The 288,358-nt window shown below is 37.4% G+C and overlaps 1 protein-coding gene and 1 long non-coding RNA gene across 19 annotated transcripts; one reads left to right on the top strand and one right to left on the bottom strand.

Annotated features, from left to right (window-relative positions):
- Positions 1–30,738: 30,738 nt before the first annotated feature.
- On the bottom strand, positions 30,739–53,413 carry LOC141278531 (uncharacterized). Of its 2 annotated transcripts, none has more exons than XR_012331303.1 (3): positions 53,281–53,413; positions 34,928–35,135; positions 30,739–34,336 (listed from the first exon to the last, which is right to left on the bottom strand). It is a non-coding gene; the product is annotated as an uncharacterized lncRNA (long non-coding RNA). The 2 variants fall into 2 exon arrangements; XR_012331302.1 differs by lacking the exon at positions 53,281–53,413 and adding an exon at positions 53,038–53,270.
- Positions 53,414–86,481: 33,068 nt separating this feature from the next.
- Positions 86,482–262,995, top strand: MBNL1 (muscleblind like splicing regulator 1). Of its 17 annotated transcripts, XM_073803698.1 has the most exons (13): positions 86,482–86,689; positions 150,479–150,597; positions 153,481–154,382; positions 222,136–222,306; positions 223,360–223,470; positions 232,107–232,307; positions 242,994–243,251; positions 244,421–244,474; positions 245,349–245,502; positions 253,033–253,068; positions 253,761–253,855; positions 256,887–256,961; positions 259,566–262,995. In XM_073803698.1, the coding sequence occupies exons 4-12, from the start codon at positions 222,238–222,240 to the stop codon at positions 256,941–256,943; spliced, it is 1,035 nt and encodes a 344-aa protein (XP_073659799.1). In that variant the 5' UTR covers positions 86,482–86,689; positions 150,479–150,597; positions 153,481–154,382; positions 222,136–222,237; the 3' UTR covers positions 256,944–256,961; positions 259,566–262,995. The 17 variants fall into 17 exon arrangements, 15 of the variants coding, with proteins under 15 accessions (XP_073659799.1, XP_019789929.1, XP_019789932.1 ...); XM_019934370.3 differs by lacking the exon at positions 153,481–154,382; XR_012331300.1 differs by lacking the exons at positions 150,479–150,597; positions 153,481–154,382; positions 259,566–262,995 and adding exons at positions 117,121–118,110; positions 255,743–255,806 and having other exon boundaries at positions 86,483–86,689; positions 256,887–256,948.
- The last annotated feature ends 25,363 nt before the right edge of the window (positions 262,996–288,358 follow it).

Here is a 288,358-nt window from a genome sequence, read left to right as displayed (position 1 = left end):
GTGTTAAGTCAAAAATTTGCTTTCCAGAAATGGTAACAGATGTTCTGAGTGGAAATGGTTCCCGGGCAAATTAGTTTGGGAAACTCTGCATACTGTGGTAAATATCCCCTGTGTAGAGGACATGTGTTGTCTTATTTAGAATCTCCGCCAATTCTTTTCTGGTCATGAGACCTATGCTATTGGGGCATTTCTCCCTCCTCCCAGTACATGGTGCTGGTGGAGTTGCTATTCACCCAGGGAAAACAGCAGGACACACAACCTTCATTTTTAGCCTCTGCAAGAATTGTGGCATAGCAAGGTCTAAGGATATGAACCCAGAGCTGCTGGCAGCCATGCCGTGCATGGTAGAATCAACCTGCAGTATAGACAACACCATCCAACTGCCTTTTAAGCTACTTCAGTTTGGAATTCTGCTTAATATACTGTTCATAGAAATTCACTATGAGAAATACTAGAAAATACTAGCAGATTTCAATGAAACATGGTTTGAAAAACATATGAAATGGATTTCTCTTTATTAATTTAAGTCATAGTCACCAAGGAGCCATAAAAAATGCCACTTATATACTAATAAATTGTGAAACTAAATAGGAGAATTATTAGGCTGGAATTACTTGCAGTGATGTTGAAGAGAGAAACTAAGCATTAATAAAGAAATTGACAAAGTACTTTAGAATATTCCTTTTAATTTTGATATTCTGAGGACTTTTTCCGCAAAATGCTCTAGCCAAGAGTTCTTTTTTTTTTTCCGTACGCGGGCCTCTCACTGTTGTGGCCTCTCCTGTTGCGGAGCACAGGCTCCGGATGTGCAGGCTCAGCGGCCATGGCTCACGGGCCCAGCCGCTCCGCGGCATGTGGGATCTTCCCGGACCGGGGCACGAACCCGTGTCCCCTGCATCGGCAGGCGGACTCTCAACCACTGCGCCACCAGGGAAGCCCAAGAGTTCTTTTTTTTGATTCTCATGGCAATATTCTCAGCAGATCATTGATATATGACTACCAACGGCATTTTCTGTATATTCAGGGCCTAATAAAATGGTCAGAACTGTGTAAATCCCCTAAAACTCTATAGTGTTGTTGGTACATTTTTCAGCCATCACATCATGATGATTTTGTTGTCTCAATATGATAATGGATCAAAATGTTTCAGATTCACTTTATAATAATCTATTGGGCAAAAACAAACAAAGAGAGAGAAAGGAAGTTTTCAAAATGTAAATGATGTTCTAAAGGTAAGGCCATAGCAGCTTAACTCTGTGACGATGTAATCTTAAATGTTAAAATATTTTCAAAAATGTAGATATTTGGAATTATGGAGCTTTAGCCTAAGCCTAACTTGGGCTTCATCTACTATCCTAAGTATCAAATTATAGACCTTAATTGGCTGAATCTGCACAGTCAGTAAAAAAATATTGAATTAAATGGCATCTTCTGGTGTGAAATCATAACCCCACTTTCAGGAGAAGCCATGAGTCTCCAAAAACCGTGACGTGTCTGTTAGCATGTTTTCAATAAGTAACAGAGCATGCTATTTAAAGTGGCTTAAAACATAAGACAACTTATTAATGCACAAAGATTTTATCATTGACCCAGGATCTGTCCATCTTTTCTTTCTAATTCCTTAGCTTTGCCTTCAGGCTTATCTCTTCCACATAACCGCAGGTTGGCTACAGTAGCTGTAAATATTGCATTGTCACCCAGAAAGACTACAAAAGTCCATATATTTTCTTTGGGCCTCTTAGTAATGAAAATAACAATTTTCCTAGTTGCTTCCAACAGACCTTCCCTTGGCTTGAATTGCATCATGTGACCATTTCCATTCTATTACTGGAAAGATGAATAGTTGTCTTAGGCTAACCAATATTTACCTTCCTATGATAGAGAGAATGGTCTCCTGATATCTCAAAAAGAAAAAAAAAGTCATGCTTCTGTGTGAGCATGGAAGGATTGAGGAGAGGGACAGCAGTGTTTACCACAAGTCCCTTGAAAATAAAATTTTCTAGTACACAATTTAAAAAAGAAAAGAACAATTAAAAAGAAGAAAATGTTGGGCTTCCCTGGTGGCGCAGTGGTTGAGAGTCCACCTGCCGATGCAGGGGACACGGGTTTGTGCCCTGGTCTGGGAGGATCCCACATGCCGCAGAGCGGCTAGGCTCGTGAGCCATGGCCGCTGAGCCTGCACGTCCGGAGCCTGTGCTCTGCAACGGGAGAGGCCACAACAGTGAGAGGCCTGCGTACCACAAAAAAAAAAAAAAAAAAGAAGAAGAAAATGTAAATTTAAAATAATCTGAGGAAAATTAAAATAAAATAGATATTACTTTTAAAATTGTCAATAAATAAATAATAGTGCATTTTATATTGTGATTGGAAATTATGTTCAGAGAAAACTAGTGGAACCAAAAATCAAAAGGAAAAACTTACTTGAAAAAAATAGCCTCCCACAACTAAATTAGGGCAAAAGAGAGCTATATAAATTATTACAATTTTGTTAACATTCTTTTATCCTTCTCTATGAAATGTCTCCAATTGGCATCTAGACGATATACTTAATCAGATTCACGGATTGAAGTTTTCTACTACAATTAATTTGACTGCTTTATAAGTAGATTTTTTAATATATGTGTACATATACTCTTTTTTTAAGAACTGATACTGGTTCTGTAGAAGGAGAGAAGCAGAGCTCAACCTAGATTGCTATTGTTTACAAAAACATTCTCTACAAGATGGTTTTTATATACACCTGTGAAGTAGTTATCTGTCTGTAAATGAATGTGTTGGCACTCTGCCCCACAGAATTTAACAAATTTGAAATGTAAGTGTAGAAATTAACCCTTCCTAATCCCTTTCATTAAATCAGATGTTTCTGTCATCTGACAAAAAAATGTTTGATAGGGGCTCTAATTATGCTTCCCCATCCTCCCACTAGAGCCTATATTTTGGGGGCAGAAGTTAAAAACGAGTGCTTCCTTTCAGATGTTAGAACACCAGCCAAGCACTTCAGAGAGTAACTCACCCCAAAGGTGAGGATGTGGTTTACTGTGAGCAGAGGCATCAAAGCAGGCCTTGTGCTGCTTGCTCTCTTCTGAATGCTGCCTCCCTCTGCCACTTGAGCTACACAGTCTTGCCTCCAGGATAGAAAGCACTCTGCTTTCCAGAGCTTCCTCTACCATTACACATGGGCACATTTTCAAATGACCTTACAGCTTCTGGGCCTCGTATAAATTTCCTATTGCTTCAGACTGTCTTTCGTCAGCTTTATTGTTATCTAAGTGTCAGGACTAAGGAGATACAGATACCCATGGTATAACTGAAAAGAAGAGTAATCCACACATTCTTTCACTATTCGTTTAATAAGCATTTATTACCTGCCAGGAACTGTGGATAAAGATACCAAACTTATCCCTACACTCAAAGACTGGTCCCTACACTCAAGGAGCTTTCAGCTAGGATGGAAAAAGATATTCCATGAAAATGGAAATCAAAAGAAAGCTGGAGTAGGAATAATAATAACAGAGAAGATAGACCTTAAAATAAAGACTATTACAAGAGACAAGGAAGGACACTACATAATGATCAAGGGATCAATCCAAGAAGATATTACAATTGTAAATATTTATGCACCCAACATAGGAGCACCTCAATACATGAGGCAAATGCTAATAGCCATGAAAGTGTAAATCAACAGTAACACAATAATAGTGCGGGACTTTAACACCCCACTTACACCAATGGACAGATCATCCAGACAGAAAATAAACAGGGAAACACAAGCTTTAAATGACACAATAGACCAAATAGGCTTAATGGATATTTATAGGACATTCCACCCGAAAGGGGCAGAATACACTTTCTTCTCAAGTGCTCACGGAACATTCTCCAGGATAGATCACATCTTGGGTCACAAATCAAGCCTCAATAAATTTAAGAAAATTGAAATTGTATCAAGCATCTTTTCTGACCACAGTGCTATGAGATTAGAAATCAATTACAGGAAAACAAATTGCAAAACAATACAAACACATGCAGGCTAAAGAATACGCTACTAAATAACCAAGAGATCACTGAAGAAATCAAACAGGAAATCAAAAAATACCTAGAAACAAATGACAACGAAAACACGACAACCCAAAATCTATGGAATGCAGCAAAAGCAGTTCTAAGAGGGAAGTTTATAGCAATACAATCCTACCTCAACAAACAAGAAAAATCTCAAATAAACCACCTAACCTTACACAGAGAGAAGAATAAACAAAACACAAAGTTAGTAGAAGGAAAGAAAGCATAGAGATCAGAGCAGAAATAAATGAAACAGAAACATAGAAAATAATAGCAAAGATCAACAAAACTAAAACCAGGTTCTCTGAGAAGATAAACAAAATTGATAAACCTTTAGCCAGACTCATCAAGAAAGAAAGGGAGAGGACTCAAATCAATAAAATTAGAAATGAAAAAAGAGAAGTTACAACTGACACCACAGAAATACAAAGGATCATAAGAGACTACTTCAAGCAACTATATGCCAATGAAATGGACAACCTGGAAGAAATGGGCAAATTCTTAGAAAAGCACAACCTTCCAAGACTGAACCAGGAGGAAATAGAAAATATGATCAGACCAATCACAAGCAATGAAATTGAAACTGTGATTAAAAATCTTCCAACAAACAAAAGTCCAGGACCAGATGGCTTCACAGATGAATTCTATCACACATTTAGAGAAGAGCTAACACCTATCCTTCTCAAACTCTTCCAAAAAATTGCAGAGGGAGGAACACTCCCAAACTTGATCAACAAGGCCACCAACACCCTGATACCAAAACCAGACAAAGATATCACAAAAAAGTAAAATTACAGGCCAATATCACTGATGAACATAGATGCAAAAATCCTCAACAAAATACTAGCAAACCTAATCCAACAACACATTAAAAGGATCATACACCATGATCAAGTGGGATTTATACTAGGGATGCAAGGATTCTTCAATATATGCAAATCAATCAATGTGATACACCATATTAACAAATTGAAGAATAAAAACCATATGATTATCTCAATAGATTCAGAAAAAGCTTTTGACAAAATTCAACACCCACTTACAATAAAAACTCTCCAGAAAATGGGCACAGAGGGAACCTACTTCAACATCATAATGGCCATATATGACAAACCCACAGCAAACATTATTCTCAATGGTGAAAAACTGAAAGCATTTCCTCTAAAATCAGGAGCAAGACAAGGGTGTCCACTCTTGCCACCATTATTCAACATAGTCTTGGAAGTCCTAGCCATGGCAATTAGAGAAGAAAAAGAAAGAAAAGGAATCCAAATTGGAAAAGAAGTAAAACTGTCACTGTTTGCAGATGACATTATACTATACATAGAAAGTCCTATAGATGCCAGCAAAAAACTGCTAGAGCTAATCAATGAATTTAATAAAGTTGCAGGATACAAAATTAATACACAGAAATCTCTTGCATACCTATACACTAACAATGAAAGATCAGAAAGAGAAATTAAGGAAACAATCCCATTTACCATTACAACAAAAAGAATAAAATACCTAGGAATAAACTTACCTAAGGAGGCAAAAGACCAGGACACAGAAAACTATAAGCCACTGATGAAAGAAATCAAAGACAACACTAACAGATGGAGAGATATACCATGTTCTTGGTCTGGAAGAATCAATATTGTGAAAAAGACTCTATTACCCAAAGCAATCTACAGAGTCAATGCAATCCCTATCAAATTACCAATGGAATTTTTCACAGAACTAGAACAAAATATTTTACAATTTGTATGGAAACACAAAAAAACCCAAATAGCGAAAGCTATCTTGAAAAGGAAAAACAGAACTGGAGGAATCAGGCTCCCTGGCTTCAGATTATACTACAAAGGTACAGTAATCAAGATAGTATGGTACTGGCACAAAAACAGAAACATAGATCAATGGAGCAGGTTAGAAAGGCCAGAGATAAACCCATGCACTTATGGTCGCCTAATATATGACAAAGGAGGCAAGAATATACAGTGGAGAAAAGACGGTCTTTTCAATAAGTGGTGCTGGGAAAACTGGACAGCTACATTGTAAAAGAATGAAATTAGAACACTCCCTAACACCATACACAATAATAAACTCAAAATGAATTAAAGACCTGAATTTAAGGCTCTATAAAACTTAGAGGAAAACATAGGCAGAACACACTTTGACAAAAATTGCAGCAAGATCCTTTGTTGACCCACCTCCTAGGGTAATGAAAATAAAAACAAAAATAAACAAATGGGACCTAATTAAACTTAAAAGCTTTTGTGCAGCAAAGGAAACCATAAACAAGGCAAAAAGACAACCCTCAGAATGGGGGAAAATATTTTCAAATGAAGCAACTGATAACGGATTAGTCTCCAATATATACAAGCAGCTCATGCAGCTTAATATCAAAAAAACAAACAACCCAATCCAAAAATGGGCAGAAGACCTGAATAGACATTTCTCCAAAGAAGACATGCAGATGGCCAACAAACACATGAAAAGATGCTCAGCATCACTAATTATTAGAGTAATGCAAATCAAAACTACAATGAGCTATCATCTCACACTGGTTAGAATGGCCATTATCAAAAAATGTACAAACAATAAATGCTGGAAAGGGTGTGGAGAAAAGGGAAGCCTCATGCACTGTTGGTGGGAGCGTAAATTGATACAGCCACTATGGAGAACAGTATAGAGGTTCCTTAAAAACTAAACATAGAACTACGATATGATCCAGCAATCCCACTACTGGGCATATACCCAGAGAAAATCATAATTCAAAAAGACACATGCACCCTATTGTTCATAGCAGCACCATTTACAATAGCCAGGACATGGAAGCAACCTAAATGTCCATCAACAGAGGAATGGATAAAGAAGGTCTGGTACATATATACAGTGGCATATTGGCCATAAAAAGGAATGAAATTGGGTCATTTGTAGAGATGTGGTTGGACCTAGAGAGTGTCATACAGAGTGAAGTAAGTCAGAAAGAGCAAAATAAATATTGTATATTAACACATATATGTGGAATCTAGAAAAATGGTATAGATGATCCTATTTGCCAAGCAGAAATAGAGACACAGACGTAGAGAACAAATGTATGGATACCAAGGGGGTAGGAGGGGAGAGTGGGAGAAATTGGGAGATTGGGATTGACACATATACACTATTGATACTATGTATAAAATAGATAGCTAATGAGAACATACTGTATAGCACAGGGAACTCTACTTAATATACTGTGGTGAACTGAATGGGAAGAAAGTCCAAAAGGGCGGGGATATATGTATATGTATGGCTAATTCATTTTACTGTACAGTAGAAACTAACACAACATTGTAAAGTAACTATACTCCCCCCAAAATTAATTAAAAATAAAATAAGAAAGCGTTCAGCTAGAGAGAAAGAGATAAAATGATAAAAATTAATAAGTTCAGGAAGATTAAGAAGTGACAGGAAAGATGTACAATGTACGAGTAGGCTACCAAGTAGGAACACTTCCTGAGGGATTCAGAAAAAAAAAATGTGGAGGGATGATCTTTTGTTCATATAAATAGATTCACTCTGTTCCACCATTACAAAATGAATGCATTCTCATAGCAAGTGGGTAACTCCATGTCTCCAAATAATCACCAAGTAGACTTAATGCTGGATTTACCCAGTCCTGCTTGGTGGCATAGGTTTAAATTTCACCTTCTCAAAACAATATTTGTAGTCACTAATTTTACAATATGTTCTTCTGAAAGATGATGAAGTATGGCAATCATTATTAATGAAAATATTCACCGTCGTTATTTGTTTAACAAAGAGAGACAGCAACCTAAGCTTAAGCTCAGTACGTGCATGAGATTGCCCACTGGGATCCTTAAAATCTTACAAGAAATAGACTTGGAATCTGTACACCGTGTCACCAGGCAATGAATTGAAAGGTATGTTGTTTAAGTTCTGTTTACTCTGCAGGCACTTTTTTGACTCACTGCTAGAAGTAACTATAAAAACTCCTCACGGGCTTCCCTGGTGGCGCAGTGGTTGAGAGTCCGCCTGCTGATGCAGGGGACGTGGGTTCGTGCCCCAGTCCGGGAGGATCCCACGTGCCGCGGAGCGGCTGGGCCCGTGAGCCATGGCCGCTGGGCCTGCGTGTCTGGAGCCTGTGCTCCGCAACGGGGGAGGCCACAGCAGTGAGAGGCCCGCGTACTGCAAAAAAAAAAAAAAAAAAAAAACTCCTCATGAGCTAAGATGGTTTAAGTTGTCAGCTTCACAAAAGAGGGCATAATCCATGGATCATTGACCAGACAGTGAGAGGTAGCCTGTCATATCAAAGCTTAGTAATAATGTTGATTGTAGCTTGGTAAACTGGAGGATGAGCTAAAAATCCTTCAGTATTCCCCAAGGGACTTCTCAACTGGAAAGAGCAATTCAGTCAATAACTCAATATTTATCCCAGGTTCTCACAAATACTTTCCAGCACTGTGCTTGTCTAGACTAAAAACTCAATTAGTTCTTTCAGGCCCCCAAACTTACAAGCCTTCAGCTCTAAAATGTCCAGTCTCAGTCACTGCCAGGCACAAATAATGTGATTAATCCTTCCTAACTGAAGGTCTTTGCTGCTTCTGCTTTTTCTGCAAACTTCCATAGACTCATCAGCAGGGACTTGAATGACATAATATTTTTCCACATTGATATCTCTCATTCGTACTTGTGACAGCTGAAGGGGAAGAAGAATTCACATAATGCAAAGAGATGAATGACCTCATAAACAACGCCTGGGACTTTGACTTACCTATCTCCTAGTGTAGATTCTAAAAGTGATGATCATGAGAGAATATGCTTCGAGTGAGAGGGTTCTAGGAAGACCTACATAAGTCACAGTGGCCAAGTCAATATGGAGTTCAATTTACTATTTAAGGAATAGCACCCTGGAGGATTAAGGACTTGCCCATTTCTTAGCCATCCATCACATAACCAAGAATCATGTGGTGTTCCTGGTATAAGTTTGACCCTAAAAGAAAAAAATACCTTGCAGAATACTCCAATTAGATTCCTTTAACCCTTGAACCACTCAGTCACCCAGAACCTTTGTATTCATTCAAGACTGACTAAATAATTTGGGGGGTTCAGTGAAAAATGAAAATGCAGGGCCCTTTCTTCAAAAAGTATTGAGAGGGCTTCCCTGGTGGCGTAGTGATTAAGAATCTGCCTGCCAGTGCAGGGGACACGGGTTCAAGCCCTGGTCCAGGAAGATCCCACATGCCACGGAGCAGGTAAGCCCGTGCGTCACAACTACTGAGCCTGTGCTCTAGAGCCCGCAAGCCACGACTACTGAGCCCACATGGCACAACTACTGAAGCCTGAGTGCCTAGAGCCCGTGCTCTGCAACAAAAGAAGCCACCACAGTGAGAAGCCCACGCACCGCAATGAAGAGTAGCCCCTGCTCCCCGCAACTAGAGAAAGCCCACGCGCAGCAACGAAGACTCAAAGCAGCCAATAAATAAGTAAAAATAAAAACAAAAAAAAAGTATTGGGGGCTTCCCTGGTGGCGCAGTGGTTTAAAGTCCGCCTGCCGATGCAGGGAACACGGGTTCGTGCCCCGGTCCAGGAAGATCCCACATGCCGCAGAGTGGCTGGGCCCGTGAGCCTGGCCGCTGAGCCTGTGCGTCCGGAGCCTGTGCTTCACAGCGGGAGAGGCCACAAGAGTGAGAGGCCCGCGTACCGCAAAAAAAAAAAAAAAAAAAAAAGTATTGAGAAATGGAAGATGGTGACAGCAGAGAATTAAAGCAACAGTGGGTCCTTCTTAGTCCTGCACTTAGGAAGTCAGCCTCATAGTCACTGCCCATGAGGCATTATGCATGATACAGAGGACAGAAATAGGAATAAGAAATAATTTTGCCTTCAAGGAGCTTACAGTCTAGTAGGGGAGATAAGACGTTTACAAAATCCATAAGTCAAGGATGGATAATTACATTAAAAATATTCAATAGTCAGGTTAGAAGAAGGAATGGAGGAGCAGGTCTGCTTTTGCTACCTGGGAAGGGTGTTCCACCTAGGTACAATTCCCTGTCTCATGTTACTCAATGGTCACACTTGTCTTCTTCAGAAAGTTCTTCAATGCATATGAAAATTCTGTTCCTTCTGACTGAACAGATTTCCATCTAATCTTTACTTAGCTAATCCTGCCTGTACTTTGGATCTCACAGTATTACTAACTGAGAGATCCCCAAATTTAAATTGGGTCTCTGATTTGTTCTCATGGCTCTCTGGATCTTTCCCTCCAAGTATATTTTTTTTAATAAACATTTAGTTTTATATTTAATTTGGTGACTTTTGTTTCATTTACTGTAAGCTCTATAAGTGCAGGGACAATTCTTCAGTTGTTCACTGCCATCTCCCCACTTCCTAGCTTGCGGCCAGGGACATGGTGACACTTAGAAGGGATCTGTTAAGTAAATACCTATTAAATATAAATCCTGACAGAGGTGGGTGTAGGGGATAGGAAGCTGAGAGGGAGATAACGTAAATAAAAAGGTTGAACAAACCTACAACTTATAATTGGAAAATAATAAAGTGGGTTTTGATTTGTGGTAGGAAATAGAAGGAATCAAAGTGCTTGAGGAGATGAATGGGATCATGTTGTAGAAATGCATGAGACCCTAACCGAGGAGTTTATATGTAAGAGTAGAAAATGGGGAAGGGCTAAAGGTTATTGTTGGATTTTTTTTAACCCAATAGCTCTTTTTTTAAGCAGAATATAAGAAAATACAAAATAGAGTAGTATTTTAACAAAAGTGCTTCTAAGCAAGTTAAGGGTTTTTTTGGAATTGTTGATTGTCTAAAGAGCAGATTTAAAGAAAGTTAAGGCATGAATTTGAACAAAGGGAAAGGATTTGAGGAGGATACATGGAAACAAATATGAAGGCAAGAAAAAACACAACATTTTGTTAACAGAGTGATTGAATTTAGTCATTTAACTTATCAATCTTGGGAAACACTTTCTAAATCATCCATTCTCCTTTTTTCTAATCCCTTGTTGAATTAATAGAGAAACTATTAACTACAGTACATTTGCCTAAAATAAGGAACTTAAGTTGAGAAACATGTGTAAATTCAGTCTACACTAACCACATACAGAGTTTCATTTTCAGTCATTTTAACTTACAGAACTACAGAGAGACTGAATCTTCAACACTGTTACTTTTCTCAGAGTGATTCTTAAATGGATTGTGAAAAAAAATGCCATCCACTAGAATTCATATTATTCAGAAGCATCTGAAGATGTTCTGAAATTTAAGTGTTAAAGTGAAAAAAAAAATCTTCCCCCCAAATTCAGGACCTAACAAAAAAAATTACTAAATAAAATGTATCCATCCTTGGAAAAGACTATATAAATTAGATTATGAAACAGAAACCAAGTAAACCATTTATAGCATACACAAAGAATGTTGCCTATTCAATCAGTATTTATCAAACATGTTTATTAAAGTGCTTTTAAATGTTGACATAAGGCAAAAGTGCAACCACATACCTGTAGTAAAAGAAAACGAAACGCTAGATTAAAGTAGAAGAGAAACTATATCTCTGCACTCTCCATGATAGTCTGGTCATGGCACATTTTGACATATTGCTACTGAACATGGCATGTGAAGTTGGATGATAGTGAAAGAATTGTTGAAATTTAATGATTGCAACACATGCTTTAAAACTCAAGGCTTCTATTACTAGGTTTATGACTCAGATGTCATTCCTAATAGGGTTATTTTTTGTTGCTGTTCAGCTTTTAAACTCCTACTAGTTAATCTATGAAGATGAATCATAGCCTGCTTTGTTCTTTCATCCATTTTGAGACTTTTTTTTTCAAACGACCCAAATTATTAAGCAAGCCAATGAATATTAGTAATTATTCACTCATGATTTCAACGTGCATTCATTGTCTATAATGTACGAGGAACTGTGCCAAGTGCGGATGATACAAAGAATAATAAGATAATATACCCCCAAAATAGTAATTTTCAGTGCTCTACCTTTTACTTTGTTAATTGTCCAGGAGAATACTGAACACACGTATGGTTGGTCTCAGTATGTAAAGTAACAGTGATACAAAACTATTTTGTTTCTCACACCAAAAAGTTCATAGATTCTATTCCTGAGGTTTGAATAAAGCAAAATATGCACCACAGATAATGTAAACAATATTCCTGGATATCTTTTCATGGCTCTGGAGGGGAAAGATTGGCTTTGCTGCAAGCTAGTGAGGAGAGAGATGAAGAATAAACCTCCTTCTGCAAAGAGATTCTCTGTCTGTCTTAGTAATTGCCTTGCATTCACTTTATTATACGTAATTTTTGTTATTTATATAAAAAATCATTGTAAAATGTTCCTAAATTTCCCCCTCGTTTTCTTTTTTTTTTTTCTCTTATAAATCTCCCTCATTTTCTGATAAAAGCATTGAGGCACAGAAAGTATACGGTTTGTTTGACCTTAGAATAATTATTCATGGTTAGGTAAAGGAGAAAGTCCATTGCAAGGGATTTCATTGTGTGCGATGAAATTTTAGCTGGCACAAACAACAGTACCATCAAACTGTAGACAAGGGTGAGACAATTTAGTTTTTGACTGCCTAGTCCATGGTTTGACTACTGTTTCCCACATCTTGAAGAAGCACACAGGGTTTTTAAGCAGTAATGTTAGCAGCTTCCCTGACTTGATAAAAAATTGTGGAAGAAAAACAAAATCAAGTGAAACAAAGCAATATTTATCAAAATGAAAGTTAGCTCTCTTTTCATTTTCTGTTGTTTCATGGGCATATTCATATTTATTTCGCCTTCACAAGTTATGTCAGAAGTTGAAGAAGCTCAGGCCCCACTTTGTACTTACGTTGATGTTATAAATAGGTGGAAGAGACAAAACTCTGCTCTGTAATCCAAAAAGTTGCCAACATCAAATATGCCTGTGTGATATCGGGATGTCCCTCAAAAATCTTAAGCGTTTACATACTGCTTAAATTTTCTGTTACTTTAAGGACTTGGTTTGGGGGGGATTTCTGTTTGTTTTGATTGTTTTGGTTATGTTTTTTGCTTTTGTTTTTGTTTTCCTTTTAGTTCTTCATCTATAGAGTGAGTCACAACTTCCTAAGAGAAGAAGATTAAATTGTTAACGTTTAAAAAGAACACTAAAGTTAAGTACCCTGCTCACCTCCATGGAAGTCTTAACAGTGTGGTAAACAGGGAGTGGATTAGGGGAAGGTCAGAAATGCATAAGGACATGCTATGAATGTCACATTGTGAGACTGTTGCAAAAATGAACCCTTCCTGCATAGGCTAACCTGAGACATTGCAAGGTTGCTGAAAATGCCCCCAAAGAAAGCAAAGATGTCAAACATGCAGTGAACAAGAGCTGAGTCTGTAGAGGCTGGGGGGTTGGACCTGAGTGCTAGTATTGATTCAGCTGTAACCATCTAGAACACAGATTTTCAAAATGGAGCAAGTATTCCTGGATAAACATTTTAGCATAGACTGCTGGGCCTCATCTACAGAGTCTCTTATTCAGCAGGTCTGGTGAGTCCCAAGAATTTCTAATGGATCTTCCAGTGAAGCCAGTGCTTCTGACGAGACCATTGAAAGAGGGGTATGAATGAAATCCAGGACCACATAAGGAAAGTAAACGTGAGAAGCTACCGCAATAGAAAGTGACAGAGCTTGCAAGAGACAGAGAGATGTGCTGTCCGGAGCATTCAATTTGGAAAGAAAATAACAACAATGACAACAGTAGTAGTAGTAGTAGTAGTAGTAGTAGCAGTAGTAGTAGTAGTAGCAGTAGTAGCAGTAGTAGCAGTAGTAGCAGTAGTAGCAGTAGTAGTAGTAGTAGTAGTAGTAGTAGTAGTAGTAAAACTAAGAAGCTCACACGTCACAATGAAGATCCCGCATGCCGCAACTAAGACCCAGCACAGCCTAAATTAATAAATAAATAATTTTTTTTAAAAGATACACGATGTTTAAAAAAAAAGCTGTTTTAGCTAAAACTAAAGGAATATAAACCTGATTCATCCTGTTTGTTTCTTGAACTTAAAGATCTCTTAGCGTCCTTCAGTATAATATTGAGATTGTAAGTACTCCAAATACAAACTCGATTATGACTTTGTTAAATTTAGTCTCTATATTTTGTTAGCAGAAAACTGAAGTTCATGGAGAAAACTAGAAAATGGTAATGGGAAAACCACAGTGAAACATCTCAAGACATAGTATTTAAAAATAATTACATGCACTTAGGAATTTATAGGTAGGCTGCCACCTGCTAATGGAAGCTCAGGAACAACTAATAAATGTCTTGGGCAATGAGTACCTTACTGTAATTTGTCTCAGATGGCCAGGATGCAAGGAAAACATAACCAACATTTATTGGGTGGCTGCTTTGTTCCATGATCCCTTCTAGATACTCTTTGGATGCTTTTCTCATATATCCTTACAACCACTCGGTAAGGTGGTATCATTTAATCATTTTACAGCTGAGAAATCTGAGACTCAGAAAAATTAGGAAATTTGCCCGATGTCACATAAGGTCTGTCTTACTCTGATGGCCATTTTGTGTTTTATTTTATCACTGGCTTCCTCTCAGCTGGAGAATTGAGAAGTTTGTCTCTACATTAAACCCCTCCCTGGTTGTACTTTCCTTTCTGAAAGTAAAATTACCAAATTCCCCTTTTTCTTACAGTCAAATACCACAGTCACTAACGTCCTAGAAAACAGACTATCTGTTCAGTTATTTCACCAAAATACTCTGGAGAAAGTGAGGTAAAATGCAAAGAGCAGAAGTTTTAGGGGCCAACTAACTTCGGTTTAAACCCTGGTTTTCTTACTTTCGTCATTCTGCTTTTCTGGGTAACACACCAGGGTGAGGTAAATTATATTTAATTTATATGAGAATCAGACCAATGGGACACAACTAAGAATTAAATGACAGAAACATAATTCCTGCCATAATGCAGATGTTACAGAACTATTAATTTCTTCTACTTTTCTCTGAGGAATGTTATAAGCCAAAACACTAAGCAAATGTTTTTACTACTTGTTACAGACTCTCTTGTTTTTCTCAGCAGCCCCTTATCTTAACTCTTTTACTTTTGTTTCCTGTACCACTGGACTCTTCCGCTTTGCAAGGCTGCTAATCTTTTACTGAGCAAAAAATGCCTTTTGTCTCATTACCTCCTTAGGAAATACATACTCACAAAGATCCTAACATTCTCTGGGTAAAAATGCTGTCTGAATGCAAACTTTAAGCAGCCTGAATTGCACATACATAATTATACTCCATAATTTAGTTTTTTATGTTTATATTCTTTTGAAATTAGTTCCTGATTATAAAAATAAATCAGCTAATTGTAGAAAATACTAAAAATACAGACATTTATTTTAAAAAGAAAACATCCTCCAAAATCCTGCAATCCAAGGGAAAAAACCTACATTATTAATATTCTCAAATATTTTCTTACAGACTTGCACTGTGTGTGTTTATAAATGGGATTTTATGGCTTCTTTCACTTAAATTTTACCACTTAAATTATTTCACTTAAATTATATATATTCTTTTTCCTTTGCCATTATAAGATGATTTAATAACATAGTTTTTAAGGGTTGCATGTTTCATTTTATAGCTATCCCAGTCTTTTCTGTTTGTTTATAACCCCCCTACGAAAGGAGCCAAAATAAAAATTTCTCTTCAAATTACCATTGCTTGAAAAGTGGGACTAATGAGAGAAGACAAGGTATAACGAATGTTAATCTTATAATGGTTTACTTAATAATTTGCAGAAAGTGTAGAGTGTACAGCTGGGATTTGGCAACAGAATAATTAATTATAATATCAAAATTTCAGTATCAATGAGGGACTCAGGTATGATTTTATAATTTCATGTTATATATTGCTATTATGGAAGTGTTCATAATATTTTGAATTGACATACCATTTTTGTGATTGTTTAGAAAGCATTTTGTATAAATATCTGTTGAAACAAATGAGAATAAAAATGACTTTGTTATCTTTATATTTCTATGATATAAAGAGTATTTTTCAAGAAGGGAAATACTGGCTCCTAATCTTATGCAAAATGCATATGGTAGATGGATAGGGGTTTATATACTCACTAAAAGAAGAAAATTTCAGGTTTTTAGATTGTAGTTATTTTATTTCATATTCAAATTGCTCCATCTACTCTTAATCACACCTGCTATATGAATCCAGGCAATTTTTTCATTTGGTGACTCTTAAGTTTTCTAATCTGCAAAATGAAGGCAATTGAACTAGAAAATTTCTAAGGTTCATAACAGCCCTAAAGTCATGAATTTCTGTATTCTAAAAGGTTAACTAGCATGTTTTTTTAAGAAAATCAAAACCTAATCAAATCATATTAGTTGCCTTATTTCTGAGAATGGGAAAGAATGTACTTAAAAAGCTTTATTCATTTTTTTGAGACATACTATTATGTAACAGTTGTATTAAAACATTAGAAATTAGAAAATTGCATCAAATTTCATGATTAAGTATAGCCACTGATTATATAGAACTATATTGTGGGTGTTTCCATACTTCTTTATAATGATCATTATTAAATATTTGAGTTCTAACAAAAAGGTGTATAAAGAGTATAAATCCAACTGGCCAGTGACCAAAGTCTAATTAAATAGACTAACAGTCTAACACACTGTTGTACAAACATGTGTAGGCACCAAACATGCATCAAAAAAAAAAAAAAAGAAAAGGAGAGAGAAAACCTGCTTAATTAAAAAAAAAATCCTATTATCAGAGTACTATTAGTTTTGACAAGACAGCCATTTCAGTAAGGGATAATGAATGAAAATATTCCTTTATCCTGTAAGATAAACGATTACATAAGAAAGGATGCATTATTCAGAATTTCAATAGTTTAAAATATTTGATAGTATAGATTATTTTGGTTGGCCCAATAAATACATTCCATCAAAAGTTATTTTTCAGGAGTGTTTTAGAAGTTAGTCTTATCATATGAAAGCACGTTATAATGTGCATTCTTGTTAGCAGTGCCTCTTTGGCTTCTTTTTGACCGCTTTACCCAAATCAATTTTCACATCCTTTAGTTATATCTAAACAATGCCAATATATTTGGTCACAACCTAGGAGAAAAGTGGTCAGAGGTTTTGTTGGGATCCTGTAGATGAGGACGTCACTTACTGCTTCCATTTGTCACATATGCACACAGCTGGGGCCTGGGGGCGTGGTCAGAGTGGCCACAGAGATCACCAGAGGGTCACTTCAAACATGACTGTGACCCATATGGCTTCTACTCTTCACTCCTATTTTTAAAGTTGCTCAGACTTTTTCAAGAAATGTGTAGGAACATGTTTGAGGCGTAGCTTCACTTGTTTTACTGATAAAGAGTCTCTGGCATTAGCCAAACAGACTTCTTGGAACAGTAACTGTTTTTAATGGCAAGCTACCACGTCCTCTAACAAAAACCTTCTTCCCTTCACATTTTTCTGTAAGCAGTTTGCTTATTTCCACGTTAGTGTTTACATCTTTCTTCTAAAAGCCTAAAATGCCTTGCATTTTGGCCAAGTGAACTAATATCATTGTTTTGGCTTCTAAATTATTTTAAACAAACAAAAATGTTGATTGCGTGAACTTTCATTTTCATATCAATCAATATTCCAGATCTGTTAATAGGAACTAATGTTTCTGAAGGTGTAAAGAGGCCACCATTAGAGCACTAAAAATAAATAAGACGAAAGCATGGTCATTTACTATTTTCAACTACCAAAATTAGTGGCCAAGAATCAAAATGTGGGTACTTCAACCTGCAAAATAGCTGTAGTTAAAATATAAGCTGTTTAACATTAACTTTAGCGTTAGCAACCTCGCAAATGCCCTCTCTACAAGCCAGGACCTTGTAGAAAGCCATAAAAGGGAAGGAATATAATTTCGTTTGCTGGCACTTACTGAAAGGCTAAAATAGAAGAGTAACAGAAATCATATTTGCCAGCTGTAACTGAAGTCGTTGTGAAACATCATCTCAGAAGATTGTAAGTTATTGTAAAAATGTTGTCGTTACCATGTTATGAACTATGTTTTATAGGAGTTGAAACTATTATTTAGCTGAAAATTGTTTAGAGCAACAAGCAGCAATTAAGTAATGTAGAAAGATCTACCTATGTTTTTCAAACTGTATTCGATACAGTGATATGGAACATTTTAAAATTTAGTTTTGAGTTGAAATATGGTAATTTTGTACTCCCTGGTGAGAATTGGAATTTTCCTGGTGATAGTTTCCAACTATGATAATATAGTTTTCAAGTAATGTCTTTGAAGTAATTCACTTCTTTTTCTAGTTGATGGACTAGAATAAACAATAAAACTGTATGTTGTTTATCTCATAAATTCTGAATATTTTTGGCCTTGATTTTTAAAATTTTATTGAAGTTGATTTTATATTTTAAATATAAATTATATATATATTTATATAAGTGTATATTTTATATATAGTTGATTAACAGCATTGTGTTAATTTCTGCTGTATAGCACAGTGATTCAGTTATACATATATATATTCTTTTTCATATTCTTTTCCATTTTGGTTTACACAGGATATTGAATATAGTTCCCTGTGCTATACAGTAGGACCTTGTTGTTTAGCCATCCTGTATATAATAGTTTGCACATGCTAGTCCCAAACTCCCAATCCATCCCCCTCCCACCCCCCTCCCCTTGGCAATCACAAGTCTGTTCTCTCTGTCTGTGAGTCTGTTTGTGTTTCATGGATATGTTCATTTGTGTCGTATTTTAGATTCCACATATAAGTGATATCATATGGTATTTGTCTTTCTCTTTCTGACTTACTTTGCTTAGTATGATAATCTCTAGGTCCATCCATGTTGCTGTAAGTGGCATTATTTCATTTTTCTTTTATGGCTGAGTAGTATTCCATTGTATATGTACCACATCTTCTTTATCCATTCTTCTGTCGATGGACATTTAGGTTGTTTCCATGTCTTGGCTATTGTAAATAGTGCTGCTGTGAACATAGAGGTGCATGTATCTTTTTGAATTATAGTTTTGTCTGGATACATGCCCAGGAGTGGGATTGCTGGGTCATATGGCAACTCTATTTTTTGTTTTTTGAGGAACAGCCATACTGTTTTCCATAGTGGCTGTGCCAATTTACATTCTCACCAACAGTCTATAAGAGTTTCCTTTTCTCCACACCCTCTCCAGTATTTATTATTTGTAGACTTTTTCATGATCACCCTTCTGGCTGGTGTGAGGTGATATCTCATTGCAGTTTTGATTTGCATTTCTCTACTAATTAACGATGATGAGCATTTTTCATGTGCCTATTAGCCATCTGTATGTCTTCTTCGGAGAAATGTCGATAAATTCTGAATTTTTTAAAGCAAATTTTGGCATATGAAAGTTAGCTAAAGCACACTTATAGTAAGAACTGGCTTGATTCTTACAGTGAGTTATTGCTCTCTTTTAAAATGGCTTATTGTCTATGGCTTAAGTAACATAACCCTTTCAAGTATGTGTATGTGTCTATAGAGATTGCACAGATTTTGCAAAATTCGTAAGTTTAGAATTACAGATATGTATATGGAATTGTGAGTTACATAGAGAAAGTTTGAATAACATGCCACTCTGTCAGAACTCCCCCAGATAAGTGTCAGCTCTGGAGCCTTTTGCAGCTGTTGCTGCAATAATGCACACTTCAGTTCACCTGAAAAAATGACTCCCTGTATTGACTGCTGAAATATGTCATTACATTCTTCTGGATTTTCAAATGTAAGTGTGAATACTTTATGGAATTATTTTTCATTCCTTTTCTAATTACAGTTTTTCAATCTATGTAATATCCAAAGGAATACAACAGGAACATATATCAATTTATATCTCTGTGGGGGTTTTTTTTGAATAAAAAGAAAATAAACTTTTCTGACTTTTTTTCTGAGATTGCTTTTTTTTTTTTTTTGTGGTATGCGGGCCTCTCACTGCCGTGGCCTCTCCCCTTGCGGAGCACGGGCTCCGGACGCGCAGGCCCAGTGGCCATGGCTCACGGGCCCAGCCACTCCGCGGCACATGGGATCCTCCCGGACCGTGGCACGAACCCATGTCCCCTGCATCGGCAGGCGGACCCTCAACCACTGCACCACCAGGGAAGCCCTGAGATTGCTTTTATATACTGTCTGAAAAATAAATTTATCTTAAAATTTATATTCAATATAAAGCCCCTTGCCAAATATGGATTTAACTTTTTTATTTCTTTCAGAGAACTTTGTTCCCTTTAAGAACAATTTCTACTCTTGAGGGTCTAAGTCCCAAAATAGTTTTAAAGTGGAAAAAGTGTTTTTTAAGGAACCTAAGTACTCATTTGCTATCTTAACTGAATTTACGAATGACTCTCTCCTTCCCTCCCCACCTTCACTCACATAGACTTCAATAAGCCCACCACACACTATTTCCTCCCTGGATCAAGAGCTTTGCAGGTGCCTTATGTGCTGTCCATGGCCAAAGCAATGCAAATGTTATGCAAATGAGCCCCTGGGATACATGTTAATAAAAGGTAAACAATGCAATACTATGAACAAACTGGCTTCTTTGTCTCCAAATACTGAGCTATTACATATTTGCAGAACAGGTTGAGGCAATGGATGAATTTACATACAGCTTCATGCTCTGTACAGAAGTATAGTTGCTTCAGTATCAGATCAGCAAAACATGACTCCTCCGAACCTAGAAGAGAAAATCTTGACCTTGCCTCCTTCCTTATTTTAGTGGTTTGGCTCACCAAAGACAAAGACCCTTAAACTATTTGGGGAAGTAGGTTGTTTCATCGGTTTGGGGACTTCTCTAGACTTCTGTTTTATATGTTCTCCAGCTCTGGCTGTGATATTTCCTGGTGTCTTCAAACACTTGAAAAGACAAAATCTCTGCTTTCAATTCTGCATTTGCTTCTTATCACACTAGGAATTCTCTCCCAATCTCAGTTGCCTATGCATTTTTTTTTCTTTTCTTGGCTTTCTACCCATGATATTCCTTAACCTAATTTACTGCTTTGAATTTCTATGTTGAAGACCATCCATTTTCTGTTTACTTCCCTCATCACTCTTCCCTGCATCTATCAATGCTCTGATGCCCACTCTTCTTAAAAGATGAGAGAATAAAAATATAAGTAGAAATTGAGGGGTTGTTTTAAATCTCAAACAAGAAAATTATTGATGTTACACCTAGTTGGTATGAATTATGGTATTACACCTCGCTGGTATGAACACGCAAGCATTCAAGAAACTGCATATTCTTTTACAACAATAATTTTTACAATGTAATTCTGACTCTCAGACCCCTTCCCATTGGGATGACAGGAAATTCAACCCCAGGCATCTTCAGCCCTCCCTCCCTCCTTTCCCCTCACCCCATCCCAGCCCAAGAATTATGTTAGGGGAAAGAAATCAAGTGAGATGCAAAGGCAGTAGCAAGTGGTACCGGTATAAGCATTTGCTTCTCCTCTACTTAGGACCATCTGATTGTTGATTCTGCTTTGACAGATTGTGTTTTCAACAGAAACCATAAATTTTTATTTTTGTGTGAATTGTCCCAAATTGTAAATATTTATTTAAATGATGCAGTTTATATAAAATACGACTTTGAGCCAATTCAGCCCAATGACCACCATTTTACAATTCCTGCCTTGGACTTGATAGATACCATAGGGCACTTGGCAGTAGGATGCTTCTGCTTTCTGCCCTGCCTAAAGGCAAGAGGTCAGCACAATGCCTCTGAGATAGCAGGTACTCAACAAAGGTTTAGCAAAAGGAAAGAAAGCCTTCTCATATCGGGTAGACCTGGAGAAAGTATTTGACATATTGGTTTATTCTTTGCAGACATTCCATAACGCCAATACTGTGGGGAGTATATTAGTAAAAGGAGAGACCCTAGAGGCTGGGACCCCAGTGCATGATGTGCTTCAAAAGTCCAGGCAAGAGCTAACAGGTGAGGTTTGAATCTGGACATGGAGGATGAGAGGAATGGAAATCCAAGGTGCAAGAGATGACGTAGAGTAAAATGGATAGAGTTTGGTATCAAAGATACAGAGAGTGATTGGGGGAGGGCAGACTAGACATAGATGTCTACGTTTTATTTTGGTTTTTGGGTTTTTTTTGCGGTACGCGGGCCTCTCACTGCTGTGGCCTCTCCCGTTGCGGAGCACAGGCTCCGGACGCACAGGCTCAGCGGCCATGGCTCACGGGCCCAGCCGCTCCATGGCATGTGGGATCCTCCCGGACCGGGGCACGAACCCGTGTCCCCTGCATCGGCAGGCGGACTCTCAACCACTGCGCCACCAGGGAAGCCCCTATGTCTAAGTTTTAAAGAGTGAATGGTTAGAAGGGTGAAGTTTCCCTTAATCAAAATTTTGGCAAATAAAGAGTTAGTTTCAGAGGCTCAGTAATCTGTTCTGTTTTGGATACATCACATCACAAAGCTCTACATCTTAAAAGTCTCCATTGGCTCCCTAGTACCAATGGGACAGATTTTAACTTCTCCTACCTGGTCTAAAAAGTCCTTTAACATATGACCTCAAACTGCTTCACTAATCCCTATATAGCACCCTGAATGCTTGATGTTCTACATCTAGTCACATACACTAAATTTTTCCAAAACATGCCAGGCAAGTGCCTCAGGCATGTTGTCTCTGTCTTCAATGCCTGCTTTCCTCTTCTCCACCCAGAAGACACATCCTAGTCCTAGCACCAGCACTGAAGATGTCACATTGGTGAAGCTGTTCCCAGCTCTCCCTGGCAGAGCCGATCACTCTTGTTTTTCTCTGTCATGATAGCTCTTGTTCATAACTTCAGTAGTGTGTTCCATCTCTAGTCTATGGGCTTCTTAAGGAAAGGGGCCATATAATATTTATCTTTGTATTGCATTACTGCATATAGTTGCAATTTAAATATTTGTTAGAAAGATGATTTAGACATGTGAGAAGAATGGTCTGCAGTGTTAGATTAAAAGTACTTTAGGGAGAGACACTGGATATGGGGATTTGTATGGTTATCTGGGAGAAAACTGTTCCAATAGACCAGGGCGAGGAAGTCTAGACTCTGAGTTGCTAAAGGCAATGCCAAGGAAGGAAGAGGGAGCAGAAAGGACAGACTACCTTTTAACGAAGTCTAGTTATGAAGTAAGTGAAAAAGAGGATGGCTTTTTTAAAGTTGAAAGCAATAATGAGAATAGCTTAACTTAAGTTTGGTAACAATTTGGGCCTTGATTTACCAAGGAAAAGACAGATTAACTGAAAAAAAACAAATGAGGGAAAATGAAAGGAACTAGAAGAAGGTGTGTTCAGAAGATGGGAAAATTTTGGAGAGATCTCTCAAAAACAAGAGCAAGAAAGGAAAGGATAGTTTAGATGAGTTTTGAAGAGAAGGAGCGAAGTGGGGAATTCATATTAAATGGCCTAAATCTTCTCCCTGTTGAGAGGGAGACAACCAGAAGTAAGTTTTAGGTAGATAACAAATAATAGTGAAGTCCATAGAAAATAAACCAATAAAATCAGAAAAATATTATTGAGAAACACTGAAAACTCAGCTGAGGTCAGGGACCATAAATTTATAGTCCCTGTAATACACATCACTTTGCAACATCCTTCAGCAATATGCAGCCATGGAATAGGAGTGGAGAAAATAGATTGTGTCCAGGATTGGGGACTAGAGTGAAGGAAAGTCAGTGAAAGGAAAGTCTAATTCAACATGGGATCTTTAAGTAGGTAATGAGGCCAAGGAGGTAGTCAGGCTTTCTCATACCTGAGGACAGTACAAAGGGGTTAAAAACCAAGGGTCATGATGGGCACAAACGACAGATTCCATAGAGGCATGAGAGCTCATGATGGGAGGAGAAGGATGCTGGGGACTGAGAAATGGATTTCAGACTTTGATATCTTGAAGGACCAGTTCTAGGTAATGACCAGGATGTCTCTGCCTGAGTTGGACAGTTGGGCCAAGGGGGTTGGAAGGATCACTGATGATCATGGTGGTGGGGCATGGAATGAAGAGACAGAGTTCAATTGAGGTGTTGAAGTTGTAGACACTGAATCTCCTGGAAGTCAGTAAACAGAAGTTTTAAAGAAAGCAATAACGAATAGGAGTTACAAAGGAGAAGGGCTTGATGAGCAATGGTTGCAGACCTTGGAGCCTGAAGGAGAGTGGGCAGTAAGAATAATCTCATGCCCTTGATTCTGCTTTGGGGGAGCGGGACAAGTAGACATGTCCTTGTGAGAAGGCAGAAGGGAAGTGGTACCATGAAGGGAAACCAGAAAAGAGAAAAACAAGGAGGGAATGTCCGAGGCAAAGAATGAATTTGTTCACAATAGGCAGATGTTAAATATGTACTAAGGTAAACATAACTAACACTAAAAAAAATTGCCATTCAGAGGTTATCAGTTTAAGACATAAAATGTTTAGCAACCAAAGGATTTTGTAGCTAAATGTATTGCTGCTATTCATGAAATACCTTAAAATAAACTTACATCTCAAAATGTCCTGTAACCAATAGACCCTAGCCTAGGATTAATTTCATTATTGATTTACGCTTTATTTTAGATCATAATTTTTGGATGCTTAAAATTTCCTGGATTTCCTCCAATATACAATATAAAATTTTAAAAGATAATAAAATAATTCACAGTAGTTCACTAAATTCTGTAGTTTACTAAAGTTTACTGAGTATAAAATATATACCAGCTACTGTGCTATGAACCAAAAATGCTCAGAGGGGTCATCAAAGAATATTTCCTTTTTTAAGAAAGCTGAGATTTCAAACTATTTTTCATTTAGTATAAGTATGCAAATAATATTTAAATATAATCAGAAAATTGGGTGGCATTTAAAAAATAGATTATTTTGAACTTTAACCTTATTATTAATAGATATATTTAAATGGTTCAAACATGAAAACAATTCTAAAAGATTATAATGCTGTTTTAGAACATTAAATATAATGAAACTAGGTTGTTTATGACTTCTTACACATAAGTCTTAACCTAAAACACTTCATCTTAATGTAAGTATTTATGCTCTGAGAAGATTTGGAAAACATAGGTTTGTGTCTGTCATGCCTGTAATTATTTGTTTTATAAACTAAATAAATATTCAGAAATTAGTTCCTTTGGGTAGAAAGTAGAGCATACCTCTAATGTCTTATGTGAAACTTCTACAAGTTTTGCGGTTTTTATATTATCTGAAGATTTACTTTATTTTCAGCTTCCAGGAGATTGTAAATTAAAAAACAAAGTCATTGAACCATCAAAGAAAAATGGTTTTGAAATATAGTCCTTCGTTGTGGTGTATATGAAAAGCAATTTTTGCTTATCATCTAATTTTCCTATTGGGTAAAAAGCAGGAAAACTGTTTCATGATTAAACAGTAACCAAACTGCTCATTTACCCTTTTCTGCCTTTTTGTAAAGTCACAGGTGTGTGGCTGCCACATCACAAGGAGCCAAGAAAGGGTATAGGACTCCATGAACTGAGTCACTGTAAACTGAATCCACCACGTCTACAAATTCTGTTTTATAAACCAATACTTCTCCACACACTGAAAGAAAGTTGCTAAACTAAAATGCTAATGTTTCACTTTCTCTAATTATTTTACTACCAAAGCTCCTCTTGTTCCAGATATTCATTTTCAAATTGGTATAATAAGTCTATTCAGATCAGTTTATATGTCCCCAAAACAGCTCTAAGTTTTAACTCTAGCCTATACTTCCCCTACCTTTGAAAGTAACTTGAGGGAGTGTACAGAATTAGCATCGTTCAGTAAGGTTTGTTTGAAGCTGATGATTTATTTCAGAGAAAATGAAAACTCTCTACTATTTTAACTAGTGACTTCGAACAAGTGGCTAAAAATCTTTTAAAAAAATATTGGAATGCTTATTGTGAGCATTAAATTAGACCATGTTTGTACTCAATAAATATTAGATTCCAATTAACTGACTGATATTTGGCCAAAAGGAAAGAAAGAAAGGAAGGAAGGAAGGAAGGAAGGAAGGAAGGAAGGGAGAGAAGGAGGGAGGGAGGGAGGAAAGAAAATACAGAGAGTTGCATCCCACCAACCAAATTCCTTCAGATGCCTTTTACTCAGAGAATTAAATAGGCTCTTCTCAGAATATTTTAAATGTATGTTTATTAATTTAGAAAGTGCTAGGAATATATCTATTTATTTAATAAAATACTGCTTCAGTGGAAGAAGTTGGATAGCCCTATGGATGCATTATAAGATTTGAGTCTCATATTCCATTGTGTTGGAAATCTTTAAAAGAAGTATTTTTCCATGTCAAAATCACACCTAATGCTGTTTTTTTGCATAAAAATATTTTTTTATTCCTGACAACAGATGGGGGTGTAATAAACATGCTTGAATTTCTGTGCTTCCCGAAAGACTTCTCAAAGGTGAACTGTGAATGAGGACCATTTTTTCCATTGGCTGTGAACTGGGGTTTGAGAAAACAGGAGGGAATAAGCTCGGCCAGGAAAATGAGCCCTGTACCTCTAATGCCCTGGAAGGAAGGAAAAAAGGAAGGAAGGAAGGAAGGAGGAAGGGAGGTAGGGGAGAAGTCTCCCTTTGTCAGGATTTTCAGCCACAATTCCAGCCTTATGTTTGCTAACCACCTGTTTCTTGTCCTCCAGCTTAGTTCTTTTGCTGTCCTGACCATGTATTGCTAGATACATCTTGATTCTCACTTACATCTCTGCCTTCAAACTTGACTCGAACCTGCCCTACTCTATTCTCTTTTCCCCAAAGATATTATGTGCTCACTTCCAGCCAATGATTGTTTTGTGCCCAAGGTCATCCACCGACTGAAGCTTCCCCACCTCAACTCGAGAAAATTCAATTCACACATCCTCCCACTTACACCTTTATCACTACTGCACAACCCCTCATTCTTTCCATAAAACTGAACCCTCATAAGAAGAGTATCTTTAGGAAAGGTTCTCGATGGCTATGGAAAGTTCAGAGCTATCTCTCTGCCTCAAAGCAGGAGTTAATTTAATCATCTCAAACAGATGAAGTCTCTTTCTCTCCCTCTCTATCTCTCTTTCCCCACCCCACACTCCTGAAAAATCATGTCTAAAAGTGATTCAGCTCTTGCAGCAAGGTGGGCAGTTTTAGTTACAAGTTAAAGAGTTTAATCAGTTGTCTTTGTTTTAAAAACCTTAGGATGAAGAGGTGCTTCCACTGACAAACCAGTCAAGATAAGCTCTTCAAATGGTCTGTCAGGAGGAGACAAATTACAGTGGAGATTACTAATGAGGGTAGTTAATTTGTTCCTGCTCTTCTCCTGTCCTATCGCTTTCCAGAAAGGTTCAGAGAAAAAAAGTCACACAGCTTTACTGCAATTCATTCCAGTGACTCTCCTAGGCTTGTGGCTAAAAAGTTTAACTATTTTAAATATCTATCTCCTTTCTTCCTATAGCTATTCATGTCCACTTACCTTTTTGCTGAATTCATGGCAGCTGTTCAGTCTCCCAGAAATCCTGCCTAATGGTCTCTCATAGTATTTGATGTGTTCATGATGTCTAACTTATATCAACCCTGTTTCTTCTGCCTTGCTGCCTTAGACAGTCTCAAGGTTTCCACCATTGTTCAGTTTTTAAGATTTTCATCATAATTACCTGTGTCGTCGTCTGTATCAATTAAGGACTGAGACTGCATAGCAATCTTAACAGAGCATAGAAAAAAATAATGTTTTTTTTCTCTTTCTCATGAAACAAAAAATCTGGAGAGAGTTACTGATGCTGGTTCATCAGCTCAAAAAATGTTAGGACTTAGGTCTTTCTGATCTTCTTGACATTTGTGATCACAGGGTGTCTGTTGTAGCTTCAGTCCTCAGGTCCAAATTCCAGGCAAGACGAAGGAGGACGGGGAAAAGGCCAAGGGGCCACATACCAGCTAAATCAGCTCGTCTCTTTAAAGAGATTTCCCAAAACTACACCCAGTCACCTTTCCTTACATTTCACTGGTCAAAAATAACGCTAGGAAAAATTAGAAGGTTTAATATTCTAGGTAGGCTCACTGGCCTTCACACAAAAATTTTAGGTTTTGTTAGGAAGGGGAAGAGGAGAATGGGTGTTAGATAAGCAACAGGCAGCATATACTACACTGTCCTTTCTCTTCTGTTGGATCATAAACCGTTACTCGGAATGAAAAGAGCATACAATTTTGAATTAAGGACCTTGAATGTGACGGTTAATTTTATGTGTCAACTTGGCTAGGCCATGATACCCAGATATTTGGTCAAACACCAGTCTGGATGTCACTGTGAAGGTACTTTTTAGATGTGATTAACATTTAAATCAGAAGACTTTGAGTGGATACTTTCCATAATGTGGGTGGACTTCCTTCAATCAGTTGAAGGCCTTAATAGAAAAAGATTGAAGTCCCCCAAGGAAGAGGGAATTCTGCCTCCAGATAGCCTTCAGACTTGAGCTGCAAAAGCAGTTCTTCCCTGGGTCTCCAGTTTACTGACCTGCCTTGCAAATTTCAGACTTTCCAGTCCCCCCAGTTAACACACACACACACACACACACACACACACACACACACACACACACACACACACACACACACACACACACACACACACACACATCCTGTTGTTTTTGTTTCTCTTGAGAACCTTGACTAATACACTGGTTTTGAGTGTTAGGTCCTAGACTTACTAGTTGGTTACTAGTTGGGTGACTTCAGACAAGATGCCTAGAACTCAGGATTAGTTGGACTAAATCAGGAATGTTAAGGCTGTGCTCTAATCTTGAATAGGTGTGTTTATGGTGGGTGAGGAGGGAGGAATCTTGGACCTTCTCATTTCTGTACTCTTATTTCAACTGCACCTTGAGTTCTATTTAGTTTTTTTAATTGAGCTTCTCCATTAAATTCCACTTGAAGAAGTGGATCTATTGATTAAAATAAAACACCAAATGTAAATCAACTATACTTCAATTAAAAACAAAAAAACCACCAAGGGATCTTTAAGTCTCATTCCAGCTCTAACAAATGTGTCATAATTAAATGGATTCAGCTTGAGACATGCTGGCATCTCTAACTGGTGGGACCAGTTGGGATTGTGGCTAAGGGAACTGATCCTCAAAGTAGATGAGCTTCCCCCAAATATCAATGCCCCAAATGACAGTGCCCTAAGAAGAGTTGTGAACCTAGACTAGATTAGTGTAAATATACAGGGGGTTCAGTCTAGTGTATAGGGAATAGCAGTAGGCATTTGCAGATGGTGATGATAGTTGAAGTCAGGTAGATTACGGTGTCATAGGTTAAAATCATTGTTTAGTTTGATCTGAGGCTACACAAGTAATTGTCTGCTTCTCCACCTGAGGTGAGGGAGATGCTCCTGGTATACTCACTCCTGATCAGCTTGCTTCAAGAACAGAGGGGTTGGGGCTTCCCTGGTGGCACAGTGGTTAAGAATCCACCTGCCAATGCAGGGGACACGGGTTCAAGCCCTGGTCCAGGAAGATCCCACATGCCACGGAGCAGCTAAGCCCGTGCTCCACAACTACTGAAGCCCGCGCGCCTAGAGCCGGTGCTCCGCAACAAGAGAAGCCACTGCAATGAGAATTCCACACACCGCAACAAAGAGTAGCCCCCGCTCACTGCAACTAGAGAAAGCCCGCGTGCAGCCAAAAATAATATATAAATAAAATAAATTTTAAAAAGAACAGAGGGGTTTATCTTGATACGCGAGTCTCTTTTATCATGGTGAGCCTGGCTCCTGCAAGTAAGGTCTAACACCAGTAACCTTTTTATTGTCTGAGATGCTTTGTTCACAGGAGGTACTCAATAAAACTCAATAAAACTATGTTAAATAAGTAAATCCTCTGTAACACTGCAGCTCCAAATATGAGCCCAAAGGTTGGCACAGTACTGTATGTAAAAACATCATTTCTGGGCTTCCCTGGTGGCGCGGTGGTTGGGAGTCTGCCTGCCGATGCGGGGGACACGGGTTCGTGCCCGGGTCCGGGAAGATCCCACATGCCGCAGAGCGGCTGGGCCCGTGAGCCATGGCCGTTGAGCCTGCGCGTCCGGAGCCTGTGCACCGCAACGGGAGAGGCCACAACAGTGAGAGGCCCGCGTACCGCAAAAAAATAAATAAATAAATAAAAAACATCATTTCCATGTTCTTAAGGAGATGTTCTCATTAAAGTTTATACCCCACCAAAAAAAAAAATAAAAGCAAATCTTTGTTATCCAGTTGCAAGAACATTTCTGGAGTAAGACTTAAATTAAGAGGAGAATTGATATATGTTGTTTTAGACCATCTCACCATGCTATCTGAAAATACTTCTACAAAAAGAAAAAAAAAAGGCATTTTTATCATAATATGGTAAAATATAATACAAGTGGAGTTTATTGTTGGAATGACTCTATTATTGACCCAAACTAATTCTCTGTGAAATTTGACCAGTCTGCTTTTTGCCTTTCATTCATTATATTCTGTAACAGCTTTAGGAAAGGTGGTTTTGACCAAAAGGGTATCAGATATAGCTTAAAATTAATAATTTAAAATCTTTGGCAGTATAAGTGATTAAGAGCAATTCTTTTTTTCTTTTTAATTAGTAGTATCTGGTTTCAAATCCTGAGTCTAAATACTTACTAGCTGTGTGACCTTGAACAAACTGCTCAATCTCTGTAAGTCGCAATTCCCTCACTTGTTAAATAGGGATAATATTAGTACCTATTGCTTGATAGGGACTGATTTTAAAGATTTTATGAGAAAGTTTGTATAAAATACTTAGTTAATACTTATCCCGGACACATAATGAGAATTTGATAAATGTTAGCTATAATTTTTCCACTTTGAAACAAAATGGTGACTGCATTTAATAGATATAAATCACCTTTAATTTCTCAATAGAAGTGGCATCTTGTAAGTGGCAGCAATTACAATGATCTTCTATTTACAGAGTTTCTTGTTTGCACATTAAAAATATTATCTTGACAGTATCATGGTCTAAAATGGCTCTGCTCACTCTGACTTTGGAGAAAGGTTCTCATGAACTTAAAAGTCATACGTTAGATCAATCAGTAGAGGATCAGAGAGGAGATGAGGTCAGGAAAATCAGTGATGAAGGATGACGAGGGAGGAGAGAGGGATGGAGGAGCAAGGGAGGGAGGCAGGTAGAAAAGGAAGGAGGGAGAGGGAGAGGGAAGCTTTGTAAACAGCTTAGGACAACTGGCTTCTGGGTAATTGGAACTGAACCCTCAAGCACTGGGGCTGATTAACTATCGTACCTCTGCTCTCCCCTCCTTAGAGACCACCTCCACTGGGCACCCCTGCTGTTCACACTCTTTTCTTCCTAGTAATAACCTCAGGGTTGTCTCAAGGTGATAGTCTCAGGAGCTACTTTCAAAATATCTGCAGCTAGTGTTATTTTACTACTTATAATTTAGGAATTCAAACACTGTAAAATCACAATTAAGGAAAAACTATGGGGAAAGTTATGAAAGATACTAAGTTTACTTAGGAATCACCAAAGTAAAATTTAGCTCAATGACCTAAGGATAAGTTTGGAATTGCTAAGTATTGTGAAATGAGGAAACTAGTTTTTAGCCAGTCCATGGGCTTAACGCTAAGACTGAAATCAGAAAGACTGGCAACTGGCAAGAGAAGTTAAAAACAGGGCTGACTGAAGATACCTGGTTGCATTAGTGAGAAGGCAGTTGGTCTCACGGAGACTGGCACTGTTGACATTTATTCTAGCTAAGAGTCAAGCTGGGGAGCAAGCTGAAAGCCTGAAACTCCCACACACTTCAAGAGCATCTTGATCAATACCTCCAGTCCATTCTGCTATGATAGCAAGTCTGCCTCTGTTTATTTAGCTTTAATCGCTACTCAATTAGCAATACCAGAGTTGCTCCCAAATCCATATTTGACTAACATATGCTGTACACGTTTTCTCTTCATTCTTATTCTACCATCAAAAGCAGCATACGTTTTAAGTTCACATCTGTAACTAAGGATATAACATTTCTATTTTTCAGTTTTTTTCTTTTGTTGTCACTTGTTCTGGTGCAAGGTCTTCATCTTAGCCAAGACGAGTGAAATGCTCAGTAACTGAGGAAGACAGTTTTCAGACCAAGTGGGTGTGTTATCTTGGGAAACCCCTCAAGCTAGAATTTTGTAACAGACGTAAAAAAGTCTCAAACTCCATGATTGAATAATACTATTCAAAGCTTCTTGCATGAAAAATTCACACATATGCCAGTATCATTATTATTTTCCTTATTTACACTCTGAGTGATAATGTGATGAACTGGAAAGAACATTCACTCTTGGGCCACACAAACAATATTTGAATCCTGACTCTCCTACTTACTCTAGTTATAACCTTGAGCAAGTGACTTGACCTCTTGGAGTATCCATTTTTCTCTTCTATAAAAGTGAGATGCTGGGCTTCCCTGGTGGCGCAGTGGTTGAGAGTCTGCCTGCCGATGCAGGGGACATGGGTTCGTGCCCCGGTCCGGGAAGATCCCACATGCCGCGGAGCAGCTGGGCCCGTGAGCCATGGCTGCTGAACCTGTGCGTCCGGAGCCTGTGCTCCGCAACGGGAGAGGCCACAACAGTGAGAGGCCCGCGTACTGCAAAAAAAGAAAAAAGAAAAAAAAAAAAGTGAGATGCTGCCCATTTTGGAGAACTGTTAGAATGAGAAGAGAAGATATATGGACAGATCTAGCACATGATAAGCATTCAATAAACTATTATTTTCATTATCCTTGTTATCACTAATCATATTTTCTCATATTGTCACATCACTCTAAAATATTGTTGATTTTGCATATGTTCTATGAAAGTATCATATTTCATACATTTTACTAATTAGAGAACATCTGTCATTGGACAAGGCTCTTGAAAAGATAATGCTCTTAAAGCAGAGAATTTATAGAATTTATATGGTGGTAACAGTGGTGGTGGTAGTCATTTTTACTTTCAGAATCTTGGTGTTCAATTCTTTTTTAAGAAATATTGATCACTTAATAAATGCAAAGTAAGACACAATTCCTACTGTCAAGAAAAATAAACTTAGTGTGGGCTATGGACAAAACACAGGGAAGAAAATCCAATGGGTGCGGTAAACATGGCACAAAGTGAAGAGAAAGTTGGATAGATGGACCAGTAAAGGCTTTGATGGTCATGAAAAAATTTAACCTGAGGACATGGGGAATGAGATGAAGAGGAGGGAATTTCCAGTAAAAGAACCGGCATCATAGTAGATACAGGTAACTGGGACATGTTGGGAGATAAAATGGTAGCATGCTATAAAACATTTCCCAAACTCTTTTAATAGGTCAAAATTTTTTTCAAATAAAATTTTATGCAGAGCCCTAATACGTAAAATATTTCAAAGTAGTAATTAGTCTATCAGTTCAAATTTAGCACAATTATTCCTATAATGTTCTGGTCTAATGACATGTAGACATTTGAACCCCAGGGTAATAGACAATAGTTGCAGCCTCAGCATCCATTGCACTGGACCAAAATTTCATGTAACTTCTGAAACACATCTTGGAATTATTAGGATTCCAGAGAATTCATTTGAAAAATCACTGGGATAGAGGGATTTGGAGTACAGCCTGATGGGTTTGTCTTAACACAATTAAAAATGGGAGTCTTTGAAGGCTCCTTAGTGTGGGAATGATACAGAATAGCACTGCTCTAGAAAGATTAATCTTATCAATGAATAGGATAAGCTGGAAGAAAAAAGATTAGAGATAAGGAGATCTTTTAATTATCAGACTGTTGAAATAGTGCAAAGGGCTGAACCAGGGCCCAGAACTCGGGTGGTGGGAATGAGGTATTCATTTGCATTCTAGTTTAAATTGGAACTTTGTTTTCTAATAAGAGAACACTGTTTCATGGGGGGTTTTTTTTGAACATCTTTATTGGAGTATAATTGCTTTACAATGGTGTGTTAGTTTCTGCTTTATAACAGTGCAAGAGAAGAGAACCCTGTTTTAATTTCACAGTCTTAAAGGTACTATTGCTATTATTACTTCTACATCGAACACATAAATTTTGTTGGTCTTTAAAGTTTTCAGTTCTTTGGAAATTAACTGTTACATAAGAAATGAAAGGGGCTTCCCTGGTGGCGCAGTGGTTGAGAGTCCGCCTGCCGATGCAGGGGACACGGGTTTGTGCCCCGGTCCGGGAAGATCCCACATGCCGCGGAGCGGCTGGGTCCGTGAGCCATGGCCGCTGAGCCTGCGCGTCCGGAGCCTGTGCTCTGCAACGGGAGAGGCCGCAACAGTGAGAGGCCCGCGTACCGCAAAAACAAACAAACAAAAAAAAGAAATGAAACCTTTTGTAATTACTATTCTGGAAGGTAGATTTTCAGAGTAAAGTTTGGTTGGAAATGTTGATCTGAAGATTTTTTTTTTTCTTTAGGGTTTTAGTTATTTAGTTCTTGGTTCATAAAGACCTTAGGTTACTTTTCCTGATTACTCTCTTAAGGTACTTAACTAAATATAAATCACATGTCACTATTTAAGTGTATAAAATTTTTAATAACTTGGTTTAAATAAGTCCACACCCTTTAATTTCTACAGTATTTCTATTTTTCGTTACATAAACTTAAGACAGGATGTTAATCTTCCTTAACATCTTTCCTAAAGAGTAGGCTTTTCTGACACTGGAACCAGAGTGTAGAGAGAAAAGATTTTAATAGCTTTGTTGCAAGGCTTTAGAAATCAGAGGCAAATATTTTGAAGACATAAATACTATGTCTAAAGGTTTTATAACACCTTATTTATCAATCATCACCAATAAAAATAATATTCCATATAAGTAAAAATTCCAAACAATGGAAGCTTATTACTTTAGATGCCTTCTTTTTCCATTTCGATCACTTTGAAGGAAATCTTTTATAATGCACTCCCCATTGGCTTGCTGTTGGAATGGCAGTATTATTCAAATCTTAATGCCTTTTGTTCAAAATTCAGATTCCTTTCTGATTCATATTTTGCCACTTCTATTTCCAAAGTGCGTGATTTCTTCAGATTTCTCATTTGTTATCACTAGTCAGCCTGTGTGGACCACCAAAACAAACAAGAAAGGAACACAAAAAAATGTGTTACAATTGCATATAAAATAAAAGTCAATATAAATGATGATCTTCAAGAATACTTTGTGGCAGCCATGTAGCCATCAGAAGTTTTTTTTTTTTTTTTTTTTTTTTTGGTACGTGGGCCTCTCACCGCTGTGGCCTCTCCCATTGCGGAGCACAGGCTCCGGACGCGCAGGCTCAGCAGCCATGGCTCACGGGCCCAGCCGCTCCGCGGCATGTGGGATCTTCCCGGACCGGGGCATGAACCCATGTTTCCTGCATCGGCAGGCGGACTCTCAACCACTGCGCCACCAGGGAAGCCCCAGAAGTATTTTATTGGTATCCTTTATATTGACTCCCAATGGGTAAAGTTATTGGATAAGGATTTCTGATTAAGTTGACTATTACTGTAATTTTCTGGGACATTCATAAACTTAAATATTTCCATTTGATTCTAGGTGATTTATGTTAAAAGATATGATAGGAAGGACATAGAGAATATATCCCAAAACATTAAATAAAGTAACTGTTGTATTTTGAGAGTCATGGCTGCAGGAAATGACATCCACTCAGTGTTTGGTTTTGCTAGCTATTACAGGAGAAGTTTATTTTTCTGAGCACATACCCCTGCAACTCCCATTGTACCCTGCGCTGCCCTATATCATGGTTCATGTCATGTTGTCTTATAGAAATTTTTGTTTAAAATCTATCTGCCCCTCTAGGCTTAAAAACAACTCCTAAAAGGAAGGATATGCCTATTTTATAAACACAAATAGGTACCCAATATGCACTTATTCATACTTTCTGGTTGCAACTGAAAAGAATATTTAAGATCAGTATAAACCCAGACAGATGCAAGAAACTGAGACAATTAGGAATAATTTACACTTTCTGGTTCCAGTCCTTGAGGGAATCTTCTATGTAAAAACAAAAACAAAAAAACAACTTCTGCCAAGCCTTACATCTTATCTCTATCCCAGCCTTCCAATCTCCTTTTCCAGCACTTCTGGATAATGATTTAATGATTCTCTGCTCCATGCAAACCTTTTCTTTGTGTTCATCACATGCTCCATGGAAGTTCCCTTCTATACCTTCTTTGCAATCTTTTGGAGTCAGTTCCTGGCTCTGACTGACTGACTCTCAAGTACTTAAGGCAGAGAGGAAAGGACATTGAATATGGTCATCATTTTTAGTTTGAAGTCAGAGGTTTATAAACTTTAAAAGTGACGGGGGGGGGGGGGGCTTCCCTGGTGGTGGCGCAGTGGTTGAGAGTCCACCTGCTAATGCAAGGGACACAGGTTTGTGCCCCAGTCCGGGAAGATCCCACATGCCGCGGAGCGGCTGGGCCTGTGAGCCACGGCCGCTGAGCCTGCGCGTCCAGAGCCTGTACTCCGCAATGGGAGAGGCCACAACAGTGAGAGGCCCGCGTACCGCAAAAAAAAAAAAAAAAAGTGACAAGGGTGGCAGGTAATTCCAACAGTAGCTCCTTTTTGTCACTCCCAATATGCGCTTTATACAGAACTAGGCCTATGTGTACACATCATTTATTATCCTGATAAGTTACTTATAGACCCATTTTTAAGGACATAAAACTGAAGTTCAGAGAGGGTAAGAAGTATGTCCAATGGCACAAGAGAACATTACAGACTCAGGATCAAAGCCAGGTTTATCCCATAGTGCTGCAAACAGCATCCTCATGTTTTCTGGTCTCCTTTCTTTGTAAGGAGGTCTACGTTTTCAGAACCAACCTGGCATTTTCGTGAAAACTTCCCCTGACAAACTGCTCTCTTTAGTTGCCAAAGCCCTTTTCCTTCCAGGTTCTAAACCTAGGAGAATTAACCTGTTGGGTTGCAAATAGCTACATACGGAAACCAGATTGATACACAGCAGCCAGGAATTTGCATTTTAGTAATAAACTTTAGACAAACTAAAATTTTTCCAGAGCATGCTGGGATTTCAGGCACTGTGACCAGATTCTTGGAAGGTATTTTGAGGCAGAGATATTTACTGGAGATCCATCAGAGGCATAAAGCTGTTTCCTTAAGTTTGTACAATCTGATCTTTTCTAGTTGCAGGATAACAATTTATAGTTAATATTAGTGATAGTGGAAGAGTTACTTTATTTACCAGGGAAGACTATGGATGGTAATGGTTGATGTCTCTGTGTTTAATGTGTGGATTGAACAGGAAAGATGAACGCTTAGAAGTAAAAGGCATACAGGGGGACATGACAATTGAAAGAAATGTCAGAAGGAAAACAAATGCACTAGGTATTCTTTTCAGAGTAACAGTTTCCTTACCATGACAAGAAACAGAGGGAAGGAAAGATTTCATGCTTATAGATGACAAGCAATTTTCTTCAGTTTACAGTATTTCTCTAGTACAGTGCTGTCCAACAGAATTTCTGTAATGATGGAAATTTGTTTATATCTCAGCTGTCTAGTGAAGTACCTGCTAGCCACTTGAAATATAACTGGTGTTACTGAGAAAATTATTATTTTTTATTTCAATTAAATTTAAATAGCTTGATGTGGCCGGTGGCTACCATACTGGACAGTGCAGCAGGCAAAATAGAAACTGAAACCATTTCTCCGATTTTCATTCCCATCAAATTAAACACGATGATTTTTTGTTAAGTTTTTATTTTTTCTAAGTATTCTGAAGGATTCGGAGTTATATTGCAGGTAGTACCACTTAGCTTTTACCTGTGAGACATCTAAAGTGAGTGAGATGCATCAGGCTTCCAAGCCTGGATCCATCACTTCAGCTCTCATAAATAGTGTTATTAAAATAAAAATTTCACAAGCATACATTAATAATGCCTGTCCACAGAGCATGCAACTCATTTACATAAAATCGTTTAGGCTATTCATAAGTTAAAGTAAAAATTATTTAAGGTGATGGTTCCCTTTGTGCCAGGGGAAAATGTGCTCTCTAGGAAAACATCAGCCAGTGACATGAACCTCATTCCTTAGTGATTAGACATTGAGTGGAAAGGAAGAATGAGTAAAAAGAAAGAGAAGGATATAATGTAGGCTTTGCAAACTCAAATGTCTACAGGACCAGGGCATATGATGTAAGTATGTGACTTGCAAAGTCAGGCTGAGTGTGAAGCAGAGGGCGCTGCCCGACCCCCGCCCCCGCCCCAGGGATTTCACTGCTCTGGTTATTCCAGGAGCCACCTGCTCAGCCAGTCTGTCCCCAACAGCATGCCACTCCTCCAACCCGCTTGAGGCAGCCACCTGGCCTCTTTCAAGCAAGTTCAAGCACCACAGTACTACAGGATTTCTACAGTTTCCTTCAGTTCCAGTACCCTTTGAATCTAGGATTGTCAATCCAATATTTTTAATGGGGAAAAAGTTTTGTTTTAACCAAAATACTATATTTTGGAGTTTTGATGCATAAGGATAAGTTTATAACTAGTACAAGTATTTATGGGGTGGGAATTTGGAGATTATTACATGCAAATTTTTCTCCTATGTAAACTACTATTCAGTGTTTATTTGCATACCAGCTCATAGCCTCTAAGTTAGGTGGCTGCCATGGGCATAACCTAACTAGTAATATGTGTGCCTTATATATTTTGCATAAATACTAACATATAGTCAAGGAACTAGTCAAGGAACATGGTGCTCAATGAATGTTTAATGAGTGAATGGTGCAGAGATGCCTATATATGAATGTAATTAAGCTTTTGCACAGTAAGAATAATTACCCAACATCTTCATGATGAAAAAAATTATAAATCTTTCTATTGTGACAGTGCCTGACATGGTAGTTCTCGTTTCATTTTGTGCTTTTGATGTATTTATGGCTCATTATGCAGTGGCTTAACTATTCCTTTTACAATAGGTTACTAGGGTTCCTATTTGAAAGCACTAAAAAAAGTGATCTTTTTTAAAAATTAAAAATCTTCATGAGCTAAGAAAACATACTAATTACTTTTAAAAGATGTCCCTTTAGTGGTCCACAATTAACAGATATCACTAGGAATTAATGGTGTGTATGGGGGAGTGGTAGGCATTACTACATCTTTTTAAAAATAAATATTCCTTATTTATTCCTTATTATTCCTTATTTATTCCTTATGAATCACATAATTGTCACTAACATCTTAGAACTACTGAGTTTATTAGATGCTTTCTTCTAAGAGGAGAGAGAAAATGGATAAAATAGGTTATTCTGTAAATGTAAATTTAGGGAAGAACCTCTGAAAAGAAAAGAAAAAAAATTGCAGCTGGGTGGAAGTTAAGGAGAGGCCGCAGACGACTTCTAGTTTTCGGAGGGTTTGTGCCACATACCTGCAAAGAAGAAATCGGGATAAAAAAGAAATTAGAGACGTGTGAGTTATAAAGTGGGACAAAATAAAGTCAGATTTTGTGTCTCCCTTGGACAATCTTCACGAGTAATATTACCATTAGTATTTATAATAATACCACCAGAAGAATGAATGATTGATTTACTTTTAAACTCCAGATTATTTCTACTGACGGTTGGTTGTTATATCCAACGCAAGTACATCTGGTATTTTATGTTTCATTTTAATACAGTGAGAAGAATTCTAGGTCAATGGAGAAGGGCATACATTTTTAGATAAAGAGTACAAATAAATGATACGTTAAAAACTCTCATTTTGTTCATATTTACTTTTGGCTGCATTGGGTCTTCATTGGGTTGCATGGACTTCTCATTGCAGTGGCTTCTCTTGTTGCGGAGCACGGGCTCTAGGCTCGAGGGCTTTAGTAGTTGTGGCTCTTAGGCTCTAGAGCACAGGCTCAGTTGTAGCACATGGGCTTAGTTGCTCCCCGGCATTTGGGATCTTCCTGAACCAGGGCTCGAACCCGTGTCCGCCACATTGGCAGGCGGATTCTTAACCACTGCTCCACCCGGGAAGCCCTGTTCATTCCTAAATATCATCACGTTTTGAAAGTTTTGAACCTTGGTATTGATGATATGGTTTTCTAGGTTTATGAAATTAGAAATTATTTTTAACGTTCAAAAAATATAAGAGCTGACAAAGATCTTAGAAATAATTAGTCCCGACCCCAACCTTTTATAAGTAGAAGAACTAAGCCTCAGTTTGAAGGTGACATGGCTGGTTGATGGCTGAAGCCAGTGCAGAGGTCAGTACACCCAGCTCCCCCATTCAGAGCCCTCTCCACTCCATCTGACACCTCAGCCACAATGAATACTCCAAGTGATCTCATCAGAGTCTGAGATGACAAGACTCATATACTTATGTGGATAATGAGACCAGAGGTTGGACACCTGGCAATGTGATGCGTCACATGTTCTTTCCAAGTTTCCGTGTTGAAATATGTCCTATCTTAAATACACTGCCCAGCTCCCTGCTGTCTCTTTAGAAAACATGCCCTACCCGCTACCAAGAAGTAAGCATCTCCCACCAAGTTTGAGCCAGGTGGAAGTGCTACATAAAAATAGAAGAAATGACATATATTAGTGATACACATTCTAAAATGAATGCATTTTCTTAAAATCTTTCTGTATTTCTTTTAGTTTTTTTAAATAATGTTACATAAAGTATTTTAGATAAAATAGTTTTCTATAACTAGTTGCAACTTATAGTTAATTTATGGTTATATCAAAAAAATATTGGGGCTTCCCTGGTGGTGCAGTGGTTGAGAGTCCGCCTGCCGATGCAGGGAACGCGTGGTCGTGCCCCGGTCCGGGAAGATCCCACATGCCGCGGAGCGGCTGGGCCCGTGAGCCATGGCCGCTGAGCCTGCGCGTCCGGAGCCTGTGCTCCGCAACGGGAGAGGCCACAACAGTGAGCGGCCCGCGTACCGCAAAAAAAAAAAAAAAAAAAATTTATCAAAGATGTGTTGAGCCACTTAAAACCCCTAGAATATAGTTTATTTCAGGCATTATTTTATTCATCTAATTAAAATATTTTGAGGGTCAACCATGTAGAAACAATCAACTTCCTTTTTTTCTTTAAACACACCTGCCTGCTAGGGTCTTGTTGATAGCTCCTGCTTAGTTCATGGCTAGTGAACTACTAATCTTTTCTCTTAATGTTGTCAGGGCCCTGTGGCCCTCCCTTGCTAACATAAGCCCATCTTTCCCAGTCCTCTTCACAATAGCCGCCTAAGTCCTGTGTCTGTCCATTCACTATGATGGTATATTCCTACTTCAACTCTCACCAGTGTCCTCATGGCCAGTGTCTCATCACCCCAAAGAGAATGCAAGAACCTTGGGATTCGTGTCTGCCACTTGCCATTGAGAAAAAGTTGGCAACTATAACTCAAGATATTTCTGCTCAACTATACCACAGGCCCACAGTATGAACCTAAGTGGACCAAGGTATCCTTTGGTGGCCTGTGGCCCTTCTCATAAACTCTGGGAATCAGGCTACAGCCCTTTATCCTGTGAGATCTTTCCAACTACCCATGCATTTTCATCTTTTCATCAAATTATTATCCCCAACTCTGGGGCCCAGCAAGTGTCTAAACCCTGGGTTCTCCTCTTCATTTCCCTCTCTGACTCTTTTATACTCCCTAGAAGTTCTGTTAGTTGTCCTTCTGTTTGGGTAGAATTTCGTATTCTCCGTTTTCTTTTCTCCAATATCATGCTATATCCTTAATAAAGAGCAGACGAAGAGAGAGGAGGGTGGAGGAGGAGAGAATTTACAGAATAAAATATCACAGTGAGAGGGCTTGAATACAAATGTCATACTAAAGAAGCATAGCATTATCCCACATATACAAGGAAGACACTTCTGATGGGGTAGCTAAAAATTACAATAAATGACAAATGATCTGTAGCTTCCCTGTACCCCACTCTCTGCTATCACCCACACCCCCCATATATCTCCAATTAATATCTTTGTCTATGTGTAGTGTGTATATTTTTCTCAGCTTTGGATTAAGTATTCTTGATTTTGTTCACTTTTAATGTCAGACTAAAAAAAAATTATGCCGGTATTTAAAGTCAATGTTAAGTATTTATACCTGCTTGTTGTGGATCCTCAAGGAGAGGTCAATGGAATGCTTCGGTTATCTGGGGCTTATCTCAGTCATAACCCTAACTCCATCTCCTTCCCTTTCCCTATACCCATCTCCATTCTCAAACAGCAGTTTTCAGCAATTTGCTTGTGTTATGTTTTGGGATAGTTTTCATTGTGTTTATTTTGCTTTGGGATTGTAAGCTTCATGGAATTGGAGAATTTTGTCTATTATTTGTGTCCCCTGCTCTCCCTCCTTTCATTCTGGGTCTTCTGTAAACTAGACTGCTTTTTGTTGTCCCTCAGGTCACTGAAGCTTTGTTTATATTTTTTAGTCTTTTATCTTTCTATATTTTACTTTAGGTACCTTCTTTTTCTATGTCTTTACAGTTACTGATCTTTTCTTCTGAAATGAATATAGTGCTGTTAATTTTATCTAGTAAATTTCTAATTTCAGGTATTTTAACTTTCATCTCTAAGAGTTCCAGTTTTTCTCTTTTATATCCTCTACTTGTATCCTCATTATGTTCATGTTTTCCTTTACATCCTTGAGGATGTGGAACGTATTTATATTGATATCTTAAAGTCCTTGTCACCAATTTTATCATCCCTTTTATTTCTAGGATTGTTTCCTCTGACTGATTTTTCTTTGGGTTAGGGGTCAAATTTTTTTATCTTTCTTCATATAGCTAGTAATTTTATATCAGTTGCCGAACATTGTGAATTTTAGGTTGCTGAGTGCTGGATTTTGTTATATTCCTTTAAAGATTGTTAGACTGGGTGCACATTTTAGAACTTTGATGTTTCAAGGCTTTTTTTTTTTTCCACACTGCACAGCTTGCAGGATCTCAGTTCCCTGACCAGGGACTGAACCCAGGTCATGGCAGTGAAAGTGCCAAATCCTAACCATGAAACCACCAAAGAACTCCTTAGGCTCTTTTTAAAGTCATTTTAGGGAAAGTCTAGAATGAAATTTTCTCTTGGCTATTTTAGTCCCACTTTTAAGATACAGGTTCTTCTGTGTACTCTACTGAATACCCAACAAGGCATCTCTACTCTGGTTGATGGGAACTCAAATAATTCTCAGCTCTGTGTGAGTTTTGGGAATTGTTCATCTTACAGCTCCAATATAATTATTCTTTCACTGGAAGATGTTCCCAGTCTGGACTCATGAGTCTTCATGGTATTCATGTATATTTGGTACTTAGCCAAAGACTCATAGGAATCCCTAGTCAGATTGTTAGAGTTCTTTCTCTACACACTTCCTTTATCTCAGATACTTTGTCCTGCAAGTTCTAACTGCTGCAGCCTCCTCAAATTGGGACATCTATGCCCCAACTCAATGAGATTTCCAGGCTCATTTTGGTTTCCCTATGTCTATACTGCAGCCCAGAAATTACCTCCAAGCAAGAAGCTCAATTCATTTGCTTCTTTTCTCAGGGACCATTAGGTATACTGCGTATGGTCCAGTTTCTGAAAATAGATGTATTCTATATTTTGCCTAGTTTTCTAGTTGTCTATGGATGAAAGGCAATTCTAGACTCTGTGACTCCCTTATGGCCAGAAGCAGAAATATCCTGCTTTTCAAGCACAACTTCCTTTTAGGCTTGTGATTTTACTTCAGTTGCTTTTCTTTTTTTTTTTTTTTTTTTTTTGCGGTACGCGGGCCTCTCACTGTTGTGGCCTCTCCCGTTGCAGAGCACAGGCTCTGGACGTGCAGGCTCAGTGGCCATGGCTCACAGGCCCAGCTGCTCCGTGGCATGTGGGATCTTCCCGGACAGGGGCACGAACCTGTGTCCCCTGCATCGGCAGGCGGACTCTCAACCACTGCACCACCAGGGAAGCCCTTCAGTTGCTTTTTAACACACAATATCCTCTCTCACCACTGTGCTTATATATGTGCCAAATAAAATATCCCTGCATAAGTGATTGCTTTCTCTTATGTTGTTGCTCTTATCTCCTCTCAAGAGATTCTAAAATATTTTTTCATCTAAATTCTTGACTGAATATATGATACCACTTTAGGAAAAAGAGACATTTGTACTGTAGCTGGATAAACAGGTGGAGAGGTATGAGAAGATAGAACTGGGACCTGTTTGCTCTCAGTTCCAGTTATCATGGGTGGTATCTGGAGTTGCAAGCCACCATAAAAATGAATTTTTAACGTTAGTGAAAATGAAAATTACATAGATTTTTATCACAATTAATTAATAAAAGGTAACTGAAAGAAGAGATTTTCTCTTCGTGGTTGACTTTTGTTTCCTATTCTAGGTGTTATATGCACCTCTAGGTTTTCAGTAAAACTCAAGATGATGTGACAGAAAGGTTTTGTATTAAAATTTTTTGAAATCTGGTCTTAAATGTAACTCTGAATTTAGGCAATTACTATTCATTCCAAATCCAGAAAAGGAAGTAGCTGCAGATCAAGTTAGGCAGAAATTGTCATATTTTTTTACCCTAGAAGATGAGAAATATAGAACTATTACCAAAATTGTTCTTAATGTAACCATCATCATGAAGCATTAGTGAACATATAACTGAATAACTTTGTTCTGTTTGAATAAAAAAATTCACAGATTTTATGGGATGCAAGTGGCGCAAAGATTATATTGTACCAGTTTTTTATCATTATTCATATCTCTATAACACATTTCAACTGAAAAAATGATTTTTAAGTGCATAATTAAGATGTACTGTGGGCCCTAGAGGGAGAATAATACTCAACTGATTTTTTTTGTTATTGACATAAATCTTTATTCAAGGACATTCATAGTTTAATAATAATGTTGGGTAGCATAAATCTTATAAGTGCATAGAATTACATTTTTTTAAAAATACTAATTTATGCGTAAAAGTCATCCTAAGTAAAATTACTAACTTATTCAGGTAAATAGCAAAGGCCTTTATGCAACACATTTAAGTGCAATAGCCCTGTGACTTTTTTTAAACTTCAAATATTCAGTAGCATAAACAGTGGTGAGTTTGCCTTAGATAATTTGGAAAATTTCCTGAAAAGAGTCAGGGTGCTGCAAATTATTTAATCCAACATGAAATCTATAAATTGGAGAGCTGTAAAGCACTGTGCACATAGGTTTCAAGGTCTTATAGTTTCAAAGTCTTATAGTTATAGGACTATAGTCCCTTATAGTTATAGGACTTCTTTCTAACAATATCCCTTTCAAATATAACTGTTGTAATGGATGGTGATTCATTGATTCAGTCACATTTCTGGTCTTTTGTAATACAGTTCAAGACGGTATTGTTTTCTTGACCAAGCTAAAATAAAACAGATGCAAGTAAATCAGACAAAGATGTGAATTTGGCATATGAGTAGACGGAGGGCAGAATTAATGTTTCTTCCTCGTTTAGTTAAGCAATGCTAAATATATTCTGTTATGGTGAACAAGGGGTAATGCTTTAGTAGTAAGAACTGTTACGTTTTGCCAATTCTGAAATTTGTAATAAATTAAGCATTAAAAAAAGTAGGAGAGGAATGGGCAGAAATATGATACCAAAGTCTGGGAAATCTACTAAACAATAGGAAGACCTACAGATCTCAAAGTGTTAAGAGCAAATGCTCATATTAATTTTAAAAACAATTATTTATTACATGGGAACCTTATCCCATAGCCTTAAGCACCTTCTTAGTTACCAGGGTAGTCCATTCATCGAACCACTCATTCAACAAATATCTACTGAATATGTGTGTGTGTGTGTGTGTTTATATATATATATATATATATATATATATATGTATATATATGTGTATGTATATATATATATATATCTGTAAATAATGTTGTATTAAGTGACGTAGGGGATGCAAATTACATCTGATCAAAATGCAGCCATCTTAATACTCACTGTTAGGTGAGAGCAAGACTCCATCAGTACACAACAAAGCAGAATTCATTTTTAACACAATCAATTTACATTTGCGTTTTACAAGAAAAAAGAATCACTTAAAAATGTACCAACACAACCAAGGTTTGTAAAATTAATTTACCCATCAGTTTGGATTTTACCAAGGGAGACAAACCAAAGTTTTAGTCAAAGACAAGATGGCCAGTTGATGCATAGGTGCATGGTCTGTGATGTTCTTGCTGGCAAGAAAATCTAGATATAATATGAAGGCAGACTGGAAAGATGCTCATATTAGTTAACAAGAATCTATAATGTTTAAACAGGAAGCATGTGTTTAAAAAAAGATATTCTGGACAAATCTTTTAATATTGATACTTTGTTGAAAACTTTACCAGGATATATCATATCCTATTGTATCAGTTTTGCTTTTATTCTTAACTATACATTGTATGTAGTAAAATAAAGAGTAAAAAAATCTGAACTTTAGATAAATTTTCTTCATTTTTTCCCTTTGAACACAGTTTTAAACAGAAATTATGATAGATTTAGATGTATAATAATTTTAAATAAAATACTCCAATGTAAATAAACCATTAGAGGAAAGACAATGTCAAAAATTATTCATAAAAATTGATTAATATTTACAGTATAGGCAAGGAATCATCTAAGAAACATTATTTATTTACAGTTTTCTTTCTAACTGAAGGAGAAGCTTCATCCTTCTTACCTTTTCAAATAATATTTTATGTCACCATGGAGAAAGCATATGATTCATCAACAATTCAGTACATTTTATTTAGGCTCTCTGGGTAACATTTTTGGAATTTTCAAGTAAAACAGCTAAAATTCTTACATTTAGAGTATACTTTAACATATTTCTGTCCTTTAGTATTGCTACCTAATTGTAAATGTGACATAACAAGATATAATTTTTAATTGATGCTCACCAACTGAGAATTGTTAATTTTTCTAATTTGCTAAAGAACGAAGATATTTAGTCTGCTGAACGAAAAATTAAAATTACTTCCTTAACTTTATTTTAAAGGGAAAAATATTTTATAGCCTGCTTATTTTTCTAAGGTATTAAAGTAAATAGAGAAGGAGCATATCGATATGAGTAACTTTTTAAAATAAATAAATAAATAAAATAGGAAATGGTAAAAAGAGAAAACTCAAAGACTCTAGTAGTAAGAGGCCTGATGCCTAATGTCAGGACCTGAAGGGCGAGGAAAAAGGAGGGGAGGGTGGAAGGAAGACAAAGAATACAGAAAGAGAGTAAAGGGAGAAAGGAGGAAGTGCAGATAGACAATAACTTGTCCAAGCCCACTAGCCAAAGACTGCCAGTGTGATTCTATAGAGGGTTGATGTGGAAGCCAGTTATGTAATGAGTGGTGTCAGGAAGTGGGGACAACTGGGTTAACTTCATACTCTTCATCTAGAAGGTGGGAGGAGAGTTGTCATTAGTAAAGACGTACTAATCATTCATGTTAGAAGAGGACTTTCAGTTGTGTGATTGTGTGTTGATAGTGTTCTTGTCTCTCTTATACACAAGGTTACAGAATAATCATGTCTCTGTATTGTTCTACCACAGTCATATTGTCTGAGCATTGTTTATATTCTGAAAGTTAATCATTTGGGAATACTGTGGCCTAGCTACCAGAATAAATATAGATCTGAAAATGTCCTGATGATCAAAGTATTACCTACTTAAAATAAATTCCTTAATTTCAAAAATAAAATAAAATTATTTCCTTAAGAATTAATAGTAGAAAATAATGTTTAGTACTTGAATAATATATCATACATACAAATTTTCTATGGTTTTAAAAATTTCTCCACTATATTTGACAGATAATTACTAATGAAATTCTATTTTTCTCAAAAAATATATTCTGGATATGAAATAAGTAGAACTCCTTATATATATCAACCACATAACTGTTATCCTCAAAATGGAAATAATTTGGGCCTTTTATTATATTTAATATTTTGAAAGAATCAGTGCGTTGTGTAATTCCATCAACAAATTAAAAAACCATAACTAATTATGTGCAGGGCAGTGGACTACATGCTATTTAAAAAATTGTTTTAAATTAACTGCCCATGTCATCAGCATCACATTTCTTATCATTCTGGTCTGTTTTATTCAATTCTTTTTTATTTATTTATTTTAATTTTGCGGTACGCGGGCCTCTCACTGTTGTGGCCTCTCCCGTTGCGGAGCACAGGCTCCGGACGCGCAGGCTCAGCGGCCATGGCTCACAGGTCCAGCCGCTCTGCGGCATGTGGGATCTTCCCCGACCGGGGCACGAACCCGTGTTCCCTGAATCTGCAGGCAGACTCTCAGCCACTGCGCCACCAGGGAAGCCCTGTTTTATTAAATTCTTGAATAATTCAGCTGCTGCCTTGTCCTTTGTTTCAATTTACATTTAATCAAAGAATAGTCAAGAACTTAGAGATTATTTATTCAAACCCCCTCATTTTACAGATGTAGATAGAAACTAAAGTCAGGAAAGGTTACATGAGGGGCTTCCCTGGTGGCGCAGTGGTTAAGAATCCACCTGCCAATGCAGAGGACACAGTTGGAGCTCTGCTCCGGGAAGATCCCACATGCCGCGGAGCGACTAAGCCCGTGCGCCACAACTACTGAGCCTGCGCTCTAGAGCCCGTGAGCCACCACCACTGAGCCCGCATGCTACAACTACTGAATCCCATGCACCTAGAGCCTGTGCTCCACAACAAGAGAAGCCACCGCAATGAGAAGCCTGTGCATGGCAACAAAGAGTAGCTCCCACTCGCCACAACTAGAGAAAGCCTGCACACAGCAATGAAGACCCAATGCAGCCAAAAATAAATAAATTAAAAAAAATTTTTTAAAGGTTGTATGATTTTTTCCTTTATACTTGAAAGTTTAAACCTATAGAAAAGTTGAAAAATAGTACAATAAAGCCTATATAATCTTCACCAATTGTTAACATTTGACAAATTTGTTTCTTCCCTCTGTCTTCACACCACACATATGTCCATGTGTGTATGTATATTAAACTTTCTGTTAAAGATCATAATACTTCATCTCTAAATATTTTAGAACATATCTCCTGATTAGGACATTTTCCTACGAAAGCACAATACTTTTATTACCCTCAACATTACCTACAGTAAATCAATTATAGCATCTAATGTTCTATTCACATTCAAAGTTTTTTCTCCAGTGTGTCCTCATAAACTTTTTCTTCAAAGCAGGATCCAGTCAAAGCTCATTTAAGGCATTTGGTTAAGTCTCACTGGAGTATTTTAATCTAAAACAATCCCTATGCTTTTAGTTTTTGTTTTTAATGACACTGAATTTTGTAAGAGTTCAGGCCAGTTGTCTAGTAAAATACTCCATGCTTTAGATTGGATAATTATTTTCTTATGACTGTATTCAAGTTAAAAATTTTGGGCAAAAATGTTGCGTAAGTGAAAGCAATTAACTCTCATTGCATTAATCAGGAATCATAAAATGACATTGTCTCACTATTGGTTATCTTAAATTAGACAGCTCTATTAAGGTAGTAATTGCATGATTGATCCATTATAAAGATCCATTTTCCCTTTGTAATTTAAAAGAAAAAGCTATTCACAGGGTGATATTTTAAAACTGTGAATATTTTGTTCTCTTATAAAGTTTCACCAATTGATTTTCATATCTCTGATATCCTTGTCTAAATTTCCTGTTACATCACAGATTGCATAATGGTAATTTGCTAATTCTATCATTTCTTCTACATTTATTGCTGACATTTGTATGGAAGACAGTTCTTCTTTTTCAGGCCTCCTTATTTCCTTACCCCTTCCAACCAGCGTAAAGTTGATCACAGTTGTCCCATTGGCCAGAGATCTCTGTCTCACACATATTCCTCACCTTCAGCATAACAAATGCTCTAGTCCTTATCTATGCACTAACATTTACCGTCCTGGCCATCCCAGGTATGCCCAGGGATGCACTTAGTCCCAATTTCTTTCATGGATTTAAAATGCTGAGGAATGGTTGGACAAGGGATTCAGAAGAAAGGAAGGAATGAGGCTATGAGTTTAAACTCAACAAGATTACAGTTCAATGGCATCAAAGTTTATTTATTTATTTATTTACTTAAAATTTTAGTGGATATTTTCAAATGTAATAGAAGCAGAAAGGATAGTAAAATAAACCCCTAAATACCCATCATTCCATTTCAACAACTCAATATTTTGACAATTTTATTTCATCTATCTCTCACTTAATTTTTTTTCTTGTTGTTCGATTATTTCAATGCAAATCCCATGCATCATGTCATTCTGTCCTTCATATGTCAGTATGTATCTCTAACTGATAGGGTTAGTGGTAGGCAGAATTCTAAGGCAGTGACCCTAGATTCTTGGGCCCTGATATGTACATATTTTCTCCTAGTTATTCAATCAAACACTAACCTAGGCACTGTTTTAAAGGATTTTGCAAAAGTCATTAAGATTCTAAATCAGTTGACCTTAAAATAGGAAGATTTTTCTAGGCGGGCCTGGCCTGATCACATGAGCCCTTTAAAACTAGGCCTAGAGATTGGAGACAGAGAAAGTCAGAGATTCAACACATGAGAGGGATATGATGTGCAAGATACCCTCCATTACTAGCTTGAAGACAGATGGGGCCAGGTGGCAAAGAATGTGGTCTCTAGGAGCAGAGAGCAGCCTCTGGTCAACAGCAAGTAAGAAAATGGGGACATCAGTCCTAAAGCCACAGGGAACTGAATTCTGCCCACAACCTATTTGACCTTGGACCCTAGGCCTCATATGAGAATAGCAACCCTGAATCTCAAACTGTTTCAGCAGTTTGAGATTCTGATCAAAGAACTCAGCCATGCTGTATGAGATTCCTGACCCACAGAAACTGTGAGATAGTAAATTCGTATTATTTTAAGCTGGTAAGTTTGTGATAATTTGTTACACAGCCATAGAAAACTAATCTTTTTTTTTTCTAAATATAACCACCCTACTATTATCGGACCTAACAATCACTGCTTCCTATATGTGATGTATGAGGGGTCCTAAAGGAGCTGGTAATCTTGGCTGACATGTTAAATAGGCTTTTATGAACCAGTCAGGAGAGTTAACAACAGAATATAACCTTGTAACTATGGGGGAGCAAATTCAAACAACTAAGACACAAATTAACTTTTGGATCACAGCCCAGTTAAACTTGGAGTCTGTCTGTATTTCTGAAATTAATCAGTTAGAGTTATAATCAAATGACTGTGGAAACTAAGGAACTTAGAACATGTTAAATCATGTCATAGTTAACCTCCCATCTTTGATGAGTCTCTGCAATTTTAAGTAATTCCAGTGAGTCATTTTTCTAAAAGTTTTTTGAGTGTGTGTCATGTACATTACTAGCTATGTCTCCCAAAGGTGCTTTTTCCTTTCCATTCTCTTTTATAATATCCCCAACACTTTATCAACCACTCCTTGTACTTCAAGGTTAATTTTTAAATGAGCTATGTAAAGAAAAGTTACCTAACCAAAAGATACCTAGGCATTAATAGCTTTTTATTCTGATAGTGGTTACACAGTTGTTCATCATATTATTTTCTGAACTTACCTTTATTTTGAATTTTGTTCCCAAATTAAAAAGAAATTTGTCATGTTCTAAGTATGACTGCTGCTGCTTCTAACATAAATTCCTTTGTGAATTTTGATCTCTTGATCATCCTCAGTACAATACTCACTAGATATTTCTTTTGGATTTTGACTGTACATCTCCCTGAAAGCTTCATTTGCCCAACTAACTTCCTCAAGTATTATAGCTCCTTCTTTAAAGACCTCTTCCAGATCTTCTCTCTTTTTAGAAGTCTTACCAGGTTTTGTGGAAAGAAATTATAGATGCATCTCACTCACCTTTAGCCTAAGAACCATTAATGATTAATTCCTGAAGTCATATAACTACATAATCAGACAGGCTGATTCCCAAGCCTCTCTCTTACAAGTTGAGGCCTATTCTGGTTTGTAGCAACTATTCCATGTGTGTTTCTTGACAACAACAGAAGCTATGTCAAGTGAACTTGCTTTGGATGTAGAGCAATCAGCACAGCCACACAAGATGGGCTTGTTGTGAAAAGATTTCAATCAGTGGTTCTAAATATGAAAGACATATTTTTTTATGAAAGATTTCCAAACCATACATCCACAGTTATTTCAGTAGCCTGGATATATATATGTTCTATAAGAATATGTTCAAAGGTATGGAGGTGATGGTGTGAATAAGAAGTGTTATTAAATGTATAGTAGCTTTGTCATTAAGTATTTTCCCAGTCTGTGAATAATAAATATAGAAATGCAGTTATATAGGAGTCTGCTATATTTTTATGTAATCCATTTCTGAAAAATTGATATATATATATGGATCTGGAAGGCTATATATAAAAATTGAATTGTAATAATCCCCAGCTGATTGAAACAAAAATGATTTTTATAGTTTTATTCTCATAGTTTTATGATAATCACTTATTACTTCTGTAACTCCCATTCACCAAAAAAATCCATTTATATACATAGTATGTATATATACATATAGGTATACATATATCTACATCTCTATCTAGCTATTTATCTATCAAAAAAAAAAAAAAGACAGTATTTCCAGGAATCAAAAGTGCTTCATGTCCTGACACTCAGAAAACATTGGGAACCACTGATTCAGTTGAGAACACAGAATAAAGGATTTGAGCTTTGATATTTTTGTAAATTTTCAGCCACTATGAAACATAAGTGACTTCATTTGAAGCCTTCTAAAAGCTGAGTAACTGCTGGTAATTGGCTTTTGGGAAGAACAGAATGCATTAAGGCCATATAAATGTTTTGTAACAAAAGGCACATTGTAAAGCTTTATAATATGACCACCAAGGGCTCAGTCAGTAGTGGCCAAATGGATATCCACACTTGCCAACAAATGTCAGAACTAGTCTCCAAAAGTAAAAAATCTTTAACTGTATTGACAAAGACAGCCACCTCCAAAGAGCAGAGATTAAATCCCACTAAGAAATACCTCTTCTTGGGCTTCCCTGGTGGTGCAGTGGTTGAGAGTCCACCTGCCAATGCAGGGGACACAGGTTCGTGCCTCGGTCCGGGAGGATCCCACATGCCACGGAGCGGCTGGGCCCGTGAGCCATGGCCGCTGAGCCTGTGCGTCCAGAGTCTGTGCTCCGCAACGGGAGAGGCCACAAGAGTGAGAGGCCCGCGTACCGCAAAAAAAAAAAAAAAAAAAAAAAAAAAAAAAAAAAAGAAATACCTCTTCTCTTTTGATGCTTACAGTCCCACAAACTGAATCCCCACGACATTCTCAAATATATATCTCATCATTGCTCAAAACAAACAAACAAAAAGCAAGTAAATGACACCAATGTTTCATTTTACAAGAGCTTCCAACATTATATAACATCATTGCTCCCTGGAAGTCTTGTTACAAAGGGACAGAGTCATCTCACAGGGGCTGTGATTTGCTGCAGTCACCACCAATGGCTGTTGCACTGTTTTCTCTAGTTTTAGGTGTGGCCAGTCCCCAGCAGTTTTCCTCTGGGGACTTCTTTTCCTGACCTGACCCCCATTTTGAAACATGTTCCTCTGTTGTAGCGGTTTTGTGCCACTGAAGAAGAACATATCCTTTCTTTGTTTCACCACAGAAATAACAAACATAGCCCTCTCCCAGTTGGCAGAAACAAAGTGTTTCACTAACCATGTAAAATGCCTCTGCTCAGGAATTTGAAATGTTCGTACAGAAAAAGAGTGTTTCTGACAAAACAGTTTTTTGTTAATGTAATTCATCTGCTAGCAAATGAAGACTCTTAGAATTCATATAATCATTTGATTAAAATCATAATGAATGTTCCAGGAAAGAAAAGTATTATATCTTTAAATCATTTTGTTTATGAAAAATGGAAAGAAAATGGAATGTTGATCAGAAAATTTTAATCAAAAAGTTATTCAAATATGTTAAATAGATTAAAAATTGAAAAATGTTTTTAAAGTGCTCTGTTTTATATTACTTATCCAAGAAAATTTGAAAGACTATTATTTGTATTTCATAATTCACTAGTTCCAAATACATTTTTTTGAGAAATTGTTATGGCCAAGAACCTGGGATGGGATAAAAGCAAAGTAAAGAAACTTTTTCCCACTTTGGAGCTGACAATATATAGTATATTTTCTTGACTCTAAGACTCCTATTGTTTCCTATTTGAATAGGTCTCAAATCAAGATTGACCTCTAAGTTAATGCATACATTAGGGAAAAAACTTTTAATTATTTGTTCATCATACATTTGATTCCATCAATCCACTGTACCTGATTGTCTAGAAGCAGGATTCAGAAGTTGGCACACCACGTAATGCCATGGGAATGTTCCAAATCTCATTAGGGACAAAGGAAGGCATAGCAAGGTCTTGAAAGAATCCTGCTGAACGCCAGATTATTTTCCTGGCTACTTTACTCTAAGTGAATAAGTGTTTCTGCCCCTAGAGAATCTGACATATGTCCTTATAACTCCATACAAGAGGATTATAGAAAAAGGCATCATTAATTTGACTGGGAAATCAGGAAAGCTTTAAGGATGCTGTAGCTGCCGGATTATTTTTACTGAAGCATTGTTTTGCTTACATCATTTCCCTGTTCAAAAATATTAACTATCTCCCTATTCTAAGACCCTAAACTTTGACTAAAGACTCAGTTTCAACTGGACTTCTGTTGACTCCTCCTGTACTCTAGGATCTGGTCTAGGGCTGTGCTGTCCAATGTTACTGAGCACTTGAAATATGGCTAGTGTGACTGAATTTTTAATTGTTATTTAATTTTAAGTAACAATTAAAATTATTTTAATTATTTAAAAATGAAATGATACAATTTCTATATTGATTACATACTGAAATGGTAATATTTCTATATGTTGAGTTAAGTAAAATACCTTATTAAAATTCTTTTTACCTATTTCTCTTTAATGTAATAACTAGAAAATTTTAAGTGATAGATGTGGCTTGTATTATATTTCTGTTGAACAGTCCTGGTCTAGGAATAACGAAAAAGCTTTCTTTTACTGATGATATTCTATGCTTCAAGAAAACATGCTTCCTCCTCCAGAGTTTCCCTCCTGATGCAAAAGACTCTGTAGCTGCAAGTGAGAGAAATCTAAGAATTTGTTGGCTCAGTAAGTGAAAAGAACAGAGATAAGGGTTCAGGCATAGCTGGAGTCAGGGACTCAGAGGATGTCATCAGAGCTCAGTCTCTTCGATAGCCAATCTCAGCAAAAGCAGAGTTTAAAATGTCCAGGAGTAAGTCTTATTGGCTGGCTTGAGTTACATGCCCATCTTTGAACCAGTCACCGTAGCAAAGGAAAAGGATTAAACTTGCTTGCCAGACCTTGGTCACATTACACCAATGTCAGAGTGTGAGGACAGTCAATGCCACTTACTTTACATGGGCTGATACCAAGGGTGAGCCTGTTCCTCAGAGAAAAACCATGAAAATTGTTTCCAGAAGAAAAAGGATCAGTAATGTGGGTAAGAAAAAGTACAGATACCTGAAAGACTTGCTTGCCATGCTAAAAAAGTGGGTGTTTTTTCTTCTTCAGGAGTCATATTTCAAGTCACCATTACTTATGGTGCCCTTTGTCATCTTTTGATGCCTTCTCTCTGGCTTCTTCTATTATAGTCCTTCACCATCCCCTTTCCCAGCCCTTCCAGGTCACATCTCTTCCTCTGACTTCCATGCCTTTTCTATTTGCAACCTCTCTTTTAAATACCCATAAAGTCCTACTCTTCTTTCCAGTCTCAGTCCAATTATCACTTCCTCTGTGCTATGATTCTTGATTCCCCTAGCCTAGGACATCTATAATTTTCCACTTTTGTGTTCCCTCTGAAACTGTACACCTTCTAATATGTCACTTTCAAATTAGCATGTATAATCTGTTTGCACGACAGAACTAACGTAGATGTTGAGAGTAAGGTCTGCCTGAGATGGTACATTTGAAAGGATCAATTTCAGGTGATTTAATGAAGGAATAATTGAGAGGTGTTGAAATAATTAGGAACCAACCAGGTACAATAAAGCAGCTATAGGTTGGTGATGGTAGGAAGCCATTGCCACCTCTAGACCTGAAAGGCAAGAAGAACCGTGTTACTGGAACTTAGTCAGTGCTATGTCTGAGGAAGAAAAACAGGCAGAGAGGATCTGCAGCTGCAGGGAGAGGAATCCTGTTACTTCCTAAACTGTGCCCTGACAGGATGAAGGGGATAAAATAAATAGTCCAAATTCTCTCTTCTCTATCTTATGCTGGTACATCCATTGGCTGAATTCAACCAGAAGGAAGAGGACAAGGGAGCTTAGTAGTGTGGTGAGTAGAGATCAGCTTCTCGGCAAAGAAGCAGGGCAGGAAAGAGTGAAACAGAGAATAACCTGCAAAGTCCAGCTGTTCTTTTTGTGTTCCCAGCTCCTAGTATAAATCCTTACATATAGCAGATAATAAATCTTAAACAGAAGAATGAATAAATGACTCTCCACAAATCTCCTATATTCCTGGCTCTCTTCATTCATTTTTCATAATGAATACAATAAATGTAATATAAATGTGGAACTAGATGTGATTTACTTTGTAAACCTTTTGCAATGTTTGAAAATAAATAAATACATTCACAAATTAGAAGAAAAATGTTTGTCCAATTGTGTGTTCTCAAATTAGATTTGGAAATTATCAGCATCATACTCATCAGGAAACTTATTCAGCTTTGCCCTTTACCTGGATATCCAATTAATTCTTCCAGCACCCCAGTGAAGTTGGTATTCTCATCCCCTTTTTCAGATAAGGAACGGAGCCTTAAAGGTATTTGAGAATGATCAGACAATGCCTTCCTCTTCGATTCTCTAGCTGCACGAAAACACAACAGAAAAAATTACATGAATGCTTAAATACGAAGGGCATTTCTATAGGAAGTTAAAAATAAAATCAGTGAATCAGAAGTACTTCTCTCACCATTAAGATATGCGGAGGGAAATTGAAATATTGCTACTTCTGTAGTCTTCAAGTGACCATGAAAATATGTCTTCAGAAAAAATAGTGGCTAAAAGCATGAATATATTTTATTTTAATTGAAGTCTGTTTTCAGGGACATATGCAGAGATGCTTACTTTTAAGTGGTAAAGGCATAATAGCAGGAAAAACTGAAGGGAACAGAGATTGAGAATCATAATGATAAATGCGGATTAAAATAATGGAAAATATGAAAGCTGTGTAATATCTTTCCAATCTAGACGATTTTTGAAATGTCTTTGGAAGGGTATTTTGAACATTCTGAATGCAAATTATGACAATTACTATGCTATTGCCTTTCTTTATCAAAATATCCTTTCATAAGAAAATAGCGCCCAATTTTTATTTTAAAAAGGTATTTTCTTATATCAGATATATTATTCCTATATTATTCTTAATGCAAAATATGTAATATTAACACAAACTTCTAATACATATTTAAATATATCTTGCAGTTAAGTGCTACTTGGCATGTAGAAAGAGCTGACATTTTATTCACTAACTCTAATGCTTGTGATAACTCTGTAGCAATGAACACTATTAAGGTCTAAACTGTAGTCTCAAAAAACCCTGTCCTACTAAAAGGAACCAGGGTCCTTTAGAGAAATGACTAAGTTCACGCCTATGGTAGGAAATATACAAAATAAGCCTGGGTCATCTTGCTGTTCCAAAAAGCAAGTGTATTATCAAAGAATATTGGAGTCATCTCAAAAAGTTAGAGTAGCCAATTACTGGAGCATTGAAAAAGAAGAATGATGACAATGCAGTGAAACAAGATAAATTTAACCCTACAAATCAATAAGATGTTGACATTTATCCAATAAACAAATGTCTAGAATGAAAGAACATACAATTTACAAACGGGAAATAAAAAGTGAGATACAAACATTACAATATGTTCAGTCTCCACAATAATCAGAGAATATAAATTAAAAACATTAAGACACCATTTTCTTGTCCATTAGATTGGCAAATCTTTAAAAGTTTCAGTATATTAAATACCGACAAAAGAGCCAAAAACCAGGAGATGTTGGAAGCTAAAAGGGTAAATCTTTTCTTGACTGGGCAATTTGGCAGTGACAATTGGTATTTTAAATGTATATACACTCTGGACCAACAATTCTGCTTTCCTGTATCTACCTTAAAGAAAGATTTGCACATATTTTTAAAGAGACATAATGTTGCTGACTGGCTCTATTTTTAATTGTGAAGAAGTTACACAAATTCTATGAACAGGAGAATTAGCTATATATGAATCAGTTCAAAAGAATAACTTGGAGGGCTTCCCTGGTGGCGCAGTGGTTAAGAATCCACCTACCAGTGCAGGGGACACGGGTTCGAGCCCTAGTCCGGGAAGATCCCACATGCCGCGGAGCAACTAAGCCCATGCACCACAACTACTGAGCCTGCGCTCTAGAGCCCGCGTGCCACAACTACTGAAGCCCACGCACCTAGAGCCCGTGCTCCGCAACAAGAGAAGCCACCGCAATGAGAAGCCCACGCACCGCCACGAAGAGTAGCCCTGCTCTCCGCAACTAGAGAAAGCCCGCCCACGGCAACGAAGACCCAACGCAGCCAAAAATAAATAAACAAATAAATAAATAAATAAATGTATTTTTTAAAAAAAGAATAACTTGGAGATACCTTCGAGCTATGTTTTAAAGTTAAAAAAAGCCACAGTGAAAAACATACAGTATGATGTTATGTACATTTAAAAACCCCAAAAATTACTTAATTCCATATGTGCTATAATATATGTATATGTATATTATATATACATATATAACTGCACAGGAAATAGATCTGCAAAGATATGCATCAAACTGATAGCATTGGTTACCTTGGGGGAGGAGAATCATGTTAGAGGGAAATAGAATAGACTTTTGCTTTATCTGTATTTTTATACTATAAACACAATAACATATTTAAGTATTCTTCATTTCATAATTTTTTGAATGTTAACAAAATCATCTTCCAATGATTCTCTAAGGAGGGCATTTAAGGCCCCACTCTATGGATGAGGAAAGGGCTCAGAAATGATGGCTGACATGTGCAAAGCTAAACAATAGTAGAGGTGAAAATTAATTCAGGTTGATCTTAGAGCTTCCAGGCAAAATTTTTTTCTCTACATCACAAGTAAAAATGATCTTGTATTTTGCACTGGTCAAAACTTCTTTAGAGAGATATTTATGTTGGAGACAGATTTGGGAGCAGTAAGTATTTGCCTACTGAAACCGTGGAAATATATTGAGGAGATTGTGGGTAAGAAGAGGGGCTGGTCCAGAACAGAGTCCTGAGAAATGGCAACCTTCAGTGGATGAACACAGTTAAGGAACCCTATAAGAAAGTCAAAGAAGCAATTGCTACATAATCAGAAGGAGAAGGTGAAGTCCAGAATTCAAGCACAAAGAGCACTTCTAGGAGGAGGAAGTGGTCAACAGTGGCAAATGTTGCAAAGAGGTCAAGTACGAGGGCTTTGACGTGTCATTTGGATTTGGTAACAAGGTCATTCGGTGACTTTGTCAAGAGTCTTTGTGTATAGGCGAGACAGAAACCAGAATGCGGAGGGATGAAGCATGAGGAAGATAGGAGTATTTAACAGTATGGTAGGTCCTCAAAAATTTAAACAGAATAATCACATGATCCAGCAATTTTACTTCCGGGTATATACTCAAAAGCATTGAAAGCAGAGAGTCAGATATTTGTACGCTCATGTTCATAGCAGCATTATTCACAACAGCCAAAAGGTGGAGCAACACAAGTATCCATTAAAGGATGAATGGTTAAATAAAATGTGGTATATACATATAATATGGTATATACATATAATGGAATAGAAACAAACTATGGTAGATACATATAATGGAAGAAAATTCTGACACATGCTATAACTTGAATGAACTTAAGTGAAATAAACAGCCACAAGGACAAGTGTTCTATGAGGTACCTGGACGAGTCAATTCATAGAGACAGAAAGTAGAATGGTGTTTGCCAGGGAATGGGCAGCAGAAGGAGAAACTGGGATTTATTTTTCAATGAGTGCAGAGTTTCAATTTGGGAGGATGAAAAAGATCTGGAGATGGATGGTGGTGATGTTTGTACAACAGTGTGCAAATGCTTCATTCCTCTGGACTATATGCTTAACAAATGACAATAATGGTCAATTTATTTTATATATATTCTAACACACAGACAAACACATACACACATACAGAGGGTATGAGGAATTGAAGGAAGTCAATGGTGACAACTTTCTCAAAAAGGAAGGTAATAGGGCACTTTAGTCAGAGGAGATTTTTTAAGATGGAGGAACTTTGAGCATATTCACCAGCCTGGAAAGGATTATTAGAGAAACAGAGATACACATCCACCACCTGGTAAAAGGGACACAAATACTGAGCTAGCACATTAAAATCATCCACAGATATTGAACACTATGCTTCCAGGAGTGAACCTGGGTCTCTGGGGAGCAGATGGGCTTAACGTTTTATAATAATACTCACATACAGTAATATTTAACATTTCTCAAAAAACACATAGAATCTAAGCGATGTTAATCACATCAATAATAACTTTTTCTTCAAAAGTTTTTCTACAATTATGTCACTAGAGAATTCAAATCAGATTTTATATTGGTGATGCTATGCGGGGGGTTTTGTTTGGTTGGTTTGGTTTTATGGTTTTTGTGTGGGAGTGGAGGCCGCTTTCTTAGTATTGTTTATTCATTTATTTTTACTGCAAATTCACATTAAGTATGACTTCAGGTGAAATGGAAAATGTTTCCATTTTTTAATCATCCCCTAATTACTTTTTATTGCCTCTTTGAAAATATAGTTAACTAAAAAGCAGAGTGTGATACCCTGAGAGCGTGGTAGTTTCTAGAGTCCAGAAAGTAATTCTTGCAATCTGTGGAGGTTTACATAATTACTTAATTATTCTTGCAATCCACCCCCTTCCTCTTCCCCAACGACCAAGGGAGGTTGGGAGAGACCGCCACATACAAATTGCAGCTACCCATTTGCTTCTATTATCCAGTAACCTGGGAGAAGTATATACATGAGTATTTCTTTTTATTTGAAGTTGGCAATAGTATTTGTGTTGCTCAACTGTTTTTATGTCCTTTTCAAACATTGTCCCTACTGTCCTATAGATATTTTTAATTAATGCCCCATCTTGTTAGAAACTTAACCAGTTAAATGTTCAACATTGCAGAATCTGCACCTGTTTTTTATTCTTGTGGCTGAAGTTGAGAGAGACCATAGCTCATGAATAAGCAACAGTTTCAGTTTTGCAATGCTTTATCTATATGTAACAGGCAACTATTCATGGGAAAGGAAGTTTAAGACTTGTAGGTAAAAAACCACTACTCAGATTCCAGGAAAATGCCCGTTTATTGAAGTTTCTTTTTCTTTTTCTTTTTACAAAATATCTGTAGTCAGATTAGGATTTAGGTCATACTCTAAAGACTTTACATTAAGTAGCCTTATAAAAACAAGTTTATTCCTCATGTATCAGCTTGATAATTTTCTTCCACACAGAGCAGTATTTTCTGTTCCTCTATGATTATCATTTAGTCACACAGGAAATGTTTCCTCATGTAAATGAGCATTACTTAAGTATAGATTTCAATAACTTTTCTAAAATTTGCTTACACATATAAATATGTGTATACATTAATTATGTATGTATACACATAAATTATAGCCTGTTACCATGATTTCAAGTGTAAGCTTTGTGAATAATTTTCCGTTCTCCATAGAATTTATAAAGCATAATGACTCTGGTGTTTCACAACTTCCTCTTTTGGTAGACTATCCTTTTGCAGAGGGAAAAAAAATGTGTCTAGAGAAGAGAGCGGAGCAGAGAACAGAGCTCTTTGAGGTGTCGATAGTTTAACTCAACTATTTAAGCAGCTCAACAAGCAACTGTAAATAAGACATAGAGGTAAGAAGAAAGTGTTACTTGTTATTTTTCATTTTATTTGGATTGCTACTTATAGAATAACAGTTCTATAACAGTAGGTTAATAACAGTAGGTTAGATAAAACCGATACCTCTCTCAAGTAAGTAGTCAATATTTCAAATGAAAAAGTTTAGTAAATTTACGTTTCAACTTCATACAGCGTTTAAAAAGCTGGAAATTTTAAAAGTTCTTATCGATAGCTGAATTATTTTAACTACAAAGTAAAACATTCTCTTTTTTTCATAATTTTGTACACAGTTTAGTGCTAAAAGAACTTTTATATTAATAATAAATTTTGAGAACTTTTTTCTTCCCCAGCTCTAGCAAATTCCTAACATTTGTAAATTCTCCTACATATATTGCCTTGTTAATTTTGCATATTATTAGTTGAACGTTTTACAGGGAAAAGATATTCTTGCATTTGTTTACCCACTGTGAAAATATATTGTATTAATTAAAATGTGACATTTCAGTGTTATTTTTCATTATCATCACATTGCAGCGATACGTAAATACTTTAGGAGCAGTTTGTAGTGTAGATGATATGATTTAAAAATTTAAATAAGTAAATCTAATTTTAGAAATTCATGTTTGTCTTAATAAGATTAATTACAGTTTAATGCCTAGCAATGGAACAAGAACTAAAACAAGGTAAGACCATTTGCATTCATAACTGGAGGTCAAACTAAGCTGAAACTGATCTCATTAAGAAATTCTAAAGTAATCTAAATCCAGCAGAATATTTTTTCTTGTTGTTCTAATCTAGAGTAATGTTTACACATATTAACATTAATTTATTGTATTAATACAATTGTATTCACTATATAGGAATTGTATTTAATATAATTTTATACAATTGTATTCATTATATAGCAATTTTTAAATCCTCCTTTTAAAAACAATTGGTTTCTATGTACTTTGACAAAACATTACAATTTATTTTAATACATCTTTAAAAAGAAAAATGCAGTTATATACACATACATATAAATAATATATATAGTCAAATAATAATTTGAATGCTTACTTAATTTGGTTTGCTTTTTAATTAGAATACTCACATGGCTTCCAAAAGAGAAAGTCTACATTGTTCCATCAATTAATGGATTTAATTTTTACTGTTTTGGTAAACAGTACTGTCATACTGGTTCTACTACATTACCTGGAAAAAAGCTTTTTTTTTTTTTTTAAACTATTTTCATGCAATGTGCTGTAACAAGAGTTGCTGTCTTTTGATTATAGGGAGAAGAAAAACAGACTGTTAAAAACAGACTGTTCGTGTTATAAATTCAGAAAGTATAAAGTTTGACATCCTTAACTAGATCAACATTTTAGTATTGAGAAATCCATTAAAATTGTGCATCTTCATCTTTATGTATCATACACTAGTTAAACACTACTTCCATCAGGACTTCGTTATGTTATTTGCAACAATACCATTTTTAATGCCCCTCTCTTTTAAAAAATGATGGAAGTATTTCTAAATGTCCAGAATTTTAAGTATGAGATATTTTGACATCATGAGCTATTAAGTGCTGTGGGTGTGGTATTACGCTGAATAACTGATAACAACCAAGAGAAAACATAACCCAAGGAAATTACAATCTAAATTGATCACCGCTGCAAATTCAGAACCACAAATGAAGGCTAAAGAAGTAGAGAAAATGCTATCTTGCCAGCAAGACAGATGTGTTGATGTTGTTGAGAATTACTAAAGTCTCTGAATGAACAGTCTAGTCCTAGACTATGCAAAATAAGCTTAGAATTTTTTCTGCCTTGGAGAAAATTATATCTACAGAAAAAAATTAGCGCCTATATGGCTGTGTTTGCATAAAACATATAGATTGTTGAAGGGGATATTCTTGGCATTATTAGGAAAACAGCTGGATGCATTGCATAGGCTTTTTATTTCACATACTGTTATTACAACAAACATTTAGACCCTGCTCACACATCCAAAAGTTTTAAGTGACATTAGATATAATATTGTAAATAATTCATTTCTGGAAAACACAAATTTTGACTTTTGCACTATAGACACATATTTTACTATGTTTCGTTAGGATTACATTCATGTGACCCACTATCTAAGACATAAATTTTCATTGAATCTAATAAAAGTTAAAACTGGATGACCGCTGTATGGCATTGTGAAATTTTATACCTGTCTTAATAAGACACGGTTGACTATGTGACCTGTGGGTGATCTTGCTGGAGATCTGTTAGACTATGGAGACCCAGGGTTGATCCAGCTAATCTCACAGTTCCCTGGCTGTCTCCTCTTTCGCAGTATGAACTTCCCAAAACTGCCCACCTGTAGAAGAGAATGCTGCTAACAGAGGGCTCTATCCCACCCGAATATATCATCTTTCAAATAATAATTTTACTTTGAAACAACGTTATTTGTTTTCGACATAAATAACTGGATTTGCAAAAGAACTTTTGAAACACTGAAACATTTCTTTGTTGTTTGTTTTGCTTTCCCTCCTTTTGGCTGTTTCCCCATTTGCAAAAAAAAAAGCAAAGACAAGAAAGTTTGTTGCCTGAAAGAAAGATTATGGCTTAAGCGCAGACTAAGAAGGACGCAGTGTTTTAAATTCAGAAACAAAAATACTCTAAATCTAGGTAACGTGGGTCTTTCAGCATTTTAAAAGCAAATTTGTGTCCACCTACATCTGTTGATCTTCTATTTATTTTTAATGTATGTGACTTCCAAAGAAGTGCCACATGTAGCCTATTCATAGTTATTTTATTAATAAAAATATGTGCTAAATAAGTCGGAAAGTTCTTGTTTTCCCAAAAATATGCACTGTGGAACTATGGGTTGTCTGTGAGATAGAATATGAGTCTCATTTCCATATAAGAAATAATTTCCGTAAATATAAAGAATAAAGGCAAGTCCTTTTATACTTCTGAGTATTCCCATTTAAAACAATATGTTAAGTGCAGTCTAATTTACACATCTGCACTGTAGAAAATAAATACACTGCTAATTTATTGTAAATCAACTATACTCCAATAAAAATTTTTTTAAACTGCTAATTTTTATAATATTTAAAATGCAAATAATTTGTTTTTTGAGCATTATTGTTATATTTCCAACACTTACCTGACATCATTGATATTTTTTATTATTTTACATGAACTAAAATCAGGCAGTTAGATTTGATGTTTTCCAAGTTGCTTTTAGCTTTATGTTTTCATTATTCCATGCGTGTACAAGAAATAAGTTTTAATTTTTCAGTATTATTGAGGAAAATGCTAAATTTGGATTTTAAAATCCAAATTTAAAGAAAATCTATTATTCTATTTTACAGATATTTCATCATAAGCCTTTAGTTTTTTATGTATGTAGTCATTATCACATTCTCAAAATTCTTCTTATTGATGTAAATAGTAATATGATCTGCAAAAACATCACCAGTTCTGATTCTGAAAATAAACTTAGTAGAATTTTTCTTTAAGTATAACTTAGTTCAATTTATTTTTCCTTTTTATAAGAAAAAATATAAGGAGATGCATTTATTCTTTTCCTGTGTTGGTGAACAGATCTGAATTAGAGGAAAGGCAAAAACATTCTCTGTGCAATTAGGCGGCTTTCTGAGTAAAATAAAATCAGATAGCTGATGGCAGTGGACTTTTTAAAATGCTCACTAGAAATGCTTGTTATACTTCATTTACTTAAAAGTTTTTTTTATTTAGAAATAATTTCAAGCTTAAAAAAGTTGTAAAAATAAAAATGGTATAATGAACTCCCACATACTCTTACCCAGGTTTGCTTAATCTTAATATTTTACCCCATTTGCTTTATAATTTGCTCTCATTCTTTCTTTCTATCTTTCTACCTCCATTTTTTTTCCTGAACCACTTGAGGGCACATTACAAACAACATGACCCTTTACTTCAGTGTGTAATTACTGAAAATAGAAGTCTCTTATTTAACAGTTACATATAATTATCTACTTCATAAATTTACATGGATACAATACTTTAATCTCATATTTGTTCATATTACGATTTTGCTATTTATCTAACAACACCCTTTATAATATTTCCCCTTCCAGTAAAGAACTCAGTCTAGAGTCATGAATCACATTTAGTTGTAATGTCTCTTTAGCCTTCCTTAATCTGGAATATTTCCACACTATTTCTTGTCTTTTATGGAATTGAAAATTTTAAAGAATACAGTTTATCCACCTACTCTTTTTTCTATTCTTTTTAACATCAAGTTCCTCATTTTGTATTTGACATTTTTTCATGGTTAGATTGTGGTTATGCATTTTCTGCTAGAATACTACACATATAGGTGATACTGTTCCTCTCATGCTATCACATCTAGAGGCACATGATGCTCATCTGTCCCACACTGGGAGTGTTAATTTTGGCCACCTAGTCAAGGTATTGCTTAATTTCTCCATTTTATTAGGAAGACTCCTAGTGAAAAAATTTCCAGTTGGGCTTCGCATTAACTGGTGTTCTCATCTGATGCAATCTGTACTATAATGGTTACCAAATGATGATTTTCCAACTCCAGCACTCCCTGCACATTTTCGTCAGTCTTGCGCATTCTAAGCAAAAGAGCTCTCTTCTCTCCCATTTATTTAATTATTAATTTATGTGTCTATCTGTTACTGGTGTGAACTCATGAATTTCTGTCTTTTCAATGGTTATAATTCATTACTGCTTTAATTATTTTGGTGCTCAAACGGTCCCTATTTAGCCAATGGAGCCCTCTCTTTCTGACTTCTGATGCCTCTGTGGCACCTCCCCGTCATGTTAGTGAGTACTTTCTGGCAGAAGAAGATGTTGTAGGCTGGTCTGGTACCCATCCTGTTTCACCCCTGGAATCATTCATTTCTCATCTCCTTTAGTGGGGAACGGTGTTAGAGGCTCAGATCTGGATGCGTAGCATATCCACTGCCACTGAATATTTTTGCCTCTTGACTCTTGCAGGAGAAATATGTTAATGCACATACATATGTAGAGACATAAACACAAAAGTATGCATTCACAAATGCTTATGCATAAAAACTTTTGTATACACACACCTCTCTTTTGGACATCATGAGTTCATCTGATAGCTCCAATTCCAATCTCTCCCTGTAGGGTTCTTTCTTGCTCTTCCCTATTCCATATTTGTGTGCTCCTCCTTCCACAGTGTGAGCCCTGGATCCTAACATCAACATGCTTACTCGTGCACTCAACCCTATGATACATCTCTAAAATAATTTCTAAATTGTTTTACCAAAACCACTACTACAATAAACAAACCTACTGAAAAAGAGGGCAGAGTTTGTGTGCACTTCTCTCCCCCACACCCATACCCAACCAAATAGTGTATTTGTAAATTACTGGATGGATAAATTTTCGTTCCTTCCTTCCTCTTTCCCTCCATCCCTCACTCTCTCTTCTTTTCCTTTTCAGTCAGGGTTATAATATTCATTTAAAATACAATTAGATTCATTTGTTTCAGTTTGTTTCCAGTTTTAAGTTTTCTTCCTTTGCATTCTTTTTGCTTTTATTTTATTTTTTGAATTGATTTAATCTTTTTTTTTTTAAGCCATGGAGATGAATTGCTACTTGCCTGGGGACATTTCTATTAAACAAGCTTGATACAACCTAATTCAAATGTTATGATACAATTCAGAAATACCTATTCGAGTTGCTGGTTGAACTTTTATCTTTATATTTCAATTCTGTGCAGTCTACGTTTAGTCTAAAGTCAGTTATTCTCTTGCGTATTGCAAAAAGTGACCATTTCAGATGAGAAAGTAGATATCTGTAGTACTTGGCCAACCTTATGAGTTTATCATTCCAGAGATTTTTTTAAAGTTAATTGTATATATATCACCACATTTACAAAAAATAATTAGAAAAGAAAGTAAGATAAGAAGTAACCATGAATTTGTGTAGTCCATAAACATCGGGAAAAATTCTCACCCTTCAATATAAGTGATTCTAGAATGTTCCTGCCCCCAGCCCTTCCCCATATTCTACTCCAGTGCTTATAACTATGAATACATTCTAATATTTGTGGCAGCAAGAGCAAGTGGGTCTATGTCAAAAGATTCATGTTCAAATTCAATTCTGTCACTTACTGACTTTGGATCTTAGATAAGTTACTTGTCTTCCCTCTCCAGATATCTAGTCCCATACCTTTAAATTTAAAAAAATTCATACCTCCTTAACTTTCTGCCAACTTCTGGATTCATACCTCAAAGTGATTATTAAACTTCTTCACTCAGGTATTAACAGATATGTCAAAGTCAACAGGTCCAAAAAAAAAAAAAAAAATCTCCTCATTTCCTGCCCTTCTCTGCTCCGTCCCCAATTTTCTTTGGTCAGTAAATGGTACCATCTTATACTCAGTTATCTAGGTCAAAAGCATCATTAATTTCTTTCTTTGCCTCACCTACATCCTACTTATCAGCAAGTCTGTTAAAATATTTTTCCAAAATATATCCCAGCACTGATCAGGCTTACCCCTTCTGCCATCTTGAGCACCATGTGAGACACTGTCATCTCTGTTGAAGGCATCTCTGATCTTGTTCTAGCCTCCTGAGAAATTTCGCTTTTTCTACCCATGCATCCTTGCCAGCATGACTCTTTAAAACATAAATCATATCATATAACTCGCTGCTCAAAATTCTTCAATGGTTTCCTATTTTAATTGGGATAAAATTCAAATTTTTCCTGATAGTTTATATGTCCTGTCCTCCACCTACATCTCCTCCTTCATATCCTACTTCTCATCCCTTCACTCACTATGCTCTGACTCCACTCTTCATTTTGCTCCTAGGGTATCTTAACCTCATTTCTGACTCAGGGACTTTGCACATGCTCTTCCTTCTCTTTTCATGGCATGCTCTTCCCACATGTATTATTGTGACACAATCATTCTTTATTCAGACCTCTGCTCAAATGTTTGTTCCTCCAAAGGGTTGTCTTCCATAACCAACCGAAGATTTTATTGTAGTGTCCCTATCCCAGTCACTCTCTATCCTTTTTCCCATTTAAATTTTCTAGATAGCACTTAATACTAAATAAAATATTCATCTTTATTTCTTTATTCAATTATTTATTGTCTGTTCCTCCCACTAGAATGTAAGTTCCATGAGGGTAGGGATTTGGTCTGTTTTGTTCATGATATATCCTCAGTATCTAGAACACTGCATGGAGTATAGTAGGTACACAAATAAATCATTAAGCAAAAGGCTTTGATGTTTCTAAGCCTCATGTACAGGCATAATAAAAATAAGAGCTGGGCTTCCCTGGTGGCGCAGTGGTTGAGAGTCCGCCTGCCGATGCAGGGGACACGGGGTCGTGCCCCGGTCCGGGAAGATCCCGCATGCCGCGGAGCGGCTGGGCCCGTGAGCCATGGCCGCCGAGCCTGCGCGTCCGGAGCCTGTGCTCCGCAGCGGGAGAGGCCACAACAGTGAGAGGCCCGCATAAAACAAAAAAAATAAAAAATAAGAAAATAACAGCTATCTCCCAAGGTTGTCTGGAAGAAGCCAAGGTTATGATAGTGCTCTAAACTGCCATGCAATTGTCAGGTGGGGATACTTCTGTTACCATTGAGTGAAAGGAACTGAAACAAAAAAGTAGTCCCTGGAGACAACAAATGGACCAAGAAGTTCTCTTTTTTGTGTGTGTTGGCTTTTTTCCACTGAGCTAAAAAGAGATGAGTTCACAGCGGCTGCCGCTACCCTCTTAGAATCCAGAGGGGCAGTTGCTGTGCATTGCTGCCCCATGGCTTCTACACTTTTTCTGCCCATGCCCTCACCACCAAGAAAAACATGCGCCCGTTCTTCTTGGCCAGTTAGGGTTCATTGCTTTCTTCAGGCCAGATGGAAGAGCAATCTCCTTCCAGAATACTTTTTTGATGAACCATCTGCTGTGCCGTCCTCATGGCTATGCATGCAATTCACATATTGTTTTGTAATTATTTCCTGGTTCTATTTTTGGTCTTGAAGTGGATTATAAAGCTACTCTAGGAAAACTGTTATGGGTTTTTTTTTTTGTTTTTTTTTTGCCTATGCAAAATGTCAAGTTTAAGGTTATAAACATAAAACTTGGTTCTTGAGATTATTAGGCTCCAAATAACAGTGGTGGTGATGATGCTGATAATAGCTTTATTACACGTTTAGCACCAGTTTTTAGTAACATTGTATGTCACTTTTCAGTACTATTTTTTAGTACCATTTAAAAATATTATTGTATTTCAGGTGCTTCCCATGAGTAATTTAATACCCTCACCAACACTGTAAAATTAGTACTATTATTCCCACTTTACAGATTTAAGAGAAAAAAGAGAGAGAGCTTCAGAGAGAGGTAGCTTGATAATGGTCACAAAACTGATCTTGGTGTGTCTTTCTCTAAGCTGGGTCTTTATCATGGTATTATACTGCCTCTACTACTTATTTACTGAGAAGCAAGGTAGGCAGAGCTGTGGCTTAGATACTGTTAGAAATTTATAGACTATGTGGTATAATCCCTGCCTCAGAAATCTTACAATCTAGTAGATGAAATATTAAAAGAAGTGGATTTTGAGACCCAGTATGAAAAATATATAAGATATATTATATGCCTTTTGCGACGTCAAAATAATTGAAAGCTATACTTCTGGGCATAGTGATGGCACAGGCTTCCTGAAGGAATCAGCTTTAAAGTTGAACCATCAACATTTAATCGGTAGAAAAGGGATAATAAATTTTTTGGAAAATTTCAGAAAAGTTTCAAAGAACTAAAAAAATGTTAATATCACATGAATTTAATATTGGGTAACTTTTTTTCTATTTTACGGTCCTCCCACACGAGGTATTTGGTGACCCTGACCTTGTGGTTCTTCTCAGGAAGTGGGTTATGTGAAGAGAAGATTTTTAATTCTTGTGAGAAGACTCTGTTTTCATTTTGAAGTGTGTTTATTCATGTATTCCTACATCAAGCATCATGCACTGAGCACTGTTCTAGATGCTGGGGGAACAGTGATGGACAGGACCAAGATTCTACACTCAACATTCTACCCTTCAGTCTAGTGGGGAGAGACAATGAGTAAACCAATAGACGAGTAAATTTTTTAAAAGGGAATTTCAGATGAGGGTAGCATCACAAAGAAAATTAAGCAAAGTAGAAGGACAGAGAGACAGCTGGCCTCCCGAGGTGGCCTCTCTGAACGTGTAATATTTAAGCCAAGACCTGAATGATGAGAAGGCTGAGAGAACCATGGACTCTGGGAAGAGTGGCCCAGGAAGAGTAACGGGCAAGGGCAAGTGCAGAGGCAGGAATGAGTTTGGCATATCTGCATATCTGAGAAGCAGAAAGAGTCCAGTCCTCGGAGGGAAGTGGAAGATGAAGCTAAGGAGAACTGAGGTGGACAAAGGGCCAGGGAACCTACGTTGTAGGCCAAGGAAAGGAGTTGTACAGTGTGAGCAAATATTTGCAAGGACATGCACATGTGTGTATTGGGTAGAGGAGTACATGAATGACCCATTCATTATCTATGTTTAACACAGGCCAGGAAAGGCTGTTGTTTGAAGAGAAGCAGGAATTACTACATAGGTCAAAAGCTTTCTTAGGAGATAAATTATTATATTTAGATAAATTTCAGATAAGCTAAGTTTACCTTCAGAGGTTAACTACATTTTCTTGCCTTTTCATTTCCATAATAGGTGTGACGTTTGATAAAAGTGAAAAGGTCTCAAATATCATTTAAATTTGTCAACTTAAGATTTTTCAGCAAGATTGCCATGGACTAACTGACCCCAATCGTGGTCATTGAAGATAGGTTCACTGATGTCTGGTAATGGGGTCATTAGGTACCTTCGTTTCTGCATGGATCTAAAGCAGAAAAGACTAGAGAAAAGGCTGTTTTCCAGTGCCTGGAGACAACAGATGTTCCTTTGTTTATTCTTCCTAAATCACAGTGCCAGTGATGATAGGGACCCTTGCAATATCAACCTGTTCCTCTTCTAAGTAGTAGTAACTTACTTTGCATTTTCCATGGTAATTATAAATTTCCTCTGATTTATTTTTATTATCCCAAGAGCTCTAAATGACCCAATTACTACCACTTAAATCCTAGAGTTAGTTGGACACAACTTTTTGAGGGAGGTGGGAGGTGGAGTATGATTTGGGAAGGGAATATAAGCTAGCTTACTGAAAAGGACATATTCTTTTTTTTTTTAATGGAGTAAACAAACTCAATATTTAAGAACGATTGGCCTCCCCCTATACTTAAGAAATGAATTACAACTAGTATGGCTGCTTCTCTGTCTGGTTTGGGTTAAGAGCTGACAAAGAAAAAAATCTACTTCTGACCTTGAGCTGAGTATGTCCTAGAAGGATGGCAATGGGTGGGGTGGAGAGGAACACAATCATAATTTCCCCAAGGCAGGCAGACATCTTACTGTAGGAGTCAGAAGCTAACTTTTGAGTACTCCTGACAATGCCTGAATAGAAAACCATTATGCTACCAGTTTTGAGAAGTGTGGAGGGGTGCAAATGACTTATGTGCTATTTAAGCAGTGCATTCCATCCTATAACGTAAATATGTGGGTGTGATGACTGACCATGTTATTGGATTAATGCAAAGTGTGAGATGGTGTGTGGTTCCCAAGTGCATGAGGGAATAAATGCATGAATATCTGCAGTGTGTGAATATTAGAGACCAGTCCTGAAACATGAAGCCACTCTCTGACCTGCCACGTACCATAGTTGGGCAGTTTAACCAAGAAGCAAAGCTACTGAAACTATGGAGTTGCAGGTTTTCTGCAATAAGAATAGTACATATTTGCTGACGTGAACAAGATTCAGGAGGGAAGCACAGAAAGAACACGTGGGCTTGGGGTGTGACTCTATTTAGTTAACTTGGGGCGGATAGTTGTCCAGAATTGGATGCTAAGAATGCTTTCTCCAGGCCAAGCAGACTCTCCTCCTGCCTTATTTGGCTTTGTTCTTCTGACGGTGACCCATCATGTTGGAAAAGAATCTCTTTCAAAAGTGTAAATGTTCCTCTTTCTGCGGGTGATGTCATCATTCCTGTGGTCCGGGCCTTTGTTACTAAATAGTACTTAGCAACACATAATCATTATTTTCTCCTCATAGAGTTCTGAGCATGTTCGTTCTGATGAAGTTGAGAGATATATTTTTTTCAGGGAGGTAGGAGTAAAATCTGAAAAAGGGGAAGCTATGTCTGAAAGGATCTCTTGACTAGAGTTACTTAAAAGAAGCAAGTAGACAACGAAATTTTTATCCTGTGGCAACAGCTTTGACTGGGTTAAAAAAAAAATCACAATTTCACGCACGGTTCCAAAGGAAGTGGTTTCCATGCAACTGTGCATATAAACTGTTCTTTAAAGTGGTAGATGTCTTTTTTTTTTTTAATTTAAACTCTATTTATTTATTTTTTTTATGGCTGCGTTGGGTCTTCATTGCTGCGCGCGGGCTTTCTCTAGGTGTGGTGAGAGGGGGCTACTCTTCCTTGCGGTGCACAGGCTTCTCATTGCGGTGGCTTCTCTGGTTGCGGAGCACGGGCTCTAGGCACACGAGCTTCAGGAGTTGCAGCACGCGAGCTCAGTAGTTGTGGCTCACGGGCTCTAGAGTGCAGGCTCAGTAGTTGTGGCACACGGGCTTAGCTGCTCCGTGGCAGGTGGGATCTTCCCGGACCAGTGTTCGAACCCTTGTCCCCTGCATTGGCAGGTGGATTCTTTTTTCTCTTTTTTTTTTTAAACCCCACATTTGTTTATTTATTTATTTTTCTGGCTGTGTTGGGTCTTCGTTTCTGTGCGAGGGCTGTCTCTAGTTGTGGCAAGCGGGGGCCACTCTTCATCGCGGTGCGCGGGCCTCTCACTATCGCGGCCTCTCTTGTTGCGGAGCACAGGGTCCAGACGCGCAGGCTCAGTAGTTGTGGCTCACGGGCACAGTTGCTCCGTGGCATGTGGGATCTTCCCAGACCAGGGCTCGAACCCGTGTCCCCTGCATTAGCAGGCAGATTCTCAACCACTGCGCCACGAGGGAAGTCCCTAAAGTGGTAGATGCCTTTTGCTTGGCTTGGCTTGTCCTTCTTATGATTCCCCTTGTAAAGTGGGTGGGGAAAGTTGGACAAATGAAAGCTGTTCACTGGCCAATTAAGAGAGATGTTTCTCAAGTGCCTGTTTATCATTCCAGGGAACATCTGGGATTCCCTTTTTAATTACATCCTACCTGTCTATTCAAAAAACTGTAAGAGGAGCTGTCTTTTCATTTTGTGAAAAATAGCTGTAAATTTCTTAAAGTTGTAATGTGATTTTAATCACCATATTTTGAAAAGACTTGAAGTTTAAACTGAGCTTGTTCTTTAAATATTCTAGATTTTTAAATTTGTAATTACTATCCACTTAAAATAATAACAGTAGCTATAACTTATCAAATGCCTCACTCATGTTAGGTTAATTCTCATGAAGTCATTCATCAGCACAATTTTATGAGGTAGACATTTTAAGTTCACAGGAAACTGAGACTTGGAGAGACTGTCCAGAATCTCATGTCTAGTAGACTCCAAAGACTCTTTTATCTCACAGGAGCCAAGGTCATGGGCAGAGCAGCAGCTTTGGAAAAATTACCCCCCGTTGTTTAACCTGATTCTTCTAAAGAGTGTGGTGCAAACACAGGTCATTGCACGAGGCTGGGGAGACGGATATGCCTTGTTTCAAGAGCATGCAACAGCACAGGCAGAGGGGCAAGGTGGCAGCAGCCGTGACTGTTGCCAGTGGAAACTGGCCCATGTGTCATATTTGGCATGTATATACCTGTTGCCAATAACCCCAAAGTAGACAGTGTGTTCCCTTTAGTCACCCAGTAAGTTAGTCATAAATGAAATGGACTTACTTCAGTTGTCTTCTTCCATCATGGTAAGGAAGATAAACAAATGTGTGCCAAGGGTCATCCATGTACTCCGTTTTCCTAATAATTTGGGTGCCTCACATAAATTGGATATTTGGTGACAAATATGCCCTTTTCTACAAGCTTAAGTCTAATCTGAGTTAACTTCCCAGGGACCATGTAGAGTTTTCAGTATTTAGGGACCTGACGAAGTGTTTACAGCTTCTTCCAAGAAAGACCTACCAGTATATTGTAAGAATAAACAGACTTCAAAGTCATCACAAGGAGAAAAACTGTTCTGGCTAAGTCTGTAATTTAGAGTATCTTTAGAGAAGAAAGAATTTATGAAAAGAGAGGCTCTGGGTGGCCAGCCTCTTTTATACAGTTACTTTTTTCTTTATTTAATTGTAAAGACTAAATGACAGGTAGGAAAGTGCTTTTTTTTGCAGGAACGTGGGCGTCTTGAAGCTGTGGAAGGAAGTTACATTGTGCATGGGAGTAAGCATGTGGGTAGGAGTTGTACACCACCACTCTATTGCTAGTCTAGAATAATCATGCATAAACATCTTTACGGTGGCACCTGAACAGAATTAATAAATTCCTATCAAAGGCACTTGATACATTGTTTAAAATAAGCACATATTACCTTTTATATCCAGCAATAGTAAAGAAAATTTTTACATCAGAAACAAGGATAAAAAAGTCCTGTAACTTTGACAAAAACAAAGATAATACAAGTGGATTTTCATATATTAATTCAAAAGCTGACATACTATACTCTCCAAAAGTGTGAGAGAGAAGCTGGCTTTGTCTGTAGATGTCATAGCCTTAAAAGATTAAACCCAGGAAATGAATGAAAGTAAACACCAAAGAACACAGCAAGGGCAGAGTAGTAATGATCAGTCAGAGATTTCTTTAAACCTTGCCCTCGGGGGCTGTGTGGTGGACACCCTTCATCTTAACAGAAATAAAGTCACTGTTTCACACAACCAGTAATAGAATTCTGTCTTACAAATGAGGAGGAATTCAAGCAGTGTAGATGTATAGTTTAAGTACTGTGATGGCTCTCACAGAGCTATAATTTCAGATGTTTGAATTCAGTGAAATAAAGGGGAGATCATAAAAATAATAATTGTCTGTCTTTTGAGTTTAGATTCACCTATTCACATGTTTTTCCTTCCCTTTCACTACACTTTGCAAATTTGTATTGTTTACTTAATTGATTATAATTACTTATTATTTCATATCTATTGCCCCTGTGGGACTGTATGTTTCAAGAGGCTTGGGGTCCAGTGTTACACACCCTGTAGCCTCAGATTCCAGGAAAGTCCAGAATTATGCCAGGTGCTCAGTGACTATTTGTGGACCAGATAGGAAAGTTGACAGCAAAACGACTTAGAGGGAAAATGCAGCAGTTACCAGTGAGCTGGTGGCCTACGGCCAGAAAAGTTTGAAAGGGAGAAGAATGTTCAACATTGTCTAGAAATACATAAATTACTGAGAAGGCTAGATGGGATCAGGTCCTGTCAGCAGTTACTCATTGCTAAGCCGGTGACAGAAATACAGGCATTTGAGTCCAGCCAGGTGTGGCCAGGAGAGCCACATTCTGGCTGACGGCACATTCACAAAGACAGTAAATTAAGACTTGTAACATTACCCGCAAATGAGATTCAAATGAGAAATGTCCTATTAATTTATTTGTATTTATGATTTAACTATGTTAGTTTGTTGAGTGAATTTATAAAACATACTAAAATTTGCCAAAGACTTTTTATTTCTAAAAAGTATATATATACATATATATGTATATATTCATATAACATTTTCATATATAGGTATGCATATACATATATGTATATATTCTAGAATATATATTTTTTTCTTTAGTCTGATATAAATAAACCCAAAAGGAAGTGGCGCAGGATACTCAGAGGCCCTGATGTCATTCTCAACAATTTCTTAGAAGGAGGCAGGGTATAGAATTTTAAGCAAACAGCAACCTAAGCCTTATAGAACATGTAGGATTATCCTCTGTGTGGGCTTGATTGTTTCTCTAGCTTGTTTTTAAGCCCACAGGTCACTGATGCTTACGTGGTACAAAGTGAGACATATTTTGGTGGCCTAAGGAGCATCATGTCCAACCAGGTGCATGACAAAGGTGCCGCAGCATCTAACCTCCCCACAACTAGCCTGCCTCCTGCATTTCTACATGCATGTGGGCAAACCTAAACTCGATTTGAGATAATGTTTCCTGCAGAGAACACTGTTTCTATCGTGCCAGACAAACTTGCCAAGGGGAGGGAACAGAGCAGGTCCATACATTGCCACTGATTCTGAGGGATTTTATTTCATAAACTCTAGCTCAGCAGTAGGAAACCTTGGCTGTATAGCGGGATCATCTGAGAAACTTAAAAAAAATATTGGTGGGGACTTCCCTGGTGGTGCAGTGGTTAAGAATCCTCCTGCCAATGCAGGGGGCACGGGTTCGAGCTCTGGTCCGGGAAGATCCCACATGCCACAGAGCAGCTAAGCCCATACACCGCAACTACTGAGCCTGTGCTCTAGAGCCCGCGAGCCACAACTACTGAGCCGACGTGCCACAACTACTGAAGCCCGCGCACCCAGAGCCCGTGCTCCACAACAAGAGAAGCCACTGCAATGAGAAGCCGGTGCACCACAACGAAGAGTTAGCCCCCGCTCACCGCAACTAGAGAAAGCCCACACACATCAACGAAGACCCAATGCAGCCAAAAATAAATAAATAAAAACCTTGAGGATATTAAAAAAAAAATGGTGCGTGGGTGCCACTCCCAGAAATTCTGATTTAATTGCAACCCAGAGATAGACGGTTGCACTCTATAGATCCAAAATGTAGCCAAAGTCAAGAACCACTGCCCTAGTTTCAGTCTCCTCATTTCTAGGAGGGCCTCACAAACGCTATCTCACACGTCTCTTGTGAGGGTTCAAAGAGATAATGTGTGTAATAGGAATCCGTCATATTGCTGAATTCACCAGTTTCCCTTATTTCAGGAGGGAAAATAGAAAGCCAAGGACGTGGGGTTGGGGGAGTCTGGGAAAGTGAGGAGGAGAGATCCATAGAGCCCTCTAACTTCTGCCTATTAGCAGTTCATTAGGGTTAACAAGCTATCCTTTTGTCAGAGCAAACACTTTTGAAGGATTAAGCCTCATTCTCGCCTTAGTGTGAATGACTTTAATCAGATAATCTCCTATCACCTAGTTGGGGATTTACTATTGAAGGTCTGGGGGAAACAAGGAGAGAGAGAGAGTTGCAAGGGCTGCAAGGGCGGCCTGGAGTTTTTTGAGGGCAGGGTGAGGAAGCCTGCCTGTCTGCAGCCACAGCGTCTGGGAACTAGACTTGACACTCAGTAGGCTTTACATAATGGCAGCATGAAAAATAAGAAAAACTTCCCCTCACGTTGCTAGGGCAATGATTTGTTAAAGTGTTCCTACTGTCAGGTCGCTTGTCTGTCTAATGGCTCTTCCTGACTTTTCGGTGTCTTTCTTTCTGCCGTCAAGCACTTAACATGTGCCAGGTAATTATACCATTTGCCGGCTGGTTGGGAGTCTATGAGGAGCAAGGCCTTGCCCAGCCCTATCCTCTTTGCCATCTGCTTGGCACATGGGTTTAACTGAATTATTTCACTTGCTACACTCTTTTCCAAATGTGCAGGGGTTTTTTCCCTAGGTCTATCCCCCTCTACTAGATTAGACTGTGAGCACCTCGAAGAGATCTTAATTTCCATGTCCCCAGTGCCGTTTAACTCTTGAGACGTAATGCTCAGTAAATACCTGTTGAATGAATCAAGGAGCAGCCGGGTGCACCCTGATGCCTACATTAAGACGTTAGAATTAATTTATGACCGTACTGCTTAGTTCCCACACTACTGGACAAGGCAAAGAGGGAAGAAGAGAAAAAAGATGTGTATACGAAGCTCCCACCATTTATTCATGTGACAAAAGTTGTTCTTATTCAGAAGTCCCTTTAGGACAGCACTCCCCAACCTTTTTGGCACCAGGGACTGATTTTGTGGAAGATAATTTTTCCACAGGCCGGGGAGGGGTGGAGGGGCGATGGTTTTTCAGAATGATTCAAGAGCATTACATTTATTCTGCCCTTTATTCCTATTATTATTACATTTTAATAATATATATATTATACAATTACATTGTAATATATAATGAAATATATAATGAAATAATTATACAACTCACCATAATGCAGAATCAGTGGGGGCCCTGAGCTTCTTTTTACTTGCTACTCACTGATAGGGTTTTGATATGAGTCTGCAAGCAACGGATTTGTTATGGTGTTTGTGCAGTCAAACCTCTCTGCTAATGATAATCTGTATTTGCAGCCGCTCCCCAGCGCTAGCATCACCGCCTCAGCTCCACCTCAGATCATCAGGCATTAGATTCTCATAAGGAGCGCGCAACCTAGACCCCTCACATGCGCAGTTCACAGTAGGGTTCACACTCCTATGAGAATCTAATGCCACCACCGATCTGACAGGAGGCGGAGCTCAGGCGGTAATGCGAGCGATGGGGAGCGGCTGTAAATACAGAAGAAGCTTCACTCGCTCACCTGCCACTCACCTCCTGCTGTGCGGCCAGGTTCCTAACAGGCCATGGACAGGTACTGGTCCGTGGCCCAGGGGTTGGGGACCCCTGCTTTAGGACATCACTTGAAACATGGTCTGAAGGTAATTTCTGGAAACAGAAGGGGAAGCAGGAATAAGAGATGCCGACAAAACATCCAGAGAGAGAAAACCCACACAAAGGAATGAGAAGAAAGAAGGATGTGGAATATCATAGAAGCCAAAAGAAAGGAACTTCAGAAATAAATGAGTAGATAGATACAGTGGATGTTTAGAAAAAGAAAAATCAACCTTGCTATTGACAATTTCAATTTTTTTTTTTTTTTGCATTTAGGAAGAAATAAGGCAATGGCCACATTTTGCAGATGCTTTTATTCTACATAGAACAGAGTTAACATGTAGAAATGTTTGGATTACAGTCCATAAGATAGTTACACTATAACATTTATACTGTTAGATCTAATAGATACTGTTTTTAAAAGATTACAAGGAGACTCTCTGCTAAACCACAGCACACCATTTTATGAGATGGTAGAAAATATTTCACAATATTACATGTAATTATATATTGTAAGGTAACATAATATAGGTAATATGTCCATTTTGACCTTCTGGTATCTGTTTCATAATTATTTTTGTAACATTTTTACTTATTAAAAGACCATTAGTGTACATTTTCTTTTCCTTAATGACAGTCTGTATTAGAAGACAGTGTGTATATCCTAGATAAGAATGTATAGAAATGTATTACACATTAGACACATGACTTCAGGATCTGACGTAGGCTCAGAAATGCTGCACTGTGGGGCAGGAGGCTTGACCCCTTATTAACTGTGAGGTTTTGGTCAGGGGTCAATTCTCCAGTCTCTGTTACTTTATGTGACAAATGAGGATTATTAATGAATATGAATGACATGGAGATATTATTTGCTTTATAAAGTTATATTATGAGGTGAAGTGGGGAAAAAAACAGCACAAAATTGTACATGTAGTACAATAACAATTGTGTAAAAAAATGTGTTGAGGAAAACCTGGAAATAAGTAAACTAATATTATCAGTGTCTATTTCTGGGAACTGGAATCACTGCTGAATTTTATGAAAATGTTCTGTCTTCAGAAATTTTGAGTTTTCTATCCTGTGTTGACTTGAGGGAAGAAATAAATCTCTCTTTCTCACGCACACACATACACACACACACACACACACACACACACACACACACACATTTCACTTCTCTCAAGGCCTGGAGCTGGTCATCTTATGGATTCTCTTCAGCTCTGAGATGGAAGATTCTAATGTTTACTGTATCTCACTGCTATAGGCAACTAAATCACTCTCTTCTCTCAGGTCTTCAGCCATTTGCTGCCTTTGCTGTCCTGGCCAGAGCCCACTCTTCTGGTTTGCTCTCCTTCTCAGCGGCGGTGTATCGCCTGTGTTCCGTTCTGCGATTAGACTATCAGGCTCCTGTACACAGCAGTCAAGTATAATCTAGTTATCTCCGTGAAAAGCAAATCTGGATCCTGTGCCAATTATACTGGCCCCCCCCAACTCCAATATAACCAAACATGTCAATGGTTCCCGCTGAGCAAAATTATCATGATTGGAGCTTTGCATTTTGAGTGTGATTAATTTTATTAAGATTCATCGATTCTCTCACTGGACAGTAAACTCCTTGAGGTTAGGTATCCCATTCGTTTTTTATCAGTCATGGGATTTCCAGCCCTAGCATGAGCTCAGGATTCAAGGTTCTAGACCTACAGTTCCCAAGGCTTTGAATGATTTTTCCCCAGTTCTCACTTCTTTGAGGACTCTGCCTACTTCTGACCATCTCAATCCTTGACCAACTATCCTGTTTAACAAACACAGCCTCCCCTCCTTTTCCCCTCAACCTGCTTTCTTTTACTTCATAGTACTTACCTCCATCTGAAATTGCCTCAGATATTTATCTTTTTCTACATATTTATTCTTTACTTGTTTAGTGCCTGTCTCCCTCTAAGAGACTGTAAACTCCTTGAAGGAAGTGATTGGGATGTGTCGTTCATTTCTGTAACCATACTGCCTAGAACAGGACTTACTTAACACAGTGGATACTCCATGAACATTTGTGAAACAGAGGCATTGTGTGAATGTGTTTTCTGTAAGGAAGGAAGGAAGGAAGGAAGGATGGAAAAATGGAAAGGAGAAAAAAAGAAAAAACAAGGAAGAAATAGAGGAGGAAAGAATTATATTCCTAGAAATCTAATGTGGCTCTTCTTCACATTAAACTTGGGGAGCACTTATGCCTATATTCTTGTTGTCCTAGTGTCTTTAAGAAAATGATGAAAATAAATGGCCTGAATCAGAAGACATTGATGCTAGCTCTTCTCTGTCATGGTTCCAATTTACTTATACAGTATTTTCTGGTCTAACAAGGGAACAGGGCCAGATGGGCTCTAATGTCCATTCTCTACTAAAATTCTGTGGTTCTAAACCTTTAATTCTGAAACGTATTTGCTTTCTATTTCCCTATTTCTAGATACTAAAATGATTATAATGAAGATTTAGATTCAACTTTTAGGTAAAATAGGTTAATTGAAAAATGCATGATAAAATTAATATTTTAACTCAGTCTTAATCTTTATAAACATTTTAAGACAAATATATTGGTTTTATATATTTTTACATTTATGTGTTTTGTACATTAAGTGGTATATATATTGTATATGCAATATGTTCTATTATATAACATACTATATATACACACAATAGAATATATATTATTTATATTTAAATACTAGGCATAATTTTAAAAACTTACTTGATATGTGAAATATATAAAGGTCCTAAACTAAATTTAGATAAACTAAATTCACACAATTCTATCAAGTATATTTGTTCAGATATCTGAACAAGTTTGAATCCAGGCTACAGAAGAATGCTTCCACCCCCTTCCCTGCTGTGAAACTGAATGGAGATACATTTAATGCATGTACTTAAAATAGATTCATCATATGAAAGTGTTTCCAATTCTTCACTGCCTTCCAGCAGCTTCTTCTCTTAACCATCTATATTTAAACATGGGTCAAAAATCATGGGGCCTGAATTTGGGTCCCAGTTTTGACACTATCTTGTAATGGATTCTTTTTACTCTGGTATAATAACAGTATTCCTAGATCTGTGATTCAAGACCTTTTCATATTTCGAGTTTTAAGAAGCATACCTTGGGATATTTTCATTTAGATGATTTGTTGGGGGAGGGGCAGAAAAGGCAAATATTTGGACAGCAGTGAGAGCTTACTGAGCTATAAATGTGGTGTGTAAGGAATAAAGACACAGATCTACTAGAGAATGGATTTGAGGATATGGGGAGGGGGAAGGGTAAACTGTGACAAAGCGAGAGAGAGGCATGGATATATATACACTATCAAACGTAAGGTAGATAGCTAGTGGGAAGCAGCCACATAGCACAGGGAGATCAGCTCGGTGCTTTGTGACCGCCTGGAGGGGTGGGATAGGGAGGGTGGGAGGGAGGGAGACGCAAGAGGGAAGAGATATGGGAACATATGTATATGTATAACTGATTCACTTTGTTATAAAGCAGAAGCTAACACACCATTGTAAAGCAATTATACTCCAATAAAGATGTAAAAAAAGAAATGTGGTGTGTAGGACAAGAAAGATACAGTTCACACACACACACACACACACACACACACACACACACACACACACGCTTACAGAGTGCCATAAAGACTCTCATTTGAATGAAAAAGATAAATGCTACCATTTCCTTTATCTGTGTTATTGTAAACCAGGTAGCTGATGTTATCTCTGAAAACCATATTCCTTAACTGTATTTCTATTGGGATTCATTGGTATAATTAAGACTTGAATGGTCTGAAATATTTCAGGAAACTGCAGTGAATATTCTTTCCTTTATCTGAAAATGTAGTTTTATTTCATCTGAAATTGTTTTCTATAATTTCCCTCTCCACCCACAAATGACATTCTTTTTATACTTATAGATATACTTACTCATGAGCCTATGAACTATGAACACTACACTTCATAGAAGAGAAACCATAATGCTATCCTAGCACTGAGGGAATATGATTGGTATTATAAATGGGAACTATTTACTTTTTATTACTATAATGATTTTTTAATAATTTCCACAATTTGAAATGTGGTTAGAATGCCACTGGTAGTTGAAAGCTGGCAACATGATTTAATATTTTTAACATATGATCTGGTGTTTGCTGCACTGCTTCAAAATGTTACATGTCATTATTCATGTTACAGTATTATCAATGATAATAAATTAAGCTAAACCAGTGGCAATGAAGTTTTATATCATCATTTATTTTGACTCACTTTGGAGTCCTAGGTTGACCATTGTTTTGTATGAGTTTTCTTATGTGAAATAACATTTTTTCCTCTCTTCTTTGTCATTTACTAGGATGTTTATTCTACTGTTTCTAACATTCAAGGGTCTTTCTTGTATTTCTTTGTATTCTGTTCAGTGGAGCAGAAAATTTGTCTCGGCTTCAATTTTTCTTTTGTTCCCAGAACGTCTCCCCTCCTCCAGTGCTGAAGTGGAAAAATAATTTCCACTCTTGCACCACGCAGGTTCAAAGTCTTGTTTTTCACCATGTTGCTCCCAACAGCGAATTTTCTAACCCACATGAAAGAAGAACACCAAAGCTCTAACCTGGAAGTCTGCAAGGGTCTGAGAACAATTGAAAATAAGTTCCTACAACCAGGATTAGCCCTCAGCGGTTCACTGGACATTCTGAGGAGAGGCACGTGGAAGCCAGTGAGGGCACCCACCTGCCGGCACAGGCATAGGTGGCCCAGCTCAGAAGTCAAGGTCTATTGTCAAGGAGAATGGAGGCAAACTGGAGAAATTAAAAAGCAAGTAGCAAACAATCCAGTAGGCTTAGCCAGGGACTTGGGAGTCTCCTCCCTTCCTCATTCCCTGCATGAGTCATTTTTCCAGTCTGTCCACACCCATTCACCCTTCTTCCATCGGCCTCCACCCTACACTCCCATTCACCCTCCAAGCTGCTGCTACAGGATCTTTCTGAAATGCAAGTCCAAATTTCACCTATCTCCTTGCTGTGTAAACTCATCTAGATCATCACAGTTTTCAGAGTAAAGTTGAGACCCTTGGATTAACACAGACCTACATTTAGCTCATTTGCTGCCACTCTCCTATAAGTATCCGGCTTGCACTTCTAACAGAAAGACTGGCAGGTCCACTGTATTTGCCAGGCTCTTTTCTCCAGTGGACCTGGACTCAATTCCCTTTATCTTGCTAATTGCTACACACCTTTCAAGGGACCTGTTAAAGTCACTCTTCCAGGAAGCCTTCTTGAATCTACTCAGGCCCATCTTGGGCTTGCCTTCATCATTTTAGCATTTATCCTTCAGGTGGAATTAATTGGTTTATTTTTCTCTTCAGTAGCCTCTTCCTTGGTAGAGGTATTATCCTTGAGGGTAGGAACTCTGTGTTATCCATTCTTGAATCTCTGGCATAGCAGGCACTTGATGTAGTTGTTGAAATGAATGCTGAATTAGAAGAAAAGAAGTCCTCATAGCTTGGGGTAGCTACCAGTTGGCAGATAGAGAATGCCCATCCCTGTTCTCTGAGAAAGTGTCGGTTTCCTTTTAAATTTGCTTCCACTGTGTGTGCACTTGGGTACTTTTCAATGATTAACACTGAGAAGTGGCACCATCTAATTAATTTCTTTGTTCTGGAAGGGAGCAGTGCACAATATTAACTCAGTGTTTTGTGGACCTAGCCAAGGGTCGAGATCGCAAGTCTGTTATTAATGCCTCTAGAAGTATTTTTGTATTTTAGCACCTTTCATGATGTTTTTCCTTCTCCTCCTGAAGCTGTCCCCACCCTCTCTAACACAGCCTAACAAACTTGTAGGAAGTACATCGCACAGTAGCTAGCATTTGGTCCTAAACTGTGTCCAAAACATGGAAAAAAATGTTTTTAATTAGAATCGTCATTGAACAAGTTATTCCCTAAATCCAAAGGAAGTTCTGCCCCCGCCCCGCGCCAATCTCTAAAACTTGATCACATAACGATAGTCCAGGATTCTTTCTATTCAAAGTGAAGGCAAGTTCCATCTTACGACACCCAGTGAATTATGATTTGGGGCTGTGGTTTCCTTTGTTCCAGCAATGATATGACTTATTTGCCTTGGACTATTACAGTATTTAAGAAAATGAATATTTTATGTTGAAAGAGGGGGTTCTTCTTTCTATAAATCATATAATGCAGAGTTGGGAAGGAAGGGGATTTCACATTCCAAATATTATTTACAAAGTAGATGGGAAGCCGGTATGTGAGTGTTCGTGCTTGTGTGACAGTAAGTTTTACTAAGGAATTCCAAAACCGTGGACACCCTGTTACTGGAGAAAGATACACACTGGCAGTCGTGCGGATGTCTTTCCCGCCTGTGGGCCATCAGGTTCAAAAACTGTGTGGTGCATTTTAACGCGGCAGCCCCACCAGCTGCTACTGTTTTATCCTGATTTTGAGACTCACCTTCAGTCTAACCTTGCCGGCTGCCTTACCAAGTCCCATCCACGGGCCTCTTTCAACAACGAACCGATTTGTCGGCTCAGCCAGTCGGAAGGAGCAGAAAGTAGTAGCGGTGCGTCCTCTCTGCACTATAGCTCGGAGGTTATAATGCTGAACGTATAAGATGGAAGATACCACCGGGAGGCGGCGGGGATGCACCTCGCCAGCTCCAGCTCGGGTTTCCTTTTGCTCTCCGCGCCGGTCGGCGGGTGGCAACGACCACCCCCAGCGGACTTTGTTTGGTTGAGGGGCGACGAGGTGGCGGGGGAGCAGAGCCGAGGGGCGGCGGAAAGTTGAAGAGCGTTTTATTCGCCGCCGCGTGGGTTCCGGGGCTCGACGAGTCCGCCCAGGGCTTCCTGGTGGGGCTGGGCCGGCGGGGGAGGGGCCGCGCAGCAGCAGCGGAAACCAGACCTCGGCGATAAGAGGCTGCACAGCGACATGCAACAGTCTTTTCACTGCAGCTGAATGAGTTGTGGCGCTCACAATGCTCCCGTGACCGGGAACTGACAAGTTCAATTTTAAATCGCGGGCCTCTTGGAATCATGACTCCCACAATGCCTTGGGCACTCGCTCGGCAGTCGGGCTGCCTCTGAAAAAAAAATGTGAGAGGTAAGTTTCCATTTTCACAGTTTGCTCGTGCTGGTCTGCTGCTCTGCATTGTTCGTGTTCTTTCGGGGCTGTACATGGCTGAAGGAGGAAGTGAGAGGACGCTTGGGCCGGCTCAGCACGCTGGATGGTTTCCTATCACACACCATCTCGAGCTAGAGGGAAAGCGGGAGGTTGCAGCTGCAGCCCAGCTGCGAGGAGCCCTTCCCTGGGCTCTGCGGACACTGTCAGCACTGCCAGCTTCCCACTTGGCAGCCTAAGAGAAAGAAAGAGAAAGAAAGAAGGGGGGTGGTGGTGGTGGTGGCGGATAAAAGAAACAGGTGCGTGGAAGTGTACTTACAACTTAACGACCTTTGTCGGGGGGAGATGCGAGTCCATCCGATGGGAGCCACGGTTTCTCCCAAGAGATCCCGCATCCCTGCCCCTGGGGCTGCCATCCAGTCCGGTTTTCATCTGGGCCAAGTATGTGCACGCAAAGGTTAATTCTCTGCCTGCTACCCATAAATTACGCATGACATGTTTAGCTGGGCTTCCTTATATGGAGAGTGCTGTATTTCAGTCCAGTTTGCCTTTTGCCAAGTTTACAGGGCGGAAGAAGCCCTGCATGAGAGGGCTCTTTTTTTTTTTTCCCATCGTTTTGTAGTGCGTCACTCAAAAACTGTAAGAAAAGTAAGTATAGGCGCTCTCAGGGTGGAGCCGCAGTTAGTGGACTGAATTGCTTTCATGAAAGGTTGAAAAGAATGAAAAGTAGTTAGGACTTGGGTTCTGGTTTTTTAGACAAAAGCAGGACAAATATGTAGCGCGGCCTCCCCCCCCCACCCCTTTTCTTTTTTTAAACGGAGCCGGAATCTGTTATTGGTAGTAATGTGTCATGTGAGAATACTTTGATTCCAGAGCCTGTAACACGAGCAGGTATATGGTGGAGCTTATGCTTGCCCCTCTCACAGCACTTTACAAGTACAGTGGTGAAGCTGGAAGAGTAATTGTGTTCTTGAATCTCTCCTGGGCCGGGAGAATATGCGGCTACTAGGATTCTGTGCTGTATTTCCGTGGAGTGCACTTCCCTAGGATTAAGATTGAGTAAGAAGCTGCCAGAAAGGTTATTGCCACTGCCTTTACTTTGCGTGCCCACCAGCCCAGGCACAAGCCGATAGCAAATGGATGGTAAACTCTGCCCTACTCGGAGGAATTTCTCAAACAAATTAATACAGTGAGAGAGAAGTCATAATTAATGCCTTTGGATTTGCAGGCCGTCTGCAATGTGCTTTGAAATACTACACCAGTGGACACGGTGTTCCCCCCTCCTGGGTTTGAACACAGTGCCTGTTTATACCCAGAGGGTAGTTAGTACGTAACTATTCTATACCAGCATAAGTGAGCCACTCCATGTTATCTCTGTGGGTTCCTGAGAGCGTTGGTGTTGCTCCCTGTCTTGCTGTTGAGATAAAATGTTATCACTGAGACAAGTTAAAATGAAAGTTCAAAGACTGTAAAATTTATCCCAGGAATACTTAGTTCAGTCCTTAGAATGTCTTAGATATGGTGCTATAGCTGGAGACTCTGAATAAAGTTATTTTGTAGCCTGTGAAAGCACATTGTTGTCACTTGTATCTTTGCTTTCTTAAAGTTGGTGACAACTACAGCTCCGAACTGTGTTTTAGGAAATCTCCAGCTTTCTGAGTTTCATCAGTGTTGTGTATTTGCACGGGGGTGAATTTTTTTTTGGATTACTAGCGTGTTGTTAGGCCTTCTTTCAAAAGGTAGACAAAGCTTTTAGTTTTATTTGTTCAGTGGGGGGTTTCCTTGCAAAAGTTGCCTTTTGTGTTTTAAGGAACAAGTTGGGTCAGCACCAGAAAACCTGTTTATCCATTCGTCTATAATTACAGTGTCACTAAAGACGTAATAATCAGGTTGTATTATTACTAAGAGACTCAGAAAACCTCACATGTGCCTAGTTTAATTTTTTTTTCCTCACGTAACTAAGAACAAATTTGTGTGCAGATACACATCGTGTGTGATACTCTATGCAGCCATGCCAACAGAGAATCCAAAGTGTTTTATGGTTTGAGATATTATTGCTTGTGTTTACATTTCCACATTTGGGGCAAACTTAGACTCCAAGTTGAATTCATTAAATTTTGATTCCAACATTCTGTTCTTCCTCTGGGCACGGAATTCCTATGAAATGAAACACTGGGTTCTGTTCCAGAACAAGAACAGAATATCTCAAGGTTTCTCCTGGCGGGGGAGGGAGGGAGTAAAATCGTATTTCTGATTGAGGAAGGGTGTATTACTTTTTTATATAAAATTTCCTGTCTTTACTGTAATCAAAAAAATCGCCCTTGCATTTATCATTGTCGCCATACATTAGGCCTGTATTTGATATATCTATTTATGGAAACAGAGAGAATAGCCTTGCTGCACCTTCTGGCTTTCTGCTTGGTGATAGAAGATGCAGAGATTAGAGAATATCTCAGATCTTGCTTAGAAGAAGATGAAAAGAATAGGTGATTGGGGTTTCTTACACTCTGAGGCATCAGGGTGGGCCGTAGATATGAAGGTCAGGGGAGCAGAAGAAGGAAGTGAAATATAGTCACTTAAATATTTGGTTCAATATAAAATCCTAATGGCAATACCGATCACAGAGGATGTTACATAGGGAGATTTTAAAGTGTGTGGCCTTTTAGGCCAAAAAGCTTCATATTTTTGGAATCTAGAACGTGCTGTCCAGTACAGTAGCCGTTGGCCACATGTGACTATTGAGCACTTGAGATGTGGTTTTCTGGATTGAGGTTTGCTCTAAGTGTACAATACGTACTCGATTTTGAACACTTTGTACAAAAGAAAGAATATAAGACATCTGATACTATTTTTTTATATTGATTATATGTGGCAGGGATAATATTCTGGATATATTGGTTTCAGTAGAATATATTGTTAGATTAATTTCATGTGTTTCTTTTCACGTTTTAAAAAATACTGCTACTAGAAAACTTAAAATAACAAGTGTGGTTTGCATTGTATTTCTATTGGACAGGGCTGTTCTAGAATAACGCAAGAAAGCACTATTCTGGTAGAAAGCCTAAGGAGTTTGCTGGTCAAAACACAATAAAAAGGATTTTTATTTTTACAAGCTAAAGAAGTTTATTATACATAGGAATACCTCATCTTTCTTATCCATTGTAACCAAAATTTGAGAAAACACACCACCTAACATCTATTTTTGTATCCTCAAAACTACTATTTAGTTTAGAGATTTAATGGCGAGGTAGTAATAACAGAGAAAAGGCTTATAATTAGGGGATGAGTCTTAACACCTCTCAAAGGCCAGAATAGAGTATGATTGCTACTTAGGAACATTTTAGAGACACTATAGTTATCATTGTCCTGAAGTTACCAAACACAAACGAGTCACTAAAATTTATTTTTAAATTTTAAAATAGAGTTTTCAGTAAATAGCAATTATCTTCAAATGCTTCATATATATTTTCCTTTGCTGTGACTTTCCACCTTTAGAGAATAAAACCCCAAATAAGTCCAAACTCCTGACTGTATGTTAATCGAGGATTAATGAATTCACAAGAAAGATTTTTCACCTGGAGGGAAGAGGCATTGTTTTGAATGTTAGGAGAGGTAAGAATACGTTTCTGTAGTAATGTTCTGGGCTTTGAGGAATCCTATACACAGAGACCTTGTCTTTATAATATGAACACATTTTGAGAAAGCATCTGACTGGTGAACAAAACACAATGGCCTAGGACCTGGAAACATTCCTTTCAGATATTTTCAAAACCGAAGTACATTTTGCCATGCACAGTGAGTGTTAAACTGAAAAAAAACGTGGTTCTTTTGCATCCATATAACATACGCTTACTTTTATTTCCTTGAAGGATACCAAAGATATAAGACAGGTTGGATGCAGTGAGTTCTTCTTTGGTGGGGGTGGGGCGGGGAAGGGAGCAAGTTTTATGGAGAATCTCGGAAGAGTTGCCTCCCGGCTTGGTGCCATCTTGAATCTGTCCCCCACCTACAGGAGGCATAACTGCCATTAGTGTCAATGCATGTGTGGAACCTGCGGGGGACAGTCATCCCCATTAACTTTGTAGATCATTTCTGATGAGTCATGGAGCAGATTCACTAATGGTTGGAGAATTATTGATCACAGTGCAGAGGATTCAAGAAGAGCTATTGACATAGGGCACTAAAAGTCTCTAGACGTACTTTGTATTTTTAGAGTTGAGGTAGGGAACTCGGGGTTTATGTAGTAGTGTTTTCATATTATAAAAATATACATTTATATAAGCATTACAGCTATATCCTTGGAAAAACACTTAGCAAATGCGAGATTATAGTTTTCTACATATTATTGTTAGTCTTTTAATGATTTCATTAGATCTCTGTCAGATAATTATTCATGTTTTCTGAGAGGCATCTTATCACTTCTGCCTGTGACGTCCATAAAAATCCTTTGAAGAATTTATGTTAGAGTTTTAGGCATTCTGTATTTGTTACTTTTCCCACTATTTTTGAGATCTTACTCTAGGATTCTGTGGCGATCCTTTGTCAAAAAGAGTTCAGGATATATTAATCTCAAGATGAAATGTAGGCATATTGGATAGAGTGGAAAATTACTTTTCCACTGAGATCAATTATTTTTAAAAGGTGAAGGTATTTCTGAAATAAGTATCATGCTTCAAGTAGTGTATATGCTCCAAAGGAGAAAACTGTCATCTCTTTGGACATTGTTTTAAGAAATCGAGAAGTGTATCTTTCATATACCCAAAGAGGTGAATAATAGCTAATAAGGTACATAGTCCCATCAAGTGTGGATACAATTTGTGTGTGAATGTATATTAGAAGATAAAACTTTTCCCAAGGCAATGCCAGTTTATTCAAATCACCTGGATATTAAATAACATAATATTATTAAAAAGAATTGTGATAACACCATTGTAAAGCAATTATACTCCAATAAAGATGTTAAAAAAAAAAACAACTCCATTCCAGTCCCTCTTTAGCAGAATTCACAAAATGACAATATTTCTTCCTCTAAAGGATTCTTAAAAAAATTTATCTTGAGACTGGATTTTCGCTATATTTCCACTTTTAAAATAGTCGGGAAGCTCTTAATTAAGAATAAATTTGTTTTAAAGAGTTAACAAGATTCTAGGATCATGGGAACACGTTTAATCATGTGAAATGAACATTGCATGCTGATTTGAGATATTATTTTATTTTGTAAAGTTGATTCATAGGAAAATACGTATTTTGGCAAAAATAGCAAGCTATGTTCAGTGAGATTTGCCAAACTTAAGATATACCTTTTCCTCAAAGAGGTGGCAGTCTGGTAGGGGAAGTAAGAGTTTTGAAAATAACTGTAAAGTGGAAAGTGATATTTCATAAGCAGAGGCTAGGTAACATGGTATGGAAGTTGAGATAAGGGAAGATACGTCTTAATGTAGCTCTGACCAATACATGTAATAAAGGGAACAAACAGTTCTAACGCATTAATAGTGGAAAACAAAAGGTATTCTTTATTTTTTAACATTATAAAAATATTATTCTGTTAAAGCAGCATTAATTATATCTATTTAGTGATATTTCCATATTGTTCATATGTATACATTTAACATCCAGACATAATTTTCATACATGTTCTAGTTCATTTATTTAGTTCCTTTTGCTGGTAGAAATATATAGATTTCCAAACGTCCTATACTAAAATATTGATAGCTTTGTCATTAGTATTACTGTTGAATACCATAAAATATCAGTTTTTGAAGTCACCAGATAGTTACAAATGTATCAGAAACCAAAGTGGGTAAATGGGGTGAACAGTGGATGTAGAAAATTTGTTCAAGAGAAAGCTAGGTTAAAAGTAAGCTGATAATTACAAGGTTGTTTGCTAAAAAATCTATATACTAAAGTTAAGCAGTGGAAGTAATACTAAAATATACCAAAAACCCAGTGATTTCATTTTGGGAAAGGAAACGTATAATATATAATGAACAGCAATGAGAGAACTATATATTAGCAGGGAGATTTTAATCAGAGACAGCCAGAGTATACAATTTAATGTGACGTTGAATAGAAGAAAAGTGAAAAAAGAAAAACAAGATATAGCTGATGATTTCAGGCACTGGTAGAAGTGTCACAATTGTGAATACAATTTTGTAGGTTTTTAAAAATAATTCATGAATATTTTAAGTACATGATTGTGAAAGATGTGGTAACATTGTGTATACTTACTGTACTCCAAATCCCCGCATACTGACATTGTCTACAATGATTATGACTGAATAGACTCAGAAAATTCGAAAAATTTATGGTAACAATAGTATATGCAGTGGGAGTGTGAGGAAATCTAAACAGTGAAAGACTTTACAGTTTAATAGTCAAAACACGTCAAAAGCAGGTTAAATAACAAGAATGCCAAATAAGGCATTAAGCAATTCATATTCATATTTAGAATATCACTAAAGATACTTTTTGAACTTGACTTAGTATTAAAACTTACAGACCATACACAGCTTATTGCATCCAAAAAATTTAATCTAATCCAGTATTCAACAATCTGTTTATCAGCATTGTTGATGATAGTAATAATGATAGGTTAACATTTTATTTGTTTCTGTCTTATCTGATTACAAGAAAAGAATTACCTTTACAATGACCTTTTAGCACTCTATGTGGGTGGCTAGCTCTTATCCTAGTAGAAAGATAGGATATGGGGTGGGATGGTGATAGTCAAGTTAGGCCACAGGCCACAGATATAATAGGAGGGCAAATGGCTAGCTGCGGTGGGGGGGGGGGCGGGGGGGGGGGGGAGTTGGAGAAAAAAGCTCTGAGCCATTGAGTTTGCAAACTCAGTATTCGGCACAAAGATTCCCTCATTGATATTTCTGTTTACTAAATCTTAGTTTCAAAAAGCCATGCTATGAAATGATAACATCAGTTTCTATAAACAGTATATCTAAATTTGTTTTGAAAGTACAATCTTTGTTGCAGTGCCGGTAGAACAACAAAAACAGACCTCATTTGGGGGTAACGTGTTTTGAGAAGTGGAACACTTTGTAAATATAAGAGGTGATACTGATGTTATTATTATCATTTAAAAATTATCGTATCTTTATATATTTATTTCATTTTGTCTACATCTTGAAAGGAGTAATAGACTTTGGGAGGTGGGGCACAAAAGTCTCACAATGTATAGATTTTATTTCACCAAACCAGATGTGACTAGGTGTGTGGACTGGGAAAAACCATTTACTCTTTCTATTGTTTAATTCTTACATCTGTGAAATTATAAACATGTTACTAATAAAAGTGCCACTTGCTATACATTTCTTTACAAAATATCTCATTTAATCTTTCCGACAGCTGTAAAATATCCCTTATGACTTTTATCTTAAAGATGACTAGCATGACTAGAAAACACTTTTGGTAGTTTGCAGAGCTGTGAGATCTTTTTTCTTCTTTATTCCAATGTCCATATTTTTAACCATTTTTTTGTCTTGCTTGCAGTCATGTACAAAGAATGGTGATGAGGCTAATAGCTTTAACAATGATTACTAACATCTTGAACTGCTTTCTTTGTGCCAGGGTAAAGTTTATGAATTAATTCACACATTCCTCAGAACAGCCTTATGAGATGTGTACTGTTAATATCTCGGTTTCAAAGATGGGGAAACTGAGGCACAAAGTTAATTGCCCATGGTTTCTTAACTAGGAAGTGGCACAACAAGGAGCGGAACCAAGGTAGTCCAGTTCTAGAACCCATGCTTGTACGTCAAAGAATAAAAATAAAATTTAAAAAACACTTGTGTTGGGTACTGATAGGAGATGGAAACTGTAAACATTTGGAATAATTCAGAAGAGTAAAACTTACTACAGCATTTGAGGAGACGCTAGAAGAATGAGTAGAAAGTAAGAGGAGAGAGAGAAAAGGCCTAGGGAGGGGCAGTTAACAGGGTAGAAGAAACGAAGAATCAGGTGGGAAAGGGAGATAGGGGCTCCACTTTGGAGGGCACTGAGGACCAGGTAGTAAGTTTGATTCACAATGGGAACATTAGGAAACATTTGCTTTGGCAAGTAACTGTACAGGAGTTGTGTTTTAGTGACATTTTTTAGAGGAAGAATAGGACATACATAGGATGAAGTGGAGATTGTAGGATAGAGATGAGGGACTAAAAAAGGACAATGACAGGAGAATGAAAGGGACATGTGTGCTAGGGAAAAAGTGACAGGCTTTGGGTCCACAGGATGTAGCAAGTGTTAGATGTGGATGTTAAAGGTGATGGGAGGTATTAAAAATGATTTTAAAAACATGGTAAGAGGGCTTCCCTGGTGGCGCAGTGGTTGAGAGTCTGCCTGCAGATGCAGGTGACATGGGTTCGTGCCCCGGTCCGGGAAGATCCCACATGCCGCGGAGCGGCTGGGCCCGTGAGCCATGGCCGCTGAGCCTGCGCGTCCGGAGCCTGTGCTCCGCAACAGGAGAGGCCACAGCAGTGAGAGGCCCGCGTACCGCAAAAAAATAAAAAAATAAAAATATGGTAAGAATTTTTAAAACTTTTCATCCAAAATTTTAAAAGCTTTGTTAATGTTATCCCTGTTCATCACATTGCTCCTTGTGAGGTCTTTTAGTATAAAGAACTATATTTTAATATATCAGAGAAAAACACTTAAAATTATATTTTATCAGGACCTATAACTTGGGTAAGTGGAAGATACCTGTTAAATTCTTAAAACAGTTCATTTCTGTGTCAAGCTCTTTTAAAAGACAGGGTTGTTAAATTCTTTATTCCAAATTGGTAATTCTGAAGTAAGCGTAATTTCATCTTTAGGGGTATGTTGTTGTTTGCTAAGAAATGTCTCATTGACGGCTAGGCAGTTGCGGTCCCCTGTTAAAAGTTCATGCAGAACACTGGTGTAAATGATCCTCAATGATAAACCAGGTGGCAGATAGATACATGATAAAACAAGTTTGCAATGTGCTCAATGTAGCTGACATTTATACTTCTCAGACCTTGCTATTTTAGGGAAGGTATCAGTGTAACTGTGACATTCTTTTTGCTGGAAATAAAGATCCTTAATAATCAGACGTTCTTATAAACAGAATTATTTACCTATGGGAATAAATAACCAGTTGCATTGAGTTAACAGTTACCTGGGGTTGTGAGGATAGTTATATTTCAAATAGAATAGAAAGCTTTGCAGGAGTACTCGTAGGCCTTTTTACATAAGGCACTTACATGCCTTTTACAAGTAAATGGCTTAAGAGAGTTTAAGCAAAGCATGTCAGAACAATGACTGTATTTAATACACATAGAGAAGTTCTTATGAAATCAAGACAGTTTTCAAGAAAAAGATTCTATTTATAAAGATTTACCACTTTATTTAGATGGTCTATATCCACAGAAAATAATTTTCAAATTGCACTGTTTATGTCTTTAAATGTGTTTATGTAGAGCTAGAGAAAATAATGTTAACTGTTTCATTTTGCCTTTTGTTTATGTGCCTTTTAGTATTATGTGAAAATCACACTCAGAACATGCCTTTTTCTATTATTAGACTTTTTTTTTTTCCTTATCTGGTTTTGGCCTTGTGCTACAAAGATATGGTAAAAATCTGTTTTTATTGAATTATAGATAATGCTTAGAAAATTTCATCCTAAAGTAACTAAGATTAAATAGTATTAAAATTAGAAATTCGTCTTTGCTTTCTCTATTCACTGGGCCAACCTTAACTAGACAAATTTACTCCAAATTATTTTGAGCCATTATTTGAATTTTCATTATTTGAAAATTTCAGGGAAAGCTGCATTGTCAACTTAATGGCCTTCATATAAGGCAGTTGGTCTTAAATACCTTATCAGAAAACTTTGAGAGATTTGATGAGCGTCGGGAAAGTGAACAACAGGGAATACAAGCAAATCTTTAACCCAGGTGTAGAGTCTCTCTGAGGTATTGCAGGACCTTTCCAAAAATTAATTTGAAATATCCAGAACAATAATTGAGACTATTGAAAAAAATGTACTTCAAATGGAATTCTGCGTAATGCTTTCTGGGGGACCACATTCACTGAAAATTGTCCGTGGGAAATGACTCTCTCAGAGGAATATAGTTTGAGGACTGGATTTTAAAAGTAAATATTGTTTTGGGAGCAGTTAACATAGGAAGTGATTATTGTGTCTGTTTCTCAGTAATGGATTAAAGTTTATTATGTGCTGAGGTCTTTTCACTTAGAAAGTTATGTTCCTATGTTAACAATAGGCAATATAGGGAAATCAATTCATTCTTTGTGCTCTGCTAAATAATCAATTAACAAACATATTTTGAGCACCTGTCGGAAGTAAGGGATTGTCGTAGGTCAGGAGAAGAGGTTTCAAAGGAGAATTACATAGTTTCTATTCTTCTTTGACATGTAATTGAGTTGGGGAGAAAGACATGAAAAGTTAACAGTACAATCAGTATTGGCACCATAAAGTTGAGTACCAAAGGAGGAAATTCAAAGAAGGAAGTCTGTGGAACTGCATGGTTAGGGCATGCTCTGTGGAGGAGGTGGGCCTGACATAGGCTGAAGGTTAGGCAATCTTTTCAGAAAATAGAGGGAAACGGTACGAACAGTATGAACAGAATGAGGCTAGCTGCCATATTTGAGCACCTTCTCTGCGTGAGACATTCTTTCCAGAAAAGAACCATAGTGCTACACAATCAGGGAACAGGCTTGTGTGGCAGGAACCACCATCCTCTTGATAGAGATGAGGAAGCTGAAACTCAGAGAGGTTAACCTACTTGCCTAAACAGCCTGGTGAGTAGCCAAAATGAATTGAGGCCAGGTCTCTTCTCACTTCAAAACCAGCATTCTCTTTCCCCTTTATGATTCTGCTGAGAACGAATGTGGTATAGTTATGATACAGTAATTTTAAAACTTCACCCATAGAATTGACAGGGCTCAAGAAGGTATAAATTTAAGTTAAAAGGCTGGCAAGTACATTTCATTCTTTTGCTTTGACATTGGATTACAAATGGCATAGAGTTTTACACCTGTTTGTGATCTTTGCTTCTTAGGCTTATAAGCCTCCTGTCTTTAGCAGATACGGTAAGGGCATGCAGTAGTGGGACCCATTATAACATTGCATTTGGGCCATCTGGGATCCAATCAGAGGAAGCTTTGCGAAGATAATGTACTTTCACACCAATAACATAATGCCATAAAATTTTCACCAAGAAATGATAGGCATAGCTCCAGAACACATGCTAATTTATTTATCATCTTCATATGGTCATTTTATGCTTTCATGTTGCATCATTTTCACACACCAGTCTGTACTCTCTGTCATTACGTGGCATAGCCTAATGACTTAAAAAAGATAAAGTATTAATTGAAGACTGGTTCTCTTGGAGCTTGTCACTTGCTAAAAAATTGCTCTCTTCATAGAGGTATTTTGAACATATACCAAATAAAATTATATATTGTTTAGAGAAGGAAGATGGAAGAATTGTATGCCATTGCTTTTGACCTCAGAGGAAAGCTCTCTTATTAGGAAATATTTATTGAGTGTACTTGTCCATGTGCCACCTCTCATGCTTTATCCACCTATCAGAGGATAAAGAAGTGAGTAAGATACGCCCTGTTCTCAGGGTAGTTTCCAGTGTAGTGATGGAAATATTCACAAGTAATGTACGGGCAAAACAAAGTGGGCACGGAAGAGCCAAGAATAGGCTGCTTGTGGGCAGAGTGTGGAATTTGCCTAAAACCAACCAGTAGACACCTTAACTCTTTGTATACTTTGTATATTGGAGAAAAGACAAAAATCAAATCATAATTTGTTAAAATTACATGATTCAGTACTTAAGCTATTTATCTTTCTGTTTAAGTATTTGATAAATAAGCATGACCCAAATGTAGGGTGATTCTAGACCAGATAGAAGAGATTAATTTGTTTCAGATGTTGGCACTTCTGTAGAAAGATGGGGACATAATTCACCTGAAGCTTCTTCATACTAACTCCCTGATTAGGAGATGAAAACACTCAGTATTGACAGTCAGGTTTCAGAGGCGGCAACTTTTGTGTTAACAGAAAAGAAAAATCCATAAAAGAGAGGTGTGCTGTATTTAACTTTAGTGACAGAAGGTTTTAGATAACGCTCACGAAGCTCTTTTTCCTCCAGCTTTTCTTTGTTTGCAGGAAATAAAGCTGTATTTTGTAGGCTAGTTTCCAAACTTTCAAACGGTGAAAGTGCAACTGTGCATATTCTATAAGACCCCATTCAGCTGTGAAGTGTTTGTTCCTTGTTTCCAGGATTTATTCTGCATTCTAGGTTGGAAAACTCAGAATTTTTATTGTATGGCTTGCCATTCTTCATTTGCAATCATAAACATTTATTTAAAGCCCACTGCATAAAAACCTTCACGATAAGATTTTTGGCTGAAATTTTCAGGAGAAATTAGAGATATAGGTCCTCTTTTCTGAAGTTTATGGCCCAAAGGAAAAGATCCATTCATCTTGAAATAATGAAAACAAAACAAGAACTACAAAAGACCATACCATCAGCGATCATAATAATTATAAAAGTAGCTTCTTACTTGGTAGGCACTTATTCTTTTACTTACGTGACCATACTTAGTTCTTACACAGCGCTGTGAGATTTATGCATTGCTGGCCCTGACTCTGGTTCACAGGTGAGAAAATGGAGGCTCAGCAAGGTTAAAGTCAGGTGATTTGCTCAAGGGTCATGTAGCAAGGTACTGTGAGTGCTGAGCTCTCAGCCCAGAGTTGCTGTTTGTTTGTCTGCCTGTTTGTTTCCATCAGGATGGCATGACTTAAGTCAACAAACCCAGCAATGTAGACTTGAGGCTCAGTCCAGGTTAGTTCTGGAAAGACTTAGTAAAGGAGGCAGGATGTGAAAGGCGGGTTTTGAAGCATTGTGGTCATAAAACAGCAGAGACGGGGGAGTGGACTTCGAAGTTTCCCTGGCTTGGAGAGGAGGGCAGTATCGAATGGCCTAATCTGCCTGTGTGGTTTGCTCGGTATTAGTTCTACTCACACCTAATACCCTCTGCCCCAGCGCTCGCCAAGATCAGCAAAATCTACTTTTAGACTCAAAATCATTACCACCTGTGAAGTTTCTGGTGTCACTTCTGAATGACATAGCATTCTGCCAATTGCTTCATTGGATGGCTTTAAGTGGCACAGTTTAAGAAGTGTCTTGAGCCATAAAAGAGTGTTGCAAATGCTCTTCTAATTTATTCAGCTGCATTATTGAAGGCATTAGGGTAATTCAGTTCATTTCTCTCATCATTAAAAAATAGAAATCTGTTGCCAACATGAAAATAATCAAACGTGTCATTGAGAATTGACATACACTTGGAGATTTCTGATGAACTTTTCTCACTTCCCCCAAGTCCTAGCAGAGTAATTAGAGCATGTCTGTGTGTGTGTGATGTGCACACATATGTGTGTTATATCCATATGTACATGTGTATTCCATAAAGGACTATGAAGTAGTCCATAAGTTATAGCTGAAAAAGGAACAAAATAAATATATGAAACTAAGGGACGCATTCACCAATAAGGTTAGTGTATAAGTTTGCTCTGAAATATTATATTAATATCATTTTGTGGTTCTTTGCACTGATTACAAGTAGGACTTGTGAAAATATAGTATGTCAGTGACAAAACAAAAGATATTCTGATATACATGTGTAAATCTAAATTTATTATTACTTTCTAATAGTTATTAGGCTTGAGATCAAACAGTTGACAGATATCATTATTAAGAATCTTAACTGTGTCTTAATGAATTGATTTCTATTGCTTTTTTTTCCTACTGTTGTTAAACTTTATCCTATTCACACAGTAACAGTTTTCTGTTTGTAAATGACCTGACATTAATGGATTTGAAAAATATTCTCCCTTTTGTGTACCAAGAATTCTCAGGCGTATTTTTTTAAAGATAAATATTCTATGCTAATGTACTAATTTTTTGTTAAGAAAATTAGCACCTATGTTTCATTGCAATAGTTCTATGATAAATGAAATGTAATTAAACATGTAGATTCTGCAACATTCACTTAAATATTAATTTGGGTTCTTTTATATTCTAGGCACTGTGCTAGGCATTGAATACATAATGGTTAACATAAAGAGATGCAATTATAAAAGTGCAATTATAAAATTGAGACATCTCTCAAATTTCAGATTGGCCATTGCAGACATAATGACATATTATTATAGTTCCCATTGCCACAGAATTTAAATACTCTTTTCATTAATTAAAAAAGTATTATTTGTAGATGTCAGTAAATATTTATTTTAAAGCCTCTATCAGTATTAGGTTTACTACGTATAAGTAAAGTATTCTATTTTCGTGTAAGAAAAGTACCATTTTATGCTTAGAATCACTGCTTTACAAATAAGCAAGAGAACTAGCATTACAAGGTAATGCAGAAAGAGAAAACTCAATTTTGAGTGGCCGTATAATATTGTAAAGTTTAAAAGGTTAGGCTAGTACAGTATGCTCCAGTTTTGCCACTCAGTATCATGCAGAATGCTGTGACAGCCAGGGCTGATACAGCTGAAAATATATGCAGCCTTGGACGCCTTGTAAGTTTCAAAAGGTCATTTTGGCATCATAGTAGAAACACTAATTCACAGGGAAGGTCAAACTGGACAGCTAGGCAAGAAGATAGGTTGCTGAACCCAACAGTTGTAGATTTTAGAATAATTGTCCACTATGCTAACTGGGTATCTGAATTCGATGTGGCCATCTTTCATTGAAATATTTATAGAGGAACAATCTTTACTTGATGGTTGGATTCTAATATGTCTCTTCTCTTCTGAAACTTTTAAGTGTTTCATCTACAACCTTACCTGGTACCAGGACAAATGTTAATATAATTTTATTTATGTGTGATGTATGCTCCATCAGAAAAGGATGTTGGTTGGCTTGCAACAGTAAGTGCACATATAAAACAGGACTGTGAAAAAGAGACATAACAAGTCAGTTAGAAGGAAAAGAGACGGAACAAGTACTTGAGATGAAATTGAGAACTAAATTTCTCAGCTTTCTGGAAACCAAAGCAAAGGCTTTAGGAAGTAGAAAAATCCCAAGTTTATTTATTAAGATTTCTTTGTATCCCATATACAGTCTTATTCTTAGCCCTTAGGGTATTTAGTTAAATATTCTGACTCTGTCCTTGAGTGAAATCTTGGAATGGATGAATTCCAATTAATTAAGAAGTGAAGGCTGGAATCTTCAGTCTGGCCTTCAAGGCCCTTACTGATTTGGTTCCAGCCCCAGATTATCTCCTGCCAGCCCCGTTGCACATGGGTGATCCACACAGACCAATTCCCCCAGTGTTCATGTTTTGTGCTTTTCCCTCTCCTTGCCTTTGTTCTCTGTATTCCTACAGTCTGGAGTGCCATTCCTTTTTGTCTCCAACCAAGTGAAACCCATCCTTCCAGGCCTATTTTAGATGTCTTATCCATCAAGAAACCACCCCTGACCTCTCTCTTTTAGTCACCAAGCTTTATTGTTATCTGTGCTGTGTACTTCCCACCTTCTCTCTTATGTGCAGTTATTTGTATATTTTATGTCCCCTGATTAAGCAGTAAATTCTTCAAAGCTGCATCCATGTATTCCCCCTGTGTCTAGGCTACATACATAACATCAATAAACTGCTAATATAATCAATGCATGTGTACTATGTTATCTAAGTATTGTTTACCTTTAATGAATATATTTATTCATTTAATAAGTTTATTGTTGGGCTTCCCTGGTGGCGCAGAAAGTTTATTGTTGTGTGTTGAATGTATTCGGATTTCTTTAAAGGAAACATTTTTCTTCCCCTAGGATAGTAGAGAAGAAAGAAAGAGAACTAAAAAAGTCAAGAGCACAATTAGAGGAGTAGCACTTGCAGTTTTTGTCAAAGGAGATAATTTTGAGGCAGTGGAACTGAGATTGTCATTTTTTTATTGTTTTGACTTTGGGTTTTCTTATCAGAAAGCAGCTTAACATTTACCATTTTTTTGTTTTTGGTGCCATAAGGTAACTAATATATTAGAGAACAGGTTTGTTACACGTAAAAGAAAAATACCAGCTGTACCATTTCAAACCCTCTGTGCTTTCTCTCTAGCATACTTTTCTATGGCTTTAACAGCCGTCAAAAAATCTATCTGCCTCTACGTGGCTTAGAAGTGTTTCAGACAGTTATTCCATCTCCTTCACTGCTTTTCAAACACTGTTTTAGTGGCTGATATAGATCAGTCTTACTGTAAGCATACTTGCTTAGCATATATTCAGTTGTATGCGTTTAGAGCAGCCTTCCTTGCTCCTTACGTAGAAGGTTTCTGCTGGTAGAAATCTAAGCTCCTCGAAAGCTCTGAAGAAAATGTAGCCTCTTGCTCAGAAAGCAGACAAATAAAAATAAAATCATGCTCAAGCACCTCTTCCTCTACAATTAATCTTTACATCAGTCACTGAGTATTTAGAACCCTATAATGTATGAATTACTAGATTAAAACCAGTTAACAGTCCTAGAAGAAACTAATAGACCTGGAGTGTATAATTCTCACATTTCTAAGTGTACGTTATTAGTGTCCAGTATATACCCCATGGACATACCAGGACAAGAACATCCATCTCTCAGCTGTGTGAAGAGGCCATCGTATCTCCCTCAGGATCTGTACACAGGGCTTTCTCTTTCACTTACCTCTCAGAGCAAACCACAAGGGGTGTAGTCGTGGCTGCTGCACCATACTCCACTCTACCCCCAATCTCTCTGTTTCTTGGCTTCTGTTGTATTTAAGGCCATTTCTACAAAGTTTGGTGTTAAAGTACTAGCATGTGTTGCGAATGAAATTTTAAATTTGGAATCAGAAGACCTGATTTTGGGTCCTGATTCTTCCATTTAATTAGCTTAGGAGACTTTGGCGAGCCAGTCACTTACCCGTGCAAGCCTTAATTTATTTGTTCACAAATGGGCGAGATAATATAACCATCTCTTAGAGTCCTGAGGAGCAAATGGCAAAATTCAGATGAAAGTAAATTGTATACCAATATATCAAATATTATTTGCTATTGTTGCATAATCATAGAATGTATGAGTTCTGGGGGAAAAGTAAATTTTTCTTGGGGGGAAAGTAAATTTTTCTAAGAGGCTCCTCCAGTAGAAACTTTTTATTAAAGAACAAGATGAACACCTTGCAGGTTTTATATATAAATCAAAAGGAAATGTAGCACAAGCCAACTTCCCAAAAAGTTTGTCTCTTCACGGGTTTTTAATGAAGATGCATAGTTTATATAGTTTTATCCAAAATAAAGTGGTTCTTCTTGGAAGAAGATTAAAGCATTATTTAAGTCTTTTTTCCCCCTATTAAATTTAATACGAAGGTTTTACGTGAATTTAAATAAAAAGCTAGGTTTTAGTTATGTATGAAGAACATGATTTGACTAATTCCTATGCAAAGTTTTTCCTTATTCTTTGGATACACATACAGACACAAACCCACAAACACACATACATGCATATCTACACTCCCATACATACATTAATCCTTACTTCATATCTTATCCCTACTATTAACAACTTACTTTATCTTATTGTAGTGATTGAATAGGTGCTTAATTGTTTTTTCATCTTTTTGCAAAATAATTTTACTACATAAATTATTCTTATTATAAATAAGAATGATGTGGAGGGGCATGTATGGTGCCTGATTTAAAATAATATTTTAAAAAACGAATATAACAGAACTTCATATACATTTTGCAGGTATGTCTATTTTCTAAAGTAGTTAATGGAATATAATCAGAAAGCATGTCACCAAATCTCATCTTAACCATTTTTTTGACTTTTTATTTTATTTTTTTCACACACACACACACTGTTTTATTTTTACAAGAGATATATAAACTGACACCAAGCATTGTAAATGGATGACCACAACGAAAGCAACAATGCCAAATCTCAAATAAGGCATCTTTTGGGAAATCATTGGGTAGAAATGCAGTAAACAGTCTCCCGTGGAAGTAGTAGTTTAGCTTTAGTTGATTATGATTGCCAAAATTTAATGAGATTAAGGATAACCTGGGAAGTTTGCTTAAAATGTAGATTACTGGTCTTTATCCTCTGTAGGTCTAGGGTAGGTCCCAGGAATATGGTTTTTTTTTTTTTTCCTGTTCTTTGCTACATTTATTTGTTGAGACAAATGTCTGTTCTTAGCCTTTTTTTTAAAGGCTCTGTTAACATGTAATTGACACACGGTAAACTGCATATACTTCCATCAACATCATATGCACTGTGATTTGCCATGGAAAGCAGGTCATTGCTTTTTAAGTGCATGTGATGCTGGTGGAAAAACATAAAAGATTTCATCACTGTCTCATTAGGAGGGTGTAGTCCACTTTTCAGATTTCCTCATGGGTTACAGCTTTTCCAGAATGCACAGAACCTTATGGGCAATTAAAATACTTAAGAAAGGGATGTTCTTTTTTCTATTTAGCAAAGGAACCAAACCTCAAGTTGCCATGTTAGTTTGTTCATAGTGTGCTCAGTATGTGTGCTCTTTTGGAAAGTACAAAATCCTAGGAATAGAATCTTGCTCTTATCTCCTGAGAAGTGAGACTTTATTTATACTCTGACAACATGGTAAAAGCACATTGTCAAAAAGAGAATAAAAGCATTAGAAATGCCCACACTTAAGTCTTTTGCAAATCCAGTTTGAGGTTCTTCTTTATTCCGTGAACTGTTACTTAATAAGCGAGAAAGAGTTTGAGGAGGGTAAAGTGAGAGGAGAGTGTTTTATTTTCTAACGGGAGGTATGTCCATTGGCAAAATCATACAAAAGTGTATACCTATCTCGGTTCTTTAGACTGGAAGTGCATGCCACTCCAGGAGAATGCTCCACTCCATGGCACGAGGAGCCCCGGCCTCAGGAGAAAGAACCACACAGGGAAATGTGTTTGGGCCTACATGAGTTCACCGGAGTTCTATTGTGCCTTAGCTAGTTTGATAACGCATTGCATTATTTATAGCACTTGTCAGAAACCATCTCCTTTAGTCAATTAGTGTCTAAAAAAGGAGGGGGGAAGCAGGATATTTTCTGACATTTGTAGAAATAATGTGTAAAAAAAGCATTCCCTTCATCATATGACATTGCGCTGTCAGAGATTTTCCTAATATAACATGCCCTGCAGACTCTGTTAACTACACATTTTGTTGTTATTAATAAGAAAAGAATAGTAACCTGTATATTGTGCATTTTGATACTCTGTCAACTGAAACATTTATTCAGACTTCCAGCCCCCTGTTGTTTGGCAAATAATTGCAAAATATAAATTTTGTAATTGTTTTAGCAACTAGATTGTTTATTTTGAAATAACAGGAGTTGAACAACTGATTTTACAAATGTTTCCATTGATTAACTGCCATGTAAGTGCTAACAGTTGAAAATATTTTGCAAAACAGAAATGAAAGGCTTTAAGTTCTATTTATGGGAAGAAAGACATATACCTTTAACCTGTTCCTACAATAGAAATATACAATCTAGATTTAAGGATAGTATCTTTTTTAGGTCTAGCATAGATTTAACAAATATAGAAAAGCACGTTATTAATTGTTGGTAGAAGCAGGTATTAATAAATGTTTTCTTGGAAGAAGTTTGCTGTTCTAGTTCAAAGTTAATATATGCATATACTTTATGTTCTAAGTGCTTATGTTATTAATACCACTCAAATGGAAGCATAGTTTTGTATTTATAATTGCAGCGTTGCTTAAAGTAATGAAAAACTGGCATCAATTTAGGTGACCACTGGTAAAGACATGGACATATAGTAAAGTAATACACAGTTGTTAAAAAGTATTTATGTTGATCTATTTCTATTGATAAAGAAAGATCATTAACATATATTGTAGAAAGCAAGCCTCAGAATAATATGCTTTAGTATGTTTCCATCACTTTGGTAAAAGTGGTGAACTGTGTATGTTGTATCTGTAGATGTGTGTATGTGTATGAGAAATGCATGGAAAAAAGGACTAGACACACCATACTAATAATAGTGGTTACCTTTGGGTTTAGAGGGGGTCTGATTTGGCAATGGAAGGATGGAGAATTCTCAGTAAAACCCTTCTGTATGGTTTAAATTTATTACAGTGAAAATGCATTCATTTAGCAACGTCTAAACCCCCCCCCCCAAAATAGAAAGAAAAAATACATGGAGTTAATGTACATGTAATGTACATGCTTGCTAGAGATTTCTGTTCATCATTTGAATTTATATTTTACTATCTCTTCCATTATTATTTAGTAGTATCTATGTAGGTAATAGCCTTATCGTTTATACCCATACTTCTCAATCACAAAACAAGGGAGAACCATAGTTAAGAGTGCAAATTGTTCATTCTTTGATTTGAAATAATTCAGGTTATTGTAGTCACTGGAGATGTGAAAGTATAAGTGTAGAGGAGAAAAACTCAAAATTTAAATAAACAGTATTTAGTTCAACTTTTAATTTGCTCCTGAGGCTTTACATTTCAAATCTGAGAATACTTTATTTTCACCGTCTAATCACCACATGGTAGGTTTTTCCTTTGTTTTATTTTACATCTTTTTCTGAATGTGAGCTCCATGAGACGTGCGTTTCCATGTATGTCTGCAAAAGTTCCTGTGAATGAAAGAGTCAGAGATTCTAGATCTGCATTGTCCTTTGATGCTCATATAATGAGATTTCAGTTCTTAAGTATGTTTTGTGGCACAAAAGTGTGGTAAATGATTTATGTATAAATATAAATTTAGTTATCGGGGAGCCAAATTACCTTTTTATCCAGTTAATCTTATATTTTCAAGACGTGCAGAGTCTCTCAGTGTGTTTTTCGTTTTTGTAAGTTAAGCCTCGTAATTAATAAATATTGAGGTAGGCACAAACAAAATGTGCCTCCCTTTTGTCACTGTGGAGCTGCTTTTTGAAATTTTAGTCTTCTGCAAAATACATTCTGAAGCACTGGCTTATTCTGTAGCAGTTGCAATAATATTAGCATAATTTGTTTTGTTCAGCATCTGAGACCTAGTTTAGTATATTTGTTAGGAACGTTCCCCAAAAGGTACTTCAGCTACATTGAAGTGAAAATGAGTTATTAATGCATGTCTTTGTTTTATAACATATCTTCCTCTTTTTTTAAACTAGGGAAAAACAGCTAGGTCTTGACTCACTATTAGGGAAAACATAATTCTTATTTGCATGTGAGTGTATGTGAATTTGTGGGGTTTTTTTTAGAAAAGCTCAAGTCAAACTGAGATTCTAATATTTTATTTTTATTAGGAATAAATTCAGTTGACATTGGTATATTATTAAAAGTATGTTTGAGTGTATTTGTTAAAAAGGTAATCTTTAAGGTCAAATATATAAATCAATAGAAATATCCCTAGGATTGAAACGTTAAACTGTGTGGTACCTTTGTGGCTTGAGTATTTGTAAAGTTTGCAGTAAGAGATACATTTGTGAAGTGATGGGGACTTTTACTGATTAAATGGAAAGGAGGAATTATGTATGTATTGTGTTTTGTCATGAGAAGTCCAATAATTCATTTAATTAGGATGCATTCAATCCTATATTCATATTTGATATCATTCATTATATTCTGAAGAATAATTATTTTAGATCTCTTTAACTATAAACATAGATTTTACATATTTTTCTCATAATGATTAATAATTAAGCAACAGATTTTGGGCAGTCTTCTATAGAAATAAGCCAATAAGATTTCCCAGGTTGAGGTTACTAGGTTAGGTTTTAAATCAGACATCTGGAAATTCAAGATTTATCTGCTAAGATCAAGCTTTTGTGCTCACATATAGTTGATGGTAACGAGGTCTATTGCTACAATAAAATTTTAGAAATTCGGGAAAGTGTGACAACTATGATTATTTTGTTCTAACAGAGATATGCTTTATATTTTGGTCAGAATTTTTTGTTTTGTTTTTGTCACTTCTTTACATATTGATTTTATAATTTCTCTCGATTCAACCTACTCAAATGGAAAACAGGCATAGGTTAATTATGGAGAAGCTCTTAATGACCACTGGTTGTTGTGAGAATGATTCTGCCTTGGAAGGAAAGTTGGAACAGTGGGGCAAAGAGGTACACATGCAGCAGATTTCACTGATGTACAGGGTGCCGTGGGAATATTTCCTCAAGTCTCTCGTTAATCAACTTTATACTTATTTTTGAGTTGTACAGTAATGTTATTAGGGAAGCATGGTTGAATTTGCTACCATTCCTCAATCAATGAAGATAATATTTAAACATGTTTTAGGTGGAGGTACCACCAACCTCAGTAAGAAGCTAGGTGATATTGTTCAGAAGATATAAAGATGGAAAATTAAAGCTAAGATTTTGGCCCCTAGTTACTGTGCCAAATAAACTATAACTCATTTAAGTAAACTTTAAAATCAAAGTCCCTAATCATGGCATTGCCCTGCGAATAACAGTAGCACGATGTATTACATTCCATTTAACATTCACAGTTTTATCATGCTTATTCCACACTGGTAGATTCCAGATGGGTTAATGTACCATTCTTCCTGAAAACTGCCAGAATGGTTAGATTTGGTTTTTCTATCTTTTAGCTCTTTGAGCACATATCAACATTGTTAATTTTATTGTAGTCTTGTGTTCTGACTTCCTAATTATTATTTTGAAATATTAAATGACATGGACAGATCAGAAATGACTACCTAAGCCTAACAAGATAACAACTTCTTTGGGTAATATATAGAATAAATAAAACAGTAAATAGGATTAGTATTTCATCTTGAAGAATGATAAAGTAACATTCGTAGTGTTATTAGACTTTCTCATGGAATAGAGGGAAATGTTAAAAGACTGCCTGTTTGAATATCATCAGAAAAAAAGGCAAATTTTCCCTTCTTTTGCCAGAATTGAAGACTGATTCTGTCAGAAATTCACAGATAATTATTTACATGTTTTAAATTTGCAAAGCCACGTGTAACTGTTTCAAATTATTCCGTGGATTAAAAAAAAAACAACTTCCATCAACTTCACAATGAAGGAGGTGTATAAATATGGTTCTGTGTTAACCTCACTGCCTTGTGCTCTTTCCAAAGAGTGGCGTTTGCCGGTGGTTTCATTCAGTTATAAAGGTGGCATCTCAGTGTTTTAAACTGTGGCTCATAAGCAGATAGTGAAATAGGTACATAGTATTATGCCAAATACTAACAGCTGTTGTGAAGAAGAATAAAGCAGGATAAGGGGCTGGTGTTGAGAGGAACAGAAGGTTTGGATACTTTTGACAGTGGGCGGGAAAAGCTTCTAAGAAGATAACTTTGCTGTAGGGACTGGAAGAAGGCACAGTTAGGAACAAAACTAGTGGCTCAGTCTACAAAATGCAGTGAGTCGTTCTGATATTTATCTTATGTCTTTTTTTTTTACGTCTTTATTGGAGTATAATTGCTTTACAATGGTGTGTTAGTTTCTGCTTTATAAGAAAGTGAATCAGTTATACATACACATATGTTCCCATATCTCTTCCCTCTTGCGTCTCCCTCCCTCTCACCCTCCCTATCCCACCCCTCTAGGTGGTCACAAAGCGCCGAGCTGATCTCCCTGTGCTATGCGGCTGCTTCCCACTAGCTATCTACCTTACGTTTGGTAGTGTATATATGTCCATGCCACTCTCTCACTTTGTCCCAGCTTCCCCTTCCCCCTCCCCATATCCTCAAATCCATGCTCTAGTAGGTCTGTGTCTTTATTCCTGTCTTACCCCTAGGTTCTTCATGACATTTTTTTCCCCCTAAATTCCATATATATGTGTTAGCATACAGGATTTGTCTTTCTCTTTCTGACTTACTTCACTCTGTATGACAGACTCCAGGTCTATCCACCTCATTACAAATAGCTCAATTTCGTTTCTTTTTATGGCTGAGTAATATTCCATTGTATATATGTGCCACATCTTCTTTATCCATTCATCCGATGATGGACACTTAGGTTGTTTCCATCTCCGGGCTATTGTAAATAGAGCTGCTATGAACATTTTGGTACATGACTCTTTTTGAATTATGGTTTTCTCAGGGTATATGCCCAGTAGTGGGATTGCTGGGTCATATGGTAGTTCTGTTTGTAGTTTTTTAAGGATTCTTATGTCTTTTAAGTTTTAAAATTTTGCCTGATATAGGAATCAATTCAAAATTAACTTTTTAATCATTGTCTGAGTAGAGGATTCATGTTTCATTTTGTCTTAAATGTAAATACTTAAGGGACAAGAGTCATTTTCTAATTTGAGTACAGTTTAGTTAGTTGCTTTTAGAATTCAAATCTTTAGCAATAGTGCATCACCTAACCAACACTCCTTCAATATCCTTCAATAAGAGACCACTTGATGATTAGGTAATCAAACCTATCAGAATTCTAAAGGAATGCTTTGATAGACCTTTGATTACTTATTTGAGTTGGGAAACATAATCTTACTTTCCTTGCTAGCAGCTTGTCACCCAAAACACAGTGCAGAGCGTCAGACCAGTAGGCCACGTTGCCCATCGCTGTGCCATTCCAGGGGATTTGTGGTTGAAAGTTATCTTTTTTTCTCAGCAGTGTTTCTAAAACTTCAGTCATTTGCATATCTCCTTCATGATTTTTACCAATATATTTACTTAGTCTTATTCTTTAAATTCTTTTTATTATACTTTAGCCTCTTCCTAAGTTATGATGTCCACAGGCTTGACACACTTGTTTTAGCATTCTGATGCATCTGTTAGAATTATGTTGTTTCTGCATCACTTAAAATCGCCATGGGTGCTACCAGTAGTGTGCTTACCCCTCACTGAGAAACACTGATCTCAGCTTTTTGTTATATGGAGTTGAATGCTGCTGAAGATTGCATTAACCCATTCAGACCACAGTTTTTCCCACATAATAAATAACTTTGTTACTCTATTTAGTACCTTAGTGAGTAGAGAAAGAACTATACAGCCTCCAGAAATGCTTAGTTAGTTGTTTGTTTACTGAAATCTCTGTTAATATTTGGGACAAGCCATGAGCAAAATTGTCCTGTGAGCTAACTTAGTTTACTAAAGTAATGCATTGCTAATTATGGACTTGTCGACACCAGTGAGCCAGGGGGAGAAGTTAACTGTTTTGGACGACGAGCTTCTCCTTGTCAGCTCCAAACATACACAGCGAAGTTGGCCGTCTTTTCCAGTTAGATTGAAACTTGTCTTAGTAAGTAAAAAAACCTCAAATAATTACCAAGTTAACTTCCTCAATATGTAACTTATTTCAAAATCAAAAGTTATGAAAAAGTCCCCCAAGTTCCCAGCTAACTACTCTGGCTTGTAATAGAACCAATCTTCCTATTTTTGATTAGTAAACATATATGACTAAGAAATTTAACCTTGCTTATAGAGGCCATCCAGTTCTCCAAAACAGAATTTTAGTCTTATACCTTGTAACTGTCTGTTTATCCTTTACTGCAGAATCCATGCAACCCTTAAATAGATATTTATATGAAGCCATCCACTGTTACTTTAATGCTAATATATATCAATTGCTGTAAGAGTAATTATTTGTAATTCCCCGTGGTTTTTTTTTTTTTAAACTTTATCCTGTTTTTGGTTTCTTTTCCTCTATCTTTACATTTTCTTCTTTTCTTTTCTATTTACCTCCTCTTATCTTAAAGTAGAAAATACATGTGAATTCTGATATCACTCAAGGAGAGATTGGTCTCGGTTCTTGGGAAGAATATGCCTGTCTGTATGTAGAACATATCCTATGATAGGAAGAACACTACAGTTTAGTGTTTGGAATTTGATCAACAGGTGAAAGAGGGCTTGTTGTTATGCAGGTTTTTAAAAGTTTGATTCTCACTGAAAAACGGTTGTATTCCCAATCATTTCTTTTGTTCGTTTTTGTTCAGGGAGGTTTATTATAATACGTTGAAATATTGGTCAAAAATTTACCTCGGAAGCAATTTACCTATTAGTAAATATCTTTTTTTTTTTTTTTTTTTTTTTTTTTTCGGTACGCGGGCCTCTCACTGTTGTGGCCTCACCCGTTGTGGAGCACAGGCTCTGGACGCGCAGGCTCAGCGGCCATGGCTTACGGGCCCAGCCGCTCCGCGGCATGTGGGATCTTCCCGGACCGGGGCACGAACCCGTGTCCCCTGCATCGGCAGGTGGACTCTCAACCACTGCGCCACCAGGGAAGCCCAGTAAATATCTTTACAGTAGAAGTATTTCTTTCAGTAATTATTTACAAATAACACATATTTTTAGAGTAAATATGTTTGCAAGAATTCCTGCAATCTGAACAATACCCATACACTTTTAAACATTGTCTCTATCTGTAGAACAAAAATCCATTGCCATTTGAAGTATTGACCCGAATCCTATAAAATCTTAATTTATCAAAGCACTCAGTTACGAAGATTTCTAGTCTCCTCTGAGATTCTTATGTTTCAATAAAGAAAAAGAAAAAGGTTACAAGAGAGTATTCTGATATCAGCAATTTAGTCAAACCAATTTTTAGGATAAAGTTTGAGTTTGTTACTCCCAGTGCCCTGTATCAAAGGCTGGAACACACATTATCAGGTGCAGCTGGACTATTTCATAAAAGTCGAGGTCCTATCTGGTTGCTCACTTGTCCATGCCTGGCTAATTATAAATATTTTGATTATCGTCCTTGCCTAATACATTTTATAATAGTATTTTCAGCTTACAAATACTTATCTATAATTCTTTCAGTGATACTTTTTGATGTAAATAGGATTTCTCTGCTACAGAAAATATAAATAATCAGGACACCCATTTATAAGCATTTAAGTAATTAAAGTATATTTTGTACTTGAGTGGAACTAAACCTGTAACATTGTAGAAAGGAAAAATAATCAACCCTAGAAATTAATTTTGTAGTTGTATTTAGACATAACCAGCAAGCAGTGAAGATATTTCTAATGGTACCATTGTCTGTCCTCATGTTGTTTAGATCCCATAGATCATGATGAAATTTTCCTCGGAACTGGACACACATTCTCACAAACATGTTTATTCCTAGTAGGTTGAATAAAACCTATTCTTTTAGTAAACATTTTAAGAACATCTGTTATGTTCCAGGGACTGGGTTAAAAAAAAAATGGTGATACACTCTATTGTCATGGAGTTTATAACCTTGGGGGCAAAAGTACCAAGAGCTACAAAGTACTGAGAATATTCTGAAAGGGAATAATGTTTATCAGAGTTGGCCCAGCCTTCTACGGAAGGTGATATTTGAAGAGCAGTTTAAACAAGGAGAAGGGATTTGCCGAGTTGAAGGGGTGAAGAAGTATGTGTCAAACCAAACAAAGGGTTAGCATGTAACAAATCCCAGGAGCTCACAACGGTATGACATATGCCAAGAACCTCGGCAGTTCCTCACAGCTCCTCTCTCCCAGGGAGGATAGAGGTGCAGCGCTGGGAGAAACCAAAAAGATAAAATGTGTCAATTCAAGACAAGGAGAAGGGGGCAAGAAAGAAGGAGTTGTACCGGCCGTTAGAGGTCAAGTAATGACAAGGGACTATGCGTACGTAGTCTTTGGATTTGGCTTGGTTGGGGGCGTTGACGACTGTCGCTGAGCACTAAAGTAATAGTTAGGGAGGTTACACTGATACAGATTCAAGCGTGAACGGAGAGGCAGGAAAATAGCACGTGTAGATGACTCTTCAGACATTTGTTTGGGAAGCATGGATTACGAGCATTAGGGAGAGGTGGTGTGTAACTAGGCAAGGTCCCCTTCCTCCTGCTGTGCCACCCCTTCCAGTTTAGAGCTTCTTCAGCACTTTGAGGGCTAAGAGAAGGAATTGCAGGAAAGGCAGGTGTTCCTATATAGAGGGAGTTTAGAGGGAAAGAAGTCTCGAGAAGGAGCCAGTCAAAGTGGCAGCTTAACCTTGGGCAGGAGAAGGGAAAGCTCCTGGGAGACTGAGAAGAAAGATTACAGAAAGATAGTTTAAAGATGGGTGGTGGGAAGGTGAGAGAGAGTCCATGCCTGGGGGCCACTATTTTTACTATGAAATATTTGTGACGTATGAGGTCATCTACTGTTGGTAGTGAGAGCAACATGTAGGAGGAGGGACTTGAGAGTAATGAAGTTTTAGAAGAGCTGGAGTGTGAGAGGGAGCTGTCCAGGGCCAGGGGGAGGATTCCTAGACAGTGGGAGGTCTGAGTGACCCTAGAATATAGAAATTTATAGAGGCAATGAGGAGTGTGTGTGTGTGTTTTCAGGTGTGTGTTCACATTTGTTTATATGGGTGTGTTCCTGCATGTGTTTGTGTATTTATGTGCTGTAAAGTGAATTCCAGCTTGCATGTAGAAATCAGTCATTTAATTTGCCACAGTTTATGGAGCTCCGTCAGTTTTCCATCCCTAAGCCAGGCACTTAGGGTTACTGAGATGAGTAAGATTGTTTCTGTCCTTGGGAACATTAGGCTAGTGGGTCAGTCATGTACGCAAATAAAACACTGTATAGGGGAGCAGAGGTAATTGGGAGGAGACAGTGTTAATATATGGGTGGGTGGAGACGGAGGAAGTGACATCCTGAAAGCTTCTCGGAAGAAGTGACATGTTAGCCAGCTTCTAAAGGAGGTAAGGGTTGCAGGTGAAGCTCTTGAAGATTCCAGAAAGACAAAAGAGATGTTGACCACAGATGTGGTACCTATGCAAGGCATGAAGAAGTTGAGAAATTTTGAATGCAGAGTAAACATTAAGGAAGGTGGATGAATCTTAAGAGTTTGTCACCAACTTGGCTTTGCTTTTACAGAACGAGGAAATAGGACCGGAAAATTTTTTAAAAACAAAAATATTTCTGGAGCATCAGTATGAGTTTTTTTTTTCTTTTTAAATCTTTCCAAAAGTTGTAGTCTTACTACAATATTTTCTAAACCTAGTATCTGGGAGTTTTAAAAAAATTAATGTTAAGAATGACAGTATTAGTTCTAAAATAAATTTAAAAAATTTCGGCTAGATATCCATGGTTTATATATATGTATGTATATATATATATTCATATTCATATTCTGTATTCTAATTTCCACATTAGAAATATACGCTAGTTGGCCATTTTTGGCCCTTGAAGAAGTGTAACCTAACAGTATTTATTATACTGTGTCATTGCTCTTTAGAGTGTGAAACTTTTAGAGTTATTAAAGCCTTGTTTTCTTTGGTATCTTTCAAAATGGGGGAAAGAAGTGTATGCTTTTGGTAACTACTGAGCATTTTCTGAAAGTTTTTCCATCTAGATTGAAAGAGAAAGTAAGTTGTTAAAAGCAAAAATGCCCCACTGTAGAGAGCAGTCTGAGTTAATAGATCGTTAGGCAACAGGGGATCCCCCAGCTCCCACCCTCCAGCTTCATTCGTACCTCTGAAGTGCATCATGTTGCCCAAATCAAATTGTTCACTTCAATATTTCATGTTTCTGCGATGGACTCACTTTCTCCCTTGAGGTTCACTTCAGATTTGCCAGCCACACTGACAACACTGCACTCCTTATTTTCCCCACATGACCTCAACTTCTGCTTAAAAAATGTTAGAATAAAGGATGCTTTTGTTCGTATCTCGCCTCCCTGTGATATATTGACAAAGTGTCTGCCGGCTGAATGGAATAGTTTTACAGTATGAGTGCCGCTTTCAGTGGAGGGGCAGGACTTGGGCTGTAGAAGGAAGTGAATTGGATAGGTCAGGAGAATGTACCATTTGTAAACACCCCTTTCCTTTTTTATTCACGTGTCAGGACAGCAGGAGCAGGCTGTTCAGTGCCCGTGCCTGCGCAGAGCCGGAGGGAGAGCAGCTTGGAAGTCAGCTGTAGTTTTTAAACCTTGCTTTTTATTTCCTGATAATGATCTTCAAGTGCTTGGACTTGTTTGAGAAGCTGTTTTGAAACTAACATGGTTTAGTCCACTAACTGCATGTTGGGTAAATTCAAAACCCACATGCTCGTCCTCTTGCAGTGGAATAAGTCACATCTGATGGACATTTTCTGTGCTTATAGCATAGTAATGAACATCTGACAGGCGCGACCTTTCATAAGACAACCCACACTATTGGCTTTCTGCCCAGAATATTGCTGCAACACTATCTGTGATTGGTTATCTCTCTATCATGCATTGCTTCACAAGGGGAAACGGCCCCTTTTTTTAATAAATCTACGATGGCTGGCTGCAGTATGCCTCACTGTAAGTATTGTGTGTGTGTGTGAGAGAGAGAGAGAGAGAGAGAGAGAGAGAGAGAGAGTGTGTGTGTGTGTGTGTGTGTGTGTGTGTGTGAGAGGGAGAGAGAGAGGCTGACTTGAATACTACTTAGTCTGGTAGCACATGGCAAGGTTGTGATACTGTAGGACATCAGTGAAGAGCTACTTAGTAAATCTTAACCTATCTCTTTTTTCTACAGGTTGGTACTAAGAAGTGCCTTTCCTGACGTCTCTGCTGCTTGGAACCGCTTCTAGAGCAGTCTCTGCTTTTGCCTTGCTTGCTGCCAGCTAGACTGTGACGACAGCACATCCACCCTCCACCTCTAGCCCAGACACCCCCATTTCTACTTATAATCAAGAGAAAAGCTCTAAGTAGCTGGCATTGCCCTAGGCTGCTTTAGTTTTAAAAGAAAAGTTTGCTGAAAAAGTAAGATATCTTCTGCCAGGAAATCAAGGAGGAAAAAAAAAATCATTTTCTCGATTTTGCTCTAAACTGCTGCATCTGTCTATGCCAAACTAATCAATACCGATTGCATCACCAAACTCCATTGCAAATTCAGCTGCGAGGAGATTCCCTTTCAGACAACTTTGCTGAAAGCAGCTTGGAAATTCGGTGTCAAAGGGTCTGCCACGTTTTCATGCTTGCATTTTGGGCTCCAAATTGGCACTGGGAAGGGGTTACTGAGAGCACAAGGCTGATTCGAGGCCCTCCTTTTAAACGTTCATCTACTTACGATCCTAGTATTTCTCTAAAAACCAAAACCTCTTTGAATTAACAGTTTCATGCTGTGAATTTCTAGTGGGAGATCTTTTCCTTGATATTGACAACACAATTTTCCATGTACTTTTAAAGCAGGGAGTGGGGGAAAAGTATTTTGGAGGAGACATTTTCATCATCATTTTACAGTTTTATCAGTTCAGTTTTTTCTTTTTTTTGGTTGTTACTGTTTTTTTTTTGGGGGGGGGTTGGGTTTGTTGGTTTCACTGAAAATTTTAACTACCTGTAAAATCTAAACATGGCTGTTAGTGTCACACCAATTCGGGACACAAAATGGCTAACACTGGAAGTATGTAGAGAGTTCCAAAGGGGGACTTGCTCACGGCCAGACACGGAATGTAAATTTGCACATCCTTCGAAAAGCTGCCAAGTTGAAAATGGACGAGTAATCGCCTGCTTTGATTCATTGAAAGTGAGTAAATATTATATTATTTTAAGGATATGCAATAATTGAATAAAGGGGATGTGGATATACAGTCCACTGAGTTTGGAATTATGGATTGCTGTGTTAATAGTTTTAGTTATACGGTGTGTTCTTGATGATGTTGAGGTGGGGGACTTTACTGAGAAGCAGTAGAACCAAGTCTGGCCAAACTTTCTTTGTTACGAATAACTTTCTCCGTCCTTTAATGCTGTGATTTTTTTTTTTTCTAGAGCAGAAGGTGTCAGGCTACTTTTTACTTAATAGTAGCTAAGTCAGTGCCTATCTATAGGAATAGTAAATGTAGATACACGTGTGTGTTAGCATGTGCATAGATTATGTACAAGGCCATGGCACTAGCTGGATGGGGATGATTTGTTTTTGCTTGTTTGAAAACGTGCTGTACCGTTGTAAAAGTATAGCAGATTCTGTCAGCTAAACTTGGATAGACTTTTTATATTAATGTTTTGACATTGTGGAGTTCCTTTTTGTTGTATGAGCATATTATTTTAAGGCCAGAAGCAATGTATTTTGTGGAAAACATAACTAGAAGTAAGGTTCTGGGCTGCTGCCACAGTACCCTATCAGAGGCATAAACTTTGTTGAATGTGACTTTTATAATTCAGTAGAAACGCTTGAGTAGTATTATTAATTGGATTTTTAAAGTTTCTAAAATTCTAATGTGAAGTAACTTAGCAGTTTATTTTCTGTTACCTCCTGATTATTATGTTTTTATTTGTAACAGTCTCAGCTAGGGGTGTTAAAAGTTAGCTTTTGTGGGCACCATAATACCAACAAATTCACTTTAGTATATTTTGACATTCAAAAATGTCACTGGGTTCGTATTTCAGGTATCAAGTTTGAAAGTGGGTCTTTTAAAAGATAGCATACATGTCTTAATTTTGATGTGCAAGGTCAACTAGAAGTGTGAAGATTCCTGGGTACTTTCTACATACTTGGTTTAATGAACTGCCTTTGAATATTAATGTGCTGGTTTAATTCACTCTTTGAACCTTGGAGAGGGGAGTCGCTGTTTTTTCAACATATATAGAAAAGTGAAGGTTTCATAGATCCATTTTGTCTTTTGCAAAAAGAAAAAAATAGTGCTACAGTAACCTTTCTTTAATACCATAGGGGTGAATTAACTGAAATAGTTAACATGTAAGTTAACTCATAACTCACCCCAATGTTATGAGTTAACTTGTGAGTTAACTATTTCAGTAAATTGCTTCTTGGTCCAGTGTGTGCAGCTCACTTTGCTAAAGTTTCACCAAAGACTCAAGGATATTATCTTTAAAGTAGAATATAAAAAAAGGTATTAACAACAACAAAGATACCTTATAATGTTAGATTGTACTTAGTGTCATAGTGCTAAAGATCAATAAACAAAAGTTATAAATTACCACTGGGCCTTTTTTTCCCTTTCCTTTGAAAGGCATCGATGAAGGGCACAGTGGTTGTACCTTGTGAATGTGTCTTCCTAAATTCCTGCCAACTGAATTTAGGTGTGATTAGAGACTGGGACCCATAAAATGAGCAGCAAAGGGCTAATTACACTTGTCTGTAACCAGCTGTGTCCATAAGTAGCCCTGTTTTGACCCAATTACTAGTTAATCCAATTTTTAATCCCACAGACAGTTGATGGTGCACTGGTAGCTGCAAAATGAAGGACCTTAAACTTGGCTGTGACACTGAGTGGTTTCACAGAAGACCTGCTTTCACAGCATTTGGAAACATTGTGAAACATTAAAATTCAGTTGCTATTTTTCCATCTCAAAATATTTTTTTAGTTGCTGCTCACTTGTGGCCATGGAACAGTCCCCCTTTGAGTAAAGCAGCAGCGTTGCTTAATGACATGCTGTGTGGTTAACAGGATTCAACTGCCACATCAACATCAAGGACTTTTTTTTAATAACAAATAATTTCAAGATTTTAAGTTTACTTTTGAAATCAGCTTGTTGTAGCAGCTAATCAATGAAAACGTTGTCCATATTCTTTGTCTTTCTAAGAGAAACATTTAATTTATAGTGTCTAAAATGTGGTAAGATATTTTGATTTAAATAACAGGGAAAAAATAAACACAAATTTATTTCTGGTGAAGCTTCATCCCCAGAACAACAGCTCCTTAAATGTTAGGGAACTATGTTAAGAAGTAATTTAAAAAAATTTGAATGTGTAATTAAGTATTCATGTTTCAAAAAGCCATGTTTCATATATATGTGTGTGTGTTTGTAAGTAACACATGTGATTCTTTATAGAGTATTTAGAATCCCACCTTTTAGATAGTAGTCTTCCTGTGTTCAATTTTGTGGCTAAAATAGATCAAAAACATATTTTAAAACAGTTAAAGTAATTCTATGACTCATGCCTGAAGTTCTGAAATTTGGGAGCATTATGAGGTTTCCATGCCAGTAACCGCTAGATCATTTGTATTGTTTCAGAGAGTAAACGGAAGGAATTTAGAAAACTTGTAATATCCTGACTTCTTTAATAAAATGTGTTCTATATATTGCTACAATCCATAGTCCAGCCTTTTGTGAGTTCTTGAGCCCTGAGATGGAGGTAGACTGTGTAATCTACTATTTTTAGCAAGTTAGGAAAGCAAAGCAAATACTCTCTGAGAGGACCCTGGGAAATGGCTGTACCCTTCAGCTGTGCTGTTTCAGACTTTGGCCAGGCTCCCAGGTGACTTAGGTTTATAGCAGACTTCTACATAGAGGCGGAGAATTCATTTCATTAAAAACAGAAGTCAAACAGTTCAAGAAAGTATTTATGTAAAAGAAATCAATTGGCATACTAAAGGAAATAGGAAGAAAATCAGCTGATAGTCTTTTAGTTGCATATAGGTGATTTTAAAGTTTAAATAATTAACTTAGATGCATTTACTACGTGGAAACCTAGAATTCTGCATCACAGTAAATGTGTTGCTAAGTAAAATGAGAATATATAATAATGAGGAATATACGTACATATGAATATACTGAAATAGAATATGGCAGTAAGAAAGAACAAAAGATGTAATAATGACTTATCATTTATAAATTAAACAATATTTTAAGCACTTAATTTTTCTCCCTTAATTTTGCTTTTGCACTTGCAGTCTTAATTTCCAACAGTCTAAGAGTATATTCATACTGAGAATTAAATTGCTCACAGATTATAGATTTGAGTGTTTTATTACTTCAGAAATACTGAACATTAGAAAAGTGTTTTATTTAATGCTGGAGAGGATTTTTTTTTTCTTATGGCTTATGAAAGGGATACCCAAAGAGAAAAATATCAAAAGAAAAATGTCAACACTATAAGATGCTATTAGAATATTATGTTTCAGGAGTGATGATTCAAAGAGTCGTTAATGGCAAGTGACCTATTTTCTTCAGTAATCATCTCTTAACTAAAATTAAGTAGTTGATATAAAGAAAGCCTACAGGCTGTATTTGAATGTGATGCCAGGTTATTTATATTATCAAAAAATAAGCTTTCATCTTGTGATCAGCAGAAAGAGACTTGCTTATTGAATTCTTCTTTTTCAAATATCCATTTATTTTTCAGGTGCTCTGGGAGGAGAAGTATAACCTTTATGTTTACTATCTATTTTCCAAAAATCTAGCAAACTTCTACCTTTGAAAAGTTTAGTACCTTGTTCTCTTACCAAATTGGGCAATTTTGTTTAAGATAAATAATTGTTCATTTCACTGTTATACATGTTTGTGTATATAGATAGCCCAGCTGATCAGATTTATCATAGACACATCAGAGACCAGATTCCACTGCAAAGTGGGGTGGAATCAAGGGCATGAGCGAACACATTCAAAGTGCCTCTGAAGACTTAGCGGAATATGTGAAGTAATAAAATCAGCTATTAGAAGACACACAAATAGGTAAACATCCAGGTAAATGAGCAACTAGAAAACTCATAGTTAGTAACGCAGATAAACCAAGTCTCCAGATGGTTACGTGGGGAGAGGGTGACATAACTGGACATAATAAAGTGGTCTCAAGGTATTGACGGTTACACTTTAGAAGATCTTCCATTGTTAGCACAGTTTATCTTCCATTTAGCAATTGCCTGTGTTGCTGCTACTGTAAGTCCCAGCGTAGTCTTTCCATAATATCTTTTAAACCAGTTCAGCTGATAATCCTGACAAAATGGTATCTGCAAGTTTCAGGCTAAACATCTACTTTTGAATTAAAACTTGGATCTAGTAGGCTCCTAATTGGAATAACTTTTACCTGGAATTTCATTGTTGTTTGTTGTTTTGCTAAGCGCATCTCCCATGTGATAATGAAAACTCTGACAGAGTATTATATGTACGTGTAGCTCTGAGGTACGTATTCAGTGTGTCTTTCAGTGACAGGTTGACACAGGACTTCCTCATTTCCCCCTAATGATTTAGGAGATGAGCTATTAGCATAACTTGGGTAGCATTGTGTATCATACGAAAGTTCAAATTGTATTTTCTAAGCAGAAACGTCACAACTTTGTAAAGAATATCCTGTGAATGAGCCAGGCGTAATGTCATCAACTCTGACACAAACGTTTCTTTAATGAAATTCTCAGTAGCCGCAGCTGCTTTGGTTATACTTACAACTTTATTCATTTACCTATTTATATTCTATGGTTAGACTTTTTTTAGAATAATATTTTTTAAAGGAGTAAAGATTTTTAAACTTTTGGACAAATTTCAAGCCGTGTTTTGAATCATGATACCTAAGGCACTAATTCTAGAGCTAGTTTTTTTTTTTTCTTCATAAGATTATGGTACACTGCTTCTATTTTTTCTTTTTCGCGTTAAACCTTGCTTCAACTTTTGTGGCAAACTAAAAACAATTTAAACCTAAAGCAATGTGGCACTTATAATCGAGTTCAAACTTTAATTGTAACGCAGACTTCTAAACATACACAAAATTCTGATTCCACACGAATGGCCTCAAAGCAATTCCATGTACGAGGCTGTTGCTGACGGCTATGACTGACTTAAAAGGGCCTATGCAGTGTGGTGTGAATCTTGTATTCCGGAAGTGTGTGACATGTGCCTGGTTCACGCGAGAGGTGAGAAACTGAATGTTTCTCAGACTCAGCACAGACACCTAGGGACCTAGTTTGGGAAGCTTATCCTGTCATTTTCCTTGCCCAGGATAAGTAGAGGATGTCAGCTATCAGCATCGCTAATCTGTTACCTTTCATGCTGAGCAATGTCTCTGCCTTCCCACAGACTTAGACAAAGCTTCTTATTTTCTTACAAAGAGATCCTATTGAGCAAATTTTGAGTGTTTTTTTTTTTTGTTTTTTTTTTTAAACTTCAGCAGAAGCACATTTTGTGCTTGTAGATAAGGGAGCAATTTCTATGTTAACAAGGCCAAAAATTATGTCAGTGGAAATGGATAACTTAGTAGATGGTCTGTGATTTAGCCCTGAGGATAGTTATTAATACACAGAAATTTCAGTAAAAGCAACTGGAAAGGCTTGTTAGAAATACTTAGTTGCTTGAAGTAGAACAGATTGTTAGAATAGTGATTTCTTGGTGAATTTTACCTTAAACAGGAATAATTCTGGTGAGGACATCTTATTCTAATATTTATTTATGATAAACAACTACAGAGTTTTTATACTGTATTTCTTATACAGAAAACATCAAATGAACATCACCTACAGCATTATTTATACTCTTCTGGCACATTTTTGAAAGATTTTCACTTTGAGATAGTTTGATTTGTTGTTAGAGATAAAACTTTCTCTATTATAAGGACTTGTGTTTTAAAGATACTGATAGTTATAAGCCCTTATACATTATAATTTGATTGAAAGGCTCTCTCCTGGATACCTTTGGGCCTTGGCCGTGTCTGACCAGTAATATTCTTCTTGTGTTCTCCCTGAGTTCTTTCCAGCTTTCTAACTGCCCAGCTTCAGAACTGTTGGTTCTGATCCCTTTTTATATTTCTCTCTGGAGTCATACAGAAATGATTTAGACATTTTGTCTTTAAGGAATTACATTCAGTATTGAGTAACAGAGACACCTCTCCTCCCCAGCATGAGGCATAAACAAATTAAGGGTTTATATTTCAGTAGGTTGTCCAGGCCTATGTGATGACTCCACAGTCACTAGAACTTAGGTTTCTTCACCCTTAGGTCCTCGGGAACACATGACTTCCGACCATAGGTTTATTTAAAAATTGCAAGATGGCCACTGCAGTGCCAGCCACCATATCTTCATTCCAGGAAGCAGGAAGAAGCATGGGCAAAAGAGGCCGCAGCCCAGCCCACTTAGGCTCCTTTTAGCAAAAGTCCTCTAAGCTTCACCCAGTGATTCATCCTGGTTTCTCATTGGCAGCAAGGATAGCTGGAAACTATGTACTTAACTGTCGCCCTAATTGAAACCATGCCTCTGGGTAGTTTAGGTAGAAGGGGGAAATGGATGTTCAAGAGGGCAGTTACTGGGATGGGAGTTAGCGAGATTTTTTTCCCCCCAGAAAACTTCCAGAATCAAGTATCTCTCCCTGAAAAGCATCTGGGTATGAGGGGAGATCACTTCTGAAGAGAAACTTTTATCTTCTTATCTTGGCAAACCTGTCCTCACTTTTCCTGTCCTCGTTAACTAGAGTTGCCTTTTTTTTTTCCTTTCAAATCATGATATATTTAGTCAATAAAATATGGCATATCACGAATGGATTGATTTTTACTAATACAGAAATTAAAAATTGCTTTCTTTATTTTTTTAATTTTCCTATTGCCAGTGCATACTTATATAAACAGTTATATATTTATAACTGGAATATAACAGGAAGGTATGTCATAAAAAACAGGTCTCAATGATTTCGACAAAAGAATCTGTAGTTACTCTGATGCCTATTTCTGCTGCTTCTGCAAAAATACTTTATTTCCTCTGTAGGAAGCAAAATAAAATGAGTTAATATTTATTGAAAATTATTTTATGCTGGTCAGTATTTTCAGTGCTTTTATTTTTTTCATAGTACTTAGTCCTCACAAAAACTCTTTGAAGAGTTACTGGTATCACTGCCATTTCTCAGATGGTCACACTGAAGTACAGAGAAGTTAAGTGATGTCCCCAAGGTCATTCACCCAGTAAAATGTGGACTCCAAGCCCGGTAACCTAATTTCACAGCCTGCACTTTTAACCACTTTCCAGTAAAACATTGCTTCTTAATTTACATATCCACATCCCAAGGATTCAGCAAAGAAAATACCTGACCAGCAGTGCTTAAGAATAAAAATTAATATTTCAGGCAGGTTTACAGCATAGGGCCTAAAGCAATAAATACTCAAAACATTATATTTTAAGTCAACAAATGAATCAATGAGGAAACACAAAATAGCATCAAGAATGCTTCCACCGGGCTTCCCTGGTGGCGCAAGTGGTTGAGAGTCCTCCTGCCGATGCAGGGGACGCGGGTTCGTGCCCCGGTCCGGGAAGGTCCCACATGAAAAAAATTGCTTCCACCAACTTTCAAAGATTATATATTTGTTTTAAATGTATGGCCATGTAGGAAAAACTTTTTAAATTTATCATCTTAAGGAGTCACTGTGTAAACTATGTAGCTGTCCCCCAATGTATATTAAAAAATATTCCAAAGTTTTAATTGTCTAGAAAGCATTTTTCCACAGAAGCAGTGTGGGTAAGTCATTAGTCCAACCCTGGGAAGCCTAAGTAACCCATAGGATGCTTGAGTTATAGTTCAGTACAAAGAGTACCCTGGAAACTCTGATTATTAATTAAACCCAGGAGCCTCCCCAGAAACATTATGAGTACTATCCCATCATACATCTTAAGTAATATGAGGGTCATAGGTCCCCAACTGCTTTTGTTAAACTGTTTCGATGGGAAAAGTACATTTCAAGTTTCAGTTTGGGGCTCTGGAAATTCATCCGGGCCTAATGCAGGGAAGGTAGCCTTTCCTAAACTCGCAGACACTATCTGCAAGCCGGTGCGAGAGGTTTCCTCAGCTCCATGTTTGGGCTACTCCTGTGACCCAGAGCTGGCTTTCAATAGGGTAGGGCTCAGAATCATAGGGAGTAAAGACAGGGTATGGAATGAGGGGCTATGTCAAAAGCTTCCCCTGGGTGGGATGACTTTTTTGTTAATATATCTTCCAAGTAACCTTTCTTTTTTGCTAAGGTCTCAACCTGCTTCCTTTTCAAATGTATAGCTTTTTGGTTCTGAGTCTGGTCCACTGTGGAACTTCATATTGATGAACAGCTTCTTCCCATTCTCTTTCCTTTCTAAAATGATCAAAAGCGTAGCTTTGTTTTGATACCGTTTCCTTCTGATTACTGGTAGAAATGGGGAAAAATAGGTGCATAGTGAAAATATCAAACTAAGATTTTTTTGTTTTTGTTTTCTGGCCATTTTATCACAGGATATAGTCAAGGAATCAGCAATAAAGAACCAGATATGAGAAGAAAGACATCTAGGAGGTGATAGGGGGTGGGGATTTCACAATTCAAGGAGTATAACTTAAACACTTCCTGTGTCAAACTTTGGGAAGGCAGATATTAAAAACACAGCCCTCCAGGGGCAAATTACTAACAGGGAGACCAGTATATTAGGTGGTGTGGTGGAGTTCAGAGGTGGAACTTTTCCATAGCAATTGGAGGGTCAGTGGAAGAGAAACTTAAGGAAGAGAGAGAGAAATGTGTCCGGTGGTTTATCTTTCCTTTTTTTTCCCTCCCTTCCCTCTCACAACTACTAATTCTGAGACCACAAGTAGAAAGAGAAGAACTAGAGGGAATTCCCAATAAGAGAGTTCCCATAGCCACAGGCCACCAGGCTGGGGCAGCTCTCCCTGCATCACCGTTGGTCTATTGGGAACCACCTATATTTTAACCCTAGATAACAATTTTAGGCTCAGAAGGATTCTTCTGATGCTATCTCAGTTTTTTTTTTTTTTTAAGACATTTTGGATGTGGACCATTTTTAAAGGCTTTATTGAATTTGCTTCTGTTTTCTGTTTTGGTTTTTTGGCCGTGCGGCATGTGGGATCTTAGCTCCCTGGCCAGGGATCGAACCCGCACCCCTTGCATTGGAAGGCGAAGTCTTAACCACTGGACCGCCAGGGAGGTCCCTGATGCTATCTCAAATTATTCAACAATATTTATATTTTAATTGCAGTTCATGTTAGATTGAGACTCACTATTTATTGAGATCCAAAAACTGTTTTCTCAAGACCCCAGGCATCTTAACTTAGAATTTATCTCTCTGCACAAAATTCAGACTTGGTGTGAAGGCTTCTGGTTTTCAGAATCACTTATGCTTAATTCCAGGCTATTCTCAAATAAGGCAGGAAGCATCTGCTGTTAATAGTTGACAGTAAATTACATAAAGTAAAACATGGAAAATTAAAGTTAGAAAAGCTGGGAAGCTTTTCTATCATTTTCAATTTTCTGCACAAGCACGGACATAATCAGTGTTTAGGATCTGCTCATGACGGATAAATTACATCTGTAATTCATTCTTTTCCATGTTACTGCATTCAGACGATAATTTGCTTTCAGATATCTTTGCTCATCTAATATTCTAAAATCGTTCATAGACTGAAAATAAGTCTAGTAACATCTTCCAGTCCCATGAAGCTTTTATAACTAAACAGTGTTAGCTTACAAGTTAAAAAAAAAAAAAAAAAAAGGTTTTAGAGAAAAACAGAGCCAAATTTATCATGCCCAAAATAAGATTCCTCTTTGGTAGATGACGTTGCTTTTCATAAAACAATTCTTTAATGGAGGCAACTGAGAAATGAACCATGAAGAACGAAATAACTAAAGAATTCATTTATTTATAAAGAATCCTGTTAAGAAAGATCTGTGTTCTGAATGAACCTTTCTTCACATTATCTCATAACTCTTCATGGCTAAGTGGAAACTAATGAAATCTAAATCTAGCCACGAGAAAAGATTATCATCATGATTTTATTTATTAAAATTTTCTCACTATTATGAAATTTTACTGCCAGATATTGCCTTCCATGAATTATAGCACAGTAATAAATTGGAGACAAATGTACACATAAGAATACCCAATATATAAAAGAACACTCCAAACACAAACTCATCTTAAACTCAGGTAAACTAAAAGTCATATCTACATTGAAGAAGAGTCATCTACATTGCAAGTTTTTGCATAGTGGAGTCTATTTAAGTAGCTTCCCCCCAACCTTTAAACTATGATTAACATATAGTAGCTTAACATGTAACATACATATAGTGGGTTGAGTATGCATTGTGAGAAATGCAAAATTATTATTATGTTTTAGAATCTTTATTGGCTACTTTTGGCTTCTGTGTTTCCCGTAAGGATGAATAATGCTGGAGGAGAGATTTTCACCCCAAACACATATTTTTATGCTGAATGGTTAGGAATTTTAAAAATGGCAAACCAAAGTATTTGCCACCTCTGCATCTCAATTAATGGAAAATAATCCATTCTTCCTCCCCTTTTCATCATTTATTACCTGCTGTGTACCAGACAGTTGCAATAGGCAGTGGGGTGAATAACACACAGAGCCTGTTAGGTTGTTGATAGACTACAGCTTCTGAGAAGTATAATGTAGATTAAAATGATCATAGAGGGCTTCCCTGGTGGCGCAGTGGTTGAGAGTCCGCCTGCCGATGCAGGGGACACGGGTTCGTGCCCCGGTCCGGGAAGATCCCACATGCCGCGGAGCGGCTGGGCCTGTGAGCCATGGCCGCTGAGCCTGCGCGTCCGGAGCCTATGCTCCACAACGGGAGAGGCCCACAACAGTGAGAGGCCTGTGTACCGCAAAAAAAAAAAAAAAAATCTTAGAATAATAAAACATTGTTTTAACTCTTCTATTCTTTAATATTAAAATGTCCCAGTGGAACACAAATTTGCCCATGTAAAATGTAAGTAGGCATTAAATGCCCTTGTGTATGTCTGAGAGGTTTGTCATGAAAAACTTGGAAACCGTTAAGTAGTCAGTGTGGGAAGAGCAGATGAATTTCAACTCTGGTTATGTGTACTGCTAGAGAAACTGTGTGCTTGTATTAGTAGAGTGTGTTTACACGGTAAAAGGTTTATACTAGACCCGTCATATTCCAAAATTTAGCAAGATAAACCTGAATCAGATTGATTTTTAGGTAACACATAGAAATGGTTAATTTTACTCCCCTGCTTTGATCATCATCTGTTCATTATATAAAATGATGAGGCTCAGAATGATTAAGTAACCTATACAAGTTTGCATCGCCTGGAAGTGGTCAAACTGGGATTCAATACAGGCAGCCTGTCTTTAGAGCCTGTGTTTCAACCTTTAGAGCCTATGCTCTGAGTTTAACTTGTTTAAGCTGACAAAGTGTGAATGAAGCACTACACAGCAACCTTATGCATACAAAAATATAGTGTTAATTATTAGTGAGTCTGCATATTAGAGTGACAGACATACTTAGGCATATTTGTTGAGTCACTGTAATTGCCTGAATTTAGGACAACTATACTTTTTAAAACATGATCACTCACACTTTTTCTTAATTCAGAAAAACATCCCTGAATAATCACTAATAAGGTTTTTTTTTAATTTAAAATGGAAAATTTATACTAAATTTTAACTAGAAGAAGTTTGATAATATAGAGAATCTAAAACTTAGGTCAGGAAGAATTTTGAAAGTCATGCCAGACTGGGAACAGTATAGAAAATCAGAATAATAGGCTGTTCTGAGAAAAAAACAAGTAAGAGTTTCAGTATTCTAAGACAAAGCTTGGAAGTGAAGTATGGGGCACCAGATAAGGAGGTTTTCATTACATAATTATCCTTATGATTTTTTTTTTGCATAAAATAGAATATCCTTTCTTATTCAAGGAAGTTGTATAATTGGTACTTTTCTAATGCATAGAATCATGAGGCATTTTTTTTTTTAAATGAGTGAGAGTTCCTTCATATTTCATGAGTTTCACTGGGCATTTATAATAATATTGGAAACAAAAAACTGTGCTTAAGCCTTTCGAAGTCTTTGTAAGTTATACTATATGAAATTAAAATCTAGATTAAAGCATTCACCCACCTCTTTGACAATGATTTATATAATACGTCTTCCTATTGTATGTCACACTTAAGTATTTATGCTAACTTTTAAGATTGTATTTTAAAAATTAGCTAGGAAAAATATTTTAGTAGGTAATTTAAGTCTTTGTATATTTGTATAGTACTTACCTTTAGTAAGAGGAGGGTTTTTTCACATGAATATTTAATTTTAAAATAGCTTATGACATTGTTTTTAAGACTTTTGCATTGTTTGTAATTGAAACAAAAATGACTAAATATAAGAATCACTGTTTGCATTTTGTTCATGATATGACAAAAAGAGCATGTTTGCTCTCAGAAAAACATGGATTTAAGGACGTCAGATTCCTGGGCTTACCGGGTATTTAGTAAATATTAGTTTAAATTGGACTTTTAAAAGAGGTATCCAAATATTAGTGTTCATTATATGACTTAAAATGCTCTATGAGAAACATACAATTATCCTCACAGAGCTTTTCATTTGGACGAATGCTGGCTTGGACAAAAGGGAAGAGAAAACCTTTAACATCAATAGCTAGTGTTACAAGGATCCTTTCCTTAAACGATTAGAAACTCAGTGCCTTTTGGCCATTTTCTTGAATGCATCAGTTTAGTCAAACAGCCAGTTAGAAATGTTGTTAACAAAATTGTTTTTGATATATAAACTCAAACTTGGTATGGAAGTAAAACTTATTTTGTGTTCAGAACCAAATTGATCACAGGGAAAGGTGAGTATACCAGAGTGCTGGTATTCCTCGTCCTTTGATTTCATTTCTCTGGGCATTTTCTTCATTAGTTTGCTTTAGCTATAGTTTTGCTTTGTTTTTCCTCTTGGTGTTTTCTGAGTGTCTAGATTGGCCTCTTTGCTCTTTTCCTTGGGATGAAATCTACAATAAAATATTATTTTATAGCAAATATATCGGTACCAGGAGTAACGAGAATGTAGCCACTGATGGCTTTCACGTAGTCCCAATGCTACCTTGGAGTTTTTACTCAAAGTAGCATCTGCAGAGTGATTGCAAAAAGCCATATTCAAAAATGTGTAAATAAAAAACTTTTCATGGCAAAGAGTAAGACCTGGTTAAGAGCCAAAACCATGAATGCAGGTTGATATGGGTTTGATTCCATCAGTCACTTCCTAGTGACTTTGTGCCAATCACTTTGCCTCCCAAAGTCTCAGTTTCCTTCTCCATAAAATGAGACTAATGATACCTGCTTTGAATGTTTGTGAGAATTCAGTGAGATCATTTCCATAATATAGGTCATTCCATGCAACATCTCTCTCAGTGTAAACACTTCACACCTAGTAGCTAGCTGCTCGTGGTGTTCTTGTCTGAATGCTGGAATTCAGTCTAAGGTATCTTCCCCTTAAGAGAACTTTCCTTAGGTCAGAAGAAATGTCGCATTATTTTGCATACTGTACTACAGGTATTTATCCATGATTTAATTTAAAGATTTAAAGATGAGTTTTTTCTGCATTATCACATTTACCTGTTATCAAGAGAAAACATCTCTTAACCTCTAGCACATGTACCACTTGACTTCAAGCTCACTGGGGTAGTATTAATAAAATAAGTCAGTATTCATATCATTGTCTGTGCCTAAAAACCCGTTTCATAAATGCAGTTATCCATGATTGGAAAAGTGGTTGTGACCATCTGTTCCAAATTTAATTTCATTTAAAACTAATGCCTCTTTAGCTCTGTGTTGGCCTAAAATAAGTAGTTCACATTTGATATTTCAGATAGTATATTATTTATGTAAATTTCTTCCTAAAAGACTCACCTAGGACTTTGTTTCAAAAATAAAATTAATGTTTATTCAGTAAAGTACCTGCACAGACTAGAAGGTTAGATATTAAAGTCTATTTTTTCATGATTTGCACTATCCCTACTTTGTTCTTTTTATACCTGTATAAACTTACTTGGTTGGTAAAATATCTACCACTTAACTTCCTCAAAGGTGTAAAGGGGCATCCAAGTCCAAGATATTCCATTTATCACATCCTCATTTTTCCCCCTTTCATATTACCCAGAATTGATAGGAATCCAATTCTAGCCCAGTAAAATGGTCTCTTTTGCTTCAAGATATTTAAAGATGCTGGCCTAATTCACAAGCTTGAGACTTTTTTTATTTTAGTTAGAAATGAGAGTATATACTTTTTGCAGCGAATGGGGAAAAATGCCCCAGCTCCCTGATTTTATTGTCTTTTCAGGGCTGGTATAGCCTAGTAGTTTCCTGTGGCTAGCTCTGGGTTTTCCTTTGCAGTTGTGTATAAATTTTGTTATATTCTAATTCTGAATATGAGTTGTGCACTTACTATTTTATTTATTGAGCCGTGCCACTGCCTTCTTGTTAAGGCTATTGATTATTGCTCATTCTGTTCTGCTGTGTATTGATTTAGTATGTGGCCGTGAGTTAATTGTATTACTTGATGTTGAAAGAGGATCAAATATGTTTGAAGGAGATGCTTGTAGCCTGTTTAATTGAGTTGGCTATTTAGGCTTTTAACATGTTGTGAAACAATTAGGAGAAAGTACAGGAGGACCTCTGAAGGCAGGAAACATAAAATTTGTTTTCAGCATTTAAAAAAATTATTTACTTATTTATTTATTTATTGGTTGCATTGGGTCTTCGTTGCTGCATGCGGGCTTTCTGTACTTGCCGCGAGTGAGGGCTACTCTTCGTCGCGGTGCGTGGGCTTCTCATTGCGGTGGCTTCTCTTGTTGCGGAGCACGGGCTCTAGGCACGTAGGCTCAGTAGTTGTGGCTTGAGGGCTCTAGAGCACAGGCTCAGTAGTTGTGGCGCACGGGCCTAGTTGCTCCTTGACATGTGGGATCTTCCCGGACCAGGGATTGAACCCGTGTCCCCTGCATTGGCAGGCGGATTCTTAACCACTGCGCCACCAGGCAAGTCCCTTCAGCATTTTAGAAGATGCCAAAAATTGTGCAGTAAGTCCTTCCTGGCATTAAATGGTCAATTGATATTTAGTTAGCAGATGTGTGAAAGCTGGGATTTCCCCCCTGTATTTCATTTAAAAATCAAGGGAGCTAACACCCTTAGATGCTCACATTTTATTGAGAAAAAGTCACGTCTTTTTAAGAATAGTTTCCTATTGAAATCGCATATTATTGGATATATGTAGAAATAGCAAGTGGGATGTGTATGTGTGTGTAGGTGCTCACATCTGGGGGATATTGCAGAGATAGGAAATTAAGTTAAATGATTAAGCTGGGAATCAATTGAGTTCTTTTTATCTACTCTTTTGTTTCTTAGCGAAAAATATTTTTTCATGTAAACAATAACATTTAAGGTAGGGCTGATATTTACTTATTTTATTTGACATTGTTTGAATTTTCCAAACTTCAGACAATCCATACTTAATGTGAAAAAAAAATTAACCTTCAGACTGTGATCATGGTACCATGGTCCTCTAATGAATGTTACCTTTTGTTTTAGTGGCTCAGTTGGCTCTAATCCATGGAAAAGTTTTTATTTCCCATCAGATCCAAGATAGGAGCCAAACCAAAGTTAAAGAAACATTTTCCAGCAGACAAGTTTCTACAGATAACATCAGTAGTCAAAGAGCATGCACTTGTGTGTTCTCTCTCTCCCTCCCCTCCGCCCCACTTATGGAAATATTAGATTGGAAAAAAAATACTAAAATACTGATAATGATAGTAACTTTCAGGTTAATAAAGGCGCTCCTTATTAATCCTTCCTAGTCACAGTATGGCCTCAAATTTTAAACCTGTTTACTTTTTCAAAACGTGTTTGCTTCAGGGTGACGGAAGGAGGACTGCTTTCTCCCCTTGTTAATACCTTCCAGGGCTCTTTGATCTATAACCTTTTGTCACCTCTGGTTTATTTGCCTAGCATACGATTGTTGAAAAATGAGGGAACATAAACAATTATGACTGGCTTTTTGGAAATGCCTATTAAAACCCTGTCCTCAAAGGACCTGCCAGTTTGGAACTTTGTAGAATTGTGAAAGCTCAGCATTGAAAGTAGAGAGTGTACAAGAGATGGTGCCAGTTGGATCATTTTGCTACGAATACCTGCTAGACTCAAACCTTTCCCTTGCTTAGTTATCCACAATACTAACAGTAGGACCCACTTAATTCCATGTGAGTCAACAGCTTACGTGGCATGCCTGCTGTGTGCCAGATAGCATGTCAGGTGCTTTTCCAGGCTTTCTGCGCAAAGCCAAAAAGACCTGGCAGGTATATTCTTTCCCTACCCCTACCACTTGCCCCACCACCTAGACCTACTCAGTTGGAATCTCTAAACCAAGAGACATGGCCAGGTATATGTTTTCAAAAGCTGTAGGCTCATGGTTAACAACCATTCTTTGAATACTGCTGAGAGGTTCAGGGAAGGTAGTATTTTTGCCATGACTTCTCAGTCCATATAGAAGATGTATTTTTCTCCCGAGGATAAAACCATCTGGAGATCTTCACATGCTCCAGACTCCCCATATAGAGCTGACTTTGCTTTTTGATTAGCACCGTCGATAAATTTGAAAACGCGACTTAAAAAAAAAAATGAAATAACTTTCTCACCTACTTAATTTCTTATTCATAGTTAGCAGGTAGAGTGGAGTCACTCTGTTTCATTAATGTCCCTGCTAGCTTTCAGATTCAAAAATAATTTTTTCTCTCTAAATAACACTCGCTATGACTTCTGGTCCCTAAAAAAAAATGGATTGTAATTAGCAGGGTTCCTTTTTGCTACGTATCTTCCATTTTGCTCTATCTCCTCTATTAATTATAATAAAATAGACAGTTGGTAAAAGAAGAAGTGTTACTTTTAAGATTCTTACAATGTATATCAACAAATGTGGAGTTCCAGTGATGACCTGGTTGACCTCATAATTATTTTTGTAAAGAATTTCATATTTTGCATATTTTATTTCATCTCATTATCTCCAAGCAACTGCAAATAGAGTAATCTCCAAATAATTCTAGTATCTTCTCTTTGAATTTCTGATTGATCGTGTATTTAAATGAACGAAACTTTGCTTGCATTACGGGCAGCCTCAGGCACAGCAAATGATTAGACTAGCCTGGGTGGATATAGTTTTATAAACTATCAATACATGAAAGTGATGCTAAAACTCCAGATGCCGTTACTTTAGAACTTCATGCATAAATTATATGCGTTGTTCTAGGAAACAGGGAAAACTGATGGTCAGCCTTAGCCTGTAGTATATTTTGACAGCATGAATGAGTCAAGCAAGCAATTTTCCAGACTGTTTAATAGTACAAAGGAAAGGGCTTCTAAGGAAGTCATTCTTATGACTAGCTGAAAAATATTTTTCTTAGTAACTGTTCTAGAGAAAAACAGGTCACTGTTGGAAGAAAAATGAAATCTCAAGTTACCAGCATTCTGGAAGTGATTTGATCACTAAGATGTGTTTATCTTATGACAAAACTCCTTAAAAGGATTCTGTTTCATGCATTTCCAATTATTTAATGAATGTTGGTCTTGAAATTCGACGGGAAATTATTTAACACCATTACATACTTTAACTCCATCATCTTGGCAGCACGTTGGCCATTCTGTTTTTTGAACTTTTTTTTTTAATTCCATTAGCACATATAAAACTGCATCATCATAAACTTAAAGATTCAATGTTTTAGGTTTATCAGGTTGCTACAAATGTATTCCACTCTGTGGTTCTAAACTGCATGTGAATGAAAATAGGACTTGATCGATGGAAAATCATTTGTTTGTGGATTTACAGATTCTATTCCAGGTGGTTTGAAAAGATGCATTGTCCAGCAGCAACTTTTCTGCCAGTGACAATGCTCAGTGTGAGCTTGATGGATTCCAACTACTGGGTTTATCATTACTGCATAGATCTTTGGAAGGACAGGCTGCAAATCTCATTTCTAAGCCATGAGTAGCTATTATGTCAATTTGAAGAATAGAAATACAATCAATACAGCTTAAAAAAAAAAGGCACTCTATGGTCATTCACAGATGGTTGCCAGCTTTCAAATTGTAATATCCTGGCTAATTAAGTACCCTTGATTATTATGATTTTTCAGTATCAGGTTAATATTTAAAATTTGGAATATAACCTACTAGCCTTATTTATTTATTTGCGGTACGCGGGCCTCGCACTGTTGTGGCCTCTCCGGTTGCGGATCACAGGCTCCAGACGCGTAGGCTCAACAGCCATGGCTCACGGGCCTAGCCGCTCCATGGCATGTGGCATCTTCCCGGACCGGGGCACGAACCCATGTCCCCTTCATCGGCAGGCAGACTCTCAACCACTGCGCCACCAGGGAAGCCCTAGCCAATTGATTTTTGCAGAATCCTTTTTTTTTTTTTTGGCTAAACTTGCATCTAAAGTCAACCTGTGGTTGCAGTTGACAGATTAGTTATTAGTTCTCTCTCTGTGCTCTTACTCATAAGAGGCCCGCATTATACAGTGATTATCAGATGAGACATACTTCATGAATAACTTTTCTTCTCTACATTTTCCTACCATTTTATGTATTACAGAATAAATCACATTATACCTGATTTTATAGTTCATTTTTCATGTTTCTTTTTCCCACTATTTTGTAAGCTCCTTAAGAATGGGAGGCTTACATTCATCACCGCTCTATGTATGGTGTTTTGAATGTCCTTGGCATTCAGTGTTCATTGAATTGAAAGCAGTGTTTCTTCCTGACCATGGTCGATAATTGTGAGCAGATTTTATGTGCTTTCAAATTTGTTAGAGAATTTTTTTTCATGTAATAGGACATTTGTTGGATAGTGACATATAAACAGTCATAAACTATTTCTCTAAGGAATCCAACACCCTTCATTTATAGTAGGACTCATCCGGTTAAACTTCTCTGACACTCTGATGGACTGTTTATGTTCTGTTGATGGAAATCGCTGGAACAGGCCTTTATTTGCTGTCCTGCCATGTTTTGTATGTTATCTTGTGCAGGCAGCACATAGGGACCTGGTCAGGCTTCCTGATAACGGTGGCTTTATAGATAGCCCATGTCTCAGAGGGGAGTGATAATGGGTCGGGGCAGTGGCACAATACACAGTTATTTTTGTAACAATATTAACTCACTGTTAGTAAGAGTGCTTTGTTGGGAAAGTATCACGCTTAGGTAGAAGAGTATTTATTCTTCAGAGGTTGAATGGGGAGAAGCAATACTACCAGGGTAGCAACATCATCGGTGTTTTGTTTTTCCTTTTTCTTTCACTCTGCTGAGAATATTGAGAAAAGCATTGATTGGCGTTGGTGTTTATTGTGAGGGGAACATTCTGGGATCCAGACTGCAACTATAACTACTGTTGTTTTTATTGTAGAACTCATAACAGTAACAAAGACACAGGTTATTTGTCTGGAGATCATGTATCTCTGTTGCACTTAAATTTCTCCACACTCCAATTTTAGGGAAAAAATTTTTTTGGCTTCCCAGTGTGAAACCTGTACAGTGTTGCATATCTTAAACCTGAAGAAGAAAAGAGAGTCCAAGCTTCCAAAAAGTATAAATGCCTAGGCCCTACCACTTAGTACCTTGCTCATTATTTCTTCCCTCTAACAATTCTTTTAGGAGCTGTGTGACGAGCTATTTAAAAAAAGTTCTGGAGAGTCAAAAACAATCCAGATTGTGTTGATGCCAGTCGTCCTAGCAATTAAGTATTTGAGGAGAAACCTACATTTATCCACTTTGAAGAGAATCATTAGGAGGGATTAAAAATTTAGTACTTCAGGCCCTTTAGGGTTAGAGTGGAGTAATTATGTAGCTGGTAACAAATGCTACAGTCTCCACTTAAACAGTCACTTCCTGAGACATAGTGGCCCTCTTCAAGGAGCTTCACAATTTGTAAATGTTGTCTCCTTGGAGACTAAGTTCTGCTGACCCATTTTTTTAGATTTCGCATGCTTTTCTGCAAAGTGTGCTTTCACGGAAGGTAAGGCCTTGATAACAATCTTAAAGAGATACGGGCTCTGTAGAGTATCTTCCCGCGGCATAAGCAATACTTACTGTCTTCATCAGTGAGCCTCTTCATATGGTGCTCAAAAGAGAACACCTTTGTACTACATCTACTGTATTTGTTGATGATTATGAGGCTAGTTTGATTTCCTAATCTTGCAAGTTGGGAAGTAAGTAAAATGCTCAAGAGACGGCCGATTGAGCCTGGTGTGCCATGCTTCGTCACCAAAACATTCAGTAGCTTTTTTTTTTTTTTAAATCAGTAAATCTGTATTTCAAGTCTTGCTTCTTATTTGTATAACACACAGTAACATGTTAATTTCACAAGAACACGTAGTTGGATCTACTTTTAAACTAATTGGAAGAGATGGTGATATTTGTTTTATCTTGAGTTTTTTTTTTTTTTTTTTGTAAATCTGGACAGATCAGATTTTACCAGGAACCAGTATCACCAGGAACAATCGCTTAATTCCTAACTTAAAGCCTATTCATTCTGGTTTTAGGTATGATTCTAGTAAGCCAGGTAGTATTAACCATGGCACAGAAATATGAAAACACACACATTACTTCCTAGGTGATTTTACTGCATAAAAATGCAGTGACAGGAGAGTTACATTAGAACTCTGACATACTCCTAAAATAGATAGACCATTGTAGTTAGCTTTTGACCTCCACATCCTCTGTCTGGAAGCTTTTTGAAAGCGGAGACTATTCCTTAGTTATTAGAATCTCCAGTGCCTACCCATAGGCCTGACACATGGTCAGCTTCCAATAAATATTACTTTACTTGCATTGACTTTAAAATGGGACGAAATGCAGAATAGCAGCTGAACTAGTAGCTCCTGACCCATGCCATGACCTTCCTTGCCCCACCCTTAAGATTCAAAAGACAATTAAGCTAATTATAGTCATTACAGTTGTAAATTAGACCACACATTTCATTAAAAATTGACACAGTCATCTCTTTGAAGGGAAATGAAAACTAGCATTGTATGTAGAACACTAAAATCACTTGACTTGAATTTTCACTTCTCAACTAATTGTGATATCACAAAGAAAAAAATATATACCCGTAGTCTCATGCCAGTCTCCTAACTGGGCTGAAAAATGTCAATTTAGTTAGGTAACAAAATTGGTTATTGGAGTTATTTTATGTATTAGATAACAGTGTTGCTGATTGATTTTTTTTTTCATTTTTAAGCATTTATTCTGTGAATTTTTCTGCCCTAAGGCAGTGGACTGAAAAAGTGACATTTTTCTGCTGTTGATAAGCATTATGAGTAGAAATCAATAGTTAAATTGACCCAATAAAAGATGCCTGGGACCTACTATTGAGACAGGAAGAACATCAGAAAGCAACCTATATAGACTCTAACAAGGCTCAGAAGCATCTTTTGCCTTTGTTTTGCATATGTATTAAATAGCAAAAGACAGTACTAATGAATTGCAGTTTTTTCTAGGGAGTCTGTTTACGTCAGGATTCTGTTAACTAATAGATAGGCTGCGGATTCGTAAGAGCCAGATTCAGTAACATGCCACATGCCAAAAAAAGGGGACATACTGGTTTAAGGTTGGTAGACCTCTAAACAAATTTGTGTAGAATTTATCTTTTTTGCTTTGCTAATCACCAGCTGCTTTTCTTTAGCATTTATTTGCATTCTGTGTGAAAAATAGATTTTATATTTCATTTATAATTTATCTAGATATATTTATTTATTGGACACTGTTGTTAAATGATAAAGGAACTTTATAAGGAGATAGGATCAATATATAAACATTAATAATTCTAACTCTCTTTTATATAAATATAAAATTCATCTAACTATGCTTATTTAGTCAATGCTTTGTTAAATAGATAACCTAAAGGAATGTTTTCAAAGCAGTGGTGTACATACACTAATATTAATAATTTGGACTCCCTTTTATACACATACCTGTGTATAGAAATATCTATCTGGATCTAGATCTAGATCTGTGAGGGACTGGCTTTTTTCCTCTTTCCTTATCAGTATCATTCAACCCCTTTTATATGATAGGTAGGTTGCAAGGCACAGGGTATGCAAAAATAATCCTCCGCCCCTCCTTTTGGTTGCAATGACTGTTGCTGACCCAAATCAAATAGTTTCCTTAAACTGTGCTTTCATTTTTCCACTTCTCTAGTTAGAAATAAATCCTCTTGTGTGCTCCCTGAGGGAGGAATAGTTTAGCAGGGAATCACTTACTAATTACTGTTCATTAATCACATAGAAAGAATACTTTTTTTAATGTCAACTCTGTCATTCATATAAAATGTATGTTTCCTTGAGGAACCTCTATGAATTACTTGTTCATCCTCATTGTCTTTCATATATTTCATTATACTCCTTAGGAGCTCAATAATTTCAAATATAAATTGTCTGTTCCTTATATACAAGGGTCCTGTAAATAACAGAGATAGCAGTGGCACCTTTTCTTTGATTTACTTGTTACCTCCTGGTCATATGATTAGCCTGTTAATTTAACTCTCTACCTGTATAGCTTGTTGAAAGCTGCAGCCAGTGGAGTGCGGGGACTGGCTTACATAAGACCTGTTCCCAACTCCAGGTTAAGTGATGTCGTATTGGCAGCTTAAAATTGGCCATGGTAGGAGGATTTACACTGTGGAAATTGGCAAATGCTACAATTCCCTCCCCAGAGAGCTACTTCTTAAACACTTAGCAGCACCCACTGTTTATAGAATTGTCTCTTCTTTTTTAAAAAATTGTTTGACCATATGGAATATCCATGTAGAATTTTATTTCCAGATATTTTCTTTCTCTGCTGTTTTATTTATTTCCAGATTTTTTCTTCCTATACCACTTGCCAATTGAGTGACTGGGCCGGTTACTTAGCCTTTCTGTGCCCCAGTGTCCTTATCTGTATGAGAGGGATAGTAACAGTACCCACCCTGGGACTGATGTGAGGTTGAGTAAGAAGTACACTTATCTCAGTATATTAGCAAAATGCCTGATGTACAATGAGCACTCAAGTAGTGTTACCATTTATCTCTCTGTACTTTAATGAATAGATATTGATTGATCCCTTACTAAGTACTTAGCATTTTTCTGAGTCCAGTGGGTCACTGATTGAGACTCAGTGCCTCTAACAATGAGTGTTAGCCATAGTGCCCTGTGGTAAAAGCCTTCCTCTTTTGCTCTTCCAACCTAATGTCCTCTATTTTTGTTTGTGTTGTTGTTTCTTTCTGCTGAGAACTTTTTTCTTCCTATATGAGTTTTGCAGACTTTTTTCATATTTAGGTTTAGTTTAGACATGACCTCCTCTAGGAAGCTTCTCCTCACCCCAGCCCTGGCCATGCTATTGTCCTGCCTCCTCGTTTCTGTAATGCACCCAATTCATATCCCTATAACTGTCTTTGGCACATTAATCAAAATTATGCATCTCCCTCCCTCTCTGGATTTGAGTCCATGGCCTGTGACTTACCACCTTTGTGTTCTCGTCATTTAGTGAAATACATGTTACATAGTAGACCCCATAGAAAAAGATCAAATGTTTGTTGGTTGAAGGAATAAGCTAGAGACTTTGCTCATAAAGACCTTATTACTTCGTTGAAGAGATGATAATATACACATGTGACATGAAGGTGAACAAGAAAGCATTTTAATAATGATATCTTTATTTGTATAGATATAAATTAAGTTTACAAGTTATTTTCATATATACATGATCTTGAAGTAGGAAAGATCATTGTTTTCCCTGTTACAGATACAGATATTTATGTTCACAGATATAAATGAATTGAGTTAGGTCAGCCAGATCAGATTTGAAGAAGCAAAGCCTAGCTTGTCAACCAGGTTTTGTGACTCTGAGTTAAAAATATAAGAGAAAGTTTGGTTATTCTTCTAGACAGTAACAACCCGTTCTCTTTTGCTTTCCTTTTTTTTTTTTTTGTAGCTTTTAAAAATTATTGTGGTAATTTTTAAATATACACAAAATTAGAGAAATACTGTAACAACTTCTGTGTATGTATCAATCTGCATTTTCTATGGATGTATCCATGTGAACATTCTGTGAACATTTGTCCGTCTTATTTCACATATTACTTTCCACATACCTTTTGTTCCTGATGTATTTTAAAGCAACTCTCAGACATCCTGTCCTATCAGTTTGCTTATATGTATGTAGGAACTTTATGTGTTAAGAACTTGTTTTAAATATAGCTTGTTTTAAGTATAACTGTATTTCCAAATCTATCGGTATCGACAGTAATTTCATTATATCACTTTTTTTGTTTCTTTTTTTATATCTGAATTTTATTTTATTTTTTTATACAGCAGGTTCTTATTAGTCATCCATTTTATACACATCAGTGCATACATGTCAATCCCAATCTCCCAATTCATCCCATCCCCCCACCCTCCCCACCGCTTTCCCCCTTGGTGTCCATACATTTGTTCTCTACATCTGTGTCTCTGTTTCTGCCCTGCAAACCGGTTCATCTGTACCATTCTTCTAGGTTCCACATATATGCATTAATATACGATATTTGTTTTTCTCTTTCTGACTTACTTCACTCTGTATGACAGTCTCTAGGTCCATCCACGTCTGTACAAATGACCCAATTTCATTCCTTTTTATGGCTGAGTAATATTCCATTGTATATATGTACCACATCTTCTTTATCCATTCATCTGTCGATGGGCATTTAGGTTGCTTCCATGACCCGACTATTGTAAACAGTGCTGCAATGAACATTGGGGTGCATGTGTCTTTTTGAATTATGTTTTTTTCTGGGTATATGCCCAGTAGTGGGATTGCTGGGTCATATGGTCATTATATCACTTAATTCCCACTTTACATTCAACTTTTCCCAGTTGTCACAGCACATCTTTTTTACAGGTAGATTGCTCAAATGAGCATCTAAATAAAATTGTCAGATGTGCATCTAAACAACATCTATTTGGATTTTATGTCTTTTAAGATTCTTTTAATCTGTGATAATTCCTGCTTCTTCCCCACTCCCCCACCCCATGTCTTTATTAGTTGAAAAAATCAGGTCATTGTCCTGGAGAACATCTGAGATTCTGAATTTAGCTAATTGCTTCCCTATAGTAGTATCATTTAGCTTGTTCCTCTATCACCCTTATTTTCTGTAGACTAGAAATTAAAGCTAGAATTGAGTTTAATTTTAGTGCTACTTACTGTTATTTGGTGAGAATACTTCCCAGATGGTGCTGTGTACTTCCAATTGCATCACATCAGGAGGGAATAATTTCATTTCTCTCCACTTCTAATGATGCTGAAATCTATCAGTAAGTTCAGGTGAGCCTGAGCCAATCCCTATAAAGTTCTCCATTAAAATTGTATCTAGTGGTTTCACTCCATTGTCGATCATTTCATAGCGCCATGATTTTGTTAGGGATTGCAAAACGCTGACTTTTAACTATATTATTCCTGCTGCATTTATTATCTGGAATCTTTCTGTAAAGAGCTTTTCCTTAGTATCTGATTGGCAACTCCACAATACAGTTTATAGCAAAAAGATGGAGAAACTGCGTGATTTTTTATTTACCAATTTTCAGAATCAGACATTAACTTCTAATATAAGATCTAAATATAGTATAGTTATTCAAAGGATTCTAACAGATTTTTACAAAATTTCCCTTGAGGAAATTCTTTGGATTATTTCTCCTAATCTTTTTTTTTGATGAATGCATTTTGATAACATTACTTCCCATGGAAAGTTCCCTTTCCCTCCTTTTTTGTTTACCGTAAATATACCTCTATATGATCGAATCTGTTCATTCAGAAGATATGTATTGATCATCTTTCTCTCTGGTAACACTGTGCTAGGCTAGCTACTAGGGGTGTAGACACTAGCCCTGCTTTTTCACAGAATATATACTTTGGGTTTTTCTTCTACTTATAATATGATATGATTAAAAAAATAAGCATGTATATGAATCTGTTTCTGCTTACTATCATATTTGGTGTCCTATTTATACATTTTAATGAACAATATTTTTAGCTGATTTTAGAGACCCTGGCCCTGGTGTCTAAGATAGGAACAATAAAGAGATTTCAAAGTTAAGTTGTGACTGCTGACCCAAAGAAAAATGAAGTATTTCCATACAGGGCACTGTATGTGACAAATGAGGAAGTTTTTATTTTTATTATTTGGAAAGGTAAGAAGAGGGAATAATGGGGACCTCCCCAAGACAAAAGTGAGTGGTAAGATCCTGTGCTATTTTAATATAAGCAAATATTTGAACTTAATTTGACTTCTATTTTCAGGAACCGAGGGTGACATTTTATGGCTGTCTTTATCTCCTATAATTAAAATGTGTTTTGTCAGGATTTTTTAAGGCATTTTTGGATTTTAGAAAGCATACAACTTCTAAAGCTTTGTGAACATCTTCTTGTATGAATAGCCAGTGTAAATGGGACTAGTAGGACACTCCTTTCTCTAAGGGATTCTGTGACTGTGAGACAGTGAATATGACATAATGTTGAATTCACCAGAAAAATGTATTACGTAAACCTGAGGCTATAATTTATATTGTTTTGTTAGACATGTGATACTAATGTTGTAAAATTGTAGATTATATTATTTAAATGACCACTGTAATTCTAAAACTCTTCTCAGATCTCCTCTTTCACTCATGTTCAGACAGTATGAGATAGCTGTTATGATTATTTGAAATTAGGGTAAAAGGCAGATTCCTGGCATATCATTAAAAGTATTTTTTGCAGTTGAAAATCAGAAAGATAGAGAAATACTACATTCTGCTTATGAGTCTATGCTAATGTGTTTTCTGATGTTGGGGAGAAGTGCGGGGAGGCAAGAGATTTTTCAAAGCAGTGATATTAGGTTTGCTTTCTAGCACCTACCTTATCAGGAAATTTGAAAGGAAACAAAAAACCAAGCCCTTTAATTGTGATATCTGGTAACTGAGGATTAAGCTGACTTGACTTTGAAGATCAAAATTGCTGTTTGTATTATGTCAATTGAAAGAACAGTTGCATTTTTGACTTGAGGAAATAGCTTAATCCGAATAGCACGAAAGTTGACCAACAAGTGTGCTCATCCGTAAATATTGACTGTTTTAATCTGTAGAAAATGGAAGGCCAGCAACAAGGATATAGTAGTGAACCTCTAAAAGGAGTTGGTGAAAATTAAATGTTACGCAACATGAAAAGAACACCAGGGGGAAAATGGACAGAGTAGAATAACAGGAAGATTAGTCATTTCTGGAAGGAAAAAAAAAGTGGGGAGCGGGGGAAGAAATATTTTAAACAGGAAGGTGGAACTGGAAGTACCAGTGATAACAAACAGGAGCTCATTAGAGGGCGAAACTGGGCTTTAAAGAAAAGGGATGATACTGGTCTCGTGTAATTACAACATATAGTCTTTACGTTAACAACGAACAGAAGCGCAAGTGGGGAAATTTTTCTGTGAGGGATTAAGAGAACCCTGTAGAAATAGAAGAATGATGTTTACTCCTTGGCTAAGCTGACTGGCTTAGGTCAGACAGCACTGTCCAAGTGCATAAAGAAAATGGCTTTCTTTTAAAACAAACAAATGTTCTGCTGTTTTCAAGTGTTGGGCAAAATAAAAGCATTCTGGACATATTAAAATATGTAAGCTACTTGGTTTGAAATAATTTTCACTTATATATTTACTTATCTGACGTAAACAGTAAACTGAAGGAGTAGCGATCTCCAAATACTTTAGGAATTATTTCTACAAATTCTCGAAAGTATAAATTTTAACTCTATATATCAAATGAAATATATATAACAGTCCCTATAACAGAAAACAGGAAACCACAAGTGTGTGCGCGTGCGTGCGTGCGTGCATGCGTGTGTGTGTTGGTGAAATCCTGTTAATCCCTAATTTCTATTAAGGGCATTCATGGAACAGCTTTTGCTGGACACATTTTCAGCCTCTCTGAGTGTTCTCACCTGTCAAAGGGGAATAATAATATACCTGCCTCAGAGTTGTGTAATGAGGATTAAGTGAACTGGTAGACACAGACCCGGAAGTGGCATTTTGTTTTTCTAATTTTAATCCTGTATCCTTATATTGAGCACAGGCTTGTGTGACGCATTTCCAACTAACCAACTAACACATGGGAAGATGTACAATTGCAGTAGAAGCTCTTACTGATGCCTTGATACTTAAAATGTCATATGATAGGTTACAAATGTATCTATACTTGACAAATATGACACTATTACTTCCCTTGGCCATTCCTTAGTAACTACAGTAAACAATAAATTACATAAAAATTACTGAGAAAGTAGATATCTCTAAGGTTATATAAGCACGGCATCAGGACAAAATTTGCTTAGTCTCCTATGAGAGAATTTTGTGCAACTATATGGGACATATTCTGTATCATTGCATTCATAGAAATGCGTTATACAGTCAGGTAAGCATTTCCTGTTGATTTTATGATAAATTTCAATATTTTCATGGCACATGTGCACATACTTCCTGAGGTAAATTCTAATTCCAGCACAAAATAACCAGTTTGCATGAACACCAAATACTGCTAAAAACTTCTCTCTTTCTCCCTCTGTCCTCTCTACCTTTCTCTTCTCTCCTCCCTCTCTGCCCCTCTCCACCCTTACACACACACACACACACACACACACACACACACACACACACACACACACACACACACACACACACACACACACACACACACTCCCAGGCATAACTGCATAGGAAATGTTTATTTTCCAAACTCCAGAAAACAAACCTTATCTCAAACACTGAAAGTCCTTCCTTTTCCTGGTTTGGAAACACTAAGTCATACTTGTAGATTTTCTTTAGCCAGCATTTAGGTTTATTTAAAGCATAAAGTTGTGAGGACAAAATGACTCAGAAATTTGTAATGCACAATTAAAGCTTTTCACTTTTAGGTCACCAGTTCATATCTAGCCGACTTAGTTAAGGATTGGTTACAGTTGGTGCATTGTTTAGTTTCCAGAAGAAGCTGGGAAGCTCACTGCAACAACTCCTGTTCTGATCTGTGAACAGGCTAGAGTTGATGCTTATTAACATATTTCTTTGCAGATAAAGCCAAGTTCAAGGAATTAAATAAAAGAGAGTAGACCCAGTAGGAGTTGATGGATAAGAAGCAGTTAATTTATTCATCTACAAATATAATGTCTATTGACTGATATCTTTCTAAAAGTAGTGTGTTAAAATGATCAGAATCAGGGCTTCCCTGGTGGCGCAGTGGTTGAGAGTCTGCCTGCCGATGCAGGGGACATGGGTTCGTGCCCCGGTCCGGGAAGATCCCACATGCCGCAGAGCGGCTAGGCCTGTGAGCCATGGCCGCTGAGCCTGTGCGTCCGGAGCCTTGCTCCGCAACGGGAGAGGCCACAACAGTGACAGACCCGCGTACTGAAAGAAAAAAAAAAAAAATCAGAATCATATTTCTGTGTTTTTAATTACAGCGTCATTAACAGCAAGAAGTAAGAACTGTAACTTCAATAGGCAAGTCAAACAATGAATATATACATATATATGCTCATATAAAATTTGGACAACTCCATAAACAAGTCATGATCTTCCTAGTCTATCACTTAGTAGTGCCAAGGTCATAAAATCATTTGTTATGCTCTGCCTTATGTAAAAGCCTATGGAATTATTATTTTTTTTCTCACCCAAAAAATTCCAGAATGTGTTTTTGAAAAATTTTTGAATAGCTTTTATGTTAATTCGGTGTTAACATTGGGCACTGAGATAAATTTAAATCTTGGTGTCAGCCAAAGAGTAAATCAAGCTTATGTGGGTACAGTATGTAATACCACTTCCCAAGGAATTCTACAGAGAAGGTAGTTGTCTAGAAATGGGGTAAAGAATTGCCATCTTCCTTCTGTGGAAACTTCTGATTGTAAAAATAATTGAGAGTAAATAGACTCCAATGCATCACCTCAAGCTATGCCACATGGGTATGTAAATTTCTCTCTGCTAAATGTCGCCAAATGGCTGCATTTCTTACAGCTGGGGGCTAAATTCTGACGGAGGGTAGACACCTTTACCATAACTGTATTTTCTCTCTGAACTTTTCATGGATTCTTATGGTAATCTATGTCAGGTTAAAGCCAGAAAAGCTAAAGCTAGCCAGAGTTCATCCTGAGAGTTAGGCTTTGCTGCCAAATTAAAGAAATAGCTTGGTCTCAGTATTCTTCATTGGTTTTTCAGACTTACACTTGGGACCTAGGTGCTTGATTTGAGTTGTCTGACATTCCCCAGATGGCTTTGTGTCCTTAAGAGCTAATTCAAAGAAGGTCGTTTCAGCTGCTGAATACTCAAGCAGGTGTCTTGGCCCAAGGTTGATTGCAGCCATCATCTCAAGGGATGAACCTTGGATTTCTGAAGCTTCCTCTAAGCTCACAATTATTGTCTTGGCCCTGCACATAATTACATTTATTTGCCAATGATGGGAATAAAATATAAATATGACCGTCAGCAATGGTAATTCCCCAAAACAGAATGACTGACACTGTGATGATAATAATGTTACTGTCCTGTTAGTGCCTCTGAAGATATGATATATTGGAATAAAATGTGAAAGCTGAATTTGTCCTTGACTTTTTAAAATCTGAGAATCACATGAAATATTTGCTAATTCCTTAAGTTAGTAAGCATCATGAAGGAAAATGATAGAATTGTGTCTTGTATAAGCTCATGTACTTTATACATATGTTTTTGAAAAGAGACGGGATAGCACATCCTCCTTCCACCAGGGTTCTGGCCAGACCTGACATTTCTTATCCCCTTTCATCTAACATGCAGTCAGCTTTCAGGAGGCAGTAGAGGGTAGGCGTAGGCACAAAACCACAAAACCACAATTTCAGGAGCTGCATTCCCTGGATCCAAAGTTTACATTTGCTGCTTAGTAGTCCAATGAGCTTTGGCGACTTCCTTAACATTCTTACCCCACTAAATAGGAGTGTATTTACCTCACTGGCTTGTTTTGAATCTTGAAGAAATTAATACATGCAAAGGACTTACGGAATTTTAGGGCACACAATAAGTACTGTATACATATTAGCTGTTTAGGTAAACTTGCAGTACAGAAATAAATGAAAACCAGAACTGATGCTGCAGTTTTAACAAGATGTTTAAGAGCTCCAGGTCTGGAACTGTACAACCTGGGTTCAAATCACTTTCGAGCCCTGTGACCTTAAACTTGTGACATAACTTGACTGAGCCTCAGTTTTCTCATTTGCAAAATGGGGCCGTAATAATACCTGATCTGCAGTTGCTGTGAAGATTAAACGGGATAACACATGTAAAGTACTGAGTGCCTGGCACTACTTGAGTATGTGATAACTACTGTTCTGATTTTTATTTTGATGTTGAAGTGAACACATGAAGTATTAATACACGAGCAACATGGTATACTCAGAATCTGCGTATGTAGGGTTTCAGTTTTGCTAATGAGAATTGTTATTTTCTCCTGTGCAGAGAACACATGCCTTGGAGTTTATAATTATTTTCTAATTGTTAGGAAAATAATAATCTGGTTTTCACTTATCCTTTGTTGGACTGTTTCGATTTTTTAAAAAAATCTGCAGATGCTTTTTTTAACCTGTAGGATTTGAGCTCTGGATGAATCGGTTAAGTAAAGTAAATGCTTTGTTAGCGATGTTACCTTCTCTTTGTCCAGCCATATTCTAGCCACTCATTAAGTTGAACACCACTGGGAAGAAAAGCAACTCATCAATAACATCAAAAAGGGAGTGAAAGATAGAGGCAGAAAAGACGTTGCTTCTGTAAAATAAAGTTCATGAGACCTGATATTTCGCCATCTGTTGGGAGTGTTGTAAAGATTATGAAAACATTAGCATTTGTGAAACGTGATTCTGTGCCAGGAAGGCAGATAGAATATTATGCAAGAAATGACCAAAATTGCATGATGGCATTTGTTTCATATGGTAACATCCGTGTTTTCATTAACAGGAAATTTTAGGGCAGTCTACCTGCTTCTTAGGAGTGGGAAAGGTGAATGAAAATTTAAAAAGCATTCATCAAGGCTTCCTTATGATAAAGTAAATCTTTAAGAATGTGTTTTCCATAGAATTAGAAACTTAGAATTTCATAGTAACAGTATATTTATCACCTTGTTTGGGGAGCAGATTTAAAGCATGATCACAGGAAAACACCTGTTTTGACACACTGTGGGGAAGGTGCAAACATACGGGCAAACTCTGTCTAGGTGTAGCGTATACAAGAGTGCTTTGGCTAGCATCCTGCAAGGAGTTGGGTCTCAACGGTCTGCTCCAGCTTCTGCTGCTGCTGCTGCTGCTAATATTGCTGGGAAGGAAAAGTGGCTGACCTGGCATATCCTTTACTCTTGGTGCTGCAGCAGTCACTCAGGAAATGTGGTTTAAGGGAACCTTCTGGATCCTTTTCATGGCACCATGGCAAGAAGAAGCCGTATCTTATCTATTGAAGATAAAGCATGGAGTTGGCTAATGGATGCTGGTGAGTGAATAAGGCAACTGGGGAGCCAGTTTACTAAGATACCTTTTGGGCAGGTTCGCTCTGTCAAGGATTGAGGTGGCGTCCATGGGAAAATGGCATCTGATAATCTGAATATCAGAACACTGTTTTAGAAAGGAATCATAGTTTTAACACTGGTGACCTGATCTGTGATCCTGTGTATGTTCCATAGATAAACATATTCATTTCCAGCTTTACTACTTGAAGATACTAATCCTGAAGTTTGCTAGCTATCTCAGTATATGGAGTATAGTTTCCCATGTAATTTCTCAGGCAGTATTTAATCTTCATTCTTGTTTTTCATTTGACCCCCAGTGATTTAAAAAAAAAAAAACTTTCTAGTATATGAAAGCAGTTATTTTCCCTTTCGATTGTAAATGAGCCCCTCTTTTTTTTTCATCACAATAGAGTATAGAATTTTAAATTAAGAGATTATTTAATACACAAATTCTTGCCAGGAATATTCTTTTCAAGATAATTATGTAAGCAAGTTAGTAAGGTATGGTTTATATTAGTCAGATAGTTGCACAGGATGAATCTTCGACATTAGCAATAAAGAAACTTCATTGCTAATATATTTATCTGCCAACACAATGTATAATAGTTTCCTTGAGCAAGTTTCTTCATTGGTGAAACGAATAATTTGAATGAGCTCTCTCAATTTTTCTCACTCCAAAATATTCTCCTCTAAAATTTCCTTATCCCAAAGCAGCAGCCATTTGTGATAAGCCTACTATGAGATTTGAAATACATAGGTATCTCTTCCACCTTATAATTTATAACAGAGATGAATATGTGCCAATTTATAGTTCACCTGTGTCTTTCATTAAAAGATTAGAAGATGCAGAAATATCAAGTTTTCCATAGAGGTATAGACCAACTTTTTCTAGAATAATTAATCTATGATTAATAGGTATTCCATGAAAAATGTTGACAATCAAGTTTAGGAATTTTCAGGAGCATAATAAAGGTTCTGACAAGCCGTGTAGGAAGACCCCTGTTTAACTTTAATTTTTAAGAACTCTATTTGACTATAACCTGCCCCTCCCACCCCCATGCTTTTGAGAAGTGCCTTTCCACATGTGGCACCACTGTTCAGCCAGTAAATATGTACTGAGCCCCTACTATGTTGCCAGGTTAAGGTTAACTAGGTGCAGGGATACAGTTGTAAGCACCTTTGTCAAAAATTTCTCCCTTTGTGATGCTTAACAACAGAGAAACACTGATTTAGATTATCTCATTACTTTAGGAAGATACTTTAGTAGCAATGTAATGTTTATTTTTAAAAAGCTAGTACCGATTTTTCTGTTTTCACTGACAATCCTGACATACCATTCTGTCTGAAGAGCTTTATAATTGAATGGACTCTACCATTTCAAGTGGCAACATTAATTCAGTCTTTTATCTTCTCTTCCACATTTTTTTGTTTGTATGTTTTAGTTTTTGTTGTTTACATTGTTGAAACTGATTTTCATGAGTGGGCTTGAGAACAGAGGTCAGAAAACAAACTGTAATTGATTTTTTAATGTATTATTTAAAGTCAGACTTATTACACTAAAAAGAAAGCTCAGCTTCCATTTAGTTTCTACCATAGGGACTCCATCTTTCGTTATGCAAACCTATCCTATTGACATGATTGTGTTTTAAAAAATTAAGTTTTAGTTCAAACCAACATCTACACTTAGGCACCGTTTATACAGTAGAAGTATTTTTAAAGGGAAATTCAGATTCCTCATCCTCTTATAAAATGTCAATTCTCTCAAATTTAAACTACTAACTGCCTGGGCAGTACTTACTATTTTGTAGTTTAAGGATTATTTCATTTTATAAAAATATCTGACCCAGGGCTTCCCTGGTGGCGCAGTGGTTGAGAGTCCGCCTGCTGATGCCAGGGACACGGGTTCGTGCCCCGGTCCGGGAAGATCCCACATGCCGCGGAGCGGCTGGGCCCGTGAGCCATGGCCGCTGAGCCTGTGTGTCCGGAGCCTGTGCTCCGCAGCGGGAGAGGCCACAACAGTGAGAAGCCTGCGTACCGCAAAAAAAAAAAAAAAATCTGACCCACAGCGGCTGTCTGGACATAAGTAGGTTTGCCCAAGCAAGAGCTGCTTTTATTGTATAGGTTGTTAACATAATATATACAACATAACATAACCACATGTATGAGGTGAGGGATGGAAGGCAACCTTTCCCAACACTTGTTATTTGAGTTATTTGACACCAAGTAAAATAGATTATTATTACTGTTCTAGTTAACCTGAACTTAATATATGTTAAGTAAATACCTGAAATCAAGAATTACACACACAGAATGGCCATTAGGCAGTAAAGTTTCTTTTCATTTAACTCTAAAACAATATAAAATACTATACGTGGTTAATTTGCTTCTAGTCTTGAAAAAGTGACAGTTCCTAAATGAGCCTGGTCATTTTAATTTTGATTCATATTAGGGATGATTAAAGTTCTGTCAGAGTTTATATTTGGTCCCTGGCTTGAGTTTACCCAGCTCATTAAAGCAAAATTGTCTTAGGGTCTGTCTCTTGTAGCTGTGTACTACTCAATATTCAGCTGGCTCCTCAAGATAAGTTCCTGAGGGTTTGTGAGAAGTTGAAGAGCTGCGAATAGTGGTTAACAAGCTATAAGCATCTCCATGGAAAATAGAACCTCGTGAAGCCCAGATTTAGGAGAATCTTAGTGAGTAGTTATCTGACAATGCATTAAAACCTAATAAGTTAATCTCATTTTTCTTTCTTCCTCCTTTTTTTTTACTCTTTTCCTTTTTCCATCTGTCCCTCTACTCATCTCTGAACACTTTGTTCATTTCCTTTTCTTCTTCATATTCTTCTCTTACCTCATGAATTCCTTCAGTCTCCCTCATCTGATCGTTATAGAAAGTGATGTATTTGATAAAACATATGTTGTATTTAAAAAGCAGTTTTAATGATTTCTCCATTTAAAAATCAACTGCGTTTAACCTTCTCTCTGTCTTTTCATTTTCTCCTCCCATAATGGACAACTTTGCCTTTTAACCTCTGTTGCCTTGTGGATCCGCACTCTGTGACTTTTTATATTTGCAAATTCCCTTATCTTAATGTAAATATTATAGTGATGGGACTTAGGAATTTGATGCCACTCATTAGATTTTTAACCTCACATCTAGTAGGCACACTATAATATGTCTTCCTTACTTTTCTTTCTAGAACTAGAGCTCCATATCCCCCCTCAACTGTGTTTTTGGCTGTCTGTGGGATGCTAGAATGGCCTACCTCCATGTATTTTGTTGCATTTTGCCATTGCTTCTTGTGTCCTGTCGGGGAATTTTGATGATTCTTTTCAAGTGCTACTTGAGCTCTCTGCTAGTTGTTCCCGTTCCCTTGTCCTCTTAGGGTCTCGTGCTGTGTGGTCATGTCTCCACTTCCTTGGCTCTGTCCTTTGACAGACCCTTGGGTTCCCTGGTGGCTGCCTGTAAACCCTCGTGAGGGCGGGAATATTCCTCCCCCTGCTGCTACGGTTGAGCGCCCTGTGCGTGCTGGGTACCACGTTGCCCTCTACACTTGCTTTCAGTTGTTAAGGCTTCCCAAGCTTTGGCTGTGGCTCAGTGATCCTGCTGTCAAAACCCTGAAGCTTTCCTAGCCTCGACGCTCAGTGGTAGCAGCAGGTGTTGGGATCTCTCCAAGCCCCTAAGACCCTGGGAGCAACAGAATGGCCGTTTGACATAGACCTCAGGAGTTTTCAAAGCACCAAGAAACCTCTCCAGAAGATATGTGAAGGTAAGGTACTGATTTCTCTAGGAAGCTGTTTTAGAAGCTAAAAAACCTACAGCCATTAATTTAACGTAGACTCCAGAGCTAGAGTATCCTTGGGCAACTCTGTATCTGATGATAGAGCCAAAACAAAACACTTCTTTTAGGAATTTGGTGTGATAATCGCATTTCTCTTTGATTTTATTTAGATTAAACTTGGCATTGAATAGATTTTTAAAAATATTTTTTCCATTCTTTGAAGTGGAATTCATGAAGCACCTTTTGGCTTTGTGTATCTTGTCAGAAGAATCTTGCTGAGAATTGAAACAGTTAAAAATAAATTAGAAATTATTTATCTTTCCAAATGCCTGTATTTTATTTGCCTCTCCATTCATGTTTAAAACCAGAAACAAACATGAAATGATTATATCCTCAAATTCTTCAAACTCAAATTCCTATGTCCATAGTTAATTCAGAAGGAATGGGAAAGGCAGCTCAGATCATGGTAGTGCTAGAATACGTTATTGTCCGTTGTCAAAAATACTGCTTGGCATTCTAAATATAGCAGTCTCTTTTCTTTTAGGATTTAAGTTCAGGTTTTGTTGTTGTTGTTTTTTAAAGGGGATTATTTCCCTGCCCCTATTTCTTGGGGGAAAAATTTTATTCCATTTGCATGTAAAAACCAGGATGAAAGATACACGTGGGGTGTTAGTGTGTGTGTGTGAGGGCTGGGAGGGAGCACAGCAGCATCTCGGAGTGAACGACCCAGATCATCTCTTCAGCATGAATAGCTTTTGTGGCAACTGTTATTTATTTATAACTTTTATTCTTTACTCAGCCTCCATTCATAGACATTATTCTCGGAAGTGTTATTAACACACCTCTTCTAATATGAGATCTTTGGCGGCCTTACTATCAATTCATGTCTTCTTTTTTCTCCCTTTGTTTTCTTTTCAATAAGGACTTAATCTCTTAATTGATTCCCTATGGTTGGAATTAAGGCTATTATTAGCTTACTGTCACGTTGAAACACTTTCATCTCAATAACCAAAAATATAACAGGTTTTAAAAATGAAAAAGAAGAATGTTGACTAATAGCTGCACAAAACGAAAACGAAGATTTATCTTTGATAGTGCTTACTTTAGCATGCTTATTTTTAAAACTAAAAGATGTTCAACAAAGTATTTTATTTACACTTGCAAATATCCAAGTTTTATTCCTTCTAGACCTCGAAGCATAAGTAGATGGAATGTTTTGCTGTCTTTCTAGTACATCAAATTGAGTAATTGATTTCATATGTAAAAATAGAAAAGGGAAATTTTAATACTTTGATTCTTAACATTTATAATGTGTTTACTGTTTTAAAAAATGTATGGCACAGTCTCAAGGTAGGAGTTTGCATTATTCTCAAGTTGGCTTGTAGAGTGCTTTTTCCCTGTTTTTTATCTAGAATTCTTATATTCTTCTGGGACAAGAAATGAATATATATACATATATATATAGTTACATATATATAAAATTTTGTATATATATAATTTTAAAATGATTTAAGTAAGTGTTAAGACAGAATGATAGATTGAACTTATTATGGCCATTTATAAAATTACCTTACAATTTTAAAATTACTTTAAAAATATTTTTAGTGGAGCACAATTAATTAGTGATATGCATTGTATTTAATGTTCTATGGAGAAAGTAACTTCATATAAGCAGAACACAATATAGTAATATTGATAGTTTAGTGATGACTTTTTTAAGGCATATAGAAAATGTACATATCATAAAATAGTGGTACCATGAAGATCTTAGCAGCTAGCTGAATAGAATAAATAATAGTAATAAGTAAATAAATAGAATAAATAATAGAGTGACTTTTTTGGCGATAAGGAAACAGAGGACCACTAATTCACAGTTTCTTAAGCCCAGAGCCAAGATCAGAACCCAAGTCACTGAATTCTAACCCAGTGCATTTGCCTCTATGTGATTCTGTTTCTTAAACTTGCAGTACATTTGAGGGGCCAATTTGCCAATGTCAGCAGAGCAATGAATGGATTCTAGGAATTGAAGAGATTTTCTTCAGTATTAAGAGTTTCTGAGCACGGCTGATAAACATTGGGCTCACTTCCACAATGTAGCATGATTGAGGCCTTTAGAATTTCTTTTTTATTTCTTGTCTTGTTTAGTGTGGCTTTCAGTATATTAGGATTTTGAAAAGTACATTGGAAGGATCATTAAAATATTTTTGTTTGATGAAAGTATAGAACTTCTGGCATGCCATTTATTTCAGTTTATGATCATGTAAATTTGGCAATTTTCTGAAAATTTAAATTCTTAGAGTTGAAAAGATTGTTCAAGTATAGGCAGTATATTTTCTGCTTCTAAGCAAACATTTTAATTGGCTTTCATTGTTTCCAAAATTAAAAAATTCTTCAACTTGTATTTTTAAAGATACCTGTTTATTTGTGGTATCATAAAAGTGGAAAGAATGCACGTTCTCTGTAATACAATAATTATATTTGTGTGAAATTATTTGATATATTCATTAATTAAATGCATTCTGGTTGTCTGACTTGGAATTATTACTTCAAAATCCAAATTCTCCTTGACTTTACCATATAGCTATCATCACTTAATAAGACCATGCTTAGGCTCCTTTAATGTGGTTCTTGGGGAGGTATAATTGTAATCCAGTCCCTTTGCTTGTTGCCCAAGATGCTCACTAACCAAGATGGACCTAGGAGAAAAATGTGTACAAAACTAAGAATATAAACTCTGAATTCTCTTTTTAGAAAGTTCAATTTGAAAAATACTTAAGGACTGGAGTAGTTTTGGAACGGGAGTTTGTAAAACTTAACTTTAGAAAAAAATACGAAGTACTTATTCACTGCAAGTCTTAGAAGTCTTGGGCTAGTTCTCAAAATAAGGTCTGTTTAATCCCAGTCGTAACAATCCCTAAGTATTTCTACCATCACTCAGCTCGTATGACTCATACCTCTCAATTCCCACTGGTTCCTGTTTCCCATCTATTCCTTGTCCCTTCTTGGAGAGTATGAGAGTTGTTCAGACTGGTGGGCTATGAGCAGAACATTTATAAACGACATTGAGAAATGTCAAATGTGAGCCTTTTAAGATATATTTCCATGGTTGTAACAAATAAATCAAAGTTCACAGCCTCATTAGACGTACCCATATAGAAAAGATGCACTTGGTTTGAGCAACTAAAAGAAGGGACAGATCTAGGGAATGATCCCCAATACTAACATTTTTGATCCTTTAGGGGAGTTTTACACTGTTCATTATTCATTTTGTTGTGTGGAAATTAAAGTTTATCGCATCAGAATCATGCAAGATTAAGCTATCTCTTTCGTTAATTGTAATTTATTGATTACCTACTACCTCCAGTGCCATTACAATAATTATCTCGTTTATTCTTCACAAAAATACCTGGAGGTATGTAGTGTTATTATTTTACCTTTACAAATTAGGAAACTGAGGCTGAGAGAAGTTGAATAACCTGCCCAAGATGTCACAACTGAATCCAAGGATTCAAACACGGGTTGTATGGCTCCAGTGTCCACACTCAGAGGTCCTATTATTTGTCAATTCTGGCAGTGAGTGTTAGTTTCTAAATTCAGTGCTGCCTCTTTTCATGACCCAGTGCCATCAAAGCGCTCTCTTCTAAACCTCCTCCCAACTCAGTCTGGTCTGTGTTCATCACTGGCTAGTTGACCTTGAAAACGTTACATACGCTCTTTCAGTCATAGTCACACTTGCTCTGAAATATGAGTAAGATTTCCTTGTCTTTTTATGAAGATTTAATTTAATTTAATTTAACAAGACAGAGTATGCCAAGCACTTAGCCAAGTGGCTAGCATATAGAAAATAGCCAATAAATTGTTGATGCTATTATGTAACTTTCTCAAGTTCATACAACTAGAATTTAGACCTAAGTCTGTCTGACTGGAAAACTAAACAAAACAGGAACATATACACGCATATACACTTTCCACAAAGCAACAGCAATAACAACAGTAACCACAAAGCAAAAACTCATGCTTTCTCTGCACTCCGACACTCTCTCATCCCTAACCATACCTTTTATGATGAATAAATCAAGATGTCACATACGCTGCTGGGAAAAGTAGCATAGTTTAGTGGTTCAGGGGGAACTCTAAAAGAAAGGCTTCCAAAAATTGGAATTCTAGCTCCATTTCTTGCAAACTGTTTGATATTAGGCAAGTTACATAACCCCTCTACAGTTCTTTACCTATATGTAAAGCTAATAATTATATCATTATTCCATTATATTGGGTTATTATGGACAGTAAATGATTAAAGAGCTCCTCCAATAAATGACTTTTATTAATAATTGATTGAGGTGTACATATTTCTTTTAAAATATAGTATGTTCACAGAATGAGATGCATGGCTTATGAAAATCAGAGATGGACAGGATCTTGGTGATTAAATGATCTTCCATTCTCCAAGAATTGATATGATTTCCCTGTCAAAGCTATTTTTCCTCAGTAGCAGGCCAGTAGAGAAAGGTGGGGAAAAGTTATCAAAGATCAGAATTGACCCAAATTTGGGGTGGTTTTGCCATCAGGAAGGTGGGTGAACTTCTCTCAATTGGGCAGTGTCAGTGACGGGCATCATGGTCACCAGATGGTGGGAATGGTCCTGGTTAAGCAGATGGTAGGTACTATTATCATTCTTGTATTCTTTCCCTTTTGAAACAGAACCCAAACCAGCAGGTGGGGTTAAGTTCTGGAGAGAGAGAGTTAACTTGGACTGAGCTGAGTATCAGAGGTTAGCCTTGAACACTAGTCAGAACAGGGACTTCTTGGATTCTTGCTGCTTAACCTGTCTAGCCTCCTTTACTAGATTCTCAACTCCTTGAGGTTGGGGATGTTTATTGTATTTACTTGCGTTGCCTTGCACAGGGTCTCAGAAATGGACACTCAATGCATGTTTGACAATTAAATAAAAGACTAGAAGTTTTGGAAATGGGACAGAAGAACTCATTTAAGGATATCATGGTCGCCAAAGGGATTGGAAAGCAAGTCTACAGTACAGAAAGCCTAGGCTGTCCTGGGGCTCCCTCAGGGACAGAGAAGGGTTAAAGCAGATGCTAGAGGTGGGCCAGGGAGCTGAATGTATATAAGCTTTGTAATGACAGGTTTGGTGACCCAGCAGAATTGAAATTGTTAATGTAGCCTGATTAATGAATGTGGGAATAAAATATTCTAAACTGTTTATAAAACTTTTCAAGCAAGGACATATTTCAAGAATTAAAAGCTACTGGAATCTATTTACATTCATTTTTCATACAGTTAAAAATGATATTTCTGGCATTAAAAACTTAATTTTGGTGCCAGAGACTTGAAGAAAAATATATCTGATGTAAATACATCATTAATGTATATACCCTTACATAAAGAAGTTATCAAAATATGGTTTTAAATACGTAATATTGTAAAATTGTAATTCGTAATGTATGAGTAAAATGAAGAGCCTATGCAGATGATGTGAGAAGTCAGAGTGTAATTATGAAAGCTGAAATATTTTTGGGGGATGGTTGGCAAAACTTTGGGGTTTTATTATAAATTTAACTCCTCTTTTGATGTGTGTTCTCCAAAATAATAAGATGAAAGCATTTTTCAATCAAAGTTTGCATTAAAAACATAAAACATATTAAAAAGAAAATTAACTCTGCTTAGCGTTAAGCCTAACAATTTATGTTGATACTTAAGTTGCCATAAAGGTGTTTTTAGGTAAACCAAACAGGTATGCCCATTATTCGGCATGATATATGTAGGCTAGACACATTTGCTTCTTGCATTCACACCCAGAATGTTGTGTGCTGGCACCTGAAGGATGGCTGTTTAGAAAACTTCAACTGAGAGTTAAAATCAGATCAAATGTTTCCATGAACATTTGTGTCTCTTTAATTTGAAAAAGACCATATGCTGCAGTAGTACTTCTATAATATTAAGATAGTGTGGAACTTTCCAGGGTATCTCAAGAACAAACTTTTAAATCAAGAGCGAAGTCATTTCACATTTAAAAAATTTTGCTTTGGAAAACACGCACTGATGTGAAGGTAAACAAGAAATTGAGTCCGAAAATGGAAAAATCATCACTAACACAAGTACGTTATTTTGTGGAAAGTAGGGTCCTTCCCTGCTTTTATTTTCAAACGTGTCTGTAAACTCACCCTGTCTTCCCAGTTTCTCTCTGAATACATAGAGACATATACAGAGATGTATACATAGAGATAGCAACACACACACACACACACACACACACACACACACACACATATTTAGTCTGTACCATAAAAGATTTACACCAGAACACAAATTGCAAGATGTTATCTCTGTAATTCTCTTCAGTTATTTGCTTTGCTTTTATGGCCATGCATCACTGAATTATATCTGGGTGTAGCATACTGTTTATATGAGGAAACACCCTGGCAGTGCCTTTTTTTTTTTTTTCTGTTTTTCATTTCCTGATGCCTGCTTTTAGTTTATTTTGTCAATTCATCATGTGAGTTTTAATTAGGTAGTAAGTTTGAGATATTATTGAAACCGTATGTAGTAAATAACAAAAGTTAAGCTCATCATAAAATCCTTTACACATGAAATAACTTAGATACCTGAGTATCAGTTTTCTCCTCCCAACCTTTGCCCCGGATGTGTTCTTGGCAATTTAATCTGTTCTGTTTTACCCGTTTCATAACATAAGAGGCGGTGAGTGGTACAAATAAAATTAGTGATATCTCTTTCTGAGGAGAGTTTTGCCGTTGGATGTAGAAGTGTCAACGCTAAGAGAGAAAATGTAAATAAAGTGAACGGTGCTTGATAATCGTCACCAATTGTCACTCTTGATTTCCTATCTGGCAGTTGGCCTTTGATGTATGAATTTTTTTAAAGACTTTTGTAATTAAAAAGAAATTTGCTGTATGGTACAAGCCAAACAAATATTTCAAAAACACTGTTTTTATTAAGATGGACAGCTGTATAGTTAAACCACTATGTATGTATATATATGTCTAATTTATTAGACGTAATTTGCAGATACTCTCACACCATTTCTAAGTAGAATTGCAATTATGCTGGTATAGCTTGGAGGTTAGGAGCATTGGCTCTGGAGCCAGATAACAGATAACTTGGGCTCAAACCCCAGCTCCACTACTTACTGTGTGTTTCCTTGGATAAGTTATTGGACCTCTCTGAGCGTCAGATACCCCATCTTTATAATGGAGATAATAATGGGACTGTAGGATTGTTTTGAGGATTAAATAAATTAATAAATTTAAACCATTTAGAGCAGTGCCTGGCACACACTAGATATTCAATAAGCTGTTGTTATTATTTTGCTGTACTGTTTTGTGACTAGTTTCTAACAGAAGTGGTTATCTAGCCTCCTGTTTTATGATGTAGGGCTGATGGGAACTGACAGTGTGAGAAAAAGGTAAAACTGAGAGTCAGCGAGAGTGTTTTCTAGCCAAGAGGTCAGCTGCCAGAGGACAAATTCATGTGGTAGTGTGGGGTCCAAAACTTAGAAAACTTATGGATGATTGATGGGAGGGAGCTACACTTCAGAATAATCTGAAGTTATGTCATTGGGAGGTGGGGCTTGGCGATAGTGCCCTTTTGGAAGACTTAGAGAACAATCCTCAAATGTGTCGGCATCAGTTCTGCATTTCAGTGTCTTATAGTGAGAAATTTTTACCAATATCCATTTAAACCAGTTTCCTTATTTAAAAAAATTCATACCTTTCACATAAATAGGTTAGGTTTATGATTTTTTTTAACTTTCATTGTTTCCCTTCCTTTCTTCTTGATTTTCTCCATATTGTCCCATCATTCTCCTGAGAAGAGTTTATTTTACAGGGATTAATGCAAGATAGTATTTTATGGACTAAACCTGATGACCCTCAGAAGGATGCTGTACTGCAGCATAACCACATTTTCCTGGGACAGTTCCCATTTCAGTTTTTCTATTAGACTTTGCATTACTGTTCTGAAGGAAGGAAAATACAGGCCTGTGGTTTTGTTTTCCAAGTTTGCCTAGGCTAATTAAAGCCACCATTATCATCTACAGCAGAAAGTCAAGGTTGCCCAAGAGGAGAGTACAGAGCACCTCCAATTAAAAACATTAAAATAACAAAGACTTCAGAAGCCGTTTTCATGATTCCTGACCCTGTGTTCGAAACTTCTCATGACCCATCTATCACAAAGGTTGTGGTGACACTGTCCGAGGCCCTACACCAGATCTCTAAACACAGTCACTTTAATTTTAGAAAATAAGTAATCTATATTGTACTTCCAAAGTCTAGGGTTGAGGGATTGAGCTTGTACTTTCTTTTATGTATTTATGATTTTGGAACCGTGTTGACAAATTTGCAAACATGTGTTGACAAACCGTGTTGACAAATTTGCAAACATTTCATACAACAAAGGATACCTAAAATGTGCTATATTAAGGTTGCTACATGGAAATAGACCTCTTTAAAAAGGACGTCTCAACTCAGAGGAAAGTTTAATTTTAGGTTCATTTGCAACCAAAATTATTTTAAAATATCTTTACAAGGGTTGCAAAGTAACATATTGAAAAATAAAGTTAATTATTTAAAAAATACTAATTCAGTTGACACTTTATTTTTAATAACAGAACCTCAAATTGAGTTAAAATTATCCTTTAGTTATTTTTGTTATGAATTTCCATTCCAGAGCTATCTTAAAATTAGATTTCATGGTTAAGTCTTCCAATAGACCATTTTCTACCTGTAACTCAAATATACCAGTCCTTATGGAAATCAGGTCAGTTTCTACTTCATGTTTGTAAGTTTTTGGTGTTTTTTTTCTTTCTTCCCTTTTATTAAAGTATCGTTGATTTACAATATTGTGTTAGTTTCAGATTATAGCAAAGTGATTCAGTTATATGTGTGTATATATATATGTTCTTTTAAAAATTCTTTTCCATTATCGGTTACTATAAGATATTGCGTATGGTTCCCTGTGCTATACGTTAAATCCTTGTTGATTGTCTGTTTTACATATGGTAGCGTGCGTCTGTTAATCCTATACTCCCCATTTATCCTCTCCCCCTTCCCCTTTGGCAACCATAAGTTTGTTTTGCTTTTGGCATTTTTAATGGAAGTCAGGAGCTTTACAACAAAGAAGACTACAAATCATGTAAGACTGGGACGAAGCACTGGCTTTTTAGTTTCTTGTGACAGGTCCCCATTTAATCACCATTTTACCTTGTGTGTATCATGTGTCCTTGGAAGCATACCCACCATGTTTCCTCCCTGGACCACATGAGATCTGATAGGGATGATGCATAGCCCAGCACCTTTTGTAAACTCGGCTTCATCTTGTTTGGGAAAGAATTCATTTATCTGAAAAGTAATATAAATGCAAGTTCAAAAGTATACTGTGAGTAGTAAATATTTTCCTGAAATCTGACCACTAATGATGCACTTGTATATTGCTCTCATGAACCCTAAAACTGAAAACATAATTATTGTTTTTATAATACAATTGGTAGTACAAATTTTAATCTATTTTGAAGAATTGTGAGGTGGGAGGAAAAAGAGTCCAAACTCTTCTTTTCCTTAAAGCTAAGTCATACCTTGACAAAGTCAAGGTCATATTTAAAATTTCTTCTACAGTTTTGTTTCTTTTTTTTTTTTTTTTTGTGGTACGCGGGCCTCTGTTGTGGCCTCTCCCGTTGTGGAGCACGGGCTCTGGACGCGCAGGCTCAGCGGCCATGGCTCACGGGCCCAGCCACTCTGCGGCACGTGGGATCTTCCCGGACCGGGGCACAAACCCGTGTCCCCTGCATCGGCAGGCGGACTCTCAACCACCGCGCCACCCTCTTCTGCAGTTTTGAGACTTGTTTCTGTTGCCCAAACTAATTTTACAAAAGAGAAGGTGAATATAATGGTGAGAGTTCAGGTATAGAAAACAAACATCTGCCCTCAAGGAGAAAATGAATTTTTAACAAACACTAGAGAATATAAAATTTGCTATATCATCAAAATATATTATATCCTCAAAGAGCTGGATAAGCCAACATGTATTTATTGAATAAATCAGTGTGTTAGTGAAAAAAGAGTTAGTGGTTGAATGAATGGATAAACTTAGTGGTAACACATTCTTCTTCCTGTTTATTATTTTTAGAAAACAATACTTATTTTAAAGTACTATAAAGAATTCATTGAAAGAAATTGGGTGAAATTCCTCATTTTCTCTTGTGATAACAGCCAGTCATTACAGTACTGTGAGAACTTTTAGGTTATAAGATATTGTTTATGCAGGTTGAATTACCCTACCTGCATTTATACGGCTTTTGGGAATCAGTAGAGGAGAAAACACAAATAAGCAAAAGGGCAGTTCCTACTGTTCTAAAAATAGACATTCATCCATGTAATTACTTCCTAAATAAGATAAATAGAAATGGATTAAGAAAATTACAGTGGTTTAGAAGAATTTAGGGTTTTTTCTATCCCTATTTTTATTTAGCTTTGACAGTAATTGTGTTAAAGGAACACCATGCACTATGTATTTTTAAACATTTAGTCAGCAGCAGTAACACCCAAAAGTATAAAGAATTAAAAAAGAAAAAAAGCAGTGAGCTTGATACTATCATGGAAGGTTTTTAACTGTTGGAGAAAAAGGTAGGGGAAACATTCAATATCAGTATGAAGTTAAGGCTTTTCACAAGTCTTGGGACATTATGGAGAGCATAATGAGCCTTCCTACAGCATGGGAACAGAAAGAGTGGTTGCAGAAATAAACTGAGCTGAGAATTTGAAGAGAAAGGAAGAGCCTTGGCTGATAGAGAAGCGAGCTCACATCAGCATAAGTACTGGCTACCATGCCTGTCCTGGGGCTCCTTCCCCAGGAATGTATCCCTTGTGCTACGGAGAGTACTTATGTAAACACACACTGTAGACGTTTAGAAATGCTGGAATAACAGTTCTTCAGGGGTTACTATGTAATTATTTATAGCTGTTGCATTTATTTATCTTAGTACCAATTTATAGAGCTAGTATTTGACTTGTGTTACCTACAGCGTCTTGTTTCATCATTTGAAAAAGTACATAAACAACATTTAAGAAAAATGCAAACATCAGTGGCTTTAGTCAGTGAATAAAACAGCTGGAAACTTATTTCTTATTATTTTGTAAATGAATAGTTGAATTTAACATTATATTCATGGCATGTTGAAAAATGAAAAAAAAAAGAGAAAGAATAGAAACTTGGACTTCTGAATGAACAGCTTATCAAAACACTAGCTTTTGATTTTATCTGAGCCTTAGTGGAGAACGTTTTTACTATTTCTACAAAGCCTAGAGGAAATCACTGAACTAGAAAAGCTGAATATCATTTCTGACTAATCTCTTAGTCATCCTAATAATGGGAAATTATTTATTAGTTCATATTTTTCATAGTGGTCCTTCTTGAACAATAAAAATCACAGAGCCCACTCAAAGATATTTCAGGAAAATGGATGTGATGCTTTGAAAAAATATTGTACTTAAAAGGAGACACAGTAAATGTTTTGCATTATGCTACTGTTTATCACTTATTTCTCCATGTGTATCTAGGAAAGTTAGCTGAAAATGACCTTGACATTTATCGTTTGGATGTTTAGGGATGAGGCATTGCCATTAGCCAAGTTAAGAAATATAGGTGTTAGAATTGATGTGTTCTCTTTTTTTTTAGGGAGAATAAGCAGGGAGCAGATAACCGATTTGGTTGGGGATGGTTGAATTTACAGAAAAAGCATCTGAAAATCATTCATATAGAACTGATAGTGCTGTGTTACAAGAAAATGCTGTGCTGAATTCAGAGAGGGAATGTACTGTAGGAAGAAGGGATATAAAGACAGTCTTAGTGCATCTCTCTATAATCAGCAGTCAGAAGAGAGAAAAATCAAATAAAGTGACAGAGAACAAGCAGATTAATAAACTGTGGGAAAAGGAGGGAGAATGGTACATTATCAAGAAAGGCAAAAGAGAAAAGAAGGAAGTAGTTAGTGGTGCCAGATGCTAGAGAGAGGACAAGAAATGAGAAAAGGACACTGACTCTGGCAGTTAAATGGGCACCAGTAACCTTTGAGAAGGCAGTTTGAGTAGAGCTGGGAGGGAGGAGGTGGAATCCTCATTGCAAACCAGATTCCACGAAGATGAGTCACTGGAAGATATGTATGAGAACTCAACAAGTTTAGACAACTCTATAAAGAAATTCGGTAATAAAATGAAGGGAAGTGAGTGTCAGCTGGAGAGTTCAGAGAAGATTGTTGTAGAAGAGTGGAGGGTCCAATGGAAGCATGTTTTTCCCACTAAAGGAAGATACAGGAGTCATTGGAGAGGAAAAGATGAATACTCATTAAAATAAAGATAATGGGGAGTGCTATATATCAGAGAAGCTGAGAAAGGGTCAAAAAAGTGGGTAGGGAGGTTGACCTTAGAAAGGAAGATGTACCAAGCACTTCCGAGTTCAGAGAGTCAGATTCAAAGAGGAGGTGCTCAGCCAGGGAGACTACTCTCCTAGCATCCCCTCTGTACCTTCAGTTGCATCTTGTTTGTTGTCTGGATGTTTCACTGCCTTGTTCACACTCACGATTATGTAATGTGTTTTAAATCCTTTAGTTTAACTCTTCTTGCCTTATAGTCCAACCTTGACTGTAAATTTTGTGAGGGCAGAAAAGTGTATATTGTTTAATAACCGCATATAAATTTCTTAATAAGCTCCCTTTTCATGTGGTCCCTAATGTATTTCAGTAATCCCCAAAGCCAATGCTATCAGGGGAATGGTTTTGCAGCCTGGACTGTGCATCATAATACAGGGCTAATTTAGCTACCTATGTGAACCTCAAAAGCTGTTTCTAAAACAAATCCTCAGTTTCAAATGAATGGGACAGGTTATTAATATGATACTCTTTTCCCCCTCCTGGTTAGAAAGTTACAACATAATAAGACATAACTTAGAGCCCAGAAATAGATACCTTCAAAGCTAGATAAAAATTTTAACCATATTCATTATAGAAAGTGGAAACATTTGAAAAAGAAAATAATTTTGAAAAGATCAAAATGTGCAAAGTAAAAAGTTGCTAGGGCTTCCCTGGTGGCGCAGTGGTTGAGAGTCCGCCTGCCGAGGCAGGGGACACGGGTTCGTGCCCCGGTCCGGGAAGATCCCACATGCCGCGGAGCGGCTGGGCCCGTGAGCCATGGCCGCTGAGCCTGCGCGTCCGGAGCCTGTGCTCCGCGATGGGAGAGGCCACAACAGTGAGAGGCCCGCGTACCGAAAAAAAAAAAAAAATGCATAGAGAGATTTAAACTGTGTCTGATAGACTTTTTATCTTAAATTTGAGGATGTGAAGATAGGCTGTGATTATCAACAACAGCAACAAACAACAACAACAGACCACCCCAATCTCAGTGGCTTATCTCAACAAAGAGTTATTTCTTGCTCTTGTAAAGTCAGTGGTGCGGCCCTTCATCCAGTGACTCAGGGATCTAAGTTTGCTCCATTTTCCTCCGTGTGACTCCTGGGCTAGAGTTAGTTATATGGCACAACTTAATTGCAACAGAGGCTGGGAAAGCTAGCCTTTTGGGGTACTTAGAGACAACAGTGCATAGAAGTTGACCAAGCTGCTCTGTGTTTTGCTTTGTCTTTTATGTTCCTATTTTTTGGGTTGGGCATGGTGGAATGGATAGATGGGTAAGAGGTAGACACCCTTGGGTGAATTCAAGTGTCAAACACTAATTCCACAGCTCTTTATTGAGTACTTGTTACATCTCATGTGTATTCATTTCTGAAGAAGAGTCTATCTCAATAGATGCTCAATTTTTTTGGCTGGTGGTCCATTTTGAGAATCTGATAAAAGTTATGATACAGTGCACATCAGCACTTAACCCTAAAATCAGGCAGGCACATTCAGGGGTTCATGAAATCTCTGCAGCCCACCCATCATCGTCCTCTCAGTGTTGAGAGTGCCCGGACAGCACTCGCTGATGAGTGAAGTATTGGAGAAGGTGAGAAATCAGCACAAACGTAAATTTTTCCTGCCTTAGGTGAATACTAGGAAGCTTTTAAAATTAAAGCTTTAGTCCCTCAGGTTGAATGGAGGAGCTGATTTGGTTGCTACCTAGATATAGATTCATTCAAGGAGAGAGATGCGACAGTAGACAGAATTGTTGATAAGAGCATGCTTGAGAGTCAGGCAGCTGATGGGGAAGGCAAATTCCTTTTATTCATGGTGTCTCTTGCCAGTTTGTCCTATATGAGGCTTTATTGAAAAATGGGGGACTTCCCTGGTGGCGCAGTGGTTAAAAACCTGCCTGCCAATGCAGGGGACATGGGTTTGAGCCCTGGTCCGGGAAGATCCCACATGCCGCCAGAGCAACTGAGCCTGTGCGCCACAACTACTGAGCCTGCGAGCCACAACTGCTGAAACCCATGTGCTCTAGGACCCGTGGTCCGTAACAAAGAGAAGCCACCGCAGTGAGAAGCCCGCACACCACAGCAGAGTAGCCCCCACTTGCCACAACTAGAGAAAGCCCACGCGCAGCAACAAAGACCCAACACAGCCCTAAATAAATAAATAAATAAAAATTTAAAAAGAAAAAAGGATTAAAATTGTCAGTTTTTTTTATGGTTGCATTACAGAGAAGTCAGTGTTTTTCTATTAAAGTATATACTTGAGTCTGAGGACCATACAGATTAATGAAAAGACTAAAAGAGATTTCCATAGCTTAATTTGCTACTCACGGTCCCTTCATTCTTTAAAGTTATAAAGCAAATCTCTTAATTTGGAGTTTTATATTCTCAACTGCTTCACTGTAATTTCACCTCTTTTTACCATACGGAAAGTAAATGCCTCAAAGTCCTTCATTTATAGAGTGAAGCAGGGCATGTGTATACTGTGTAAGTTAGTATCAAGTTGACACATAATTTACTCATGGTTTTAGAATTATTTCTTTTCAGAAAGAAATACTTGTTGTTCATACCCATTTTTCAGACGTAGACATTGAGAATCAGACTGTTTAAATGGTTCTCTCCAAGTCTTTGCTTCTATAGAAATTTTTTACCTGTCATTTTAGCATTTTTCTGAGTAGATTTTAATTATTTCATCAAAAGTCTGCTCTCCAGTCTCACCAGAGTTGGAACATAACTGAAAAGCATAAATTCTATATTATTTATCATTATTCCTCCAGAGCCTGGCACTTGTTTGGGTGCTCAGTACATGTTTACTCAGTGAAGGAATGAGCAAATAACAAAATGAAAGTATTAAAAAAAATAAAAGAATGACACTCCATCCCTGCGCATGTGTCTGAGAGGCAAAATAGCATCATAGAGACTTTCCTTGGTTCAAGTACTAGCGTGACCTCACACTACATCAGGGAACTTGGCAATAACATTCCTTATCTTATAGTGTTCATGTGAGGATTAAATGAGTTTGTATATGCAAATGCCTGGAGCAGAGCCTATGTCCAGTTTAATTTTGCTTTATAAATTTAAACCACAAGGATTATGTGATTAGGACATAAATATTTAAATTTTTTACTAAGATAACAATTAGAGAGTGGATATCATTTGACACTGAATAAAAGGAAGCAAAATATTTTAAACTTTGGCTTATTACTATGCATTTGATAATCCTAGAAATTGAGACTAAATTCACATTTTAGTTTTAGCATAAAATATTTAAGTGCAAACTTATTTAAGATAATTTGAAGTTTAAAAACAAGTTTATAAGACTATAGAATTAGACTTTTCTTCCAGGTTTAATTTTCTTTCCTTGTCAAATGAGCATTCAGTTAGAAAAATGCAGTCATTAATTAATGAGCAGAGGATGGGACACTGCCAGGCTAATAATGATGTTATTAGATATAGTCCAAAATTTAGACTAATATACTGAATGTGAGTATTCACCTACTGTTCTGTTAAAGAATGTATATTTCAAAACCAATTTAATATGGAAATTATTCACTAACATGACTTTATTTCTAAGAATTTAGTCGGCTTCCAGGCGATTTCAGTATTCTGATAGATTTAATCAAAAGCACAGAGTGGAGAAGCAGCGATATCATGTATTTTTGCCATGTGTTGGCTTGAGTCATCCCCAGATACGGGGGAGTCACCACGGAGCTGTTCCTTTAACATAGTACCTGTACCCGTGTGAACTGATAAACAGCAATAATAAGAGTGACCATTATGGCCACAGAGCTACCAAAGCACAAGAAGAGTCTGCCTTTTTTTTTTTTTTAAATATATACAAAACTGCTTCTGGCTTCAATTTCATGACACTTGTGTCTCATGAGAAGCAGCAAGAATTCCAGAATTGTGTGAAGTGGAAAGACTTTTTGCTTTCAGTTGAATGATACACCTTGTAATCTGGTACAGCAGAACAGCGTGGGTTGGTGATAATCATGAGGCAAGCATCCGTTTTCGTGGTTTTGTGAAACCATTTTCTGATTCATTAAAATGGGTGCTAAGAAAGATAACAGTCTCCCTGACTTACGTTTTATTATGCTCAGATGCAGTTTTTATAGTCTCGAACTAAAATAATCAGATATCCCAGCACACTTGCTATATATAAAGACTGTCCAAAGAATTTATTACTCTGTTCTTTTCTGAGGTTGATTAGACTTAATGTCCTTCTCAGTTTTTATGTGTCATCAACAGCATTGAGCTGTTCTGAGGTAAGCCTCTTACCCTTTATAAGATAACTTTGCCAGTATCTGCTCCTTAAAAGAAACAGTGGAATCCTAGAATATCCGTAGAAGCTATGCCAGCTAAGGAAGCTACTAGTAATCCAGGTTTGCCTGACGAAGGACATCCTTAAAAGGTGGCCTGTTTTTAGATATTATACAGATACCTCTCATCTTTTCTCTGTGATTCTTAAGGGTCAGAAGTTCAGCTGTTCATGATAACCTCCTCTGGTAGAACTGGAGCCATCCAACAGGGCGTGTGTCTGGAAGTGTATGCTACCTGGAAAATCGAAATTAATTATGTGGAATACAGTAATGTTACTCTAACCTTCCGAACATTAACTTGGTTGCAGAAATGATTTTCTTCTTAGTTTTTAAAAATTATAAGAATACAATTATTTTCGTTCTCCATCCCACAGGAGGTGTGTATATGTACGTATGTGTGTATCGTATGTGTGTGTATGTGCGCGCGCATGTGTATGCTCTTACATTTCCCCCAATATATTTTAACGCAGAGTCCTACATTTTCCCTGTAACATTACCATGCTCGCAATCCCAGAGTAGTCACTGCTATGGTAGGGAGACAGACAGGAATGAGAAGGCCTGGTTCTATCCCCAGATTCACCATCTACTATTGATGTGGCTTTTGGGCTTCATTTTCCATATTTTCTAAGTAGGGATCATGCAGTCCTGAATTACAGAGTATGCCTTGTGTATCTTTGCAAGCTGCTGGGAGAATGTGCTCGTAGAGAGCCCAGTACAACTCTTTGCTCACAGAGGCCCTCAGGAATGGTAGATGTGATTAGCAATATTATCTTATATCCTGAAAAGTGATACAAGGAAGGAGGCTGGTCAGTTTTCAGAAGCCCTGATTGTCATCAAAACCACTGCTACCCATTAATTCTGTAATCCTTGGCCAGGCATTTCACATCTCAAAGCTGGTTTCCTTACCTTTAAAATAAGGTAGTGGCATCTGCCTTGATGGCAAGTGACTGTTGTGAGGACTATGGAAAATAATCATTGTTCTATAAACATAAACAGTGGTAGTTTTTACATACTGTCTTTGGTACTAAGTTCCCGTCTCTGAGAGGGAGCCTTGGAGGAGCAGGGAAGTCACCCAGAGTGACTGTGGGAGGAATGCTTTAAGACTACTTTTGTTTCAGTAATGTGATCATGAGGGTTTCTCAGGGTATGTGTGGTGTTTTCTTGGCGGGGGTGGGCGTGTGGAACAGGAGAAGGGTATGTAGAGAACAGTGTCAGAGAAATTGAATCTCAAATGGTGCCTTTCATTTTCCCACCTTCTTCTTGCCTCTGTATGTTACTACTCCCGTGGGTCCTGGTTATAGACATATGAATGAGTGACATTACTGATCAGGGTAATCTGAGCTGCAACAAGATCACATAAAATGAAGAAAGCAATGAGATGCAGAGTTAAAAATAAGGTTGGGGGGCTTCCCTGGTGGTGCAGTGGTTGAGACTCCGCCTGCCGATGCAGGGGACACGGGTTCGTGCCCCGGTCCGGGAAGATCCCACATGCCGCGGAGCGGCTGGGCCCGTGAGCCATGGCCGCTGAGCCTGCGTGTCCAGAGCCTGTGGTCCGCAACGGGAGAGGCCACAACAGTGAGAGGCCCGCGTACCGCAAAAAAAAAAAAAAGGTTGGCCAATGGTCAGCATGTCCAGATATGGGTGATGGCAGAGGAACAAAGAGAATTCATAGTGAAATTAGAAATATGGGGATCCCCAGGGTCCACAGAGCAGAGAACACTTGAGAAGTTAAAAGTGAAGATAGAGGTGTGTATGTGTGTGCGCGCATGTGTGTTAATTAAGGAATGAGTATTTATGTAGGCTGTATTTAAGAAAGAAAAGGATTTGTTAGCTTTAGAGTATTAAATTTCATATGCCACATCAATGAGTGGCATGGGATGCCAGAAATTCAGTGAGTTTCTGGCATGTCATGAAGAGTCAACGTGTGTATAAAGAAAGCATTATTAAAAAACAAATTATGATTCAAGGAGCTTTAAAGTCATATGTAAGGTTATTCATGATATATAAATGTGTCATTATCATTGATCTATTACTGATCTATTTTATTAAAGATATTTTTAAATTTATTCATATTTAAACATAGATGTGTTGAAGATAGTAAGTGTAGCGTTCAACCACTGGCTTCTTAAGAACTGTATAAGCCTTGGGACTTCCCTGGCAGTCCAGTAGTTAAGACTCCACACTTTGAACACAGGGGATACGGGTAAGATCCCTGGTCAGGGAATTAAGGTCCCATATGTTGCTTAGCCAAAACAAAACAAAAGAAGAATTGTGTTAAGTCTGTTTTATGGAAAAAAAAAAAGACAAATGATTAAAGAGAAAAGTAGAGTTGAAAATTACCTTTTGGGATTTAAGTGACTTGTCAGAATAAAGGATAGAAAAGACAGCAAAAGCTATTTGAAAAAATATACATAGAATTCACTTTTAAATATCCAAGTTCAATTAGTTTTCTTCTTAAATAGATATCTTTCCTTTGCTCTCAGGAATGAAGAGAATTAATTGAAATATCTAAGTGATGGCATTCTTCTTTTTTCATTTTTCCTTCTATTCATAGTGATAGAACACATTTTGCTTCTTTTCTGTTTATGGATTGCAGAAGAAAGCACTAGTTTAGCTGTCTTTTCTATCAAAGGAACTGAGTGATCCATATTGGTTAATCTCTGAATTATAAAAGGTATCATCTGGTTTTTAAAGAACTGCATACATATTTTATGGAAAGATATCAGTCGCTTAAGCGTACATTAACAAATACCTTGTATTTGTTAATTTTTCTTGAAAGGAAAATATGTTGACTCTTTCAAAAGCTACATTTGGTACTTATAAACAAAGACTAATTATTCCGCTGGAGATTCAAACTTTATCTCCCCAGAATAACACAATTTAAACTTGTCCACATGTTCTATCATTTGACTTCAGCTACATGTATAAGCAAGACATGATGGTTGCTTCCTTCTTAGTTGGCATTAGCAGGAACCGTATATATCTTGACCTCATCACTTGGGGAGGAGAGATGACACTGAAAGTTTCAAATCATTTGTTTTCGTAGAGCAATCCCAACTGATTGCTTGCTAACAGATTGCTGAAGTGAATTTCAAAAATTTTCTCCATGTCTCATGTATTTTTTATTTAAAATAATATTCCGTTTTTTTCAGTTATTATTTATCATGAGATGCTTAGTTGGTTTCTGACTGTCTAGATTGGATGTATGGATCCAGTGGTATCCTGGTAAATGTTTAATAATCTGCCCCCTGAGAGGGAAAAAGCAACAAGCCACCTTGATTTGTCCTGTTTGCTGTTTTCTGTGGTAGAAATACTAATGCCATGACTGATTTCAAGCACCATTGTGAGGTCACTGAATGTAGATTATAGAAGAGAAGTACACAGTCAGCTAGGGCTGGCCAGTGCAAGCAGGGACCAGCTCACCCCTGGAGGGGTCAGCATTCCACAAAACCAAAATTTCCATTCTAGAATTTGAGGGAGGCATGAAATGAAAGATAAAGGATGGCTCTAGACATCTCTACTGGTATTAGTGAGTGCGATGCTACACGTGAGCGTAGCTATTTGCTCCAGACTCCTTCTTTTATACAAATAGCAAATTCCTCAGTGATTCACGGTGAATTTAAAAAGCTAGAAGAGGGTTCGGACATTAAATATATCATCCCTGGTTACCTACCTTTGCTTCATTTGCAGTCAGATCAGACTCACGCTCTAAGACTCAAAGCAGAATGATACTCAGAGCATATTCCCGAGAGAGATAGAAAATTATAATCTTATTGCCTCTTGAAAACATTGGCCTTTTCCCTCTTTGTTCAGCTTCTCCCAGGATACCTTCTTGTCAAATTTTCAGTTGATTCTTTTGGCTTTGTCATGGCAACCAAGTACCTGGGCTTGGGCCCTAATGATTTCCAAATGTTGAATTCTCCCTAGTTTCTGATATGCTTATTCTGTCATTTTTTTTTTAGTATCTTTGCCCTAACAGTTCGTGAATAGGTCCTTGGCCTATGCCTATAGTCAGATTAGCATTCCGTTACTTGTCTCCCCTCCTCCAGTATATCTTCCACATTTATGTGAAGCGAAGGCAGCTCCGGTGTTACACCATCACATGACAAACCACAACAAGACCCCACGTCCGTATCCTGGCCCTGATGGTTACAGTTAGTGATGGTTACAGTTGATGGTTACAGTTAGTGATAGCTGAACATCGTACACCCATCCAGTAATTATCTGTGGTAATATTGATACACATTTTAAACTTTTTAAAATCGATAGGATCTAATATAAACAAATCCTTCCTTGCTTATGACATCTAGGTCATTCACTCATCCTGGAATCTCCTTTCCTTCTCCCTTTCCTTCTCCCTCTCTGTCCTTCAAGATTCATCTCAGGAATCACCCTTTCTGTGAAGTTTTCTCTAAGTAGGCTTCTCTGCTCCCAGACCTGACTAGGTTTCCTCTCTTGTTCTCCTTGGGGCTTCCATAGCACTCTATTGACCCTTCTGTAAGTACTTCTACATGTATTATAATTGCTGGTATTTTCCACCCCAAATTTTATTTTGAAAAAGTTCAGACCCAACAGAAATTGCAATACTAGTGTCATAGATTCCCATGTGCCATTCAAGTAGATTTCCCAAGTAGGTTTATGTATTCATACACATTTTTCCCTTGCATCCAGAAGGAGATAAGTTGCACATATCCACTCCTTTTGTTGGTCAGCCCTTACTGAAATCCTTCTATCCTTGGACTAATTTTACTTAATCATTTTAAAAGATTTATTTCTTGATTTGTTCATGCATCAGATATTTATGAAACAGCTACTAGGTAGCAGGTGAACTTTGAAGGTGAACTTCGAAGGTTTCCATGAGGAGATAGCTTGACTATAGAAGATGTATACAATTGAGGATGGTTAGATTATAAGGAGAGGATAAAATGTTACTATTGTAAGTGGAGAAAGGAACCCATATACCCAAATCTATGAACTTTACCATCATTCATCCATTCATTGACACCAGTTATTGAGTCACCGACATTTATTGTCTGTTCTATGCCAGGCATTGCCAGGGGCTCTGAGTGTTCACAGAGCACACTTCTTATCTTTAAAGGATCCAGTCTCACATAGGAGACAGAAAAGATCATCAGATGCAGTGGAATATGCCCACTATGGACCTGTATCCATAGTACGGGTCCATCGTATCCTGGGGGGGGGGCAGGGCAGGCTTCCTAAGGAGTTCCAGGGATGCTTCAGTAGTGATTTGAAGGATGACAAGGAGTAAATGAGGCAGATAAAAAGAGAGAAAGCACATTTGAGACCAAATCATCAGTATATTTCGAGTCAAAGAAACATGAAAAAATATGGGATGTTCCAGGAACTGCTAGCAGTTTGGTGTAACTGCTGTGGCAGTTGCCAACGGGCAGTTATGAGAAAAGGGAAGGCACAGGGCCGAAGGCTAAAACCCAGGTTATGAAGGACTTCGTGAGTTCAGCGGAAGAGTTGAATCTTCACTTAAGAGCTAGGGCCGGTCTTCCCCGGTGGCGCAGTGGTTGAGAGTCCGCCTGCCGATGCAGGGGACACGGGTTCGTGCCCCGGTCCGGGAAGATCCCACATGCCGCGGAGCGGCTGGGCCCGTGAGCCATGGCCGCTGAGCCTGCGCGTCCGGAGCCTGTGCTCCGCAACGGGAGAGGCCACGGCAGTGAGAAGCCCGCGTACTACAAAAAAAAAAAAAAAAAAAAAGAAAAAATAGAGCTAGGGCCAACTATTGAATAACCTAGGTGGGATGGTGATACCAGATTTGTGTTTTAGTAATTTTGTCCTGAAAAAGACTATGATAAGGATAGATCTTAATATTTTTAATTTGGGGATACTAGATATTGCTGTTAGAGGAGCTAACCCAAAGAGTAAAAGTGAATGAATGGCAGGGTATGTAATTATTGTGCATTTAAGAAGTTAACCAAATTATTTATACCTCAACCAGTGTCTCTTAGCCGAGAGCCAATTTTATTTTCTTTCAGACATTCTCTCCTAATATAACAGACATCTAAAATTTTTTTTTAAATGTATTGCTTACAGCAAAGAGTTGGTAGTCTCTCCAGCTAATATTGCTGCGTAACAGAGAGAAAGAGACAGAGGGAGAGAGAGCAGAAAGGATGAGTCACGATAATTAGACACCTGGCTTTGCAGGGGACTGGATATCATTTAAAGCATTTTATTCCTTGCTGCAAAACTCTTTCAGTGGAGTAAATGAGTGGGAATTAATCAATGAAAACATGACAGTGATTCTGGAGGTTTTATAATTGATGTAATGTTTTTGTTTATTGGGCCAGTTCCACATGGTTGACTTGCAGATTTCAGCAGCCCTGACCAAGCACCCATCATTCACATTTCACTTCCCTGTGCGCCCTGCACCACAGATCCACTGCAGGATCAACGGGCCTCAAGATTGCGTTACTAGGGATCGCTTGTGCAGATGTTTCAAGTCTATGACCTAGATTCAAGAAACTTACTTAGCTGTATTCGTTTAAAATCGCACATTGCATTTGTTTTAAACTCCTACAGGCAGAAAGCAGAGTTCTCCCTTCAAGGGTAATGCCACAAAAGAGTACATCCACTTGATTTTTGAAGGGCATGTTATTTAATTGACTTTTATGCAGACCAGAGTTTCTCAGCCTCTGCACTACCACCAGTTTAGATCTGATAAGTATTTGTGGCTGAGGCTGTCCTGTGGGATGCTTCGCAGCATCCCTGGACTCTACGTAGCACTTCCCCCCAAACAACCAAACAGTTCTGACAACCAAACTTGTCAAATGTCCCCAGGTGGGCAAAATTGTCCTTGCTTCAGAGCCATAGATGTAGACACTTAAGGGTTACAATTTTTTTAAAAAGTAGTTCAGTGATCCTTCTCATGGGCTAATTGCATTCATTCATTTCTCAAATGTAGATTGCTACCTTTATATAGATGTAGGTAAATACGTAAATATTATGTTTTGGCGCTTTGCTGAGTGCTTATTTAGAGAATATTTCATAGGATGAACAAATCTGTAGAATTGTCTAAATTAATGTATGTGTGTGGTTCCCATATTTTAAAAATTAATGGGGAGAGAAAGGAAACAACCGTAGAAATTTGTATCAAATTATATAGACAGAGTTCCATAACAAGTTCTATATTTTTATGCAATAATAGCAGAATTAGCATTAAATCTGTAAGAACATAACCACAAAAGACAGTCCTTTTCAGTCATGGTTTACAATATTGGAGTTATACATTTGTTTTAGGATTTCATTTCTGTGTACAAATTTAGTATTTCTTCACTTTGAAATATGTTATTACTAATATTACTACTCAATGCTAGTAGTAGAATTGAGAGATATAAATTTAAATTATTATGGAAGTTTACACATACCTTATACACAAAGGGCCTAATCTTTTTTTTTTTAACATCTTTATTGGAGTATAATTGCTTTACAATGGTGTGTTAGTTTCTGCTTTATAACAAAGTGAATCAGCTATACGTATACATATATCCCCATATCCTCCCTCTTGCGTCTCCCTCCCACCCTCCCTATCCCACCCCTCTAGGTGGTCACAAAGCACCGAGCTGATCTCCCTTCCCACTAGCTATCTAGTTGACATTCGGTAGTGTATACATGTCTATGCCACTCTCTCACTTCGTCCAGCTTAGCCTTCCCCCTCCCCATGTCCTCAAGCCCATTTTAAGAGCCTAATCTTTATTAAAATGTTAAGAACTCAATGTTAAGTTTATAGATTGAGCCACAAGATACAGGGTAGAGGGTGTTGAGGTAAGGATTTAGTAGGGATGTGCCACTATCAATAAGTTGAACAGAGGTGTTAGAATTCTTCTAGCTATATTCATAGGAGACCAATAAGTTTCAAAGGAAAGGAGGACGAAGGAAGTAGATACAGGAATAAGCCCAGTATTAAACTATTTATAGTATTTTTTAAAAACAATTTTTTACCGAGTGCTGACTATATATGTCAGGCATCGTGGTGCCAGGCTAGGTGACTACACTTACATGATTTCATTCATTCTGTAAAACTGCTCACTGAGGCAAGTACTGATAGTCCCATTTTAGAGATGAGAAAACTTAAGAATGAAATGCTTGAGTACACGTCATGTAGTTGGTTAATATCAGAACCAGAGATTGGGCCTAAACGCTACAACCCGTTTTTAACCGAATATATTCAACGAGCACCTGAAATACCTAAAGTGCCAGATACTCTCTGCTGAAGAAAACATGTCAGATCCTGCCCTTTTACAGATAATAGTCTTCATCAGATCGCCCTCACGTTTCATTCTTTTTCATGCTTTTTCTGAATCGTAGTCAGTAATGAGATTCGTCCATCACACAGTCGATGCCCCCAGGGAACATAACCTGTGTTGATCCAGTAACTACGTTGCATCAAAATCTTTTCAGTAAAAAGAATATCTGTGAAGTGAATTTTTTGTTCCCACAATATATTATAAATTAAAGATGCCCTTATTCTTCATGTACAACTCCTGGACTAGAGTACCTTCTTTCTCTAATTTGATCACTTAAGTTATATAATCGGTAGAGACTATAACATCATCATTGTGTAGCAGTGCCTGCATCTTTTATATTTAAAATTCCTTATAACAAGAGACATCTGTGTACAATATAGCTATAGTGTGGCTTACAATAACTTTGTGTTTTTGTTATCTCAGTAAGAGATCACTTGCAAGGGGACAATGTACCCTTTGTCATTTCTAGTAAAACACTGCATGCTTTGACATGTCTAGCGTATGTACAGCATGGCAGAGGTCACGAAGGATAAATTCATTACATGCCTGCTACCACTCCAGAAACTCACCCACTCAGAACTGATGTGTAAGTTGAAACCTATCTGACATCCCAGATGATACATTAACCAGGTATGTCCTCTAAATTGTGAAACAAAAGCTTTAACTGCATTATATATTTATGACCCAGAATGACCCATTAGTGAACAGACTTCAATTTAAAAACCTAAGTATCTTTAAAACATTTTATTCAGAACATATTTATAACTTTAGACTATTTTCCAAACCCAGTCCTGCCAACATGATTTAGTTTCCCATAAAATATTTTAAATCAGTTACTTCTAGTTTTGACAAAAGCCTCCAACTTGGGGGAAAAAAAGTCAGTCAGACACGGTGAGAGAGATTGCAAAAGAACAGAAAGTAGATCTGTTACTACAGTGATGAAAAGGAATCCAATTTGTTATTTTGTGTCTTGTCCTACCTTTTTCTTGGCATAATGACTTTTGAAGCTGTAAGTAAAGATCAAGGGCAGACCGTGTTGGGACCTTGGCTACAAATGTGCTTGCAGCTCCATGGAAATGGACTGCTCTGTCCGAACACTGAGCTATCTTTCATCACTCTGAGTTCAGCCTTTTATAACTAAGCCTCTCTTTTGGGAAGCTCTTTAGATGATACCAGTCACGAAATCTATACCACCCAATTTAGGATGGTTGTGGCTTATTTAGAAAGCATTTAACTATGCTAGAGATTTGAAATACACGCATGTCATATCTTTAGTGAACTTAACACCTGTAAAATGTGTATTGAGATAAATCTTCGGAAGAGTGATCCGAAAACTGTACTGTTTGACAGTTTGTAAATTTTGAAAGTAAAATGGGTATGTAGCTCAAACAATTTTCTGATAAATTCTATAGATTCGTAGTTCCTTTAATTACTTGGTTAACTAGTGAAAAATTATTGGATGACTTAACTTTTCTCAAGTCCCGGCAAACAAAGAGATAAAATGGTTGAATGTTTGCTATTCCCACGTTGCTTCATGATAAGGCAAAACAACTCATGTATGTATTAAAACTGTCATCCTTCGTTCTCTGATGTCCTAAAGCCTTTCATTTTCAAATTTTGATACCGCAAATTGGATGAACGTAATTGAGCCTTTAGGCTCAGATTATCTTCCCCAAAATAGAGATAGCTAAAAAGATATATTATTAGAGATTAAGTTGGTGATGTTAAGCAGTTAATTTTTTTAAAAGGAAATAGAATTTGAAGATAGAATTGAGAAACCTTTGCCTAATTTTACTTTGTCTTAAGAACAGTTTGTGAACAACTGATATAGCCTTGAGGTTGGCATAACAGAGCTACATCATTTTAATTATACAATTCTGTTAAACATCTTTTAAAAGGCTGAAAATGTATGCAGTTTTTTCCCCTGGAAATTCCAAGATAGTTTCAAGGGACTATTTTTCTTCTGAGATATTCTATTAGCTTAAAAGAGGAAGATATCTTCATCACATATATATGATATACATGTATGTGTATATATAGAGAGAGACAGTGGGGCGGTGGGGGAGGAGGGAGGAAGGTAAATTTTTGGACAAAAACATAACAAAGCATAACAAAGCAGCCTGTGTCAGGACAAACATGTAAAAGAATGCTAAATTTGCTACAGCCTAGGAGGAAGGCAAGACTGACATTCCATGAGCAAACCTTCATTTCTTTATCTACAAAATTAGGCGGTTGACTTAATGCTATTTCTAAATTCTATTACAACTCTAAGATTCCACAATTATTTATTAACCACAAAATTAAAAAAAAAAGAAGAGTAGTCTCAGTGATCACAGTGGAGTATAAAAGCTGTTAACTAGGTTTATAATCCTAGCCAGAGGATTTGTTGCTATTTGAATACTGAGTAACAACTTTCCAACCCTGAATTTAGTTACCATCAGAAGCATCTTATTCTGGTCTTAAAAGACCAATATATCTCTGATTTAAAAACATAATTTTTAGAGAAAGCACACATCTCTTACCACGTGTACTTTTTACCAGTTGATTTTTATAGCACTTAATTTTATTCCGTTTCAATCCATTTTTCTTCTTATTTTGCTGTGTGAGTCATCCTGCCAAGCTCTGCAGAGTATAATGTAATATCCTCAGCACCTAATAAGCTGGCAGATACATTTCCATTTGAATGTAGATGCTATGGAAAATTTAACTGAATTAGGCTATAATGCTTCACTTACTTTTAAGTGGTCCATGTTGGAAGATTGATGAAAGAATCTTTCAGTTTATTATTATATTTTGGAAATGTAGCAACCCGATGCTTTGGGAGGATAGACTGTGACAGGTGCAAGACTGAAATTTAAATACGTAGGCATAATGAAGAAACAAATATCACAGCCAAGTAGGAAGGTGAGCAAGCTTTTGAATGTCAGTCATCCTTTGTTGTTTTACCTTTCCTTATGAAAATGAGGGACATCAAAATAAGTGCTTAGTAATGTCAGTTATTTTGGATAGTGAATTAAAACAGATTTTCTTTACAGATCATCGCATTTGTCCTTTATTAATGGTCAAGTAATAGTTTGCAGATTATTAGACATTAATATTTTGAGGTAGCAAAGATGGACTAAAATGATACTAAAATGATTTGATTCATTTAGGAAAAGTGGTGATTTAATGCAAAACTCCGTGTTTATTTCTAAATAAGTTTTTTAAGTGAAGATTTTCAAACACATACAGAAGTGGAGAAAATAATATACTGTAATCTTTGTGTCAGCAATTTTCAATATTTGTTAATCTTGTTGCTTCTATCCTTCCGCTTTTGGAGGGGGGATAGGCAGTGGGCTCTAATGTTTTAAAGCAAATTCTAAATGGCATATCACTTTTTGTGTAAATGCTTTAATCTTTTACATATAAAGACTTTAAAAGATGAGGATCTCTTATATCTCTTCTTCTCTAGAAACATTTAAGTTTAAAGATAACTGTAAATTAGAGAAGAATAGCTCAGCTATAGAAAGAGCACTTATAAAATCAGCTTTTATTTTAAATTTACTATGTACAGTGATTTATTATTTGAAAATTATCCAGTATTTGTCCAATGAAAGACGTTTTTAGTTTTAGTGTTTTGTGTGTGTGCGTGTGTGTGTGTGCAGTGAGAGGAGAGGGTTGGATAGAGAAAGGTCACTTTCAGTTTTTGGATAATGGGTATATGCAGTGATCTGACAAAAACAAAATGCTCTGAGGCATCTTCAGCTCGAAAACATCTGTACCACTTTCTGTGATTGGTGTCAGCCACCAGCATCTCCCAGCAGCACTGCAAGTGACTACTTCCCAGCTCTATTATAAATCATTAAGTAGCCACACTACAGTGGCTTTAACCCACAGAGCTGACAGATTTGCCTTGGCATTTCCCTTACGTGGCATGACCATTCAATCCAGGGTATCAAATTGGAGTCAAAGGAAGCCAGCTGAAAATGGGCAGGGTGTGATTGCCAGGAAAGTGAAATTGATGTATTCCTTGTGGAATAATCTACATAAAATTTACCAAACAAGAATGAAGTGTTCAGTGTGGATTTGAACATGGAAAAATAATTGGAAAAATAGAGGAGGGCTTCAGGGACGTTGGAACTGTTAGCAAGGCAGATTGCCACCCCATCATCTCCTGCCCACTGCCCACAGATCCTTTGTGTTCTCTTAGGTCAAAAGAGGACTTGTGAAGTGGGAGTAATCCTCTTTCCCTTGGACAAAGTAGAATTGACTTCATCACGTTATTTCTTGGAACGTGTCTATTATTCTTATATCTTGGACAAAGAAAATATCTTTTAAATATGTATATTATAAGGAGTTGAGGTTATTAGCTCCTTTTGAGAGTACTTGTACTCTGCAGTGAATAAAGATGGGTTTGCTCCCAAAGGAATTGCTTTTCTTCCTCAAGTAAAGCTTCGATGCTAAAAGCCTCCTCTTGGCAATCTGTTTATAGCTCTTCTCACAATGAAGTGAAGAGAATTGAAGACTAATTCCATTGAAATCATAAATGCACTGCAGTCTGTAGATTATCAGTTAGTCAAGATAAACACCACTGATTACCGCTGAATTTTGCATATAAATATTTACAACATCCTGGGTAATGAATTCATAAAAATAAATAATAATTATAATAATAGAGACATAGTACTCAAATTTCCATGTAGTTCTCAAATGCTGAAAGGAGTATTTTCCTACGAGTTAATACTATGGTATAATTTTAACAAGGGTAAGAAGTATTTGCAATGCAATGTTAGCCACATTTATTTCCCTTTAGACTTTAGGAAATCTAAATTTAGATATCAACCCTTTGTTTCCTAGAGAAATTTCTACATATTTTTATATTCTTGCTGCAGGACACATCAACATATTTATAGATTAATAGTTTGAAATGTAATATGAATTACATTTTACAAAAGTCTTTTAAATTTCAAAAATAATTTTTAAATTAATGACTGAAATATTTAAAACTAGAAGTATAGGTTTTTTTTTTTCCGTAGGACTCTTCTGTTAAACTGTTCAGATAATACAAATATTTGACTCGGATGTCTTAGAAAATATTCTCACATATTGTCTTGAAAGCATATAAATTGAACTGCACTTTATTTATCTCTACTGTTGCAATCTTTCGTTTAATACAGTGATACAGTTCTAGCTTTTCAGTTGGAATCTCTTAAATTAGAGAGTCTTTGAAAGTGCTCTTGTTATTTGTGGTTCACACCTGAAATATGAAGCTGTTTTAGAAGCAGAATGAAATGTTTATGGTAGATAAGACTTGCTGACTAATAGTTGTTGGATACTTACCATTTGTCAAATTGTTATGTAGATGATCATATATTAGATCTAGCTGAGAGGAGAGCCAAAAACCAAGGAATCTAAAATAACACTTTGTTGGCAAATGGTGTGTTTTTAGGAATAAGAGCGTGTTGTGAAGAATACTTCACAACAGAAACCTCATGTGATTTGTTCCAATTACATCTCCTAGCAGATGATCTGAGCAGTGCAGCCCTATATGTCTTCTTGGAGAACTCTGATTCTGCTCTTTCACCTCGGGGTCTGCATGCCAGTTTGGTTCCCCATTTTCTCCTGGTTGTGTTTCCCTTTTCCTCACTTCCTCTTTTCTCTTACCTTCCCTTTTCCTCTCTTTCCTCATACTCAAAATGTGATTTGGGGTAGGGGTTGTGGTGGGTGATTCACATGCCAACTTCCTGCTACTTTAATACGAAACCCCAAAGCCATGGCAGTGAGAAAAATACAGCAATAACAGTGAGTCTCTGCCAGGTAGTTGAAAGGTTTGTGTTGTGAGTAAGAAGCTATTAATAATGGTTATATTCATTCCTTTCTTCAAAGGTGTCTTCCTTTTTTGCTAAGATGACATTTACTATTTTTAATAGAATTGTGCTCAGATATGATGCTTTTAAACATTAGATTGGCCGGGTCTTTGTTTTTATGTGGGCCTTTGAATCTGGGTTGATTTAAAAGTACATACTCCTCTGCTGCTTGATATGGCAAGAGACCATCTGCAGAGACTTGAACTTGTAGCTAGTGTAGAAGACACACTGTAGCTGGCAGAGTGGTTAGAGATCCCAAGCTAAGAAATGCAAACCCTGACACCTCCACTTGTCAGCCACATGACTATTAGCTAATTACTTCACCTGTTTGTGTTTCAGTTTCCTCACCTTTTATCTGGGGATATTAATAGTGCCTACTGAATAAGATTGTAAGGGCTTAAAAGAGTGAATACATACAAAGCACTTAGAACTGTGCTTAGCACACATTATATGATGATAAATGTTAGTTGTCATTATGTGTCCAAAGACAAATTGTTGATGGAAATAAAATGTATGCTCTGATATACATCAATATATTTGGAGGTCACATTCATGATTCAGAATTTTGGGCAGTTACTTGTTTAGAATTATTTAACTGAGTAAATTAAGTATCTTCTATAGTGCCTTAAATTTCTTTTAAAATCAGAGCTATCACATTAGTTAATTGTTTGATAAAACATACAGCTGTCAAATTCTGGGAACCAGGACAGAGTGTTTTAAGAATATTTCATCTGTTCTTGCTATCCAAATGAGATGTAGGAGTGCACATGTGCCTATAATATTTATCAGTTTTAATTGTTCTGTTTTATGAGAGCTAAACTCACATTTTACTACTAGGAAATAGGTATAATATAATGCTTGTTTTTAATGCTGTTACCTCTCCAAATTTATATAAATATTTAATAGCATATGCCTTCCTGATATTTATATAATAACTAGACAGTTTTTTTTTCAAAACTATTGTTGTAAAATGTGCCTATATCATTGCTTTTTCCTATGAAAGGTTTCTTCTTTGAAAAATTTGGAATCTTCTTATAATTCCAGTTATATCAAGAACTCAGACCCAATATATTATGTTACATCATTGTTTGAGTAGTTTTAAAACTGTGTGTTTGTAGTAGACTGAATATCAGCTCTTCTTTTGATTTATAATTTGATTATCCTGCATGTTTAACACATGCTGAATAACTTAAAACTAGGTTGGAAACAGTAGCAATTAAATATAAAAACTTGGATGGGAGGTTGCCACTGATATTTCTGACAATTAACCTTGAGTTTTTCATTGATGACCATAGCAAATTGACAGAACTCTTAAGCAGGAATTCCTATACATGTAGCTCTCTCCTCACTGCGAATATGGTTAGTTCTGAAAACTTTTATCAGAATATCTCATTTTTTGCCAACTAGTAATCATTAATATTGGGTAATTACAGCATGTTGCCTTGCATAGAAACCAACTGAGGAGGCTTAGTAGCTTTTCTTGGAGGCTTAAATATTTAAATCATTTCAGCTTTTCTTTCAAACTATTGTTTTGATTGTACTTTATATTTTTGGCAAGATGTAGTTTCCTTTCCTGGGATCATTCCAGATTGCTCAGAATTGTCTTCATTAAATTTACTGGAACACAGATTTTCTAAATGACATTTTAATAATTGCTACAAATAAGCAGAGAAGAACCAGGAGGTTGTAGTAGGATTGTTGGGGGTTTTTTGTTTATTTTGTTTTCTGATTGTTTGTTTTGAGGTTTTTAAAATTTGTTTTATTTTGGCTTTTTCTTTCTTTCTTTTTTTTTTTTTGGTCAAAGATTCAGATGAAGATGGTTTAAAGTACCCTGCCTCTGCTCCACATGAATTGGTGAGGGACTCCAGTTTCCTTAAGATACATGAGGCTAATGACATAGGATGCTTAGACTAGAAGGCAATTAAAGACCTTCACAAGAGGTATAATTTCTAAAAGTAAAACAGCTTAAAACCACAGACAGCTATTCCCAGCCTGGATGAGGAGTTTATATTCTAAACCACAAAGGTCTCTTCTTAAAGATTTCTAGGTATGAAGATTTTTATACTATTGTTCAGTCATACATTTCAGGCTCTATAACCTTGAGATCAAGAAATTTTCCTTCACTATTCATCTCTTACTATGTTTTCTGTGGTTGAGAGGTCTCCTCTTGCTACAGATTTGAAGTTTAAAAGATGCGTCAGAAAGTATAAAAATAGGATGTGCTCACATAATTCACCAATTAACAGTTGTAGAACATATTGGTCCTTGAATGCCTAAAATACAGTGCCTGAAATTATTAGAGGAAGAAAGTGGGATAATTTAAGAATCTGACACTCCTTACCTTCCAAATTGCTCAAATCAGACACTTTTCATTTGTATGAACTCTTCAGGTCTTCAAGTCTAACTGGCACTGAGCCAGATAGAAAGGAGAGAAAGAGAAGATAAGGGCAATGGACAGAAAAACAAGAACATGGATGAAAGAACATTCAGATTATTAATCGATTACTAGGTATAAGCCTCTAAAGCGGTTTTGCAAGAGGGTTTATAGCTTTTGCCTTATCATGCTTGTCCCCAAAGGCTTGGCTAAATATATCCTGAGTATTGTGAGCTTGAATAAGTAATATTTCTGATACCTTAGTACATTATGTTAAGCCCTTCATATGGAACTTTTCATTTACATTTTCACATGCTATATTTTAATATGGCTTTTACACATTTTCCTGCTCTGGGTTTAGTTTTTAATAATTTATGAGTGTTTATGTGCTTTAAGTGTGTATATATTCCACTGCATTATTTCTCTAAGCTTTGGGTGACTGTTTTTTCCCATGCTTTTGTTTGGCATTATACAGGAAAACTCTGAATGCTCAAGACAGTCATAAGCCAATTACAAGTTAAGATTTTTTTAAATATGGCAAGTTCTTATACCATAGCATTTGAGAAGTACACAGTAAATAAAACAAGGCCGGGGGGCGAGATAGAATAATCTGGCTTTGTGTCAGAAAATAATTCCTTGTTTTTGGACAAATCCGAATGGCAAAAATCATACATCTTTCCCCAAACTAAGATTTTATAATAAATGTTTTTATTATAACAAGTTTTATTCTTATATTACAATTAAGTAAAAGTCATAAATTCTGCCGATATTCAGAATTATTTGTAACAAAGCTGGGATTGAAAGATGAACATGTCTGGATTTGGGGAAGTGTGTACAAATATGGTTATATGTGAAGGTAGCAGAAGTTTATAGTTTTCCTTACTATGACTATGTACTTTATGTATACCCTAAACTTCAGGCTGGACATAGAAAAAGCCCAGGGCATATCGTGTTAGTATGTATCCTAACTTGTTAGAGAATAAAAATAAAAACAAATTCTACCCATAAATGCACACTATTTTCTTAAGAAAAATTCCTGTTTATAGTTTGATATTTAGAATTTTTTTTTTTTTTTTTTTTTTTGCGGTACGTGGGCCTCTCACTGTTGTGGCCTCTCCCTCTGCGGAGCACAAGCTCCGGACTCACAGGCTCAGCGGCCATGGCTCACGGGCCCAGCCGCTCCGCAGCACGCGGGATCCTCCCGGACCGGGGCACGAACCCGCCTCCCCTGCATCGGCAGGCAGAGTCTCAACCACTGCGCCACCAGGGAAGCCCTGATATTTAGAATTTTAATATAACATGAAAAGGTGAAGACATTTGATGGGTTACTTATTGAAATATTATAGCAGAATAGGGAAATACGTTCAGTGTTGTTTACTAGAAAATCACTTATCAGAAAATTCACTTCAGAGGCAATGTAGTATAGTGTAGCAAAATTTAATTTTATTTTACTTTCTCACATCCATATTTTTATGAAAGTTGCTCTTAAGTTAATATACAAATAATTATTCTTTCTATTCACATATGTTCATTTTCACAAGTTGTTCTATAAAAGGTGTGTTTTTTACTTCTCTGGTTAAATGTTATCTAGTTTAGCATTGTAACTCAGTAGGGTGAGAAAAGACTAAAATTTGCATTCCTCTAAAATGCTTATCTTTGTTTCAACATAATCAACCCAGTCAAAAAGTTTGAACGGGTTAGTTATTTGATGTCAAGTAATTGTTTGATTGACTTATTACTTTGTTTTTTAACTGTTTTTTTTTGACACCCTAACCTGCTTCAGTACAGGAATCATATTTTTTGAGGCCAGGGACATATTAGGTGTTTGGGATATCTGTCAATTGATTTAGAAACAACCTTAGTGTAACTAAGTGACAGTTACACTAAGTCATAACACACTCCTTAGTTACCCCAAGGAGGGTATATTTAGACTTGTTTAGTAAGCAGAGGTGGTAATGTTTAATCAAGTAAGCAGATATAAGTATGAAATAGTTTGCCTTTAAACCCACTTGGCAGTAGTAAGAGTCAAATGGAAAACTAGCTGATTACTCTTACCCTGTTTGTCTTATGCATTGGCTAAGTGTAATGCCCCTCAGACAATGACCGATTAAGGGAAAAGAAACATTTTTCTTTCCTAAAATCATTATGGAGACTCATAAGTATGAGGACATTATGAATCTATGATAGAATCTTTGTCCCTTGCTGTATGTTAGGCCACGTAACATTTTTAAGAAGGCACAAAAGCTGGAGAAGTCATACATTGTGTTAGTAAGAGGAACTAGAGAGATAATGAAAGTAAGACTTATCCTGCCCTTTCCCTAAAGCTTCAAGTAATTTGAAGTGTGAAACAGAAAATAAAACTTTGGAAATCCAAAATAAATGGGAAAATGTGTTTTTCTAGAGGCTCTTTTTCATTTTTCTAGTACTTCTCCTGTCCATGAATGTTACCGGGTACGTATCCCAGGCAAGAAGGCAGAGTGCGTTATAGCTTTCATATTTTTCAGTTTAGAGATACTTGGGAATTTCCAGGTGGTCCAATGGTTAGGACTCGGTGTTTTCACTGCCCTGGCCCCAGGTTCAATCCCTGGTCTGGGAACTAAGATCCTGCAAGCTGTATGGTGAGACCACAAAAAATAAAAAAATAAAGATACTTGTCCTTAATGACAGAATGTAAGTAGGAGTTGGATAGGTGTCCTTCTGTTCTGTCCTCTCTTCTTATTACATCGGGCAGGGGTGATCTCTTATTTTTCTTACCTTTTAAATTCAGTTTTTGTTATCCTAACACTTTCTGCAACTTCGTTTTGTTTGTTTTTTTTTGTTGCTATTTTGGTGGTGGTGGTGGTGGTGATTTGTTTTTTTGGGTTTCAGGGTTTTTTTTTGTCATAGCATTCTTAGTTCCATAATGCTGCTTTGTTTATCATTCCCATTCCATACTTAATCAGGGTGTTTCCGCGTATTATTGGTCTCCCGTTAACATCTTTTTCAAGGAGTGGTTCTCACCTGAGAGAGAGTGGGGCCATCCTTCCAGTCTCAAAACTAGCAAAAGGGAAGACGTGCCTGATCCCACCTCTGGACTCAAGGGGCCCAGGAGACAAGGGCTGTCCTTTAAGGTGTTATTAGCATTTTGCTTTGATAGAAGTTTCTACCAAAATTTCTCTAGAATTTCCTTCTATTACCCACTAAAAGCCTCTCCATCAGACAGCTTGCAGAGAACGATTTTGTGCACACGGACTTGCTTTTGTGTGCTTAGATGAGTCCTATTTTCTGTAGTCTGTAACAGCTATTACAACGGGTGGAGCTTGGAATTCTACCTTAAATCAGGAAGTCTTACAGAGTTCACAGAGCTCCTGAAGGAGTTCACAGTTTCAATGGAGACATTCAGAGGCCCTAATATTTTATGTTAATTCTTCATGTGTGGTTTCCTGAAGAGTGAGCCCATAGCATACAGGGATGTCTCTGAGCCTCCACAGCTTAAGAGCTGTTTATATGCCCCTGTACAGAGCCAGAAAGTATTCTGAAAATAGCAAAGATCTGAAAACTTTGGTTATAGAGAAATACTGTTTCATGGATAGAGAATACATTAAATTAGATTAGATGAGCTGGTGTAAAGGAGCCATTGTAACAAGAGCAACAAAGGTTTGTTATCCCTGTGGAATAGCTGCCATGGAGCTAATTCCCAAGTGACCCTATTCCGGTTGTTTTTGGAGGAATCCTCTGGGCAGTTCTGCATTGTATTGATACTGAGGCAGCGACATGAACACTTTTCAGAATGTAGATGTGTTGTGGTATATTTCAGGGTCCTTTTGCCTTGAAAACTGTATTGCTGTCATGTTGGAAAATAACACCTAACAAAAATGATGGATTTGGAGAGTGTACCTTTAATCTCTGATTAAGAGAATTAGTGATTTCACCTTCACTCGCCTCAGATTCCCCTTTGTATGTAATGGGCATTCAGCAGATCTCTAGCCTCTAAGTAAAATCTGTACAGTTAAAGGGAGTTTGAGATTTACTGTTTATTAGATTTATTATATATTTAGATTAAATGAGAGTTTGACTTTGTAACCTGTTATTTCGGTAACAAAGTGACTAACATTTCCACGTTACTTTTCAAAATGTAAAATTTAAATAATTTGTATTTGAATGATTACAGACCCCATATGCTTAGTGTACAACAGAAGTTTATAATGTTTTATTTTAAGAAAAGTTACATTTGGGAGAGGGTGGTAGATGGAGTTAAGCTATAGCAAACTCTGCCTAGAGGAAATACTTCTTGGAGAAGCTACTAATCATTATACTTTTTACCCATTTTTAGGGTATATTAAAAACTTTTTAAAAAGTCTTTTTCATATATCAAATAACCCTTTATCCCCAGAGAATATTGCTGCTGGGTTTTTGCCTGGCTAGAGGATCATAGAAAAATCACTGCAAATGAAATGGACAGTTTGAAAAGAATCCAGACTGAATTCAAATTGATTTTTTAAAGTTACATTTTTTGAAAACACATCTCATCGTCAATTTAAAAACCATAAAACGTCATGGCATTACTCTCTGAACAACATATTTTAGAAAAAGAAACTAAACAACAAATAGATTACAGTCATAGTAATTTAGCATCCTTTCAGGCAGCCTGATACTGTGCTAGTTGTTGAACCAAATCAGAAGGAAGGGCACCGAAGCAAGTCCTTTGCAACGTTCGCTGGCAGGTGTGGAGTTCGTTATGACGTTTGCTTTCCAACTTTCGATTCTGAAACTTGAAATCTAAATCTGCAAAGGACATTCTTGCTTGATCAAACAGACATCCTTTTGTGTTGCTTTGGAAATGTCTAATTATATAAACCAGTGCTGTCAGGAGTTTATTGTAATTCCAAACTTTGTACCATTAAGATAAGCTGTTGTCCACAGTTGGCCAGTTGTTTATCTGGCAGATTTAATTCTTTAGTGCGCATGTTCTCATAGAACTTGTTTGGATAATTATTATTTACTCTTCAGGCCTGAAAGGAAGATCAAATAGCGATGGTGTCATTTTCAGAATTATTTATACTTTTTAGGTAATGCAAGAGAGGTTGCACATCTGTAGTAGAAATCACAGAAAGAGAACTCTATTTGGTAACAATACTTCGTTTTGAGATGTGATTTGCATCTTTGTTGCAGTTTGAAAGACAAATAGCTTAAGGTTTTTAAAAAATGAGTTGTAAGGTATTTATATATATGTGCTTTCTTTCGAGAATATATCTCCTTCTTGTATTTAGACCTTTTTTAAGTTAAGTTCTTTAAGAGCCATTGTGGCCTTAAATAAGCAACGTGCTCTCTAGTCCTCTTTGAGGGCAGAGAGAATGCCCACAGGGGAGGAAGGAGGGAATGTAGAGGATTGGTTCTGTCATGTACGTTTTAATGTTTCGGTTCAGTTCTTCTATAATTAAAATATCGTCCTCGTTCTTAACAACTACTTTCTTTCATCTTAAGTATACTAGATTAAAATCTTCATCCACTTCAATGGTATCTAATCATACTAATTCTGGATAATCACTGGTACACAATATTAATGTATTAATTAAGTATTCTATTCAGTGTCTTTTCCACATAGCAGATCATTCTACCTTCAACTGATGAAGGTATATAGACTTTAAAATTTTCATCAGTCATAGGATGATTTCTTTTTATATATAACGAATCAAGTCACATCATAATAGATTGATCCTTTCAAAAAACAAATTTTAAATGTGTCATTTGCTTTTTAGAGTGGTATTGAAATCGGTGCAGTCTGGGAACTGCATGATAGAATTTCTACAAAACATTAATATTTATCTTGTGGGTCACCACCTGAAGACTGATAGCACCATGTCCTGAATTCTTGTCATGGGCTGTGTTAGTAAAACAGTAATAAAAGTGATAGAGTAGTTCACTATTTTATATCCTGTAGCTGGTTATGGTCATCTGGCTAGAGTCTAACCCATATTAATCCCTTGAGTAAACAGTCAGGAACATTCAATGATGTACTTAAAATACTTTTTAGCATGTGGTATTTAGAGTCTTTAGAATGTCAAAGGATCCTTTGTAATGATCTCCCCCTTGAGTAGTTCAAAAGATATTTTTAAAGTTATTTTTCAAAGAGCACAGTGTTTGAAGACTTTCAGAAAATATAAATCTAGTAGAGTACTTTGGAAAAAAAAAAAGGCACAGTTCTAGAAAGAAAATCACCCCGCACACCGAAGTGATATATTAGTCAAATAACCTATGAAAAATTCAAGAAAACAGAGTGTGTGTTCATTTTTGGTTAAGAAGAGGAACTTTTATTTTTTCACGAACAAGAGAATACGTTCGGTGCTCCCTTAGGGAGCTACACCCTTCTCTGTAATTGTGTTTTTCACATTTTATGTTCAAATGTAAATGACTCAAGAGAAAGCATAACATGTTCATTTTTTTTCATAGAACATATTAAAGCCTGTTTCTATGGCAACAACTTTTAATTGGCAAATCCCATTCTGTCAGTACTCTCAAGCTTATTTTTCTTGGGTACATTGAATTGTTAGAAATGCTTCACAGAGTAAGTTAGATTTGGCATTGTTCTTTGGCATGAAAGATGTTCAAGGTCGAGGATTTATTTTATTAAATAATTTAGCTATAATATACTTGTGTAGTAGGTTGCTGTAGAGATGATATATCTATCCCAACACCCAGTTAGGTGTCAAAAAACCTGCCGAGGATTGGTACAGAAACTCAGATTTGCAAACTAAGAATAGCAACTTGTGTTATTTCACACAGGTGAAGTAGGCAACTATCTTACCTGGCCGACAAACAGTTTGAAAAAAAATTTAAATCCTTTTGGGCCGTGTTTCAGACTTCAAAGCAGCGTATCTGTGGTTCCTTACGGCCTTGAATTTAATAGTATAGAGTAGATTGATTTATTAGAAATAAACATAGTTTGCAGCTAGCTTCTCATAAATTTTATCTCTTGAATCAATGTGGTGCACACTTTTGAAGCAGGTATTTGGTAAGTTGGATTTGGCTACTGCAGTGTTATAAAAATAGATTAAGTAAACAGACACAGCAGGCCAGTGCAGCTTGGATTTTGAACTCTTCTGAAACCCAGTATAACTTTAATCGTTTATAGGTCTAGAGAGAAAGAAATATGAATCCCTAAGTAATTTTAATATTATATAATGAAGGAAGATCTATTTTATAGCAAAGGATCAGGTGCTGTATCTATTATAATTATTTCAGAGAGCTTTATCCAAAAGCTTCAATTTTTAAGCTATTCCAGTCTGCTGTGTATTTTTTTTTTTTTTTTTGCCTTTGCTATTTTTATATCGCTGCAGTAGCATAACCCTGCACCAGGCACAAGACAGTAATGCAGTTGGTGTTGAATGTGAAAACTGTTATTAAACGAAAGCTAACAAAGCAGATCCTTGGAAAGAAATTGTCTACATTGAAGACTTGCAATATTAAATTTGTCTTCTAAAAATTAAAATGTGAAAAGAGTAAATGATGCTGTATATTTCCTCCTTCAAAGCTGTGATTTCATACAGTCAAGAACTAAAATATGTTTAGTCACTCTTTTTAATTATTCTCCACTATTGCAGATTTTTTCTCATATACCATCTTTGTCTCTTAAAATTGTTGTCATTGCATTTTTGGTTAACAGATGACTTTGTTCTTTTCATCAGAAGTCACAGGAAGCATTTATTTCTGAGTAGTTCAAACTTACCTTGCTAAAGTGCCAGTCTACCCTTCTAATCCATGTATGTTTCCTGAGCAGATATGATTCTCATAATTTTATAATTACATTTAGATAGAAAACAAATTATATATATTTGCTATCTGTCTATATGTATGGTGTGTGTGTGTATATATATACATATATGTATATATACATATATGTATACACACATACATACATGCTTTGTAGATAGATTTGACTGTATCTCATTTGTCTCCAGTAGCCTAAGAAAAGTGATAAAAAGGGTATTATTAACTTATATAAAGAGTGATAAATCAGCTTACCAAGGCCATTCCATAAATGAACAAGAAAAGTAAAAAGTAAAAACAGAAATTAGGTGGTCTACAGCTCCCTGTACGATGCTCCGTTCTTTGAGCCACAGGCCCTGGAACACTGTTTTGTGGGCCAACTGGATTTCACTAGACACTATATATTCTTGCAGTGTTTGACTATTTGGGAACAATCCCAAAGATTCATGACATGTAATTGATTGTGTTGGTTCTTGGGAGGAAATGTAAGTCACGTGCTTTAAGTGGGCTTGATACCTCAGCTGGAGAGGGCACCTAGTGCCACCTGCCTCAGTGTGTCCTTGCTGACTTCACATAAACAGGGGCTCTGATGAAATGGGGGCATATTCGAGCTTTAAAATATTAAGGGTCTTTTCATATCAGGGCTGTACAAATAGAATTTTAAAAGTGGAAAAAATGTAACAAAGATTCGTTATCATTTTCAGATCTTCAGCTTTTAATAATTCTCGAAGTTCCAATCTCATAACTGAGTGGAGGAATATTCTTCTTGTATCTCCGTTCTACCCTCAGTTCCTATACTAAGAGCATCTGTTTTGGTCATGGGTGCTCCCGATGTGGAGTTCAGTTCTTTTGTCTGCCTACCTGCATCCAGTCCAGGGTTTATGACTTTGAAGGTGTATGACTAGATACACTATGGGGAAATGGTAGGACAGAAGGAGGCACAGAATTTTCTGGAAAAAGGCCAATGATTCTGGTTCAGGGGCCTAGCAGTTGAAAGTTAGAGCTGGAAATGCAGAAACTTCATTGATGGTATTTCGTAGGTATCCACTAAGCATATCTGATGTTGTACATGTAAATTATTACACAGGTATATAGGTAAATTGACTCACTAACTGAAAGAAATCTTTATTACATGAATCATGCTCTAAAATAAGGGCAAGGAAGGAAGGTGAGGTTTTGGTGGAATAATATCTGGATTACTGGAGAATATGAATGTGGATATTGTTAATAAAGATTAATAATGGACTTTTTCTGGTTAGAGCCTAATTTACTTTTATTTAATCCTGCCAAGTTCACATGAAGTATTCCATAGATCTTAAATGGGGATTTATCTCCATATATGCCTTTTATGTATGTATGGATCTCTCTGTATATACACATACCCCATGTATATGTATGTATATTCATCTATCTCGTATGTGTAACTCTTTCTACACACACACAAACACACAAAGGGTGAATTAGTCTGAGATCAAGTTTTCTTTGTTTTTGTTTTTTGGTTTTTTTTTTGCAGTACGCGGGCCTCTCACTGCTGTGGCCTCTCCCGTTGCGGAGCACAGGCTCCGGACGCGCAGGCTCAGCGGCCATGGCTCACGGGCCTAGCCTCTCCGTGGCATGTGGGATCTTCCTGGACCGGGGCATGAACCCGTGTCCCCTGCATCGGCAGGCAGACTCTCAACCACTGCGCCACCAGGGAAGCCCTGAGATCAAGTTTTTGGAAATAAAATGCTATGCCTTTTATGCTTTCTTGTAGTGGAGAAGCACACCCAGGTAGCAGGAATATTAATACTAGGATACTTGATTCCGAGAGGGGTCACAGGGCACAGGCAAGAATGCCCTTGTCCTGCAGTCTGGAGTGGCAGAGACCTTTGTAGAAAGGCCCTACTTACCAGAACAATGAACCTAGGCCTTCAAAATGAACTCAGAGTAGAGAAAGACTAGAAAACTTTCATCTAACAAATCAAGACAAACTTATAATAAGACAAACAACTACACTCTACTGGTGTTTTCTAGGTGCTAGGTATTGGCTTTACATAAATTTTCATTTGAATTCTCTTAAATCACATTATCAGGTAAATAGTATAGTTATTCCCATTTTATTGATGAGAAACTGTATGAACTCAGAGTAGAGAAAGACTAGAAAACTTTCATCTAACAAATCAAGACAAACTTATAATAAGACAAACAACTACACTCTACTGGTGTTTTCTAGGTGCTAGGTATTGGCTTTACATAAATTTTCATTTGAATTCTCTTAAATCACATTATCAGGTAAATAGTATAGTTATTCCCATTTTATTGATGAGAAACTGTATGCGCAAGGTCATAGGGCTGGTAAGTAGCAGGGTTGGGATTTCAACCTGAATGTATCTTTTTGCTTTTTGAGCTCCCACTTTTTTTTTTTTTAATTAATTTTTACTGGAGCAGGGTTGCTTTACAATGTTGTGTTAGCCTCCACTGCACAACAAAATGAATCGGCCACACACATACAGATATCCGTTCCCTTTTGGAGCTCCCACCTTTAAACACTGTCTCCTTTATCAGTTTTAAAGGAACTTCACAGCATAATATTACACATAAAGGTGAACTTACTTGGAGAAATGTAAACCTTTCCTAGAATGGATAATGACGATCCCAAGTCTGAAGTGTGAAGTCTTCACAGCTAGGAGCAGATGTGTTATGTAACTGCTTCAGCTTCCCTTCACAGATCTCTGACATTACCCTTCAAATTCCTGACCTTCTTCCCACATTTCCATTGCTTCTTCCAGATCCTCATACCTGTAAACCTTCCTTCTTTTGACCTTGTCATTTGCATTTGAAAACTTGGTTCACACAACGTGCCTGAAAATCACATGGGGAACCAAAATGCTTCTTGAAGCTCCAGAAGACTTTGGGGAGGAAAGCTGACCCTATTTGGGGGCTTAATTTTGCATGCTTCCTCACCCTCGGTGCATCTAGCTCCTGCCTGCCGTGGTTTTGTTTGTGCAGCCTTCTGCTACACATATGTCAGGCATTATCGCAGTGCTACTTCCTATACCGAACACCTTAGCATAATTCAAGATGAAAAACGGGGTATACATCAGAGATGAAAAATCAGATTTGATCAGCAAAGTGCTGACATCCTAATTGGTAGCAGTGAGAAGTAACATACAAGCATGCAGTATCTGTGTGTCTATCCTCTTCCCACCCCAACTCGTAGGGAAGCCCATTTTAAACATTCTTTTTTTTTTGCGGTATGTGGGCCTCTCACTGTTGTGGCCTCTCCCGTTGTGGAGCACAGGCTCCGGACGCGCAGGCCCAGCGGCCATGGCTCACGGGCCCAGCCGCTCCACGGCATGTGGGATCTTCCCGGACTGGGGCACAAACCCGCGTCCCCTGCATCGACAGGCGGACTCTCAACCACTGCGCCACCAGGGAAGCCCTTAAACATTGTTATGAATGGTTTCCAATTCTACTCTGGGGGGACAGGCTGAGTTTTCAAGGAATTGCTAATAAAGTATTGGCACTCCCTTAGCTTCTATCATCTGAATGTATTGCGGAGTTTTTAAGAGTTTCTTCTACTGAGCATGGGTTACAAGTACAGGGAACATCATTCAGTCTTGTCATTTTTGGAAAAAGAAATTTACATTGTGGAGAGGCAGTTGAGATTTACAACTAGCAAGTACTGGCATAAAGACTTCTTTTTTCTTCATATAATGCAATATAAACAGAAATATCAACAAGAGGTCCCTAAAGATGGGCCCTATTTTTTTCTTAGTACTTGGGTAATATTGTATCCATGTTAATATGCAGTCCACTTCTTATTGCTACATAATGCTTCTATTAAAAACTTCAGAGCATCTGTCTGGGAACTAAAATTGATATGAGACCCATTGCAGTGGTGTTAATGGGAACAGAGTTCAACAAATTGAGCCTTTTGTACATATTTACATTTCATGTGCCATTTCAAAACTCAAAAAATGAATGGAATGCTTTTGAAAATCGGCATACTTCTCCTACTTCTGCCTCTTTGAATAAACAACTGCCCCAGAATGTCTGCATTGGTTAAGTAGCAACAAGAAGTACAAAGCATTCAAAGTGTTAATCTTTAATTTTTGAATAATATATGTCTTCTTTAGCATTTCTTCTTAACTAATCCCTTTCTATTTTTGTCACAATTATGTAATAGCCTTAACTGGGTGAGCCATAATCTCAGGGTGGGAAAGATACACATGAAGAAAGAGCATACATTATAAAAGTAGCCATTCAGAATATTTCAGTGCTCTGCCAGTACCGTCACATTCTTTTGAAAGGTAGCTACTCTCATTTTTTGCAGTAATGTAAGGGAAACTTCATAAAAGATGTAAAAATATTCCTGAGAATTCATTTGAGTAGAAAATCCCAAAGCCCCTTTTTTCTGTTTTTAACAGGAAACATGCCTATGCAGATGGTCTGTTGAATTTTCCAGCATGTTAATACAGTATATAATTTATTGCCTTAGATCCTAAGTTTCTAGAGTGGTTCTGTCGTATCTCTTTGAGGTACCTCCTAAAAGGGGTCCACATCTCTTGCCTAGATGCCATAGGAGGGTAACAGAACTCCTACACATAAACATCCCTATCCTTCCCACCTAACACTTACTGGTCTGTCTCCCTGTCTTATGTCACCCCTCCCTCAAATCCCTTCCCCATGTGTGCCTGTATAGCTCTGAGATCCAAGAAAGTGGCAACATTGCATTCCCACTAGAATTCACATAGGAGGGGCTCATGGCCATTGCATGGCTTTTAAATATGCTGTGTAGGTTAGAATCACAAATTATCTTGCGGCTAGAATCTATCCTAGAGGATTTTTTGATATCCAAAACTGATCCCAGGTTCCAGAGTGCTTTTTTGTTTGTTTGTTTCCCCTTCCCTTATTTGTTTTTTAAATTAAAGTATAGTTGATTTACAATGTTTCAGGTGTACAGCAAAGTGATTCAGTTATATATATTCTTTTCCAGATTATTTTCCATTATAGGTTATTACAAGATATTGAGTATAGTTCCCTGTGCTACACAGTAGTTCCTTGTTGTTTATCTATGTTATATATAGTAGATAGGTTTATCTGTTAATCCCAAGTTCCTAAATTATCCCTCCCCCCTTCCCCCTTTGGTAACCATAAGTTTGTTTTCTATCTCTGTGAGTCTATTTCTGCTTTGTAAATAAGTTCATTTGTATCATTCTTTTTTTTAGATTCCACATATAAGTGATGTCATATGATATTTGTCTTTCTCTTTCAGAGTTAACTTCACTTAGCATGATAATCTCTAGGTCCATCCGTGTTGCTCAAATGGCATTGTTTCATTCATTTTTATGGCTGAGTAATAGTCCATTGTGTATGTATGCTTGTGTATCTATATATCCTATATATATACCACATCTGCTTTACCATTCATCTGTCGGTGGACATTTATGTTGTACCCCAGTGTTCAGAGCAGCGCTACTTAGAATAACCAAGACATGGAAGCAATCCAGAGTACTTTTACTGGGCATGATAATCCCAGCCCTTTCACTTTCTGAGATTTAACCACCACAACATGGTGAGCAATGAGCCAGAAGTCTCTGGAACCCTAGTGAACTAGTAGGTAAGAAAGCACCTTATCTAGAGAATGAATGGGAGGGTGGAGCATGAATCCTGTCAGGGCTGAGAGAATGTCCTTCGACCATTTTAGTCCAACTTTATTCATACCTCATCTTGAGGATGTTTCCCATGAAGACAGCTTCCACTCATGTCTCCTACATCTGACCCTCTTTACTAATTAGAGTTACATTTTATCTTTCTTTTTCTATCCTGTGTCATCCAGCATGATGATAAGCTAATAGACACCCAATGTATATTTATTAATAGATAGATGTAAAAACTAGGTTATTAGCAAAATTGTGGGTACAGTTTCCTCTTTCCTATGTATGTGCAGTAGTTGGCTAAGTGAATTTGAATATTATATATAGTTCACCAGTTGTTTGTAGAAATTGTTTTCTCAAAAGAGTCATTTCTCAGTCCTTATGGATATGATCACTTTTAGTAGGAGGTATGAAAGTAGTTTAAATAATTTTTTTCTAAGAATTTCACTGAAAAATGGTGTCTAATTTATAGAGCTTTTTTAACAGTTATTGAGAGTAACCAATTTAGTATGAATCTATTTTTATCACTGACATTCAGTTCATCCTACATGGTTTTCCAGGATGAACCTACAGCTTTTAAAAATAAGATTATCAGCTAGATTTTCTTCACAATTTTCTCCCAAGTGAGAACCACTGAGACCTTTGTAGTGGCAACACAAATACTTTGGAGCAAAATTGAGTTTTCTCCCAAAGGGTGACATCAACAACTTTGTTTATGATTTGCAAAATGTCATATCAATTTGTGTGAAATCCATAGTATAACTAAATGTGTACTGTGGTGACAGCTATGAGAAGTATGTCTGACTGCGCTTATATACCATGAAAAGAGTCCTCTGGAGATCGTTCTTTTTTCATTGCTACATTTTAAACACTGACTATTTGAATTTCAACTTGATATTGTCTTAGTTCTAAACATAGTCTGCCAAACTTGCTTGTACGGTAGTACATATGAATCAGGCAGATGGGTCTCTGTGGCTTTAATTGTTCTGTGACTTTGTGCAAATTATTTAATTTCACAGGATCCCTGATCCTCACCGGGTCATGGGGGTGGAGACTGCAGTACTCCCATCATAGAATTGTGGGGAGGATTACGTGAGATCTATTCTTTCCTTCATTCCACACTGTGACTCACTCCAAGCTCTGGGAAACAAACCCTGCCTTCATGGATCTTAGGTCCCTAGTGCAGCCTGTCAGTCAATAAGGAAACACATAAATAAGCAACATAGTTGCAGGTATGACCAGTGCTGTGAAGAGAATAAACAGAAGCGGTGTCAGGTGGAGCCTGGCTCTAGGAGGACTTTAGTTGAGTTGATTATGTCCACTGCTCTATCTGGAAGAGCACGAACAATAAATACATGGTAAAGTTCTTTCCCCTCATCATCCATGGTTAATTTCCTTATCTTGTATTAAACTGTTCATAATTTTTATAGATAAGTAGTTTTTATTTTGTGAGAAATGTTGTTTTTTTTTTAAATCTAAGATTGCGAAGCAAGCGTCTTATTTCTTCAGGGTTAATAGAGTGACTAGGTACCTTTTCATTTCTTCATAGGGTCATATAAATTATTTTAAACTCAAATATCAAATAATAGTCCTGATCATCATTTACGTCTAGTGTCTCTTCTCTGCCATTTTGGTATGTAACGCATTTCACAGAGGACATGTGTGTGCCAGCTTGACATGCTAACCTTAAACATTTTAGTGCAACTGTTTTGTCCTACGTTGTTGGGAACAATATAACCAGACAGCCATTCCACTTGAACTTAATGAGTGCAGTCTTTCTACATCCTTATGACTTGGGCTATTTTCACTATGCAGTGTCTTCCTGAAATTCAAGTTGGTCTCCGCAAAGGCACTCAAGGGATGGGTTTTCTTTGCTGATATTTAGATTTCTTAACCAGGTATTTAGTTACTTCCACTTACTTCGCCTTAACTCTCTGAATTTACCTCTCCTGGACGAAGCCCTCGTTCCAGCCAGGTTGGTTTATCTCTTGTCTTTTGGACAGCCTGAAGTTCCCACCTGTGTGGCGTTACTTGCTACCGTTTTACCTAGTAGAACCTCCTGGCTTTTTGGATTCCTGAGAAGCCAGCTGCGCTATAGAGGACATAATCCTGAGACTTCGTATCAGACCTCGATTTTAGATTTAAACTTGATTTGCTACTTCTGTGATCTTGGGCAAGTCATTAAACCTCTGTGGGCCTTAATTTCCCCGTCAGCCTAATGGAGTTAATGCCAGTTGCTCATATGGTCATTGTGAGGTTGATTGAAAATGGTCTTCTTTTCCTCTGCACTTGGTCCCGCTTGGTGTCACAGGACACGTCATAGTATTGATTATCTGTTTTCTAAAATTTACCCTATGTTATGATTTATGGTCTGCCTCACTCTGTTTTTTTTTTCTTTTTCGTTAGGTAATCAGATAAAAGAAAGATGTAGGTTAAAATTCTCAAAAGAAAGTTTGGGGATTACCCGTTTATTTTAATGAACCGTCTGTTCATTTGTGTGAGCAAAGTGTTTTATTTATGAAAAGTGAGGTATAAGAAATGGCCTGTGGTGAATTAATAGATGTTTTTACGTAGTGGACCCATAGACATATATTAAAGAAAAACACAGGGGGTGTAGCTTATTTTTGAGTATATTACTGGAAAAAACAAAAGGAGAGATGACAGAAAGCTAAACCCACAGCAAGTGAGTTGGCAGGACTATATGTGTACTGTTAAAAGCGGACGATGTCACCTGAAAGTTCCCCCACTTCAGAAAATCCGGGAGATAGGAACATTGGTATTCTGAGGACTGTGCAGACTCAAATGACTGATAACATGTTTCAAGTGTAAATAATAAGGCGATGGATAATTTGTAAACTTTTACTTGAATCTATTTAAAGTATTTCTTGGTCCTTACGTGCTTCTCCGTTTAATCTCTCCCTAAAATAAACTCCTTGACTAATACATTGTAAATCTTTTCTTGCTGTGTGTGAGGTGTGCTCTGGTAATCTCACGGATGCACTCCTGTGGAGCCTGGGGCATCTGCCCCCCGCCCCACGGAAGCCGGTGTGCTTTAGCAAAACCCTGCCAGTTTATAACATGGAATACTGGTTTTAGGAGGAGTTACTTTTTGTTTGCATAATCAGTCATTTGATTATCAACCACTTTTCTTGCTATTCTAACAAGAACTATGACAACAGGAAAAAACCAAAACACTTTTAGTTTCATTTTATTGGTATATCCCTTGAGCAATGCCTCAGAATTTTGGCCAAGCTACCTACCATATTGACACTTCTAAGTAACATTTTCTAATCTGAGTAATCCAGATTACAGTTACTATTTACTGTTTTCTGATTGGACTGTAGTGTGGGGGCCAGTTTTTATCTTGGTATTAAGGAAACAGTGGAACATAGAATAACAGACTAATGGTTGAACCAGAAATTTGTTATTAAGTAGCAAGAAATTGGAAAATGATCAAGCTTAATGTGGCAGATAATCAAGTACATTCTCAAAACATTAGTAGGTTTTTTTTGTCTTGTTTTTTTTTTTTCGGTACGTGGGCGTCTCACTGTTGTGGCCTCTCCCGATGCGGAGCACAGGCTCCGGATGCGCAGGCCCAGCGGCCATGGCTCACAGGCCTAGCCGCTCCGCGGCATGTGGGATCTTCCCAGACCGGGGCATGAACCCGCGTCCCCTGCATCGGCAGGCGGACTCTCAACCGCTGCGCCACCAGGGAATCCCCGTTAGTAGGTTTTGAAAAAGCCCTGTTCTAGTTGTGTTTTAGAAGTTAGATATACAGTTAATATATGAGTGTGTATTACATGTCTAGTATATATGTATATTATTCAATATACATTCTGCTTTAAAAGACGACTTATTTGCTCCTTCAGTGAGTTAATACCTGTTATGATCCTGACACTATTCTGGATGTTCTTGTTTGGGGAATACAGCTGGAAAATAAACAGTCGTGGTTTTCAAGTCTCATTCCTGGTCTAGTGAAAGAAACAGGCAACTGGCAAGCAATTATGATAAACAGGCAACTGGCAAGCAATTATGATAAAGTGTAATGCATGCTCTGGGACCAACTAACAGAGCATTAAACAAAGGCTTGAAGTGTAAAGCAAACTTCCTGGAGGTGGCAACATTTAACTGGAGACTGACTGGAAATTAGTCAGGCCAAACAAAAAAGATGGGGGGAAGGCGAACTCTTTGAAGAACTGGATCTACACGGACAAAGCAATGTCTTGTACACGGGATTGAATGTAGTTTAGTTTAGTATGGCTGGGGAGAGAGAGAGAAAGGAAAAGGGAGAGAGAATGAGTATGTGAGTGTGCATTAGAATAGGGGTGGAGTGGGAGATTGTGACAAAGATGGGATAATGATGTGGAGAATGGTCAGGTCTGTGTTAGCTCTTGCCTGGACTATTAAAATAATTACTTAATTGGTCTCTCCTCCCCAGGCTGTCAGCCATGTCAGGCCCCCTTGTGCTCCTGTCTGATGAAATCATGAAACAGCGGCTTTGCTGTTGTCATCCCTGGTTCCCTTCAGTGGCTCTCCCTGGCCTACAGAAAAGTAGACAGTCTTTAACTCAGTTTTTAAAACTGTCCCCAAGCGAGACTCAGCATACTTTGCAAACTTTATTTCCCACTCCTCTTATTACAGACTTATTACTTGTCACTGATGCTTCAAATTAGATTATTTCCTCTACCTGGATATCTTTTGTAACCGCTCATGTATAAATTCTACCTCTTCTTCAAAGCTATTATCTGATTTTTCTAAGCGGAATGTCTTTTTGACCTTATGACCCTTTTTGTCTTCTGTCCGTGTATTCTAGCCGTTTATGTGCATGCCTTATTCCCCTTTGCAAACTACGTGTCCGGTTCGTGTTGTGTCTCTGCGGTCCTGCAGCACTCAGCACATGAGTAGTCTCACCAAGTAGATAAATGTATAAATAAGTTATTCTAGAAGATATTAAGACTTGGCATAAAGCATATTTAAGGCAAAACCGCCTATTTTATTTTACTTGTTGGCCTCATCCATTCATTTCCTATCTTCTAGCTTGTTTTTTGGGTTAGATGAGGAGACAATGAATCGTTGTTCCATTCTGCTTTCTCTTTTGCCTGCGTGTGTGCCCAAGATGACATGCCCAAGGGAACAAAAGGCAGTGGCTCTTTTTGTGCCCGCCCTTGCCCTGAGTGCCCTTTCTCCCACTGTCCAGGAAAGGAGCTGTGAGGAGACCGTTTAGAAACACAAGTATCAGTTAACTGACAGATAACATTAGTAGTTATCTTGAAGTCACTGGCAAACACTGGGTTTAAAAGAACTATGGAAAGGGCTGTGATTGACGTGTAAATGAGAATGTGCATTAGTATATAGAGACTAACCAATGGTCCTCAGAGTAGCAGTCATTAGAATTGTCTGAGAGCTTTCCTGGGACCCAGCCAAAATCAATTAAAGCAGAATTTCTGGGAATGGAGGCTGGGTATAGGAATTTTTAATTTATAATGTACAGCCATGATTAAGGACCATTGGCTTAAACCTTACAGGGGTGTCTCAGTGGTGTGATAGCTGGGACCCCAGAAATGCCCTCCTGTCTCCTAAATTGCTTATTCATTCTACAAACATTAACTAAAAGTACTTAGGTTGCTAAGTTAAGAGTTTGTCCTGTTTTTAACAAGTTCTTAATCTCGAGGGATAGACAGACTTGTAAAAATTACCTGTAATACAGTTTGACTGATGCTGAGTTCACCACTGTGAGTTTATCCTACCTGACAAGAAAGAGAAGGAAGTGGGGACAGGGAAAGAGGAAATATCCAGGGAAAGTGACACTTGAAAAGGGTCACCTCTCATCATCAAATTTAACCTAGGAAAAGGATTCCTCTTTATTATCAACCCCTTTTAAAATACAGATGTCCAGTTTCCTTATGGTCAGAGAAATGAGCATTCGTTGATTCAGCCTTTGGGCACTGGGAAAGCTTTCTCACAGCCACTCAGGAGTTGCGTTACTTGGCTACAGTTTCACAAAGGAAGGCACTGTTTGGGCTAGGAGGTGAGCACCTGTATGATGCCACAAAGCTAGTGGCTGAAAGAGCTGTAGTGAAGCCAGGGCTCCCTGGCTCCTGGAGAAGTGTTTTTTTCCCCTGGACTGGAAATTTGCCATCCTTGGCCACTAGAGGCTTAGTGGGAGTTAGTAGTTCATTAAAAGAGATTCTAACTTGACCGTGAACTGAAGGACTGTCAAAACAGGGGCTGAAGGAAAAGGAGAAGGAACGCTTTCAAGCGTGACCAGAGATGTGGGACTGTGTGACAGGAAGCAGGGGTTGCAAGGTTCCAGAGATGTGAAGAATGTGCTAGGAGAGTGAGAGGGACCCAGGGCTGTCCGTCCCCTGAGTACCAGAGCATAATCAAGGGCCATTATTCATGCCTTCACCTAACAGTCACTCCATCCCTAGGATGGTATTCTTTTTTTTTTTTTTTTTTTTTTATGCGGTACGCGGGCCTCTCACTGCTGTGGCCTCTCCTGTTGCGGAGCACAGGCTCTGGACGCGAAGGCTCAGCGGCCATGGCTCACGGGCCCAGTCGCTCCGCAGCACGTGGGATCTTCCCGGACCGGGGCACGAACCCGTGTCCCCTGCATCGGCAGGCGGACTCTCAACCACTGCGCCACCAGGGAAGCCCCCTAGGATGGTATTCTTACTTCCAGTTTTATAGAAGAGGAAGTTGAAGTTGAGCGAGCCTGAGTAATTAACCCAGTCTCGCTGCTAATAAATATCAAAGTTAGCATTGGAACAAACAACTCTGATTCCAGTTCATGTGGTCGTCACCATTGACCTGGGGCTCTATTGCTTTTTTTATGTCAAGTCCTGGGACAGTTCCTGTGTGAAAATCACCAAGACCTCTAGAGGAGAAGGTTACACGCTCAAGGCACAGAGAAATCCAGCAAGTGGCCATATTGCTTATTTGGGTCGGAGTACAAAGTTGTGGCTGGATGATGGTAGTAAGAAGTTACCAGGAAATGGAGCAAATGGGAGGAGACTAGGGGAGAAGGAAAATACAATTGAATTGAGAGAAGATGAGGCCACAGTGTGTGAGTTGACAGAGGTCTGGGTGAAGATGCACAAGGAATGTTTTTGAGAACTACTTTATCGGACAGAATTTTTTTTAATATTTATTTTTTAATGGAAGTATAGTTGATTTATAATGTGTTAATTTCTTCTTTTTTGTGTCTGAAGGTTTTTTTATTGTAGGTTTATTTATTGTGTTAATTTCTTCTTTTTTGTGTCTGAAGGTTTTTTTTATTGTAAGTTTATTTTTTAACTTCTTATATTGGAGTATAGTTGATTAACAATGTGTTAGTTTCAGGTGTACAGCAGTGATTCAATTATACATATACATGTATCTATTCTTTTTCAAATTCTTTTCCCATTTAGGTTGTTACATAATAGTGAACAGAGTTCCCTGTGCTGTATAGTAGGTCCTTGTTGGTTATCTATTTTATTTATTTAAAAGTTTAAAAATAAATTTATTTATTTGGCTGCGTTGGGTCTTTGTTGCTGCACGCGGGCTTTCTCTAGTTGCGGCGAGCGGGGGCTACCCTTCATTGTGGTATGCGGGCTTCTCATTGCGGTGGCTTCTCTTGTCGAGGAGCACGGGCTCTAGGCGCACGGGCTTCAGTAGTTGTGGCTCACAGGCTCAGTAGTTGTGGCGCACGGGCTTAGTTGTTCCGTGGCATGTGGGATCTTCCCGGACCAGGGCTCGAACCCGTGTCCCCTGTATTGGCAGGCGGATTCTTAACCACTGCGCCACCAGGGGAGCCCAGTCTATTTTAAATATAGCAGTGTGTACATGTCAATCCCAAACTCCCAATCTATCCCTCTCCCCCACCCTTCCCCCGGTAACCATAAGTTTGTTCTCTAAGTCTGTGAGTCTGTTTCTGTTTTGTAAATAAGTTCATTTGTATCGTTTTTTTTTTTTTTTTTTAGCCTCCACATGTAAGTGATGTCATACTATATTTCTCTTTCTCTGGATGGAATATTTTGTATTCTGAAATAAAGTCAGGACTCACTCACTTGGCAAATGTTTATTAGGCTTATTGGCCTGGGCTGCGCTGTGGGCACAAGGTTGAGGCACAGCCTCCTTCTGGAGGCCATCAGCATGGGAGGAAGACAAGACATTAGTGCGCAGTGAAGCCCTGTGGCCCTGCTGGGAGGAAGGCATGTGCAGTGCCAAGGAACATGAAACAACTATGTCTACTAACAGCCACCTGCTTTAGCCAGAGGTAGAGAGTGTAAAATTCACAGATACGTCGCTTTACTCACTTAATACACCCAAGCCCGGTGCTGAGCAGATCCGGGCTTTCAGCCTAAATGTTTTTGATGTGATAGCAGGAGAAAAACACCATGTGACAGCCGCCTGTGCTTTTCCCTCTTACGTTCGCATTCTGACTTATTATAAAAGTGTTGCCATGGCTGAGGTTCCCGTGAGGCCCAACATCTCCATACTTTTCATCTTAAATAAGCACTTAAGAATATCTCCGCAGCTTCTGATTGCTGTTTAGAACAGAACACCTTGTAATGATTAAGCTTTTCAAATGCCTCTGTTTAAGTCACTTCAGTACCCTTCTGCCTTAAGAGACTCATCATATAGATGTTTTGAAAGAGTTCCATAGCTCACAGGCATCTCTTTTTATTTGTTTATTGTTAAAGTGGATCATTTTCCAGAAAGCTATTCCAGGATAGCAGAAATATATGAACTCTTTCTCAAAATTTGGAGACTTTCCTGTTTTATTCCCAGAGATAATTTTCAAGTAACTTCTGTTCACGGTCACTCCTTTAGATGTTTGGGAACCTGCCTGAGAAAGCCAGTGGAAGTCTCTGGGGATGGGGGTTGGGGCAGAGGAGGAGACAGGCTCAGATAACCTGTGTTGTGATGCTTTATTTTTTTTACTTCAAGAGATTGTTTTTCACCCTACCGCCTATGCTGCTGCAGTCAGCATCCAATAGAGACGTGTTCTGGGCCCGGGAGCCAATTGTCTTTCTCCTCGCTGCAGCCTGAAGTCTGAGAGAGCGAGCGAGCTGATGACTGTGCACAATTTTAGCAAATTGTCATGGGGATGGGGGGAGGGGAGTGCTTTCCCTACGGGGGCAGTGCCAGTGGCATTGAGCACATTTTGTTCAAGTACGAAGTTGATCTGCCTGAAGGAGACAGTGGTCAGCAGTAGTGCGGACCTCTGTCACCTCACTTTTGCCTTGTGCTCTGTCATTGTTTACGTGAAGCAGTAGTGTTTAATGGCTGGACTTGAGGCAGAATCTGTGAGGTCAGGAAGCTAGTGACAGTGTGTGTCTTCAGTTAGGGAATCTCAGAGGTTTACAGAGGACTTGGAATGAAAAATTGGGGAAAAGGAAGGGTCTTTCTTATTTGGCAAAGTCAGTGATGTCGCTAAAAGATTGGAGAGCAGTGTAATTTAATAATTTCTATATAAAACTGATAGCCAAAATTTTGGACATCTGTTATAGTTTAGAAAACTATTTAAGCACCAGTCATATGCATAATATACACTATCCAATCTAGTGGGTTTTGATGGGAGATTTACAAGGGAAATATTGAAATGGGACCTTGAAAACATTGCATGATATTATACTTAAAGGTTTATCATAACCAATAATAAATGTTACTTTAGAGATGTAAAAAAAATAGGGTTTACTTTCCTATATTTGTAGGCATGTGTAGGATCTAGAAGGTATAAATATAGCAAATGCTTCATGTAAATAAAAAGCAATGGTGTTATTATTCTTGAGCTGACGTCATCAAAATGTTTTACCTCTTTGATTTCCATTACTTTCTTTTCTGTTGCTGAATGAAAGACTTGCCCCTTAAAGCCTCTCTATATTGTCTAATTTTGTTTTTTATTTTTAATTATTATTATTTTTTTTGCGGTACACGGGCCTCTCACTGTTGTGGCCTCTCCCGTTGCGGAGCACAGGCTCCGGACGCGCAGGCTCAGCAGCCATGGCTCACGGGCCCAGCCGCTCCGCGGCATGTGGGATCTTCCCGGACCGGGGCATGAACCCGTGTCCCCTGCATCGGCAGGAAGACTCTCAACCACTGTGCCACCAGGAAGCCCTATTTTTAATATATATAATGTATTCTCTTTTTCTGTATAAAATCACCTTTTCTTTACTTGTGATCTGTCTAAATCACAGAGGCCAGGTCAGTGGAATCCATAGATAGTCCAAGAACCTCTTGACTCACTAGGGCTCTTGTTGAAATGGATAATGTGAAGCAGAAATTTAACTTTATGGTGTTCAATTATTTTCTTTTCTGCTGTTGATCCTATAGTACAGGTTCTGCTGAGGGGGAAAAAAAAAGAATGACAGAGAAACTGGAAGTTATTCTAAGTTTTTTCATTACACTTCGGAAATACTATGTGGATTAATCTTCTCCAAGATTAGTTGCTTATATTGTGAAACATCTTTTGCTTTGCAGAACTCAAGGGGGTTGAAGCATCCGTTTGGTTCTGACCTATTGTGGATAAAGTCTTCTGTGTTTGGTGTGAGCAGTGATTAGAAAAGCACGCACATGTAACGATGATCAAGTGATGGTGTAATGGTTACCATTACCTCTAGTGTAATGGCGAAGAGTTCCAGCTTCGTAGTTGGGCTGTCTGGGTTCAGTTATGTGTACTTGGGTGAGGACCCCTTTCCTTCTCCTTTGGAGAGGTATTTAAAGATGGAGAGCTTTTGCTTTATCAATGCACTAAGAGCTAGAATAGTTCTATAAAGAACTGCTTAAACAAGTCTTCCAAGAGATTGTTGAGGAAAAAATTATGTACTTTTGACTTAAGAAGTTTACCTCCTTTTTACCTTCAGGAAAGCCCTAGAAATATAATATAGACAGTCATGCTGTAATCCACCTAATAATGGTATGATGATGAATGGGGTACTATCTGTAAAACATTTTGTATTTCTCAATTGAAAGGCATGCGCTACAAATAGAGCTCTAAATTTTATTATGTAAATGTTAGGGCTTTTAATTATTAGCCAAGATTGAAGACTGTCTGATTTGGATACCATAAAACTTCAGAAGTCTTTCTGCTCCAAACAGTTTAGAAGTCTGACAGTTGCTGTACCGAAAAAAATAATGAAGCAATTTAAAAAAATAATAGAAACATAGTGATCTGGCATTTCCAATTTTATGATGCTATAAAAAAGCAGCCAACAAATGTTGGACTGTTTAATGATACTGGCACCTACCAAATGTCACTGGGCTTTCACAAGGTCATTGGAGACTCTGGTTTGGCTTAGGGATGCTGGCCAGACCCATCTTTGGAGCCCAGGAAGACTGGAAGAGTGGCAGACCATAGGTGCCAGCTAAACCCTTTATAGCACTTCATAGATGGCTACACACTGTTGTGGGATTCTGTGGCATAGAGGAGGCCAGGAGTAGAAGGAAAAAGTGAGACCGTTTCTTCTTACAGCATCCCATCAAAAGCAACTCTAAATATAAGATCCCTGTGGGCCCTCTCTGAGGAGGCTAAGATTTCTTCAGATGAGTATCAGCTAAAATTGTGTGCTGATCTAACTGTTGCTGTCACAGTTGTATGTATATCTGATCTCTCACAGACAAAAGCTGCTGGAGAAAGGAGTGGTATTTTTGTAACAAGAATGTGTGTGTGATTTGTTGCCTTTTTCCCTTTCTCCACCTCCTCGGCAGCAGCTAACCCGACTCTCTTGCATTACGTAATACTTATCTAGACGTGTAGAGTTTCAGTTATGCCATTTTCAAGATGATTAATGGGAGTTGTGCAATTAAAGCTCCTAAGTTCTCTGGGAAAAAAAGTCATAGTATCCCGATGTTTGAGTTAGAGCGCGTTGATATTGCGTCAGCATTGAGGATATTTTGGAGTCTTGTAAATGTCACTGTTGGTTTTCGTGTCCAAGAATCGTCGTCATCAAACTTAGGAATGTTCTATAAAATAGTGCCTAGAACATTTGAATACTGGAGAGGCCTCTTTAAATAGCTAGAAAAGTCTAACCAAGAATCGCTTCCCTAAAATCAGATTAGACTTGGATGTGAAAAAGTTTAATGCCCAGGAAACAGTGTCTGTTACATTCTTTTATATCCTTTCAGGCCATGGTAAAATTACAAATTTAAACTCAATAGATTGTGTGTATGGATGTGTATGTGTGTTAGTACTTTTCTTTCTTTTCCTGGCAGTCTCAATAGTTGTTAAGCCACAGTTTATATGTAAAGATGAACTTTTTATGGGGTCAGGAAAAGGAAAAAAATCAAAATTTGCATTATATTGCATTTCATTTGAAAGCACTTCAGATCGGTAGTAAAATAAAATAAAGAAATAGGGAATATTTCAGTGAAAATACATTTATAAATTTCTGCTTCTTTTTTCTCTTACTGATAGGAGAAAATTCTCTCAGGTCTTATGTTGACCTGAGTTCCAAGCATTTGTCCTTATGTTGATTGGATGAAGAAATAGCAATTTACACCTAGAAAGTTAAGCTTTAAATATTGATTAATGTTGCTATATTTACTTCATGTTAAGTTTAGGAGACTAGAGATTAACTGCCCAGCAAAATAAGAGGAGAAATGACTCCTTTCTCCGTTGTTCTATGGGGATGCTAAGCATTTGTTCCTGGTGTTACCTGGTGTTACCTGAAAACAAATGAGGAAATTAAAACAGAAATTGTGTTTGTTTTAAAGAGTATTTTGTAGCATTTTTAGATGGTAAAACTCTGAAATAAGTACAAGGGTGCACTTATAATCTGGCTTAAAGAGGCATAATATTTGAGAATAAAAAATGAATAGGGACTTCCCTGGTGGTCCGGTTGTCAAGAACCCACCTTCCAATGCAGGGAACGTGGGTTCAACCTCAGGTTGGGGAACTAAGATCCCACATGCCACAGGGCAACTAAGCCCACATGCTGCAGCTAGAGAGCCCGCCTGCCACAACAAAGACCCAATGTAGCCAAATTAAAACAAACAAACAAAAAATGTAGCTCAAATTAAAAAAAAAAATTCCTGTTAATATGTCAATACTATCTATTTACTATGTAGTATACCATACTATTTAAAAATAGTAAATAGATAGTTTTGACATATTAACAATGTGTATACTGCAGTTGACCCTTGAACAACATGGGTTTGAACTGTGCGGGCCCACTTATATGCAGATTTTTTTTCAATAAATACTGCAACAATGCCACACTCTCTGAGGTTGCTTGAACTACAGATGTTGAACCTCCCATAACGAGGGCCAACCATATGATTATATTTGGATTTTCAACTGCGTGAGGATTGGTGTCCCTAACAACCAACCCCCCATCCCGGCCCACTGCATTGTTCAAGCGTCATCTCATTTGTGATATACTATAGAATACTATTTGTAAGACAAAACAAACAAACAATAACATCAAACCAGTGAAATCCCCCTGGAGACTTTCTAAGAAAAAAAATGAAGATATCTGTTTTCACTACTTTAAGAATTTCGACTAAATGATAGTACAGCGTTCCTTTAGGTTTTTTTTTTTTTTTTTTTTTGCGGTACGCGGGCCTCTCACTGTTGTGGCCTCTCCCGTTGCGGAGCACAGGCTCCGGACGCGCAGGCTCAGCGGCCATGGCTCAGGGGCCCAGCCGCTCCGCAGTGTGTGGGATCTTCCTGGACCGGGGCACAAACCCATGTCCCCTGCATCGGCAGGCGGACTCTCAACCACTGCGCCACCAGGGAAGCCCTCTTTTTAGGTTTTATTCTATAGGTTTCTAAAAGTCCTCATGTGTTTTCTCAAATAAAGGATGAAATAAAAATTTTAGTCATATGTCTTAAGTTTCTTAAATTTGCAACAAAAGCAAAGTCTGAGTTTGTAGTGCATACACTGATCTTAGAAATAGGTATACAGTTGGGGTGAACATATATGGTGTGTATATGCATAATTACATACGTACACATGTATCCATTTACATATGATTAAAAACTACACTATGCAATGGGTCCACCAGAATTCCAGTTGGCAGTTGGCAGTCAGAAATCTTTATTTTGGCAGTCAGAAATCTTTATTTTTCTGGGTTCTCTGGCTACTTAATTTATCTTTCTCAATAGCTTCTTTTTCAAAGGAGGGGGTACATGTCTAACTTTTAGTTTTCCTGAAAAGACTTTCTGGGAAATCAAGAAAATGTTGCTTGCCCTTAAAAAAGTCAGTTTCTTCAGTATTCTAGTTAACAAGTGAATGGAGCTATTGATATGATTTTGGAATTTAATTATTTAGTCTTTGATATACCACAGTCTTTGTTTTTATTTTAAATAAAATAATTTTATTTAAAACCAAAACAAACAACTACTGAACTTCACATATTCCTACTTTGAAAGTTTTTGGAAGCTGCAGCTATTAGAATTTTGCAAAATTGGAAGGAATAACTGGTCAACCACCCACTCCTTTAGAGCCAGGTTTTATAGTACAAATCCATTATCTTATGTTTGAGGAAATTCCCAGAATAAAGGATCCTACCATTTAAATGTAAGAATGAAAATATTTAAAGCTACTTACAAAAAACTTCAGGTTAGCAGGTTTTAAATTATGTGTGCCCCTTTTACTGACTGTTTGTGTCCCCATAAAATGTGTATGTTGAAATCCTGTCTTCAGTGTGGCTATATTTGGAGATGGGGCCTCTAAGGAAATAATGAACGTTAAAGTAGTTAAGGTTAGGGTCCTGGATGTGGGGTCCTGATCTGACAGAACTGGTGTCTTTATAAGAGGCACCAGCAAGCGAGCGAGCTCTCTGCGTGCATGCACCAAGGAAAGGCTATGTGAGGAAATAATAAGGGGATTGTCTGCAAGCCAAGAAGAGAGCTCTTACTGGAAACCAAATTGTCCAGAACCTTATTCTTGGACTTCTAACTTCCAGAACCGTGAGATAATACGTTTATGTTGTTGAAACCACCCAGTCTATGGTATTTTGTTATGGCAGCCTGAGCAGACTAATACGGCCTTCATTAAAGTCCATTAGGTATAAAGCAGTGGATAACTCTCAGCTGGAGATGGTTTTGCCTGCCCCTGACCCCCAGGGGTGTTTTGGCAATATCAAGAAATAATTTTGACCGTCATCACGGACTGCAGGAGTGCTGTCTGCATCTAGCAGACCAGGCCTGCTGCTAAACACCCTCCAAGGCCAAGAACGGCCCCACGACAAAGACTAGGCCACCGAAATGGCAATGGCAAGATAGCCACCCAAGTGTCAATAGTGCTGAGGTTGAGAAACCTTGAACTTCTTTTTAGGATGTGTATGTTCTTTAAGCTGACAAGGGGCTTCCCTGGTGGCGCAGTGGTTAAGAATCACCCCGCCGGTACAGGGGACGCGGGTTCGATCCCTGGTCCGGGAAGATCCCACATGCCGTGGAGCAACTAAGCCCGTGCACCACAACTACTGAGCCCACGTGCCTAGAGCCCGAGCTCCACAACAAGAGAAGCCACCGCAATGAGAAGCCTGCACACCGCAACAAAGAGTAGCCCCTGCTCGCCGCAACTAGAGAAAGCCCACGTGCAGCAACGAAGACCCAAAGCATCCAAAAAATAAATAAAATGTTTAAAATAAATAAATATAATAAAATAATTTAAGCTGACACAAGTCCTTTATGGAAACAAGTGAATCATAAGGAGATATATACATTTAAGAGCTACAATATCCTGTGTGTTAGATGCAATTAATTTGTTTTCAATATTTGCAAAAGCCAATAAGCTGTAATTCCTAGAGCTAATTAAACTTATATCATTCCCTAAATGAAAACAAAACATTTGAGCATATATGCATGTGTGTGCATATTTGTGTGTGTATAAAATATAATTTTTTCTTAATCACCTTTTAAACTGCCGTACATTTCCTACCACTAGGTACTTATACTTTTCAAATAAATATTATATATGTAAATTTACTCACCCTTGCCTTAGAATTGATCATTTGCAAGCATGGCAGAACCATAAAAAAAATCATTTTGGAAAAGCGTGAAACTATTTCTTGACTGCAAAGGGTTTCTTTCCCCCTTTGGCAAAATTTTTCTGAGATAGTTGTATTATCTTAGCAGGAAAAAACCCCCAAAACCAACCAATCCAGTAGCAATTTTCAACAGGAAGCTCCCAGCTTCCTTTGCCAGAGCTTCTGGCCAATATCTGAGCAGTGAATATCTTCAGAAAGTGCTTCAAAACATTTGCATATATCAGCTGTTCCATAGGAAATATTAGTTTTAACAATTGAAATAAATGGTTGCAGTTCGAACAGTCTACCAGAAAACCAGTACTTCCAATGAAAGTTGGAAAAGACATATGCGTATTAGCTGGTACCCCTATAATTTTTTTATTGCCCCTTTCTTTTCAGAGTCTATGCAAATGTGACTCAGTAATTTTCATCCTACCACATAGTTACCATTGGCAACTTAATAAGGTGACTTTTTACATTCTGACCTCATAGGTCACTATAGTCCTTTTATTTTAGATGGAAGAAGTGTAATTCTTGGGAAATGGGAAAAAATGGGAAATTAGCGTTTCCAGTTTTCAAATATAATGTTGATTTTTTTTTTGTCTTACTAAGTTTGGCCAACTTCTAAGTAAGATGTTTTATTTTTGATTGCTAGCTAGTTCTTAAATAAATATTAGAAATAGCAGAGAAATAGTTACTTATGTGTCTAAATTGCCATCTCTAGTTTCATTCAGTTTTTATCTTTATTCTACAATTTATACTTCACTATATACATCACATACATATCATTTTAGATATATATTATATATGCTTGTACTATGTGTGTAATCACTTTAAAGTACACTTAATTACACTATAATATTTAAAAATTAATCAGGCATTTATTTTGAGACTCAGCTAATCTAAATGTACATCTTCCCTTGTTAGAATCACACGCTTTGTACCAATTTCAAAGGCTAATGAGAAAATCCTTCAATTCACAACTTAACAGTTTGTAACCTCAGAAATTGAGGATTTGATGACTTAATCTCTCATTAGCCTCAAATGGTCTACAAGGGGACATTTTTTACTTTTTCTGGGCAGGTTACTTATATTTAAAGATGGTAGAAAAATTATTAGAGAAAAATGGACTCATTCTGGATCAATATTTTATTGAACTTCCTCCGTTTCCTTAAAATATACAGTATATGCATTACAATGATGTCTTTGGAATCTGTGTTGTGTTAACTTATAAAAGGCCTCCTTGCATGGAGTCTAAGATATTTATGGTATAGGCAGTATAGTGTGGCCTGCTAGTCAGCTGGCCAGCTCACTGAAAATAAGATTCAGGTGCGATCCACAGAAGTAAACCGCAGAAGCATAACATTGTGAGAAATGTATTCGAACGGCATTTTCCCTTAGTGGATGTCGCAAATAGAAAGTGATGATTAAGGGGAAAGCTTATGTTATTGATGGTTGACATGTACTGTCACTGAGTTTTGCTACTTGTATTATTTTTAGTACCGTTAACAGATAGGGTCCTAGGTTAAGCAACTGCTGCTTGTTATTAGCTTGAGAACTTACGGAAAGAGAGAGAAATTATTAATATTTATTGCCAGGCTGTTATACCAGGAGCCATGTATGAGGCTGGCCCACTATCTCGCTCAATCCTCATACATCACCCGTGAGGTCAATGGTATTGTTACTATTTACAGGAAAGCTATGGTCACTCTGAGAAGTTAACTAACTTCCATAAGGTCACACGGCAAGTAAGTAACAAAGCTGTTGTTTGAACCAAGCTGTGTTTGGTCAGATGTACGATTATATGGCAATAAGGGGAACTGCATGTAGCAATCAAAACTGAATAGAAACTTCTTCATGTTTTTGCATTAATCCTAGCAACCCAGTTTATTGTATCTTGGGGTGAAATCTCTGATGATGTAGAGTAGTAGCTCCTATACAAAAATCTGCATATGTGAGTACAAGATACTGATTGAATTTCTGTTTTTAGATTTTTTAGAATGTATTGTCACTGTATAGATTTTAAAATGCCAAGTACATTGAATCCCTACACAAATCTTCCTCCCTAGTGAAACTTGCAGGCCTCATGTTACTTTTTCTCCTTTTATTGTGGCAGGCTTTATTTATTCTGTGTTCAAATTTCTGGCCTCTGAATAAAAGCATCATTAGGTTAGTACAACTCAGAGTCAAAATTTGGTATTAGATCTAGTTTTTATTCTGTTATCTTCATTGTCTCCAGAATGGATTTACAGTAGAATTCATCTATAAGCATTTAGTAAGAAGTGTTCATTCATTCATTCTGCAAATGCTTATTGAGGTACAGTGCTGGGAACTCAAGAGATGGATGAATGTGGAGAGGTACCAATGTCGTATTTACCTGAACTCTCTAGAAGGGTTGCTACTGGTGGTTTTCCTCAGAGCTTAGGCAATTCTCTGGAAGAGGATGTTTATTCTAACTTGCTTTTGACCTCTTTATTTGTCAAACCACAACTATTCAGCAGCATAGTAAGCATTAAATACGTTTTGACCTTCCTAAGAAGCTAAGTTTATCTCATATCAATTGCGGAGGCTACTCAGTTATTTTTTCCATACGTGTCAATGAAAAATTCACGTGGCTTTGCATAATTGTGTTCTGTAGTGTTTTCTGCTATATCAGAATAACCTGGAATACCGTTAAATGTAGATCCCTGGGCCCCAGACCTATTGCCACAAACTCTGTGGAGGAGGCTTGGTAGTCTGTGTACTTTGCCACAAAATGTCCTCAGTTGATGATTCTTAGGAACATAGCTTTTTGAAAGTGAGGCTGCAATCCAGTCAGATCAAGCTAAGCATGGAAAGGTGGCCTATGTAGGAAGTGTAGTAGAATGGTATTTTTCCTGAGTAGATGTAGTAAAGACAAAACGAAAACCCAAGGTCCGAGTTTCTATTAAAAGTTTTGAGATGCGGGGATACAGAATATATGGTGGTTTGCACGTGGTTTCTCTCCTTCGTTGTTTCAATCCAGGCTGTATTCCTAGGTAGGAGAGCCCTGGTGGTTTATGTTCAAGGGAGGCACTAGAATGAAGTGCGAGGAACACCAGTGTTAGTGTTGACAAAGCAGGGTTCAGGGCCCAGGGCTGTCTCTGTGTTATTTATGGAACTCTAGAAACTGATCTGAGTCAATTGACAGTAACTGAATCTTCAGAGTGGATATAACCCTGCTTATCTGCACTTAAATAAATCCAATCTTAGTAAGAAATGTGATGTGGAGATACTGAGAAGCAGAATTTCTCTTAGAGACAAGTTGTTCTTTGTACTGAAAAAGCAGGTTTTCTTTAAAAGACCCCAACTGGATATCCCTGAAATCAGACCATGTGTCATCCATGAGTTATTTGTGTTGGCCAGTCATCCCCTGTGGTTTATCTTGTGACTCGAAGTGTTGTTTTTATGAAAGTTGTTTTGCATCCAGATGCTTTTACACTAATCACGATCTCAACAGATGTCAAGCATGATGATTTCAGATGGAATAGCTCATAGATATGTAAATGTTACTTTACTTGTGAATTTATCAATAGCCATAACTAATAAATATTATAAAAGTTACCTTCATGCCAATATTTTGTTTTTCTCTTATTGTGTATACAATTTAAAATGCTCTGGGAGTGGTGGGAATAGCAGCTTCTGACCTTCCTCTGCTCCTTGGACAGTGCCAGGCAGTACCGAGGGTGTGACATAGACATTATCTTCTTTAATCTTAAAAATAAACTTATTCTTTTGTAGGTTATATAGCAATTTTGAAATGAATGAAAACCCTGAGGCTTAAAGGAGTTAGTTTTTTATGCAATTCATGCAGCTGATGAGTGAGAGAGCTAGGCCTCTACCCCAGGTCCTGAGGCCTGTAAGGTCCTTGCTATTGACCACTGTTCTCTACTGCCTCCTGACTTAAAATGTTATTAGTAAAGCTTTATTACATAAAGCTTGTTAAAATAAAAGGCAGTATCCTGTGATATAAACTTATGAACTTATTCCTAAAAAGCTTAATCAAAACGAGCCAGAAATAAATCATTCAAGTTAGAATTGTGACAGATTTTCTCACAAATATAAACATCAGTTTTCTGCGTCCATTTGCAGTACAAGGTCAAATTATGGTAAATAGATTTTTCTTAGAAAAATCAAAGAAAGCTCAAGAAGGTGGTTGATGGCTTCAATTAAATCTTTCTTTTACCCTCACAAACAGCTCTGATTAGATTTATTGGTGAAAGAAGTTGTCAAGGTGGTAATTCATGAGATAAGTTACTATCAATATGACTTGACAATACTATATTGAAATAATATGGGTCAATCCCTGACAACATTGCATAATACAGACTTTAATAAATATATTTTGATGAGAAGAATCATCCCAAAGGAAGGTATATTCACATTTCTTGTTTTATAGTAACTTATTTTTTTTCTCCATTTTATACTCTAAGTTTTTTGGAGGGTAAATATGTCTGTTTCTATTGTTGTATAATTCTTGGGTGATGTAGACTAGATTTACCACTGGAAGGTTAAAGGCTACATTTTTCACCAATATTTCACTATACTTACTAATCTCTATACACAGTGAGGAATGTGTGGAAATCTTCCTTTCATCTGTACATTTCTTAATATATTGGCTTATAACGCTTAGTAGTAATTTTAATGTTACTTCTTGTGAGATACATGTAAAGGTGTTTTACTGAAGATAACAGTGTGCCTTGAGTCCTCTAATTTCATTCCCTTACGACTCAGTACAAGTAAAAATAGATGGTAAAACTTCATCATTCTTTTGGGTTCATTAAAGTTAACCAGAAGATGTTACGGAAGGAGCCTAACATTTTATTTGATAATTCTGTGTTTTAATATTCCCCTGGCAGTTTGTAGATTTTTAAACTTGGAACTAGAAATATTAGTGCTAATGTTAAAATACAGGAGCTTCTTTAAGCTTGAAACTTTTTTCACATGTCTTAATATCTCATTTTGATAATACACTAGAGTGAATTCATCATTTACTCGAAATGTATAATAAAGTGATTTGGACTTTTTTCATTGTGTGAAAGACCCACAGTAGATTCAAGTGACGGGTTTGCGTCATTATGATTTTCTTAAGATTTGTGGATTTTATTATTTTTTTAAGGTGATATTTTCTGCTTTTGTTTCTTAGGGTCGTTGCTCCAGGGAGAACTGCAAATATCTTCACCCACCCCCCCACTTAAAAACGCAATTGGAGATAAATGGGCGCAATAACTTGATTCAGCAGAAGAACATGGCCATGTTGGCCCAGCAAATGCAACTAGCCAACGCCATGATGCCCGGTGCCCCATTGCAACCCGTGGTAAGCGTGTTCTCAGTTCTCGTTCCTGAAGTTTGTCATTCTGAGTGCTCACTTTCAGTGTTAAAGTGGTGATTGCACTAGATCAACTGAACATAGGTAACAGTATCAGTTACCTAGCATTTTCTAGCCAAACTAGCAGTCAAACCCTGGAAACAATTTTCACACCGTAAAGTTACTCATCTTCTGGCTAAATCATGTGGAAATTTACATTACAGCATGTTTGTCCCTCAAAACTCCCTTCAAATTAAATCCTGTGACTTGCAGACATTAAATGGTCTTTTTTTAAATGGTCGTTAAACTCATCAGTATAGTCAAGGTGCATTTTCAGGCTACCTTTAGCAGTAATAGTCATTTTAAAAATTGGTGTATATCATCTTTAATGTTGAGAAAATGTTTCCCTTTCCTCTCTCCTTAAAGAGAATCTATACAGTTCTCTTTCTTGAAAAGGAGCCTTTGTTATTCTTTTAAACTTAAATTGAAACTAGTTTATAGTTACAAATGCTAGGAAAATTCTGACAGTGACGAATCCATATCACGGACCTCGAAGTCTCATCAAAGGAGACCTAATCAGGAGAGGCAGAGACTCCACGAGCTTTTAAGAAAAGAGCAAAATTTTATAAACTGTAGGTGGTCATATGGATTTAATGTTTACTGAGCCATGTATGTACGTAACCTTTGATTCTGAGCATATTTATTTATTTATTTGTTTGTTTATTTGTTTGGATTTGGGAGGAGGGTGTATGTGACAAATGACTTTAATAACCTTTACTCACATTTATCCACAAAAATGTGAGAGATTAATATCGTAACTAATTTTAGGTTACAAAAGATGTTCTGATGTTAATTGTGATATAGTAATTCTGTATTTAAATGCATGTTGAAATTTGCAATGATCGGAATATTCCTGTCACTGACTTATATGCAATATTATGGGGTCATGGAAACGTGAAGACCCACATTTTTCTGATAGCTAACTGTAGCATGTATGCTAACTAATTTTTTTCCTGATACATTTTAACCCCTGAACTCAATGTAATTATTATTCTCTCTTAGAACTTAATGAACCAATCATTCCAAAAAAGAGGGGGGGATTGCATTTCGAGGTGGGAGGGATCTCCAAATCCAATCGGCAGTGATACCAATTATCAATACTATACAGTTGAGGTGAGAGAATATTATAATTCTGTCTGTTTTAACTTGATATATTTTTTCCATTATTGGGGACTCAGTTAAAAATATGATATCTTAAATTTATTTCTGTGACACCTGTTAATTTCACATGTCTGTGTTGGGATAGCATGAAGATTTCCATTTGGTTTAAAAAAAAGTTTAATCATTGTCTCTAGCGTAAAATATAGGACAAGAGTTCTCTTTTACACTCGACTCTCACATATGGTTTCAAAGATCTGATAAATCCTTGGGGTGGCTACTACGATAGTCAATATAATATCTCTCCTTGATGTGAGACACTTTGTTCCACTTAAACATTTAAAGCGTGCTGACCGGCAGGCTCTACCCTCTGGGTGACTGGGAGAACCTCTGAGATCAGCAAGTGTGGTTCCCAGATGGCAGAGAACAGGTCATGACAGTGAGTTCCTCACTGTGAAGTCTTGGCCCATCTCCTGAGTTAGTCCTTGAGTTTTACTCTCAAGGCCATTTCAGGGTCATCGTATGTGTAATCCTGGGACAAACTCTAAACACCATTTATGCTCATGTGTTTGAAATGCTAGTAACAAATATGTGTTGTTTAAAAAAAAATCAACAAGTCACAGATTTCTGAAACCATCAGAAAAATTACCTCATTTTCTGGTGTTATTGTTGGAAAATCCTCTGCTTAGACGGAGCATTTATTTTTATTAGTTGTGAGCCCATTCAGGCTTTATGTTAATTTTCCCTGATATGTCTAGATTTGAATGTGGAATTACCCTTCTGCTAAAGGCATCCTGAGATCATAGTCTAAAAGTAGACTCCATTCAGAGTGACGTTTTTGTACTGAGTATAGAAGTCATTTTAATTATTCAATTTTAAAGCATTTAGGGTTTTAATGACTGTAGAGAAGGCTTTAATCCAGGAAATTTGCCTTCAAAACCCCACCTGAGACTTTTCGATCCTTTTTGTAGTCAGCCCTGTTTTGATGAGGATAATGATATGGAAAATGTATATTCATATCAGAATATAAATTCAGAAATAAACGAGATGGTCATAACCAGCTGTTTACTGGAACTTTAGTGCTGGGCCTACAGAGAGGGATTATAACACAGCCAGGTGACTAATATGGAAAAGGGTTGCCACTCAGAGGAGGATGGCCACTAGAATAGATGGTGGTGTTTGAAGACGTGGTATAAACTTGGATCCAACCCAGGTAGTAGTGATAGCAAAGGAGATAATACTGTGAGCAGATTCATAACCTCAGCAGTATCAGGAATATCTGAGCAGTGACTGGACTTTTAGTCAAGTAAGTAAAGCATCTTAGTTCTCTAGGGCCAGCCAGTTTGGCCCCCAGACCATAACTGGAGGAAACATGAAGAGGGGAAGAGGCTAGTGAGGTCTAATCAAATTCAGAAGCATCTAGCATTATGCCTGGCATGTAGCAGAGATTTTAAAAATTGCTTGATAAGTGAAAGAAAGAATGAAGCAAAGAGTTTCCCGAACATGAGAAGAACAGGCAGAGGTTCAGGGTAGTTTACCCGTGCCAGAGTCCAAAGGAATTATAACTGGAACCAGAGCACAAGCCCAATTATAGAGACTGCAGCATCGAATGGGGAGTACAGGTGGATCTATTAGTAGACTGTTAGCAGAGGCAGCCAGGGACTTGATGAGGGTACTGTTGGGACCAGGAAATAGCTATCATGCCGCCCAGTTTGGGTTCTCATCTTCTCATAAATTTTGAGAGACCGGGTCTATAAATTTAAGATCTCCAGAACATAACACTGGGCTGGTCTGGGAAATGCAGGGATTTATAGGCGAATTTCTTGTTTTCATGGACTTGATTATGTTGTAATGAAATGTACCAAGCCAGGAATCTGAAAAAGAACATAACATTTGGGGGGTAATTACAGTACTCTGAGGGCATTGAAGGCACTCAGTACATTTTATGTCATAAATCCTCACAACCGTCCTATAAAAGTAGGGAATATTATCCAGCTTTAGAGATGAGGACTCAGAGGTTCAGAGAGTAACTAGTTTGCCCAAGTTACATAGCTAGTGAGTTAGCAGGGCCAGGATTTTCACCCAGGCCGTTCAGGTTCTGGCGTCCATGCTGTGGAAACACTAAATGGAGACGTGCCACCAACCAACTCCGGGTCTTTGGTGGATTCATTTAAAAACCCTGACCTTCTTCAGCATATAGTGAAAACTTTAAGATATATTATTTGAAAGGTCCTACCAATCTTATAATTATTCCAGTTTCATAAGATAAGAAAATAAGTAGTTGAAAATAAATAATTGAATGTATATGTCTACTTCCTAAAATTTAGCATAGTCAATTATCAAGTAATTGGTGTTAGTTCTATTATCATTTCTAAACCACTAATAAAAACACAAAAGAGCATTTTTTGCTTTATTGTATGATCTTTGAAGATAAATAGAGGACCTATAGTATTTAATTATCCAAATTAAAAGAATAAAATTTCTGGATTTTTTTTCTAGGTAGTACTTAAAAAAATACTATTATTTTGCCATACACTATCTGATGCAAAGGTAATCTAACAAGAAATTACTAAATAACCAACGATACACTGCACCCAGGGGCTCACAACTTAGATGCATCTGGTGTATTTCTTTGGTCCATCCCAGAAAGATGTTTTTCAGAAACCCTGTTGATTCCAGGTTCTCGGCGTTGCCCTTGAAGAGGTCTGCGTAAGCAGTGTTTTGAAGAGTGTATCTGAGCTCTGGAGGTCCCCTAGCAGTGCCCTCCCATGCCTTTCCCTGTGTGCCCAAAGGTTGGCCTTGGCCATCCATAATTTCCCGAGGCAGCTGCCCTGAAGGTACACACACTAGCTACTTCGAGGTACAAAACTCGTGTCGAATTCCCTATGCATTTCATGAACTTGAAGTAGGCTAGGGATAGAGAAATTCAAAGTTACTGGATTTAGCTAAAGTCTTAGGAGCTCCTTTGCTGCTCCTGTCGCCTTGCCTTTGCTGTCACTTCATATCCAAGCATTTTTTGGGCAGTTGGTTCCTGAAAGCTTTGAAGTCATCATTTGTCACACTTCCAGGAACACCTAGAATTCTTAAATTGTTTTTTAGTGCTTTACATTCCAGTTTATCCAACTAGTGGTTGAGATAAGGCTGCTTTATCCCCAAGTGTTTCTGGTAAAAATGGTTCCAGGTCAGTCACTCTGCATCTTATTTCATCCATCCTGCCCATCTTACTGCCTGTTTCTGTCAAGGAGCCTCTACTTCCTCAAGCAGCATGAGAATGGGCCCTGAATCTTAGGCACCAGGCCATATTTGTTGATACCTTTCTTCTTGGAGGGCTAGAAGTGAGTCTTCTTTATTCAAATGTTATTACTTCATTAAAAGTCACTTGAAGTATAATGTGAAATTAAGAATAAAGTAAGTGGTCATTTGATTTGCCCAGTCAGCAAGTCAGTCTAGAAGCAGAGTTTAAAACAGTATTTCTCATTTTATTCCAGTCATGGGCTACCTTCTTAGAAGAAAAGACACTGTAATGTAAATCTGTTGATAATTCCCGTTAGCTTTTGGCTCTATGTTTATATTCAAAATAATTGTTTACAGAGACTGTTTATAGCTCTTGTACAGGGCTGTGCTTACCCAGAAACATGGTTTTATATACCTTGATTTTGTGCTGTAAATTTTTTAAAAAAGCTTAATTTTTCCCTGTTTACATGTTTGACCATCACAAACACACCACCCCCCGCCACACACACACACAGAGGTAAAATCCAGAAAAGTCTGACTTAAAATTTGTGTTCTGTAAATCCCAGCACATACTGAGTATATATTATTTGTTTCATATACTCCCTCTATTTTATTAAAAATGGCGAACATTATATGCAAAACAAACACTGTTTCACACAGTGTTTTCAAATAAATTAGAATCCCTATGATATTTGCAAGATTACAGCATGGTAACAGTATGTTAATGAAACTTAGTTCAGTATGAAAAAAGTGACAATCAGAAATAAAATAAATTAAATTTTAAATAAGCATACTAAAGAAATTAATGATTAAAATTTGAGATTCAGAGGAAATAACACACAATCTTTTTTAATGTTCAAATATGTATACTAGAAAATATTTACTATATTTGCTAGTTAGTTTCTGTGGCAGAGAAAAATAGCAAATCCATAAATACATTTGTTAAGCAAATGTTTGTAGAGGACTTGTGTAGATGCCAAGTGCAGGATGTGCAAAATGGACAAAGCACAGTGCCTGAGACTGCACTCTGAGAGCCCAAGTAGAAGAGATGGTTAAGTAAACACACCTGGTGATCAATGCTGAACTCCAGTGACGAAGAATTACGTAGGAACAGAGGGTAGGAAAAGCGCCTTCATAGTTGGAGGTGTGCGTGGATCAGGGCAGACTTCGAGAAAGAGTCCTGATTCTTGAAGCCTAATTAGGAATTAAACAGTTGGGCTGGACAGGAGCAACCTTCACCGTGGAGGGAAAACCATGTTCAAAAGCAGGGAGCCACAGGAGGCACATATACTTAGAGACCTCACATAGAACCTGAAAACTGGACCTATTTCTGTATTTAAATAGTAGAAGACCACATAGTATATGGAATAGGATTTCCCCAGGAGCCTTAAAAACTACTGCTGCCTAGAGATTCTGATGAGTAGAGAGTGCCAGGGAGTTCCGGGCTTCAAGTCGTCCAGGTAATTCTGCTGGACAGCCAGCACTGAGAACCACTGGTTTTAGAACCACTTGGAATTAAACACACCGATGTCTAAATCCTAGGTCTTCCATGCACTCATTTGTGACCATGGGCACATAATCTCTGTGAGCCCTTTCCCTTATCTGCAAAATGAAACTAATAATATCCACCTGACAAGGCTGTAATTTATTCACTTTCATTCATTCATTCACTCACTCACATATTCAGTGTATATTTATTGAGGGCCTACTGTGTGCCAGGCATCATTCTCGGTTCTGGGAATTTAGTAGTGAACTAAACATGTATCCCCTCCTCCTTGTAACAAAAGCAGTGGAGTTTTTGCTTTCGTTTGCTCCAAGGAGTTTATACTCTACTATTATGAGGATTAAATATAATAACATAGGTAAAGCACTTAGCACAATGCCTGGCACACAATAAATAGAATTATTGTAATAGTCATGTTGGCACACAGTTAACGAGGGTCATAATGTGAAATTGAATAACATTTTCATTCATAATAAAGCCTGATTACCTTAATGGAATCAAATGTCTCATTTAAAACAAACAAGTGGTTAGCCCATAAATGCACCAGCATTAGTGAGATTGCAATTTGTTTTTCTCTGCTTGGGATGTTCACTGGCAAAAAGGCAATCATAAACCAACCTTCCTTATGCCTTCTGGGAACAAAGGTATCTGTAAATCATTATTACAAGGATATAGTTAGTATCAAATACACCAATTACATAGTTCTATGTTATCCTGTGGTTACTTCGGAGAAAATAGGATACTGCTCGATAATACCATTGTATTAATATCCGTCTTTGTGATTCTGCTGAATCCTCTTTCGGATGGCATTTGGAATGGAGAATTGGCAGTACCACAGTTCAAGTGCTTCACTAATCTGATTAGAGCACTCTGATGGGGCCGGCAATGACCTACCTCTAGCAAGGTGCTCTTTGAAAAAGGGATATAACAAATTTACAGAAATTCAAAAGAAATGAAGGAATGCTGCACTTCAGTGGGTTTTTTGGGCAGCTACTGGAATCCAGTTTCAAAGTACAGAGCTATTATTATCGATTGCCTGTTTAGCAAATAACTCTTTATCTGGAGAGGGAGCAGTTTGAGATAATGTTTGTTGAATAGTTGATGTTTTAGAATTTTAGAAGCTGCTACAGATTTTACTTGGGGACAGTGCCCTAAAGTTCTTCAGATTTGAATCTGTTCTGCTGAATTGTCAGAAAATTAATTCATGTGACGACTCTGTAGAAACAATCTAGTGGAAAAATTGTTTCCAGTTAATAAGATGAGTATTTTTATCTCATAAAAGTATTCTTTTATCTGTAATATGCAACTGCTACACTATATGCATTGCAGATTATAAATTTATTTTATTCGGTGATGTTCAGCAAAGCTGGATTTTACTGGCCACTGATCTTATTTTCTTAAAATAAAAATGCTTTTCTTCCCTCCATCAGTTTGTCAGTTGGACCTCTGCTTCTAAATAATTATAGTAGATTGTGCAGAGTGACACAAACATCTCAATAACTTTCTGAAGTATACATTTAAAGTGCCCTCTCTGGAAATACATATTAATTCATAGCAAGAATTAACATTGACCAGCTCTGTTCTCCATATTCTAAACTAGTCTTTTAGTCTTCTGTGCTAAATTTCTTATAATTCTTAAATAAGAGAAAAATTAGAGTGTTTTTCTGGCTGAAATGTCACATATTGTGTCCGACAGTATGTAACAGTGTAAGTTTAACCTGAATATTTCTGAATAGAGATCCAAGTTCAACATGTATTTACTATACAGGGCAACTCTTGTGTTGCTGCTGCCTTGGCAACCAGTAGTCAGTGAAGCAGTATCAGATCAGCTGCTGTTTGAATAAGTAACTGTTGATAGATGGAGATTGCTCTGGGCCCCAGTTTCTGACAGGTTATTGATTGTTAATATCTGGAACCCCCAATAGTTTCCTATTGTGCGTGGGTAGCTGCCTTGGGCAGGGATGGAACTGGGGACCGGAGGTATTACTTTAGGCAACTTCATCAAGAGCCATGAACCAGGCAGGGCAACTAACCATGGCATTCAAACCAACACATTAGGAACAACAATTATTTTAGTTTGAAAATATCGATGGAATCCATGGTATATTGTTTATTCACCCAAGTGAATCAAATTATGTATTAAATACTCTGTATTACATGGTCTTCTTAGTAAGACTGGATATGCTGGCTGCAAATATTTTGTCCTAAAACAATTTGTGAAGTCACGAGAAGGCTGTATCCTTTAGGATAGGCATTTTCAACCCCAGCGCTATTGACATTTGGGGCTGGATAAGTCTTTGTTACGAGGGACTGTTCTGTGTTATAGGACACTTAGCAGCCTCTACCCACTAGGTGCAGCTGGCATCCCCAGCTGTGACAACCAAAAATGTCCCCTGATATTGCAGAATGTCCCCTGCGAGGCAAAATCACCCATAATTGAGAACCACTGCCCTAAGAAAAAAGGTATACCTGAAATCTGTTTTACTCTTCTAAATACAGGATGAGTCAGGGCCAAATTAGATAAAGGATATATTTTATTTTTTTAAAGATATTTCTTCTGAGCTATAAGAATTACTTTTGTAACATGTCCATCTTGATTGCATAAAACCTTACACCAAGACTCTCTTGAATACTAAATGAACTCTGGGGTCATCTAACTTCTTATTCCTGTCAGAGGGAAGAATTATCTACATTCTCATGTCCCTTTCTTTCTAAAAGAAATTTCTGTGATTCTATTCCTTACTACAGGGTAAAGATAACAACAGATTGTTTAAAATTACCTTAATGAACAGGATCCATTTTGTCCATTTGGTTTTGTGTTTTGGAAACAAACATTATTATTACACACAGCATTAAACATCAAGAATGAAAACTCCATTGAATTAGGAAGTTGAAAATTTACCACCAATAAGGTGGAAAATTGTGCTAGGTTAGCTTCTGAAAACTGGAGAAGCACATTGTTAAAATAGATTTCAGGTAAATTATTTAATTTTATTCAAAAACATATTTCCTGATATGCAAATTTTCATATCAACAAATAGAAACTATTTTCATATATTCATGAAAGCATTCCTGGCAAAAAAAAAATCTATCTTGTAGCATTTTATTCAATGCTACTATATGTATTTCCTTGAACAATCAGAATGCATTTCTTTAGAAGTGTTCTTTTTCAGACTTCACATTTCAGAATAGTTTCTCCCTAGTAAGCTGAATTTGTTAAGTGTCTCACGAAGGTGTAATAGGCTGGTGGGAGATTTATAATTTCCCCAGGAAAACCTGCAACAAATATATATGCCAAATACTTTATCTTATATGCTCAAAAGAAATGGTGTCATCGTCACCTTTCACGTATCCCATAAGATTTATTCACAGTTTACATTGACTGTGAAATTCTGCTGTCCACTGTCAGTTCTGCTTTATTTATTCTAGATAATAGGACACTTGCAACCTATTAACAGTTGTAAACAGATCTTTTAAGTACATCTGACATAGCAATTATGAAATGTATTTCTTAGACAAGTTTCCAGGATTAAATCAGGACAAAGGTGGAGATTAGGTAACCACAAGAAGTTTCTGTATTGAATGGTTGAGCTATTTTTCAAAAAGAAATTGCAAGTATTATAGACCCCAAGCTTCAAAATCCCAGTGGAACATTTAATGGATAATTACCCATTCTATTTTAGAAAAACGTTGATTTGATGAATGCTTGTTTTAAGAAACATTCTTATCCTAAATGAGAGTAAATAAACATACAGTTGAATGGAGAGAGGGAGGGAGGGAAAGAGGAAGCAAAGGGAGAATGGGTTATGAATGAATGCATGGATACATGGATGGAGGATAGATATATAATGCAGGATATCAACTTTGAACCAAGACCTGCCGATTAAATTTTGCTTTGTATTTTATTTTTCAGCCAATGTTTTCAGTTGCACCAAGCTTAGCCACCAATGCATCAGCAGCCTTTAATCCCTACCTGGGACCTGTTTCCCCAAGCCTGGTTCCAGCAGAGATCTTGCCGACTGCACCAATGTTGGTTACAGGGAATCCTGGGGTCCCTGTACCTGCAGCTGCTGCAGCTGCTGCACAGAAATTAATGCGGACAGACAGACTTGAGGTAGGAGTGATTCGCTGGTGTCTTTCTGCATTCCATTCTAAATTTCAAAGTGTGCTCTTTGTTTATTTCTTCCATGGCCATAAAGGTTAAAAACAATTCAAAGCAGAGATTTTGGTTTAGTGTTTGGAGCGTTTGTCTAGAATATAGATATGCTATACCTGATGAATGTAACATTTATAGAAGCCACAACATCCGCATGTAGAATAATGGGTAAGAACTTGGACTCTGGGATCAGACGGCTTATTACTTCACTGTGCCTCAGTTTCCTCATCTTCAAATTGGGGAAACCTATGGCATTTACCTCAAAGAATTAGTCAGTGTCTGGCACACAGCAGAAGCTTCCTAAATGTTTCTTGTTATTGTTGCTATTAACAAATTCTATCAATCCCCTGGTACTTGTCCTCATAAAGATGTTATTCAGTTACTCTCTACAAACTGTTTTGAAATTTATCGTTGCAAGTTTCCTCATAAGCCTCATAATATTTTGGTTGGAATAGCAAGGCAGCCTTGTTTGTGAAATGTGATTATAAGTTTTTAAATTGTAAATTGGGTGATGCTCTCAGTCTTAGAGTCAAGGATGATCAGATGTATATACTTTGCTGTTGCTACATGAAAAAGAAATTAAAGATATAAATCTTATGCTGAAGTGGTTGTTGAGAATTTTAGCATGGCTGTAAATTAGTGAACTTGGTAAACTCTAGATGAAGGGGAAAAATGGCAACATTACTGTACATTGAAGCTCTCAAATCTAGCATTGGTGTCCATATAAAGAGCAAATGAGCTCTTCCTCTGTTTCCTGGTTAGCATGAGGCAGTACTTAGTGCTGAGAACGTTTACGTGTCTTAATTACTGAGAAAGCGGAAAAACAAGGCCATTGTGTGAACATAATTGACTCTAATCAGTTCAGCAGGAATTTATTTAATAAGCACCAATTTTTTGTTTATTAAGTTTCATTGCACGCATTACAAAGGATCTCAGATAGTTATAACTGCCACCATCTTTTTGACGGTAATAACGATAGTTGATATTTATTGGGTATTTACTATCTACCAATCACAGCGTTACCCCTTCATATGCAACACATTTAATCCCCAAAACAATCTTATGAGGAAGATACTATCATTAACTCCATTTAACAGGGCGATAAATTTATGGAGAGAGAGGTAAGGTAACTTATTCAAGGTCACGTGGGTAGGATGTTCCGGTGGGGAATGAACTCAGAACTACATTTTTAAACACTAGTATATTACTCTCCCTTCCCACACAGGTGATAGTACAAAGAGGAGGCAGTAAATTTTGGCTTGTGTGTTCCCTTTAGAGTTTTCATTTGTTTGTTTATTTTAGGCTTGTTTTTTACCTTTCATTGAACGTTTTGGGAAAAGCTACTAATTACAAGAGTTCCACAAGGAGAACTCAGGAAGGATATTGAGACTTAATTGCACGCCCTCTGTGCACCAAGGACTCTGCTGTGTGCTAGAGATAACACCTTGACTTGTGGGTGGTTCGTCATTGCACAATTGTTCTTGCTCATTGATTAACTAATGCTGTTTGCAGATAAACTGGGAGGAAATTTAAGAAATGTTAAATATTTAAAAATTATTAGATGTGCTCAACGTATGAATCATCCCTCCCCCACCCCCACGCACCGACCTTTCTGAAGCAAACCCTGGGTTCATAATGTGTAATTGTTGATTGTTTAATGGGAACCAAATAGGCAGTCTGAGATAACTTGATGGAATTAATTATTAATAGATGATATTCCTAAAGCTGAGAACGTCTCTATTTAAATCTCTGTCAAAGAACCTCTTTAAAAGGCTGATTGTGTGGTCAGAACTCTTTTAAACTAATCCTCCCACAATTTTAGGTAGTCTGTAATTGGTTATATTTTGTATGGTGCTTAGTTAAAATGAAGACTTCTGTCTTTTGTTTTGTTTTGTTTTTCTTTTGCAAGAAGCTACTTTGAGTATTTTGTCTGTCTTCCTTTCCCATAGTCACAACAAATGGCTACTGTTGCAATGACTGTCATTTCCTTTTAACCCGAATTCCACTTATCTAAATGCCTGATGGTAGGGCAGCTTCCTTATTCTCCTGCACAGGATCTGACTCAATGTCACAGTTACAACCTGTTAGGATGTTGCAATGTGAAGCTAAGGGGCACCTTTCTCCTAGCACTTGTGATTTTAGACACTCCTATCTTCAGGGTATTTCCTCTCATGCTAATTGCACTACATCTTGGAGTCTAAAAGACATGGCGGTAAGTACACACACTTAATTTACACATCTAGTTATTTGGGGTTTAAATCTATACTCTATTTTTAACTCATGGAACTCCCAAGTACATTTTAGAATTTTGAGTTCCTTTTGAGGTGAACAGATTTTGAATCAGTTAAAATATTGGCCAATTCTTCTTGCCACTTCTTTCTCTCTTTGGCTACAAAATAGACAATGAAGAAGTTAAAAACATGGTAGATCATCAGCCTTCTGGTTCTGTTTAGAGGAACTAACACATATTTATATTTATAGCACCCAGTGTGATACTACAAAAAACGTTAAATTGAAAAACAGGAATCGAATCCAAGGATTAGTGCTGGTGATTTTGCTAGTTAGGTGAGTAAGCATAGGTCAAGTTTTCGATATTTTCCGAGCTTCATATTCCACACATATTAAATTAGGGGAATATACCAGACAATCTCTAAGATCACCTCCAGTTAGGACATTCTAGGTGAAATTTAGGTCATTTTCCTGTGTTTAATGCCAGCCACAAACTACTGTAAAGGTATTTAACACATAAATAACACGCACACACCCCTAAGCTTTCTATCACTATTCATATTATCCATTCTTTGTTGGATGTCTTTTAAAAGACCTTGTAGCTGCATACTTTCTGTGCTGTAAAATTCAGTCTTCATGGTCTTCTCTAAAGAGGAGCAAGTCTCCCGAATATCAGTCACTGAAATGAGGCTTTGAAAATTCCATTTTGTGACCTTGGGATGCCCTTGTGTAATTTTCAAGTAGCGGTCATTTTCAATGATTATTTTAAGAAATTGTTAAAAATCTGTAGGTACTGGAAAGGACTGAGGTTTTTAGTCATATCTTTGCTTCATTACAAAGAGTTGGTAATTAAGGAAATCACTGTTTGACTTATTTTCACGACACACAATAATTTTTTTATGGTGCAAGAAGGATCCATGAATGCATTTATTCTCTTGTTTATTCAACAATATCCAATGAAGAACTGTTGAACATCTTACACATAAAAACTGTTGTAAGGAATATCTTGAAGCCTTATAAGGTTATCAGCTGTGTTATTAACAACAAGAAAAGGTCCACCAGAATAGTGCCAAGCTCATAAATGATGCCCAGTAACTTAGTCAGTGAAGGAATAAATGAGTCAGTCAGCCAGTTAATCAATTAATTAATCACAGAACGATACACGCCCTTATTCAGAGCTTAGGGTAATGTAACCGAAGAGATAAAATATGACACATTTTAAACATGTGTTAGCATTCTCCTTGAGAACATGTTTACATTTTGAACATTCCAGCTACAAAGTATGGCATCTAGTTCATGCCCCTAGTCCTAGAGCAATGGTTTTCAAGCTGTAATGTGATTAGAATCACTTGGGACGATTGTGAAAAACGCAGGGCCTGGGAATTCCCTGGTGGTCCAATGGTTAGGACTGGGGCTTTCACTGCCCAGGGCCTGGGTTCTGTCCCTGGTCAGGGAACTAAGATCCCACAAGCCACACAGCACAGCCAAAAAAAAAAAAAAAAAAATTAAAAACTAAAAAAAAAAAAATTTTAATGCAGGGCCTCATCCCCACAGACCGATTCAGTGGGTCTTTAGCGGGTCTCTGAAATCCTTTGCACAGATCTGCCAGGTGATTCTAAATGCAAATGGTGTATAAAATACCTATTCCAGGGATGCCAGCACCTGTCATTTAAGTCTTAATTTTCATCATTTACCTCATGTACAGTTACTTGTATACAAAAATCTTCCTCCTCCAATGCATTTAGCATTCTACATTTTGTGAAATTGCTGAGAACACAATGTACAGCATTATGAAATATTTTAAGCAATTGGTGATAATTTTTAGGGTAATTTATACTGCATAACAGCATTAACCAAACAAAAGACAAACCAGTGGCCACATATTTCATATGCTGATGGAGACATTAGATTGCCATTTTGTGAACTACATCATTTTTATATCAATAGTCTGTATGACAAAAACATATGACATATTCCAGGGAAGGAGAGCAAACCACTAGGCTTCTGATACTTTTCAGTTAAAGTTTGTTTTAAAATAAAGTATTCATGTGCCGAAAGTTTTATTCTACTGAGGTAATCATGACGTGAATTTCTAATTCAGACCACTGGATACTGAATGCTTCCACTACTTACTGACACAAAAGAGTCTAGTGACTTTTTTCATATAGACATAAAAACATATGATACCTACTGCCTACACAAAAAAGAGCATTTAAAGATAAATGTGGATTCAAGTGATAGTGAAAGGCATTCCTACATGACATTATTATAGGCATTGAATGGATTTGTCATGATCTATTGCATATAAAAGATGCAATTCAAAATAAGATTAGAAAAGCAAATGCTTTTAATAATATAAGAAAGGCTTACTGATAGAATTATTTTACTTCCGTATTTTTGTAGAGAGTGTTTGGCTATTGCTTGTATGATATTTTAATTTCTTTAGAAAAGTACCAAGAAATATTGAGTTTTATGCACACAGGTCTATGTAGTCTACATTTTTTTTAATTGTAATAAGGCTTTAGAATGACTCTCTAAAATGTGGTCACACCCCCCATTTAAAACATCTAGTCTCTGTCGATTATTACTGTCTGTGATTAGTTTGAGTTTTGTTTTAGAGATGATAGAGTTGTACATTGTTTAAAATAAGGGAATTGCTAATCCTGGCTCAGCCAACTCATATTTGCTGTTTTTCCACCAATTTCTTCATACAAATTAAAGCTAAAATGCCCCTGTCTTTGCAGTTATTTAGAAGGAGTAGTAAAGGTAACTATAGATCTGAACATTTGGCATATTGATGAGCTTGTTTCAGATGTCCTGTCATGCATAGAAATGAGTAAATGAAAATCTGGCAGTGTATTTAATGGGAAGTTTTATTTAGTTGGTCATTCCTGTATATTCAGATTTGATTTTTTTAATTACATAAGGTCAAATGACAAATTCTTAGCTATATCATCTATAGAAATATGCTTGTCTTCACTGGCCTGGTGGTAATGATAGGTTCCACCTTTTAGATTTCAAAGAAAACTCCCAGTTGATCTTAACAGAAATTCTCTGAGGTAGCTAAAGTAGATGTCTTTTTCTTCAGTTTTTAAAAAATGAGGTTCAGGTAGACCAAATTTGTACAATTATCAAATAACAGACTGAAACTAGATATCGCATCATCAGATATTTATCTTGGGAATGTAATTTTACCAACAATTAACTAAGATCATTTCCCCTAATCACCAGAATTTTAAGATGTGGATATTTGAATTCGTTTTGAGTTGAAAACTCAGGTAATTTCTTTGTATTAGATTGTATATTCATGACCTGTAATGCTTTGGGTTCTTTGATAAAATTGATTATCCAGTATTTCTTTTTTAAAGTGTTGTGTTAGCTCAAACTTAATAAAGTCCATGATGCTTACTGTTGAACAACGGGTATGTATGTGTCTTTGAATAAGCTCCTTAATATTGGTCATTAGGTTTAAATTGACTTCCCAGAGTATTAAAGTACCCTGAGATGGGCTTCCCTGGTGGCGCAGTGGTTGAGAGTCCGCCTGCCGATGCAAGGGACACAGGTTCGTGCCCCAGTCAGGGAAGATCCCGCATGCCGCGGAGCGGCTGGGCCCGTGAGCCATGGCCGCTGAGCCTGCACGTCCGGAGCCTGTGCTCCGCAACAGGAGAGGCTACAACAGTGAGAGGCCCGTGTACGGCAAAAAAAAAAAAGTACCCGAGAGTCCCTCTTCCCTGTTACGGTTAGCCCTCTCTTCCTGCTTTGAATGTTAGTCTCTAAAGATGACTAACTATGTTAAGCACAAAACATAGAATGTCTCTTAAATAACATGCAAATGGCTGTTTAGTTTTGAATAAGTTCATCCATTGACCTTAATTTCCTTAGACTCTCAAGCCTTAACTTGCAGAGTAATGATGAATTTAATACTACTTATACAACCTATTATTATTTTGACCATTTTGAAATATGTTTGTCATGTTTATAGAAATTGAGATCGAATAACAACTGTTTAATCAGATTTGTATAGTGTGTTTTAAGCTATCTGTACATTATCTTATTCAGTATTCATGATTCCAGAGCTAGTAAATATAAACACTAGATAGAACTGAAAATTTCTGATTTCAAACTCTATTCTCTTTCCACCCTACTACTGCTATTTAATTAACCAAAGAAGGTTTATGTAGAATTAATTTAGATTTCCTTGGGAAGTTTTTCTGATTGCTTTTTCTTTTGATTATTTAAAGTTTATATGCCAAAGGTGTTTTTCTGGAAATGGAATTTTCAGTGAATATTTTTATTGAAATGACGGTTTTTACTGTAAAAGCAACCTCTTATCCATTTTGTATGAAAGTTTCCAAAACTTACCTGATTTCCAAAGCAAATCCTGCCTTAATACTTTTTTTTTTTAATCGAGTATAGTTGATTTACAGTGTTGTGTTAGTTTCAGGTGTACAGCAAAGTGAATCAGTTATATGTATACATATATCCACTCATTTTTAGATTCTTTTCCCATATAGGCCATTACAGAGTATTGAGTAGAGTTCCCTGTGCTATACAGTAGGTCCTTATTAATTATCTATTTTATATATAGTAGTGTGTATAGGTCAACTGCCTTAATACTTATAGTACATATAAGTACTTATACTTACAAACATTCTTTCTGATTGAAGCACATTATGTGTTTAGCTAATATCAATAGATGGAATTATTTTCATCTAGGTTTGAAAACCACTTACCAAACTGTAAAAAGTACTTATATATGTTGACCCACTAATGCCATTTCTGCACATTTATCCTTAGAGAATGATTTTTTTAAAGAGTGTGGTCATGAATATACTCTTTGCAACATTATTTGTAATATGGGAATATTGGAAATAATCTAGATGTTCTCTGAAAGAGTTACCTATATTATACACATCTGTTTTATGGAATTTGATGCAGCCAGCAAAAATGATGACTCTGGACACTATTAAGTAAAACAAACAAACAAAAAGCTTATGCTACATTGTTGAGCAAAAACAGATCACCAAGTAATAGCCATACTATAGTTACAACTATTTGAAAAATATGTTCGTGCAGAAGATTGGATGAGAATAGAAAAAAGAGCCATAATGTTGTTAGGATTTTCAAATCCTAATTTTATCTTCTTTGTTCCAAATTCTCTGTGTGGTAAATTGTGCGATTTCTTATCCTGATTTGAATTATAAGGTTAGATTTGTTGAAATTTTGTCTGTCAACTATAATTTGGTAACACAATACTACATACAACTAAGAGATTTCTTTTGGGGAAGCAACACAGTCTAAAGTTTGCTTCAGTTTATCAGGCCAAACCCATATTCAGCAGTCAAGGGATAGATCCCATTTTATTGATGGTCATTAGTAGAGAAAAATCTGTTTGAAAAGCTTTGGGAAGTTTGTTCTGTTCAGATAGGTACCCAGCAATCCATATATACAAGCAAAGCTTGGCAAACTTCTCTAGCCCCTCTAGCCTTGTAGCTCTCACCAGTACAAGTTTTCACAAGAGATTTTCAGTTTCTTCTCTATTTTTTTCAAAGGCAAGAATAATAGGAGAACAGCTATTTCAGTATATTTCTTCTGTTCCATTTCTCTTGTCAGGAGGAACCTTAAGTTGGAAAAAAAAAATAAAACAGTCAAAAATGTATATCATGCAGAAACAGTTACCTAAGTTCTTGGAACATCAGAAAAGGCTGGATTTAGGAACAAAATTCTGAGCTAACTGCTAGTTATCAGCTCTGCTTAAATGTTTTTTAGAATTCTCCCCCAATGCATCCTGCAAGGCAGTAAAGAGTACAAAACTGTAATAAACCAATTATTAACCTATACAAACCACACTGACACATGCATAAAGCAAACGGAGAGGGACGAGAAGGGGTCTTAGAATGATCATCTTTATGCAACCTGATTTTAAGCTCACATCCCTGAAAATAAAAAGAACGTTGAGATGGACAGAGAAATAAAAAAGTCAAGATCAGCCTGGCACTCAGCACTGGCATAATTGTTTTTGAAAAATTGCAAATCTTTGATTTTGATAGTGATTCAAGATCCTACAGATAGACTGCCTTCAGATCTTCTTTCTTGTCAGTGTGGCAAAAAGCGAGAGAAATTGGAAAACAGAGTGTTGGTTCAGCTGCTGCCAGTTTCTTTGCGAGCATATTCGAGAAAGCAGGAATTACTGAAGAGCTAACAGCAGTAGTGTCCGAACACAGATGGTTTCCTATTGGATGAGGCTGCATTGACACAGATTTGTTTAAACAGAAAAGTAACTTTTTTGTTTATGCTGTGGTATAAGTTTAGCATAATTTTGCATACATACGTGAAGAGTTTTTATCCTCATTTAAGTGTTCCTCTCTTCCTATTTTGATGAGCCTAATTTAGTAAGTGGGGATTTGTGGTGTAGAAAGCCGCACAGCTGACTCCAGTCCTCAGTGAGAGTGGAGGACAATAGTTGTGGATAACAGCTTTACCACTTTTGCTTTTCAAATTATAAACTCCTGGATATCCTTGTTTTCTTTTGTTCAAGAAGATAAATGCAATGATAAAAAAAAAAGGATCTTCTGTAACTTCCTAAGTCATCTTTGTATTCCTAATATCTCTCAGAGTGTCTGGCACAGAGTAGTTATTTAATAATTTTTAAAAATTACATAAATTGAGGTGATGAATAGAGTTGGCTCATTGCTATGTGGAATGCAATGCTTTAGCTAGTTGAGGTTTCCAAATGGTGCAAGATGTCGTTTATAATGCTATTTTTAAGATATACCACGATACAAATTATAGAGACCTTTTTAAAAGGAAGCACTTTCCTCAATAATGGGATATGGATGTAAAAGGGGGAAATGCCTAGAATTAAATGTGATCATTTCATGTATTTAAATCCAAGAAAATCTTTGTTTTTTTAAATCACAATGGGGTTCCCCCCCCCTTTTTTCCCCTTGATGAATTCCAAAATTGAGTGTTCAGGGTCTGCATTCGCTCAGTTTGTAAAAAGATTTGTGAAAAACAAAACGGAAACATCCTTGAAGCATGAAGTAAGAGCATAAAAATATAAGGACATTCTGTGTTTAGATGGCCCTCTTGTGGTAAAAAGGTCAAACTATTCTGACTGAAGACAGCGCCGGCAACCTCTTGATTAGAGCAAGCACCATGACAAACTTTAATAGTAAGAGTCAAAATCGAGCAGATGAATGAAAAATAACCCATTTTCACCTTTCCCCAGGGACCCCATCCAAAATTCATAGATATAAAACAAACAGTAGGGCTTCCCTGGTGGCGCAGTGGTTGAGAGTCCGCCTGCCGATGCAGAGGACGCGGGTTCGTGCCCCGGTCCGGGAAGATCCCACATGCCGCGGAGCGGCCGGGCCCGTGAGCCAAGGCCGCTGAGCCTGCACGTCCGGAGCCTGTGCTCCACAACGAGAGAGGCCGCAACAGTGAGAGGCCCGTGTACCGCAAAAAAAAAAAAATAAACAGTAACAAAAACTAATCTTTTTCCATCTGCTTTTTATAGCTACCAGGTAAATCTCTAATGATCAAAAACTTAGCTCTTCGAAACATTTTATGAAAAAGCTATCATTTTACTTTTTACACTTTCTTAAATAATTTCTGATTAGCATAAAAGTTGCAAAAATAGAACCAAGAGTTCCTGCCTATCCTTCACCCTGCTTACCTAAATATTGACAGCTTACATAGCCATGTTACCACTCACAAAACCAGAAAATTAGCCTTGATAAGCTGCTATTATCCGATCTACAGACCTCAATCAGATTTCACCAGTTGTCCTACCAACCTCCTTTCTCTGACTCCAGGATCATTCAGTCTGTGACAGTGTCTCAATCTTTCTTTGTCTTTCATGACCTTGACACTTTGGAAGAGTACTGATCAGTCATTTTGTAAAACATCCTACCATTTTAGTTTGTCTGATGTTTCCTCATGATTAAATAAATTCAGGTTATGCGTTCTCAGCAGTAATACAACAAATGTAATGTTGTATCCTTTTTTCAGTGCATCATATCAGTAGGTACATGATGTCATTATGTCTTTATTACTGGTGATATTAACTTTGATTGTTTGATTAAAGCGGTGTCTCCAGGGTTCTTCACTATATAAAGTTACTGTTTTCCCCCTTGGTAATGAATAAGTATATCAACATAATTTAAATTAGATATTTTACCATAATTAGTATCATAAATGTGTTTTCTTTCTCATGGACATTTTACTGAAATGGGATTATAATTTGTATACCGAACTAAGAATGTTTTCAAGTTATTTTGTGGTTCCTTTGCAAATTCTTTTCCCCTTTCATTTGTTGGCTTCTATCACCAGTCTTGCACTTTAAGTTAAAATCTTCGGAAAGTTTCTACTTGTCCATGTTGACTGACCCCTGTGCACTTAATGACCCCGTAGGTATGTCGAGAGTACCAGCGTGGCAATTGCAACAGAGGAGAAAACGATTGTCGGTTTGCCCATCCTGCTGACAGCACAATGATTGACACCAATGACAACACAGTCACCGTGTGTATGGATTACATCAAAGGGAGATGCTCTAGGGAAAAGTGCAAATACTTTCATCCTCCCGCACATCTGCAAGCCAAGATCAAGGCTGCCCAATACCAGGTCAACCAGGCTGCTGCAGCACAGGCTGCAGCCACCGCAGCTGCCATGGTGAGTTAGAGACCTCAGATCAATCCTCGTTAACCGTCAAAAAAGCAAAGTGAACAGCTATATCTGACGACAAGCTATTCATTTATTAACCTTTTTAAAAAAAATTTTTGCTTAAGATATGTTTGTTCAGGTATCCCAGACAATACATAATGAAGTTACCATTCAGAGAAGTGAGAGTAACTCCTCAAATGGTTCAGATTGCTCCTTCCCTCGGCCTAGCTCTTAATACTGTGTCTTATTCTGGATATAGGGTTTCTGAAATTTCTGCTTCGTACAGAACACCTGTCTCCTTTTCGGTTTAACGATCCTGCCGTTTCGGTCCTCTTATTTCTGTGTGCCACCTAATCAGCCGTCGTTTTCCTTCGGTGTGTTCCTTCGCACATCAAGGCTCTTCTCTACATTATCTTGCTTTTAACCATAAGAGAATCTGGAACTATTTAGGAGACTTGCTTCAACAAAATTGTTTTTAGGATTAGCTACAAGATTTTGAACAGTTTGCTATCTAGACAATCTTAAGCACTATTGTGGCATAAACAGAACTGTAAAACTAGAGAAGCTTGCCTATGCCATTACGTAGAAAGGAGAAAGCAGTACTCAAGGAGGAGTTAGAAATTGGATCATTTAGAACAGATACCTATACACTTAAGGTAAATTTTAATGTGATCTAATAGCTGATTTTAATGAGTCCATTTTTGTTCTTTGCTTAGCTGTTGTAATGTTGTCCTTTTTTTTTACATAAATATATGACGTAATCTTTAAAATATTCATAAAAACACTGTGTGGTATTTCATAGCACAGTAAAATAATCACGAGAGAGGTCTTTTCTGTGTTTGTTTATGGATACTTGAGCAAAAATACAGAAGGCAGACTCTCTCCTCCTCTCTTCCTTTCACTCTTTTTTTTTTTTTCTGTTAGAGTATCTTGTTTGTAATTAACTACAAAGAGGAGTTATCCTCCCAATAACAACTCAGTAGTGCCTTTATTGTGCATGCTTAGTCTTGTTATTCGTTGTATATGGCATTCCGATGATTTGTTTTTTTATTTGTTTTTTCTCACCTACCCAAAAATGCACTGCTGCCCCCATGATGCACCTCTGCTTGCTGTTTATGTTAATGCGCTTGAACCCCACTGGCCCATTGCCATCATGTGCTCGCTGCCTGCTAATTAAGACTCAGTCGGCTGTCAAATCACTGAAGCGACCCCTCGAGGCAACCTTTGACCTGGTACTATGACCTTTCACCTTTTAGCTTGGCATGTAGCTTTATTGTAGATACAAGTTTTTTTTTTTTATCTATTTAAAAATATATATTCCTTTTTCTGTTATAAAGTTGTAAAGTACAATGAAAAACTGAGTGTGGTTTCCTGACAAAATTAGCGGAAAGACCGTAATACAAGTCCCTGGACGGATATCATACAATGAAAGATTCCGAAAGCCCAGCAGTCCACATTCAGTTTAACTACATTGTAGAATATTCTAATGGAATACTTGAAGGACATTAAAAATGTATTTTTGGACTGTATATTTATGTACCTGTTTGGTTAGCATGGCTTTAGTGATAGAATTATTGACTTTTTAATATTTCTAGTTCACTGTTTTAAGAAAAAAAAAAACTTGCATGCTCTGGGACATGTGCATGTTTAGGTAGACATGGGGGGAGGGGCAGAGTGGGACTGATTTTTATTTTACCTGTTTCGGTCACTCCGTACAATTAACTATTAACATTGCTTATACTTGTCAGTCCTCATGGAGCTCGCAGTGCAGCTTTTCTTCTTTTCCCAAATCAATGGCTTCTCCCAGAAAGCCTGAAGCATTATGGGACTTAAAACACTTTAACACATTATAACATGTGCTCTCATACTAGTGGGTTTTTCCCCCCGCCCCCAAGACAAAAATAATGCTTCCTTTAAAGCTTTTATCTTGCTTTTTTTTTTTCCCTTTAAATTTTTGTTTATTGGATGTTTTTTTCCCCTTGGGTAGTTAAGTGCTCTGCTGCTTGCTTGCTCATGCTTCCTAACAATTTTAGCCCTCAACTGATTTTTCTTTTTTCTTTTTCTCTTTTTACTGGTATTTGTTTTTTATACTCATTCACTAAACAGGGAATTCCTCAAGCTGTACTTCCCCCATTACCAAAGAGGCCTGCTCTTGAAAAAACCAACGGTGCCACCGCAGTCTTTAACACTGGTATTTTCCAATACCAACAGGCTCTAGCCAACATGCAGTTACAACAGCATACAGCATTTCTCCCACCAGGTAAGGGGTTTGAGTTTATTAATAAATGAATCTGATGATCCCTGTAGAGTGCTACTGGTAGAGCAGATAAGCCACACCCCCAGTTGTTTTTAGCCATAGAGCAGGTGGAAGGTAAGATGGAAACTTGTCTGAGGTATCTCCTATGGTTTTCCTAAAAAACTAAGAATTTTAGCTTAATGAAAGATGGATTAGACATCATTGATGTTTTATATATTTATTTTTGTTTGTGTAATTTGGAATTGAAATAGAGTTCTTTTCTTTTTTTTTCCTCTTTCCTCTACACCGTTATATGTCTGTCAAGCTATTTTATGACCCTTTCCTGCTGTAAGACCCCTTTGCCTTCATGATTCCATAGAGTTCATTTGAATTATATGAAACGACACTTTTCAGTTTTGATTTTATTTTTCAGCCTTTTTGTTTTCAAGGTGGAGAATAAAAGACTGACTTTGTGTTCCAGAGCTCTTAAAAAGTGCTCTTATCAGTACCAATCAGTATATATCACTTAAAATTGTTGCTCCTGAGCTAATATTGAAGTAGCCCTAAGTGCCCAGTGAAGTTTACATTTATTGTTGAGTTATACATTTGTGGTTTCAGTTGATTACAACTTAGTCAAATAAATATACTCTAGAACTATACACAAAGATATATAATTTAAAAACATAAATAATCAGAAAATTAGTTATCTAGAAATTCATTATTTTTGCTCACTCATCATTTACTTCAGAAAAATACATATTACACTTCTTGTAATCTGGAATTCAACTAACCAGAGACTCTAATCTTATTTTCCTCTTTACCTCTTAATCTTTCTAAAAAATTACCATGTGTTAAGAGATTTATTTAATACAATAATTTTATTAATTAAATTGATAAATTTATGACTAGATGTGTATGTCAGAGATCCAGCCCCATTAGTATATCATACTATGTTAACAGTATTTACAGGGCATTACGTTCAAAATGCCATGAGGGAATGTGATAATTTGTTTTTGAATAATGAGAATAAATTATAGTCACATTAGTTTTTACTGCTAAGCACAACTTTATATACAGCGCATCTTTGAAAACTAGCCATCCCTATGTAGAATATGTAGTAACATTGAATGAACTAGAATATTCCACTAATTGAAATAGCCTGTCCTAGAACCACAGATAAAATGATATTTACTCATGAAATAGTGTCTATCAAGTTGCAGTTTGTCCATTTTAGAACAGAAATTAAATCATGTTGATCTGTAGGGTATTTGTTGCATTCTGAGGGAAAAGTCACATTTGTTTTAAGTTTTATAAGATTAAAAAATTTCTTCTCAACGTATACAGTTTTTCAGAGATTTCCAGAAATGGATCTTTTTGCTTTAGTATAAATTGCCACGCCCCTGGATTTATGCTGTCTCCAACAGATAATCTATCAATTTTTCTATAGTCAGATCAGTAGACAAAGTTTCAAGGGATTCAAACAAAGTTTCAAAGTTTCAAGTAGGTAACTGCCATAATCTCTTTGAAGAAATTAAAAATTATTTTTGTCAGTTTATTTCATTGAATAAAACATTACTACTAGAAATGACAGTTTCCCTATTTAAAAATCTAAAAATAAAAAACAAATCTAACTTCTTCCATAAATTATTTAAAGAAAACTAAAATAATCTGTTCTTTCAAATGGGTTTTGCATCAGTTTCTCCAAAAACATTCAAATGACAAGATTTTTCTAAATAAGTATAATCATTAATTGCATGATATGCATGACTCTGACTTATGACAATAGTCTCTCCCTGGAATGGTTTTTAGTCTGTGGATAGGATAGAGCAAAAGATGATTAGCTAAGGTCAAGTCAGAGAAAAACAATAAATACCTTCATAAGTCAGAATCATACTTATCTCTCTGTTCTAGAAACTAAGCATTGTTAATTTAAATAAAGTGTGCCACAATATATTGAGATATGCTGAAATTTTTAAGATGCATTTGCATTTTTATGATGAATTTGCATCAGAAATATTCTGTTCTTGATATTTGTAGTCAACATGCTATGAAATTATTGCAATAGTAATATCAAATAAGAGTTATTTGTAACCCAGTTTTAAAGAGCTTAAGCTTCAGGTTAACCTTTATTAGTCACATAATCAGAAGTAAGTACTGCCTCCATCATTCCTTAAAAATATTTTCATTGTCGGGACTTTCCCTGGCGGTCCAGTGGTTTGTACTCCACGCTTCCACTGCAGGGGGCACAGGTTCGATCCCTAGTCAGGGAACTGAGATCCTGCATGCCACGCATTGCGCAGCCAAAAATAAAATTTTCATTGTCATGTACCTGCGTGCCAGTATGGCATTAAAGAGTTAAAATGGATAGCCCATGTATACTTCTGCCAAACCACTTGATCAGACAACCAGAAAGGAAGGAAATCTAAGGCAGAGAATATAAAACCCAGATGCCTTCAGGGCCAGGCAGGAAACGTGAATAAGTGAGCAAGAAATAAAGTAGGAGCTGTGGGGTCTGGGAGGCACTGGAGAGCACAGGCCCAGTCTAAAGGGATCGGTCAATGTTCAGACTTAGCCCTTTGCTGCCTTAGAGGATTGTCTGCCTAGTGGGTATGGTGCACTGCACAATACCCTTTGTGGTTCCATATACGTCAGAGTCTTCGTGAACAAGGGGTGGTTGTGTCTGTTCCTCCCAGGGTTGGTTGTATACAAACTTGTACAACCTAATGCAGTGGCCCTGGTGTCCAGTGTTGCCAGATCTTATGATTTCTTTTCCAGATATTCTGGACATTTGGAGGTTCATATGTGAAATCTCTCAATTTTGAAATATTTTCAACTCATTTAAGTTTTTAAATATACTTTGAGAACTACAGAAAATCCATCCTACCACAAATTCATATGTCATCTTATGTATAACGCCTGGGAGAAAAAGTCATTTTCCAAAGTCTAGGTTATTCTGCAGACATATAGAAGAATTATATGATCAGAGCATCCTATCTAACCACAGTATTATAATTTGGAAGTTATATTCTGAAGACTTTATTGGAACTGATTAGAAAAAGGAAGTCATTTATTTTTTGCAGTTTAGAGTCTTAGAGCTCTGTAGTCTGTTGCTTCAATCGTAACTTCAGGGACACGCAGGTCTATTTCATTGAAGTTACAATGAAGCACGGTTGGCTAAATCTTTAGAGCAGGTAACTCTGTATACAGAGTAAGTTGCTAGCAAAAGATCAGGGTTCAGTGGCAAACCAGCTAGCTAGCTAAGAAAAATTAGTATATACTGTAACTTTTAAGAACAAACTGGGACTTACGTGGCCTGTACCCATCTATCCATCATCCATCCGTGTATGCATTCATCTATCCATTTATCCATCCATCCTTCTAACCATCTATCTATTCTTCTCTCTCACCCTACCTCCTTCCCTTCCTCTCTTTCTTCTGTTCCTTCCCTGTTTTCCATCCACCTATCCGTCTACTTATCCATTCGTCCATTCACCCATCTTTCCATTCATTCAATCAACCCCATCCCACTGCATCTCCCTGCCACCCACCCCAAGAAAGTTTTCTGGCCTTTTTGCTTTTACACCGTCCATCTCACTTAAAGATAAATACAAGTAATTTGGATTAAGTTCACATTGAAGCTTCGGTGGTTTTTTTTTTTTAGATATATAGTCCTTTTTTTTTTAACCTTCACCCTTTAAAACTAAATTCACTATTTATACAGATTATGCATAACCTAGGGTCTACTTATGTTGTAGTTGTAAATTTCACCCCTGAAATTAGAGTGTGTAAGAAATAACGCTTTTATTTACATCAGATTTATTTTCCTGAACTGAAATTAAGTCCAATTCTAAACTCCAATTTCACTGTGTTGGATAGAAATATCAGGCGGCATCACTGGGATTCCAGAACCCCATCCTCACATCTCCTCTTCTTTCTGTCGCTACTCAAATAGAGGTCCTGTGCAGTCCAATAGTCTCAGACAGGCTACCCATTCTCCATTCCTCAGTCAGCACTGGTCACTGCTGATGTCCTCAGTGTCCGTGTTTACAAAATCTCTTTTTTTTTTTTTTTTTCGGTATGCGGGCCTCTCACTGTTGTGGCCTCTCCCGTTGCGGAGCACAGGCTCCGGACGCGCAGGCTCAGCGGCCATGGCTCACGGTCCCAGCCGCTCCGCGGCATGTGGGATCTTCCTGGACCGGGGCATGAACCCGTGTCCCCTGCATCGGCAGGCGGACTCTCAACCACTGAGCCACCAGGGAAGCCCACAAGATCTCTTGAAGGCAGGTACTTCAGGGCTTCTATGCCTGCCTTGGGTACAAGCATCCTTGCCTGAGCCCCTTAGCCTCCCTCCCTTAGCAGCCCATTCCTTGGAAAGCCTGCTGCCTGCAGGGCTGCTGTGAAAGAACACGCCACATGCCTAACTACCCAGGGACGCTGCACACTGCCCGCCTCCTCTCCAGGGTCTGGAGGAACTTTTCTCTCTGCCCTCCTTCACAGTTTTTGCCTACATGCGATCCTCAGAAGCACACCTCTCTTCTCTCCTCCTGGCATATTGCCCTCAGTCAGTTTAGGTTTATGATTTCAAAAGACCTAAAAATAAGTTTCCTGTAAACGGCTTCAGCTTCGCCATGCGTGGCAACACTACCAGAAATAAGGAAACAAAAGGCCAAGAACCTTTCCTGAGGGGTTGGAGTGAGAGGGGAGTTGCAGAGGGATGGGGTTGTTTTAACAGAAAGAATAGAAAACAAAGATTTCCAGCTTATCACTTTCATATACTTAATGAAATTAATGCAGACGGTTTACGTGAAACTTAGCATAGTGATTACAAATCTGGTTTGGAAGTTTAAATGCAGCTGTACCACAAGATATAATTTCCCTGTACTTTCATTTGTTTCATCTATAAAATGGGGATAATAGTAGTAATTATTTCAGAGTTGTGTTTAAGTGAGTTCTAAACATATTTGATAAAAACATTTTCTTAAAGCACTTTTATAGACAAGTCTAAGAGTCTAGAATAAAGCCTGGAATGTAGTAAGCACTGAGTTTTATTTATTATTTCCCAACTCAGTAGTGCAATAAAATAGAATTCAATTGATTGAATAGAAACAGAAATAAATTCTATGGAGCTGTTGCTTCTTTAGATATCAATTTTGAGAATAATTCAACTGATTGTGAACTTTTAGTTTGAAATGATGTAAATTATTTTTAGAAGACTTTAAATCAGCTTTATACTTCTATCATAATCTACCTAAATAGGCTTGAATTACCATATCTAAATTCAAACCTCCAACCAAATCTCCATTATAATTCTTTTTCTCTCTACTTCCTTCCTTTCTCCTTGAACTGATTTTACCTACACATACGTCTCATTTGTAACTTACCTTCCTAGTAATTTTTTCTGCACCTTCATACAGATCAATTTAAAGTTTTAATATGAATATCATGTAATTAAAGTGTTGCATTCCTCAGAAACACACCATTCTGCTCTGCAAATACCTTTGTAGGGGAAATTCGAAATTGACAAATACATTCACTTAAATGTTGCCTTGTGCTGAAAACTGAAGGAAAAAATTTTAATTGGCTACTTGTACAATCATTATTAATAAATCAACCCATCTGATGTAAAGATGGATATTATGGTCATTTCAAAAATGATTTTTTGTTTTTGGTAAGTGGGTCCTACAGCATTATGTCTTCATATTCGTGAGTTATTGCACCCTGGCTAGTATTTTCATTGCTGCCTTATGTTTATTTGCTGCAAATCCCTCTCAAAACTGTGTGCATTGGTTATAATGTTAATGAGGAAGATAACTCAAACTGAAATGCAAATCATAAATGCTTTAGAGTTTTAGAGAGATAGGGTAAATTTAACTCATTTTCAGCATGTGCAGCCTCAATTATGCATGGGATGAAATACAATAGGTAAATTGCAGCATAATAATAAATTTAAAACCTATAACCTGTACAGTATTTAAAACGACTGTTTATCAAATTGCACATTCTTTTTCATTCATCTTTTCATCCTCTCTTTCTCAGTCTTCCCACCCCACTATTATAGGATAATGATTTCATAAGATCTAGAGTATTAAATTTTGCTTGCTCTACTGTCTCAAATTACCGTCTTTGTTATTACTGGTTTGTTTTTGTTGTCTTTCACAAGTCTTTGACTCAGTAGTGGTAGCAAATGACAGAGATCTTCAAGCGTCTTAAATAATGCCTATCAATGTAATAGTACTCCACCTGAGAGGATGCCTCCCTAGCTCCATTACCTAGTTTAATCACTGATCATTGTGCCCACCGTCTAATTGTGATAACAGTCTAATTGCAGCTGTTACAAGGATGCCAGTTAAGTAATCTGTGCTTCTCAATGGCAGCTTTGTTTTATAGGGCCATCTCTGACGAGACGAAATTGGCAGATACTTTTCTAACAAATGTTCATCCCAGATGCTGCTAGTATTTAAATAGGATGCACCAAGATTCAGATAGAAACATAAAATCATTTGATATTTTAAAACCTAGAAGTCTAAACTAATCTCATAGAAAGAACAGTAATTCAGTATGTGGGAAAGGGCCCTGTACTTAGTAAAACAAGTTAGATTTTTCAATGTTTATACGTCAAAGAGAACAGGGACTATATACGTAATATTTATTTTAACGTCATGGTGGCGCCATTGTGAACATCAGTGCTAACACCCCATATGCGATGTATATATCTTCGTTATCTCCCATTCAGGGTTTTTACTGAAATCTAATCAACCATTTTTTGGATGTGAAATTTTGTAGAACACTTGCTAGTCCAAGAAGTCCTGAGGGTCTAAACCAGTCAGTTTTCCCAGATACCTACTAAGTAAACCAGTTCGAGATTTATACGAAAGTATATCCCATCTCAGTGTTTTCCTTACATTTAAATTCCCAACTAAGGCAATGCAGAAGTTCACTTTCGCTTTATGCATAATTTATTGCTTGGTACCCCTCCAAATAAAATTCCTGTATGAATGATCACAACCCCTTCCATGCCTGTGTTGTTGTCGCTACAGTGAACAGGGAAATAAATAAGACCAAAGGAATGAAAATGAATGTTTTGGTTTCATTACATTGTTAAGTCAGTTTTGTGCATTGAATTATTTAGCATCTTAATAATAAATTTCCCTAATGATTTAACATGTGCTCAGTTCATAGGTTAAAGTCAGAAATAGCAAAGCTACCAGATGGCTAGTAACCAGATTAAAACAAAACAAACTGCAGTATTATTTTTAAAAGAATTAAGCAGGTTTCAATTTTTTTCAAAATACTTTTATTTGTAGGCAGCAATTAGGAGAAACAACGTGTACCAGCACACAGTTAAACTGGCTTTTATTCTTCACTTGAGACTAGTTCTAATTGATCACTATGCTATTGTATGATTTGATTGTGCTGACAGTTACATGCCACTGTTCCCATAATAACAATTTTTCTTCTTTGTTCAAATGAATTTCCTAATTACACGTGTGATGGGATGTTTTAATTCTTTTCCCTTTTCAAATCCACCTTCCTGTTGCAATGCATGATGGGCAGGCTCAATATTGTGCATGACACCCGCTACAAGTGTTGGTAGGTGCCAGCTTTGTTTCTTGATTATCTTAAACCTATGGTGCACCTCACAGCCCCTCAAAATCCACTGCTAAGTTTAACTTATATCTATTGGGCAAGTCCATTTCCTTTTTACTAACACCTGTCAATTAAATGCCATTTTCTATTTAATTGACATGGACTCACATAAATGTTTTCTTTACACACAAGTTTCCTTTAGTCACCTTTAGTGGATTTTGATTGGACTATGAGTTCTGGTGTGTAAGAAAAAAAAAAAACTATCTCATAAAAGTAATATATTGTATATTTTTACAATAGTAAATAAGAAAACATACTTTTATTCAAACAGATAATTGTATATATGAAGTAAATACCTGTATTTTGACTTAGATTTTGAATGTCTGACTATGAACACTATATAAAATTCTTGTTTTTGACTTAGCAAATTAAGCCTGTTTGTGTCAATTTTCTTGATTTGATGGTAACAAGCTTTTTTTCCCCTTTTTTTTCTCTTTCATCCCCCTTCCCCTTCTCTCCTTGGAATGTTGTCCTGCTTTGCGCTGTGATTGCATGTCACTCACTGGTGATGATGCCCCGTCACACGGCTTGTTGCTGTGATAAATACCATGCCCAATTATCTCCTCCATGTTGCCATGGTTTCCATATTGCTACACTCTTCTGTATGTTTGCTTATATGATTTTCCCTCCGAAAGTTCCCATGGTGCACGGTGCTACGCCAGCCACTGTGTCCGCAGCAACAACATCTGCCACAAGTGTTCCCTTCGCTGCAACCGCCACAGCCAACCAGGTTTGCTAATTTACAGCTTTGTTTCTTAAAAACCAACTCTCGTAGGGCTCAGTCCAACAGCCCTGACGCACGTGGATTTCCCACTGAGGTCCGTGGGAGTCGCGTGTCTGTGAGGGCTGTAGAGGGTGCTTTAAGAGCATGGGGTCTCAAAGATACCTCTTGTTGGCCTACACATTCTCTCTGATGAGCGGCAGAATGCTTTTATGCCATTTATAAGTGCTCCAAAGTTGTCGCAGCTCCATTTCTAAAGCTACTAAAATGATATTTACACAAGCAATTCTCAGTTGGGCTCAATCCATCATGCAGGTGTTTCGACCAATCAAAATTATATAGGGTAGTGTATACAGGTGTTGAACTACAATGCGGCACACCTGAAACTTACCATTTTTAAAATACAGGTGATTTTAAGGTTTTTGTTATACGCATTTGATACATACAATTTCTTAGTTCTTGCCCAAATTCTTCATAAAAAGCAAAATATTTAAATGTGTTACCTATGCCACAAATGACCACTCTTGTAAATAGAGTTTGTTATAAATTCATTATAGTTTTATTCAATAAGCAGATTGCATATTCAAAATAGGTTAAATTTGTGTCCAAGTTTTGATTCTCAATGATTTAAGGGAAAAAATAAAATTCCTAAGTGCTCTTATTTCTGTAACTACTCAGCATAAACGTTGGAAGGTTATGAAGGAAAGAAAAAAAAGGCATCCAGTACGGCAAATTGAGTCATTCCATGTTCCATACAAGTTTATGGAGTGATAGATACACAGGGTATTTTTAAGTGGAAGGAATCTGTTTCAGAAATTTAAACTTTATGATGTGAGTATTCAAAAGAAATTGATTATTAAAATATTTACATTTTAAAATTTGCATGGATTCAACCAGCGTTTTCTGCTCCTATTTAAAATTATGTTCTAGAAAATACTGGTTGAATCAAAGTCAAATTTATGTTAAGTAGGTTTTGGCTTGAATATATAGATATGTTTGTTATGAAAGTAAAGTTCAGTAGGGTTAATAGCATATGAAAAAATCTAGAGGCAAATCAAGTTTCGGATAACCCCCAGACCAAGGTTAAATGTAGCCAGATGATTCTCAGAAGAACCAGTATCAGATGGGAATCAACATGTTGCCCCTTTGGGAAAAGAAGAACAATTAAGTACCATCCGAATTCGCAGTTATTGCTATAAGGAGTAGCCACCCTTGTTTCTGTAGTGCACCGTGTACTGTTGCAGAAGAACTATAAGCTATTAGTATAGCCATTAAAAACTTTCAAAAGCAGCATGCCAAAATGGGTGTATTTTAAAGTTTCAGACAAGCTTTAAACATTTCTTGGCAAAGAATCGTTAGTTTTTCCGAAGCTTGTCAAAATAGCCCTGGATTTATGCTCACACATCAGACTCATTTACAAGAATGCTAGATTGTGCATCTGTGGCATGTTAGTAAGTAATCTATGGTAGAAATTTCTTAATGGAGTCAATGCAATCCGTTGATGGTGCAGATTAATGATGTTGAACTCTCTTGTGTGTACCATGTATGACTATAGAATTGCTGGTGTAAGCAGAAGTACAGCAAAGCAAATTTCAACATGCCCTGGCCACCTTGGTTGTAGGGGACACTTTACTTTTTGCATTGTGCTGTGACCATTTCATGCATAATCTTGGGTCTTCATACTGTTTCACAACCAAAAGAAAGAAAAGGGAATGGATATATATATACACACATATATTATATCTACATATACATACATATGTATATGCCTACAGTACAGTAGCAATGCTGGAAATAGCTGATGCCACAAAATGCAGCCTGCATGCATGCAGAAGTTTATAGCTGGCCCTTCATCTGCATCGATTGGTGTTGAAGGTCCTTGGTATGTTTCGACAGCCCCATCCTTGATGCTTCTACACTGTTGGGTGCAACATCCTGTCCTGCAGCAGCAGGAAAAATGGTATGAGAAGCTTCATTATGCTTGGAGCACATTTTCGTGCCATTTGCCAATGCTGTAGAATTGTGTAAAGATATCATCTGAGAAATGGAAATAAAATAGAGACATAATTAATTTACACTCCAGACTGTGGACTGTAATATGTTGAATTGGTCTAGGACAACTAAATCGAAACAACAACAAAATGCCTTCATGTATGTGATTTTACTGTTCTCCCATCAACCTTGCCGAAATGGGATTCGGGCCATTTTAGAGATGAGGAAACCTAAGCATAGAGTAAGTGCTTTGCTCAAGGTTACACACCGGGAAATGGATCACTAGTGTTAGAACCCATGCTTTCACTCCTCTGATTGTCTTCGTCTATAGGATAGATGTCATACATCTGTCTCCCAGGATAGCAGTCATACTTCTGGGTTGGAGGAGAATCAGGCTACAAACTGGAAGATCTTGGCTTTTGGGATGATGGAAACAAGTCACCTCTATATTCCTTGTTGTATTTCCTTATTGTATTTTCTCTCAAGTTTTGTAATTCTCTTGCCCATTTAAAATACAATAAAATGTGCAATTAGGATTCAGAAATGGGTTCTGCAGTAGATTTAACACCGTTATCCAGTTCTTTTGAAATACTCCTTTATAATTCTTAGCTGGTACTTTTAACTTGGAAAAAAAGTTAGACACCATCAGTTGAATGAAAATGTAGAAACTGGTTGCACAAAAATAGGCAAGACATTTCTTACTTTACTTTTTGGATTACTGAATAACTGAAACCACAGGTGTGTGTGTGTAGGCCAACAAAAAGGGCTTCTTTCAATTACTGCTCTGCATGAATTTTTGATAGTTTTACTTCTCTTCCTAAAAACTGATAACATTTATAGAATAGTATTTAACACAAAGATTTTTAAAAATGAGTTGCTACTTTGGCATTAAGTTTACATTAACTTACTGTTATGTTGACCAGATAAGGACTGTCACCTCACAGCTGAATTTCACTTTTCTTAAAAAATTTAATATTAAAATGTTTTCATCTCTTGGTTGTTGGCTTGCTTGCATGGGTCATTCATTAAATAATTTTTTATTTGCTAGATACCCATAATATCTGCCGAACATCTGACTAGCCACAAGTATGTTACCCAGATGTAGAATTTTCATCACTACACAGTAAGTTCATTGTGTAATATAGAGTGTATATCCGTGGTAGTTTTTTTTTTTTAAGATAACAGTTGTGTAATGCACTTAAGAAAATTTTATAAAATTTCAAAGAAAGTATTTATATAGAGCTCACAATTTTATCTTAGATGGGTTATGAGGAATTTTATCATGTGAATTCATAATAAATATGTTGATGTCACTTAAATATGTGTAATACTTAGGATATATTAATTTTGTTTTTATTTCATATTAGAAATAAACACAATAGTGAAGAAAAAAGGCAACTTAAAACTAAATAGAAGGCATAGATCAGAGGCTGGCAAACTTTTTCTTGAGAGATGAGATAGTAAAATATTTTTGGCTGTGTGGGCCATAGGTTTTGTGTTACAGCTGCTCCACTCTGCCACTGTCGCACAAAAGCAGCCAGAGACAACGTGTAAACTAAAAGGTGTGCTGTGTCCCAATAAAACTTTATTTACAAAAACAAGCAGCAGGCCAGATTTGGCTCACAGGCAGTAGTTTGCTGATCCCTGGTGTAGGTCAGCATTTATTTTATTCAAAAATTGCTCTGCTAAATCCTAAATGAGAACATGTACCCACTTTACCCCGTGCTTCGCCACACACAGGGTCATTAGAATATGAAGAGTCTGATTTAAATAAATATATTCACACACGGACGTATGTGCACGTGTACACACACACACACACACACACACACACACACACACACACACACACACACACACACACATCTATATATCCAGGTAAACTTTAGGTACTTCAGAATAGTCACCCTGGAGGATCATATAATTCTAAAGATGTTGTCGTTTCTCAAATGATTTGAAAGTCTTTTGGTTTACTTTCAGACACATTGACTTAGATACTTGCAAAGATGACCATTTTTCATCCATCGAGCGTATGTTTTATTCAGTATGCATGTGTTCAAGTTATCTACGTGCTCAGAAGTGTATTAAGTATCTATTTTTATATTTAGAAAGAGCCATAATGCTTAAAACTGAGTCTGGTAAATAAGAGGGGTGATCATTCTTTGTTGCTTCCTTTCATTCATTTATCTGTTCATTAACATATTTACAAATGATTTTTTGGTGCTACTGTGTGTTAATTACCAGGTCGAGGAAATAAAGATGAGTAGATGATGAGATAATGATGTAACTTTCAGCACTCTACATTAAAATAAGAGAGGTGTGAACACATTTCTCTTGGAGCAAAGATGAGGGAGCAGCTCTTCCTAACAGAGTCAGAAATTAAGTGAATTTGGACAATCAAGATTGTTACAGAGTGAAGCGAGATGTCACGGCCTTACAGAAGAAGGGACAGAGGTGTTGAGTCAGGAGATGGGGCAGTTCAGAGGCCCTTGAGCATAGCAACAGCTGGTCAAAGGGTGAACCCACGTAGGAGAAGTGTATAGATGAAATCTGAGAGCTGTTTAAGAAAGAAATAGACTCAATCTGAGAAGTACTACCAGAGACATGCTGCAATCCTGAATTAAATGACTGAAACTGATTTTTGTGTTTCGTAAGTTCTCTCAATGCAGTTCTGATAATGTTTATTATTCTGAACAATAGCCACATTTTGAATAAGCACATCGCTTTGTGGTCTGTAGGTTTGGAAATAGAGTTGTCTTTTTGACATGTTAAAAGAAAACTGTTTCAAGCTTTTATAGTCAGTTGGGTGTGTTTGATATGTATATCTGTAACTACGTTCCATTTCTTAGCAATAATCCAGGTTGAAAAAAAAAGATAGCAAATGGCCGTAAGTTCATCAATTAGCAAAACAGTGGATTTGTGTGTATTGAAACTTAGGCTCTTTAATGTTCTATTTAACAAATGATTACTCATTTTCATGAGGAGTTACAGTATTTAAACTGGTTTTTGAGTGCAGCAAAATCGTGATTTCTTTCATTCTCTAGGTTGTGTGCTAAAGCATATTTTAATATGTAAAGATTCTCTGGGAACAAATTTCATGTAAAAACTGGAACTCAGTTCACAGGTGCATTGTAATATCAGTTCAACCTTAATTTGTCAGGAGCATAAGGAACAATTTTTATTTTCTTGCCTTTAGTGGGAAAAATCCAAACTTTATCCAAAACAGTCATGTAGAGTATCGTTCTTTTATTTTTTTCCAAACACGTACTGTGCTAATCAAGCACCCAAAGAGAGCAAATTGTGTTTAACAGAATTGTTGCATGGATTTTAATTTCGTGGGCCAAACCATTACTCTTGAAACCTATTAACCTTTAGAAGTAAAATAAGTTGTAAGTTCTGCCCCACAATGACAGTGGTAAAAAGAGCTCTACTACATTATGCCCCTTGATTCGACAAATGTATTTTATACTTTGAGCTTGGTGTTGGGTGATATTTGTTCAGAGTCTACAGTTTTATTAAGCTGTGCATGTCATTTTATTCTCGAAGAAATGATAAACAAATGTAGGTCCTTTGTACTTGTGAAGTGTTTTTTGTTTTTACATGAAGATACAATATACACGTGTTCACTCTTTAAACCAAGAAATAGAGTTTTCATGTTGAATGCATATTGGAAACTGCTGTTAGATATTGGCTGTTTTAACGAAGATTATCTCTTTTTCCCTTGCAGATCATGCTAAGGAGGAAAGGACAGTGTGCTTGGTTAGAGTAAAGGACGAGGTCATTAGCCATAGTGTATATACCGTCAAGCAACACACACAAAAACCCCTCAGCCACAAGACATCCGCATATTGCATGTTAACCAGAAGACAAGACAACATGGAAATCCACTGCACACTGTTGCCTATACACTTTGTACATTTAATTGATATTTGTGCTGAGGTGATATTCCTGTCTAAAAGAACAACATTGTCTTTCTTTTCTAGCACAGAGTGATGCATTCAAATATGCAGACCTAATTAGTTTCCTGTATATTCATGCCATCTTGAAAAGACAGACTATGGTGTAACCATGATTCTATTATGTATTGGTACGTCTGTAGACCAAGATATAATTTTTTAAAAATAAGTTTATTTCTTTCAAGGTTTACAAATAACAAAGGTGCACCTTGTATTTAAAATTGCCATTATAGATGAGAGCGTGCATGCACAGTCATTTTTGTTTAAGAGTAATATTTTTAATGTAGTAGATTTTAAGATGTGGTGAGGGAGGGATCTGACAGAGATGAATGTGCCAAGCAAAACCACAACTGTGTATCTTTTAAAGCACATCATGGCTTTAAGTACCATGTTGTTAAGGATTCTCATGAAGTGCCATAGACTGTACATCAAACTAGAGTATTATTTCTTCAGTGTTATTGTTTTCGGAGCCACATTTTGTTGCTTATTTGCTAGTACTAATCAGTCAAAGGGCACCATTCTTTTTTTTTTTCCTTTGTTTTTTTGGAAACCAAAGCTGTCTCAGAAATGGCCGATTTAACTTTACAGTAACAAAATAGACAGCACAATACAAACTCTCTCAATACAGATAAACTCACACATACTGGAGATATATATAATAGATATATATATATAAAATTATTTTAATGCATTGTAGTGTAATATTTATGCATACTATACTGTATAACATGTTATTCAAAAGGGATATGCCATTTCTGAGACACGATAACAAAAAAAAAAGTTGGAGGAAATTATTTTGCTTCTATTTATAGCTCTGTCAAAAGTCAGAAGACTCTAAATGCTTTGCAAAAATGGTTTCACATTTGCTTAAAGGCTTCATCACAGTCACATTTAAAATAGTGACTCTAAACAAAGAAGAAAGCAGCACTCATCAGATGCATGATAAACCAAAATATGAAAATGGGAAATGTTTAATTAACCTAGTCACTGGGTGGGTTAAGTACATGGGTGAATTTTATATGTGATTTGTTTTGTTTTGTTTTGTTCAGATTTACTGCTTATAGCCTTAGAAAGCCTTTTACAAAATTAAAAAAAAAATAGATGTGCATTCAGTTTTTAAGAATGGATTCATCCAAAGGAATTCCTTTTTTGTGGTTTGGATGTTGCAGCTAGTAAAGGATATTTTTGCTCTGTTCAGCAGTTCTAAAAATTGCTGAAGTAGGGGCCAGGTCACTGGTAGTTCTAGTATGGAATGGGAGAAGTGAAAGTTCAGTTCTAGAACTTTCCATACTTCCAAGTTTACTGCAAGTTTTTATGCTTGAGAGAGATGCTTTCTAATATAAGACTGATGTGTTGATTTTACTGATTGTACTGTACATCTATTAAAGCCTTAGATTATTACATTACGGGTTGGAACCCATACCAATGTAATTTCAATCGTGTTAAGAGAGTAATGGTGACTCCATATGTTATTGTAGTTAGTTACATTATAGAATATTACTTATTTTTCTTGTTAAAATGTAGTTTTTCATTTCCTACATTTATTAGATTTCATTTTCTATTAACAATTGAATACCATTTCAGTTTATAGACTCTTGTTTTATTAGATTTTACCGATGAATTTTTCAAAATACAAAAAAAAATTAAAGTAGTTTTTCCTTCATAACATACTCAGTTTTGAATTACATGTAGTGTCATATGAATATTCGTATTATTGTTAACTAAATGATTTATATTTTACTGATTTAATATTAAAGTGTAAGAATGTCAGTCATTGTTAGTTCTTGTCTAGTTTTCATTAAAAGAACAAAGATCTTTTATATGGATATCTTATAAATATATAATCATTGCTAAGTAAGAAGTTAAGTTGTTGCTATCGCAACAATCCTGGCAGACAATTGAGTAATATTTTGATGATTTATTTTGTTTGTAATTAGTTATTATAAGAAGATCTAGATCCTAGATATTAGAATAAAATTTATTTTCTACTGTATCCATTTCAAATGTTAAAGTATTGTTTAATATTTTTGAAATCCCTGAATATCAGGCCTTGTTATAAATAAGCTGCATAATCAATAAATAGAACAAGGGACTTTTTGTTGATAATCCAAATACTCAAAGTTTACGTAATGAGAATTATAGCGTGTGTGCAAACTCTTGAGGGTTGATTATGCTGCAATTTAGCATGTTGGAACGTCTAGAGAGAAGGTTGACTTTTTGCACTTCTGTATATAGTCAAAAGAGAGAAACCTGTATAATAGTAAGATCTTATTTTGAATAAAAACGTCTATAATTACAAGGAGTTTTGTTAAGGCTAATACAATGACAGACTGAGCAAAATTGCTTGCAAAAGTGGCACAGAGTTAGCACTCCATACCCCTTCAAACATGTTGCTTTGCTTTTTGTGGACAGCTTGTAGTTTGCCAGGATTTTTTCAGCTGGAAAGATATGCCATCCTTCCGAGATCTCATGACTGACAAAAACTCCATTGGGCCAAATCTGCCTGAAGATCATTACCAAAACTAGCAGGTACTTCAACCATTAAGGTGAAATCATGGATCAAATATTCCTTACATTTTTCAAAACTACTGCATGTTTAAAACTTCAACAAAACAAAAAAGAGACAGAACTATACTAAGGACATATACTATTCAAATCAGTTTCTGCCAATTTCAGTGGTTTATTGTTCACAAAAAAAAAAAAAAGAAAAAACTCTTCAAAACAAGTATTGACTTTCACAAAATTTCAACCATAAACAGGCAAACCAAACAGCACACAGTAGCTATAGTTGTTATGTGATTGTTTTTTAATTGCTGTAGGATCCTGTTCTTTCAGCAGGTGAAAAAGATAAAACACAGTTCAAATTTCATGGTTTTAATTTCCAACTCAGAAGCACTCAAAAAAGCAAATGTGATAGTGGGCACTTGTTTAATGAATTAGTGTATCCAGCCCTCACTCCAGCCGGTTATGGTGTTGCACTTACCAGCAACCCTACGCTTTCATCTGCTGAAAGGACAGATGTGCTTGGTTTTACTATTATGTAATCACAACTTACTTTCTGCTTGTAGTTGCTTAAAATTATGTATTTTGTCTTGGGCTGCAATTTGTTTTATGCTTATTTTATTATTACTGCAGTAGTTGACTTTGCTGTATGGAAAAATAAAGTGAAATTGCCCTAATAAAACTTCTCTTTCTTAAGTATATTTGTGTATCTGAGATTGAAGAGTAAATTATTTTTGTGCGTTTGAAGCATCCATGCATGTCTGTCTTGACGAACATCATGATGTAGAAATTCAATGTAAGGTGTTAACTGATGGCAAGTAAGGCACTGACTATCTTCCCCACTAGCCTCTCAAACCAAGAGGGAGAATCTGAATCATGATGTATTGCCACCCACTGCCCAGTGTTCTCTGAAAAATCTCATCCTCCTTTCCTCTGACACTTTAAGTGCTGTTTGATAGATTTTAGATGCTGGAGGGGAAAATTCTAAGGGAAAAAAGGAAATTCTCATCAATTCTTTCTGTAAACGAAATTTTATTTGCCTGACTGCCCCAGGAGACTGGCACTGGATATCAGGCAATCTGAGAGAATATTTCAATAAATGCAGTAATGATGACACTTGATTCAGAGGGATACAGGTTTATGCACACACACACAGCTGAACCAAGCCATGACGTGACTCTTGGTTATGTGTGTGTGCGTGTGTGTGTGTGAGCTTTTTAAATGGTGAATTAAAAATTCTGTTGAAGTGAAGCCTGGTATCCCACATGGCTTTGCATTTTGCAGTTTTCTCGGATAGTCAGTGAAAGCCAGAGTTCCAATGTGAAGAAATTTGCTGATTTGATCATTTAGTGCTACTCTGTGCGACTGTGTCACTTGACGTTTATTTGGTCAGAGCCTACAAATTCTCCTTTGTAGGTCAATGCTTGTTTTCCAAAACGTACTGCAATAAAAATAACTGCATTACTTATGATTAATACAGTTCTGTGACTGGCTGAGTTCTGTGGAACACTTCTGTTATTTTCAGTGGACTCAACTACTCAAGGTGCTGCGCCCCAGAGAGTAGCTGCCCTGGGGGAGATTATCTAAAGCAGGGGTTCACAGCCTTTTTGAGTAACAGCAAAACATCTGGCTCCTCTCCAATTAGTGATAGTACTTTTGGGTAACTTTTAACTGAAAAAATACGGTAACAAATAGCAATTGTAACGTTTTTGTTAATCACAACAACATATACATGCATCTGAAAAACAGTCATTTGAGATACTCATTCTCCAGACAATGCTTATTGTTCAGAAGGAGTTATTACTGCAGGGACCACTAGGGGTCCTCAGCTCACAGGATGGGGCCCTGTCTTAGAAGTCTGGTTTCTTATCTCATTACAGACCCTTGACATTCACGGAGTTTACACCTTGGAATGACCCTGAAGATCAGTGACAATCTAAATTTGACTGAGGCGCACCTTCATACAGGAAATAGTCACTCAACATGGGAGTGAACCTGTAGGACAGTCAGCAACGAGATTTTGCTATTTTTCTACTTTTTTTTTTTTTTTTTTTTTGCGGTACGCGGGCCTCTCACTGTTGTGGCCTCTTCCGTTGCAGAGCACAGGCTCCGGACGCGCAGGCTCAGTGGCCATGGCTCACGGGCCCAGCTGCTCCGCGGCATGTGGGATCTTCCCAGACCGGGGCACGAACCCGTGTCCCCTGCATCGGCAGGCAGACTCTCAACCACTGCGCCACCAGGGAAGCCCTTTCTACTTGTTTTTACTCCACTCACTGATGAGTCTGAGGCAGTCACTTTACTATTTGAGACAGTCTATATGTTCTGGAGAAAAATTATAATGTTCAAGATTTGGAAACTTATTACAGCCTAGAACACATCCACTTTAATGTTCAAAGTCCGCGTATTAATATGAAGGGATACAAAATGCGAAAGTTGGAGAATTAAATGTTAAAGGATTTGTTTTGACTTTTCTTGACCTTTCAAAAACACTGAACCTCCCTGAAGTGACTAGAAAGTGGCCTTGTGCTACGGCTGGCCTCAGCCCAGCCTCCAGCATACGGCCCTCCCTATGGTTGGTCCCAGCTATGCAGCACTTGGGGTGGGCAGTAAATAAATCTGAAGCTACCCTCAGGCTGTAGCTGTGTGAGGCCACACCAGGCCACAGCTTACAACTCCAGACTTATGAGTTGGACTCTAGGTTCTCTAAGGGCCCTGTGTGTTCTGAACTCCCGAAGAGCAAAATCTAGATGTGTGCTGGGGCCGATGGGGGCCCAGGGCTGGAGAACTCTCCTTCCTCCAAGCCCTGTAGCCAAACTCCCTCAGAGCTGGCACTTGCCCCGGACACCTGGCATCCTCAACTGCCCTGTCCTACCCTTTGCCTGTCCTCCACCAGGGGGCTGAGGCAACCAAGGGGGTCAGAGCTACTCCTTTTTGTCTTAGGAAGCAGCCCCCTCGGTTCTCTTCCTTTTTTGTCGTATGAGCTTTTTCTTTATTCATGGGATATTTTTCTTTTGCTAATTAAATGTTGGGGAAAAAATATAGCCTGCCCTTGAGTGTACCATTTTAGGAGAAAAGAGCAGTGGCAGATTAGAACACAGACAAAATCTGTTACTATTAGTGACCTATTTCGGTTTTTCAGAAAAAATTTACTGAAGCAAGTGCGGTCAGTTTCTTTCTCCCTCACTGGGTTTCATAATGACAAGACAGAATTTCTAACAGGTAGAGAATAAACCTGAAGGTTCGTCCATGGTGGTGGGGGGCCACCGGGTTGTTATGTGAATTCTGACTGCTGTCGGTCACAGGTGCCTCTTGGTGGAGCCTGGGCTGTTGAATCCCTGCCCTTGGAATTTAGCAGAGCCTGGTGGCTGCGTTCAACTGCGGCTTCAGGTGGGCTTGTATGATTCCACTGCAAAGGGCACAATTTCACTGGAGGGAAATTTTAACTATTGCAACCACTGCATGTGCTGAGGTCATGAATTCATCTAGGAAATAAAAAAGCATAGAACACTTCCATAGAAGTGTTCCACATCTGGATGAGTCCTCAGACCCCCAAGTGCCTCGCTTATTAAATCTGTTCTGACACTAGATATACAGTTGCTATAGGGGAATTAAATAATGAAATATACCCCCCAAGCTATAGCTGAAAGGCAATTGCTTGGACCAGGGTAGCTGTGACCGAAATTACCCATGCAGACAGGATCCATTCACAGGAGAACACCGTGTTCACAAGGGGTGTAGAAATAGTGGTGGTGGTGCCTTTCAAGGTCTGGACCGCAGTCTGCAGAAGAAGTCCATGCTTGAACTTAAATGTAAAGCAATGCTGTGCCAAAGAACCAGAAAGTTAGCCAAGCAGATCTCCAAAATCTATTTAGAACAGCACACAGTACACTAGTCTAGAAAAGAGTATTATAAGTCTCTTGACTAAAGTCTTATGGTGAGAGACCCCTGAAGTCGCATAATATAACAGGACTTTAGGTTTCGGATGAAAGTAGAAGGACATCTGAGGAGCTTGACTTTAGGTTTTGGATGAAAGCAGAAAGACATCTGAGGAACTAGAAGCCTGCAGCAGAGGCTGAACAAAAGAAGCCTTTGTAATGGACAACTAGCAAATTAACAGTCGAAATCTGGACACGGTGAATGGGGCTTCAGTAACAGGAAGAACGTCAGCACTTGCCCTGCTTTTTGGCACTGGGAGGCACTGCCTCTTCCTTTCACAAATGCAACCAATTCCCAGATGTGGGCTTAGGTGGACTCTGAAGATAGATAGAAGTAGTAATATCTGGAGGGTTAAGGAATGAGACAGAGAGAAGGGCACTTTTGACAACCTTGTGCATGTTAGCGGTGGGTACTACCCAGGGCCACCAACAACACAGTTGCTGGTCAAACCACAGGAAAAGAGTATAACCTCCTGAAATGATTATTGTTAAGACATGCATTGGAAGCTTCCTTAAACTCATAAAAATCAAAGCTACTCATTAGAAATGGCATTAAAGCACTGGGGGAGGCACTGCAAGTGGTTAAGATCAAGGGTTCTGCAATCAGTCCACCTGGACTCATGTCTCAAGTTTTCAGTTCTTTGACCTTGGCGGAGCCACATCACCTCTCTGGGACTCAAGTTTCCACCTTCGTAAGATAGAAAGAGCAATGAGAATATTTACCTTGCAGGGTTCCTGAATGGTTTCCAGACTGAATTACCTGGGGCATCATTAAAAAAGTATTGATGCTTGGTCCCTTCCACCAGACATTCTGATGTAATTGCTATGGAGGCAACTACTGGGTTAATGTATATAAAATGCTTAGAACAGTGCCTGGCATACAGCAAGAAATGGATACATGGTAACAATGATTGCTATTTTATCATTATCCATTTTTCAAATGACTCCACGTAATCTTTAATTTTCATCCTAGTTCTTAGGTTACACATCCCTTTCAAAGCAGCCATGGACATACTCTATTTGTGTCATCTCTAATTCTATCTTTCCTGTTCAGAAGTGAAACTCTATCTTCCTGTTATTTACCACCACAACAGGTCCTGCTCATTGTTGCAAATACAGCGAACATTTCAAAACTAGAATCAAGTGCTTTCTGACTCACTGAATATTTTAAATTCATGAGCCAGCATGATATGATCACAGACCATACTTAACCATGTCAATTTGAAAGCGACCCTTTAGATGTACCTAAACTCAACTACTGGAATTCCCCCTTTACTTAAATCAAGATCAAATCATAGAATGGATGCCTTAATGATCATGAAAACTGTGTCATTAATATATTTAAAGTGTTTTATTATATTTATCAAAATATTTCTAATTACATTTGAGTGGCACTACTATATTTATCATATTTCATCATAGGTTTAGTTTAGATGCTTAAATTAGCACTGACTCGGCTCCATAAACACACATAAGAATCTAGCCAGAATTGGGAGATTGGGATTGACATATATACACTAATATATATAAAATGGATAACTAATAAGAACTTGCTGTATAAAAAAATAAAATTCAAAAACAAACAAACAAAAGAATCTAGCCAGGCACCATGCTGGGCTTGAGTTGCAAGGTTAAAAGGCAAGAACCTCACAGGGCAATGACTAAAACAAGACGTATAGGCCACTGCATACACACGGAGCTAGTATTTCCTACCTCCCACTCCTGCTCCAAGCCCTTAACTGAACCACAAAATAGATTAGAATAGGTTAAATGAAAACCACCCTCTCTACTCGAATACAATACTATGACTACTCTATTCATTATCCAACTCATTTTATCCTTAAAAAGTAACCTGAGAGGCGGAGGGGAAGATGGCAGAAGAGTAAGACGCGGAGACCACCTTCTTCCCCACAGATACACCAGAAATACATCTACACGTGGAACAACTCCTACACAACACCTACTGAATGCTGGCAGAAGACCTCAGACCTCCCAAAAGGCAAGAAACTCCCCCACGTACCTGGGCAGGGCAAAAGGAAAAAGAATAAACAGAGACAAAAGAATAGGGACGGGACCTGCACCAGTGCGAGGGAGCTGTGAAGGAGGAAAGGTTTCCACACACTAGGAAGCCCCTTCACGGGCGGAGACTGCGGGTGGCGGAGGGGGATAGCTTCGGACCAGTGGAGGAGAGCGCAGCAACAGGGGTGTGGAGGGCAAAGCGGAGAGATTCCCGCACAGAGGATCTGTGCCGACCGGCACTCACCAGCCCGAGAGGCTTGTCTGCTCACCCGCCGGGGTGGGCGGGGCTTCGAGCTGAGGCTCAGGCTTTGGTCGGAGCGCAGGGAGAGGACTGGGGTTGGCAGCGTGAACACAGCCTGAAGGGGTTAGTGCACCACGGCTAGCCGGGAGGCAGTCCTAGCTTGGAGAGAGTCCGGAGAAAAGTCTGGACCTGCCGAAGAGGCAAGAGACTTTTTCTTCCCTCTTTGTTTCCTGGTGCACGAGGAGAGGGGATTAAGAACCCTGCTTAAAAGAGCTCCAGAGACGGGCGTGAGCCGCTGCCAAAAGCGCGGACCCCAGAGACGGGTGCAAGACGCAGCTAAAAGCGCGGACCCCAGAGACGGGTGGGAGACGCTAAGGCTGCTGGTGCTGCCACCAAGGGGCCTGTGTGCGAGCACAGGTCACTATCCACACCCACCTTGCGGAGAGCCTGTGCAGCCCGCCACAGCCAGGGTCCCGGGATCCAGGGACAACTTCCCCGGGAGAACGCACGGCGCGCCTCAGGCTGCTGCAACGTCACGTCGGCCTCTGCCGCCGCAGGCTTGCCCCGTACTCCGCGCACCTCTCTCCCCTGGCCTGAGTGAGCCAGAGCCCCCAAATCAGCGGCTCCTTTAACCTCGTCCTGTCTGAGCGAAGAACAGACGCCCTCCGGCGACCTACACGCAGAGGCGGGGCCAAATCCAAAGCTGAGCCCCGGGAGCTGTGCGAACAAAGAAGAGAAAGGGAAATCTCTCCCAGCAGCCTCAGAAGCAGCGGATTAAAGCTCCAAAATCAACTTGATGTACCCTGCATGTGTGGAATACATGAATAGACAACGAATCATCCCAAATAGAGGAGGTGGACTTTGAGAGCAAGATTTATGATTTTCTCCTCTTCCTCTTTTTGTGAGTGTGTATGTGTATGCTTCTGTGTGAGATTTTGTCTGTATAGCTTTGCTTCCACCATTTGTCCTAGGGTTCTATCCGTCCGTTTTTTTTTCTTAATAATTATTTTTTAATTTAATAACTTTATTATATTTTACTTTATCTTCTTTCTTTCTTTCCTTGCTTCCCTCCTTCCTTCATTCCTCACAGCGTCCCTCCCTCCCTCCTTTCTTTCTTTCCTTCCTTCTTTCCTTCTTTTCTTCTTTCTTTCTTTCTTCCTTCCTGCCTTCCCTTCTTTCTTCTTTTTTTCTTTCTTTCTTTCTTCCTACTTCTACTAATTCTCTCAACTTTTTCTCCCTTTTATTCTGAGCCGTGTGGATGAAAGGCTCTTGGTGCTGCAGCCAGGAGTCAGTGCTGTGCCTCTGAGGTGGGAGAGCCAAATTCAGGCCACTGGTCAACAAGAGACCTCCCAGCTCCACATAATATCAAACGGTGAAAATCTCCCAGAGATCTCCATCTCAACACCAGCACCGAACTTCACTCAATGACCAGCAAGCTACAGTGCTGGACACCCTATGCCAAACAACTAGCGAGACAGGAACACAACCCCACCCATTAGCAGAGAGGCTGCCTAAAATCATAATAAGTCCACAGACACCCCAAAACACACCACCAGACATGGACCTGCCCACCAGAAAGACAAGATTCAGCCTCATCCACCAGAACACAGGCACTAGTCCCCTCCACCAGGAAGCCTAAACAACCCACTGAACCAACCTTAGCCACTGGGGACAGACACCAAAAACAACGGGAACTACGAACCTGCAGCCTGCAAAAAGGGGACCCCAAACACAGTAAGATAAGCAAAATGAGAAGACAGAAAAACACACAGCAGATGAAGGAGCAAGATAAAAACCCACCAGACCTAACAAATGAAGAGGAAATAGGCAGTCTACCTGAAAAACAATTCAGAATAATGATAGTAAAGATGATGCAAAATCTTGGAAATAGAAGAGACAAAATGCAAGAAACATTTAACAAGGACCTAGAAGAACTAAAGATGAAACAAACAATGATGAACAACACAATAAATGAAATGAAAAATACTCTAGATGGGATCAATAGCAGAATAAATGAGGCAGAAGAACGGATAAGTGACCTGGAAGATAAAATAGTGGAAATAACTACTGCAGAGCAGAATAAAGAAAAAAGAATGAAAAGAACTGAGGACAGTCTCAGAGACGTCTGGGACAACATTAAACACACCAACAGTCGAATTAGAGGGGTTCCAGAAGGAGAAGAGAAAAAGAAAGGGACTGAGAATATATTTGAAGAGATTATAGTTGAAAACTTCCCTAATATGGGAAAGGAAATAGTTAATCAACTCCAGGAAGCACAGAGAGTTCCATACAGGATAAATCCAAGGAGAAATACGCCAAGGCACATATTAATCAAACTGTCAAAAATTAAATACAAAGAAAACATATTAAAGGCAGCAAGGGAAAAACAACAAATAACACACAAGGGAATCGCCATAAGGTTAACAGCTGATCTCTCAGCAGAAACTCTGCAAGCCAGAAGGGACTGGCCAGACATACTGAAAGTGATGAAGGAGAAAAACCTGCAACCAAGATTACTCTACCCAGCAAGGATCTCATTCAGAGTTGATGGAGAAATTAAAACCTTTACAGACAAGCAAAAGCTCAGAGAGTTCAGCATCACCAAACCAGCTTTATAACAAATGCTAAAGGAACTTCTCTAGGCAAGAAACACAAGAGAAGGAAAAGACCTATAGTAACGAACCCAAAACAATTTAGAAAATGGGAATAGGAACATAAATATCGGTAACTATCTTAAATGTAAATGGACTAAATGCTCCCACCAAAAGATACAGATTGTCTGAATGGATACAAAAACAAGACCCATATATTTGCTGTCTACAAGAGACCACTTCAGACCTAGAAACACATACAGACTGAAAGTAAGGGGATGGAAGAAGATATTCCAATCAAATGGAAACCAAAAGAAAGCTGGAGTAGCAATTCTCGTATCAGACAAAATAGACTTTAAAATAAAGACTATTAGAAGAGACAAAGAAGGACACTACATAAGGATCAAGGGATCAATCCAAGAAGAAGATATAACAATTGTAAATATTTATGCACCCAACATAGGAGCACCTCAATACATAAGGCAAATACTAACAGCCATAAAAGGGGAGATCCACAGTAACACATTCATAGTAGGGGACTTTAACACCCCACTTTCACCAATGGACAGATCATCCAAAATGAAAATAAATAAGGACACACAAGCTTTAAATGATACATTAAACAAGATGGACTTAATTGATATTTATAGGACACTCCTTCCAAAAACAACAAAATACACATTTTTCTCAAGTGCTCATGGAACATTCTCCAGGACAGATCATATCTTGGGTCACAAATCAAGCCTTGGTAAATTTAAGAAAATTGAAATTGTATCAAGTATCTTTTCCGACCACAATGCTATGAGACTAGATATCAATTACAGGAAAAGATCTGTAAAAAATACCAACACATGGAGGCTAAACAATACACTACTTAATAACGAAGTGATCACTGAAGAAATCAAAGAGGAAATTTACAAATACCTAGAAACAAATGACAATGGAGACATGACGACCCAAAACCTATGGGATGCAGCAAAAGCAGTTGTAAGAGGGAAGTTTATAGCAATATAAGCCCACCTTAAGAAACAGGAAACATCTCGAATAAACAACCTAACCTTGCACCTAAAGCAATTAGAGAAAGAAGAACAAAAAACCCCCAAAGTTAGCAGAAGGAAAGAAATCATAAAAATCAGATCAGAAATAAATGAAAAAGAAATGAAGGAAACAATAGCAAAGATCAATAAAACTAAAAGCTGGTTCTTTGAGAAGATAAACAAAATTGATAAACCATTAGCCAGACTCATCAAAAAAAAAAGGGAGAAGACTTAAATCAATAGAATTAGAAATGAAAACGGAGAAGTAACAACTGACACTGCAGAAATACAAAAGACCATGAGAGATTACTACAAGCAACTCTATGCCAATAAAATGGACAACCTGGAAGAAATGGACAAATGCTTCTAAATGCACAACCTGCCAAGACTGAATCAGGAAGAAACAGAAAATATGAACAGACCGATCACAAGCACTGAAATTGAAACTGTGATTTAAAATCTTCCAACAAACAAAAGCCCAGGACCAGATGGCTTCACAGGCGAAGTCTATCAAACATTTAGAGAAGAGCTAACACCTATCCTTCTCAAACTCTTCCAAAATATAGCAGAGGGAGGAATACTCCCAAACTCCTTCTACGAGGCCACCATCACCTTGATACCAAAACCAGACAAGGATGTCACAAAGAAAGAAAACTACAGGCCAATATCACTGATGAACATAGATGCAAAAATCCTCAACAAAATACTAGCAAACAGAATACAGCAGCACATTAAAAGGATCATACACCATGATCAAGTGGGGTTTATTCCAGGAATGCAAGAATTCTTCAATATACACAAATCAATCAATGTGATAAACCATATTAACAAACTGAAGGAGAAAAACCATACAATCATCTCCATAGATGCAGAGAAAGATTTCAACAAAATTCAACACCCATTTATGATAAAAACCCTGCAGAAAGTAGGCATAGAGGGAAGTTTCCTCAACATAATAAAGGCCATATATGACAAACCCACAGCCAACATCATCCTCAATGGTGAAAAACTGAAACCATTTCCACTAAGATCAGGAACAAGACAAGATTGCCCACTCTCACCACTCTTATTCAATATAGTTTTGGAAGTTTTAGCCCCAGCAATCAGAGAAGAAAAGGAAATAAAAGGAATCCAAATCGGAAAAGAAGAAGTCAAGCTGTCACTGTTTGCAGATGACATGATACTATACATAGAGAATCCTAAAGATGCTACCAGAAAACTACTAGAGCTAATCAATGTAGTAAAGTAGCAGGATACAAAATTAATGCACAGAAATCTCTTGCATTCCTATACACTAATGATGAAAAATCTGAAAGTGAAATCAAGAAAACACTCCCATTTACCATTACAACAAAAAGAATAAAATATCTAGGAATAAACCTACCTAAGGAGACAAAAGACCTGTATGTAGAAAATTATAAGACACTGAAGAAAGAAATTAAAGATGATACAAATAGATGGAGAGATATACCATGTTCTTGGATTGGAAGAATCAACATTGTGAAAATGACTCCACTACCCAAAGCAATCTACAGATTCAATGCAATCCCTATCAAACTACCACTGGCATTTTTCACAGAATTAGAACAAAAAATTTCACAATTTGTATGGAAACACAAAAGACCCCGAATAGCCAAAGCAATCTTGAGAATGAAAAATGGAGCTAGAGCAATCAGGCTCCCTGACTTCAGACTATACTACAAAGCTACAGTAATCAAGACAGTATGGTACTGGCACAAAAAAAGAAATATAGATCAATGGAACAGGATAGAAAGCCCAGAGATAAACCCATGCACATTTGGTCACCTTATCTTTGATAAAGGAGGCAGGAATGTACAGTGGAGAAGGGACAGCCTCTTCAATAAGTGGTGCTGGGAAAACTGGACAGGTACATGTAAAAGTATGAGATTAGAGCACTCCCTAACACCATACATAAAAATAAGCTCAAACTGGATTAAAGACCTAAATGTAAGGCCAGAAACTATCAAACTATTAGAGGAAAACATAGGCAGAACACTCTATGACATAAATCACAGCAAGATCCTTTTTGACCCACTTCCTAGAGAAATGGAAATAAAAATAAACAAATGGGACCTAATGAAACTTCAAAGCTTTTGCACAGCAAAGGAAGCCATAAACAAGACCAAAAGACAACCCTCAGAATGGGAGAAAATATTTGCAAATGAAGCAATTGACAAAGGATTAATTTCCAAAATTTACAAGCAGCTCATGCAGCTCAATAACAAAAAACCAAACAACCCAATCCAAAAATGGGCAGAAGACCTAAATAGACATTTCTCCAAAGAAGATATGCAGACTGCCAACAAACACATGAAAGAATGCTCAACATCATTAATCATTAGGGAAATGCAAATCAAAACTACAATGAGATATCATCTCACACCAGTCAGAATGGCCATCATCAAAAAATCTAGAAACAATAAATGCTGGAGAGGGTGTGGAGAAAAGGGAACACTCCTGCACTGCTGGTGGGAATGTGAATTGGTACAGCCACTGTGGAGAACAGTATGGAGGTTCCTTAAAAAACTACAAATAAAAAAAAAAACAAAAAACACAAAACTACAAATAGAACTACCATATGACCCAGCAATCCCACTACTGGGCATATACCCTGAGAAAATCATAATTCAAAAATAGTCATGTACCAAAATGTTCATTGCAGCTCTATTTACAATAGCCCGGAGATGGAAACAACCTAAGTGCCCATCATCGGACAAATGGATAAAGAAGATGTGGCACATATATACAATGGAATATTACTCAGCCATAAAAAGAAACGAAATTGAGCTATTTGTAATGAGGTGGATGGACCTAGAGTCTGTCATACAGAGTGAAGTAAGTCAGAAAGAGAAAGACAAATACTGTATGCTAACACATATATATGGAATTTAAAAAAAAATGTCATGAAGAACCTAGGGGTAAGACAGGAATAAAGACACAGACCTACTGGAGAACAGACTTGAGGATATGGGGAGGGGGAAGCGTGAGCTGTGACAAAGTGAGAGAGAGGCATGGACATATACACATTACCAAACGTAAGGTAGATAGCTAGTGGGAAGCAGCTGCATAGCGCAGGGATATCAGCTCGGTGCTTTGTGACTGCCTGGAGGGGTGGGATAGAGAGGGTGGGAGGGAGGGAGACGCAAGAGGGAAGAGATATGGGAACATATGTATATGTATAACTGATTCACTTTGTTATAAAGCAGAAACTAACACACCTTGTAAAGCAATTATACCCCAATAAAGATGTTTAAAAAAAAGTAATCTGAGTATTGAAAAAATATTTATGAGTTAATATGTTCACTGTAGCATTTTTTCATAATATTAAAAACCAAGAGCAGTCTTTGTTTCAGTATTTAGGAAATGACTAAGTAAAGTATTAGGGAGTGTTTTGTATTTAAAAAGGATTTTTTCAAAAATGATTTGGTCACATAGGAAAGTAACTTTAGTGGTAGGATTATAGGATTATTATTTTTAAATTTTCTGGGTTTTCAAATTTTCTAAGCGTTTTAGTAAACATTTATTGCTTTTCATTTAAATTGCTTCATATTTTTTCCTTTACTGTTTACGATAAATTCATTTAAATTGTTTCTTAGAGCAGGCACCCATTTGAGTTGGTTTGCCAAATTCAGAGTATTAAAATGTGTTATCTAAAACATGCACTTATCTATCACTGTTAGTTGAAAATTGTATAAAATATCTTGCTGAATCAGTGAAATATGTATGTTATTTTAGGGAAGACTCTTAGTATAATCTTGTATAATCTTTGGTCTTAATTCTCCAAGATTATAACTAGTTTCTGGGTGATTATATCATTCACTATTTACATTTTATTTATGGCACAAATTTCTATTTTAAACCCATCAATCAATTTATTTAGGTGTTTTCCTCACCTTCCCTGTCCTCAGAATACTCTAAATCATCAAAATTGTTTCATATGTATTTATTATAATTTAGTGGAAAAGACAAGTAAGTGTGCGGAACATACCTTAGGAAGATTTGCTAGCAAGGTAAGTATACTAAGCTGGGAGATGAGGGCAAAGTACTCTCCAAGGAGGTGACACTGGAGCAGAGACCTGAATGGAGTAAGGCAGCATCCTCTTACCTTGGAGGCATATCCTTTCCAGCCATCTCTCCTATTGAATGCTGACTCATCCTTTCTGCTTAATTAGATGCCACTTCCTTTAGAAGCATTCTTCTCTTCCTTTCTGACAACATGAAAGACACATTAGTTATTTCTTGCTTTACTTTCTCAGGGCTGATTGCTTTTACCTCCACTTCAGTACTTACTCTTCCTGATATTACAGGAAGACTATCACAACTTGGAATCTGCCCAAAGAAAGGCATTTTCTCACCAGGATTAGCCAGCCAGTCTTACTCATCTGTGTGTGGCATTCAGTGCCTAGCACTAGCTTTGTATTTAGGAGGTGCTGGTTGAAGGTTTGTTTACTTGAATTTTAATTAAATGTATCTCCTATCCTCGCTGAAAATGCAGATCAGGAACATTCTACCTAACTCTGCTTTTCAGGTCATGAAAACAATGCAACCACTGAATATCTAGAAAGATTGATGGCATTTCAATGTCTTCCATTGTTTGAAAAATTGTCTGGAGAAATGAGCTGGTATTTCCCAGCCCACAGCCCACTCTAAACTCCTTGAACTGTTCCACTAAAGAGAGTAATTTAGAATGTGTTTGTTTAAAGCTTTCCTCCCTCCTTGAATACAAAAATGTGATTACCTAACTCATTACCTATGGAGAGGAGACTGTAGGAAGTAATATTCTGGTAGGGTGGGATAGCTTATGAGCATACTCTGATAAGGGATCTTGGTGAAAGAGAGAACATACATTTATAGTCTTTGTACACCTTTAAAATATTTCTAACTGACAGTCTGTTGCCTTGCATGCAGATGCCTTTCCCTATCATCCGCAGAACGGTTTTTATTTATGTATTTGTTTCTTTTCCCAGGCATCTCAAGCCTGTGTTAATTAGCAACAACAGGGGCACATAGGAGGAACATAAGCCATTTGCTTGTGAACAAGTTATAAGAATTGCAGTGGAAATTGATTTGTACAGAATATACACCTCCAGCCTGAATACTCTTTAATATATTTATCTTGTTTTAATTAGTTGGCTCTTTTTCTTCCTCCCTCTTCCCTCTACATTATTTCACAAGGCACTGAACTCCGATCACTATTTTTGTTGCTCTCAGCTCCCAGCAGAACCCTCCTTATGAAAAGGTGTAGTGAACAATTATTTCATCTGATGTGACTTAAAAGGGTCTGGGAAGCTGCTTCATTCCCCTACAATTTTCCCACCTTTTCACTTTTAATTACCAACCCCTGAATAAGAGATAAAATTTTTCATTCCATAGTTAATGATGATTTAAATACTTTAGAGACTTTGTGGGAAAAATGACTTAAATTCATGTTACTTTCTTTCTTTCCTCTCTCTCTCACATCCTTTCTTCATCTTTTTTTCCCCTGTTCTTTCTTTTGTAAGAATTTACAGAATGCTAATCTGTGTCCTGTTCTGTGATAGTCACTGAGGACAATACAATTAATCTGAATCAGTCTCCATGCTCAAAGACCCCAAAGAAGAGTTGGCAGGATATTTGTGCCAACAAAACGCTGCAGTTCAAACTGATGATTGATACACTAGAGGACTATGCAGACTGCTATGGGAAAGGAGAGGGCAAGGTCGCTGATCTCTAAGGAGCAATGGTAGAGAAGGAGCCCAGAAGATGAGTCTATGGAACACTAACTTCCCCAATTTTCCAGTTTTCCCACTTTCTAAAAAGTGCCCCTCTCTACAAGCTCTATCATGCTCGTGAGATACAGAAGAATACTACTATTTGCCTTCTGTAATTGCACAATACCCAAACCTTCAGTGTGTTGAGTCCAAAATGTGACCCCCTACGTTTTGGCCCCAGCAAATGATACTGTTCCTTTAACTTGAATTGATTGATGTGTTGGCATAAATGTGGATGGATATCTCTTTAATTCTCTGATTTGCCAATATCAAGTGCATACCCACCACAGGCGTGGGTAAACGTGATAATATTTTTAAAATACATGTAAGAGAAATTATTTAAATGCTTAACTCTTTGCATTTTTCCAAAACTCTGAAAGGCAGGCTTGATTATGTCTTATTTCAAATATGAATGGGTGAAAGAGTAAACCAGCTCTCCACAAAATTCAAACATCAATTCAGTCATTAGTCTCAACAATTTATTTATTCTTCTTTATTTCTCTAATGTTCTTATCTTAGAAAATGGATTGGTTTTGATTTAATCTTATTTTCCTTCTCTGGCTCACCCTCTGTTGGAAGTTCCCATAATCCTAAAATGATGAAAACTCTGGGCAGCCGCAGCTTTACCTGTGTCAGTCCCCGAATTACAAATAACGTGTCCTCTAACAACTGCAAAACACTTGCACAGACGAATCAATTATTTCGTACTTTAAGAGTTTCTCAGGATGGTAAAGTAACGAAATACAAGGGTTTAACATTTTCAATTAAAAAACCAAATATTTACCCAATGATTCCTCTAGGCTAAGCATGTGCTAGCACTGAGCACATGGAGACGAACGAGTGAGGCACTATTCCCGCCCTGATGGAGGACCGTTCAGTTGGGGAGAAAGGTACAAAGGCAGTAACGTAAGACCTAGGAACATCTAAGGCATAGGGCGATTGGTGGCATCAGGCACGAAATCTAGCTTGGGGTGTTCTGGGAAGTTCTCTCCGGGAGGTGCCAAGAGATGAGCCATTGCATCTAGGCAAAGAGGCTGGAAGAATATCCCAGGCAGAAAAGGCCACCTTAGCTAAGGCACAGAGGAGATAAGACAAGGCATGAGTCGAAAGGCTTCAACAGACCTGAAGTCATTATCACATGAAATGTGAACAGAGACAATGGGAAAGCTGGAGAGATAGGCCGGAATGGGGTCGTAGAAACCTCAGTAAAGTGTTTCTACTTTCAGAGTGCAGTTATGGACAGACGGCGCATTCTGGTTGCCACTGGCAGAAGATTTGGGAAGGCAAAACTAGCAACAGGAAAACCAGCTATTGGCGATGAGACATGATGGTTAGAATTAATGAATTCTTAGGGCCTTCTAGAAAACAGATGCCCAGGTGGATGGGGTCGGGGTGGGAATTGTGTCTGGAGGATTGAGGGTCCCTTCCCTCCAAGCTGGACGTGAGGTTCTGCTCTGCTTCACTTTCCTCCTATAGGGTCTCAGTCCCTTCTGCGCTCTGGACCAGGGGATCCCCAAACTTTACTGCCTCCAAACTGGAGGAGGGAGTCAGGTCAGAGAGAGCAGTGGACAGGGAGCCTGGGAGAGTTAGGGAGCATGGGGTGGGGTCCACAGTGCAAGGAGGCGGTGGCAGGTGGCAGCCACCTGGGCAGTCAGTTCCTGGCAGCGATGACCACAGAGAGAGCCACGCCCCCAAGGGCAACAGCATTCCCCCCAAAAAGCCTCCTGCATGGGATGGACCAGGCCCCCTTGGCAGGATACTTGGTAGTCAGCTGTGTGGGGTTGCCCAGCATTTCTGGGTATAGGGTGGTCTCTGTGCTCTGCTGGTTGGCGTGCTTCCTCACTAGCTTTGAGAGCTTGGTGTGGATGGTCTTGTTGGAAGATTCCAGCTTCAGGGCTGCCCTCAGGAAGAGGACGGCCTCGCTGTACTCACCTTGCTGGGCTTGCAGAAGAGTGCCTTGATGTCGCCTGGCAGGTGCTGGAGCAGGAAGCTGCAGGTGCACAGGACTGCACAGTGGTCCAACTTCGGCTGCAAGGCTGCCAGGTTGTTCTGACACTTCTAGAAATTTCTAAGAAAAAAGAAATTTCCATTAGGAAAATGAGCAATGGACTTCTGTAGGTAATTTATTTAAAAAAGGATATTGAATGCAAGTTAAAAACAAAATGAGATACTACTACAAACCCTCCCCAACGGCTAAAATGAGAAAGTCTGACCCTATCAGGTGTTGGCAAGGACGTGAAGTAAATGAAACACTCATATACTGCTGGGTAGACTACAAATCGGTACAACCACTTTAATAAAAGATTTGGTTACGTATGGAAGTTGAAGACCCATATACCCTATGACCCAGCAAACCCACTCTTAGGTTTGTATCTAACAGAAATGCCTGTAAATGCATCACAAGACATAGGAATGCTTTTAGAAGCATTAGAATCAGAAACAGCCTCAAGTCAGAAATGACCCCAATATCCACCAACAATAGACTGGATGAGCAATTGGTGATATATTAGTAAAATGGAATAACGTTGAGCAGTAAAGATAAACAAATCTCAGCTACGTGCAACAACATGGATAAAACTCACAGAATGTTGACTGAATGAAGCCAACATAAAAGCCAACGTGCACTCTGATCCCATTTACACAAAATTAAAATCCCAGCAACACTGTAGTGTTTAGAGATGTATATTTAGGAGTTAAAATGTAAAGAAAAGCAAGGGTGTGGATTGTAACTGAGAAGGGGCAGCTAGGGTTTTTGTAAACGTGTTGGTCATGTTTTATTTCCTGAGCTGAGTGAGAGTTACGTGAGTGCTTATTTTATTATAAGGCATTAAGCTGTACCCTTGTGTTATATATGTTTTTTCTGTATATTCATCATATTTTACAATAGAGATAAAAAGCTGAAAAGCAAAAAAGGGACAAAATAAGTACCTTACTTCCCCAGAAAGGAACTTAGGAGGTAAATTTAGAAGAAAACATGAACATCTTTTAACATGGAAGATTCATGCTAGAAAGCTAGGATTTAATTTTTATAGGTAACCAATTTTAAACATACAGGTTTTTGGAATTTTTTTCCTGAAAAATAAAACAAAATCATTTTTTTGAGTTGCAGAATTTTTTCTCTTACCAAAATGTTTTAATAAATAGGAAAAATAAGTGTAGAAAGAAATACTTCACATCTGATTAACTTTAAATTTATAAATAAATAAATGGAGGAAAGTATATTCTTCTTCAATTTGACTATTTTCCAAATACCTAATTAGTATCACAAGTGAGACAGCAGAAAGAAAACTTAGGAGAACAGGTAGAATGCTATAAACCACAGCAACAAACTATTCGCCTAAACTATGTTCTCCATATCCATGAAAACTGAGGCCGCAAAATGATTTAGTATTTTCTATGATCCAGAGAGCATGAACCATGCTATTTATGAAAAGTGAGGTAGAAATTAATTGCAGAGATATGCATCTTATTTTTCTTTTTTAAAAAAATATTAAATACATTTTGGAGGCCAAGCTAAAGGATGCATATATAAGAATTAGTAATCCAGAGTCATAAATCTATGGCTATGTTACTCCAAAAATTTTCTGTCAAGAGTATAGTCTCAGTAAAAGAAATACCCCAGGTTGTTCAAACTTACATTTTCTTGGTAAATAAGTTTTTTGTTTAGGTTCAGGGGTATTTTTTTAGGTAGTTTCTTATAAGTTTGTTTCTGTGCACTTTTTTTTTTTTTTTTTAACCAACTGCAGGAAATATGGGCAGAGTGCATTTCCAGCAGATGTCAGTGTTGGTGTTTGATGCGATCTAGGAAGTCCTCCAAACCTGGGGCCTGACCTTGAAGATGAAGAGAGTACTGTGCAGCTCCTCAGTTCCTGTGAAGAGCCGAGAGGTATTCTGGAGAATTCTGCTCTTTTGTGGGATATTTTGTGGGAAGTATGTTGCCGTAGGTTAGGAAATAGGTATTGAATTCAACAGTATTCGTCCATCTCTTTGAGATTTAACCTGTTTTAGTTATACATAAATTATATGTATTTATTCTTTTTCTTGCTCCAAAAAGTATATTCACTATTCTTCTCTCTGAATTCCTTCCCAGAAGAATGATTTTTTTTTTTTTGGCTTGAAGAATTTCAATGTGTTTATATTAGAAAAATCTATCTAGCACTTACCAGGTACCAAAGAAACAGAACAGCCTAGCTGCCTTAAAGAAAGTCTTGTAATTATGGGGTTAAGTTCTATCACAAGGTTTGAACAAGCTACTAAGCACAGAAGACAGGGCAACAGATACTATCTGGAGGAAGTCAGGGAGGCTTCATTGAGAAAGGAATTTGGAGCCTTGAAGGATGAACATAAGCCTTCAAGGGAAAGGTTTTCGGAGAATAAATAACATGCGAAATGTTAATGAATGTTGGTCATGCATATGATTTCAATACTAGTGATTTTAGAGCATAGTCTTGATTCTTTGAGGACTATGTGAAGTATATTCAAGTAGTTAAGAATAGTTTGGGGCTAGAGGCCATTTTAATGAGTGATTAAGAACACAAACTTAAGAGTTTAGAGTCTACCTAGATTCAAATCCTTGCTTTTCAATTATTAGATTATAATTTAGGGAAAAATGTTAATATTCTTTTGAATCAGTTTTGTCATCTGAAAATGAGTTAATGATACCGACACTTCACTGAATTGTTAAGAATATTTAGTGAAATAAATATGAAGTACATAGTACAGTATGTGGCACATAGTAAGTGCTCAAAATGTTAGCTATGATGAGTAGCTCTTTTATCTCATTAGGAATTTGAGGAAATATACAAGAAAGTAGACACTGAGTAGAGGCACTCAGGCTTTCACTGGGAAAATAAGTGAACCAATCTTTCTTTATTTGTTTACCAATAGGTCACCAGTGTTTGATATTTGTGCAGATTAACTTTGTCCTTTAGTATAGAGACCATATCAAAACAGGCATTTCAAGCAGTTGTCTGTTCTGCACGTCTTACTGTGTGGTTTTGGATCATATTTACATGTTATCAGTGAAGGACCAACTCAGGTTCAAGAGCACACCAAGAGAAAGGCAGACAAAGAGCAGAGTGTGAGGAATCTCTCCAATGCAACAATAGTGCTCATGCAGGGAAAATCAGGGTTATTGAGGATTTCGTCAATATGAGCCTATAAGGCAACATCCCACTTGAAAAGGCTGATCACCCAGCAGTCTGTTTTCCCTCTTATCTTGTGAAGAAGACCGACTCCTTTCCTAAGTGAGAACAACTAAGAATGAAGTGCGGTTGAAGGAGAAGGACAGAACAGGAATCAGACCCTTAGCTCCCAAGTTGATTGACTCGGGGGCCTTCCTCACTGTAAGGAAGGTAAATGATGGGCTTATTAAAGTTGGGTTGACTCTGTGATTCATGTTTATATTTATTTCATTATGACTCAGAAAATAAAAGTAAGTGAAAGGGGAAAAACAAGACTTAGAGAAGAAAATCAAATTCCACCCATAAGGATGAACAGAATTCCAGTGAATAAGCAAATATACCTTACATTGATTTTTTCCAGGCAACCAAGGTGAAAAGGTTGAACGAATTGAATAACTCACATGAAAAGAGAAACGCGTATAGACAACCTGATTCTAAAGTTTATTTGGAGAGGCAAAAGACCGAGAATAGCCAACACAATATTGAAGAAGAGCACAATGGAAGGACTAATACTACTCGACTTCAAGACTTACCATAAAGCTACAGTAAAAGAATAGACCTGTGGAACAGAATAGAACCCAGAAACAGACCCACATAAATACAGTCACCTGATCTTTGACAAAGAAGCAAAGGCAATACAATGGAGCAAAGACAGCCTCTTCAACAAGTGCTGCTGAAACAACTGGACATCAATATGCAAGAAGACAAAGAAAGAAAAAAAGAATCTAGTCACAGACCTCACAACTTTCACAAAAATTAACTTAAAATGAATCATAGACTTAACTATAAAATGCAAAACTATAAACCTCCTAGAAGACAACATAGAAGAAAACCTAGATGACCCAGGGTATGGTGATGCCTTTTTAGATATAACATCAAAGACACAATACATGAAAGAAATAATTGATAAGCTGGACTTCTCTAAAATTAAAAACTTCTGCTTAATGAAAGGCAATGCCAAGAAATAGAAAAGACAGGTCACAGACTGGAAGAAAATATTTGCAAAAGACACATCTTATAAAGGACTGCTCTTCAAACTATTCAAAGAATGCTTAAAACTCAACAATGACAAGACAAACAACCCAATTAAAAAATGGGCTAAAGACCTTAACAAATGCCTCACTGAAGAAGATATATAGATAGCAAATAAATATACGAAAAAAGTGTTCCACATTATATGTCATCAGGGAAATGCAAATTAAGGCAACAGTGAGATACACTACACACCTATTAGAATGTCCAAAATCCAGAACAATGACAACAACAAATGCTGGTGAGTGTGTGGAGCAATGGGAACTCTCATCCATTGCTGGTGGGAATGCAAAACGGCACAGTCACTTTGGAAGACAGTTTGGTGGTTTCTTACAAAACTAAACATAGTCTTACCATACTTCTGCCTTTTCCATAATGTCATTCTCTTACCATATGACACACATGGAGACAATAAAAAGATTAGTGGCCGTCAGGGTAGAGGGTGGGAAAGGATGAATAGGCAGAGCACGGAGGATTTTTTAAAGCAGTGAAAATACTCTGTATGATAGCATAATGATGGATATGTCATTATACATTCGTCCGAACCAAAAGAACATACAACTCTAAGAGTGAAACTCAAGTAAACTATGGACTTTTGGGTGATTATGATGTGTCAATGTAGGTTCATCTTTGGTAACAAATGTACCACTTTGGTGAATAATATTGAAAATGGAGGAAGCTGTGTATGTGTGGCGACAGAGGGTATATGGGAACCTCTGTATACGCCTCTCAATTTTTCTGTGAATCTAAAATTGCTCTTTAAAAAAAGAGAGAGGGCTTCTCTGGTGGCACAGTGGTTGAGAGTCCACCTGCCGATGCACGGGACATGGGTTCATGCCCCGGTCCGGGAGTATCCCACATGCCGCGGAGCGGCTGGGCCCGTGAGCCGCGGCCGCTGAGCCTGCGCGTACGGAGCCTGTGCTCCGCAACGGGAGAGGCCACAACAGTGAGAGGCCCGCGTACCGCAAAAAAAAAAAAAGGAGAGAGAGAAACAAAGCAGTGACCTAAAGAAAGCCAAGGTTTTACAGAAGAGAAATTTTGTCAAATAAGATATTGTATAGGGAACAATGAGTTATGTAATTAAAAATATTCTCAGGGACTTCCCTGGTGGCACAGTGGATAAGAATTCGCCTGTCAATGCAGGGGACATGGGTTCGATCCCTGCTTCAGGAAGATTCCCACATGCCGCAGAGCAACTAAGCCCGTGTGCCACAACTACGGAGCCTGTGCGCCGCCACTACTGAAGCCCTCATGCCTAGAACCTGTGCTCTGCAACAAGAGAAGCCACCACAAGGAGAAGCCCGTGCACTGCAACTAAGAGTAACCCCCGCTTGCCTCAACTAGAGAAAGCCCGCGCTCAGCAGCGAGGATCCAATGCGGCCAAAAATAAATAAAATTAAATCTTAAAAAAAAAAATTCCCAACAATCGTTTCACAGTTTTCCTACCTGTTAGCTTACTTTATGTGTATTTGGATAAGTAAGACAGTTCTGCAAAGTTTTAAATACACCTTTGAATTCTTTTCTTACATTCAAATTCTAATTATTGACAATGAGAGCAATCGAGCCTCTTTACCTCTCCTTCTTTTGGTGATGTACCATCTATCCACTACATGAGCCTTTCACCATTCCTTCACATTCAAAATGAGAATGTGGTTGGAATTTTAGGAGTCTAGTAATTTTCCAAGAGAAAATCATCTTTCCTTTGCCAGGATAAGGTGAAAGATGTGAACACAAATAAGTTTCATTGGCCCTGGAAGGAGTCAATCAACTCACACTGTTGAGAAGCACTGAAAATTAGCTATATACCTTTTGGTTTAAAATTTGAAATATGAATTAATGATTACTTGACATATGTAACTTGTTTGGTAGGTGAAATCATTCAACTTGGAGAATACAGAAAAATAATAACAGAAGTTAAATTATTGGGAGCCTCAGTTCTGAAAATTGGTATAATTTGGGGATGGAAAATATGGGATTTACCTCTCCTACCCCTGGCTCTGGGATCAAAGACCTGGGTAAGGATCCTGGCTTCTTTTGCCCAGGTACCACTAACCTTCTTCAAATAGCATATGTGCAAAAATATACCTCTATTTTTCCTACAAATTAACTTTCTTTATTCAAAGCCCTCAAAAAAGGAAGGAAGGAAGGAAGGAAGGAAGGAAGGAAGGAAGGAAGGAAAAAGAAAGAAAGGGAAAAAAAGCACTCATTCTGCTTGATGTAAAAAACATAAAACCTACCTGAGTCTAGTCACTCCCAAAAAACATAGTCAATTTAGTGGTTGAGCTTTCACTGCCCAGTCCACACTGGCATCCCTTTGTGATGACTGCATTCCCAACCAGTGCTGCCTGGCAAGGACAGCTTTGCACACATTTCCTGCTACACAGCCTCTCATCTTGGCTGAAGGAACCAACTCCATGCTTACATTAATTATTCTCTCTCTCATTCACCTTGGGTACGCTTTCTCTTTTTTTTAATTTTTATTGAAATATAGTTGATTGACAATGTTGTGTTAGTTTCAGGTACGGACACTTTCTCTTGAACACAGAGAAGTCTTGGGGACTCTCGCACACCCCTCTGTGGTGCTCTGAAGCTACAACTTGTTTCCAACACTCCTCGCAGACTTCTGGATTCTAGCTTTCACACCATTGGGTGGGAGGACATCAGCAAGGCTGGCAATCACCAGAGTCCATAAGGGACTGATGATTCACAGTCCTCCTCAGCTCTTGGATCATCCTCAAGTGGTTCTGAGATGTTCTACTGCTAATCCAAAGTCCACACAGACACATCCTGGGGTGAAGATGGGAAGAAAGGCGTAGAGAACCACCAATGTCAAAATACTCTCAATTTCCCTCCTCACTTTATACAAGCTGTGTATGTGTGACGACAGAGGGTATATGGGTATATGGGTATACTGAAGTAGGCATTTTTATGTCCATTTGGGAGGCGAGGAAACTGAGGCACAGAGAGGACAATACATTGCCAAATAGAGCATATACCCTCTGTCTGGTCTGGAACAGGATGGAAGTAGGAAAAACTAGCTCTGGCTGATAACTGGTCACTTCCTAAATTAGCCTGTCAAACTTTGATGATAAGTTGTATCAAAGAGCTAAGGAGTTTCCCTCTTGATCTCTCCTCGATTTCAGACGTCCCTTCATCATATCTCTTAGACCAAAGGAACATCTCAAATTATTATTCCACCGTATTCATTTGTTAATTGGCCTAGAACCTGGTGAAGTTGTGAGGATAACCTCACTCACATTTGCAGGAGCTTTCGTAAGAGGGGAACTTTCTCAAATTCAATTATATTTGGCTTATCTTTTGGGATAAAAGCTTTGTAACTTATATATAACATAAATTCTCTGTAAAATATTTTATTACCTGCAATGAAAAATTCTCAGAACAGGAAGAAGAGATATTCTTTTCTTTTTGTGTGTGTGAGAGCTTCTTTGTATTATGTGCATTTGAGCATTAAAAGGAGAGAAAGAGAGAATACTGTACGTATAAAGTATAAAGGATATATTTCAGACATGTACAAACCAAAGAGTCTTAAAAGTTGTCTTGCTATCAAGCTGATAATTAGTTCAGAAGATGTGTACTTTTAGAAGTGAAGAAAAAATATCCTGTAGTTTTAGTATCAGCCGGAAAATGCAATTATACCACAATGATAATAGGTACTAGGTACTAAGTGTCACAGTGAACTAGGCACTGTGCTCTGCTTTTTTCTTAAAATCATTTTATTATAGTTAATTCTCACAACTAAACTATTGAAGTAGGCATTTTTATGTCCATTTGGGAGGTGAGGAAACTGAGGCACAGAGAGGACAATACATTGCCAAATAGAGCTTTAATAATTAACCAAGAATTCAAAAGAGGTCTTTCTGACTCTGGTGACCTTGAGAAAACCTTGGGATGCTCAAGAGAAATACCACTGGTCTTAGTCAATTTCAAATTCTGGTTAGCCAATTTTATAACTCTTTATTATTTTTTAAATATAAATTTGTTCACAATTATTTAAATCCACAAAAACTCTTACAGAAATTATGCAGCTGGTTTATCCAGTCAGCATTAGTTTGGGTTAAAGGACATAACAGGATGTAAAATCTGTTTTAATATCATTTTTTCTTTTTCAGGGAGAGAGCAAGTAAAATGCTTAATTATAAAGATTCATTGATTCATTTGGATCCTTGAGAACATTTTGCAATAAATCACTTCTAGTCATTTAATTGTTATCAACTGAAAAAATTACTTACAAA

The sequence above is a fragment of the Tursiops truncatus genome, chromosome 4 (genome assembly GCF_011762595.2).
Source record: "Tursiops truncatus isolate mTurTru1 chromosome 4, mTurTru1.mat.Y, whole genome shotgun sequence".
NCBI classification, from domain to species: Eukaryota; Metazoa; Chordata; class Mammalia; order Artiodactyla; family Delphinidae; genus Tursiops; species Tursiops truncatus.
Note: the sequence above shows the minus strand (reverse complement) of the source record. Positions and strands in the feature narration are given on the sequence as shown.

What these genes read in the sequence shown, in the direction of transcription:
- MBNL1 (XM_019934363.3), top strand. Translation starts at nt 117,937, where the DNA reads ATGGCTGTTAGTGTCACACCAATTCGGGACACAAAATGGCTAACACTG. An exon ending in TCGAGGCAACCTTTGACCTG is followed by an intron (nt 244,475 to 245,348) that starts GTACTATGACCT and finishes TTCACTAAACAG; the next exon opens with GGAATTCCTCAAGCTGTACT. An exon ending in GACACCCGCTACAAGTGTTG is followed by an intron (nt 253,069 to 253,760) that starts GTAGGTGCCAGC and finishes TCCCTCCGAAAG; the next exon opens with TTCCCATGGTGCACGGTGCT.